This window comes from Phyllobates terribilis, unplaced genomic scaffold (genome assembly GCF_046119375.1).
Source record: "Phyllobates terribilis strain yellow unplaced genomic scaffold, ASM4611937v1 Scaffold_1__5_contigs__length_1240528914, whole genome shotgun sequence".
Classification (NCBI taxonomy): domain Eukaryota; kingdom Metazoa; phylum Chordata; class Amphibia; order Anura; family Dendrobatidae; genus Phyllobates; species Phyllobates terribilis.
This window is the reverse complement of record NW_027362761.1, coordinates 831,620,870-831,909,227: the sequence shown is the minus strand read 5'-3', so window position 1 is coordinate 831,909,227 and position 288,358 is coordinate 831,620,870. Positions and strand designations below refer to the sequence as shown.

General features: G+C 44.7%; 1 protein-coding gene across 1 annotated transcript; it reads left to right on the top strand.

The window, feature by feature from the left end:
* The first annotated feature begins 99,073 nt into the window (after nt 1-99,073).
* SNCA (synuclein alpha) lies at nt 99,074-274,372 on the top strand. Its single transcript, XM_073638105.1, has 6 exons — nt 99,074-99,645; nt 100,578-100,724; nt 118,426-118,467; nt 119,981-120,129; nt 262,155-262,238; nt 270,900-274,372. Exons 2-6 carry the CDS (start codon nt 100,604-100,606, stop codon nt 270,930-270,932), a joined length of 429 nt encoding a protein of 142 aa, XP_073494206.1. The 5' UTR covers nt 99,074-99,645; nt 100,578-100,603; the 3' UTR covers nt 270,933-274,372.
* The last annotated feature ends 13,986 nt before the right edge of the window (nt 274,373-288,358 follow it).

Genomic DNA, 288,358 nt, shown 5'->3' with positions numbered 1-288,358 from the left:
TCTTATGGATGCCGGTATGGGGAATATCACGGTAGCTGGACCGGTCCATGATCCAGGGCGGTCAGTAAAAGGGGGATAGATATGGGGGATTTGGACAGTTCGTGACGCCACCTGTGGAATGCGGCTAATGGGGTGCCGCCGCTGCGGAGCAGTCCTCTGGAGCTGGTGTTACGGCAGCAGGGATGGTGTGGCTCCCCACAGGTAGAGCTAGCTCCAGGGCAGCGTGGGGTGTAATGAATGGTGGTGCAGGGGGGGAGACGGGAAGACGGTCCCGGAGGAAAGACAAACACTCACACGAGGGTAAGCTTCAGTACCTTTACTGGTGATGCTGCAGGCACGGTCCAAGGTACTCCAGGCGAAGGGCGCACTTTTGAACTCTCCCCAGTGAGCAGGTATAGGGCCTCCTGATCCGTTGCTTTCTTCTCTAAGCTTCTTACCTGCCTGGAGCTAGGCCTAGCTTGGTTACTGTCTCTCTTTGCACCTGCTGAACTGGTGGTAGGGCCTTCTCTTTGGAGATCACTCTCCCTGGACGCTGGGACCTCCGTGACTCCTAGCCCTGGTACTGTAGCCAGCGTTTGGTGAACCTGGGACCTGTAGTCCTCCAGGGGTTCCGGTGGTTCCTACTGAGTATGAATGTCTCTGTAGGCGCGCACCCAGTGTCCGGTATATATATTGGGGTGAGCCTGGTATGCTCCTCTGCCCCCTCTATACTTCTTCCTTCTCCTCTTCCTTAAGCCCACTCAAGGCTCTCACTAGGCCTTCACACGTGCTGTAGTCCTTGGGTCACCTAAGCACAGCAGCCAGCTCGCTGCCTCTTCACTGCTCTCTGAGCGTCAGCACGCTCCCAGACCCTCTCTGTCTGGCTTCTGCCTAAAGACTCACTGAGCTGCCTGCCTCCACCCTCCCTTTATATATCCCTATCAGGGCTCCCTCCGCTGGTCTGAGGTGGTAGGGTGGAGGTGTGTAAATGTAGTGAGGGCCTCTTGTGGAGAAGTCCATCCATGCACCCTTCTGGGTTCTGTGGCACCAAGGCACAGCAGGGCGCCACACCTTCAACAAGGAGTCTAAGGGTTGAAGAGTCTCCTCATGGAAAGGGTCAGGTTGGCATAGGTAGATTTATAGGCTATGCAATACTCCATTGGGAATTTAAACAATCAAATTCTCATCTTCACAGAGGCTCCAAATGCTAACTTGTTGCTCTCCACAAGCTGAAACATTACCCTTAGACAGTTTTAAGTCGTTTTTTTGAGAGTGAATGATTAGTGCAGGAGAAAATACGTGACTGATAATTGTTAAGGGTGGAGGGATAAACACAGTTTCTTATCTTTACTTGTACTGTTAAGAAAAACAAATTAAAAGTGTATTTATGCTTTATAGTGTTCTATAGTTTGTCAGTGGTCTGCACATTATAGACTCTTGCAAAACAGTAACCTGTCCAGAAATTTGCACTAAAAAGACGTGTGACAACAACGTCAACATATATAGCTAAGGGTAAATGGATGTAACCGGTGGTAACTAGCAGCCTGTTTATTACATGGACATGCAGGTCATAGAAAGTTGAATAAAATGATACCTTGATATCTGCGATCTGATATATTATTCCTGAAAAATCCACATTTTTCTTAATATGATAATGACTGTTAAGGGCTTAATACAGATCTGCATGAGAATCTGCATCCAGAGCTTATTTTAAATGAAGGAGGCGTTAACGGTGTGAGATGTAACGACTGATAGTCTGCGCTCTTTATCTACATGTCTCACACTGCTAACTCCCCCTTTCATTCAAAATAAGCTTTGGAGACAAATTCTGCTTGTGATCTATTTTATGCATATAGATCTTAACAGCTCATTTATATATTAAGAAAAACATGGATTTCTCAGGAATAAGTTTAACTTTCTATGACTGCATGCACATGTAGACTGCTTAGAAATGCAGATCCTAATGACAGATTCCCTTTCACACTTCACAAGCAGATATGGTCAATAATGATCTTAGATTTTTTGTAATGAGGCACACTATTCTGTTGCTACCTAAAAGTCCTGTACAATGTGGGGCCAACTAAAAATTCACCTGACTAGACCTGTGATCCATGTCCAAACTGGATGATCATGTGTGGCACCCCAGGGGTCCAGTTGCCACAGTGGCTTTGCCTCCCTAAAAAGAGGTAATGCCATGCCGGGAAGCAAGCAGGGGTTCCCTAGTCAGGGATACTAAACATGCAACACTTTCCTGGCTCCAGACCAGCAAGGGGAGTCCCCTCCCCTTGGCAACTGGGATCTGGGGGCGGGGTTAGTTAGTCTTAGTGTCAGGAGTTGAGTTTAGGACGTCGAAGAGACAAGAGCTAGGGACTGGAGCTGAGGTAGCTCGTCCTAGCTAGAGAAACATAGAGGACCGGACACCGGAGTCCAAGGCTGTGGGGCACTGAAGGCCCAGCAGCAGATACCGTAGGGCAGGAGATTGAAGGTCTCTTGGATCCATCAGACGCCCGGAGGCTCAGCAGCACCGCAGGTTCCAGCACCGCCACAAGGGAGCGACGCACCAGCAAGGCCCGAGCTGCCTGCCATACGGGTGAGCACAGAACGTTACACTCAGGGACGTGGGCTATAGCACAGCTACAAGCAGCAAAGCCAAAGAGTATAGTGAGAAGGAGAGGCCTAAAACTTCACTTGGCAAGGAGGACTCTATGCTTGCTTCCAGGCTGACCGGACTCTTACCTCTAGCCAGTACCCCAATCCAGGCTTGCCTAATTGTCATCAGTAAAGACCCTGGGACTGCACTATACTGACTCTGTGGTTATTACTGCACTACGACACCCTGCACAACCACGAACATCCACACCCTTCCCTGAAGCTAACTCTTCCTGTGGGGAGTCATAACATCCTTGCTTCAATACCACCAGCTTCAGAGGACTGTTCCGCAGCGGCACCCCCCCCCTTTAGCCGCATTTCACAGGTGGCGTAGTCGGACTCTTTAATAAAACCTATACATATAATTTCCCTTGGTTTGACCGCCCTGGGTCACGGACCGGGTCACCGCCACTGTGACTACAACCCCCAGCATCTACCGGCCCAGCACCGGGTACCCCACGGCCCAGGGGGCGAGTCAACTTTGGCGTAGTCGGCAGGATATATAATCCACCCATTATCTCCGGGTACTGTGCGCCTTAACGAACTGTGTCGCATACTGTGGTGAAGTTTCGCGCCAATTGCCGCTGTTTCCCGCCGTTTCCGAGTTGCCGCGCTGGAAGAAGAGGGGCGTAACCGCTGGAAGAGCGCGAAGCCCAAGCCCCGCCTCACGCACTGACGCAGCATCAGGTTCTGGAAGGAGGCCGCCGTGCCAGGAATCGTACGCCCTGACGTCAGACGCAAGGGGACGCCAGGTCCTGCATCAGGAACTGCTAGTCGAGCAGCTCTCCGCTTCTCGTCCGAGGGACCGCAGCCGGCTCAACAAGCAGGAAGGTAGGCCGCGGTTCACTAGGGGGGAGGAAGATGCCCCACATGGAAGAGGGTTCAGCCGCAGGCGTGGCCGCTGCCACTGTAATGCCGTTATCAATGCCATACATACCGGGGGCGGCATGGTTGCCCCAGTACTCAGGAGAGTCGCACACCCTGAATGACTTTGAGGAAAGATTGCGCAGTTTGTTTAAAGTATACCCCCTGTCTGAGGAACAAAAGGTCAGCATCCTCATAGGCCAGCTAATCGGTGCAGCCCAGAGAGAGGTGAAGTCCTGGCGGGGCAGAGACAAACGCACTGTAAAAGAAATACTGGCCCGGTTGAAGGATACCTTAGACACCCGCACCGCAGCGGAAATTAAAATGAAGTTTTATGGGTGCAAACAAAGGGTGCAGGACAGTGTACTGGACTATGCTCTTAACCTGCAGCAGGCGCTGCAGGCCATCAAACAGGTAGACCCTGACAGTGTGCATGATGAGAACAGATTGCTAACTGAGCAGTTTATTGAGGGACTCCTGTCCAGCGCTCACAGGAAGCAGCTGCGCATTATGGCTCTACAAAACCCTGATCTGGACTTTGCACAATTTAAAGACAGAGCCATCAGGGTGCTGCGGGAATCAACACCAGGAAGCGCTGCATCCCACCGGCGCCCAGCTATCACCTACCACCAGGAGGTGGCATCCTTTTCTCCAACACCTGTGGAGGCTGACGCGCAGACGCTGGACAATAACCCGTCTGCAGACTTGCGCCTTCAGGTCCAAGAGCTGACTAAAAGCGTTGCCGCGTTAACCAAAACCGTACAGGCCCTGCAAGTGACTCCCCAGGAAAATATTGAGCTGGCTTCCAGTCCAGATGACGTCCCGTGGCGACGACAGAAAAGGATTCCACCCATCAGAGGGAGGAACAGCGATCGCTATGACCAGGACGGACAACCCATCTGCCGCCGCTGTCAAAAGGTGGGACACTATGCAAGGTACTGTAATTTAAACGAGCAACACCTGGGGCAGAGGGCCAACCCCCAGGAGTAAGGTGACCAGGCCCACAAAGTTGGCGAGACAGGTACGTGGGAGGACGGCCAGTCCTACATGTCGTGCTTGATGGCATCCCAAAGAACGCGTTGTTGGACACTGGGTCCCAGGTGACCACGATGCCATATGTCCTTTATAAGCAATACTGGACTGATTCAGACATTACTCGCCGTCCAGATGAACATCTTAACATCTATGCCAGCAATGGTCAACCCTTGCCTCAGGTGGGGTATAAAGAGGTGACCATAAAAATCGGCAAAGTAGAGTTGCCATCGCAAGGAATGATAATTGTTGATATTGATCGCCGAGAAAGTCATCCCATGATAACCTTAGGCACTAATGTTATAGAAAATTGTCTTTCAGAAATTATTGTCTTGTTACAGCAGGTTGCGGAGACTGCCAGTTCCAGTCAGCAGTGGGTTCTGCAGAGAGAAATCAGAGCCCTGATGAGAAGACAACAGGTAGAACTGTCTGGTGGTGAAATTGGCAGTGTAAGGATGAGTGACCCATTCCCCATTGCCATGCCCCCTAGAAGTGAAATGTTGATATGGTGTCGGGCAGCAATCGGTCTCAGGGGTCGAGATTACCAGGCCCTGGTAGAGCCTGTATACTCTCACAGTAGGCCCACCATTTTGACAGCCAGGGGGGTGGTTGATGTCCACAATGGGAGAGTACCAGTCCGCATCCTGAATTGTGGGGAGGAAGAGGTCCATTTACCCCGGTATGCTACCCTTGCTAAATTATTCACAGTTAGTAACAACTCTATAAAGGCAGTGGAACCCTTGCCTCCATCCAAACCGGCGGAGGATAATGGCTCTAAGGGACAGATGGAGGATTGGTGTCAGAAGCTACACGTGGGCACTAACTCCACCCCTCAGCACCAAAAACATGGAGTATACCGGGTGGTCCAGGAGTATGAGCGGATCTTCAGCAAACACCCACTAGATTTTGGGCAGGTCAAAGGGGTACAACACCATATCCCCACGGGAGATCATCCACCCATTAAAGAGCTGTATCGGCCTGTACCCCCAGCTCACTATCAATGAGCCAAAGGGATGTTACGGGAGATGAAGGAGGCTGGAGTGATAAGAGACAGTTGTAGCCCCTGGGCAGCTCCATTAGTTCTCGTCAGGAAAAAGGATGGTACAATGAGAATGTGTGTTGACTACAGGCAAATTAACCGCATTACACATAAGGTTGCCTACCCGTTACCCAGAATTGAAGAGTCCCTAGCTGCATTAAGATCTGCTAATTATTTCTCTACTTTGCATCTCACCAGTGGGTATTGGCAGGTTCCTGTAGCAGAGGCGAATAAAGAAAAGACCGCATTTACAACGCCGATGGGCCTCAGCGAGTTCAACTGCATGCCATTAGGGCTCTGCAACGCTCCAGGAACCTTCCAGCGGTTGATGGAGTGCTGTCTGGGACACAAGAACTTCGAGACTGTCTTGCTATACCTGGATGACGTCATTGTCTACTCCAAGTTCTATGAAGACCACCTGAAGCACCTGGCAGAGGTGTTTGAAGCCCTAGCTGAGTTTGGCCTGAACATGAAGCCATCCAAATGCCACCTGTTGAAGGCCAAGGTACAGTACCTAGGTCATGTGGTAAGCGCCGAAGGTGTAGCACCAGACCCTGAAAAGGTCACCGTAATCAAGGACTGGCCAACACCCTCCACTATTAAGGAAGTGCGTCAGTTCCTCGGGTTGGTAGGCTACTACCGAAGGTTTATCAAAGGCTTCACCAAGATAGCAGCACCCATGCAGGACCTCCTTGGAGGCCAGTCCACGAAGGCCAAAACCCTGAAGCCTCCATTCAAATGGGATAAGCCAGAAGACGAATCCTTCACCTGACAAAAGATGGCCCTCACGGGAGACGAAGTTCTGGCCTACCCCGACTATGGCCAACCCTTCATACTCCATACGGATGCAAGCAATGTGGGGTTAGGAGTGGTGCTGTCCCAGATACAGCAGGGCAGATTGAGAGTAATTGCCTATGCCAGCAGGAAGCTCCGGCCCACGAAATGGAACCCCGATAACTACAGTTCCTTCAAGTTGGAGTTCCTCGCCATAGTCTGGGCTGTGGCAGAGCACTTCAAGCACTATCTCGCCTCCTCCAAATTTACGGTCTTCATGGACAATAACCCGCTGACGCACCTGGAAACTACGAAGCTTGGTGCCCTGGAACAACGATGGATGGCCCGACTATCTAACTACGAGTTCACCATCAAGTATCGGGCTGGGCACAAAAATGCAAATGCTGACGCGCTGTCCAGGATGCCCAACTTGCCAGATGGGGGAGAAGACCTGGAAGAGCTGGAAGAGATAGAGATCCCCGCTTTCCATCGTCATGGGGTGACCCAGTGCTCCCATTGTGTGAAGAACAGGTGCTACGCCAATAGAGAGGTCACGTTCAACCCATTGCCCCACCATGGATGGGCAGAGACACAGGATAGCGACCCGGCTGTCCGCCTGGTAAAGGAGTTGCTGACACAGGCTGACTCGCGCCCTGATCCAGATGCTCCACAGGAGACCAAACAGCTGTGGAAGGAGAAGGGCAAGCTGTTCATCTATGAAGGGAAGCTGTGTCGAAGAAGTATCAACTCCCGGACACATGAACTGGTCTGGCAGGTGGTAGTCCCGAGGCGGGATGCGTCAATGGTCTTAGAAGCGTACCACGATGGAGCGGGACACTTTGGATGGAAGAAGGTGGAAGTCTTGCTACGTGAGCGATTCTACTGGGCTGGCATGAGGAAAGCAATCGAGAGATGGTGTCGAGAATGTGGACCATGCAACCTGAGATGAAAAGACCGTGACAGCGAGAGCGCTCCCCTGCAGCCCATCATCACCAAACAGCCACTCGAACTGGTAGCCTTGGACCACGTGAAGCTAGCCCCAAGCAGGTCAGGCTATGTCTATGCTCTCACCATCGTAAGACCACTACTCCCGGTTCCTGGTAGAAGTGCTAGTGAAAGACCAGATGGCTCAGACGGCAGCCAAGGCATTTCAACAGCACTTCTGTCGCCCACACGGTTACCCTGACCGTGTGCTTACTGACCAAGGTCCAGCCTTCGAATCGGAGGTGTTCCAGGAATTCTGCAACCTGTACGGCTGCAAGAAAATCAGGACAACGCCATATCACCCCCAAACCAATGGGTTGTGTGAGAAGATGAACCAGGTGGTGAAAGACCTGTTGAAGACGATGCCCCTGGGAGAACACAGCCTGTGACCAGAGAAGTTGCCAGATCTGGTGGATCTATATAATCACATCCCGGTGAACTCCACCAATTGTACACCCGCATACCTGATGAGGGCAAGACCTGGTAAGCTGCCCATCGACTTGGACATGGGAGTCCTAACACCAGAGACAACCTCACCAGATGCGGATTGGGATACCGAGCGGCAGCAACAGTACCGCAAAGTGCAAGAGAGTGTTGAAAGAAGCTTGTCCCAGGCAAGACAAAAGCAAGAGAAAACTTATAATCAACACGCACCTGCTGTCCTCTTGTTACCTGGAGAAGTCCTTTAGAGAAAGAGACGACTCCACAAACTAGATAATCAGTGGGAGGTAGAGCTGTACACCATCCTACCCTCGAGTTACGATAACACCAAAGTGTGCCTCATCAGCAAAGATGGAGGAGAAACTTCAGCGACAGTCTCAAGAGACCACTTGAAGATATGTCCTGAGCAGTTAAAACACACTAAGGAAAATCAAGACCACCCTCAGCCCACAGAAGAAATGGAGGAGGTGGTCCAAACAGTACTCAGAGAATTTCCCCGGTCGTGGACAGAGGTGAACAATACAATTGTAGTACCAGTCCTTACCTTTCTCCAAGTGGCCTCACTGGAAGCTGCAGAAGTCCCAGAACAGCTGGAAGACCAGTCGGCCCAGGAGACAGAAGTGTCATTATCAGCAGACCAGGAGAATCAACCCTCTGCTAGCAGTGAACCTGTCGTACCCGTGGTGAGCCAAAGAATTCGTACCAGCCTACCAGTGTTACCTCAGACTACCCGTAGAGTAGGTCACACTGAGCCCACCATACCAGGGGTAGATACAAGGGACCAGGGTAGAGCAGTAACTACCAGTGTACTACGTAGATCGACCAGGAGTACAAAAGGTCAGCTCCCTGCCCATTGGAGAAACTAAAGAATTAAAGTATAAGAGAACTAAAATGTATACCGTATATAGTTACCCGTAAGAGTAAAGCAGAAAAATTATGTTTTCAAAGTGAATTGCAAAAGTTGGTCATGTGTGCATTTAGTTAGCCGGTAAGGGTATAAAGACTTATAGGTTATGGACGGTGAATAACCAAAGAACTTTCCATTATAAATAGTTGCACTTATTAGAGTGTCCTCTTATTGGTTTTATGATTATAACAAATGACCTCAGAACAAAAACCCTTTTGCCGTGGCGAAAGACGTGGTCCAACACCTGGATCATCTATGCCCTGAGGCCACGCCCAGGGCCTACGTTGAGGGTTTGCGGACGGGTCCCTCATGTTCAAATTGCACCTTGCTCAGTGGAATGGACACCTGGTTGCAGTTTATACTGTAACCTGTTAAAGACTGTAATGTTAATAATTTTCTATGTGCCTTGTTATTGTTATTTGTTAATTTTGAAAAATATTCTCAGTCCGGGAGTACTGAAATTAACTAGAGGGGAATGTGGCACCCCAGGGGTCCGGTTGCCACAGTGGCTTTGCCTCCCTAAAAAGAGGTAATGCCATGCCGGGAAGCAAGCAGGGGTTCCCTAGTCAGGGATACTAAACATGCAACACTTTCCTGGCTCCAGACCAGCAAGGGGAGTCCCCTCCCCTGGGCAACTGGGATCTGGGGGCGGGGTTAGTAAGTCTTAGCGTCAGGAGTTGAGTTTAGGACGTCAAAGAGACAAGAGCTAGGGACTGGAGCTGAGGTAGCTCGTCCTTGCTAGAGAAACATAGAGGACCGGACACCGGAGTCCAAGGCTGTGGGACACTGAAGGCCCAGCAGCAGATACCGTAGGGCAGGAGATTGAAGGTCTCCTGGTCCCATCAGATGGCCGGAGGCTCAGCAGCACCGCAGGGTCCAGCACCGCCACAAGGGAGCGGCGCACCAGCAAGGCCCGAGCTGCCTGCCATACGGGTGAGCACAGAACGTTACACTCAGGGATGTGGGCTATAGCACAGCTACAAGCCGTAAAGCCAAAGAGTATAGTGAGAAGGGGAGGCCTACAACTTCACCTGGCAAGGAGGAATCTATGTTTGCTTCCAGGCTGACCGGACTCTTACCTCTAGCCAGTACCCCAATCCAGGCTTGCCTAATTGTCATCAGTAAAGACCCTGGGACTGCACTATACTGACTCTGTGGTTATTACTGCACTACGACACCCTGCACAACCACCAACATCCACACCCTTCCCTGAAGCTAACTCTTCCTGTGGGGAGTCATAACATCCTTGCTGCAATACCACCAGCTTCAGAGGACTGTTCCACAGTGGCACCCCCCCCCCCTTTTGCCGCATTCCACAGGTGGCGTAGTCGGACTCTTTAATAAAACCTATACATATAATTTCCCTTGCATTGATCGCCCTGGGTCACGGACCAGGTCACCGCCACTGTGACTACAACCCCCAGCATCTACCGGCCTGGCACCGGGTACCCCATGGCCCAGGGGGCGCATCACATGCACTTTGTAAAGTATGCATGCAGATCCTGACTTAAGGCACTCCCATCAAAATTTTTATGCTCTTAATATATTGCAGTCATCAAATTATCTTCTGTTTTCCATTAGGTCTATGACATCAAGTGATTAAAACCTGACTAGCTGAAAGCTTCTAAGCTCTAAGTAGAAACAGGAGGTCAGTTTTCCTTGTATGACTCATAAGTCACTGCAAAAGTCAATGGCAGGAGGAGGGGAGGCGCATCTGGATCAGGAGTTGAAAAGGGGGATGATTTCGGCAGGGACAGGAAACTTTCTGTTTCTTTCTGTTTCTTAAAATAGCAGAGAAAAGAGAAGAATTATCTGGTTAGAAGGGGAAAATGAGCAATTGTAAGTACACAGTTCAACAATTTTGATGGTGCTTCGTTAGCAACAGCCATCCATTCTTATGGCAACAATATGTTTGTTTTTGTATTATCAATAGTGATGAGCGAACACGCTCGCCACTGCTCGGTACTCTCCCGAGCATCACTGTGCTCGACGAGCTCGACGCTCGGTGAGTATTTCCAGGTTGCTCAGGCGGGAACTCGGGTCCCCTCCCTGCATGTTTAGCGCTCTTTAGAGAGCCAATGAACATGCAGGAATTGCCTGCCATGCACTGTAATGCCGTAGTCATGTTGGTTGTGGGCATTACAGTGATTGGCTGGCTGCACGGCATCATCAGGTGTATATAAGACCGGGAGCCACCATGCTCGTCACAGTCTACTCCGGAATCAGGCAGAGTAGGGAGAGGTGCTGCTGAGTCAGGGAGAGATTTGCTTCTTCATAGTGTGAGGCAGTGACGGGAATCATATGCAAGGGACGGTATGTTTCTCCTAGAATGTACACAGAGGCATATGAAATCCGCTGGAGTGCACTGCAGGCACAGACATAGCTGTAATTGCAGTGCAGAATAAAAGTAAGTTTGAACTTGGTCAAACTAGTTGTCTAAGGCAGATTTGGTAAAACCTGGCATGAACTTTTATTCTTGGAGTGGACTATAGGATGGCAGTGGGGCGGTCCACTCCCTCCAGCCCGGGTCTTACAGGTGGCTCATGGCCACAGATTCCTGTTTAAAACCTGCAGCAAAGGTTTGGGTGTGTCAGTGTTTTGTCTACAAGCTGCAGAGCAGGTGGCTCTGCAACACAGGCCTATGTGAACCTGAACACAGAGCCAAGAGAAGCAAAACTCCTGGTGCATCTCAGCGCGACATGGCGGTGCCGTCGCCCTCGGTAATGGGTTGGAAAAGGACTGTGTTTCATCTTCTAGGGTCACTGCCTCATAACTGCAGAGTGTGAACACCGCCGCACTACAATAGTTAGTATAGGTATTCCACAACACACACACATATATATATATATATATATATATATATATATATATATACAGTACAGACCAAAAGTTTGGACACACCTTCTCATTTAAAGATTTTTCTGTATCTTCATGACTATGAAAATTGTACATTCACACTGAAGGCATCAAAACTCTGAATTAACACATGTGGAATTTATACTTAACAAAAAAGTGTGAAATAACTAAAAATATATCTTATATTCTAGATTCTTCAAAGTAGCCACCTTTTGCTTTGATGACTGCTTTGGACACTCTGGGCATTCTCTTGATGAGCTTCAAGAGGTAGTCACCGGAAATGGTTTCACTTAACAGGTGTGCCCTGTCAGGTTTAATAAGTGGGATTTCTTGCCTTATAAATGGGGTTGAGACCATCAGTTGTGTTGTGCAGAAGTCTGGTGGATACACAGCTGATAGTCCTACTGAATAGACTGTTAGAATTTGTATTATGGCAAGAAAAAAGCAGCTAAGTAAAGAAAAACAAGTGGCCATCATTACTTTAAGAAATGAAGGTCAGTCAGTGCGAAAAATTGGGAAAACTATGAAAGTGTCCCCAAGTGCAGTTGCAAAAACCATCACACGCTACAAAAAAATTAGCTCACATGAGGACCGCCCCGGGAAAAGAAGACCAAGAGTCACCTCTGCTTCTGAGGATAAGTTTATCCGAGTCACCAGCCTCAGAAATCGTAGGTTAACAGCAGCTTAGATTAGAGACCAGGTCAATGCCACACAAATTTCTAGCAGCAGACACATCTCTTGAACAACTGTTAAGAAGAGACTTTGTGCAGCAGGCCTTCATGGTAAAATAGCTGCTAGGAAACCACTGCTAAGGACAGGTAACAAGCAGAAGAGACTTGTTTGGGCTAAAGAACACAAGGAATGGACATTAGACCAGTGGAAATCTGTGCTTTGGTCTGATGAGTCCAAATTTGAGATCTTTGGTTCCAACCACTGTGTCTTTGTGCGACGCAGAAAAGGTCAACGGATTGACTCTACATGCCTGGTTCCCACCGTGAAGCATGGAGGAGTAGGTGTGATGGTGTGGGGGTGCTTTGCTGGTGACACTGTTGGGGATTTATTCAAAATTGAAGGCATACTGAACCAGCATGCCTACCACAGCATCTAGCAGCGGCATGCTATTCCATCCGGTTTGCGTTTAGTTGGACCATCATTTATTTTTCAACAGGACAATGACCCCAAACACACCTCCAGGCTGTGTAAGGGCTATTTGACCAAGAAGGAGAGTGATGGGGTACTACGTCAGATGACCTGGCCTCCTCAGTCACCAGACCTGAACCCAATCGAGATGGTTTGGGGTGAGCTGGACCACAGAGGGAAGGCAAAAGGACCAACAAGTGCTAAGCATCTCTGGGAACTCGTTCAAGATTGTTGGAAGACCATTTCCGGTGACTACCTCTTGAAGCTCATCAAGAGAATGCCAAGAGTGTGCAAAGCAGTCATCAAAGCAAAAGGCGGCTACTTTGAAGAACCTAGAATATAAGACATATTTTCAGTTATTTCACACTTTTTTGCTAACTATATAACTCCACATGTGTTAATTCATAGTTTTGATGCCTTCAGTGTCAATGTACAGTTTTCATGGTCATGAAAATACAGAAAAATCTTTAAATGAGAAGGTGTGTCCAAACTTTTGGTCTGTACTGTATATATATATATATATATATATCCAACTGAGCTAACAGTCCTTCTGAGAACTAATCCAGCTGCATATATTCAGTGGTGATAGCAGGAATTAGGCAGTGTAGGTGGCAGACTGCAGTGCATATAGTGCAAGAGGGTCCATTGAACATTCCTGCTGCTGCTGTTCTTACAGATATTTGTAGACATAGCCCCAGATATCAGGGGCCAGGGAAAAAAAATGTTGATATTAATCCTGGTTATTTCCTTAAAAAGCAATTTGCTTGTTCTCACTGTAGAATAAATCCAGATTTGTTCCATATTTCAGCAATAAAAATCAAGAAAATTAAACTGGACGTGGAAAATATTGGCCTCATTTTCCATTCTGTTGCAGTGTGTTGGTCAAGCTATTCACACTAGGTTTCTGTGAAGGATAGTATTAGCAAATAACAGGCCTGCTATTTAAAACCGTGGTTCTCTGCCGGACATAACACCTATAAGAGTGCACCAAAATCAGACATTTCTTCCATTTTTATTCTGCTGCAGTGTCAGTCAAGCTATTCACACTAGGTGTCTGTGAAGGATAGTAATAGTGTTCCAAATCAGACATTTGTATTGAACGAGGAAAATATTGTCCTCCATTTATAGATTGTGGCAGTGTGTCAGTGTACACCATTTTACAGCTCCATTTGCTTGTTTGCAGAATACAGACAGATTTTTTTCATTTTATTCATTTTACTGTATTGTACTGTATTGTGGAAGCAGAGGAACTTTTTTCAATGATCAGACGCACGTGATCCATATGACTGCCATAATAATGCAGAACTTTTGTGGAGCATGCCAAATACTCCACTCCTTTTAAAGTCAGCCACCTGGGTTTTGTTGAACCTATTGACACTTGGTCGCTGACAAATACCATACTATTAGGCAACTGCCTGAAAGCGTGGCCATCAGACGTTATCCCATATGACTGCCCTAATAATCCAGCAATTAATGTGAGCGTGTCAAATATTACACTCCATTTAAATATTGCAGTTGAGAGTTTAAACCTATTCTCAGTTGGCCGCTGACAGATAGCATACCTTTGAACAATGCTGTCAGAGTAAAACGCCACTTTTGCGGACTGACAAAACAAAAAACATGCACAAAACAAGCTAAAATGGAAAAAATGTTAAGAAACATTATTTCCAGGGTAATGACTTGTATATAAGGCCAAAGAAATAAAAAAAAATAAAGTTATGGACTGTGGAAGACATTTATGCGACCAGAATGAACACTCATGTGTAGATGGTGATGATACCATCTAGCAGCAGCACCTGTTCCTATTGTAAATGCATCTGACAGCTTTATCGATAGGGAATAGAATAGATTTACATTTTTTTTGGGCAGCACCAGCAGCACGCAGTATAAGGCAATAATACCTGGCTGGATAGGTGTAATATACTATCCATACTGCGATACCTCACCCGTAAAAGAATTTCAGATAAGACAGTTAATATTCTAGAACATAGAATCTATGTGAATTGTCCTTCCCATTATTAAGGAGTGTGTCTCCTATACTGTTATTGCATATGCAACAATTTCAAGGGCTCCCAAAAATTAGGACGCACTCCAATACACATTTGAAGAGACGTAAAAAAAAAAAAATTAGATAAAAACACAATAGGATCTTTCTTTGGTATAAAAACCAGACTCACCAATGTAACCTCAATGTAATCGCATTGTTCAACTACTGCACCTCCTCCTCCAGTTCGACCTCCATCTCCAAAATTACCACATCAGTCAAAAGCTGGAAGAACTGCAGTACTGCCTTGGCCAAGCGGCAACAGGCTGTGGTGAAGATAATTTGCTTAATTCATTTCTTAGGTGACAAACCGCCCACCGCTGCAGAGTTGTTTAAAGCTGCAACACAGCAGCCTGATCTGTGGCTCTCACTGCTGAACATACAGTCAGGCATGGTTGTGTGTGATAATGGGTGGAACCTGGTGGTGGAGAAATGACAGGCAGAGTAGATACGGTTTACATCTATGACAATCCTTTCACTGAACTAAAGAATATGGCTGTGGTGAAATACAACTCTCATCGAGAAGAAGTGTCAGTGAAAAACATTGGGCCCACCAGAGGATTTGATTTTGAGGGCCCATCTTTCTCCCCCGCTCAAGAGCCCAATAGCAGCTGCAAAGTTTGCGCTATCGTGAACTCTCCTGATGGAGAAGCCAGGGCCCACCTGATGATTCTCTTCTGCTTCTCTGCTGAGAAGCAGCCTTGGCCAAGAAAAGTGTGTGAGAAGGTTCCTGGACCATTATGGCTGCTTTTTTACTGTGGACTGGCTCCAGCAATCTATAAGATTGCAATCTATGATCCCTTAACTGGCTCCCTATTGGCCAGAGACTTCAGTTCAAAACCGTAACCATGACATGCAAAGCCATCCACAACTTGTCTGCTCCATATATCTGTGACCTTGTCTCCCGGTACATACCAGCACGCAACCTCCGATCCTCAAAAGATCTCCTTCTCTACTCCCATCTTCTCTCCTCTTTCCACAATCGCATACAATAATTTTCCTGTGCATACTTTTTACTCTTGAACTGTGTACCCCAACATATCAGACTCTCGCCTACTGTTGAAACATTTAAATGGAAGCTGAAGACCCACCTCTTCTGACAAGCCTAAAACCTGCAGCAACCCTCGCTCCACCATACCACTGCAAGACCAGCTGTACCCTCACCTACTGTATCCTCACCATCCCTTATAGACTGTTTGGGCGCCCTCACAGGCAGGGTCCTCTCTGCTCTTGTACCAGTCAGTGACTTATTTTCACATGTAAAGCGCAGTGGAATAAATGGTTCTATAATAATGAATAATAATAATTATACTACTTGTACTCTGGGTAAATTGATGACAGTTTGCTGGTGACTGCCCCTAAATTGATGTGTTTTGGCAACTTTTGGTCCCATTTGAAAGTGTTGTGTATACATTTTGTTTTGGCACCCATTGAATGGCGTTTGTCAATGTTCGGCGAATATTCGACAATTACATTAATAGAATCATAGAATCATAGAATAGTAGAGTTGGAAGGGACCTCCTGGGTCATCTGGTCGAACCCCCTGCTCAATATTTTTTTGGCGAATATTGCAAAAACGGCGATTGTAATCCGAAATGAATATTGAAATATTTGCTTGTCTCTAATTAGAAACACCCTTAAAAATATGGTGGTGGAGGATGAGGAGAAGGAGGAGGATGACATAAAATAGGGTATACCCATGTCTGGGAGTGAAGGGGTGCATGGGAATACACCCCCAAAGAAATAACCACTGGATTTGAGTTTATGTTTGATGCTATCATCTGATGGTGTTGAGAAGTCTGGCCGAATTCAGGCCTTGTTCATTTTTATAAGAGTCAGCCTGTCAGCATTTTCAATTGACAGGCGGATGCGCCTATAAGTTTTATCAGTTATAATGCCCCCAGCGGCAATAAAAACTATCTGACAAAACGCTAGCGGCCAGGACCTCCAAGGCATAGAAAGACAGTTCATGCTACGTGTCCAGCTTACGCCTTCCAAAACTTTTCCCTCCTTGTCAGAGTACCCCGTGTATCAGGGCCTGGGTGCTGGGAGGGTCTGAGGAAACTGTCCCAGACCTTTGACAGCGTTCTCCTGCCTCTGCCACATCTGGTTTGTGTCTTCCTCGCTTGTACTCCTTGGTTGTCCAATGAACTGTCTGACTGTGACCTCTGCTGCCAGCATTGTCAGATGGGAATTTATTTTTTGTTATAATTCTTCAACAAGCGTCTGAATTTAATATCTCCAAAAATGAACCCCTTAGGTTTCCTCCCTCTACCAACCTACCTATGCCTGACTTTGCAATTTCCTTTATGTGCTGCCACCATAACTCCCACTCAGCACGCCTGCTATCTAGGAGTCATATTTGACTAACAACTTTACTCACTCGCTCATATCACCTGCACCAGAAGTCGACCTTTTCTCACCTTTGATACTGCAAAAACTCTTACTGTCACTCTTATTCACTAGTACAATTCTCTTCTAATCGGTCTTCCTCTAAACAAACTGTCTCCTCTCCAATCCCTTCTGATTGCAGCAGCCAGGGTTGTATTGCTATCAAGCCGCTTCACTGATGCCTCTTCCTTGTGCCAGTCATTGCACGGGTTAGGTTAAACAATCACTACAGAATACAATACAAACTCATCTCTCTCACCCACCAAGCAGTCCACAGTTCTGCACCTGCCTATATCTCTTCCCTCATTTCTGTGTATCACCCCTCCTGTGCCCTCCATTCTGCATCTGATCCAAGACAGACATCCTCCTTAATCAAAACCTCACACCTCCATCTCCAAGAATTCTCTCGTGCCGCGCCAGTTTTCTGTAATGTCCAAAATGCATACAACGCGATGCTCACGGTAAAGGCAGGGGAACATAAAGTTGGCCTTGTGTGCCAGACTGCCAATAGCCAAGACTTCCCTGTTCTCACCAAGAGTATGACTGTCTATGTTTTCTTCCTCCTCCTCCTCATTGTCACCCAATCCGCATTGAGATGAGATGAGACTGGGCTGGGTAGCATCACACTGTATAGTTCCTTGCTCCGCCTGCAATGCGTCTTCTTTAATTGTGAGCAGCGAGCATTTCAGTAGACAGATAAGCAGGATGGTGACGCTAATTATGGCATCACCGCCACTCACCTTCTTGGTGGAGCCCTCAAAGATTTGGAGGAGGGCATAGATGTCAGACATCCATGCCCACTCATCAGCTCTTATGTGCGGAGGCTGACCTGAATGCTGACGGACGTGTTGAAGCTGGTACTCAACAACTGCTCTCTGCTGCTCAAAATCATTCCAAACATCTGCAACGTTGATTTACAACGCATAGTCACATCGCACACCAGTCGGTAAGCTGAAAGCTGCAAACGCTGCTGAAGCCCTGCCAGTGAGGTAGAAGCTGTAGCTGACTTTCTGAAATGGGCACACAAGCAGCGTACTTTGAAAAGTAGCTCTGGCAGATCCATGTAGATTTTGAGAAACTGCAGAACCACTAAGTTGAGCACATGGGCCAGGCATGGTACATAAGCGAGCTTGCCTAGCTTCAGAGCTGACACCAGGTTCTCTGATACAGCTTTAAACAACTCTACAATGGTGTGCGGTTTGTTGCCTAAGCATACAGTCCTGCTTATTTGTTATTGCCACACAGGAAGTTTAAGTAAAAAATCTGTAATATGTCCTGAAAAATTGAATCAAGTGATGAAAATGGAGGCTGAAGAGGAGGAGGTGGTGCAGGAGCTGTAGAATGTAGGTGTAACCCTGATTGACCCAGGGCCCGCAATCCTCTGCGACTGGAGGACGTGTTTCGTCCCAGGGTCCCACTGGGTCCCGACTTCCACAATATTAACCCAGTGAAATGCGTCAGTGAGATGAAACGTTCCAGGTCACATTCACTTGTCCACGTGTTTGTGGTTAGGCGGTCCTTCCCACTTAAGTTCACTGGGGAGGGCATGGGTAATGTTCTGCGACTTGTGGTTGTGGAAGACGGAGATGATGCCGGGAGAAATAGTGGCGTCTGGGGACCGAGTATGGACACCCGGCTGCCGCCATGAGGTTGTGGAAAGCTTCCACCTCCACGAGCCTAAAACGCAACATTTCAAGTGCCAGCAGCTTTCCAGAAACATGGTAGTTTAGTATTGTGGCCTGTGGGTGAGTGGGTGGCTGGCTGCATACTTGTGCATTCCAAGTAACAGAAAACTAAGCAGATGATGGCCTCTATCATCATCACGACCTCACCTCGGCACTATGAACTCTCCTAACAGAGAAGCCAGGGCCCACAGGAGGATTTTCTGGTTCTCTGGTGGGCCCGTCCAACCCTGCCAAGACGTAGCCCTGGCTAAGAAAAGTGTGTGGGAAGGTTCCTGGACACTCTATGGCTGCTTTTTGACTGAGGGGGAAACCCACACAAACACGGGGAGAACATACAAAATCCTTGCAGACGTTGTCCTTGGTGGGATTTGAACCCTGGACCCGAGCGCTGCAAGGCTTTAGTGCTAATCACTGAGCCACTGTGCAGCCTTATGATATCTAACATGCTGGACAAACTTCAGCTACTTTGTGAGAAACTAATGTATTTGGGCAGCCACTCAGTCTGCCAAATAAAATTCCAGAGAAGGAAATTGTGGATGGCTTCGCTTCTGGTACTGGGTGCGAATGCCAAACCACTGGAAATATTCCAGGCTGGTTGGAGCCAAGCTGATTCCCACAGCAAAGTACAAGCAGCAAGCTAAGGAAATGGTGGCCTCTATCATCATCACGACTTCACCTCGGCTCTATGATCTCTCCTGATGGAGAAGCCAGGGCCCACCGGAGGAGTCTCCAGTTCTCTGGTGTGTCCGTCCAACCCTGCTGAGAAATTTTTTATTTTATTGTGGACTGGCTCCGTACCATCCCTGGCCACTGTTATGGAGACCCTCTTTGTTTTAAGGAGAACTTTGGAATAGACAGCAAAGGGTCTTCACATTGCCAGTGAGATTCAAATTAAGATACTTCATCGATGAAGGAAGAGAGACAGAATACATGCGACATGCATTGTCAGCAGGTAGAGTCTTCTGGTGTGGCAACAAACATTCACCATATTTATTATCTAGACAGAACGGAACTTCATTGTTACATACAACTGAACAGGAAACCGAAATTAGACTATCAGTAGTAAACACACTTCCCTTGGCCCAAAGTAAAACCTTCTCATAGACTTCACAGGAAACCAGTATCTTAGTCAGACATTCCACAATGTAAGTTTTAAACACTCAAGCAGACTTCAGACATAGCAAAAATATAAAAAAAAATTCTAAATTAATAATGAATCTAGATATTAAAAATTAACCATAACAATTCCTCCATTTTTATTATTTTACAAAACAATTTATTCATCAGCTACTTCTCCATGCTATAAAAGCCTGGAGGGGACGAATCCCGTTCACCGACAAATATCTTGCTTGTAAATCTCATCATATATGTTTATAGGAGAAGTGGTATTATATTTTGCAGGCCTGTGATGCTTAATCTTACGTGTTTTCTTGCATAGTTTCTTAATAGCAAATATACTTATCCTGCAACTATATTCACTAGTAATATCAAAATTCCTATTTGTAGAATACCTTGTAGGATACCCATTAGCCATCCACCTATACTCTTGAACCAATTGACAGGATTAAGAAATGAGAAAGTGTCGCTCCACCAGGAATCTTTGTTGACATGATGTTCTTGGAGCCACGCATCCATCATTTCTCTAACTGTCTCTATCTTGGTCTTTACCTGGAAATTTCCTACAGGGTCTATGTAGTGGCAATGGGAGGGCCTATTATCTGACACATCCCGCCCTCTCTAGCAGTCAAGTAATCTAGCACTATGGTGTGTTGGTTAGTAACTGCAATTATTTGTTTCTGTACAATATTAGATGTATTGAGAACGTCAAGAATCTGGAAGATCTGGTCATCTAGATAATTAGTCGCCTCTACCAACTTATCCCACATTTGCATTATGAATGGGTAAATGAATAAAACACTAAAAAATTTGTTAGCCACCCCCATTTCTGCAAGATGTGGTTTACCATTTGGTCTGGCTTGTCGTCTGCAGCTCGTCTGTACAGTGTGTGTAGCGGGATTGCTTTAATATCTACTCTTGTGTGTGGTACTATAAAAGTAGAAGGTGTCAGAAAGGCGAATGTGCAAACTCCTGTGAAATTGTTTGGTAACCACTTGTAAGCCTGATGTCCACATACAATATATAAGCTCTCTGGTACTCCAACAACAGTGTTGAACAGACTACCAATCCATTTAGATAACAAGGTAGTGCTTCATTTTTCCATAATTTTTCCCTGATACTGAGTGTCATTTGAGGTAAAACCTGATATTAGATTTTGCAAGGTGACATTTAAGCTTAGGATTGAGAGTGGCATCAACCGCTATACACTGCGTAGTAGTTGTAGCAGATCCATTACACTCTGAATAGTCAGCTGTAGAGAAAGGAAACCCTCTGGATTTTATCTGAATACAGCTGCAAGAGGTAAAGTTTGGATAACAGGAGAGGTCGACACGACTGGTCGCCCAAGGCATTTCAGTCTGACTTAGAGGCGGACCACTCCTGTTAAATAACGACCATGGCTCAGCACCCCAAGAAGCTACAGTTAGACCTACAGCCTTCTTTTTCTTTGTTGTTCTTAGTCTAATAGGAAAAGTGTAGTTACTTAAGTAAAATATTTCTTTCAAAGTCACTGGAATAGCTAAATAAGGCATAGTATTGGAGGATATTGGACTATGGGTGCATATCCAACAGTTCTTAGGACGGTCATTAGAGTTCATGTCTTGGAGTAAGACTTGGTGATGCTTTATCAGTTTGTTATCCCAGTTCTCTTTAACCCTCCGTCACATACAATATCGGTTCTAACGAGTTCACATACAATGTGACTGTCAGGCGCAGGCTAGAAAAATACCTATAATATCTAATGTTTGCAATTTCAGTGCTCTAAAAGTGATCAGTGACCTTCATAGGGATGTTATAAAAGAGACTACACATAATCAGGTGCAAAAAAACCCCATTTACTTAACATAAAACTAATAACTCTGAAATACAAACATTTCAAAACTCCCGCCAAATAGTCCCCAGTTCGACTCTGTCAAAAAACTCTACAAAGAAAATTTATGGAAACAAACTTAATTTTAAGGTACCTTAAGTACTATTAAACACATATTCAATCAGAATTAGATCCTGAAGTTTCCCCAGAAAAATTACATTTGCAGAGCAAAGAGCAAGAATTACACATCATTTTTGCATGTGTCAGGCAGATTGCATTATGACATTTTTGACATTCATAATTAGAAAGCCTTCTGATTCCGCTTTCCGTGGTGCAGGTGGTGCATCTCCTTCTTTTAGGAGGTGGTGCAGGTGGTGAATTTTCACTATCATCTTCTGGGCGGAATCTTTTGAGCTGAACTTGAAGGCGAGAGGGGATACCGATTGTTTTCTTACTTCTCCTGCGTAGCTCTCCAAGCACTAGTTCATGGGCCAATTTTTTCAGATAGAATCGTCTACGGAGTGGTTCAAGCTTGTTTTCAAGGTAAATGACTTGTGAATTTATACCACCCAAATTCAACATAGCAAAAAATATGACCATTGGCCAGCATTTGGTGATTCTGCTGGCGTTGAAAGTTGAGCACATCTGATCAGCTGTATCAACACCCCCTTTGGTTGCATTATAAAATGTAATTATCTCCGGGTTTTTTTGTGCCTCAGTCCCAGGATCGATGGCATCATCATCATGAAGTGTTGATAGAAGAAGTACAATTTTTTTTGCTTGTGGTACATAGGAAACCAAAACCTTTCCATTATGGAATGCAAACATACTGCTGTACTGTTGTCTCCCTTTCACACTAACAAACTGTGTAGGCAATTCTATTTTATTTTTTTCTTACAGTTCCGACATATGAAAGCTTCTGCATTTTCAGATAATCAATCAGATCACAATTTGAAAACCAATTGTCAGCTGTTATATTGCGACCCGATCCAAATAAGGGCTCAGCCAATCTTTTTACAACATCACTGGGTTTGCTGCTGACACAGTAAGGACCTTCTGGTTGTTTTCCTGCATAAACTTCCAGGTTGTAAGTGTAGGTCTTACTGGCATCAACAAGGGCATACATTTTTATTCCATATTTGTTAGGCTTTGATGGAATATATTGACGAAAGGCACATTTACTACGAAAACCAGGGAGCATTTCGTCAATAGTGAGATTCTCCCCAGGGCAATAGCTTTTTTCACAGTTTTCAGCAAATTTTTGGAATATATCACGAATTGGAGCAAGTCGGTCATGTGTTTTACGCTCGGTTCGGGTAGTTCTGTCGTCAAACCGAAGGCAACGAATTAGAAGCTTGAATCTGTTTATGGACATAACAAGGCCAAATTTTTCAACTCCATCCCCATCTTTACTCCAAAGTTCCTCCAAACTTTGTCTATTTGCCCTATAAGCTCCTGCAAGGTATAATAATCCAAAAAAAGCACGCAGTTCTATTTCATCTGTGGCCTTGATGGTTCTGTTGCAGATGAACTTGTCCTTTATAATGTCTATATATTGGTTGGTATATGTGACAATAGAGTCCAGAATGTCATCTGTGAATAAACTATTCCAGCATTCAACTGCAGTTTTTGCATTACTTGCAGTTCCTATAACTGCAGGAAGGTGAGTAATAATGTTTTGAGGTTCCCTACATTTTTTCTGGAGTGGCTTCTTGTTCCATTGTTTTTTTTTATCTTTTCCCATATAATAAGATTCTACATCTTCATCCTCATCACTGTCACCATCTTGCTCTGTTTCAGAATCCACTTCACATACTTCCACCTCATCATGAGAATCAATTTCACTTTCCTCTCCTAAATCCTCATTCAGTGTGGGGTCTGCATCATCTAACAGCATGTTTGTTACTTCCTCAACATCAAGGTTTTTTGATAAATTGTACATTTTCCTCTCCATTTCAGCAGATAATCTGAAGCAAGAGAAGGAATATGTGTTAGGGAACTACTGTATATGACTGAGCAGCACACTTTCTTTTTTAATCTGCCTTATTTCTATGAAATATCCTCACACTTTGTGCTATACATTCATAAAACAAGCTAAATAAACAATTGTGATGAATAAAAACATAAAATACCAATCTTATTGATTGTGACGTGTTCACATACAATGAGCCTGAGAGATTAGCGCAGTTATATCTGTCCTCCTGAAGCTCTGCAATCCAACTGTGGTATAAGGTTTCACAGAGCTGCTAGAGACAGGAGACTACCTGGAGGGAGGGGATTTCCTCACAATCTGGTGAGGAAGGAGAAATGAAAGTAAAAGAGATGTGCCTGTCAGGCCTATTGTATGTGACGGAGGGTTAAGTACTTCATGGAGAGTTAGGGCAAGGGGTACGGTTGTTATCACCTTAGTCCAAACAAACAGGGTCATCATCTTTGCTGCTGCTGGGGTTCAAAACCTTTTTACAATGGCTGACGTGGATCCAAGTGTCTTTGCCTTGAAGCTTGACAGAAGTGGCAGTGGTTAACAGCACTTGGAATGGTTCACTGTATCTGGGCTCCAGTGGTCTCCTCATATGTCTCTTTACCATGACCCAGTCTCCTGGTACCAAAGTGTGAGTGCCGCTGAGGCAATTGGGGTCTGGGATAGAGGAAAGAACACGATTATGAGTGACAGTCAAATGTTTATGCAACTCCAGAACATATTCAGTGGGAGAACCATAGGAGACCTGCAGCTGCTGTGGGAAATACAACCCTGTCTTAGGGACACTACCAAACAGTATTTCATATGGGGACAGCTTCTCCCTCCCCCTTGGGGTAGTCCTCACTGAATACAATGCTAGGGGCAAACAATCTACCCAGGAGTAGTGTGTTTCTTCCATGCACTTTTGAATTTTTAGTTTCAAGGTACCATTGAGACATTCCACCTTCCCACTACTTTGTGGATGATAGGGAATATGGAAAGTCTGTTCTATCCCAAGAGTGACCATGATTTGTTTCATTAGTTCCCCAGTAAAGTGGGTTTCTCTGTCACTTTCTATAGTTTCGGGCACCCCATATCTACAAACCACCTCACTGATCAATTTTTTAGCAGTAGTTTTTGTGTTTGCTTTAGTCACCGCTCAAGCTTCTGGCCACCCAGAGAAAAGGTCAATGCATACCAGGGCGTATTCATAATTACCAACCTTAGGTAGCTGTATGTAGTCCACCTGCAGTCTTTGAAATGGGTAATTGGTTTTGGTGTGCATTTTCGTTGGACTCGAATAGGCCTACCAGGGTTATGTTTTGCACAAACTAGACATTCTTGAACATACTTTGCAGCCATCTTCGGGAACCCTGGGGCACACCAGTTTTGTAGCACCACTGCACACATAACACCTTTTGAGTTATGCACCGTAGAAAGTGCAAGGGCAGCTATCATGGGGAGCAGGCAGCGTGGAAGGCAAATACGTTTGTTTACCTGCCATACCCCAGACACTGACTGTACACTCCCTGACAGAAGTTATGTCGCTTATCCATGTTATGTAAATAAAAGCTTATAACCTGACGTTAAATTCATCCATTGGTTTTATAAATTACTCTTTTGAAAGCTGAAACCCTCCCAAATTTGGTTTCAGTTAAAAAAATAAATTGGCATCAATGCTGAAATATTGATCATTTAATGAACACAGAATGGTCAGATTTTGGCAAGACAAAAGTTTTGTCGCCCACAGAAAGTAATGTGATATTCAAACAAATAATTATCTTAAAATACAAATATATGTTGCATAACATTGGTGAATGAAGTTGTGGTGCTATAAGAGTCATATTTAATATTTTGTGTGACTTCCATGAGCTTGAATGACTGCATCCATGCGGTTCAACAATGATTCATACAATTTATTAATGAAGTCATCAGGAATAGCAAAGAATGCAGTCTTACATGCCTCCCAGAGTTCATCTAGATTCTTTGGTTTTGTCTTCCAAGCTTCCTCTTTCATCCTACCCCAAACATGCTCAATGATGTTCATGTCTGGTGACTGGGCTGGCCAGTCCTTGAGCACCTTGATCTTTTTTGCCTGGAGGAACTTTGTTGTAGAGATGGATGTATGAGATGGAGCACCATCCTGCTGCAGAATTTGACCCTTTTATGATTTGGATTGTAAGAGGTAGCTAATATTCCTTGATATTTTAGGCTATTGATATTGCAAATGTTTCGCACACCCCCATACTGAATGTAACCCAAGACCATGATCTTTCCACCACCAAATTTAACTGTTTTCTGGGTGTATTTTGGATCCATACAGGCTCCAGTAGGTCTCCTGCAGTATTTGCGGCGGCTGTGGTATAATTCTACTGAAGATTCATCACAGAAATCCACCTTCTGCCACTTTTCCAGCGTCCATCTGTTTAGAAGGCTGTGGGACTTTGCAAATGCCACATGGTTTTTTATTTGCCTTTTGTTTAGTGCTGACTTCTGGGCACTGATTCGACCATGGAGGCCATTTCGAGACAGAATCCTACGAACTGTTCTAGTTGACACAGGGACTTGAGGTGACCAGGTGTGTTGGAGCTCTGCTGCAGTGGAAGAGGGGCTTGCTTTAGATTTTCTAACCAACAAACGTTCCTCCTGAGCAGTTGTTTTGTGGGGTCTGCCAGACCTGGGCTTGTCAAACACAACTCCAGTCTCTTCAAATCTTTTTTTATTCTTTGTACTTGACGCTGAGACACATTAAAGGTGCCAGCCACCTCTGCAGTAGATCTGGTCTTCAGCCTCTTGATAATCAAGGTTTTGGTCGCAGGGTGGATTTTTGGCATGTTGTCAGAGCTCAAGTTGCAGTTCAAGTGAAGGTCTGGGGTGCTGGGTTTCTTTGTATACACACCCACTAATTAACTGATCATTTACTGAGCACTGGTGAGGATGTAAACTAGGATTGGGTGCATTATATGACCAAGCGACAAAACTTTTGTCTTGCCAAAATCTGTCCATTCTGTCTTCATTAAATGATCAATATTTCAGCCTTGGTGCCAATTTATTTTCTTAACCTAAACCAAATTTGGGAGGGTTTCAGCTTTCAAAAGAGTAATTTATAAAACCAATGGCTGAATTTAACGTCAGGTTCTAAGCTTTTATTTACATAATCATGGATAAGCGACATAACGTCTGTCAGGGAGTGTACAGCGCCCGCTTTGACCCATGCATTCTGCTCATGGGGGGGGAGCCTGGGTCTGGAAGACCTGCAGTAGTTTGAGGTCCACGGCCACTGGGACCAGTGCAGGGGATGTCTCCTTATTTGAAAGGGGGCTTCCTGCACTCCCTGACTCTGAGTCTCCTAGAGTTCCCACACTTGCGATAGCCAGTATCTCTGTCAGAGGTAGTCGTGCTGCTTCCTTAGCCGCCAGGGCGGCCAAAGCATTCCCTACTGCAAGGGGAGTTTGTTCCCGAGTGTGTGCTGACACTTTGACTATGGCTGCCCTTCGGGGAAGGGTAAGTGCTGTGAGTAGCTGCTCTACCACTTGCGCATTCCTTATAGGTTTGCCAGCAGAGGTCAAGAAATTACGGCTTCGCCAAATGGCGCCAAAGTAATGTGCAACACCATAAGCATATTGCGAGTCAGAAAATGCATTTGTTTCTTTACCTTTTCCCAGATTACATGCTGCAGCGAGTTCTTTAAGCTCTGCCTCTTGCGCAGAGAAGCTGGAGGGGAGTCGTTGTTGTATCACTACCTTACCATTGTGGACTACTGCATACCCGGTGATGAATCGTCCTTGTTCACTGTCCCAAGCTCTGGATCCATCTACAAAATACTCAGCAGAGGGGTTAGTGAGTGGTACATCAGTAATATTTGCCAAGCCCTTTATTTCAGCTTCCATCAATGCCTGACAATCATGTTCATGTGCCATATCAAATTGAGTTTCCTCATCTGCTAATTGAAAAACAGGGGCAAATCTTGGCTCATGGTCTCTCCCTCTTCCTCATCCTGATACTTTCCTCCCTTTTCTAGATCCACTGGAAGTAGTGTAGCTGGATTTAGAACATTACAGCATTTGATAGTTATATGGGGGGGTTTAAGGAGTGAGACTTCACATTTTGTCAACCGTGATGCTGAGAGGTGACGGGTCTGAGCCTGTTGAAGTATTTCAGATACAGCATGAGGAACTTGAAGCGTGAGGGGGCTTCCTAACACTATGTCCTCTGTCTTTTTAACAAGTTCTGAAGCAAGTGCCACAGCTCTAACACAAGTAGGAGACCCCATAATGACTGGATCTAGGGTTACAGAGTAATATCCTAGAGGGCACTGCCTACTACCATGTTCTTGGGTAATGACACCAGACGCATGTCCAGCCAGTTCGTGGCAGTACAAAGTAAAAAAATTGCCATAATTCGGTATACCTAGAGCTGGTGAGGCAGAAAGAGTGAGCTTGAGGGTGTGAAATGCATCAATAGCCTCAGAATTAATGGTGAAAGACTGAAACCCAAATGCAAACAACACAGTAAAGATAAATCCGATCCCAATGGACCCATGTTATTGCATATAAGACTCATAAAAAGAACGGGCCATCGTCTTGTAACAGTAAAGGGAAGGAGAGGTTTGTTCCGCTGTGAAGCAGAGAAACAAATAGATGGCCACACAAGTTCAAAATGGTAAAGAGGTAAGAAAATTCCTTTATTAACACATGTAGTAAGCACAAATTACAGAGATAAATGCGGACAACAGAGTGGACACAGAGTGCTGGATCCACATGGATAAAACAATGTTAAAAACCGTGACACAGCACTCGAAAGGTCAGCCTATATAGCAAATGGGACTATAAGGGTCACATGTACTGATAAATATATACACACTTATAGAATACCCTTTCCCAAATAATACACCCAATAGGTTTTCCTACCGAAACGTGCGTCGGGGTGACGGTAGCAGAGCCTGTCTGGTGGCCTTACCCAGGTACACAGCTATTTCAGCCTATTTATGATCTATTGTTTACATTACTTCTATCTGTATAAGGGTTTTACCCCTTTTGTTCCTGGGTATTTTGATTGTGATGGGATACTATTTCTTCTGATACATGTTGGCACCAATGACACGGCAAAGAAGGACCTACTGACAATCTGCAAGGACTTTGAAGCATTGGGGAAGAAAGTAAAAGAACTGGATGCGCAGGTAGTTTTTTCTTCTATCCTTCCAGTAGACGGGCATGGCGTCAGGAGATGGAACAGGATCCTTGAGGTGAACAACTGGCTGAGACGATGGTGCAGACAACAAGGATTTGGATTCCTGGACCACGGTGTGAATTACATCTATGACGGACTCCTTGCCAGAGACGGACTACACCTCAACAAACCCGGGAAACACACATTCGCCAGGAGACTCGCAACACTCATCAGGAGGGCGTTAAACTAGAAGAAGAGGGGATGGGAAGAAAAACGCCGGACACGATCATGCAACCAGTGAACATACTAATGAAAGATATGAAGTGCGACAAAGAAGGTCCAAGACAAGATACTTGGAAGGGAGGTAAGAAAATTTCTAATACAATCCACAGGGAGAAGATTGGAACAAAACAAAATCGTGTAAACTGCGTGCTAGCAAATGCCAGGAGCCTGACAAACAAGATGGATGAACTGGAAGCAGAAATATCTACAGGTAACTATGACATAGTGGGAATAACCGAGACATGGTTAGATGAAAGCTATGACTGGGCAGTTAACTTACAGGGTTACAGTCTGTTTAGAAGGGATCGAAGAAGTCGGAAAGGGGGTGGAGTCTGTCTATATGTAAAGACGTGTCTAAAGCCTACAATACAGGAGGATGTATGGGAGGGAAATGAGGAGGTCGAGTCCTTATGGGTGGAGATACATGGGGCAAAAAACAATAATAAAATTATCATAGGAGTCTGTTATAAACCACCAAATATAGCAGAAGCCACGGAAAGTCTATTAATGAGACAAATAGACGAAGTAGCAAAAAATAATGAGGTGCTTATTATGGGGGACTTCAACTACCCCGATATAGACTGGGAAACCGAAAGCTGTAGATCTCAGAAAGGAAACAGGTTTCTGTCAATTATCAAAGACAATTATTTGTCACAACTTGTGCAGGAACCAACTAGAGGGACGGCCCTTTTAGACTTAATATTAACTAACAGGCCAGACAGAATAACTGAGGTGCAGGTCGGGGGGCACCTGGGAAATAGTGACCACAACATTATACAATTCCACATGTGCTTCAGTAGGGTGCCCAGCAAGGGAGTCACAAAAACACTGAACTTTAGGAGGGCAAAGTTTGATCAGCTAAGAGATGCCCTTCACCTTATAGACTGGGATAGTATCTTTAGTAATAGGAGCACGGATAGAAAATGGGACATTTTCAAAACAGTCCTACATAGTCACTGTAGAAGGTACATACCTTATGGGAATAAAAGGGCTAGGAATAGGAGGAAGCCAATGTGGCTAAATAAGGAAGTCAAGAGGGCAATGAAAAACAAAAAAAGGGCTTTCGGTAAACTTAAACAAGAAGGCAGCGAGGAAGCGCTAATATCTTATAGGGAAAAAAACAAAATCTGTAAGAAACAAATAAGAATAGCAAAAGAGGAGACAGTATAAAGCGCTGGTAAGGCCGCACTTAGAATATTGTGCACAGTTCTGGGCTCCGGTGCTCAGGAAAGACATATTGGAGCTAGAGAGGGTACAAAGGAGGACGACTAAGGTAATAAAGGGAATGGAGGGACTAGAATACCCAGAGAGGTTGTCAAAATTAGGCCTATTTACATTGGAAAAGAGAAGGCTTAGGGGAGACCTCATAAACATGTATAAATACATCAGGGGGCAGTACAGAGATCTCTCCCATGACCTGTTTATACCAAGGATGGTGACAAAGACGAGGGGGCACACTATGCGTCTGGAGGAAAGGAGGTTCCTGCACCAGCATAGAAGGGGATTCTTTACGGTCAGAGCCATGAGACTCTGGAACTCTCTGGGAGAGGAAGTGGTGATGTCCAACTCACTTAAAGAGTTCAAGAGAGGCCTGGACGCCTTTCTTGAGAACAATAAAATTACATCTTATGCTTAGTTAATTAATCCAGGGATTTAATCTTACTGCCAGATTGGTGTCGGGAAGTGAATTTTTCCTCAGTGATGTAAATTGGCCTATACCTCATGGTTTTTTGTTGCCTTCCCCTGGATCAACGCTGCGGAATAGCTGCAGTGCACAAGAAATAGGCTGAACTGGATGGACGCTTGTCTTTTTTCGGCCTTATAAACTATGTAATTATTGTATTGGGGGTATTATTTGGGAAAGGGTATTCTATAAGTGTGTATATATTTATCAATACATGTGACCCTGTTGCTGTCCCCCTTATAGTCCCATTTGCTATATAGGCTGACCTTTCGGGTGCTGTGTCACGTTTTTTAACATTGTTTTATCCATGTGGATCCAGCACTCTGTGTCCACTCTGTTGTCCGCATTTATCTCTGTAATTTGTGTTTACTACATGTGTTAATAAAGGAATTTTCTTACCTCTTTACCATTTTGAACTTGTGTGGCCATCTATTTGTTTCTCTGCTTCACAGAGGAACAAACCCCTCCTTCAGAATTAATGGTGAAAGGCTCAGTTTTGAGGCATTGGAACAATGGGGCCATAATACTAGAGGCATTTCATATCCAGAGACGGCAGTACTGGACTAGGCCCAAGAATGCTCGAAGGGACTTCGCAGATCTTGGAAGGGGTATTTTTAGTATAGCCTCAATCCTCCCTGGGCTGAGATGCTTAATGCCTGGAGACAGGCAATGCCCAAGGAAAGTGACTGTGGACTTGCACAATTGGAGTTTATCTTTTGAAGCTTTGCACCCATTTTCTGCTAAGAATATCAGCAGAGATTGAGATTCATTGTGGCATATCGGGTAAGTGGTGCAGCACAGGAGAAGGTCATCCCCATATTGTAAGAGTATACTGGATGAATCAAAGGGGCACCAGTTATCGAGTACAGTCTTTAGGGATGTGGAAAATAAGGAAGGGGCGTTAGCAGCTCCCTGAGGAAGGACTGCCCATGCATACTGAGCACCTCTGTGGGTGAAGGCAAAATAAGAAGTTCACTCCGTGGACAAGGAGACAGAGAAAAAAGCATTGGCCAGGTCAATCACTGTGAAACAGGTGGCTGTGGAGGGGACCTGATTCAGGAGAGTATGGGTGTTGGGTACAAGTGGAGTATCCAATATAGTTACTGCATTAACTGCCCTAAGATCATGTACTATACGATAGGCTACTGGCTGTCCAGGTGGGGTTTTCTTTTTGACTGGGTAAAGGGGAGTGTTAAAGGTTATAGGAATAACTAGACCTCTTAACAAGAGCTCCTGGACATTCTCATGTATTGCCACATCCTGAGCAGCACTTAAAGGAACCTGCTTTATACAGGGGGGTTGGGCACCTGGTTTAAGTTTTACAGTCACCGGAGGGATGGGTAGTTTTCCCATATCAAGTTTGCTACATGCCCAAAATTGACTGGGTATATCCTCAAGCCAAACAGGATGGGAATGAGGTTTAGAGTCTGTATTGTCTAGAACTATGGGAATTGTTAGGGATAGAAGACTACACAATGTGTCATCATCCAGGGGGGTGGTCATCTTATGGCCATTTGGAGTGAATTCTATACGGGCCCCAATTTTCTGCAACACCTCTGTACCCAACAAATTAAAAGGTACATCAGGGGAAACTAAAACCTGGGTTACAATTGAAATTGAGTCATGCAAATTTAACCGGAGAGGATGAGTCATTAGTAATTTAGTAAGTCGCCCCTCTACCCCTTCACAAGTCACATAGTCGGGGGACAAAATGTCCTCTGGAACATGTTCTTGCATTAAAACTGTACGGGCTGCTCCAGTGTCTACCATGAATGAAATAGTTTGTCCCTCCCCCAGGGATATGGGGACAGTGAGTGTGGGTCCCTGAGGGGTGACAACGGAGCAGAAGGAGACATCTGGATTGCCAGTTTCCTATGGAGGGGGCTGGGCAGTGGCTGTTGATTTTGCTTGACATTTGATGGATAGATGTCCTTTTTGCCGGCATGACCAACATTCTACATTGCTGTAATCTCTATTTCCTCCTTGGTGGTTACTTCCTCCTCTCCCCCCCCATCTTCCCTTCCTGGGCTGAACAGGAGCCAAGTTAACCTTTTTCTTTGACATGCTGTCTAGTTCAGCACCTCCGGCTATTTCCTTTAAATAAACCCATTGCATATTGCGCCACTTCGGGCGACTAGTGAATCCTACAGTCTGAACCATAGGTCTAAGACCTATAAAACACTGCAACAATAATGTGCGATCCTTATCATCATTATGCTCATAAATCCAACCATGTTTGTTCTAATACAGAGGCATATTCTGAGACTGACTGAGCCTTATCCTGTACTACAGTTTGTAACAGGTCTTGTTTTTTATCCTGCTCTGCCCGTGCCCAGTTTTGCATCCTTTGTATAAACACCCGACCCGACTCTGATGTTTTTTAAATGGCCGGTTCCTGGCCTGGCAGCATCTGAGTAATTTCCATAAGTAAGGGGTCACTGCCTTTCTGCTGAATGACAGAAACTACATCATCCCATGTGGCCAGATATGCCTCCTGAAAACCCTGGAGGTGCATTCTAAATGTTAAGGGGGTTTTTCAGGGATCTGGGAGCTGTGTAGTGAGGGCAATAAGTTCACTGGGGGACCAAGGTCGATATGTTTCTATTGGCCATACTTGAGGGGGATTGTGTACCTGAACATTATCAACCATCCTAGGAGGTTGAAACTATGCAAGACTAGTGGTCCTCATAGGGAACAGAGGCACCCTGGATGTTGTCCCTTGGTGTGAAGACCCACAGGACCTGCAACAATTAACCTCAGGGGGATTCTGATGACCACAATGTCTTCAAGTCCATGCCATTGACCCAGCATAAGGCGGGGGTGCTGAAGGGGGTGCAGAATTTACATCAGGTACAGAGACTACAGGGCTCTGAGAGTTTTTCAAACTATCATAGATTACATAGACGGTTCCATGCCTGGTTTCCTCTGATTTATGTTCACTCATTGAGAGACGTTTTGCTACTTCTAACCACATCCTAGCCTGCTCTAGTTTGTTTTTATCTTTCAACCATCCTTCCCAATTGCAGATATATGTCTCCCATTCCTTCTCTTCCAGATTTCCCCACTTTCCCATACCAAATTTCCTCAATATTATTTCAGATCCTTCTACTGCTTCTTTCCCTTTCAGTCTCTCCACTATCTCACATGCTGGAACTGGGGCCACGCCCTTTAGGTTAGTCAATTCCTTACTGTTGCCAGTCCTCATGACTGCAACCACTGTGTCAGAGTTACCGCAGAACTCTCTTCAGCACACCTAGAGCCTCTGAGACTCTAAATTTGATCCCGTCCCAGTCTCCTCTGATCCTCAGAAGACAGATCTTTAAGGAAGTACTAATACTGATTTTCCAGCCCTGTGAGCTAGGGAGATTCTTACACACAACTAACCAAATAACAATACCAAGCCTACTGCTCCACCTACTATTGCAATTAGTTCTGCATGATCATTTAACATTTCCTAGTTCAAAGGTTTTCCTTCTACACCTTGTAAAGGCACTCTGTGACAGTTATATCTGCAATAAGAGTTACTTTTTATACTATATGTTTCCCCGTCTGGGTATACAGGCTGAGCAAGACCTTCAGCTACTATGATTTTCCCTCTTACTTACATAAAATAGAACACAGACACTGATGACGATTCTGATTCATCAAAAATGACTTAACAATATGTCAATCACTCAATGCACACTGCACAATCGCTGATATTAATCACCCTGCTGTATTCGTGCTAAAAACTGCATTCAGTTACCCCTTTCTTGAAGGTGCCCTTATCAATTTACAGGGAAATTCAATACCCTCAGAGTACTACCTTACCGTGAAGGATTCCTCTGTTATAGGCAATCATACTTCCCTGATCCTCTTACGGACCGATTTTCCTCTCCACCACATGTGAAGGAACACACCTAACGGGATCCCTTATCAAGCAGAGACCGTAGTCCCTTATTGGTCATTCAAAAATCATTCAGTCCCACATTCAAGGATCCTCATAGTTTACAATATCATACCAGACATTTATGACATAGACAAAACAAACAACATAAAACAATCCTCCGACTCCTGAAATATACAGAAGAACTGTGGAGGTGCCTAATCCTGACACGCTGGGCAAGGTTGGTTACTCGTCACTTCATTCAATTATCATTTAACCGTCATTCAATCATCAATTATACATCTAAAAACCACATAATACACAAGTTCAATCACTGGCAAGGGATCAAAAATGATTGTCTTGTTAGGACCACCAATTACCCATCCTGGAGCCCTCTAGATAGTACTGAATTATTAGTAATACAAGGGATTACATACTGAGGATGACATTCAGTAATTTCTAGAGAGATCCTTGTTGACGGGTCCAGAGGAGGTCCGGTTGTGACAATCCCGGGTTTCGGCACCATGTACTGTTATGGAGACCCTCTTTGTTTTAAGGAGAATTTTGGAATAGAAAGCAAAGGGTCTTCACATTGCCAGTGAGATTCAAATTAAGATACTTCATCGATGAAGGAAGAGAGACAGAATACATGCGACATGCATTGTCAGCAGGTAGAGTCTTCTGGTGTGGCAACAAAGACTCACCATATTTATTAGCTAGACAGAACGTAACTTCATTGTTACATACAATTGAACAGGAAACCGAAATTAGACTATCAGTAGTAAACACACATCCCTTGGCCCAACGTAAAACCTTATCATGGACTTCACAGGAAACCAGTATCTTAGTCAGACATTCCACAATGTAAGTCTTAAACACTCAAGCAGACTTCAGACATGGCAAAAATATATTAAAAAAAAATTCTAAATTAATAATGAATCTAGATATTAAAAATTAACCATAACACCACATTCACCTGTCCACGTGTTTATGGTTATGCGGTCCTTCCCACTAAGTGCACTGGGGAGAGCAGGGTAATTTTCTGGGACACTCGCATGTGGACTTCGGAGACGATACCGGGAGAAATAGTGGTGGCTGGGGACCGAGTATGAACACCAGGCCGCTGCTGGCATGAGGTTGTGAAAGGCTTCTTCCTCCACGAGCCTAAAAGGCAACATTTCAAGTGCAAGCAAGCAATCCAGAAATGTGGCAGATTAATATTGCGGCCTGTGGGTGCATGGGTGGGTGGCTGCATACTTGAGCTTGCATTCCAAGTAACACAAAGCTAAGGAGATGAATGATCCAACCATCATGAATAATTTGGTCATTGTCTAGGAGACCAAGCACAATATTAACCCAGTGACATGCCTGAGTGAGATGTACAGTCCCTGGCCACATTCACTTGTCCACGTGTTTGTGGTTAGGTGGTCCTTCCCACTTAAGTGCTCTGGAAAGGGCAAGGGTTATTTTCTGGGACCCGGTAGAAATAGTGGCGGCTGGGGACCGAGTTTGGACAACAGGCCGCTGCCGCCATGAGGTTGTGGAAAGCATCCGCCTCCACGAGCCTAAAAGGCAACATTTCAAGTGCAAGCAGTCCAGAAATGTGGCAGTTTAGTATTGTGGCCTGTGGGTGGGTGTCTGGCTGCATACTTGCACTTGCATTCCAAGGACTGTGGTAGGGACAACTGAATGCTGAAAAGGGACAAGGACATGGACGGTGATGGTTGCAAGTCTGCAATAACAGGTGCAGGGCGGGAGGCATCTTCACATGCGCCATGGACAGGGGATTGGCGTGCACGCACAACAGCAGAAGGGGCAGTGATGTCACCTGCAGACACTGTTTCTGGACCTTTTTGTTTGGCCCAGCTTGTCAGGTGCTTTGCTGTCATGTGCCTGAGCATGCTGGTGGTGGTCAGGCTGGTAGTTTTGGTGCTCTTGCTGATGCTGGCCTGGCAGATGTTGCAAATGGCCTTTTTGGGGTTATCTAAACAGTCTTTAATAAAGAATGAGACTCGGGAAGACCTAACAGTTGTACTGGCAACTTCCGTTGTGTTGGTGTTCCGGGGAGCAATTGCCCGCCTTGTGTCTGTGGCCACCACACTGCTTGTTCCTGCCTGTTGTGGTGCTACGCCTCCCTCCTTCTGTGTGTTGCTGTCCTCGCTCTACATGTCCCCTTGTCAGGTTGAGTTAGTGACTTAATCGTCCACCACTTCATTTTCCACTTCCGTACCCTGGTCCTCCTCCTGACTTTCTGTCCATTGTGTCTCATCATAATCCACCTCTTGCAACAGTATTTGCACTTTCCCACGTCACTTTTGGATGACCTTGGCTCCTCAAATCGTTACATGTGATTTTCTGTTGTCCTGCTCAAAGCTGGCCGGCCAAGAGGCCCAAATTTATCGATGGAAAAGTAAACAGCTCTTGGGGTAACCCTGGACTCTAATCTCTCCTTCAAACCACATATCCAAAACTCTTTCCACTTCAGAGTGGACTGAGCGAGAGGCCAGAATCTATAAATGGAAAGATGAACAAAACAGCTCTTTGACGTGTCCAAATGTGGGATCAGTTGTCTCAGGGCACTCAGAATGGTGGGAAGAAGGAGGATCAGGGTGAGGAAGATGCCAACTCCAAGTAAAAAAAATCTCCCGGATCCGCACATTCCTCATCCACAAATCTACAAAAACACTAGTGCACGCGCTCATCATCTCCCTTCTGGATGACTGAAACCTCCTGCTCTGTGGCCTCCCTTCTAACACTCTCGCATTCCTCCAATCTATCCTAAACTCTGTTGCCCCAACTAATCCACTTGTCCCCTTGCTATTCCCTGGCCTCTCTTCTCTGTCAATCTTATCTTATCTCCTCTTCCCACAATCGCATACAAGATTTCTCCCGTGCATCCCCCATTCTCTGGAACTCTATACCCCACCATTTCTGACTCTCGACTACTGTTGAAACCTTAAAAAGGAAGCTGAAGACCCACCTCTTGCGACATGCGTACAACCTGCAGTAACCCTCGCTCCACCATACCACTGCAAGACCAGCTCTATCTTCACCTACTATATCCTCACCCATGCCTTTTAGACTGAGCCCTCGTGGGCAGGGTCCTCTCCTCTCCTGTATCAGTCACTGTCACATTTTTGTTCAAGATTATTGTAATTGTTTTTACGATGTATACCCCTTTTTCACATGTAAAGTGTCATGGATTAAATGGCGATAAAGTAATAATAATAATGTGATCCAGACTCACATCTACTGAGACTGGACCATTTGGAACACATGGTGGTCGTGATGGCAAACTGACTGGAAACCTTATCTGCTATCCAACCAACAACCTTTTCACACTGCTCTGGCTTCAATAGTGGTGTTCCGCAGCCCCCTAGAAATTGGGACAGGGAGGTAGTTCGACATTACGTGGGTGTTTGTTGTGCTCCCTCAGCAGGCACAGTTTCATCTTGCCCACGGCCTCTGCATGCACTATCACCATCACCATAACGTCCACTTCCCCGTCCCTTGACACACACCTTGCCCATTTTAAATGGAATTTAAGATTTGTCACGTTGCCAAAAAGGTCTGTAATATTACTGCAGTAATATAGGATGACATCTCATGAGATGATCACAGTTTTAGGTAGTGCCCTGGGTATCAGAGATGCTTCCAGCCCTTGGGGTCTTCCCCAAGCTGTTCTCATGTCACACACCTCATGACCAGATAAGGTTGTAAAATGTTAAAATGACATTTCCCAGTGAATGCATTTGACTTGGTGGAAATCAATGCAAAAGTGCAAAAACACATCAAAAACGCTACTTGTGAACATAGCCCAAGGTGTGGAGGAGCATTTTTGGTTTTGTATATTTATTTTGCCTTATATACAAGTCATTATCCTGGAAAGGATGTTCCTTAACATATTTCCCAGGAAAATCTATTTAGGTTTCGTTTTTGCATGTTTTATTGCGAGTCCGCAAAAGTGGCATAATATCGCTGAGAACGTTGTTGACAGCAGTGACCTGGGACTCAGAAATGCTTCCAGGGGTCTTCCCCATGCTATTCCCATATCATTTGAACACTGTTCCCATCGCTTTGGGCAATTTTTAGGCTTTCTGCAGACCGCCAGGGGGAGCCGCCAGAAAAATGCTCGAGTTTCCCATACAGTTACATTGGGCTCGTTACTCGGTCCGAGCACTCGAGCATTCCAATTTGCTTGACTCAAACAACGAGTACCTGAGCATTTTAGTGCTCGCTCATCACTAATTATCAACATTGGATGGTGCTTTCTGTGGTTATATTGTGAGATGTCCATTGAGGAGGATGTGAAGGAAACGTACAAATTTCACATAGTGTGTAGGTGTCATCAGTAGACACTTGGCTGGCTTCTGGTCATGCATAGCCGCCATGCAAAGCATTCACTTCATGTGGCATAACAGAAATGTAAAATTCCTGGTCTTAGTTGCTGCTGTCAACAGTGTAGTCTTGCAGCACAATGTCAATTCAAAGAGATCAGTTTGGACACATGGTAACGTTTTTAATATTAGCCAGTGTAGGACTTTACCGAATGGGTTCACCTTGTCGTGGTGGGAAAGCTTTTATACTATTTTTGATCAAAAACAGTGATACTAAGAACCCTATTTTTTTTAATGTACTTGCTTTCCCACAGAATATCTTTTGGCTGGAACTGAATCTTTACTGCCAACTCCACCAGCTATACTGATGATATAACCTTAATACCACAGTCTGGTTTCCAATCATCAGCATTATCCATGATTTGGGTCACACTGTCTCAGTGTGGGAAATGTGCTGAGCTCCTTGCTCCCCTGTCTCATTCACATCTCTAGATTTGGTCTTGAATCAGATGGGGCACTATCACTTTCAGTGCCCTTATCACCAGAGCCAGCAACACAGCAAGGTGCTTGAACTGTGTCTTTTATCTCCACTGGCCCCATATCATCCATGTACAATGAATGACTGTTCATCTCATCCAATAAACCAACTGGAAAAAGTTTTTAGTTTTTTTTGTGACAGGAAAAATATATATTTTTGTACCGTGTTAGCCAGTAGCTCTGTTTTCTGTCACCTGTCTCATCTATTGCATTATTTCTGTGTCCTATTGTGCATAAATATGTGACTCTTCATATTTTGTGTTATACTATGCCTGATGAAGAGGCCTGAGTAGTCTCGAAAGCTTGCAACTTGTTACCATCTATTCAGTTAGCCATTAAAAGGTATCAACCACTGAAGACTCTCAAATCTAAATATTTTTTTTTGTGAAAAATCTTCCTTAGCCATTGGGGTGGTTTAGATTAGGGGACTAAGAGGCTGAATGGATATTGATGGAATTGAAACTCTGCTATGTAAAAGACTAAGTGTTTTAGTGGCAGAGAATGTGGATTGTGCAGACTCAAATTCATGGTTTTGTAAGGTGCCCGAACGAGTTAGTCGTGGACGAGCTGTCACTTCTGCTCGCTCTGGCACCCTACAAACAAAGTGTATCCTCATCCTAGTGTGTTGCTGTGTATGTCGTGCTTCCCACTTCTGACCCAGAGGCCTTTTCTGACTCGAGGAATTCCTTCTGGAACCAGGGCAGCAATCAATCCAGGTAACACGAAATTCATAAAAACAACCAAACTTTTACTTGGTGACTGGCAGTATTTACAATATTTACAGGCAGGTGTAAAGGATAAGGCCCAACGGGTTGTCATCTTTCCCGCAGGTACCGGATACAACTTCAGCCCTGGTTCCCTATCTAGGTAGACCATCCCTCTTGCTAACTTCTCTTGCCCTAGAGATTCTTCTGCATCAATAGCAGTATATTTGAATTCCATCTCACTCCGCCTCTGAGAGCTTGAGTCCAATATCTTCTGCAGCTTCGCAGACAGAATGTGCCCCCAGGCCTCAACGTCTACAGTATCTCGAGGTTCCCAGGCCAGCAAAGGGGAATCTTGTGGAGGAGTTCTCTGACAATCCACTGCCTCTGAATTCTAGGCCCACATTGCTCCCTTGACTTGAGCTAGCTGCTTGTTACCTCTCTCTCTACTCACTGACTGTCACTTCCTGAACTTCACACTAACATTCAGTTCCCCCCTCCCTCAACTGGGCTGACCATTACAGTTAACCCTACCTAAGCCTAACTGCATCCCCAGAGGGCTCTACCTTCGGAAACACACATTTAACCCTTTGGAATGTCAGGGAGCAGACCATCACCTCCACCACTCCTGCATTGTTACTGTCAGGTGTAACATCATCCTGTTGTGACTGCCATAAGTGATGTGCCATATATTCCATGATGCCCTGCATGTCTTCCTGCTACTGCCACCCACATTGTTAGCCATGGTATTAGTTTTTTTTTCTTCTTTTACACTACTCACTCTATTGATAATGCCAATTTTTAGTTTACCATTACAATTAATTTAATATAAAAGTCTAAAGTTTACAAAAATGTTTAACTACACTTATTCAACCCTTTAAAAATATGAAATCACCCAGAAATGTTAGGTAGGGTACATATGATTGCCAAAAAGGCTAATACAAGAACAGCCTGCCCATAATACCGGTGTGGCATTTATGTCTCCAATTTGCCAACTTAAACAACAGTGCCAAAACAGACCTGCACAGTTAAAAGTCTCAATTTATTGCAATTTTTTTGAAAATATTTTTTTTTTATCTAATGTGGCAACAGCCCGCAGTATTGTTGTGGCGCATATGGTTATATTGTTGAACTAGTAAATCAAATATGCAAAATGGTAAACTTCGTTTTACCTATTTTTATTTAACCACACACACACACACACACACACACACACACACACACACACACCACCACCACCTTGACAAAAAGGCCATAGATCATATAATGTGATAACTGCAAGGCTTTATGGGGTAACCCACATGGATGCAGGAAATCATGGGAGCCTGCTTTTGAGCTGATGCAATGTTTGAAAAAGTATGAAATGGTGCCAGGAAGTTTCTTGACGATTTCAGTGATTCAGATTACAAATTGTTTGAATTTGTCAGGACCTGCCAATTTCATGGGATTTGACTCAAAGTCGATTTGATCATCTCTAGACTACACTTTTGTGCTCTCTCAGTATATGCCTAATCTTTAATATGCAATTAAAGGTTCATCAAAAGTAAAGTCTTTGCTTTAATTTGCATATGTACTTGTGAAACCGTATTTTTATTGCTCAAACGCATTTCTAAATAGAAATATAGCAATTTTTTTTACTGCCTTGTTTAAAAAATAATAATTATGTTTACAGGTGTTAAGCACGTGTGTGGTTCACGTGGATCTTCGACCCACTTTACCATGGGGCCAGGCTTACCTAGGAGGGGAATGGCTAAGCGGCTACCTTGCCTTCGCTAGAGCTCCAGATGGTGGTGTTAGATTTGAGCTGCAGGTAGTCACCAGGTACAACTCCTAGGCAGTCCTGATACTGCAGCTGCTGACCCCAGGGGTCAGGATTGCAAACACAGACTGGGCTCAGAGTAACTGACAGGACAGGGTTCGAATTCTGTTCATACTACACAGGTTCTGGATCCTCGGGCAGAAAAGATAATTACATGGAGTCAAAGGCAGGGCTAGATTCAGATACTACAACAGGCTCTGGAACACTAATCAGGGCAGACACTGGTGCTGGTACAAGTACTGCCGGAATGGTTTCAGGTTCAGGTACCGCTGATGAGGCTTCAGGGCTCACGTACCGCCGATGCAGCTTCACGGTTCAGGTATCGCCGATGCGGCTTTACTGTAGGTTCAGGCATCGCCAGGTGCGGTTCCAGGTTCAGGGACCACCAGGTGAAGCTTCAGGTTCAGGGACTGTGAGTTCTGGTTTCAGGTTCAGAGACCGCTGGTGCGGCTTTAGGTTCAGGGATCGCCAGGTGCGGCTTCAGGTTCAGGCCCTGGCCACACAAGGACTAGGGGTTCAAGTTTAGACCCTGGCCACACAAGGACCAGGGTTTCATTTTCACATACTAACTACTCAGGATACTAGGATGGGGGGCATGGCAATATACAATTGCACACGCAATGTAGGAAACTACAGGGGTTGCTCAGGCACCCTCCCTACTAGGGAGGGTGCCATTTACACAAGATGCTTTCCAGCTATTGGCTGGGGGCATTTTCAAAGTATGTGTGTTGCCCCTTTAAGAACAGGGGAGTGTGCATGCTGCTGGGAAGCCTGTGCAGAATGCAGAGGTGCAGGACAGGAAATAGTAGACGGGGAGCTCACCGAGCGGCTAGGGCGGTGAGTATGTCAGTGTCCTTGCATGGAGGGAGAAGAGGGATCATGCAGGGGCACCAACAATAGTGTTACAGTACCCCAAGTACAACAGGTTTTGTGCAGAACAATTTATTTCCAGAGAGGCAGACTACAAAGAAACTCTGTATTGAATTCCATAAGCATGAATATTTTAAAAGACTAGCTGTACCATAAAGAGTCACTGAATTTCTTGAGGTGTAAAAATCAAGAAAATCAAGTGTCTATACTATAAAAGGAGAAATCAATATTTGATATATGGTTGGCAGAATGATTAATATCTGGGAGTGTAAACCAGCACAATGGAGCTGTTAACATTTTCATATTCTTAGTTTTCTCCATACAAAGACATTGTTGTGAAAACCTCGATGATCTCTTCTTACTTTGGATGCTAACTTTAATAAAGTGAAATAATGTCTCCCTGCCATAAGTGATGTATAATGAGACAGTTGAACAATTTTTCTCCGATGTGATGGCTTGTCAGATGCTCACATTGGAACATATGGCATTATAGCTACAATTAAAATGTTCACTTTGTTGGTGTCTTAGGCTTGGAGAAGCTTTTTTGGGTTGTAATTAAACCTGACAATTAGTGATGCTTCCACTAGCATGTAGTCAGATCTTGCACCATAATTAAGTTGCCGCTATTAAGTACAGAAGGATATGGATATGCTGTAACATTGCAGAGCAGAATTAGCTATAGGTGCTTCTCACAAAATAAGAATATCATCAAAAAGTTAATTTATTTCAGTTCTTCAATACAAAAAGTGAAACTCATATATTATATAGAGCCATTACAAACAGAGTGATCTATTTCAAGTGTTTATTTCTGTTAATGTTGATGATTATGGCTTGCAGCCAATGAAAACACAAAAGTCATTTTCTCAGTAAATTAGAATAATTAACAAGAAACATCTGCAAAGGCTTCCTAAGTGTTTAAAAAGGTCCCTTAGTCTGTTTCAGTAGGTTCCACAATCATGGGGAAGACTGCTCACATGACAGATGTCCAGAAGGCAGTCATTGACACACTCCACAAGGACGGTAAGCCACAAAAGGTAATTACTAAAGAAGCTGGCTGCTGACAGAGTGCTGCATCCAAGCATATTAATGGAACGTTGAGTGGAAGGAAAAAGTGTGGTAGAAAAAGGTGCACAAGCAAACGGGATAATCGCAGCCTTGAAAGGATTGTTAAGAAAAGGCCATTCAAAAATTTGGTAGAGATTCACAAGGAGTGAACTGCTGCTGGAGTCATTGCTTCAAGAGCCACCACACACAGACGTATACAGGACGTGGTCTACAAGTGTCGCATTCCTTGTGTCAAGCTACTCATGTCAAATAGACGACAGAAGCATCTTACCTGGGCCAAGAAGAAAAAGACCTGGGCTGCTGATCAGTGGTCCAAGGCGTTGTTTTCAGATAAAAGTAAATTTTGCATTTCATTTGGAAATCAAGGTCCCAGAGTCTGGAGGAAAAGTGGAGATACAGACAATCCAAGCTGCTTGAGGTCTAGTGTGAAGCTTCCACAATCCGCGATGGTTTGGAGAGCCATGTCATCTGCTGGTGTAGGTCCACTGTGTTTTATCAAGACCAAAGTCAGTGCAGCCGTCTACCAGGAAATATTAGAGCACTTAATGCTTCCTTCTGCTGACAAGCTTTTTGGAGATGGAAATTTCATTCTCCAGCAGGACTTGGCACTAGTCATGATCGAGTGTATTCGTTAATATTCGCATGGATAGTACTGTATTCGGGTTATTCGTTATACTGCTAGTATTTGTGTACTCGCCTTGCTATATTCGGATATCCTGCCCTGCAGTTTTGGCGCCTCCTTTGCAGCCACTAAACATGCTGGGCTTCTTACCAATCACAGTAATGCCGTAGACATCTTGGTTGTGGCATTACTGTGATTGGCTGGCCGCCCAGCGTCATAGGGTCTATTTAAGCCCTGCTGCCGCCATTTTATGCACATTGCATCCGAAGCCTGCATTCTACAAGCATAGGGAGAGATCGCTGAGCTGCTAGGGAGAGTGTTTAGGCCTCTTGATTAGAGATGAGCGTTGTTCGACTCGAACTGTTCGCCAATCTCAAATTCGAGCTGTTTTGGGCGGTGTTCGAGCCGTTCGGCGAACACGAACGATTTGAGAAAAATTCGGCTGTTCGAGGTTATGTTCGATAACTGTTCGTGCACCAAAATCATAACTGGATTTTTTCTCAGTAATGATGAAAATTAATGTTAATACGCAGTTTGAGTGTACAGCGGGGTGGGGGGAGGGGCAGGGGATGGATCTCAGCAGGAATAATGAAGATCTCCATTTTTTTTTCTCTTTCCCGCATTTACAGTGGGGAGGTGCAATCTGTCAGCGTATCAGCAGCGCACACACGGAGCGAAGTGCTTTTTTTCACACAAGCAAGGGCATGTGTCATTGGCAGTGTATGTCACATGTCCTTGCCCTATAAGACCAAGCCATTTTCCCCGTCGCCACCATTTTCTCACTGCTGCAGCTGCGTGTTAGATGGCACCGCTGTTGCTGTGTGCGCTATACCTTGTTAATTTCAAGCCAATTTTCGCACAAATCTACAGATAGCTTGGGAGTAGGGAATAGTTGTGATTGCAGTCCTTTTAAGGACTAGGTTACAGCATTTCCTACGACTTTTATCAGGCAGGTCTGTGCTCTTAAATAGATAGATTGTGGGAGTAAAGACTAATTGTAATTGCAGTCCTTTTCAGGACTAGGTTACATCAGTTCCTATCAGTTTTTGCCAGGTAGGTCTGTCCCAGTGCTGTGCAAGTTTTTTTCACAGCATTTGGCTGAATCTAGCAAAGCTAATCCTTTTTGGCCTATTGCAGAGTGTGTTAGTCAGTGGAGTAGCCTATCTGTGTTGCAAGATATACCACCTGTGTATAGAATACCAATTTTTTTACTGCACCTAGTGAAGTAAAATCTTTTGGGCATAGCATCATTCTATTAGTCCATCTATACTGACCTCCATCAGGTTGCAAATTGAATATAATTTTTTTCTGCATCTAGCTCTGAAAAAATATTTGGGCTTCTAGCAGTGTATGGGACTTGTTCTATTAGTCCATCTATACTGACCTCCATCACGCTGCAAATTCAAAATAATTTTTTGTCTGCATCTAGCTCTGAAAAAATATTTGGCCTTCTAGCAGTGTGTGGGACTTTCTCTGTTAGTCCATCTATACTGACCTCCATCAGGTTGCAAATTAAAAATAATTTTTATCTGCATCTACCTCTGAAAAAATATTTGGGCTTCTAGCTGTGTGTGGGACTTGTTCTATTAGTCCATCTATACTGACCTCCATCAGGTTGCAAATTGAATATAATTTTTTTCTGCATCTAGCTCTGAAAAAATATTTGGGCTTCTAGCAGTGTATGGGACTTGTTCTATTAGTCCATCTATACTGACCTCCATCACGCTGCAAATTCAAAATAATTTTTTGTCTGCATCTAGCTCTGAAAAAAATATTTGGGCTTCTAGCAGTGTGTGGGACTTGTTCTATTAGTCCATCTATACTGACCTCCAGCAGGTTGCAAACTGAATATATTTTTTTTCTGCATCTACCTCTGAAAAAATATTGGGCTTCTAGCAGTGTGTGGGACTTTCTCTATTAGTCCATCTATACTGACCTCCATCACGCTGCAAATTCAAAATAATTTTTTGTCTGCATCTAGCTCTGAAAAAATATTTGGCCTTCTAGCAGTGTGTGGGACTTTCTCTGTTAGTCCATCTATACTGACCTCCATCAGGTTGCAAATTAAAAATAATTTTTATCTGCATCTACCTCTGAAAAAATATTTGGGCTTCTAGCTGTGTGTGGGACTTGTTCTATTAGTCCATCTATACTGACCTGCATCAGGTTGCAAACTGAATATATTTTTTTTCTGCATCTACCTCTGAAAAAATATTGGGCTTCTAGCAGTGTGTGGGACTTTCTCTATTAGTCCATCTATACTGACCTCCATCACGCTGCAAATTCAAAATAATTTTTTGTCTGCATCTAGCTCTGAAAAAATATTTGGCCTTCTAGCAGTGTGTGGGACTTTCTCTGTTAGTCCATCTATACTGACCTCCATCAGGTTGCAAATTAAAAATAATTTTTATCTGCATCTACCTCTGAAAAAATATTTGGGCTTCTAGCTGTGTGTGGGACTTGTTCTATTAGTCCATCTATACTGACCTCCATCAGGTTGCAAATTGAATATAATTTTTTTCTGCATCTAGCTCTGAAAAAATATTTGGGCTTCTAGCAGTGTATGGGACTTGTTCTATTAGTCCATCTATACTGACCTCCATCACGCTGCAAATTCAAAATAATTTTTTGTCTGCATCTAGCTCTGAAAAAATATTTGGGCTTCTAGCAGTGTGTGGGACTTGTTCTATTAGTCCATCTATACTGACCTCCATCAGGTTGCAAACTGAATATATTTTTTTTCTGCATCTACCTCTGAAAAAATATTGGGCTTCTAGCAGTGTGTGGGACTTTCTCTATTAGTCCATCTATACTGACCTCCATCAGGTTGCAAATTAAAAATATTTTTTATCTGCATCTAGCTCTGAAAAAATATTTGGCCTTCTAGCAGTGTGTGGGACTTTCTCTATTAGTCCATCTATACTGACCTCCATCAGGTTGCAAATTAAAAATAATTTTTTGTCTGCATCTAGCTCTGAAAAAATATTTGGCCTTCTAGCAGTGTGTGGGACTTTCTCTATTAGTCCATCTATACTGATCTCCATCAGGTTGCAAATTCAAAATAATTTTTTGTCTGCATCTAGCTCTGAAAAAATATTTGGCCTTCTAGCAGTGTGTGGGACTTTCTCTATTAGTCCATCTATACTGACCTCCATCAGGCTGCAAATTAAAAATAATTTTTATCTGCATCTACCTCTGAAAAATATTTGGCCTTCTAGCTGTGTGTGGGACTTGTTCTATTAGTCCATCTATACTGACCTCCATCAGGTTGCAAACTGAATATAATTTTTTTCTGCAACTAGCTCTGAAAAAATATTTGGCCTTCTAGCAGTGTGTGGGACTTTCTCTATTAGTCCATCTATACTGACCTCCATCAGGTTGCAAATTAAAAATAATTTATATCTGCAACTAGCTCTGAAAAAATATTTGGCCTTCTAGCAGTGTGTGGGACTTTCTCTATTAGTCCATCTATACTGACCTCCATCAGGTTGCAAATTAAAAATAATTTTTGTCTGCATCTAGCTCTGAAAAAATATTTGGCCTTCTAGCAGTGTGTGGGACTTTCTCTATTAGTCCATATATACTGACCTCCATCAGGTTGCAAACTGAATATATTTTTTTTCTGCATCTACCTCTGAAAAAATATTGGGCTTCTAGCTGTGTGTGGGACTTGTTCTATTAATCCATCTATACAGACCTCCATCAGGTTGCAAACTGAATATAATTTTTTTCTGCATCTACCTCTGAAAAAATATTTGGGCTTCTAGCTGTGTGTGGGACTTGTTCCATTAGTCCATCTATACTGACCTCCATCAGGTTGCAAACTGAATATAATTTTTTTCTGCATCTAGCTCTGAAAAAATATTTGGCCTTCTAGCAGTGTGTGGGACTTTCTCTATTAGTCCATCTATACTGACCTCCATCAGGTTGCAAACTAAAAATAATTTATATCTGCATCTAGCTCTGAAAAAATATTTGGCCTTCTAGCAGTGTGTGGGACTTTCTCTATTAGTCCATCTATACTGACCTCCATCAGGTTGCAAATTAAAAATAATTTTTTGTCTGCATCTAGCTCTGAAAAAATATTTGGCCTTCTAGCAGTGTATGGGACTTTCTCTATTAGTCCATCTATACTGACCTCCATCAGGTTGCAAACTGAATACAATTTTTTTCTGCATCTACCTCTGAAAAAATATTTGGGCTTCTAGCTGTGTGTGGGACTTGTTCTATTAGTCCATCTATACTGACCTCCATCAGGTTGCAAATTGAATATAATTTTTTTCTGCATCTAACCCAGCCAATAGTTTTGGCCTAATACCACAGTTTGGCCACTCAGCTCTGCTCGGTTCCCATCCATTGTTTTTTTGTGCAAACAACTCCAGAGTTGTGAATTAGTTAACCACCAAAATGAGTGGAAAAAGGCCTGCTGCTGGTGGAAAGGGGAATAGGCGTTTTGGGAAGGGGAAAAAAGGTTGTGTCCGTGGGATAGGTGTTAAAGCAACAGTAACATCTGCAGAAGAAAGACCATCTTCCAGCCAAACTAAAATGTCTACTTCTTTTAGCGGACAATGTGATAAGATCCCTTTCTTACGGCCACGCCAATCGCTACAAATTCCAGATGAGGCACAAAAACAGCAGGTGCTTCAACGGATATCAAGTGCTCCTTTTAAGTGGGCTCTCCTCCACATCAACTTCAACATCACAAATACTCCAGTCCTCAAAGGTGTCACCCCAATCGCACTTGCTTCCTCACAGCTCCCAAATCTCCAGCTGCCCGTCTGAGTATGAGGTAGAACAGATGGTTGAGTCTGCAGAGCTGTTTACTCATACTATAGCCTGGGAATCAGAGGTCGACTCCAGCGCTTCTGTGAATCCAGACGAGGAAATGATCTGCACTGATGCCCAGAATCTTTATGAGTCGGATCCAGGACCAGACGCAGAAGGTTCTGGCCATAATGTAGACCCTCATTCCCAAACTGTAACTCCTGTTGGTGGAGACAATGAGGAAGACAATGATGAGACTCAAATACCTGATTGGAGCGACAACTTTAGTTTTTTGTCAGGGCAGGAAGAGGTTGGCTCTGAGGACGACGGGTGTGATAACGCACAGGGTGATGATGATGAGGTTGGAGATCCCACTTACTGTCAGCCCACAGTCAGCCAAGAGATGAGGTCAGCAGAGGAGGTGGAGGAAGATGCTAGTGAAGACGAGGTCAGGTTGCGCCTTCCTGGACAGAGACGTAGTACTGGAAGCACGTCAACAACTGCATCCTCAAACACAACTCTGCCTCTCACCACAAGTCGTGGTGGCTCTTCAGGTTGCATGGGTGCTTAGCCTTGCATAGCCTGGGCATTTTTTCAGATCGATAAAGATGACCCAACTCGTGTTATCTGTAACATTTGTCAGCAAAAGCTAAGTAGAGGCCAAAAAATACATAGTTTGAGTACTTCATGCATGAACCGGCACATGGACATGAAGCATAAGTTGCAGTGGGAAGCTCAGTGTGCTACAATGCGGCCTAGCCGGCCGAGCCAACCACCGTCTGCCATATCTTGTGCATCCGCGGCCTCTTCATCCTCTGTGACTGGGGGGACAGCAGTCACACCTGTTTTGGGGCGCATACCTGCCACCTCTTTACCCGCAACAGCCAGCGTGATTGGCAGGTCATCATTTTCTTTGGAGGTGGTAACACCAGCTGGTCTTGAGCGCTGTCCGACATCGATAGCACCACCTTTGGATCAAGGCAACCTAACATGTCCGCCTGCATCTTCCTCACAGACCGGCAGTTTGCTGGGGACACCCTTATCAACCCCGTCTAAGCACAATAGCCAGCCCTCGGTCCCTCAGATGTGGACAAGTAAAAGACCATTTCCTCCTAGCCATGTGAAAGCTAAGAGGTTGAATTTCACCATCTGCAAGCTCTTGGCTACAGAAATGCTGCCTTTCCGCCTGGTGGACACAGAGGATTTTTGAGACCTTATATCCGTCGCAGTGCCCCAGTACCAGATGCGCAGTCGGCACTACTTCTCAAAGAAAGGTGTGCCTGCGCTCCACCAGCATGTCGCACACAACATCACCGCTTCTTTGAGAAACTCTGTGTGTGACAGGGTGCATTTCACCACAGACACTTGGACGAGTAGGCATTTACAGGGGCGTTACATGTCGCTGACTGGGCACTGGGTAACTATGGTGACAGCAGGACAAGGGGCTGCTGTCCAAGTCTTGCCGTCCCCACGAGTTGTGCGTCAATCCTCTTTATGTCAAAGTTCCTCCACTGCTTCTGCCTCCTCATCCTCCTCTCGGTCTTCCACCTGCACCCAAAGCCTGTCTGGTCATGCCACAAGCTTTCTAACTGCGCAGAAGGGATCCTGCACACCTCCTTACTATGCTGGCAGTAGGGCTCAACGTCATCAGGCGGTTTTTACTTTGAAATGTCTGGGAAATGTGAGTCACACAGCTGAGGAGTTGGTCAGCTCTGGAGAACCAATTTCATGAATGGTTGTCTCCACTGGACCTGAAACCAGGGAAGGCCATGTGCGACAATGCTGCAAACCTGGGTGTGGCCCTTCGCCGGGGCAATGTCACACACGTGCCTTGTATGGCTCACGTGTTGAACCTGGTTGTCCAGCAATTTTTAGCCCACTATCCCAGACTAGATGGCCTTCTGCAGAGGGCACGGTCGCTGTGTGCTCACTTCCGCCGTTCGCATCCCGCAGCTCAGCGACTTACATCTCTACAGAAGTCGTTGGGCCCGCCACTTCACCGGCTAAAATGCGATGTGCCTACCCGGTGGAATTCAACTCTGCACATGTTGCAGCGACTGTGGCAGCACTGACAAGCCCTGGTGCAATACGTTCTGACGTATAGCCTGGGCCAACGAGATCCAGAGGTGGGGCAAATCACGCTGGAGGAGTGGTCTCAGATCTGGGACCTATGCACCCTTCTGCACAGTTTTGAAATGGCGACGAAGATGTTTAGTGCTGACGATGCCATTATCAGCATGACTATTCCGGTGATTTACATGCTGGAGCACATGTTAAACAGAATTCGGAGTCAGGTGGTGGCACAAGAGGAGGTGGAGGAAGTAGAGGAGGAGGAGTTGTATGCGGAAGGGCTAACATCTGCAAGGTCCAGACGGTCGGCAGCACCAAGGCGGCAGGCATGTGAGGGTGGGGGAGATGGTTTTACCAGGGCGCATGGTAGCAGCCAAACTAGTGAGGAAGGTGCAGGAGCCCAGGAAGAAGTGGAGGACGAACTGATGGAAGACTCATCAGATGAGGGAGACCTTGATCACATTTCTGTTGTGCGAGGTTGGGGGGAGAGGACAGAGGAAGGAAGCATGATTGTTACCTCGCCACCAACACAACAGGGACTTGGTGCTCCTGGATGCGCAACACACTTGAGTGCCTTCTTGCTGCACTACCTGCAACATGACCCTCGAATTGTGAGAATTAGAAATAATCCTGACTACTGGGTTGCCACACTGTTAGATCCCCGGTACAAAAGTAAATTTGCAGAAATTATTCCTGCCATAGAAAGGGATGCACGCATGCAGGAGTATCAGCAGAGACTGTTGCAGAATCTTACATGTGCTTTTCCACAAAACACCAGTGGTGCACGTAGTGAATCTCACAGTTCCAACTTGCCAACTGTGGGACCGTCAAGTGTTCAGCACTCAAACCGTAACAGAACCACAGTATCTGCTGGTAACATCAATTTTGCGGAATCATTTCACCACTTTTTTAGCCCATCCTTTGCAAGGCCACAGGAGACAAGAAGTCTGACACATAGTCAACGCCTAGAGACGATGGTACAGGAGTATCTCCAAGTAAACATTGAAGCCATGACTGTGTCACTGGATCCTTGCTCTTTTTGGGCTTCCAATCTGGATAAATGGCCGGAGCTAGCCACTTACGCCTTGGAGATCTTGTCATGCCCCGCAGCCAGCGTTCTGTCTGAACGTGTGTTCAGCGCTGCTGGTGGTGTGCTGACAGATAAGCGCACGCGGCTCTCCACTGATAATGTAGACAGACTCACGTTCATAAAGATGAACAAATCATGCATCCGAAATGACTTTTCTACCCCTGTGTCATCCTGGGGAGAGTAAAAGCTTGATGATTGGTTAAAATCACCCTACCAACCGTTTTAAGCTTTCAAATTACTAATCATGTTTATCTGTATCTTGACTGGAAAATAATTTGGGCTTTGCAGCAGTGTGCAGCACTGATCCTATTAGGCCATCTATACTAAGCTCCACCAGATTTAAAATTAATAATAATTTTTAGCTGCATCTAGCCCGGAAAATAATTTTGGGGCTCCGAGATGCGCAAGACACATAAGTGCCTTCTTGCTGCACTACCTGCAACATGACCCTCATATTGTCAGAATTCGAAGTAATCATGACTACTGGGTTGCCACACTCTTAGATCCCCCAAACTTTTCGATCAACCTTTTCATTTTAATAAAGACCAAAAAAATGGTCATTTTTGAAATTATAAGCATTAGCAGGTTATTAGAACTGAAATCAAACAGTTTTCAACTCAAAACTTTATTCTAGGTGATGTTACATTTTCACATAGGACCCCTTGTTCGAAAGGAGCTTCTGAACTCTCTCGTCCATTGAATTTGTCAGGTTTTGGATGGTTTCTGCTTCAATTGTTTTGCATGAGGACAGAATACCCTCCCAGAGCTGTTGCTTAGATGTGAACTGCCTCCCGCCATCATAGACACTCCTTTTGATGATGCTCCAGAGGTTCTGAATGGGGTAGAGGTCAGGGGAGCATGGGGGTCACACCATAAGTTTGTCCCCTTTTATGCCCATATCAGCCAGAGATGCAGATGTTTTATGTGCAGCATGAGATGGTGCATTATCATGCAAAAAAATGATCTTGCTGTGAAATACACGGTTCTTCTTCTTGAACCATGGCAGTAAGTGCTGTTTGAGAAAATCCACATACATTATGGAGTTCATCTTTAGCGCCTTCAGGGATCCTAAAGGGGCCGACAATCTCTCTCCCCATGATTCCAGCCCAAAACATTACTCCACTTCCTCCTTGTTGGCGCTGTAGCCGTGTTGGCGTGGGGTGTCCATCAACCAGCCATCCTCCACTCCATCCATCTGGACCATCGAGCGCTGCACGGCACTCATCCGTGAACAAAACAGTTTTGAAATCAGTCTTCATGTAACGTTTGGCCCACTGGAGCCGTTTCTGCTTGTGTGAAGTGGATAGAGGAGGTCGACAGGATGGCGTATGCACAGCTGCAAACCTCTGAAGGACCCTGCATCTTGTTGTTCGGGGGACGTTGGAGGCACCAGCAGCTTCAAAAACTTGCCTGCTGCTATGACAAGGCTTTTTTGCCGCTGCTCTTTTAACCTGACGTAATTGCCTGTAGGAAAGAGTCCTCAATTTGCCCTTATCAGCACGCACACGTGTGTACTGTGAATCAGCTACATATTTCTTGATTGCCAAGACATTTCATCCTGATCATCACACAATGTTGATTGTAGTCATGCCTTGACCTAAACACTCCACAATTTGTTGCTTCTCAGCAGCCGACACATCCTTTTTCTTTCCCATTTTGGCAGAAAATGTAGGCTGCTTAATAATGTGAGACAGCCTTCTTAAGTAGTCTTGCCTTTCATTGGACACACCTGCCAAACTAATTAGCACAGGTGTCTGCAATTGCTTACAGTGATATAAAGAGCCCTGACACACATCACCATCAATGAGTTTAACTGACAAACAAACAAATTCTTCCCTTATCACTCCTAAACACTTTTTGCATAATAATTTGGAACACAGTGTACATGTGCTTTTCCACAAAACACCAGTGGTTCACGTAGTGAATCTTACAGTTCTAACTTGCCAACCGTGGTCTGTATGGAGTTGTTCAATAAAGGGCCCAAAATTAAGATAACATAGATGGGAGAGGTCTCTATGAATAGGAATTCCTAAGTATTTGATACCCTGTGAGGGCCAGGCAAAGGGAAAGTTGGACTGGATGGAATCCTATATGGATTTGGGGAGGGAGACATCGAGGGCCTCAGACTTCGCTGCATTGATTTTAAAATTTGACCATGTAACAAAGTGATCTATTTCAGCCATAACAGCATGAATGGATATATGTGATTGAGTGATATATACTAGGACATCATCAGCAAATAGAGAGCACTTGTACTCGGTGCCTCCTACCTCAATCCACCTAATATTGGGGTTATGGCGAATTGATGAGAGCAGGTGCTCCGTCACTAGGATGTATAAGAGAGGGGACAGAGGACATCCCTGCCTTGTCCCATTGGTGATTGTGAAAGGTGATGAAAATGTTCTGATGCACCCCCTGGGCCTTGGGACACCCGGAGCCGGACCCTTTTTGGTGGATGCTGGTGGTTGTAGTCTTCGTGGCGGCGACCCGGTTCCGTGGCTCAGGGTGGTCAAACCAGTGGCGGAACTATTTATGTGGTTTTGATGTTTAAATGTCCGACTACGCCACCCGTGGATTGCGGTCAGAGTGAACCGCCGCTCCAGGGCAGACCGCTGAGGCTGGTGTTGTGGGTGCAGCAGAGCGTAGCATAACTCCCCACGGGAGGAGTATAGCCTCAGGGCAGTGTATGCGGAGGATGGGGGTGATGGTGCAGGGCAGCAGCAGTAACGACACGGAGTCAGTGATGCAGTCCAGGGCCTTTACTCACAGTTCTTATTATCCAGACCACGTCTGCAGGTAACGGCTGCCCACGTCGTACTGTGCTCACCAGGTGAGGGGCTCAGACAACTCCCAGATAACTTTGGAGCGCTTCACAGGACCCCCTTTGTGTGTCCTTTGTCTGGCCTTTCTTACCAACCCTTCTGTCTGGCTGCCTCGGGCCTCCTCTTGGTAAACTTGGCGCCAGTTTCCCTGACCCTATGTGGTGCCTTCCTAGCGGGTGTAGCGAGGGGCTGCGCCACATAAAATGTCACAGCCTCCGGTTTCTAGCTGAGGGTCATTTCCTGCCTCCACTAGTTTCGGGGACCGGTCTCCCCCTTTGGCCTGACCCCTCCACGCAGGTGGATTCAGGCGTGCGGTGGCGACTCGCCCGTCCGCACCCCTGGGATCCCTTCATTCCTCGTTCTTGGAGCCTTCTCCGCTCCTCTTCCTTCCTTCTCCCTCTTCCAGGCCTGGGCCTCTGTTACTAGGCCCGCCTCCGGAGCAGAGCTCATGCAGAGCCCCTGCTCCCTGCCACTTCTGCTCAGACTTCTCTGCACTGAACTAAGATGGTGCCCACCTTTTATACTCCCTTCTCAATGCACCCAGGAACTGCTTCCTCCCTGCTCCTGCACTACAGGGTTCCCCTTCCTCAGTGTTCCCTCCCCCCACTCCAGCCAGGGACAGGGACTGTCGTGCCCATCTCAGAGGCATATTGGTCGCCCTGCCCCACGGCAATGTGGTGTAATGCATGCAGGTGTCGGGTCCTGATCCACACTCCATCCTTACCTGAGAGTGAGATATCACACCTCTGGGTGAGGTGCAATACCTCTGTAGCAACCGAGCCCTCAAGGTGCTACAGTTCCATTTATCTTCAGCCTAGGTGACGTATTGTAATACAGGGCCGTGATTTTGGCTATAAAAGGGTCCCCTAGACCCCTACCCCAAGCTTTTTAAGAGAATCATATATGGCGTGCCAGGAGACTCTATGGAATGCTTTCTCAGCATCCAACGAGAGTATCTAATTACAAATTTTTAACTGCATCTAGCCCAGGAAATACTTTGTGCCTAGTAGCAGTGTCTGCTAGTCAGCGGATTATCCCGGCTGTTAAGCAAGCTACACCACCTGTAGTTTGGACACTTAATTTTTTCAAAGGAAATGCTTCGGGACCACGGGATACTCAGTGAAGAGCATCAGGAGGCACCCCAAGGCATAGGGGCTGGGACTGGCAGAAGGATGCCTTGCGGTTGACAGCCGAGCTCGATCCTTATAAAAGCTTTTTAACTGCAGCAGCTTTAGTGGACGCTACTGGAGCTGGAATTACGCGGCTGCTGGCATGAGACTTGCCCTCCAATAGATCCTTGTAAATGGATTTAAAGTGTATTCATTCAAATTAGAGAGACAATTTAAATTAAAAAGCTTAGAGCTGCCTCCACCACAGGGGGGCTCGCTCGACCCACCAGCGGACAGGCACCAGTATTGGGAGAGGGGGGTTGGCCGTCAGGGTTCACCGCGGCTCTGGCACAAACCCGGCGACACGGAGGTGGCACGGGCAGGAGCAGACTGAACGTGTCAGCTTCTCACTTTTTGGATTTTAGAAGGGCATGACATGCCTATATCTGTGTCTCCCCCTCCTTTTACTCCTCTTTTCTTTTCGCATGACTTTATGTACTTGTCACTTTTCCATGTGTTAGTTGTGTCTTCTGAGCAGTTTGTCAGCTTTTGGACACCTTTGAAGGTGTTTTCTATGTGTTTCTATGTGTTTTTGTTTGCCTGCCATTGGTTTTAACGGTGTTCGAAGGTGTTCGACGAACAGTTCGACGAACACACGGGTGTTCGACGAACCGAACCGAACTCGAACACTACGGGGGTGGCTCAACATTACTCTTGATAAAACAAAATCCCTTTTAAGGGCTACCTGCAGTGTATACTAGTTCAGTGTAGAGTAGGGAGGGAGAGATACTCGAGCAGGGACAGTTTAAAGGAGCCGCTCATTATCTCCATAATACCACCAAAAATAGTTTTTTTCAGAGCTGAAGACACGCAACAAAGTCAGAGTACAGGGAGGGAGAGATTGTGTATTAGGTAGAGATAGGTTAAAGTGTTCTTCCAGTGTCCATCTTAAAACAGCTCTTGTCAGAGGCAAAGCAATATTTTTCCAGCACACAGAGGAGTAGCATTTTGTGCTGCCTTTTTTTTTTTAAAGCATCAGTCTATTTTCCCCACTGTTTTAGGGGTCAGAGCCTGGCTTCTGCTGTCTACATTAGTCCACTTAAAAAGGCGGTTAGTGCCCAACGAGAAGCAGTAGTCCAAACATTTCTTACTGCCTGCTACCAAGCACGAACCAGGCCATTTTCCCCCCTGTTTTGGGGGTGACAGCCTGCCTTCTGTCCATATTAGTCCACTTAAAAAGGTGTTTAGTGCCCTTATGCAAAGCAGCAGTCCAAACATTTCCTACTGCCTGCTACCAAGCACTCACTAGGCCATTTCACCCACTATTTTGGAAGCCACAATCCCAAGGGCCACCAATCACAAAAAGTAGTTAGTCTGGAGAAGGAATACTGTCCTGGCTTGTCCACTTCAAAATGTGCATAGGGTTTGTAAAAATTAGCCCTATGGGCTGAGTCATGGTTGACTCAGGAAGCCACCATCCCAAGGGCCTCCAATCACAAATAGTAGTTAGGCTGTCGTAGCTATACTGTCCTGGTTTGTCCACTGCACAGTGTGCATATGGTTTGTAAAAATTAGCCCTATGGGCTGAGTCATGGTTGACGCAGGAAGACACCATCCCAAGGGTCTCCAATCACAAATAGTAGTTAGGCTAGAGTAGGAATACTGCCATGGTTTGTCCACTGCACAATGTGCATAGGGTTTGTAAAAATTAGCCCTATGGGCTGAGTCATGGTTGACGAAGGAAGGAAATGGGTTTTTATGGGAAGGGGGTGACATTAACAGCAGTAGCATGAATCTGCATTTTTGGTGAATTTTGGTTGGCTTGCTGTGATCTGGAGGGATTACAAACTGTGGAGATATCCAGTCCTTGTTGAATTTAATCAGAGTAAGTCTGTCGGCATTTTCCGTGAAGAGGTGTGTGCGCCTATCAGTGATGATTGCCCCAGTGGAATTGAAAACACGCTCAGACACCACACTAGCAGCCGGGCAGGCCAGCACCTCCAAGGCATATAAGGAGAGGTCAGGCCAAGTGTTAAGCTTAGACACCCAATAATTAAAGGGAACTGAAGCATCAGAAAGGATGCACGTATGGTCACTTAAGTACCCCTTGACCATGTTCTGCAACTTATTCCTCATTGGCATTGTTACAGGCACAGAAAGCCCTTGCTTTTTTGATGGTTTATTGAAATTGCCCAATTTGTGCACATTTTCCCCCCTCTTCTGTTGGAGCTGGTGTTCGTGTCTCTCCCCATTATCCCTTGGTGTTGAAAAGGGCTGGTACCTCTGCCACCAGCATTGTCTGAGGGTGATGTTTTCAGCAACTGATCTACAACGTCCCTCTTGAACGATTCCATTGTAATACTCTTTGGTGACTCCAAAAGGAGAGAAGGAAATTTCTCCTTGTACCGTGGATCGAGAAAGGTGGCCAACCAGTATAGTTCGCTCTTGTCACCTGCACCTTAAAAATATCTCGAGAATCCGACCTTTTCTCACCTTTGAAACTGCTAAAACTCTTACTGTCACTCTTATTCACTCTCGTCTGGACTACTGCAATTCTTTTTTGATCGGTCTCCCTTTTACAAAACTTTCTCCTCTCCAATCCATCCTGAATGCGGCAGCCAGGGTCGTATTTCTGTCCAGCCGCTTCACCGATGACTCTATCTTGTGCCAGTCATTACACTGGTTGTCCATTCGCTACAGGGTCCAATATAATCTCATCACTCTCACCCACAAAGCTCTCCACAGTTCTGCACCGCCTTATATCTCCTGTCTCATCTCTGTTTATCACCCTACACGTGCCCTCCGTTCTTCAAATGACCTAAGACTAACATCCCCCATAATCCGAACCTCGCACCTCCGTCTCCAAGACATCTCTCGTGCTGCACCAGTTCTCTGTAATGCTCTACCCCAGACGATCCGACTGATGCCTAGCCCCCATGTCTTGAAGAGCGCTTTAAAAACCCATCTCTTTAAACAAGCCTACCACCTCAACTACTCAGTAAACTAACTTTCCCCTGTTCCCTCCCTCTAAATATTATTCAGAATCTGCACCCTATTATTCATCTGTCTCCACACCCTCCATGCACACGATAGCTGCACTCAATACTTGACTATTGCACTTAAGCATACTGGCTGATGACCGGATCATGCAGCTTTATATGAAAATCCCTACTTATTATAATTGCCAGACCTGAAATAACAAGCACTTTTCACCTATTGTGTTCATCCATTTCCTTGTAGAATGTAAGCTTGTGAGCAGAGAAGAGACCTCACTCCTAATGTAACTGTTTAAACTGTCTTACCTTGTATTGAATTTATTGTATACACATGTCCCCGCTTAATTGTAAAGTGCTGCAGAATATGTTGGCGCCATATAAATAAAAATTATTATTATTGTTGGATAAAATGTGTATCACGCGAGGGTCTTGCCACCGACACTTACACATGAACTGTGCCATGTAGGCCAAGCTGCAAAAAGGCAAATGTTCTGTGTCCCCAAGAGTAGAAACAGTACACATCCTCTCCTCACGCTGACTCGTCTCCTCCTCCTTCACCTCCCATCCAGGCTGGGCAGACATGAAGCTTGGGTTGGGTGTCCCCTCTGTAGCATTACGAGTCCCCTCGGTAGCACAGAAAAACAAGTCCTCTCCCTATTCATCCTCCTCATCTTCCTCCTCATCACCCAACGTTGCCTCAGAAAATTGGCTGGGCTGGGTAGTATTGGGAAATCTGGCTCCATACCAACATGCTGGGCACTCAAAGCTTCCTCTTTGAGATTATGCAGTGATTGTTTCAAGAGACACAGCAGCTGGATGGTTACGCTGATAATAGCCTGATCACCGCTCACAAGGTTGGTGCAGTACTCAAAGTTCTCAAGAACCTCACAAATGTCAGCGATCCACACCCACGTGACAGTCGTTATGTGTGGTGGCTGACTCTTAGTCTGACGGGCATGTTGACGGGCATGTTGAAGCTGGTATTCAGCTACTACCCTCTGCTGTTCACAAATCCTCACCAACATATGATAGGTTGAGTTCCACCGCGTGGGCAGGTCGCAAATGAGTCTGTAACTTGGCAAATTCAAGAGCTTTTGCAGTGCTGTAAGAGCAGCAAAAGCGGTAGAGGAATGGCGGAAATCGGCGATAATACAGCGCACCTTCTCAAGTAGGTATGGCAATTCACGGTAAGTTTTCAGAAATTTCTGAACAACTAGAATCAGCACGTGAGCCATGCACGGCACGTGTACTAGCTTGCCGACGTTTAAAGCTGCCACCAGGTTATGCCCATTATCGCAGATGTGTTATGTTCCAGTTTGCGCCTTTGTCCCACCCTCCACCAGGTTCACCCAGTGTGCCGTGACAGACATATATCGTCTCTGTCCACAACAACTTGTCCAGGTGTCTGTTGTTAGGCGGACCTTCCCGATTACGGCGTTGGTGAGAGCACGGTTCAGATTGTTTAACATGTGCTTGTGTAATGTAGGGATGGCACGGAAAGACTGTGTTCCCACAAGCCTAAATGGCAACATCTCCACAGCTAGCAATTTTGCAATATACGAGATTAGTATTTGTGCCTGTGGGCGCGTGGCTGGGTATTTACGCTTTCTTTCCAAGCTCTCAGGCATGGACAATTGGACGCTTCGCTGGGATAAGGAAGTGGATGTGGGTGATGTTTGTTGTGTGTGAGCAACCGCAGCTTCTGGGCAGGAGGTATGAGCACCTGCTTCGTGAACAGCAGATTCTGAAGGACATAGCCCAGGTGACATGATATTGGTTTGACCCACAGACACAGATTTGGTACCCTGGTGTTCCGCCCACCTACTGGGGTGCTTGGCTTCCATGTTTTTTCGCTTACTAGGGGTGCTCAGGTTCCCTTTGCCCTGGCCTCTGCTCAACTTGGTATGGTAGATGCTACAGACTACAATGTTTTTCTCTGAAGGACTTTCAGAAAAAAATTCCACACAGAAGCTGAACGCCCCCTTTCCCTGACTTGGCACACAGTGGGGGTTCTCATGGGAACAGTTGACTCAGTTCTCACTCTGAGCAAACCACGACCCCTTGGTGCCTGTGCTGGTGCTTCATATCCATCTTCCTCTGTGTTCCAGTCATGGCTATGCGTGCCAACGGTCCAAGTCGGATCAGTGGACTCATCTTTGACCACCTCATCTTCCATCTCATCCTCCTTCCCAGTTGACATTGTAGACTGACCTGATGACAACTGTGTCTCATCACCATCAGCCTCCACCTCTGGAGACAGTAAATGACATTCCTCCAAGTGGTTTTCTTATGGCCACAGGTCCTCAAATACTTGAGCATCAACACACGCCACCTCCTCTTGTCCCTCTTCAATGCTGCTGTACTGTGATAGGCCAAAGCCAACAAAAGGATACGTACTAAACAGATCCTCGGACTGGCCAAGCTTGGGGTCATATGTCTCCTGTGACTGATAATGGCGGGAGGAAGGAGAACCAGCTTCAGGATTGGATGGGCCAGCCTTCTGTGTATCCACAATAGACTGTGTGGTCGTGGAAGATTTGTTGCTGCTTGACAAATGTGTAGAGGCCTTGTCTACTATCCAAGACCGAATCTGCTCTTGCTCTTCTGGCTTCTACACACGTTTACGTTCCAGACAGGGATATTTTTCCAGGAACATAGTGAATGCATCAAGCTTCTTCTGACCTGAGGCAGACTGAGTGCCTTCTCGCGCACCACTGACTACACCACGTCCACGTCCCTTAACAGGCTTTTTTGGCATTTTGGATTTTGCTGACAGATTTTCAGATGTTGATGGCACAAGCCAAGCTAGCTGTCACAGCCAAAATAGTGAGTCAACCATGACTCAGCCCATAGGGCTAATTTTTACAAACTCTATGCACATTGTGCAGTGGACAAACCATGACAGTATTCCTACTCCAGCCTAACTACTATTTTTGATTGGATGCCCTTGGGATGGTGGCTTCCTGCTTCCTGAGCTGTTTGTACACCTCTTTCTCGTATTTATTGGTTGGCCAGATCACGACATTTCCTCCCTTGCCAGCCGCTTTGATAACCACATCATCTAAGGCCTTAAGCTCTTTAAAGGCTTTTCTTTGTTGTGGATGTAAGTTGTCTCTCCTGATCCCGCATGAGATTTTCCCAAAGTCCTCCATAACCAATTTAGCAAAGATCTCAATTGGTGAGCAGACCGACAAAGGAGCAAATGTCTAATGATCTAAGCATGATTGCACTAGGGAAATCAATTGTAGATGTTGGACCTTGCTCTAATAAAAGATCTTCCAGAGCACCAAGTGCTTCCAACTCTACCTCACTCACGAGGCCTAAGTCTTATTTTGGCCTATAATGTAGCTTTTTTAGGGTTAATTTGGGGCAAAAAAAGTGGAGATCCTTGACTGCCGAAAAACAATCAAAACCACTAGTTGGTGAGAAAGACAGACCCAATTTCAGGAGCTCACAATGTGTGGAAGATAATTTACGGGTAGAGAGATTAATTAACTCCATGTTATTACTCCTAGATTTCTTAGTATATTGGTATGGTGGAGTGATTTTTCTTTTGAAGTAGGATTTAGTACTGCTGTTTCTCAATTCCCTCATGTTCCCCAAAGTGGCATTGCCCTCAGGTTGGGGGTCACTAGTTGTAGGACGTGCCTCATCCATGAAAGTATATGACGAGACCGAACCGGAGCGGGGCCTAACCATAGATCCCTTCCTGGGTCCCCTATTTCTCCACCGGTATACAGTATTATTCTGTAGGTCTGTCATATCCCTCTGAAACTTCTTAGATTTCACAGTACAAATTTCATTCTCCCATTTAGCAAAATTAAGCTCCAGGTCTTTATTGATTTCTTCAAGGGCCTTATCAGAGAGTTCCTTCTTTATATTACATTGAATCTCCTCAATTTCTTTTTCAACCTCTTTGAGGATTTTATCATTCAACTGTATCAAAATCTCCATGAAACCTCGGGAGCATTCCCCGGCAATTTTTTCCCATCTCATTTTTAGTGGCTCATCATCCACCACAAAGAATGGAAAGATTTGTACACGTAAGCCACGCGGTATTAGGCCCTTGGTCACATATCTCTCTAGGAATGCCCTGTTCCACCATACATGAGTACGTCTATGGAGAAGCTCTTTAAGCCGATCCACCTGTTCCTTAGTGTCTCTACAGTCTAAAAACAAATTTGAGTCATCCTTGAAAACCTCGCTGAGTTTGTGTAGCCATGTTTGGTCACGGGCCCGATAGTTCATATGCTTAGGATCAGAAGCTGTGAATAACACAGAAATAATTCTATTCAAAACACTATTCCAAAGGCATAAATAATACATATTGGCTGGAGATTAACTTGGTCATATTTCCCCATTTAGTGATTATGGACAAAACTATGCAGTCGATCCCTAATCATACAACCTAAACTTGGAATAAATTGCAAATATTTATAATAACATTCTTTATTGAAAAATATTTTTAAAAATTCATTTTACAAAACCACAAATTAATAAAAATTCAAGAGGAAAAGATGAGTCAAGAGAATGTGGGCACACATGGACCAGGATGCATATAAATTAATGACAAAAAGGGGAGGATTAAAATGGGCCCCACCTCTCCACCCAATAAGGGACTGGGGGTGTAAACAGGAAAAGCCTTTAGTAGGACTCAGCTCAGTGTAAACCTTAACCACTTCGCGCCAGAGCCTGTTTTTGCCTTTGTGACCGGGCCAATTTTTTCAATTCTGACCACTGTCACTTTATGAAGTAATTACTCTGGAACGCTTCAACGAATTCCCCTGATTTTGAGAATGTTTTTTCGTGACATATTGTACTTCATGATAGTGGTAAAATTTCTTCGATATCACTTGTGTTTATTTGTGAAAAAATTGGAAATTTGGCAAAAATTTTGAAAATTTTGCAATTTTCAAACTTTGAATTTTCATGCCCTTAAATCAGAGAGATATGTCACACCAAATAGTTAATAAATAACATTTTCCACATGTCTACTTTACATCAGCACAATTTTGGAACCAAAATTTTTTTGTTAGGAAGCTATAAGGGTTAAAATTTGACCAGCAATTTCTCATTTTTCCAACAAAATTTACAAAAACATTTTTTTAGGGACCACATCTTATTTGAAGTGACTTTGAGGGGCCTTTATGACAGAAAATACCCAAAAGTGACACCATTCTAAAAACTGCACCCCTCAAGGTGCTCAAAACCACATTCAAGACGTTTATGAACCCTTCAGGTGTTTCACGGGAATTTTTGGAATGTGGAAGAAAACAATGAACATTTAACTTTTTTACACAAAAATTTTACTTTAGACCCAATTTTTTTTATTTTCACAAGGGTAACAGGAAAAAATGGAACACACAATTTGTAGTGCAATTTCTCATGAGCGTGCTGATTAGAGATGAGCGTTGTTCTACTCGAACTGTTCGCCAATCTCAAATTCGAGCTGTTTTGGGCGGTGTTCGAGCCGGTCGGCGAACACGAACAATTTGAGAAAAATTCGGCTGTTCGAGGTTATGTTCGATAACTGTTCGTGCACCAAAATCATAACTGGATTTTTTCTCAGTAATGATGAAAATTAATGTTAATACGCAGTTTGAGTGTACAGCGGGGCGGGGGAAGGGGCAGGGGATGGATCTCTGCAGGAACAATGAAGATCTCCATTTTTTTTTCTCTTTCCCGCATTTGCAGTGGGGAGGTGCAATCTGTCAGCCTATCAGCAGCGCACACACGGAGCGAAGTGCTTTTTTTCACACAAGCAAGGGCATGTGTGATTGGCAGTGTATGTCACATGTCCTTGCCCTATAAGACCAAGCCATTTTCCCCATCGCCACCATTTTCTCACTGCTGCAGCTGCGTGTTAGACGGCAGCGCTGTTGCTGTGTGCGCTATACCTTGTTAATTTCAAGCCAATTTTCGCACAAATATACAGATAGCTTGGGAGTAGGGAATAGTTGTGATTGCAGTCCTTTTAAGGACTAGGTTACAGCATTTCCTACGACTTTTATCAGGCAGGTCTGTGCTCTTAAATAGATAGATTGTGGGAGTAAAGACTAATTGTAATTGGAGTCCTTTTCAGGACTAGGTTACATCAGTTCCTATCAGTTTTTGCCAGGCAGGTCTGTGCCAGTGCTGTGCAAGTTTTTTTCACAGCATTTGGCTGAATCTAGCAAAGCTAATCCTTTTTGGCCTATTGCAGAGTGTGTTAGTCAGTGGAGTAGCCTATCTGTGTTGCAAGATATACCACCTGTGTATAGAATACCAATTTTTTTACTGCACCTAGTGAAGTAAAATCTTTTGGGCATAGCATCATTCTATTAGTCCATCTATACTGACCTCCATCAGGTTGCAAACTGAATATAATTTTTTTCTGCATCTAGCTCTGAAAAAATATTTGGGCTTCTAGCAGTGTATGGGACTTGGTCTATTAGTCCATCTATACTGACCTCCATCAGGTTGCAAATTAAAAATAATTTTTTTCTTCATTTAGCTCTGAAAAAATATTTGGGCTTCTAGCAGTGTGTGGGACTTGTTCTATTAGTCCTTCTATACTGACCTCCAGCAGGTTGCAAATTGAATATAATATTTTTCTGCATCTAGCTCTGAAAAAATATTTGGGCTTCTAGCGGTGTGTGGGACTTGGTCTATTAGTCCATCTATACTGACCTCCATCAGGTTGCAAATAAAAAATAATTTTTTTCTGCATCTAGCTCTGAAAAAATATTTGGGCTTCTAGCAGTGTGTGGGACTTGGTCTATTAGTCCATCTATACTGACCTCCATCAGGTTGCAAATTAAAAATAATTTTTTTCTTCATTTATCTCTGAAAAAATATTTGGGCTTCTAGCAGCGTGTGGGACTTGTTCTATTAGTCCATCTATACTGACCTCCATCAGGTTGCAAATTAAAAATAATTTTTTTCTGCATCTAGCTCTGAAAAAATATTTGGGCTTCTAGCAGTGTGTGGGACTTGGTCTATTAGTCCATCTATACTGACCTCCATCAGGTTGCAAATTAAAAATAATTTTTTTCTGCATCTAGCTCTGAAAAAATATTTGGGCTTCTAGCAGTGTGTGGGACTTGGTCTATTAGTCCATCTATACTGACCTCCATCAGGTTGCAAATTAAAAATAATTTTTTTCTTCATTTATCTCTGAAAAAATATTTGGGCTTCTAGCAGCGTGTGGGACTTGTTCGATTAGTCCATCTATACTGACCTCCATCAGGTTGCAAATTAAAAATAATTTTTTTCTGCATCTAGCTCTGAAAAAATATTTGGGCTTCTAGCAGTGTGTGGGACTTGGTCTATTAGTCCATCTATACTGACCTCCATCAGGTTGCAAATTAAAAATAATTTTTTTCTGCATCTAGCTCTGAAAAAATATTTGGGCTTCTAGCAGTGTGTGGGACTTGGTCTATTAGTCCATCTATACTGACCTCCATCAGGTTGCAAATTAAAAATAATTTTTTTCTGCATCTAACCCAGCCAATAGTTTTGGCCTAATACCACAGTTTGGCCACTCAGCTCTGCTCGGTTACCATCCATTGTTTTTTTGTGCAAACAACTCCAGAGTTGTGAATTAGTTAACCACCAAAATGAGTGGAAAAAGGCCTGCTGCTGGTGGAAAGGGGAATAGGCGTGTTGGGAAGGGGAAAAAAGGTTGTGTCCGTGGGGTAGGTGCAGAAGAAAGACCATCTTCCAGCCAAACTAAAATGTCTACTTCTTTTAGCGGACAATGTGATAAGATCCCTTTCTTACGGCCACGCCAATCGCTACAAATTCCAGATGAGGCACAAAAACAGCAGGTGCTTCAACGCATATCAAGTGCTCCTTTAAGTGGGCTCTCCTCCACATCAACTTCAACATCACAAATACTCCAGTCCTCAAAGGTGTCACCCAAATCGCACTTGCTTCCTCACAGCTCCCAAATCTCCAGCTGCCCGTCTGAGTATGAGGTAGAACAGATGGTTGAGTCTGCAGAGCTGTTTACTCATACTATAGCCTGGGAATCAGAGGTCGACTCCAGCGCTTCTGTGAATCCAGACGAGGAAATGATCTGCACTGATGCCCAGAATCTTTATGAGTCGGATCCAGGACCAGACGCAGAAGGTTCTGACCATAATGTAGACCCTCATTCCCAAACTGTAACTCCTGTTGGTGGAGACAATGAGGAAGACGATGATAAGACTCAAATACCTGATTGGAGCGACAACTTTAGTTTTTTGTCAGGGCAGGAACAGGTTGGCTCTGAGGACGACGGGTGTGATAACGCACAGGGTGATGATGATGAGGTCGGAGATCCCACTTACTGTCAACCCACAGTCAGCCAAGAGATGAGGTCAGCAGAGGAGGTGGAGGAAGATGCTAGTGACGACGAGGTCAGGTTGCGCCTTCCTGGACAGAGACGTAGTACTGGAAGCACGTCAACAACTGCATCCTCAAACACAACTCTGCCTCTCACCACAAGTCGTGGTGGCTCTTCAGGTCGCATGGGTGCTAAGCCTTGCATAGCCTGGGCATTTTTTCAGATCGATAAAGATGACCCAACTCGTGTTATCTGTAACATTTGTCAGCAAAAGCTAAGTAGAGGCCAAAAAATACATAGTTTGAGTACTTCATGCATGAACCGGCACATGGACATGAAGCATAAGTTGCAGTGGGAAGCTCAGTGTGCTACAATGCGGTCTAGCCGGCCGGGCCAACCACCGTCTGCCATATCTTGTGCATCCGCGGCCTCTTCATCCTCTGTGACTGGGGGGACAGCAGTCACACCTGTTTTGGGGCGCAGACCTGCCACCTCTTTACCCGCAACAGCCAGCGTGATTGGCAGGTCATCATTTTCTTTGGAGGTGGTAACACCAGCTGGTCTTGAGCGCTGACCGACATCGATAGCACCACCTTTGGATCAAGGCAACCTAACATGTCCGCCTGCATCTTCCTCACAGACCGGCAGTTTGCCGGGGACACCCTTATCAACCCCGTCTAAGCACAATAGCCAGCCCTCGGTCCCTCAGATGTGGACAAGTAAAAGACCATTTCCTCCTAGCCATGAGAAAGCTAAGAGGTTGAATTTCACCATCTGCAAGCTCTTGGCTACAGAAATGCTGCCTTTCCGCCTGGTGGACACAGAGGATTTTCGAGACCTTATGTCCGTCGCAGTGCCCCAGTACCAGATGCCCAGTCGGCACTACTTCTCAAAGAAAGGTGTGCCTGCGCTCCACCAGCATGTCGCACACAACATCACCGCTTCTTTGAGAAACTCTGTGTGTGACAGGGTGCATTTCACCACAGACACTTGGACGAGTAGGCATGGACAGGGGCGTTACATGTCGCTGACTGGGCACTGGGTAACTATGGTGACAGCAGGACAAGGGGCTGCTGTCCAAGTCTTGCCGTCCCCACGAGTTGTGCGTCAATCCTCTTTATGTCATTTTTCCTCCACTGCTTCTGCCTCCTCAACCTCCTCTCGGTCTTCCACCTGCACCCAAAGCCTGTCTGGTCATGCCACAAGCTTTCTAACTGCGCAGAAGGGATCCTGCACACCTCCTTACTATGCTGGCAGTAGGGCTCAACGTCATCAGGCGGTTTTTACATTGAAATGTCTGGGAAATGTGAGTCACACAGCTGAGGAGTTGTGGTCAGCTCTGGAGAACCAATTTCATGAATGGTTGTCTCCACTGGACCTGAAACCAGGGAAGGCCGTGTGCGACAATGCTGCAAACCTGGGTGCGGCCCTTCGCCCGGGCAATGTCACACACGTGCCTTGTATGGCTCACGTGTTGAACCTGGTTGTCCAGCAATTTTTAGCCCACTATCCCAGACTAGATGGCCTTCTGCAGAGGGCACGGTCGCTGTGTGCTCACTTCCGGCGTTCGCATCCCGCAGCTCAGCGACTTACATCTCTACAGAAGTCGTTGGGCCTGCCACTTCACCGGCTAAAATGCGATGTGCCTACCCGGTGGAATTCAACTCTGCACATGTTGCAGCGACTGTGGCAGCACCGAAAAGCCCTGGTGCAATACGTTCTGACGTATATCCTGGGCCAACGAGATTCAGAGGTGGGGCAAATCACGCTGGAGGAGTGGTCTCAGATCAGGGACCTATGCACCCTTCTGCACAGTTTTGAAATGGCGACGAAGATGTTTAGTGCTGACGATGCCATTATCAGCATGACTATTCCGGTGATTTACATGCTGGAGCACATGTTAAACAGAATTCGGAGTCAGGTGGTGGCACAAGAGGAGGTGGAGGAAGTAGAGGAGGAGGAGTTGTATGCGGAAGGGCTAACATCTGCAAGGTCCAGACGGTCGGCAGCACCAAGGCGGCAGGCATGTGAGGGTGGGGGAGATGATTTTACCAGGGCGCATGGTAGCAGCCAAACTAGTGAGGAAGGTGCAGGAGCCCAGGAAGAAGTGGAGGACGAACTGATGGAAGACTCATCAGATGAGGGAGACCTTGATCACATTTCTGTTGTGCGAGGTTGGGGGGAGAGGACAGAGGAAGGAAGCATGATTGCTACCTCGCCACCAACACAACAGGGACTTGGTGCTCCTGGATGCGCAACACACATGAGTGCCTTCTTGCTGCACTACCTGCAACATGACCCTCGAATTGTGAGAATTAGAAATAATCCTGACTACTGGGTTGCCACACTGTTAGATCCCCGGTACAAAAGTAAATTTGCAGAAATTATTCCTGCCATAGAAAGGGATGCACGCATGCAGGAGTATCAGCAGAGACTGTTGCAGAATCTTACATGTGCTTTTCCACAAAATACCAGTGGTGCACGTAGTGAATCTCACAGTTCCAACTTGCCAACCGTGGGACCGTCAAGTGTTCAGCACTCAAACCGTAACAGAACCACAGTATCTGCTGGTAACATCAATTTTGCGGAATCATTTCACCACTTTTTTAGCCCATCCTTTGCAAGGCCACAGGAGACAAGAAGTCTGACACATAGTCAACGCCTAGAGACGATGGTACAGGAGTATCTCCAAGTAAACATTGAAGCCACGACTGTGTCACTGGACCCTTGCTCTTTTTGGGCTTCCAATCTGGATAAATGGCCGGAGCTAGCCACTTACGCCTTGGAGATCTTGTCATGCCCCGCAGCCAGCGTTCTGTCTGAACGTGTGTTCAGCGCTGCTGGTGGTGTGCTGACAGATAAGCGCACGCGGCTCTCCACTGATAATGTAGACAGACTCACGTTCATAAAGATGAACAAATCATGGATCCGAAACGACTTTTCTACCCCTGTGTCATCCTGGGGAGAGTAAAAGCTTGATGATTGGTTAAAATCACCCTACCAACCGTTTTAAGCTTTCAAATTACTAATCATGTTTATCTGTATCTTGACTGGAAAATAATTTGGGCTTTGTAGCAGTGTGCAGCACTGATCCTATTAGGCCATCTATAATAAGCTTCACCAGATTTAAAATTAAAAATAATTTTTAGCTGCGTCTAGCCCGGAAAATAATTTTGGGGCTCCGAGATGCGCAAGACACATAAGTTCCTTCTTGCTGCACTACCTGCAGCATGACCCTCATATTGTCAGAATTCGAAGTAATCATGACTACTGGGTTGCCACACTCTTAGATCCCCCAAACTTTTCGATCAACCTTTTCATTTTAATAAAGACCAAAAAAATGGTCATTTTTGAAATTATAAGCATTAGCAGGTTGTTAGAAACTGAAATCAAACAGTTTTCAACTCAAAACTTTATTCTAGGTGATGTTACATTTTCACATAGGACCCCTTGTTCGAAAGGAGCTTCTGAACTCTCTCGTCCATTGAATTTGTCAGGTTTTGGATGGTTTCTGCTTCAATTGTTTTGCATGAGGACAGAATACCCTCCCAGAGCTGTTGCTTAGATGTGAACTGCCTCCCGCCATCATAGACACTCCTTTTAATGATGCTCCAAAGGTTCTGAATGGGGTAGAGGTCAGGGGAGCATGGGGGTCACACCATAAGTTTGTCCCCTTTTATGCCCATATCAGCCAGAGATGCAGATGTTTTATGTGCAGCATGAGATGGTGCATTATCATGCAGAAAAATGATCTTGCTGTGAAATACACGGTTCTTCTTCTTGAACAATGGCAGGAAGTGCTGTTTGAGAAAATCCACATACATTATGGAGTTCATCTTTAGCGCCTTCAGGGATCCTAAAGGGGCCGACAATCTCTCTCCCCATGATTCCAGCCCAAAACATTACTCCACCTCCTCCTTGTTGGCGCTGTAGCCGTGTTTGCGTGGGGTGTCCATCAACCAGCCATCCTCCACTCCATTCATCTGGACCATCGAGCGCTGCACGGCACTCATCCGTGAACAAAACAGTTTTGAAATCAGTCTTCATGTAATGTTTGGCCCACTGGAGCCGTTTCTGCTTGTGTGAAGTGGATAGAGGAGGTCGACAGGATGGCATATGCACAGCTGCAAACCTCTGAAGGACCCTGCATCTTGTTGTTCAGGGGACGTTGGAGGCACAAGCAGCTTCAAAAACTTGTCTGCTGCTATGACAAGGCTTTTTTGCCGCTGCTGTTTCAACCTGACGTAATTGCCTGTAGGGAAGAGTCCTCAATTTGCCCTTATCAGCACGCACACGTGTGTACTGTGAATCAGCTACATACTTCTTGATTGCCAAGACACTTCATCCTGATCATCGCACAATGTTGATTGTAGTCATGCCTTGACCTAAACACTCCACAATTTGTTGCTTCTCAGCAGCCGACACATCCTTTTTCTTTCCCATTTTGGCAGAAAATGTAGGCTGCTTAATAATGTGAGAGAGCCTTCTTAAGTAGTCTTGCCTTTCATTGGACACACCTGCCAAACTAATTAGCACAGGTGTCTGCAATTGCTTACAGTGATATAAAGAGCCCTGACACACATCACCATCAATGAGTTTAACTGACAAACAAACAAATTCTTCCCTTATCACTCCTAAACACTTTTTGCATAATAATTTGGAACGCGGTGTACATGTGCTTTTCCACAAAACACCAGTGGTTCACGTAGTGAATCTTACAGTTCTAACTTGCCAACCGTGGTCTGTATGGAATTGTTCAATAAAGGGCCCAAAATTAAGATAACATAGATGGGAGAGGTCTCTATGAATAGGAATTCCTAAGTATTTGATACCCTGTGAGGGCCAGGCAAAGGGATAGTTGGACTGGATGGAATCCTATATGGATTTAGGGAGGGAGACATCGAGGGCCTCAGACTTCGCTGCATTGATTTTAAAATTTGACCATGTAACAAAGTGATCTATTTCAGCCATAACAGCATGGATGGATATATGTGATTGAGTGATATATACTAGGACATCATCAGCAAATAGAGAGCACTTGTACTCGGTGCCTCCCACCTCAATCCACCTAATATTGGGGTTATGGCGAATTGATGAGAGCAGGTGCTCCGTCACTAGGATGTATAAGAGAGGGGACAGAGGACATCCCTGCCTTGTCCCATTGGTGATTGTGAAAGGTGATGAAAATGTTCTGACGCACCCCCTGGGCCTTGGGACACCCGGAGCCGGACCCTTTTTGGTGGATGCTGGTGGTTGTAGTCTTCGTGGCGGCGATCCGGTTCCGTGGCTCAGGGCGGTCAAACCAGTGGCGGAACTATTTATGTGGTTTTGATGTTTAAATGTCCGACTACGCCACCCGTGGATTGCGGTCAGAGTGAACCACCGCTACAGGGCAGACCGCTAAGGCTGGTGTTGTGGGTGCAGCAGAGCGTAGCATAACTCCCCACGGGAGGAGTATAGCCTCAGGGCAGTGTATGCGGAGGATGGGGGTGATGGTGCAGGGCAGCAGCAGTAACGACACGGAGTCAGTGATGCAGTTCAGGGCCTTTACTCACAGTTCTTATTATCCAGACCACGTCTGCAGGTAACGGCTGCCCACGTCGTACTGTGCTCACCAGGTGAGGGGCTCAGACAACTCCCAGATAACTTTGGAGCGCTTCACAGGACCCCCTTTGTGTGTCCTTTGTCTGGCTTTTCTTACCAACACTTCTGTCCGGCTGCCTCGGGCCTCCTCTTGGTAAACTTGGCGCCAGTTTCCCTGACCCTATGTGGTGCCTTCCTAGCGGGTGGAGCAAGGGGCTGCGCCAGAAAAAATGTCAGAGCCTCCGGTTTTTAGCTGAGGGTCGTTTCCTGCCTCCACTAGTTCGGGGACCGGTCTCCCCCTTTGGCCTGACCCCTCCACGCAGGTGGATTTGGGCGTGCGGTGGCGACTCGCCCGTCCGCACCCCTGGGATCCCTTCATTCCTCGTTCCTGGAGCCTTCTCCGCTCCTCTTCCTTCCTTCTCCCTCTTGCAGGCCTGGGCCTCTGTTACTAGGCCCGCCTCCGGAGCAGAGCTCATGCAGAGCCCCTGCTCCCTGCCACTTCTGCTCAGACTTCTCTGCACTGAACTAAGATGGTGCCCACCTTTTATACTCCCTTCTCAATGCACCCAGGAACTGCTTCCTCCCTGCTCCTGCACTGCAGGGTTCCCCTTCCTCAGTGTTCCCTCCCCCCACTCCAGCCAGGGACAGGGACTGTCGTGCCCATCTCAGGGGCATATTGGTCGCCCTGCCCCACGGCAATGTGGTGTAATGCATGCAGGTGTCGGGTCCTGATCCACACTCCATCCTTATCTGAGAGTGAGATATCACACCTCTGGGTGAGGTGCAATACGTCTGTAGCAACCGAGCCCTCGGTGCTACAGTTTCATTTATCTTCAGCCTAGGTGACGTATTGTGATACAGGGCCGTGATTTTGGCTATAAAAGGGTTCCCTAGACTCCTACCCCAAGCTTTTTAAGAGAATCATATATGGCGTGCCAGGAGACTCTATGGAATGCTTTCTCAGCATCCAACGAGAGTATCTACTTACAAATTTTTAACTGCATCTAGCCCAGGAAATACTTTGTGCCTAGTAGCAGTGTCTGCTAGTCAGTGGATTATCCCGGCTGTTAAGCAAGCTACACCACCTGTAGTTTGGACACTTAATTTTTTCAAAGGAAATGCTTCGGGACCACGGGATACTTAGTGAAGAGCATCAGGAGGCACCCCAAGGCATAGGGGCTGGGACTGGCACTAGGATGCCTTGCGGTGGACAGCCGAGCTCGATCCTTATAAAAGCTTTTTAACTGCAGCAGCTTTAGTGGACGCTACTGGAGCTGGAATTACGCGGCTGCTGGCATGAGACTTGCCCTCCAATAGATCCTTGTAAATGGATTTAAAGTGTATTCATTCAAATTAGAGGGACAATTTAAATTAAAAAGCTTAGAGCTGCCTCCACCACAGGGGGGCTCTCTCGACCCACCAGCGGACAGGCACCAGTATTGGGAGAGGGGGGCTGGCCGTCAGGGTTCACCGCGGCTCTGGCACAAACCCGGCGACACGGAGGTGGCACGGGCAGGAGCGGACTGGCCGTCTCGGCTTCTCACTTTTTGGATTTTAGAAGGGCATGACATGCCTATATCTGTGTCTCCCCCTCCTTTTACTCCTCCACCTCTTTTCTTTTCGCATGACTCTATGTACTTATCACTTTTCCATGTGTTAGTTGTGTCTTCTGAGCAGTTTGTCAGCTTTTGGACACCTTTGAAGGTGTTTTCTATGTGTTTCTATGTGTTTTTGTTTGCCTGCCATTGGTTTTAACGGTGTTCGAAGGTGTTCGACGAACAGTTCGGCGAACACACGGGTGTTCGACGAACCGAACCGAACTCGAACACTACGGGGGTGGCTCAACACTAGTGCTGATACCCCATATGTGAGTGAAAACCACTGTTTGGGCACACTGCAAGGTTTGAAAGGGAAGGAGCGCCATTAGACTTTTTGAATGTAAAATTTGTTTGAATAATTAGCAGACGCCATGTTGAGTTTGGAGAGCTCCTGATGTGCCTAACCAGTGGAAACCCCCCACAAGTGACACCATTTTGGAAACCAGACCCCTTAGGAAACTTATCTAGATGTGTGGTGAGCACCTTGCACCCCCAGGTGCTTCACAGAAGTTTATAATATTGAGCCGTAAAAATAAAATTTTCACATTTTTTCCCACAAAAATTGTTTTTCATTCCCTAATTTTGCATTATCATAAGGATAACAGGAGAAATTGCACCATGAAATTTGTTATGCAATTTCTCCTGAGTACGCTGATACCCCATATGTGGGGGAAAACCACTGCTTTGGTGTACGGCAGTGTTCGGAAGAGAAAGGAGCGCTATGTTGGCTGGGATAGGTTGCAGACACCATGTCACATTTGAAGAGTCGCTGACATGCCAAAACAGCAGAAACCCCCACAAGTAACCCCATTTTGTAAACTACACCTCTCAAGGAATTCATCTAGGGATGTAGTGAGTATTTTTTAATTTTTAAATTTATACCATTGGGCAGTGAAGAAAACATAATTATATTTTTGCCACAAAAAAATGTTTTACCCTCAGATTTTACATTTTCACACAGGGCAATGGGTAAAAATGGTGCCGAAATGTGTCACACAATTTCTTCTAAAAGTGGCAATACCCCATATGTGGCTGTATCGTACCGCTTTGCCATACGGCGAGATCTGGGAGGGACCGAGCGCTATTTGACAATTGGAGAACAAATCATTGTAGAATAGGCATTTGGATTTGGGAGCACAACATTTTCTGAATTTCTTTTGGGGGGCAAGGGCCATTTCGCTTTTCCAGAGCCTTTCTGCTACCAGTAACTTGGAATATTTTTAACAAATGACGGACCTGAGTGGGGACTAGCTTTTTTTGAGGACTGAGTTGAAGCTTTTATTGGGAACATTTTACGTAACATTTATCCGGTGCTCGAGGCTGAGCACTTACATCGGGGTTTCCATCTAAATTTCCAAGTGAGGTAATTCAGATGAAACCCCTGTGGGATCCATTCACTGTAATGAGGCAGCAGAGTTACTCTGGAATCCGCCTGGCTTCTGTTTAGCGGTGTCCTTTTTTTCAGAAGTGCACAAAACTGTGGCCAACCGCACTTTTATGCACGCCTAAAAAAACTGACACCGTGGGATCACAGGCCAGACGGCATCCACAGTGGCCTATATCTGCCTCATTACAGGGAATTACATGGAAACTCTGGTGTAAGTGCTCAGCGCAGAGCGCGGGATAAATGTGAGCAGAGCCTTACTGCGATCTTTGGGAGACATAATAAACAAATCAGTAGCAGGTGAAAAATTGGTTTTATTTATTTTTTACGCCGTTCCTCATGCGGTATAAGTGATGAGATTACTTTATTCTTCGGGTCGGTGCGATTACAGAGATACCCGATTTGTATCGTGTTTTTATGATTGACAGCTGTCACACACTAAGAGATGCTTTATTTTCCAAAATCTAGTTTTTGCATCGCCATATTTTGAGAGCTATAATTTTTTCATATTTCGGCCGACAGAGTCATGTGATGGCTTGTTTTTTGTGGGACGAGTTGACATTTTTATTGGTACCATTTTTGGGTACGTGACATTTTTTGATGGCTTTCTATTCCATTTTTTGGGAGGTAAAATTAACAAAAAACAACAATTCAGGAATTGTTTTTTGAGGTTTTTTTTTATGCCGTTCTGCGTGTGGTAAAAGTGATATGGCAGCGTTATTCTTCGGGTCAGTACGTTTACAGCGGTACTACACTTACCGTATTTTTTTTATGTTTTGGCTATTTTACACAATAAAACAATTTTATAGAAAAAAATTTTTTTTTGCATCGCTTTATTCTGAGTGCTATAACATTTTTTTTTTTCGGCTGATGGAGCTGTATGGCGGCTTTTTTTTTGCGGAACAAGATGACGTTTTCAGCGGTACCATTTTTATTTCCATTTTGCTTTTTGATTGCATTTTTTTCCACTTTTTGTTTGGCGATATGATGAAAAAGCATAGTTTTTTGCTCCGTTTTTTATTTATTTTTATTACGGTGTGCACAGAAGGAGTTAATTAGCATGACAGTTTTATAGATCAGGTTGTTTCGGATGCGGCGATACCAAATATGTCTACTTTTTTTGTTTTTGCATAAATATACGGATTGATTGGTTTAATATTTTATTTATTTATTTTTATTTATTTTGTGATTTTTTTTTAACATGTTGAAAACATTTTTTTTGACTTTTTTTTACATTTTTACTTAATCCCTGTATGGGACATTAATTTTTATTTTTCTAATCACTGATCTCATCCAATGTAATAGACATATATTGCATTGGATGAGATCTTTTCTGACAGTTTCACACTGTCTGTCTCCTGCTAGAGTTCAGCTGCAGGCTGAGCCTAGCAGGACACCATTTATGGCAGATCTGGAGGCGGTCATGTGACCTCCAGCTGCCATGACAACGGAAGGTCCTGGAAGGCATCAGGGGGCCGTCGGAGAGGTAAGTTGACGACCCTCTCTCCTCTCACTATCTTCTATATGTCGCGATCGCTATAGATCGCGGCATATAGAAGATAGGAAAGGGTTAACATCATTGGGACCTAATCCAATCAGGTCCCGATGATGTCCCCTGTCAGAGCTGTCGCTCTGCACCGGAACTGCAGCACTTGCAGGACCCTGGGGGTCCTGAGGGCTGCGCGACCACCCACCACTTTTAAATGTCGGCGCTGCACAGAGCCCAGGCAGCGCCAACGTTTATCTACAGTGGGCGGTCCTGAACCGGTTAATGTTTTAGACATACCAATATAACTTCCAAAATAATAATGAATATAAACAGAAGAGTTATAAGCTAGTGCCCTACCCGGTAAGACCACCGGTTTGAGCTATCAGACTTACCCATCAGGAATGTAATTGTGCCCGGTCTAGCACAGCAAGTAATGCCCCCACATGCGTTTCGCACACTCTCTGCTTTCTCAAAGGGAGTGTGTAAAGAATCACGCCTCACCGCATTTATACACATCCCCATCCGATATCCGCCAATTTGTGCACCGCATGTCAGCGCTGCCACAGTGTTACTTAAAGATAGTTCAAAAATGTAATGATGACTGACTACAAGAGATGACCGAACCTTTCAAGGTTTGATTCAGTTCAGATCGACAAATTTCCCAATGTTAGCCTAACAGTTCGACAAATGGTTCATCAAACATATGCAAACTCCATTCAATGGGAGGCGAAACCAAACGCATAGACAACACCTTCAAAGGGGCCCAAAAACAGTTCAAATTAGGGGCAGGAAAAGTGGCATCAATTGACCCACAGTACAAATTTTATAATGGCATAGCAGCAGTCAGCCATGGGCCATGCCTGAGGTATCAGGGTCTGGGCCAGCATTTACAGCATTGAATTGAACTTCAAAGTAAGGCGAGGTAGCTGAGGGATCGGTGTACGCCTGCTGTGCTGGGAGCTCTAATACCTCATGCAACAGCTTAAACTGCTTTTCTGCTTAGCCACACTCAGGTGGCACAAACATCAGTTTCATAGAGTACTATTGGTATAAAATTTAAGGATAGCAACACAGGTAGTTGACTGAAAGTACGTGCAGGCCTGCCGGTCTGGGAGGTCTACTGCTACAGGCAACACAAATGAAGGAGACCCAACTTTGAGTCTTCATATTTCAAACAAATATTGCCATACACCACCAAAGTGGCATCAATTTCACCAGAGTAGAATTAGTGTAATGGGGACTGACACACTTACCACTACAGCCAACCCACCAGATGAAGACCCAACCAGGAGTCTCCACATTTCTAAAAATTAGGGGCAGACACCATCAAAGTGGCATTAATTTCACCTGAGTAGAAATAGTATAATGGGGACTGACACACCTTCCACTACAGCCAACCCACAAAATGGACACCAAACCAGGAGTCTCCACATTTCAAAAAATTATTGTTAACATCAGCAGCAGAAGCAACACCAGGCACAGAAGCCATGACAAAGATGTCACAGACTGCAATAACGCAAGATCAGTGCAGCACACTAAAAACAACACCATCGCCTTAGACTGCCCAGTCTGCGATTGGGGTGAAAAGTCCTTGGAGATCCATGACTTGTTCAAGTTAGGCGGTCTACACTTTCAGGGGACAGCTGGCTGCGCTAATCCATCAGGATACCACCAGCAGTGCTGAAGACACGTTCTGAGAGAATGTTAGCTGCCGTGAATGATAAAACCTCCAAGACGTGACAGGAGAGCTCAGGCCACTGTTCCATTTTTAAAGACCAAAATGTAAAAGGGTCCAAACATTCCCTGATGGCATTGATATTGAGCTCGAGATACTACTGCACCATCCTCTCCAGTCGTTCACTACGTATCAGACTTGTAGTCTATTGTGCTGGTGAATGGGTTGGTCTAAAAAATGTGTGAAACGACCCACAGAAATTGCTTCTGGCACTTACACTGCTGCTAATGTTTTTGCGTTGACGAATTAATGTTACCGGGGTTGGAAGTAGTGTTGAGCCACCCCCGTAGTGTTCGAGTTTGGTTCGCTTCGTCGAACACCCATATGTTCGCCGAACTGTTCGTTGAACACCGTTAAAACCAATGGCAGGCAAACAAAAACACATAGAAACACATAGAAAACGCATAGAAAACACTTCAAAGGTGTCCAAAAGCTGACAAACTGCTCAAAAGACACAACTAACACATGGAAAAGTGACAAGTACATATAGTCATGAGAAAAGAAAAGAGGTGGAGGAGTAAAAGGAGGGGGAGACACAGATATAGGCATGTCATGCCCTTCTAAAATCAAGAAAGGCTGGAGTAAAAATCTAAAATCAGCCTACCAACACCCAGATGTCGTGACAAGAAAATTAAAAAAAGAAATATCTTTAGATAGAATGGCGGTTCCATTCAGAACACTTTCCTTACAAGATGTAGTGGTATCCCCGTTGTGAGTTGTGACAAAAACGGAACCCAATACATTCGGACTAATCCACCCTTTGTCATATCCAAGGGGCAGGTCAGTAAACGACAACATCGACGCGGAACCAAGTACAGTAGTATATATTGTACATCTTTGACAAGGCAATCAGGCGGATCAAGAAGTTGGGAAGGGTCACCCTAATGGCCAAAACAGACATTGATGCGGCGTTCCGGTTACTTACTACCTGTGCCTCCGAATAGTGTCCACCAATTGGGCTGCTTCTGGGAAGGAGCATACTATAAAGATCGCTGTTTGCCCATGGGGTGCTCCAGATCCTGCTCACTATTTGAGGTGTTTAGTTGCTCCCTCGAATGGGTTGTAATGGACGTTTCTAAGGGGGCACATATTATCCATTACCTCGACAACTTCTTATGCCTGGGCCCAAAAGATTCGCCACAGTGTGAATACACGCTGTAGTCCACCTGTGAGAAGGAGAGAGCTGGAGGGAGAGCGGACACCACAGAGCCCAGGGGTTAGATGGAGAACGGAAGAAGGAAAGAGGGCGAGGGAGGTAAGGGAGTACAGTGGAAGGCCGACCTGAGCCCCCCCCACGTTCCTGCTGGGCGGGGAACAGCCCTGGGAAGAAAAGCCGCTTGCGCATCCCTTTGAGGTTATGGGCGTGAGCGGGCAGAGGGACTACGCTGGAGTGCGAAGCCGACACGGCCAGTCCGTTCCTGCCCGTGCGACCTCCGTGTCGCCGGGCTTGTGCCAGAGCCGGGGTGGACCCTGACGGCCAGCCCCCCTCTCGCAATACTGGTGCCTGTCCGCTGGTGGGTCGAGCCCCCCCGCGGTGGGGGGGGTAACATCTGCAGAAGAAAGACCATCTTCCAGCCAAACTAAGATGTCTACTTCTTTTCGTGGACTATGTGATACGATCCCTTTCTTACGGACATGCCCATAGCTACAAATTCCAGATGAGTCACAAAAACAGCAGGTGCTTCAATGGATATCAAGTGCTCCTTCAAGTGGGCTCTCCTCCACCTCAACTTCAACATCACAAATACTCCAGTCCTCAGAGGTGTCATCCCAATCGCACTTGCTCCCAAGTCTCCAGCTGCCCGTCTGAGTATGGGGTAACACAGATGGCTGAGTCTGCACAGCTGTTTACTCATACTATAGCCTGGGAAACGGAGGTCTGCTCCAGAGCTTCTGTTAATGTAGACGAGGAAATGATCTGCACTGATGCCCAGAATCTGTATGAGTCGGATCCAGGACCAGATGAAGAAGGTTCTGAGCATAATGTAGACCCTCGTTCCCAAACTGTAACTCCTGTTGGTGGAGACAATGATGAAGATGATGATGAGACTCAAATACCTGATTGGAGCGACAACTTGACTTTTCGGTCAGGGCAGGAAGAGGTTGGCTCTGAGGACGACGGGTGTGAGAACACACAGGGTGATGATGACGAGGTTGGAGATCCCACTTACTGTCAACCCACAGTCAGCCAGTCGATGAGGTCAGCAGAGGAGGTGGAGGAGGATGTGACTATCCCAGAGGATGGGGATGACTCGGTACCCAGGCCTTTGCCTGGCCTTTGGGATGTCGCGGTGGTCGGCTCCCGGGCCCGCACCCTGGGCTCACTCTTTAAAAGGGTGGATAATTGTTAATTTTATAAGAGTTCGTGACGCCACCTGTGGTATCTGGTGAGAAGCACCAGCGCTGCAGCAGTCCACTGAGGCCGGTGATAAGGCAGCTCGATGGTATAGCTCCCCACAGGAGGAGCTAGGCCTCAGGGCAGCGTTTGCAGGGGGAATGCAGGACAGGCGAGACCCAGCTGGGTCAGAGCAAGAACGGGAACGGACACGGTAGTCACTTCAGTACCTTTTACTGGTGGAAATTCAGGCACATCCCGGAGCACTGTAGGGTGAAGGGTGCATATCAGGATCCTCCCCAATGAGCGGGTGTAGGGCCTCCTGTTTCTTGCCTCTGCGTAGTAAGTTTCTGACCTGCCTGGAGCTAGGCCTAACTTTGTCTCTGTCCTGCGCTGGCTGACCTTATGGTAGGGCCTTGTCTTGAAGTTCACGCTCACAGTATGCGGGGCCTAAGCGTCTCCTGGCTCTGTTACGTATCAGCACCTTAGCGATCCTGGGACTTGTAGTTCTCCAGGGATTCAGGTTATGCCTTACTGGGTCATAGAGATCCCGGAAAGCTCGGATCCGGTGTCCGGTAAATGCTTCCGGGTGAGCTGGTTAAGCTCCTCTGCCCCCTATGTACTAACTCTCCACTCGCCTTTGGCCTACTCGGGCCCTCACTAGGCTATACACTCTAACGGCAGCTTGCCGAGCTTCATGAATCTTATGGCGCCGACACACCTTAAGCTCTAACAGGGCTCCCTGAATCTAGCTAGCCGGAGCCTCGTGCTCCACTGCTGAACTATTAACTGAGTTCTCTAGACTAGACTGAGCTCCACTGCAGACTGACCTCTCTTAGGCTTCTCTACTGCAGGAACTCTTCAGAGGAACTGAACTGCCTAGCTCCACCTTCCCTATTTATATCCCTAATGGGCTCCCTCTGCTGGTCTGAGGAGGAAGGTGGAGATGTGTGAATGTTTATGGGGGCCTCTTGTGGAGGATTCCATCAATGCACTCTTCTAGGATCTGTGATACCAAGCGCAGCGAGGTTAGGTTGTGCCTTCCTGGACAGAGACGGAGCACTGTAAGCACGTCAACAACTGCATCCTCAACCACAACTCTGCCTCTGACCACAAGTCGTGGTGGCTCTTCAGGTCGCATGGGCTCTAAGCCTTGCATAGCCTGGGCATTTTTTCAGATCGATAAGGATGACCCAACTCGTGTTATCTGTAATATTTCTCACCAAAGCTAAGTAGAGGCCAAAAAATCCATAGTTTGAGTACTTCATGCATGAACCGTCACATGGATATGAAGCATAAGTTGCAGTGGGAAGCTCACTGTGCTACAATGCGGCCTAGCCGGCCAGGCCAACCACCGTCTGCCCCATCTTGTGCATCCGTGGCCTCTTCATCCTCTGTGACTGGGGGGACAGCAGTCACACATGTTTTTGGACACAGACCTGCCACATCTTTACCCGCAACAGCCAGTGTGATTGGCAGGTCATCATTTCATTTGGAAGTGGAAACGCCAGCTGATGTTGAGCGATCTCCGACATCGAGAGCACCACCTTTGGATCAAGGCAACCTAACTTTTCCGCCTGCATCTTCCTCACAGACCGGCAGTTTGCTGGGGACACCCTACTCAACCCCGTCTAAGCACAACAGCCAGCCCTCGGTCCCTCAGATGTGGACAAGTAAATGACCATTTCCTCCTAGCCATGACAAATCTAAGAGGTTGAATTTCACCATCTGCAAGCTGTTGGCTAAAGAAATGCTGCCTTTCCGCCTGGTGGACACAGAGGATTTTCGCGACCTTATGTCCGTCGCAGTGCCCCAGTACCAGATGCCCAGTCGGCACTACTTCTCAAAGAAAGGTGTGCCTGCGCTCCACCAGCATGTCGCACACAACATCACCGCTTCTTTGAGAAACTCTGTGTGTGACAGGGTGCATTTCACCACAGACACTTGGACGAGTAGGCATGAACAGGGGCATTACATGTCGCTGACTGGGCACTGGGTAACTATGGTGACAGCAGGACAAGGGGCTGCTGTCCAAGTCTTGCCGTCCCCACGAGTTGTGCGTCAATCCTCTTTATCTAGAAGTTCCTCCACTGCTTCTGCCTCCTCAACCTCCTCTCGGTCCTCCACCTGCACCCAAAGCCTGTCTGGTAATGCCACCCGCTTTCTAACTGCGCAGAAGGAATCCTGCACACCTCCTTAGTATGCTGGCAGCAGGGCTCAACGGCATCAGGCGGTGTTTACTTTGAAATGTCTGGGAAATGTGAGTCACACAGCTGAGGAGTTGTGGTCAGCTCTGGAGACCCAATTTCATGAATGGTTGTCTCCACTGGACCTGCAACCAGGGAACGCCGTGTGCGACAATGCTGCAAACCTGGGTGCGGCCCTTCGCCGGGCCATGTCACACAAGTGCCTTGTATGGCTCACGTGTTGAACCTGGTTGTCCAGCAATTTTTAGCCCACTATCCCAGACTAGATGGCCTTCTGCAGAGGGCACGGTCGCTGTGTGCTCACTTCCGCCTTACGCATCCCGCAGCTCAACGACTTACATTTCTACAGAAGTCGTTGGGCCTGCCAGTTCACTGGCTGAAATGCGATGTGCCGACATGGTGGAATTCAACTCTGCACATGTTGCAGCGACTGTGGCAGCACCGACAAGCCCTGGTGCAGTACGTTCTGACATATAGCCTGGGCCAACGAGAGCCAAAGGTGGGGCAAATCATGCTGCAGGAGTGGTCTCAGATCAGGGACCTATGAAGTTGATGCGCCCCCTGGGCCGCGGGGTACCCGGATCCGGGCCGGTAGACGCTGGGGGCTGTAGTCACTGTGGTGGTGACCCAGTCCGTGACCCAGGGCGGTCAATCCAAGGGTAATTTGTATATATGGGTTTTATAATGTCCGACTACGCCACCTGTGGAGTGCGGCCAAAGGGGCCGCCGCTGCGGAACAGTCCTCTAAAGCTGGTGGTTTTGCAGCAATGGTATTATTACTCCCCACAGGAAGAGTGTAGCTTCAGGGCAGTGTGGGTGGATGATGGTGGTTGTAGTGCAGGGAGTCAGTAATGAACACAGAGTCCGTGTGATGCAGTCCCAAGATCTTTCCTCACAGTTGTTGCAGTCCAGATTACAGGTACCAGAGCAATCTCCCCCGTCGTGCTGTGCGTACTCAGTGAGGGGCTCAGTCCACCCCCAGATAGCTCCGGAGTACTTAGCAGGACCGTCTTCGGTGTGCCCTTTTTCTGGCCTTCTCCCTGCACCTCACACCCAGTGACACTTCTATCCAGTATCATCAGGCCTTGGCGGGTGATGTGTGTTCCGTCCCCTGGGTCCAATGTAGCTACCTTCTTAGTGAGACTGGTGTGGATTTTGGCCTGCAGTACATGAAATGCTGCAGCCTCCAGTTTCTAGTTGAGCCTTGCTGTTTCTCAGCTAGTTGAGGGACCGGTTCCCCTTATCTGGCCTGACCCCTCTACCTCCTGGTAGCAGCGGGCATACGGGTGGCCTTCTGCACGGCCCATAGCCCTAGGGTCCCTTCGGTTCCTGGAGCCTTCCTGCTCCCACTCCTCTCTTCTTTCCTTCAGTCTTGGGCCTCAAAGGCTAGGTCCGCCTCCGGAGCAGAGCTCATGCAGAGCCTCTGCTCCTGTCACTTCTCCTCCTCTGACTGGCTTGCTCTTTCTAATATGGCTTCCTATTTATACTCTCCCTGTCATGTGCTCCCCTAAGCTGCTTTCTCTACCCACATCCACTACATAGGACCATCCCGCCAGCTAGGGACCTGGGACTGTGCTTTCCCTTAGGAGCAATCTCGCCCTACCCCCACTGCGGGTATGTGTTGGATGCAGGTGTTAGGGTCCCGAGCCATACTCCTTCCTTACCTGAGGGTGAGATACCACACCTCTGGGTGAGATGCAGTACCTCTGTGGCGACTGAACCCTCAGGGGCGCCACACACCCTTCTGCACAGTTTTGAAATGGCGACGAAGATGTTTAGTGCTGACGATGCCATTATCAGCATGACTATTCCGGTGATTTACATGCTGGAGCACACGTTAAACAGAATTCATAGTCAGGTGGTGGGACCAGAGGAGGCGGAGGAAGTAGAGGAGGAGTCGTATGCGGAAGGGATAACATCTCCAAGGTCCAGACGGTCGGCAGCACCAAGGCGGCAGGCATAGGAGGGTGGGGGAGAGGGATTAACCAGGGCGCATGGTAGCAGCCAAACTGTTGAGGAAGGTGCAGGAGCCGAGGAAGAAGTGGAGGACGAACTGGCGATGGGCATGTAAGACTCATCAGATGAGGGAGACCTTGATCACATTTCTGTTGTGTGAGGTTGGGGGGAGAGGGCAGTGGAAGGAAGCATGATTCTTACCTCGCTACCAACACAACAAGGACTTGGTCCTCCTGGATGCGCAAGACACATGAGTGCCTTCTTGCTGCACTACCTGCAACATGACCCTTGGATTGTCAGAATTCGAAGTAATCCTGACTACTGAGTTGCCACACTCTTAGATCCCCGGTACAGGTACAAAAGTAAATTTGGCAAAATAATTCCTGCCATAGAAAGGGATTTACGCATGCTGGAGTATCAGCAGAGGCTGTTGCAGAATCTTACATGTGCTTTTCCACAAAACACCAGTGGTGCACGTAGTGAATCTCACAGTTCTAACTTGCAAATCGTGGGACTGTCGAGTCTTCATCACACAAACCGTAACAGTAACACAGTATCTGCTGGTAACAGCAATTTTGTGGAATCGTTTCACCACTTTTTTAGACCATCCTTTGCAAGGCCACAGGAGACAAGAAGTCTGACACATAGTCAACGCCTAGAGAGGATGGTACAGGAGTATCTCCAAGTGAACATCGAAGCCATGACTGTGTCACTGGACCCTTGCTCAGTTTGGGATTCCAATCTGGAAAAATGTCCGGAGCTCGCCACTCACGCCTTGGAGATCTTGTCATGCCCTTCCACTGAGAATGTAGACAGGCTCACGTTCATAAAGATGAACAAATCATGGATCCGCAAGGACTTTTCTACCCCTGTGTCATCCTGGGGAGACTAAAAGCTTGAGGATTTGGTAAAATCACCTCACCAACCGTTTTAAGCAACTCTGGGGCAATTGATGCCACTTAAGTGGTGTCTGTGCCACAATTTTTGAAAAAAATGGAGACTCTTTTTGGAGTCCCCTTGCTGTGTTTTACGTGACGTTGGCATCATCAATTCCAGGTCTGCTCCAAAGCTTCAGTGTCTGCTAGTCAGCGTAGAATTTTTAACTGCATCTAGCCTATGCAATACTTTGGGCGTAGTAGCCCAGCTGCGAAGCAAGCTGCACCACCTGTGTATCTAATAAGAATTTTTAAATGCATCTAGCCTAGGCAGACTGTGGGGACCCCCAACCAAACCAAGACGCTCAGCCCCCCTACCGCCCCCCTTTCCTTGACAATACAATAATGTAACTCTTACAACTGGATGGGTGAGGATCGGTCACAGCTTTATTAGCTCTTTATACTCATTCCATTAGAAAGGCATTTTATTTCTAAAATAATTCAGCTTGTTGCAGCATGCCCTGGGTCTCCACACCGGCAAGTTGGCCAACAAGTGTAACTCTCCAACATGTCCTTTCTATTTCCAGGCCACGGAAGATCCTGCGTACTCGTATGCAGGACTCTGACCCCCATCCATCACTCTTAACGCTTGTTCCACTCCGTCCTGTAGTCCTGACAGGAATATGTCCAGTCCAATATCCATTAAGTGAACACCGTCGGGCCGTATGAGGCCTGCTTTATCTCCTTCCAGTTGTCGGTGTTGTATCACTACACCACCTCTGTCTCTTCTAAATTTTGCCATCCGAATATTTATTACCTGCCTTGTCCGTTCGATGGCCGTGATGTCTCGCGCACCTTGCCATACCGCTATCGGCACAATCTCTGACCATACTATAGTTAGTTTTGGGAAAAATTCTCTGAAGCGCTCAGTGTCTAGTTTCATTATTGCCATTAGTTATGCGCTCTTGTGATGACCTAGGTTGTTTCCCCCGGCCTGTATAACTAAGATGACCGGACCTCTTGCCTCTCTCCCTACCTTGATTACCTCCATTAGTACCTGTGGCCATAGCAGGCCTCTAATACCTCTCCAGTTGAATTATGTGTTATGAAACTCTAATTTTCTCCCGCCTGGGCGGACTTTCGCCCTTTTTTCTGCCCAATATATATGCGAGTGGCCTATCACCCACACTGTTGGCTTAGCGTCACCTGTAAAAGAAACAAACCACGTTAGGATAACAAGTCCGGTCTTATGTATCTCGCCAAACACGTGGATCGCCATCTCCCTATCCTCTGAACATCCGTTTCTGACAGTCCTGCTCTTGCTGCTTCCGTGGCCGCGCCTATGCGGAATGAGTGTGTCCCGTAATCTTTGGGGTGGTTCTCTGCCGATGTTATGCATTTATTAAATATAGCTTGGAACTGGTATCTTGATAATGGCATTCCATCAATGTGTGATAGGAAGAAATTACTTTGTGATCTGATGGTTATATATGTTTTTACTATTGTTACCCGACTCAGTGTACCGTTTGTGGGTTGTAGAAGTACCCAAGTGCCCCTGCCCGCTGGAACCGTTTTCGATTGGCGTATGCGAGACGTATTGCATTATTGGCTATGACTACGTCCTGGTGTAGCAAGCCTCCACTGGTGGTAATTTTGGATTGAGGGACTAATTCGCTTATGCATAGCGCCCCGAAGAAGGCGATCGCAAATGCAGTAGACAGTAGTGTTGCTTCAAATTGTGAGTGTCATGTTAATGGTGTTAGGGATATGATGGGAGAAATCAGTTTTAGTGACATGGGACGGGACGTCTACACTCCTGACTTGGCTGTCCCCTTTTCCACCCTTTTATGGATTGTCTCATGATGAATCTCTTTGTCACATCTCCCCAATTCAGTAGTTGGAAGTGAAATGCTACTCCGGTCAGACACTGCTGCGCTGACGCCCCTGATCTGCCCCTCATCATTAGCTGGTGGAGAAATTCTATGGTGACTTGTAATCTGGCTTGTTCACATTGGTCAACCCGTCTGCCTGCTACTAGTGGTGTCCACACTTCCCATGCCTTACCGTTTGCTTGCCACGTCGAAGGGGCAACTGACGCTCTGATTAATGGCATCAACTATTCGCCACTAGATCCCATAGGGAGGGTGGGCAACTGTTGCCCGATGGGTGGGCGTTGGGGAGGAGCTCAGTGAAAATCTGCCAATTGAATTGTGATAAAGCATTAGCAGCAGCTTTAGACCCCTCAGCATCGTGGCTAGTGCATACATTGTGTTTTAGGCACAGGAATGCTAGCCGGTGTAGTAGGCCTAGCACTGGGAGAGACGATGATGCCATCTTATTAATGCAGTGCGCTAGGCTGGTGTTTTTTGTTATGAAGCGTATATTTTTGTTAGCCAGGCGTGCGCCCCATATTTCTATTGCTACAACTATTGGGAAGAAAAATTATTTTCTGTGCTAGATGCAGCTAAAAATTATTATTAATTTCTAAGCTGGTGGAGCTTGGTATAGATGGCCTAATACAATGAGTACCACACACTACTACTATGCCAAAAATTATTTTCCAGGCAAGATGCAGCTAAAAATTATTAGTAGTTTGAAAGCTCATGGAGCTTAGTATAGATGTCCTAATAGAATGAGTACCACACACTGCTAATATGCCCAAAATTATTTTAAAGGCAAGATGCAGCTAAAAATTATTATTAATTTCAAAGCAGGTGGAGCTTGGTATAGATGGCCTAATACAATGAGTACCACACACTGCTACTAAGGCCAAAATTATTTTCCGGGCTAGATGCAGCTAAAAATTATTATTAATTTCAAAGCTGGTGGAGCGTGGTATAGATGGCCTAATACAATGAGTGCCACACACTACTACTATGCCCAAAATTATTTTCCAGGCAAGATGCAGCTAAAAATTCTTAGTAATTTCAAAGCTGGTGGAGCTTAGTATAGATGGCCTAATAGAATGAGTACCACACACTGCTAATATGCCCAAAATTATTTTACAGGCAAGATGCAGCTAAAAATTATTATTAATTTCAAAGCTGGAGGATCTTGGTATAGATGGCCTAATATAATGAGTACCACACACTACTACTATGCCCAAAATTATTTTCCAGGCAAGATGCAGCTAAAAATTATAAGTAATTTGAAAGCTGGTGGAGCTTAGTATAGATGGCCTAATAGAATGAGTACCACACACTGCTAATATGCCCAAAATTATTTTACAGGCAAGATGCAGCTAAAAATTATTATTAATTTCAAAGCTGGTGGAGCTTGGTATAGATGGCCTAATATAATGAGTACCACACACTACTACTATGCCCAAAATTATTTTCCAGGCAAGATGCAGCTAAAAATTATTAGTAATTTGAAAGCTGGTGGAGCTTAGTATAGATGGCCTAATAGAATGAGTACCACACACTGCTAATATGCCCAAAATTATTTTACAGGCAAGATGCAGCTAAAAATTATTATTAATTTCAAAGCAGGTGGAGCTTGGTATAGATGGCCTAATACAATGAGTACCACACACTGCTACTATGCCCAAAATTATTTTCCAGGCTAGATGCAGCTAAAAATTATTATTAATTTCAAAGCTGGTGGAGCTTGGTATAGATGGCCTAATAGATTGAGTACCACACACTGCTACAGGCCCAAAAGGTTTTACTTGACTAGGTGCAGTAAAAAATTTGCAACACGGATAGGCTACTCCACTGACTAACACACACTGCAAGAGGCCCAAAAGGATATGCTTAGCTAGATTTAGCCAAATGCTGTGAAAAACACTTGCACAGCACTAAAACAGATCTGCCTGGCAAAAAGTGATAGGAACTGATGTAACCTAGCCCTCAAAAGGGCTGGAATTACAACTAGTCACTACTCCCAACCTATCTGTCAATTTAACAGCACAGACCTGCCTGCTAAAAGTGCTTGGAACTGCTGTAACCTAGCCCTCAAAAGGGCTGCAATTACAAACTAGTCCCTACTCCCTAAACCTTTCTGTCTATTTAAGAAAAAATTCGCTTGCAATTCAGTTACACAATATAGCGCTAACAGCAGCAGCAGTGCCGTCTAACACTCAGCTGCAGCAGTGAGAAAATGGTGGCGACGGGGAAAATGGCTGGGTCTTATAGGGCAAGGACATGTGACATACACAGCCAATGAGACATGCCCTTGCTTGTGTGAAAAAAAGCACTTCGCTCCGTGTGTGCGCTGCTGATAGGCTGACAGACTGCACCTCCCCACTGTAAATGAGGGAAAGAGAAAAAAAAAATGGAGATCTTCATTATTTCTGCAGAGATCCATCCCATGCCCCTCCCCCCGCCCCGCTGTACACTCAAACTGTGTATTAACATTATCAGCATTACTGTAAAAAAATCCAGTTACGATTTGGGTGCACGAACAGTTATCGAACATAACCTCGAACAGCCGGATTTTTTTCAAATCGCTCGGGTTCGTCGAACGGCTCGAGCACCGCCCAAAACAGCTCGAATTTAAGATTGGCGAACAGTTCGATTCGAACACCGCTCATCTCTAGTTGGAAGTCTACAACAACGATGCACACTGTGTGCCCCACTGCTGTCTTGGGGAAAAACACTCTTAAGTTGTCTACAAGTGGGTCTCAATACTCCAGCATGCACGCATCCCTTTCCAAGGTGGAAAACATCTGGCAAAATTTGCTCTTGTATTGTGGATCTAACAGAGTGGCAATCCAGTAGTCAGCACTATTTCGAATCCTAACAATACAGGGATCATGTTGCAGCAAGAAGGTGCTCATGTGTCGGGCTTTTCCATGAGGTCCAAGCCCATGGTGTGTTGGTGGCGACATAACACTGAAGCTTGCTTCCTCCATCCCCTCCCGCCAACTACGGACAACAGAGAGGATCATTATCCTCTTCATCTCCTGACTGTTGCACGCCCATCACCTCTTCCACTGCTGGAACTCTTATCTCATTAAGGCACAGGTTGAGGGCACAGTTGGGGGCCATAGAGGAGGGGGAGATGGCAGAAGCAGTGGAGGAAGTGTTACATAAAGAGGTTTGTCCCGCAAGTCTTGGAGATTCTAAGACTTGTGGAGCACACCCTTCCTCGCCGCCCCCCACAGCCACCAGAGTCACCCAGTGCCCAGTCAGCAAGATGTAATGCTCCTGGGCATGCTTTCTTGCCCAGGTGTCAGTGGTGAAAAGCACCCTGGCTGACAGATTTTTTTCAAGGAACGGGTGATGTTGTCTGCGACATGCTGGTGTAGCGCAGGCACAGCTTTTTTAGAGAAGTAATGATGACTGGGCAACTGGTACTGGGGGACTGCTTTCAGTAAATCAGCTTTCAGAAACTGTATTCAACAGGTGGAAAGGCAGCATTTCCATGGCCAACAGATTGGAAATGGTGGAGTTCAACCTTTTCGCTTTGGAATGTGTAGGATGAAACAATCTTTTACGTGACCACAACTGTGGGACCGTGTAATATCCCTGGCGGCATGCTTGCATAGTGCACCACCTCCCACTATGCAAGACCGCAATATTACCTGTCAGTCCAGCCTGCAAACTTGCTCCAGTTCATGCTGTGTGCATATCTCTTGTCTGATTGCTTAGGGCGGCGGCCCAGTTACTTCCTGATTCTTATAGCTGCTGTGGGTGCACTCCTAATGCGTCCCCAGCCTATTGCTGTGAGTCACTGGATATTTAAACCCCCTCCACCCAGAAGGAGGGCCTGAGCAACACTTTCACTCAGTTTTTCTTTTCAACTGAATTGCCAGGTCCTGTCCTGTATCTTGTCTGTTTCTGCCACCCTGGGGGCTGCATCACAGGCCTGTTATCTCTGACTTCTAGTCTGTTTCCGCCACTCTGGGGGCTGCATACCCAGACCTATTATCTCTGACTTCTAGTCTGTTTCTGCCACTCTGGGGGCTGTATACCCAGGCCTGTTACCTGTGACTTCTAGTCTGTTTCCGCCACCCTGGGGGCTGTATACCCAGGCTCTTTCTTGTATCTCGTTGCAGTATCAGTTCCTGTCTGAACTGTCTCCTAGCCTGTTACCTGTTTGTCTCTATGTCCATATCTTCCCTTTTCTTGCTGTGTCTGAACCTGCACCTAACTCCAACTCGTTGTCTCTCTACTTCTGTTTGTGAGTTTGTGTCCACTCGCTACTTCATTGTAAGTACCTTGTGTGTATTTGGTTCTGCTTGTCCCTTTTCCCTTCCTCCGTATCTACCTCCTGTGTTCTAGCCATCTTCCTGTATTTTCCAGTCTGTTCCATGTGAACAGAGTCCTGTCCTCTCTGCCTGCACCTTCAGCCCTGTTCGGCTCTGCTTGCTCACCGCGTCAGCGGTTTCCCTCTGCTCTGACTTGCCCACCGCTCCGGTGGCTTCTCTCTGCTCTGCCTTGCCCACCGCTCCGGCGGTTTCGCTCTGCTCTGCCTTGTCCACCGCACCTGCGGTTTCACACTGCTCTGCCTTGTCCACCACACTTACCATTTCGCTCTGCTCTGCCTTGTCCATTTCTCCAGCGGTTCCTCTCTGCTCTGCCTTGACCACCACTCTGGCGGTTCCTCTCTGCTCTGCCTTGTCCACCTCTCCGGCGGTTCCACTCTGCTCTGCCTTGCCCACCGCACCTGCGGTTTTCGCTCCGCTCTGCTTGCTCACCGCACCAGCAGTTCCTCTCTGCTCTGCCTTGTCCTCCGCTCCGGCGGTTTCGCTTTACTCTGTTTGTCAACCGCATCTGTGGCTCTGCACCTGTCTCCCAGTCTGTACTGGACCCTATCCAGCCTGTGCTCCAACCTGCTAGTACCTCCCTGTCTGTACTCCAGCCGTGCTTGCCAGTATCTCCCTGTCTGCACTCCAGCCATGCTTGCCAGTACCCACCTGTCTGCATACCAGCTACCAGCCATGCTTGCCAGTGCCCACCTGTCTGCATACTAGCCGTGCTTGCCAGTGCCCACCTGTCTGCATACCAGCCGTGCTTGCCAGTACCCACCTGTCTGCATACCAGCCGTGCTTGCCAGTACCCACCTGTCTGCATACCAGCCGTGCTTACCAGTATCCACCTGTCTGCATACCAGCCGAGCCTGCCAATACCCACCTGCCTGTATGCCAGTCTAACCTGACTGTTCCTGCATTCCCCGGTGTGGGTCAACAGCTGTGACAGGGGTCTGACCTGGAGTAGCACCTGGTCCCTCTGCTCGGTTCCTCCTTGGTTCACGGAGTCGACTGAGCCGCTGTGTGACCTTGGTCGGATCGGGTTGATACTTAGTTACGCCCCTCCAGGCACTCCTCGGTTCATGGTACAGTGGAATCACTAATCACGCTGACGCCAGTAAGTCCGGGCGCGAGCGTAACAGACCAAAGGCTGGCTGCTGTGCTGAGAGAGGGTGGAGTAGGGTGAACATACTAAACTGCTGGACTGTGAGTAAGCTGCAGGCGGAGATGTTACGGTGGATCAAGAAAGATGTGGTGTGCTCGGTGAAACAAAAACAGCAGGCATGTCCACTTCTGTTGACGTGCTCTCATTCACCCCAACTGGAGTGGGTAAACAAGTGGAGCTTCTGCGGCCGGAGACCTGTGTGAGAACACTTGGCATGGTGACGAAGGAGGAATAATCAGCTGATGCGGTTGATGGGGTGGACGGTGGTTGGCAAGGCCCGCTAGTCTGCATTTTAGTGCCATGAGATTCCCAGAGTAACTTATGTTGATCGTGCTTGTGCCGGTTCATGCATGTAGTAGTCAAATTATTGCAATTTTTGCCTCTGAGTCTTTTTTTGCTAAGTTGGCAGATAACATGAGTTTGGTCATCGTTTGGGATCTCAAAAAAGGACCAGAATAGGCAACCTTTGCCGCCACTGCGAACTGTAGACTCGCGACTTCTGCTAGTCACAGCCACACTTGTGGCTGAGGATGCAGTGCTTATCATGGTTGCATATCTCCATGTCTGTGGGGGAGGCCACAATGTAAGCTCCTCGTCCTCCTCCACCTCCTCTACTGAACTACTCAGCTGCGTGCCTCTGGTTTCACACCAAGTGAGATCTACAACCTCATCATCATCTTCTCTGTTCGCCATTCCTTGCCCTGAGAGTCACCCTCCTCTTCTTGCCCTGACAGCACAGTACAGTCCGCTTGTGCCTCAGGTATCTGAGTCTCATCAGGATCACCTCTCTCCCCGGGGGTTAATGTCTGGTGACGAGGATCAGGATTCTACTTGGACCCTACTTCATCCTGCCTTGGATCCAACAGAAAAAAATTGGGCATCGGTGTAGATACTTTCCTCCTCTTGAGTCTGTGAATCTTTGAAGCAGATCTCTGATACCCATGGCATAGAATGTGTGAACAGCTCTGCAGACTCACCCATCTGTGGTTCCCTACAGTCAGTTGGGCGGTTGTAGAGTTGTGACGCGGGGGGAAGCAAGGGTAATTGGGGTGCCACCTTGAGGACTTTACTGCGTGCGATATTGAGGTGGAGAAAGAGGAGGAGAGGCTATTTGATGCAGCGCTTGCCATACACTGGAGCACATGCTCTTTCTGGCCCTTATCTACAAGGCGTACCGCTGTGTGACTTCCAAAGAAAGGAAGTGGAGTAGCCCCTCCAGTAACAGAAGTTGCCAGTTGTCTTTGGATAGGACATGACAGTGTTTGTTCAGTAGAGCTTTCACTAACATTACCACCTACCCCACGTACACCTTGATCACCAAGCCTATTCCGTCTTCCAGCACGACTGCGCTTTTTCCCACTCATGTTGGATGTACCCTTCCCATCTTTTAACCAGCTGTTTAACAAACCTATGCCCAGACCTGTCAGTCACCTGTCACTAAATTACTAATCAATATTTATTTGCTCAGATAGTATGGCTGGGGCATTCTATTAGAATTTAGATTTTCTACTGTGGAGCCCTGAATAGAGCAGAAACTCAGCGCAAAACAATTACAAGCTCAGATATGGCCTTGTTTATGTAGCACTGTACTACCAGAAACAATTAGATTTTCTAATATGGAGCCCTGGATAGAGCAGAATCTCAGGCCAAAACAATTACAAGCTCAGATGGGGCCTGCTTTATGTAGCACGGTAGTAACAGAAAAAAATTGGTTTCAAAGGTGTACTCCTACATGGAGCACTATATCAGCACAGCAGAGTTTTATGCTGAAATGTGGCCTGGTGTCTCTGTCTGGACCAAACTATTGGCAAAAACTATTGATCTGCTGAAAGATCGATTTCACAGCCACACAGGATCCTATCTATCTAAACTATCTGATTTACAAGCAAGCCACCAAGCTAACTATTTCACTCTCTCACTATCCAGGAGAAGGAGCAGCCTCTCTGCACTGTTACACTGTCAAAATGGCACCAAAACAACATGTCCGCTTTTTATATGGAGAGGGACATGTGATTTTCCTAGCCAAAGTCCTAAAAAATACACTAGTGAAAACGCGATCATTTACCGCACTTTGGCCAAATTTTGCCGATTTTGAGTCAAAATGCTCGGGGGTCTGATCACGAATCCGAATGTGCAATGTTCATGCCGAATTTGAAATTACCCAACGTTTTCCGAACATGTTCACTCATCTCTATTGTCTTCCTCACAAAATGTTTTTCTAGTAAAATTTTACATCTGTGCACACCACATCATTACAGTATTGGTGTATACAGTGCCTTATAGCAGATGCTGACTTTTTGGATATATACCTCCCTAGCACTTCTTATTATTACATAAATTTTGGGAAGTGGAGTAATTCTTGTTGAAAAGCAAAATTATTTAAAAGTGTATATCTGTTTATGTTCTTCTGTTTTCCTAGTCCAATTTGAGAATCATACATGTCACACCTATACTGCAACCGGCTTTCTGTACATATATTTACCTACCAGCATTTCTTGTTAAGTCCTTTTTGACATGAGTTGTATAATTGGGGTTGAAAATTGTCAAAAAGTTAATTATAATGTTTACAATTGAATAGAAAAAAGTGTAAACGGATGGGGTAGCATAAAAGAAATAAAATAATACCAAGGCTAAGAGTGTGAGACCTGCCTTTGGCTGTTAAAGACAAATGACGGCTGATTAAATCAGCCTTCATGTGCCAGGAAAGATGTGTACGTTATGTGTACGTCACATGTCATAAAGGGGTTAAGACACATAGAGCCATGCTTATATTAATGACCATACAATATTACAAAATGGACAATATAAAATATTTTTTTCTCCTCTATATCTGAAATTACTCTCACTTGTTAAAGTAGCAATTTGTGTAACGAAAATATGTTATAATACCAATGTAGCTTATCATTTATATACAAAAGCGGTTCCCTCCAGCTTGAGTGACATTTCTGACTAGGGATATCATCATGTCACTGGCCCACACTCTGCTCACTCAAATTCTGCAAGCAGAGGGAACTTTGCCTCTGCACCATCAGAGGAGCACAGTGGCACTGATTCTGGCTGAATTAGGGGCTAACTATGTGCTACGATGACCTGGCCCATTTAAGAGCAGTGCACACACAAGCTTTATTGGAAAGAGTTTGTAAATACTGCACATGTCCGTCCACTGCTGATAGACTGCAGCAGTGGCCGTTAACCACAAGTAAACAACATTAAACAATAAAATAGGGAATAACTGTATAGACCTCCATGTAGCATAATGCACCCCACCCTTAGTCCTCCTTGCAGTGTAATGCACCCACATAGTCCTCTGCATAGTATAATGCACCCCCAAAGTTCTCCATATAGTATAATACACCCACATAGTCCTCCATGTAGTATAATGCATCCCCAAGTCCTCCATATAGTATAATGCAGCCCAAAATTCCACATATAGTATTATGTACCCTCTATGGTCTTTCATATAGTATAATGCACCCTGTAATCTTCTATATACTATAATGCACCCCACATAGTCCTCCATATTGTATAATGTACCCCCAGTCCTCCATGTAGTATAATCCATTCGCCATAGCCCTCCATGTAGTATAATTCACCCCCACAGTGCTCCACATAGTATAATGCACTCCCTATAGTCCTCCATGTAGTGTAATGCACCCCCATAGTCCTCTGTATAGTATAATGCACCACAAATAGTCCTCTATATAGTATAATGCAACTCCATAGTCCTCCATATAATATAATGCACCCCCATAGTCCTCTATATAGTATAATATACGTTCCATAGCCCTCCAAATAGTATAATGCACCACATAGTCCTCCATGTAGTATAATGCACCCTCCATATTCCTCCATATAGTATAATGTACCCCCCATAGTCCTCCATACAGTATTATGGCTGCCATAAAGTACTCACTGATTTAAAGAAATAAGTACAATACTCACCTCTCCTCCTTGTTCCTCCGCTGCTCCAGTCTCTGCAGTGAGCGTTTTTAAACTTTGTCTCCACTGCTCGGTACAGTTGGCGCGATGAAGTCACATCATCGTGTTCACTGCACTGAAACATTTGATCTCAGATGCCAAGAGAGCATGATGGGGAGGGAGCGAACAGCTCACTCTTTCATCATTGCTTTCAACTGTAGCAGCATACAGGATACCGAAACATTTGAATGTGTTTTGATGAGCGTTGGGGGGTTCCCGATGCTGGTGGTGCACCACTGGTAAAGAGAAGACCTTGCACCTTAGAAAGAATATCTTCATTGTATGGCATGTCCTTATTTTCTACATATTCAGATAGTAAAACCCTTTGTGTGTCTCAGTATAAAATCAACATATGGGTCCATAGCATGTGTGTAAGAGCTTTTTTAGAGATACATGCCACGTGGGTCCATAACATGGCGTTGTATATGAGGCCTAACAAAACTGTGTTCCATGTAAATATACACAGATAATGACATGAATATTCCCGAGCTAGTAATGGTCCCAAATAGTCAATAGGAATCCCAGGTAATAATGCCATTGAGTTATAAATGAAGCACAATATATTTGTCAATTTTCCTGCTATACTTATTTAATAAAAAGCATGTAACGTCGGCCTTTTATTTTTAATGAAGCCCTGGACATTATTGTGAGACCTCTTACAATACCACCTGATGAAGAGCTGCAGGCATGTGACTATGGTTTTGTGGTTGGAAGATATTTATTGTGCAATCATATTAATTTAGCAATGAATAATTCAGCACAGCGTGACTACCCCAGCTGCCAGAGTGAGAAAGCTGCTCATACGGAATGTGTGTGCTTGACTAATGCACCTTTCTTAAAGCTCCTGCTTCTGGACAGATGTGACTGCTGCTAGTCTACATCTGCATGGCTAATTATCATGATCCATGCCATCATTTTCTAGTGTGACCTGAATCTGGAGGAATCCTGCTGATAATGGATCTCATTGTTTGCCAGGGAAGCAGCAAGCTTACAAGTGGTCCAGCTTTGGGAGGCTGCCTGCAATTTTTCAGTTTTCACACTGACAAATCAGGCATGTGAAAAGGAAAGAAAGAGGAGGAGGGAGATGAAGAGGGTGTTGGGGAAGAAGAGAGGACGAGTCACATGAAGGAGCTGCTCCTGTAGTGTAAAAGTCATCCCTTTTCCATCCACTTTTTATTGATAGTATTTACATTCATTTCTCACCCAGTGCCTACTACATCTGAATGATCTACATACTATCAGGGCTTTGCACATGAATATATGGGATTTATTTAACCGAAATGTACTGAATTTCATTTAACTTGTTACCGAAGATCAGATATCATCTCTCTCAGTCAGCACTCAAGAACCAAAGGTCTATGTAAGTATTACTACATTTATATGTATATACTGCACCCATTTGCAGCTTATTCGACTGGGGTTAACGACACATAGCTATATGATACTCTGCCCCTGTTTCTGTATTTACCAAGGAGCACCTTATGTATCTGTGCTTCCTCCTAATGAACCATGGTGTAGGTAAATGGCTTATGTCAACTGCAATACATATCACATATTCTGTTAATTCTTATCTATCTAGCTGTCATTCTGTCTATCTATTTATCTATCTATCTGTCTGTCTATATAGCTATCATTTTGTCTATCTATCGATTTATCTATCTAGCTATCATTCTATCTATCTATTTATCTATCTGTCGGTCTATCTATCTAGCTATCAATTTGTATATCTATCTATCTATTTATCTATCTATCTATCTATCTATCTATCCATATATCTATCTATCTATCTATCTATCTAGCTATCATTTTGTCTATCTATTTATCTATCTACCTTTCTATCGTTCTATCATTCTATTATTCTAGCTATCATTCTATGTCCTTTCTATCCAAAGTATCACTTTATCCATCTCATACCAATCTATCTACTATTCTTATATCTATTTTATATCCACATCTCATGTCTATCTATCTATCTATCTATCTATCTATCCATATATCTATCTATCTCTACCTATTATATACCTATCTATATATTCTTTATTATATATATAGTTAACAAAATATTCTTAGACTTTAGCATATTAGGCTTATCATATTCTAATATCAAGTTATGTACATTTTACGCCTCTACAAGCGTTGACTTCATGTCATGCAGTCAACATTCAGGTTGCCTATTAGATAGCTTGTTGCTTGACTACATAAAATGTTGCCTCATATTTTAGTATAGAAAAAACTAACATTTGCATGAAGTCAATTATCAACAGTTTCCCATGAACGGTTCTTGTTTTCCAGCACTTGTGAGCACACAGTCGTTAGCTATGGATGTATTCATGAAAGGGCTTTCCAAAGCTAAAGAGGGAGTCGTGGCAGCTGCTGAAAAAACCAAACAGGGTGTGGCGGAAGCAGCAGGAAAGACAAAAGAGGGCGTCCTTTACGTAGGTAGGTAAAGTGGATCAATAAATTACCAGCTGTGAAATTAGGATCCTGATTTCCCTCAAGAGTAACAGAGCCAAGGAGCATTTTGGTCCCGTTATAAGGTCTTAGAAGAAGTTTACATTCTTGGTGACTTTACAAATTATTAGACACTTTTTACATAATATTAGTAATAGCTAGATATCATTCATTCTGATGGACGTTATTGTCTATGGGATGGAATTTTTTTCATGAACCACAATGGAATTTATTACATGTCCCAGTCTGATATTACTGGATGCTTTATAAGTTAAGAACATGTTTTGTGGTAATGCTTTTCAACATTTAAAGGTTATTTCATTTATTATACTTACTTTTTTGTATTATGTTAGTGTAAAAGGTTGAAATTTGCATAGAATTGATTCTGCAACCTTATCTGGTCATGCTTAGGAGGCTATTTTTCATTAGTCACAGACATTATTCTTGTAAATAGACAGAAAGCTAAAGCTCCTATACACACACATAAGACATGCTAGATTTTACTTTTGGTTCACTATGTGAGTACCCAAAAAGAATAAGTCACCAAGCTATCAGAATTAAATCAAGCACAGTGCTACCATAAGAAATAATTATTTTCATCTATGTGGCAGTCATAGTGCCTAACATGCTAACCAATGAGTTCTACTAAAGGGATTCTCAATGAATAGAAAAAAGAAAGAAAATTATACTATGAATAAATTAAAATAGGAAATCACATTTGTTTTGTCTAAGGAGGTTATCACTGTAGTAAATTAAAATGGCTACCGTTTTGCTACACTGATAGATCTTTCCTACTAAAATCTCCGGGTCACAGCAGCTTCTCAGCATTCGAAAAAACAGTAGACAGCAATATGTGCAGTCTCTTCTTACCTCAGGACTAGAGTTGGTACAAATTGATTCACAGGATGTGGTCCATTGTCCATGTAATCTGTGGTCGATGGACGGAAGTCTTAAAAACACCTCCAACCTGCCAGCATCTTTGGCTCTTCTTTTTATTAAACGGCCTTGTGCCATGTCATGAGTGCATCTAACTGCAACGATGACATCGTATCAGGCTGGCTAATCAAAAGAGTAGCATAAAATTTCATTAGGAAATACGCGATTCACATGGTTACCATCCAGTGACCGTGGATTACTGTCATGGCCAATGGACTGCTTCATTTAATTTGATTCTCACCAACTCTGCTCAGCAGCCATGGTATCTCCAGTAATAGATCAGAATATCCATTGGGACATCTTCCTATAAATGTAAGAGGAATGCAAAGCTTCCTTCTGCACATGCTCAAAGGCACATGTCCTATAAAAATTCTATGACATATACTGTACATTAGTGTAACTTGATGGCATTCATTTGGATACCATATGGTGATTACCTCCCTAGACAAAATTATTGTGATTTGTTAACTGTTTTAAGAATATTATTTACCCTCGTAAGTGCCAGTCCCTAAAAAAGAGCACAGAAAGGTGATTAATTTGAATAACTTGGTAAAAGCAGCAACCTTATTTTACTTGCTTATACTTCACCATTAATTTTCAGATATGACAAGCGTCTCACAACATAGATTCCCTAGTAGTATGTCTTTGGAGTGTGGGAGGAAACCGGAGTACCTAGAGGAAACCCACACAAACACGGGGAAAACATACAAACTCCTTGCAGATGTTGTCCTTGGTGGGATTTGGATTCAGGACTCCGGCTCTACAAAGATACAGTGCTAACCACTGAGCCACCGTGCTACACACTACCCTTGACTTGAATAGGTTAGACCAATCAAGATTGGTACTTTTCTTACCAAATATTGTAGGTATTATTCATGCATGCTCATTTGGGAATCTACTTCCCTGCAATCTGAAATCATCTGACCGCTTTATGTAGAGTCCCTTATCTCAATCACTCTGGCTGATTTATCCCAAAGTGAATTGAATGTCCTCTGTCACATACAGTGGACCACACCTAACGGAACCCCTCATCAATCAGGGGCTTATTTATTTGCCCCTTACACTTAGTTACTCATATCTCATGTCATTCAGGGGTTCCCATAAACATACATATAAAAATTCACCAAAAACTCACAGCCTGCCTACTGTACCTAGGGATTAGTACAAAACTTATGAGGTCTGTAGTTTTCACTGACACTGGGAACTCCAGAAGTCACTTACATAAACATAAACACAACCTTAGACAATGTACTGCCAATCCGAGATGGCCAAAGCAATAGAATTGTACAGAGACTTCCCCAACTCTGCACTGCGCAATCAGTTAATAGACAAGCAGATTATACAGATAATATTTATCTTATTACTCTATTATTCAACTCTCATGCAGACATAAAATCACAAAACTCACTGGTGATGTCGGTTCTTGAATCGCGTTTTTGCAGCCTTTAATCAGAGATATCGAGAGATTGGAAAGATTGAAAATACAAAATAAAGGTGTAAGAATAAAAGCTTCTTTTCTGCAGCTGGAATTTGAATTTTCAATCTCTGAAGAAACTTCCACATGGTCCCACGTTGTAGCTCTTTTTGTTCTGACCCAAAGTCAGATTGCTGGATCACCAGTGAGGCCGAATTAAGAGATTAGGCTCTCTAACATAATGAGCGCTTGGAGAAAATAATTCAAACATGTGAGCAAAACAATTTCTGTTTATTCTTCTGTGAATGCTTCTTCTTATACCATTTACAGACAATGTCATTTTCATTTAGGAATCTCCACTCGTTGCCCCCCCGGTTACCCAGGTCATAATGACTTTATTTATCATTCTCTCCTTCTTCCCAGAGCCATAACTTTTTTATTTTTCCGTAAATATGGCCATGTGAGGCTTGTTTTTGTGGGACGAGTTGTACTTTTGAACACCACCATTGATTTTACCATATAGTGTACTGGAAAATGGGAAAAAAATTCCATGTGCAGTGAAATTGCAAAAAAGTTCAATTCCACAATTGTTTTGGGGTTTTTATTTACCATGTTCAGTAAATACTAAAACTGACTGGCATTTTTATTTTTTTTCTCATTATGCCGTTTACTGATTAAATTAATTATTTTTATATTTTGATAGATTTGCTGTTTCTGAATGTGGCGATATCAAATATATGTATTTTTTTATTATTATTTTATTTTAATGGGGCAAAAGGGGGATGATCTAAACTTTTATATTTTTTCAATATTTTGAAAAAACATTTTTTTTTTACTTTTTACATGCTTCTTCTGAGACTTGAAGCTGCCATCGTCTGATCGCTTGTGCTATACATAGCAGCGCTTCAGCCCTTCATCTGCTATGATCGCCGGTGGAACTCATAGCAGATCGGTAATGACAAGCACGGGGGTCTTCTGCAGACCACCGGTTGTCATGTCAACTCATTGGCACCCTGCGATCATGTGACAGGAGCACCAATGGGTGGAGTTAATGATGCACTTCCAGCACCGGGATGTTAAATGCCGCTGTCAGAGATTGACAGTGGCATTTAACATGTTAACAGCTGAGGGTGGATTGCGATTCCACCCGCGGCTGTTAGGGGCATATGATAGCTAGTCAAATCAGCTGTCCTGTGCTTGAAAAGATGTGGGCTCAGTGCCCCGGAGCCAGCATCAAAGACAGGAGGCGTCCTATGATCTATAGGTACGTCATAGGTTGTAAAGGGGTTAACCCTTCTATATCAGGAGCATGAACCTTTTTAGCTGACACAGCAAATTCCATTCTTACACAATGCACTTCTGTTTGTCACTTTAATGTAACAGATCATTTTTGTACTACTTATGTCTAGGAAAAAGTCCAACCTAATCTTATGTCAGTGAAGGGAAGACATTCATCCTGATCTTGTATAATATATATAAAAAGGATATTTATAAGCAAGATATAAAAAAATAGGGATTGGTTAACTGATGCCAACCAATCCACTGATCAATCTCTACATAATGCTTGTTCATTATGAAATTATTGCCTAACAATGGGTAATATGTAGCGGATTATTGGTATACATTAACAAGCAAAATGTTTAAACCTCCCTTGTTACTCTGGAGAAAATAAATTACTAGAGTGTTTAGCAGCAGAAATTCTCTTCTATCCTCTTTATAAATGCATAAAAGTTTGGCCAAGGGAAATGTTCATGTGAACGGGGTGTAGGGGTTTTACTCACTTGGGTGCGACAGTAGGAAAATAGGAGACTTGTTCCTTTAAAAGTTCATGTGGGTTTATTACTTCATAAACCCAGAAGGTAAACAGAAAAGCAAACTGCCTTTAGATCAGGCAAAGAAAAATGTCCTTAACAGGTCTCTGCTCAGCCAGGCCTGTGTGGTACACAGGCTGAGGTAGAGTCCAGTAAGGGTCCGGAGGTCCAGGAGGCTGGGTCTGGAGATAAAGACACACAGGAGGCCTTCTCCCTCCACACAGACCATGTGCCAAACAACAGCCTCCATTATATAGGCCGTTAAGTGACGCGCCCCTGGGCCTGTGTCGCGCTGCGTTGCGCACGCGGGAGCTTACCCGGAGCCGGATCTCTTGAGGGTTGTAGTCCCGTGGCGGTGACCCGGTCCGTGCCCAGGGAGTCAAACTGAGCGGCGATGTAACAGCGGTAGATGCAGGACGACTACGCCACCCGTTGAATGCAGCTATGGAGCTGCCGCTGCAGGACAGTCCGCTGAGGCCGGTGGATGGATGGTGCAGCGTAGATGGTATAACCCCCAACGGGAGGGGTATGGCCTCAGGGCAGCAGATGTGGATGATGGGGGTAGCAGGAACCACTCAGAGACGGTGCGGTGTAATTCAGGGTCTTTACTGGTAACAACGATAGACCCTCCCGGAGTACTTGCTAGTGAACGGAGCCTGGTCAGTCCTTGAGCAGATGGGATCTCCCCTGGCCAGGCGGAGTTGTAGGCCTCCCAAACTGACTGTACTCTTCTGGCTACCTTGCTAGAAGCGGATATAAGTAGCCCACGTCCCTGAGTGTACCGTGTGGTGCTCACCCGTATGGCCGGTGACTCGGGGCCTTCTAATGGCTTCCGCTCCACGATGGCGGTGCTGGTCCCACGCGTGTGACCGTGCCTTCGGGTTTCTGGGCCTGAGGACCTGAAATCCCCTGCCGGTCGGCTTCTGCTGCTGGGTAAGAGTTAGTCCCCACACCCTCGGACGCCGGGTCCGGTAAGAAAGCTTCTCAGTCAGGGCGAGCTCTGCAGCTGCCAGCCCCTGACTCGTAGTAGTATTGCTTCTGCTGTTTCTTGTCTCTACTCTCCTTGACTGCTAACCCTGCTTCAGCCCCGGGTTTATATAGGGGAAGTTCTTCCCCTCCCAAGACTGGGCAGGAGGTGTGGCATGCACAGGATCCCTGACCAAAGGACCTCCCACCTGCTCTCAGACATAATATCTCTATCACTGTGGCAACCAGACCCCTGGGGTGTCACATTCCCCCCTAGTGAAATTTAGTACTCCGGGACTAAACATATTTTAGAAAAAACATAACAAGATATAACAATAACAATACAATAAAGAAACACATAAAGGTGGTCACGGCATGTCCGTAACCGGGTGCAGTCTTTGAAGAAAGCAAGGTGTCCATTTCACCAAAACAGGGAGACGTAACCAGGTAGGGGTCTGTCCTACCCCGAGTCCTTAACAGTCTCTAGTCCATCCTGGGTTACGCTCCAACTATGTACAAGGATTCCCGGTAAATCCACCAAGGATTCCTAAAAATAACTGGAAACACAAAATTATACACAAGCAACAATACACAGATAAACATAAATAAAACAATTTATACACTTCAAATCCTCCAGCGTGCGGGTAACTGGCCTCTAGTGGCCCTAGTGGACCTACGGAGCTGACTGTCTGGCCCTGAACTACAGGGTGTAAGAGCTGTCAAGGGTAAACTGGGCAGCTGTCTACCGGCTCTTTGTCTCACTAGGGGTACGGCAGGCTCACTATAAACAGAGGGTTGATCCTCCTGTTCTGCTTGTGTGGAGTCTTCTGCCTCCTGGACCGGCTGTTCTTCCAGCTCTACCTGTTGCTCCGTAGGTGCTTGGGATGCTGGTTGGAGGAAGGTGAGTACGGGTACCACAACTGCACCATTGACTTGAGTCCAAGACCGAGGAAAGTCCCCGAGCACAGTACTAACCATATCTTCCCTTTCCTCTACGGGTCGATGGTCTTCTTGTTCCTCTTCAGGGTTCCTCAGTTGTTCGGGACACTTCTTCAGGTGGTCCCGGGATACAATGGCTGTAGTTTCCCCTCCGTCTTTACTGATGGTGCAGACCTTCGGGTTCTCGTGGCTTGAGGGCAGTACGGTGTACGGGTCCTTCTCCCACTGGTCGTCCAACTTGTGGAGCCGTCTTTTCCTCTTTAAGACCTGCTCTCCGGGTACCAGTGGAACGGCGGGAGCGTACTGGTTGTAAGTTTTCTCTTGTCTTTCCCTAGCCTGACAGAGACTTCGCTCCACGCTCTCCTGTACTTTCCGGTACTGTTGCTGCCTCTCTGTGTCCCAGTCTGCTTCTGGTGAAGTGTCCTCGGGTGTCAGGACTCCCATTTCCAGGTCAACAGGTAACTTACCAGGTCTCGCCCTCATTAGGTAAGCCGGGGTACAGTTGGTGGAACCTACCGGGATGTGGTTGTATAGGTCCACTAGATCGGGCAACTTCTCAGGCCACAGACTGCGTTCTTCCAGGGGCAATGTTTTGAGAAGATCCATTACCACCTGGTTCATTTTTTCACAAAGTCCATTAGTTTGCGGATGGTAGGGTGTCGTCCTTATCTTCCGGCAGCCATACAGATTGCAAAATTCCTGGAAGACCTCCGCTTCAAAGGCAGGTCCCTGGTCCGTCAGTACTTGGTCCGGGTACCCGTGTGGACGGCAGAAGTGCTGCTGGAAGGCTCTAGCTGCTGTTTGAGCCGTTAAGTCCTTGACGGGGACGACAACCAAGAACCGGGAGTAATGATCCACGATGGTTAACGCGTAGACGTAGCCACTTCTGCTTGGGGTCAGTTTTACATGATCCAAGGCTACCAGTTCCAACGGTTGCCGGGTGACGATGGACTGCAGGGGAGTCTTCTGGCTGGCACGGTCCTTCCTTCTCAGGTTGCACGGGCCACAGTCTCTGCACCACTTCTCGATGGTTCCCCTCATGCCTACCCAGTGGAACCGCTCGCGCAGCAGGAACTCCAGCTTCTTCCACCCGAAGTGTCCAGCTCTGTCGTGGTATGCCTCCATCACCATGGCTGCGTCTCTTCGTGGCACCACTACTTGCCAGAGTAATTCATGTGTCCGGGAGTTAACCATTCTGCGGCACAACTTCCCTTTGTAAAGGAACAGTCGACTCTTCTCTGCCCATAGTTGTTTGGCTTCCTCCGGAGCGTCTGGTTCAAGGCGAGCCTCTGGCCGAGTCAGCATCTCCTTCACCAGTCGGACGGCAGGGTCGCTGTCTTGCATTTCCGCCCAGTTGTAGTGGGGTAAGGGGTTCAACGTAGCAGCCTGCTTACTCCTTACCCGGTGGGAGTACTGGATAGTCCCATGACGGTGGAACGCAGGGAGTTCAACTTCTTCCAGTCCCTCCGGATCTTCTCCTCCGTCCGGCAGGTTGGGCATCCTGGACAAGGCGTCCGCGTTGGTATTGGAGCGTCCTGCCCGGTATTTGATTGTGAACTCGTAGTTGGACAGACGGGCCATCCACCTCTGCTCCAGGGCACCGAGTCTTGCCGTGTCCAGGTGTGTCAACGGGTTGTTATCCGTGTACACGGTGAACCGGGAAGAAGCGAGGTAATGCTTAAAGCGCTCGGTGACTGCCCATACCACGGCCAGGAACTCTAACTTAAATGAGCTGTAATTCTCGGGGTTCCTTTCGGTGGGTCGCAGTTTTCGGCTTGCGTAGGCGATTACTCGTTCTTTCCCTTGCTGAATCTGGGACAGCACGGCTCCTAGCCCGATGTTACTGGCGTCGGTGTAGAGGATAAAGGGCTGGCTATAATCCGGGTATGCCAGGATTTCATCCCCCGTGAGGGCCATCTTCAGCTGGCGGAAGGACTCTTCTTCCAGCTCCTCCCATTTGAAGGGCGGCTTCTGGTTCTTGGCCTTCCGGGACTGGCCTATCAGGAGGTCCTGCATAGGAGCTGCCTTTTTGGTGAAGCCGGGGATGAATCTGCGGTAATAGCCTACCAACCCAAGGAACTGCCGCACTTCCTTTACACTGGAGGGACTTGGCCATTCCTTAATTGCGGTGATCTTATCAGGGTCGGGAGCCACTCCATCAGCGCTCACCACGTGTCCCAGGTACTGCACCTTTGGCTTCAGGAGGTGACACTTAGAGGGTTTCACCTTCAGGCCGTAACTTGCCAGGGCTTCGAACACTTCCGCCAGATGTTTCAGGTGGTCCTCATAAGTCTTGGAATATACGATGACATCGTCCAGGTAAAACAAGACCGTCTCGAAGTTTTTGTGTCCCAGACAGCACTCCATTAATCGTTGGAAGGTTCCTGGTGCGTTACAAAGTCCAAACGGCATACAGGTAAACTCGCTAAGTCCCATCGGGGTGGTGAATGCGGTCTTCTCCCGGTCCGCCTCTGCTACAGGAACCTGCCAGTACCCGCTAGTGAGATCCAAGGTAGAGAAGAAGTTAGCAGATCTTAAAGCAGCCAAAGACTCCTCTATCCTTGGTAAAGGGTACGCATCCTTGTGTGTGATACGGTTGATTTTCCGGTAATCTACACACATCCTCATAGTGTTGTCTTTCTTTTTGACTAAAACCAGTGGGGCTGCCCAGGGGCTACAGCTATCCCGGATTACCCCAGCCTCCTTCATGTCTCTAAGCATCCCCTTGGCGTGTTGGTAATGTGCAGGGGGTACGGGTCGATACCTCTCTTTTATGGGAGGATGATCTCCCGTGGGGATGCGGTGTTCTACCCCCTTGACTCGCCCGAAGTCTAACGGGTGTTTACTAAACACTCTCTCATACTCTTGAACCACCCGGTAGACTCCCTGTTTCTGGTGGGAGGGAGTGGAGTCAGTTCCCAAGTGTAGTTGCTGACACCAATCCTCCATTACTTTCTTAGAGCCGTTACCTTCCTCCGGGTGAGATGGAGGCAAGGGTTCCACAGATTGTATAGCATTTTGGCTAATGGTATATAATTTGGCTAGCGTGGCATACCGGGGCAGGTACACTTCCCTCTTCCCGATATTGATTATGCGAACGGGCACCCTCCCATGGCGTACATTAACCACCCCCCGTGCTGTCAAGATGGTGGGCCTACTGTCTGAGTAAACTGGTTCTACCATTGCCTGGTAATCTCTACCCCTCAGACCAATAGCTGCCCGACACCAAATCATCATTTCACTTTTTGGGGGCATGGCAATAGGAAAAGGGTCACACATTCTTACGCTACCAATCTCACCGCCGGAGAGTTCCACCTGTTGCCGTCGCATCAGTGCCCGGATCTCTTTCTGGAGCACCCGCTGCTCGCCGGAGCTGGCGTTCTTGGCAACCTGCTGTAAAAGGAAAATCACCTCTGCAAGACAATTTTCAATTACATTAGTTCCTAGAGTTATTTTTGGGTGACTCTCATGTTTGTCAATATCTACAATGATCAGTCCCTGTGCTGCCAGTTCGACTCTACCGATTTTGATGGTCACCTCTTTAAATCCGATCTGTGGCACGGGCTGGCCATTGCTGGCGATGATACTCAAGTCGTCGTCAGGGTAGCGGGTAATATCCGAGTCATTCCAGTACTGCTTAAAGAGCACGTACGGGATGGTGGTGACCTGTGACCCGGTGTCCAGTAGGGCACTCATGGGAATGCCATCCAGTACCACAGGCAAGACTGGACGTCCTCTCACATATCTGTCGCGCCAGTTCGATGGGCCTGGTGATGTTTTTCCTGGGGGTTGGCCCTCTACCCCAGGTTGTGCCCGTTTAAAGAACAGTACCTTGCCATATGTCCAGGATGATTGCAGCGGCGGCAGATGGGTCGTCCGTCCTCGCTGTATCGGTCACTGGGTCTTCCTCTGGCCGGTGGGGTCCTCCTTGGTCGACGCCACGGGATGTCCTCCGGTCCGGATGCCAGCTGGATCTTCCCTGGAGTGGAAGCCTGTAAAGACTGCACAGTTCGGGTTAGCGCAGCAACGTTCTTAGCTAGCTCTTGGACCTGATGGTGTAGGTCTGGAGCCGGGTCATTGTCCAAAGCCTGCGCATCAGCTCCCACAGGCCCTGCCGACAAGGGCGCCGCCTCCTGGTGGTAAGTGATAGCAGGGCGCTTGTGGGTCACAACGCCACCCGGTGCCGGTTCTCGGAGCACCCGGATGGCTCTGTCCTTGAACTGTGCAAAGCCCAGATGGGGATCCTGTAAGGCCATTGCCCGCAACTGGGTTCGGTGGGTATTACAATACAGTCCCTCTATAAACTGTTCGGTCAACAGCCTGTCCTCGTTTCCCACTCCATCAGGGTCGGTCTGCTTAATGGCCCTCAGGGCCTCTTGTAGGTTTAGTGCATAGTCCCTTATACTCTCATGCGCTCGCTGCTTGCACCCGTAGAATCTAAGCTTAATCTCGGCTGAGGTGCGGGTATCAAAGGTGTCCTTCAGCCGGGTTAGTATCCCTGCGACAGTCTTCCTCCCAGGTGGCCAGGATTTTACTTCCCTTTTGGCTGCCCCGGTTAGTTGGGCCACCAGGATGCTCACTTTTTGCTCTTCTGTGAGGGGGTACACCTGGAAGAGGCTATCCAGCTTTTCTCTAAAGTCATGCAGGGTATGTGACTCCCCTGAGTACTGGGGTAGCCATGCTGCTCCCGGGATATAGGGCATGGTGAAGGGCATAACTGCAGCAGCGGTAGCGCTGGCGGGGGTTGAGGCAGTGAAGCTCTCCTCCGTATCCGACATCTTCCTCCCCCCTAGTGGACCGTGGCCTACCTTGCGATGATCCTCTTCCGTAGGCCGCGGCTCCGCAGTGGATCGTCAGGGTTGAGGACCTTCCGTCGCGCTCCTGTGACGTCGGCGTCTGCTGGGCTCCTTCCAGGACCTTACGCAACGTCCGGACGTGAGGCGGGGCTTCAGTTCTCGCGCGCTTTCGGAGTCCACGCCCCTCTTCTTCCCGCGCGGCGTCCTCAAGATGGCGTCCAATGGCGGGAAAACTCCACGGATGGCGGGAAGAAGGCAGAAGATGGCGCCGGATGGCGGGAATCTTTACCACAGGTAAGTTTGAAAAGTCTCTTTTTCAGGCACGCAGTACCCGGTGGTTGCGGGCACGAAATCCTGCCGACTACGCCAAAGTTGACGCGCCCCTGGGCCTGTGTCGCGCTGCGTTGCGCACGCGGGAGCTTACCCGGAGTCGGATCTCTTGAGGGTTGTAGTCCCGTGGCGGTGACCCGGTCCGTGCCCAGGGAGTCAAACTGAGCGGCGATGTAACAGCGGTAGATGCAGGACGACTACGCCACCCGTTGAATGCAGCTATGGAGCTGCCGCTGCAGGACAGTCCGCTGAGGCCGGTGGATGGATGGTGCAGCGTAGATGGTATAACCCCCAACGGGAGGGGTATGGCCTCAGGGCAGCAGATGTGGATGATGGGGGTAGCAGGAACCACTCAGAGACGGTGCGGTGTAATTCAGGGTCTTTACTGGTAACAACGATAGACCCTCCCGGAGTACTTGCTAGTGAACGGGGCCTGGTCAGTCCTTGAGCAGATGGGATCTCCCCTGGCCAGGCGGAGTTGTAGGCCTCCCAAACTGACTGTACTCTTCTGGCTACCTTGCTAGAAGCGGATATAAGTAGCCCACGTCCCTGAGTGTACCGTGTGGTGCTCACCCGTATGGCCGGTGACTCGGGGCCTTCTAATGGCTTCCGCTCCACGATGGCGGTGCTGGTCCCACGCGTGTGACCGTGCCTTCGGGTTTCTGGGCCTGAGGACCTGAAATCCCCTGCCGGTCGGCTTCTGCTGCTGGGTAAGAGTTAGTCCCCACACCCTCGGACGCCGGGTCCGGTAAGAAAGCTTCTCAGTCAGGGCGAGCTCTGCAGCTGCCAGCCCCTGACTCGTAGTAGTATTGCTTCTGCTGTTTCTTGTCTCTACTCTCCTTGACTGCTAACCCTGCTTCAGCCCCGGGTTTATATAGGGGAAGTTCTTCCCCTCCCAAGACTGGGCAGGAGGTGTGGCATGCACAGGATCCCTGACCAAAGGACCTCCCACCTGCTCTCAGACATAATATCTCTATCACTGTGGCAACCAGACCCCTGGGGTGTCACATTAGCACACCCAGAGCTGAGGTATGTGGGTAGCTAGACCCGCCCAACTCTCTCAGCTACCCAAACCTGGTCCAAGGTGCACCAAACGCACCTCTTAGTGCTTATGTGCACTAGAGAAACACTCTGGGTTACATCACAGAGACCAGCCATCTCTGTGACACATACCTCCCATCGACTATGCGAGCATTAGCCGCCTTACAGGGGGGATCAGGAGAGATAACTAATGTCCAAACAATCGTTCAGCCGTAGGTTATCTAATGTATGTTGGGGCCTTTAAAGAGTAACCATTGTTTTAATTTTTATCTCATAAGTCAGTAGTACACATGACAATAAGTCACTGTGTAATATATCCTATCAGAGAAATCTGCTTCTTTCCATGCCATTGATCAGTCATTATAAAAAGTCTCAATTCTGAGGTAAAATCTGTATTTCGTGAAGACAGATATTCCCACTACTGAGATAGGAGAGAGCTGCTATTGATAAGATTTTATGGAGAGGGTAAGGGGAGGAGGAGCTCTGCCTACAGCTTCTCCCTCCAGTCCACATAGAATTGTATCCATAGCAACTGCCATCTCTTATCTCAGTAATGGGAAAGTCTGTCTTCACTGAATACAGATTTTACCTCAGAAATGAGAATTTTGATAATCACTGATCAATTCTGGAAGCAAATCTCTCTGATAAGATATATTACAAAGTTACTTATTTTCATGAGTACTATTGATTTATGGAACAAAAATTAAAATGACAGTTACTCTTGCATTCTATCTTTCTCCTCTTTTTTTGCTGTTTCTCTTCTCCCTATGTCTCTTGCACTCACTCTTTCTTTCCATTCCGTGCTCTTTTCCTATCTCTCCATCTATTCTTCAACTTCCTTTAATTTTTTTCCTATTTTGTTCATCCTTGAAGTCTTTCTTTCTCGATCTCTTTCATTCACTTTACCCATTTGTCTCTTTTTTCTCGTCAATTTTTTTTTCTTAGTTAAGAGAGAATTATAGTTCATAGGCGTAATTTGAAGATCAAATGGAAAATCTGTATGAGGACTCCCCACTACTGTACCATGTGCCATATTTTGAGCTGGTGTATTTGGGACCTCTGGCACCAGGGCCCAGATCTAGCTGCCACCTTTGTACCAGTAATAATTTTACCCATCTAGAATATGAGAAAACTTTAACTTACAGTTGTGCTCAAAAGTTTACATACTCCGGCAGAATTTTTCCTTTCTTGGCCTTGTTTCAGAGAATATGAATGATAGCTAAAAAACTTTTTATCCACTCATGGTTATTGGTTGTGTAATAGAAGTCAAAAAGCCGTATTGTCATCTGCTGGTTGACCGCAATCAAACGGAACCAAAATGCCTTAGGAATGTTGAAGGGGGAACAGATTTGAATGTGAGACCCGGTCAGGTGACGTCCAGTGAGGAGTTTTTAAATATAATGGTCGAGCGCGCCAAACCTGAGGTGATTTCGGCGCCAAGCTGCAGAGAGGAGGAGACGCGCACTGGATGCGCTGAGAAAACCAGCCTGACAGGTCACAGTCAGAGACCTATGAGGCAGTACAGGCGGACACTGGTGAACAAATGCCGGATTCACCGCCGAGGTCCCCCGAGTGCCATGGCCGCTGAGGAGAGCCGGGATCTGCTTGTGGTACTGAGTGACTTCACAGTACCAGACATTGCCCGTCAACCAGCAAGGTCTGGACCCTGCTTTCCAAGGCGCGAGAGACTGCTTCCAATGGCCGAGCAAAGAGGAGATAAGAGAGAACTGCGTCAGAGGAGTCACGCCAGCAGAAATGGAGGAGCAGCATTGCTGAAAAGGGCTGTCGCTTCAATTGATCATACACAGCACCAGGGACAGTGGGGTTTAGGATGTCAGGTTGGGAGGGGGATGGGCGAAGTGGAAAAAGCCAAACTGGATTTAATTGACTTTGTTAGAAAAAGACTTGCGGCCTAGCGGTAATAACCGGTGACCACCGCTAGGGCCATTCACAGAGTTAAAGAACTGCTGTGGTGACTCCCACGCCAGGGCGCATCACTTTATTTTGGGAGATTGTTCACTGTTATTGTAAATTACCTGTTTATTCTTGTTACTAACTGCTTGTTTAAAGTCTGGTTATATATATGTGTATATATATATATATATATATATATATATATATATATAAATTGCTTTTAACACATCTCTGGCTGCCCTCATTTCGTGTCTCTGCGCGTTGCATTTCTGACACCTGCTTTACATTTGGGTGAAGCCATTTATTGTCAAACTACTGTGTTTTCTCTTTTTAAATCTTAATGATAACCAAAAACATCCAAATGACCCTGATCAAAAGTTCACATACCCCAGCTCTTAATACCGTGTATTGCCCCCTCTAACATCAATGACAGCTTGAAGTCTTTTGTGGTAGTTGTGGATGAGGTTCTTTATTTTCTCAGATGGTAAAGCTGCCCATTCTTCTTGGCAAAAAGCCTCTAGTTCCTGTAAATTCCTGGGCTGTCTAGCATGAACTGCGTGCTTGAGATCTCCCCAGAGTGGCTCAATGATATTGAGGTCAGGAGACTGAGATGGTCACTCAAGAACCTTCACTTTGTTCTGCTGTAGCCAATGACAGGTTGACTATGCCTTGTGTTTTGGATCGTTGTCATGTTGGAACGTCCAAGTAAGTCCCATGAGCAGCTTCTGGGCTGATGAGTGCAAATTTGTCTCCAGAATTTGCTGATAATGTGCTGCATTCATCTTTCCTTCAACTTTTACTAAGTTTCCTGTGTCTTTGTAGCTCACACATCCCCAAAACATCAGCAATCCACCTCTGTGCTTTACTGTAGGAATGGTGTTCCTTTCATCATAGGTCTTGTTGACCTCTCTCCAAATGTAACGTTTACGGTTGTGGCCAAAAAGTTAAATTTTGGTCTCATCACTCCAAATTACCTTGTTCCAGAAGTTTTGAGGCTTGTCTCTGTGCTGTTTGGTGTATTGTAGGCAAGATACTTTGTGGCATTTGCACAGTAATGGCTTTCTTCTGGCAACTCGACCATGCAGCCCATTTTTCTTCAAGTGCCTCCTTTATTGTGCATCTTGAAACAGCCACACCACTAGTTTTCAGAGAGTCCTGAATTGCAGCTGATCTAATTTGTCGGTTTTTCTTTGAATCCCGAACAATTTTCCTGGCAGTTGTGGCCAAAATTTTTGTTCGTCTACGTGACCGTGGTTTGGTTTTTACAGAGCCCCTGATTTTCCATTTGTTAATCACAGTTTGAACGCTGCTGACTGGCATTATCAATTCCTTGGATATTTTTTTGTATCCCTTTCCTGTGTTATACAATTCAACTACCTTTTCCAGTAGATGCGTTGACAATTCTTTTGCTTTCCCCATGACTCACAATCCAGAAATGTCAGTGGCTGGATGAAAGATGCAAGAGTCTGTCTGGATCCCAGAAACTCACTCAGCTTTTATGCACACACACTGATTAGAAGAAAACAGGTCACAGGTGAGGATGTTACCTTTACTAGCCATTCAAACCCATTTGTGTTAAATTCTGTGCATGTTATCAGGCCAAAATCACCAGGGTATGTGAACTTTTGATCAGGGTCATTTGGATGTTTTTTGTTGTCATTAAGATTTAAAAAGAGAAAACACAGTAGTTTAACAATAAATGGCTTCACCCAACCAATAACCATGAGTGGAGAAAAAGTTTTTTGTTATCATTCATATTCTCTGAAACAAGGCCAAGAAAGGAAAAATTCTGCCAGGGTATGTAAACTTTTGAGCACAACTGTATTCACACAAGGCTTGATATTTTCTGCTTCTTACACATTTTATTGATTCTAATGATATGCTTGCTTCAGGCAATGTGCAGTCGAACACCAATCACACAGCCTCTCTGTGTATATTCCCTGAAGTGGCAAAGCTTGTAGATCCTGTATTCTATAAAACATGAAGTCAGATGTAGAGTATATCATGTCAGATCGTATTTTACAAACCAGCAAGAAATTGAAAGGTTATAATCATAAAAACACAGTTGTATGGCATACTTTACTTTAACACTGGTAGGCAAATGTTATTAGCCCTGCCTATTATTTCACCATTACCATGCATGTTCTACAGTAAAATTAGTCTTCAAAATTATTGCCGCAAATAATAACTATAGAGCTAATCAATGTATAGTGAAAAAAATGATTATTTGATTTCTGATCCTCAATCTACCACAAATTTTATTGATATCACTAAAAAGGTTTTCCCAACATAGTAAGTTATGGCATATTGCTATGATATACCATGACTATCACTCTATGACTGCGAAGCTTCCTGACCTCCAGAATTCCAATGATTTATGGGGTTGTCCTCTTTCAGAAAACCCCAGTCTCCCCACTGCAGTTTGTAGTAAAAAAAAAAGACAAAGACAAAAAAAAAAACGCTAGCCTTTACTCTATATCCTTTGGTCCAGCGCTGAGTCTAAGCTCCCAATATCTGAATTTGGCTGCAGCACTGACAGCATGTCGACAGCACGGCAGCCAATGACTGAGCTAGCGGCCCTACCTGTGTAGATGCAATGCCCCACTCAGAGGCACTGAGCTCAGTGATTGGCTGCTGCATTGTTATCATGGTGTTACCGCTGCATCTAATAACAGACACCAGAAGCAGCGATGGAGACTCAGCGCTGGACCCAGGGAGAGTAAAGCACAGTTTGGACCACTATTATCTGAAAGGCGACAGCACTTTTAGTAGACTGAAAGTTCTTGAACATGGATGGAGCTAAAAAAAAATCAAAATCTGAAAAGGCATATTCACTTTTCCTAGTTCAAGAAGCAATATGATATCATTTTCTGTGGTTGACGGGATCAGATTAATTAGGGTGCAAAATGGACAGTTGCCTGGGGACATCCACCAGCTAGAAAGTCACCACGTAATTCCTTCCAGCTCTTTCCAGACGCTCTAAATAGACAAGAGAGTTGAAAAGGATTTTTAGCGTAGCCAATAAGATAACAATTATAATACTTGGCAGAGAAGATTAATAGAATTTTTTTGCCAGGTGTCTTCACCAACCTTTAACAGACCCCTCTAGCCAATAGTGTCACTCTACTCAGGTTTTAGATTGATGACTTCTTTTGAAAGGTAAACATGTCATAAAACTGGGATGCGATAAAGCGCCATTCTAGCACCACAGATGGACAACATTTGTGCTCGTTAATCTGATTCCATACAAAAAGTGAGAATGACAAATGAGTCATGAAATGAGATGTGAAGTGTGATACTGGGAGCTAATACAGAATCCCAGGCATCAAGCTGCGAGGTGAGAGCATGCTAAAGACATCATTTTCACACAGATTACAGGACTGCACTATAAGTAGCAACTGCTGATCTCTATTTCCATTACCTTTGGCAATGGTCAGTGAAAAACACAATCCACTTATGAAGACAAGGGAATTATTGTATTTCATGTGATCTACTTTATCAAGCAAAATAATTAAAATATATGTTTCCTTCATGGATTACAGGCTCCAAAACAAAAGAAGGTGTTGTGCATGGAGTAACTACAGGTATGGTATTTTTATTTTTTCATGTAAAATATCATGTTTCATTTATTACCCATGACACCATATGTAATATATATATATATAAATATTCTACATATACATACAAATACTATGAAACAGCATTTTGCAATTAATGAATACATTATTCCTACAAACGTAAAAAATGAATTTTACAGTTTTGATCAAACTTATATTAACCATCCACCAACAAGGTGACCTCGTTTTGGATAGGACCTTAATTCTACAAACTCACCTCTCCACATGACTAAGCCTCAAATATATGTGAGGAGAATAGGATCCATTTATACTCTAATTAATTCTATAAAATCTACAAAACCTAATGTTTGCCTTGGTAACTACTGACCTCCAGTCCTAAAAACACTTCTTGAGATCTCATTATAGAGAGATTGAAAAAGTTTTTAGTACTAATTTCCTATGGTTCATGATACTTTCAACATAATTATATCACATTCTATCTCATCTTTTGTAAAAATTAATTTTCATACTGTTAGAGATTTGAAGGGGTTGTCAACTTGCAGAAAAATAGGTCCCAAACTGTGCAAAATACATAAAATAATAAACTCAGCAAGCCCAAAACTGGTTCCGGCCGCTGCTCTAATGACTACAGCATGGATGTTTTGTCAACATTATTCGTCACAGATCTAGCCAGTCACTGACCAGAGCACTAACACACTGTGGTCCATAGTATGCGCTGCTGAATTCAGTGTGTGAGCCATTGAGCTCAGTGACTAACTAGAGAGTTGATACGCACTGTTGGCGAGACATCGGCACTGTACTCAAAATACCTGGACTGGAGCAGTGGTGAGCAGCGGCGCTGGACACAGGGAGGGTAAGTACTTCTTGAGTTTGTTATTTTATGTATTTTACACAGATTGTGACCTACCAGATTACTACAGTGTTTACTGGGCGAACCGGTGGTCACTTCTGAATGTAAGTCTGTGAGAGCCAGAATGAGTCCAGAACGAGGCTCTTGTAGACTTACATTGAGAGATTGTGACTGTTACCTATGACTTCTGGTCAGTCAGAAGCAGCAGCTGAAGATGGCGGATGGTAAGTATATCACTAGAGCAAGGAACTTACATTAATACAGAAAAATCTTTAAATGAGAAGGTGTGTCCAAACTTTTGGTCTGTACTGTATGTAATTTGTCCGAAGGTGGGGAGAGTAGTGGTCACTGATTGGCTACAGGCCACACACGTCCCAGGAGACACAGTGTCGGCACCGGAGGTGAGAACAAGTGTTATTATTTTACAAGGGGCAAACATACGGATTGAGGAGGGGATGTCTGAGTAGTGGACAACCCCTCTAAATGTGTTACTTAATTAAAATTGATAGATTAATGTCTTGTAAAAGTATGTTTAGAATGACTGTAGTTGGATATGTCAATGGCTTGTTCCTGTGCTGACCAAGCTATCAGTTTTTGCGTTTGGTTTGACTATTATAGTGTTACTGTTTCCCATTACATAAAGTAATGTATTTTATGATTTCCAAATAGTGGCTGAAAAAACCAAAGAACAAGTTTCTAATGTGGGTGGAGCAGTAGTTACAGGAGTGACAGCGGTTGCACAAAAGACGGTAGAGGGTGCTGGAAATATTGCTGCAGCCACAGGTCTAGTGAAAAAGGATCAGATGGGTAATAATAAGGTATGTGATATATAAAAAAAATGATTTTTTTATTCTCAGGTGAATGTAAGTGAAATGTGTGATATATTGTGATAATGTATGTGATTAATATAAAAGTCTTTTCCAAAAGGTCATCGTTAGTGGTGAAATGTCTACTCTTACAATAGAGTTACACAGTCAATGCCACCATGAGAGCACAAATTGGATGTGTAGATGAATGACAACTGTGCTGGGATGTGTTTGATCATATGGGCACCAGGAAAACTAAGATCAATTACATATTTAGAATTATAATGTCCTGTAGGTCTGCATTTTTGTACATGAAAATGAATGCTAAGCAGTACTCTTCTTTCCTCTAATCTTTATTAATGACCCCAGCATTTTATAAATGGAATCCACAAAGACAGGACTATATTATTGAATAAACTGAATGCTATACAATAACCTGCTTTTAAATACACACATAAATTCTTGACAGCAAAGAGATTTTAAACTGAAGATGAGGACGCCGTCTGGTGGGATGCAAATGAGCCGTGCAAAGTAGCCAGTGGTTTGTAGCTCTCATCCCCTTAAAACACTAGTTAAGGGCTATGTAGAGATCTCTGCAGATAAAAAATTAAATGTTTGCTTGTTTCCCATTATTCAAAATACATTGTATTTCAAATATAAGATATAAAAATCAAGAGCTGTATTATAGGCAAGTCTCCTAATAGCGAACCATGTTCTAATAAAACTATACAATGTGAGACAATGGACCTTCTACATTACCTTCTACATAAGCACCACAAAAGCTCTTGAACATACCCCTCGGTATGGATACAAAAAAAAATGGCATTTTAACATCTTATGAATCGGTATATCTTTTTTACCTTGTATAGTTAAGCTTTGCCTGCTTTCCTTTCCTTTTGCCAGTGGGATCCAGTGTCTTCAGCTAAGGCTGGGCCAACCCTTTTAATACCTATAATGCCTAGCTTAACCACGTTTCTGTTACCTTGTAATAGGATACAATACACTTCCATGTCATTGCTGAGAGTTCTGAAAAAAAATGTTCTTTTTTTTCTTGCACTCTAACTGTCCATGATTTCCTGTGTTGGTGGCTACAGTCTATGCAAGTAACATACACCATATTTGTGGTCACCTATATTTCTTTGTATCCCACAGTTCTCAAACTATCATTACGCAATGAATATTCCATCCGTCAGTAGCATGGAAAAATAGATTCTTCGTCCAAGTGTAAATTTATCCCCGTAGATCCTGTCGTTGGCACGTAGACATTTGCTACCAACATGCTAACTCTTCCTCTCTTCTTCTTCAGTTTTCCTCAGGTCAATTCACATTTTTATTCCCCTGTTTCAGGGATGATTTTGGAGTTTGGAAGACTGTATATATTAGCATTGCCAATCTGAGCCATGTATTTTCAGTTTTGGGGTTGAACATTTTCTGGCTATGGTTGGTAACTTGCACAAAGTACTTTTGTATTGAGTCTGTTGTAAATTTATCAGCATGTACATGACTAATTCCCTCATGGTATCATATAAAAGTATATAAGTAGACTAGATAGTGGCCCGATTCTAACGCATCGGGTATTCTAGAATATGTATGCGGTCGGCAGGGCGCAATCAGCAAAGCGGTGTTTAAATTTGGCAACAATATCGCTTTTTGGTCGCGGTCCTCCCTTCACACTTGCCTTCGGGAGATCAGCGGCCCTAGCCACTGATCTCCCGACAGTAGCCGCATGGAGGTCAGCGGCGCCGCCGGTTGGGGTACTTCTGCTGCGAGCAGCCAGGAGATGACCGGCTAGCGCCGGTCATCTCCCAGTTGCATCGCCGCTGTCCTCCGTGCGGCAGATGAGCCGCTAACGGCCCCCATCTTTTTCTGAAATCCCGCGTCGCTGATTGGCCGTGGCCGGACCAATCAGCGACGCGGGATTTCCTGGATAGAGGGACAGACAGACAGACGGGATAAGACGATTATATATATTATATTGTACTGATGACTAACAGAAAAAAGGTTTTAGAAAACTTCAAGGCTGCAACTTCCATGCTTGAAATAATAAAAGCACATTGAGCTGGCATTGTTACTTATGATTCAGATGAAGTGTCTGTTGAGAGACATGGCAAGCTGGAATAGCTGGCACAGCGATCGTAAGCCATTCAGCTTCATGTTACTGGAGTGAGCAGATGAACGGCACAGAAGCATCAGTGACCCCATCATTTACAGCAGAGACAACAGGAGCCTGCCATTTGGCCTTGAAAAATATCACAGGGTGATACTAATGGCAGTTGTGGTGGGATTGGAAGTTAACAGATGCACAGCATTGCAATGTGTTAGAGGGAATGCTTTTTATTAGATAAGTTTCGACTCTTAATTAATTGAAGATTGCGTTCTTGAATCTGTTTTTTGAATCCATCAGTCTGAATGCTGGATATGAGTCAGCCCTGACAAATACAGTCGTTTCATCCCAAAGCTGATGTAATGACCTTCAGCAGCCAAGCCTTTAGCAATAGCAGCTGATGTTGACCTGCTGTTATCATGTTCACCCGGTGTGTGCTGTGTATTACAATTATAAAGGACTCGGGAAAATTAGCTGCCGGGTATCTGCAACATTGAAACATTATGCTGGATAAATGAACCATTTGTACTAGATTAGGTACAGGCCAACGAAATGGCAATTTAATAGATGTGTTCTTAAGTAGTATTTTAATCTATGGTTTACAATTGTAGCTGGAAGATACCATCTGTTCTTTCAACCTTTCTTCAGATTTAGATACAATTCACTAATGTACGGTAGATGACTAAACCTGAACCTGCTTGAACCTGTATCTTGTTATGCATCCATCCATTTCTTCTAAAAGCAGAAAAAGAGCTGAATTCATTGAAAAGGGCATCCATGTGGATGGAAAAGTTCTTTGCGTAAATAGATGAAAGATCTAAAGATAATTATATTAATTAAAAGCTCACAATCAATTTTAGAAAACTGCATCAGTATCTATTTAGTCCTAATAATTGACAGTGTACAGTGAAATGATTGAGACAACCATCCAAAATTGCATTGAAAAGTGGTCTCCTAAGAGAGTGGTCTTCTCAAGGATGGAAGGTAGCCAGCATGGGTAATGTGTAGTGGGACTAAACATATGGGCTGTTTATTTGGAGAAATTTTACTGTATTTAGAACTATTTTTTTAATATATATTATTAAGGAAATCTGTCATCAAGTTTTTGTCACCAAATCTGAGAGCAGAATAATGTAGAAACAGAGACCCTAATTCCGGCGATGTGTCGCCTTACTGGGCTGCTTGCTATAGTTCTGATAATCTCCTGCTGAGCTCTGCATAAGCCCGCCCCCACCATTGATAGCTTGATGCCTATGCACAGAGTACACAGAAAGTTTCCAATCAGTGTATGGGTGGCATTATGCAGAGCTCAGCATTCAGAAAACTGGTAGATCTGCAGCCTATAAAACTGTGGTTTTATCAAAACTACAGCAGGTTGTCCATTAAGTGATACATCACTGGAATCAGAGACTCGGCCCCAACATCATGCTGCTCTAATATGGGATATCAAAGACCTGCTGACAGATTATGTTTAAAGAACCATAAGTCCAGGGGTTTGTACACATGAAAGTATTATATACATGAGATCCAAGCAAGTACAATAAACATGAAACTAACGTGAGAATGATAGAACCCTCACGGGCTTACATTCTATGCAATATGAAGTAAGGAGATAATAGGATGACATTACATTTGCACAAAAAAGATCATAACTCTGCAGAAAGGAAACATAACTCCACCAGTAATTAGGAATTATGTTCAGGCATGGAACATTTTGCATGTGGATTCATTAAATATTAATAGCTTTCCACCTTAGATAAAAAAGCATACGTTTTAAATGTTTATGAGTATATAGGAAGGGCAATAGTAATGAATCAGATGTTGGACCAATAGCCTCAGTTTTTCCCTTATTTAACTATATTGGCTTTTTTCTTATTATTACCAGAATCGACAGCTCCATTGGATGTTGTTGCTGAATAAGCTTCTTCACTATTGGCCGAAACCTTTCATTTTCTCAGCACAAAGTATTTCTTGTTTGTGAGTTTTCTAAGACCGAATTTGACAGTGATAGCTAAGTCACGTAGGACAGCATGAGGGGTGGTACAGACTCACATAAAGTGGGCAACACTTGCATGAAGCTTATTTTCTCTCTGAGTTTGCATTAGTGTCTTTACTTTCCTTCCACACTCTTAAAAACGAAAGACAGATAGGTTAATTGGTTTCCTTCGAAACAAGATCAAGTCGCACCGGGGGACAATGTTTGATGTGTATGATGAAAACCTCTGTACAACACTATGAAATATGTTGCTGCTATATAAACAATAAGTAAGAAATAAAATCCTTCTAAGGAATGAGCTCTATATAACTGCATCCAATCGACCATGCAACAAAAAAGAGCTTTGGATGACTTAGTATGAAATCAGAGGCTTATGGAGGTATAGTTGGGCCCCTTGGCATGTAGGCACTATATTAAAGCTTCATACATGTCAGAGGTTACATGCAGCTTTAATATGACTTTGCACGTGATGCCTAATATTGCAGAAAATTCTGTGTGACCTGGCAACTCAGAGGCAAGAAGCACACTGAAGGTTAGTGTTGCTCAGGCACGTCTTTCTGGGTGGAGGGGGTTTAGATATCCAGTGACTCACAGCAATAGGCTGGAGACGCATTAGGGGTGCGCCCACAGCAGCTATAAGAATCAGGAAGTAACCGGGCCGCCGCCCTAAGCAGTCAGTCAAGAGACATGCACACAGCATGAACTGGAGCAAGGTTTGCAGGCTGGACTGACAGGTAAGATTGCGGTCTTGCATAGTGAGAGGTGGTGCACTATGCAAGCACGCCACCAGGGATGTTACATAAAGCAGTATCATGTCCTTACTGACTGCAAGCAGGTGATTAAACTTATATACAGTGGCATGTAAATGTTTTGGCACCCCTGGTCAAAATTATTGTTATTGTGAACAGTTAAGCAAGTTGAAGATGAAATGATCCCTAAAAGGGCTAAAGTTAAAGATGGCACGTTAACTTTATAGTTTAGGCAATAAAATATTTTAAAAATTACAAAATGGAAAATGGGCCGATGCAAAAGTTTGGGCACCCTTGGAGACTTGTGTGCGACGATAACTTTGACAAAGGTTTAAGACCTTAATTATCCTGTTAGGGTTATGACTTGTTTATTAGCATCATTAGGAAAGGCCAGGTGATGCAAATTTCCTAGCTTTATAAAAACCCAGCCTCTTCTAACCTTGTGCCAAAAAACAGTAACCATGGGTTTTTCTAAGCAGCTGCCTAGCACTCTGAAAAAGAAAATAGTTGAGGCCCATAAAGCAAGAGAAGGCCATAAGAAGCAAAGCGTTTTCAAGTTGCCTTTCCTCAGTTCGAAATGTAATTAAGAAATGGCTGTTAACAGGAACAGTGGAGGTCAAGATAAGGTTTTGAAGACCAAGCAAAATTTCAGTGAGAGCTGCTTGTAGGATTGCTAGAGAGGCAAATCAGAGCCACAGCTTGACTGCAAAAGACTTCAGAAAGATATAACAGACTCTGGAGTTGTGGTGCATTGTTCTACTGTTCAGAGACACCTGCACAAATATAGTCTTCATGGAAGAGTTATCAGAAAAAAAACCTCTCCCGCATCCTCACCATAAAGTTCAGCATCAGAAGTTTGCAAAAGAACATCTAAACAAGCCTGATGCATTTTGGAAACAAGTCCTGTGGAGCGATGAGGTTAAAATATATCAAAGGCATGTATGGATAAAAAAAGAGCACAGAATTTAAGGAATAGAACATCTCGCCAACCATTAAGCATTTGGGTGGATCAATCATGCTTTGGGGTTGTGTTGTAGCCAATGGCATGGGGAACGTTTCATGGGTAGAGGGAAGAATGAATTCAATGAAATTTCAACAAATTCTTGATGCAAACATAACACCATCTGTTAAAAAAGTGAAGCTGTCAAAATCCACAGTAGACTACCTCAAAAGGTGCAAGCTGAAGGTTTTACAATGGCCCTCACAGTCCCATGATCTGAACATCATTAAAAATATGTGGCTGAACCTCAAAATAGCAGCGCATGCAAGATGACCCAGGAATCTCACAAACTGGAACAACTTTCCAAGGAAGTATTGATGAAAATCAATCAAACGAGAATTGAGAGACTCTTGTCTGGCTACAGAAAGCATTTACAAGCTGCAATACTTGCAAAAGGGGGTGCTACTAGGTACTAACCATGCAGGGTACACAATTTTTTGCATCAGCCCATTTAACTTTTTGTCATTTTTAAAATGTAAAAGATGGAAATATATTTCTGTTCCTAAAATACAAAGGAAATGTGTCATCTTTACCTTTAGCCCTTTTAGAGATCATTTCATCTCCAATTTGCTTGACTGTTCACAATAAAAGTAATTTTAACCTGGGGTGCCCAAACTTTTACATGCCACTGTATCTCTGGTCATGGGGAATTAGGACTGTTTCACCATCTCACAGCTGCAACAGAATAGAAAAAAGTCAGCATGTTGGGCGTAGCTAGATACACAGCAGCTACTATGGGATCCAATTTGACCGTTAAAGGGAACATGTCATTTATATAGCCATGTAACTGTTGACAAGATAAGACAATTGATTCCTTTAAATGGTTAAACCATTGCTCCATCAGCTAGATACCCCATTTTGCAAATATATGCAGATGAGGCTGACATTTCCACTGCTTCACTTCCCCGATCTTATTTGCCTTCTAGCACTTCCTTCCTCTGCTAGACTGACATATCTCTGTAACTTTGCTCATGTCTATGAAGGAAATCATTTGTCAGTCAAGCAGAGGTGGGCAGAGCTAGACATAAAATAGAGCTGGAGAACCAAGTTGTTGGAAGTAGTCATGTACCAGTGCACTTCCATCTAAATTTGCATATACCAGCAAAATACGATTCCTCACTGAAGCAACTCGTAGGCCAAATATATGTATTGATTGTCTTATTTTTTAAGCAATACATAGTCATTTAAGTGGTTTTGGGAGTTAATACTTGCTGACAGGTTTTCTTTCTTTAAAGGAGCCTTCGAAGTAAGAGTCAGAAAATAGAGGGCAAAGCATATATAGTGCAATGCAGTGCAGGGGAAAAGCTTGTGAAAAGGATTGAGTGTGAGCAAAATGTTGTTTCTCAAAAAAGAGCAATTAAATTCCACATAAACTAGGTCAAAAGGTGCCGACAGGCTGAAGTGTTTCAGACATGCTTAGTATCCTCAATCATTGCTAATGCAGAGCATTTATTCCCATTAAAATGGAAAGCAGTGCGCACACTTGACCTGCCTTCCCTTCTTTCTCTATGGTGCTACTGAGCGCTGCTTTTGACTATTTTCCAAATAATTTTTTGACCACTACGGGCATAAACTGTGCTACCCTATTTAAAAGGGGTGTGGAGTTAAAACAAGTTATCACCTATCCATCTGGTAGGTGATAACTTGTTTTAACTCCACACCCCTTTTAAGTAGAGTAGCGCAGTTTTTGCCTTTTGTGGTCCAAAAATTATTTTTTAGCTTTGGCTAATACAAGAAATCAATAATACACCAGACACAGTTCACCCCTGCCAGTCCTTGTCTTTCTTACCGGTTGGCTGCTGTGTATGTGCATATTGTCCGTCTCTTTGAGCAGATTGAAGAAAACTTCCCCCTAATTAATACCCCAGACTCATTAACAGATGTATTCCCTGATCACGTCTATTAGCCAATAGCACAATATTATTTGTGATGCTCTGGCTGATAGGAGACTGGACATGTTCCCATATTATGCTACCCTTGCATAGGGCACAATAGTCTGATGACAGATCCACCTGAATCTTTTTATTCCACATATAGCAATGAGACCATGACTTCATGTATCTTTTTATGCCATGTTAAGCTATTTCCTGCATGCACCATTTGTCATTGAACAGACATATGGTAAAAAATTTGACAGTGTATGCCACAATAGTCTATTCATCTCACTTGTTATTGAGAAAGCATCACATGAGAAGATTAAATGTGCCAAGGATTAACAAGGCAATAACACACATTTAACTGTGTTTCTCTTCGCCTCCTACATAGCGAGGAAATGTCAGCATTGCCTCCATCCAAATCTGCTCAGACATTTAGTAAAGATATTTCTTCCTCCATTCAGTGCTTGTATGGGTACTTGTTTTACTATATCAGCAGAAGCTTTTACCCAACTGGGCAGAATTGTAGAAAGGCTAACCAGAGGCGTAGCTATGGGTTTGGTTTAGGGGGGGCCAAAACTTCTGAGTGGGCCCCTAACAATGTAACCCTGATTTCAACTATGATGGCGCACCCTAATAGTGGATGTAGGAGAACTTCAGCAGAAGACAGCGCTGTTGCTAAAAGAAATCTCTATACAAAAGACCAACACTGATATTACTGCCATATAGTGATTATATAGTGGTAGATACCAGTCCTGCAGAACATATAAGAGATTACAGTATAGTTATAGATGGTGCCTTACAGACGATGTTCTTTCTAGTGGAGTTATTCACTTTTCCCATGTTTCCCATCTGGCCCTGGCCAACATGACGACTTCTCCAGCCAGGACTTATCTACAGAGATTACAACAAAGACACATCTGACTTCTCACATTTCAGGCAAAGTCCCCATCTATTCCCAGCCTGCACAATCTCCTCATCCCGCTGATACCCCAATACTGAGCCGCTGCTGCCATATGTGTCCCTATTACTGATCCTCTTAGTACCTCACATAATAATGCCCACCATTGTGCCCCCACATAATAATGCTACCATTGTGCCCCTTACAAAGTAAAGGGGCTCTCTAGATGGTAAAACTACCCCTATAAAATATTACTGGCCTGTGCACATGCCCTAAAAAACAGTGCCCACATTTTGCAACTAGAAAATAATAATGCCCCATGTGCATCTTTGATGGTCACAATACCGAGTTCCCCTATAACAATAATGCTTCTTAAGTGCCCACTTAACATTTAATAATGTCCCCTGAGTACCCTCATGTACAGTAATAATGGCCCATGAGTCCGCAGCACTGTTTATATGTCAGACCGTCATGTGACCACATGTTTGCTCTTTGCATGTGTCGACTACACTCTTTCGGCTTGTCTCAATTCTCTTCTATTGAGAGAAGCCAAAAGTATCTAATCGACACATGCAAATAGCATACATGGTCACATGACTGCCCTATCACACTGTTGATATTGGGGGCTCATGACAGCAGGCGCACTGTACCCTGTCATGATTTGCCAGTCTGCAGTAACATAGAGTGACTGCAGTCTTTTATCCCAAGCCCGGACAGCCCCTTTAATAAGTTAACTTTATACAAATAATAAGCTGCTTATTATGAAATTATTAAAGGGATTGCCTAGTCTTAGGCTATGTGCCCACGATGCAGAAATGAAGCAGAAAATTTCTGCAGCATTTCCGCATCTCCCTTGCCAGAAAAAACGCATGCAGATTGTGCATGCGTTTTTCCTGCAGAATACACGCATATTCACATGCGTTTTCACATGCGCTTATGCATGCGTTTATGCATGCGGACTACAAGCACTTTCCAAGCGATACCATCACTTGGAAAGTGCTTGTGACAACTAGGTCACACTATATAAATCCATGCAAACAGCATGGATTTATATAGTGTGACCGTAAAAAATAAAGCTATACTTACCGATCCCCCGCCGCGTGTGTTGTCGCGCTCCTTTCGGGTTGCCGGCATATTGCGAGACAGCCTGCGGTCACATGACCGCGACGTCATCTCAGGTCTTGGAAGATAAGCGCTGCTGGCTGGCCCGCAAGAAGGTAAATATAAACTTTATTTATTATTTTATTCTTTTTTTCACAGGTACAATGGTACCCAGGTCTGGATGAGAGTCTTCTCTCCTCCAGAACTGGGTACCATCCGCACATTGAAACGCATATAATCCGCGTGTACAAATGTACAGACACGGATTATTTGCGTCTCAATGCAAGTCAATAGCGTCAATTCCTCTGCGCTTCCGCAAAATTAATGAACATGCTGCAGATTTTTGAGCGCCGCAGAAACGCTGCGGAATAATCCGCAGCATGTGCATTGACATTGCGGAATGCCATTGAGGACCATGTGGTGCGGATTACCAAGCGTTTTTGATGCGTTTCCTCTGCGGAAATTCCGCAGCGGAAACACATGAAAAACGCATCGTGGGCACGCAGCCTTAAGCTACAAGTGTGCAGCGACTATGTGACCGCAGATTTGTGAATTCTAACATTGCGCGCACACAGCACACTGTCAGGACTCATTGGTGCGGGGAACGGGTTGTCATGTGACCGCAAGTATGTGATTTGCATACACCTGACCACATTCCGACTAAGCTGTTTCTGGTTTCACTTAATACATTTGTATTGAATGAGGCCGCGTAGTTGTAATGTGACCAGGAGCATGTAAATTGCATATTTGCCTATCCAGGCAATAGTGAATCCTCACAGTGTGTGCAATATGAGGATTCACAAGTCTGCAGCCACATAGTGTAACTGCAGACTTGTACATTTAGACCGGACAACCCCTTTAAATACTGTACAGCTCATGCCATGGTTACTGTATAGGGACTTAATCTACTATCAGGCTGGGCTTATTATAAGACCTAAGCTGTAAATATAATAAGTCCCCTACTCCCCATCTCCATCCTCCCCAAACAGCAACTATGACATGGGATTGCACTTAATCTCAGAACACAAGGCCCCTAGTGCCACCCCCACTACCCCAATTCAGCTCCCCCTCTTACCCTTACATTCACCCCACTCCCACAGTAGCATCATATGCTGCAATTTATTAAAAAAAAAAGTTTCTGCAGCCCTTACATGTGAACCTGATGATGATTGGTCTGGGCCAGGCTCACTGCTCACTAGTACCCAGGGTCCAGCGTGGACCGATCAGAGCACACATGGGGTGGAGCTAACCGCAGGATAGGGTCAGCAGCGCTCTAGCCCGCACAGTGCGCTACTGCACTGCACTGAGAGTCTGCGATTAGCTGCTGTGCAGCATGCTGCAGAGTCTCAGCTCAGAGTCAGATGGAGAACAGCAGCGTGCGTGCGTGCAGTGTGCCGGCCTGTCTCTGACACATTAGAGAGCTGCGGCCGCCTTCTGCTTAATGACAGAGGGGTGGGCCCCTCCATGTGACGGGGCCAGGGCAAGGAAAAATGTGAACGTCAACTAGGACAAACAAAAGTCATTTACTTTTAAAAATGGAAGATAAAGATTTACAAATGTACCCTACAAAAAAAACCAATATTCTAAGCTCTCCTCGGCACTCCCTATATAATGTTATGTTGCTGTCGTTCATGCTCCATCCTCCGATTGATAAGACGGAAGAAGAGGAAGGATCAGAGGATTGGGTGCGAAAAGGGGTAATTACACTTGGTTCAGACTCTGATGAGAGAATTGTATCACAGGTGCGGAGAAGAAGGAGAACTTCATTTCTTCATTGACTGTGTCTACGATGACATCCGAGTGCAGTCTGGTGTTTTAAATGCACCCATAGACTTGAATGGATGTGCGTGATCCAATTTGTGGAGCCACTCGTAGAAGGCTGTGATCTTTTACCACAGACCGATTCGGTCTGTAGAAAAAAAAAATGCAGATCTATACCGCCCCAGAGTATGATATTGGTCCGAGGGCTATCCGATAAAACATTGGATAGCACTCATCTGAGTTATATGCTCATGTGAACGAGCACTAATAGTTTTTTTTTTAAAACTGTTAACAGATTTGATTGTCACCGAGATCTGCCTGAATTAAGCAAATCATCCCTAACCAAATTTTGTGAGATTCTCCTAACTCTAACTTAGACTCTGCTGTATGTATCAGGGAGTAGCAGCTCTGCAGTATGTCACAATTTTATTAATGGAATAAATTAGGGAACGAGGGCAATGTGATGAGACTTTGCCCCTTTGCAAATCTAGAGGCATCAAGAGAAATGTAGCCTGCATTAGGGAAACCATATGAGAAGAATATCACGATGGCAGACAACCCAAAGCTGGCACATCAATGAAAACAGGTAAACACAAGAGCAAAATACATTTTTCTTTAATAAAAGCCTATTCAGCATTATACGGGTCAAAAATCCCTGCTTTAGTTCTGCAGTTGAAAGCTGAGATACAAACACAGTCTCAGATATCAAAAAATTACACATTGGAGTCAAAACAGTGATATTATCAAAACTACAGCAAGCAGCCCAGTAAGTGATAAATCACTGGAATCAAGGACACTGCCCCCACATCATGCTTCTCTCGGATGGGGCAGCAAAACCTTGGTGACTGATTCCCTTTTAGGAGGTGTGTTTAATATAACCTTAGTCCATGACCTGTACACAAGGATCTGGTCGTAGATTTTTTCCACTTAGAGTTGTCAGCAGAGATGAGGAAATCGATTAGAAACTAATTGGGATCATCACAAATTTTGCATAAAATACAATTTTGCCACAGTTTTTTGAGATACAGTTCAAAGAAATCTGACAAAATTCATGAAAAAACATTTTGCTAGATTTTTATTTTATAGGGCCAAAGGGAATAAATATAATAAAACATTATACTCATCTATCTTAGGCCCGCTCCTCATCTGTCTTGCTACCAAAGCTGCCTGCTCAATCTTTTGGTGTTCACATTGATTCTTTTTCTGGTTCCCTCTTCAAGTCTTCCTGTATTGAAGAGACGAAAAGTGGTCACATGGGGCTTGACGGACGTCTATGTGGTACAATGCACATCAATGACATGAATTAAACCCCACATGATGGCATGAGGCCCAGCCATCACAGAAAGAGGCCTAGTGTGAATTAACCCCTTCACGGCCTTTAACGTAAGTTTACTTCAACCTCATAAACCCATTACCTCGATCTCTTTATAATAACCAGTAAAGGCTAAGCAGACAGCGAGTGGGCGATATTAATAGGTCAGATCAGTGGCGCGCTTGTTATTTTTTTTTTTTCTTCCTGTAACTTTAAGTCAGAGGAAAGCGCGGCTAGCCAATCAGAGCACAGGAAGCATCCACAGTGTCCCAGACACAAGAACTTCTGAAATTGGCTGCTGAAATCACATGTCCTCTCTATATAAAAACCGACCATGTTCCCTCAGCGCCATTTTATCCATGTCACTGCTGGAGACAGACGCTGCTCAGTGTTCTCTGTCCTGTGTACTGAGAGATATTAGCTACATAGATGGGCGCTTGTTTGGAAGTCACATAGTGTAGATAAGTCCTGTGCTGTTTATCTGTTCAATCGACCTTGCAGCACATTTTTTTTTTGTGCGCAATTACTGAGATTCTGACAGAAAGAGCAGGGTCCATACCACAGAACAGTGTTGTGCACCGGTTGTACTACGCTCCATGCAGGAGTATACCTTCAATCTATTTTTGCACTTGCTAATGTGATAAAGCAAGCAAGCAAGACCTTGAAGACCGCTTTTTGATTTTGTGGGGTTGAAATTCAGCTATCTGCAGAGCTTGTCAGTGCACAGCTTCTGAGTGCAGAGCACGAAAAAATTTTCTTTTTCATTTGCTAATGTGATAGTGCAAGCTGTGTTAGCCCAGTTTGTCATTTTTTTGGTGGGTGAACTTCAGCTGTATGCACAGTAAAACAAATATATTTTTTCTGTTGGCAGGCAGTGTCCACAAAAGATTTTTTTGTGTCACAAACGTGATACACTCTGCTAAAAGCCACCTACTATCTTAGTGGTGGTGAACCTCAGCTGTTTTCAGAGTGAAAAAATTGATTTTTTTGTCCACCAAAGATTTTTTTGTGTGGCAAACGTCATACATTCTGCTATACGTCAGCTATTACGTTAGTGGCGGTGAACTTCAGCTGTTTTCAGAGTAAAAATTTTTTTTTTTCTGTTGCTAGCCACAGTCCACTAAAGATTTTTTGGGTCGCAAATGTGACACACTCTGCTAAAAGTCACCTACTATCTTATTAGCGGTGAAATTCAGCTGTATGCACTAGCTCATGCAGAGTAAAAATATCTATTATTTACTGTGACTAACATGATACAGCAGGCTAGATCTGAGTTTGAATAGCTTGGAGCATATATTCTATGTTATACAGGCCTCATCCACAGTCAAAAAATACTTTCTTCGATTCCTAACGTTATACAGCAGGAGATATCTCAGTTTGAATTAGTATGGAGAATATCTCGTATGTTATACAGGCCTCATCCACTCTAAAAAAATACTTTCTTCTGTTACTAATGTCATACAATAGAGGACATCTCAGGGTGCCAAGGACGGGTGGTTCACTGCGATCTAGGGGCGTTGGCGATACCAGAAAACCTGTTAGTGAAGGTGTTAGTGAAGGTGAGGAACAAATGGAAGAGAAAGAGGTGATGGGCGAGCAACAGTTAGAACATGAAGAGAATAATCATCCCCTCTCTGTTTGTGTTTGGCGGGAGGGGACGGAGGAAGCAAGCATCAGAATTACCCAGCCACCAACCCAGCATGGGCTTGAACCTCATGAAAGAGCCCGACATATGAGTGCGTTCTTGCTGCACTATCTGCAACATGATCCCCGTATAGTTATGATTCTAAATCGTGCTGACTACTGGGTTGCCGCTCTGTTAGATCCACTTTGTAAGAGTAAATTTTGCCAGATGCTTCCTGCCCTAGAAAGGGACTCACGAATGCTGAAGTATTGAAACACGCTTTTGCACAACCTTAAGAGAGGTTTTCCCCAAGCCAGCAGTGAGGCACACAGAGTTCATCGCAGCTCTACACTTCCAACCTTTGGCATGTCAATTAGTCAATACCAAAATATTAGCAGCAGCAGTAGTGTCAGTGGCAGAAGCAATTTCTGTGAGTCCTTTCACACATTTTTTAGACCAGCTCGGGCACCTGCACAACAGAGTACAAGTCTGAGACGTGTTGAACGACTGGAGAGGATGGTGCACTCCTGATTGAGTCTCCATCTGCTGGGTTGGCTGTAGTGGAAGAGGTTTCTGTCTCCATTAAACTACTTCTACTCTGGTAAATATGATGCCACTTAGTGGTGTTAGGCCCTAATTTAGGGAAATGTAAACACTTCTGATTGAGATTCCATCTACTGGATTGCCTGAACTGGAAGAGCTGTTGGTCCTAATTTCACTATTTCTACTGTAGTGAAATTAATGCAACTTTGCTAGTGTCTTCCACTTATTTTTGGAAATGTGGGGAATCTTGATTGGGTCTCCATCTATTGGGTTTGGCTGTACTGGAAGAGGTTTCTGTCTCCTTTAAACTACTTCTACTCTGCTGAAATTGATGCCACTTTGGTGGTGTTAGGTCCTAATTTAGGGAAATTTAAACACTTCTGATTGAGTCTCCATCTACTAGATTGGCTGTAGGGGAAGAGGTGTCGTTCCTAATTCTACAATTTCTACTGTACTGAAATTGATGCCACTTTGCTGGTGTCTGCCACTAATTTTTGGAAATGTGTAGAATCCTGATTGGGTTGGCTGTAGTGGAAGATGTTTTGGTCTCCATTATACTACTTCTACTCTAGTGAAATTTATGCCACTTTGTTGGTGTTAGGCCCTAATTTAGGGAAATGTGAACACTCCTGGTTAGGTCTCCATCTCCTGGGTTAGCTGTAGTGGGAGAGGTTTTGGTCTCCATCTATTAGTATAGTTATACTGTAGTGAAATTAATTATTTGGTCTAGATATTGTTCTCCACAAAGAGGTACACAAACATTATAAACCCAAAATTGTTTTTTAATTTAAAAACCATCAGCCGCCCCATCAAATGCATCTGCTGCTTCTTCCTCCTCCTCTCTTAACGTGCCAAGTATTGTCACGCAGGTTTCCGACCGTAGAACCTACGGTTGTATACTCGCTCCAGTCAGGCTGAGTGAGAACCCGTCAGCTGTAGCAGAAGAGCACAAGCCTGCTGTATTTGTTTCACTGAGCACACTATATGTTTCTCAATCCACCGTAACATCTCTGCCTGCACCTCACTCACAGTCTAGCAGTTTGTCCGTTTCACCGTACTCCGACCCTCTCTCAGCACTGCAGCCTGCCCTTGGTCCCGCAATCACGTAAAAGATTGTTTACTCCTGCATATGATAAAGCTAAGAGGTTGAACTCCATCATCTCCAATCTTTTGGCCATGGAAATGTGGTCTTCGGCCCTAATTTGTTTAAATGTGAACAGTTCTGATTGTGTCTCCATCTGCTGGGTTGGCTGTAGTGGAAGCGGTGTTGGTCCCCATTATACTACTTAAACTTTAGTGAAATTGATGCCACTTTAGTGGTTTTAGGCCCTAATTTATTAAAATCTGAACACTCCTGATTGGGGCTTAATCTATTGGGTTGGCTGTACTGAAATTGATACCACTTTGCTGGTGTCTGCCACTAATTTTTGGAAATGTGGGGAATCCTGATTGGGTCTCCATCTATTGGGTTTGGCTGTAGTGGAAGAGGTTTCAGTCTCCATTAAACTACTTCTACTCTGGTGAAATTGATGCCACTTGGGTGGTGTTAGGCCCTAATTTAGGGAAATGTAAACACTTCTGATTGGGTCTCCATCTATTGGGTTTGGCTGTAGTTGAAGAGTTGTTCGTCACCATTATGCTAGTTCTACTCTAGTGAAATTAATTCTTTGGTGCAGATATTTCTGTCACATGGTTACATAAGATATAATCGAAATTGGTTTTCTTAGTATTGTGGTATATAAAGCAGGCTATATTTCATCTTTTAATTTTTCGGTACTGATATTGTTCTCCATAAAGGGGTACACATTAGTAATGAGAGAGCACTAAATGTGCTCAACTTAGTGGTTCAGCAGTTTCCCAAAACCTTCTCAGATCTGTCAGAGCTGCTGGTGAAAGTACAATACGTGTGTGCCCATTTCAGAAAGTCAGATACAGGCCGATGCAACAGGAAGTGGGAGGAGGCCTGACAGGAAGTGGTGGAGGCGGAGCCTGCCGTGTGCTGCAAGAGTTGTGCTGTGTGTGGAGAGAGCTCCTGGGAAGGGAGGAGAGCCAGGCGGAGGTGACCGAGCGGACCGGGAGGACCAGTAGGAGGCGACCGGAGGGACGAGCGCAAGAGAGCGCTGTGGCAGCGTGCAGTGCCGGCCAGCGGAGGGTGCCAGGTGGTGGTGACCAGGAGGTGATCAGGAGGACCGGTAAGAGGCGACCGGAGGGACAAGCGCGCTGTGATAGCGTGCAGCGTCCCTAGAGGAGGTGAGTGAGGGGCAGGAGGCCGCGATAAGCGGCCCTACTGAACCCAAGTGTGTACTGTACTGTATTGTATTTGTATCTGTATTGTAATTGTATTGTATTCCCTAGTCCATATTTAATTGATTACCCCCCCGTCCATATTTAATTGATCACCCCCGTCCATATTTAAATTGATTCCCCTGAACACCCCGTCCATATTTAACTGATCCCTCTGACCACATTAAATTGACCCCCCCGTCCTCATTTAATTGATCCCCGACCACCCCCCGTCCATATTAAAGTGATCCCCCTGACCACATTTAAATGATTGACCCCCCCAGCCCATAATTGATTGATCCCCCTTGTCCTATTTAATAGATTCCCCTTGTCCACTTTTACTCATCCCCAGTCCCTATCTATTTGCCTTATCCCCCACTATATTTAATTAACCCCTGTCCATAATTAATTGATTGATTCCCCAGACCACAATTAATTATTTCCCCAGTCCATATTTATTGATATTATTGATACTTATTGATCCCCAGTCCTTAGTTAATTGACCCACCGTCCATACCTATTTATTTGCTTTACCCCCCATCCTATTTAATTAAACCCCCTGTCCATAATTAATTGATTGATTCCCTAGTCCACAATTAATTATTTCCCCAGTCCATACTTATTGATCCCAGTCCATAGTTAATTGACACACCGTCCATACTTAATTAATCCACCTGACCCACTCAGCTGATCCCCCGTCCATACTTAATTGATACTTAATTGATCCCCCGTCCATACTTAACTGATCCCGTGCCGATATCTAATCGATACACTTGCACATCCCTAATTGATCCCCGTCCATACACCTATATATAAATAATTGTGTTTTGTACTTGTACATATATACTGACTGTATCCCCATATTTAGAATGAGCCGTGCAGAGTACATCTTGCGCAATGTATGCATTCCCTGAGCTACCGCTCAGGGATCCATACTGCTGCGAGAGATGTGAGCATATCGTGCACTTGGAAGCCCAAATCCTGGATCTAAGTGCTCAGATAGCGGTACTGAGGAGCATCGACAACATGGAACGGAGTTTGCTGCTCACCGAGCAGACACTCAATGGGTCAACACTGGGGGTGGAGCTTAGTGGGGAAGCACAGGCTGAACAGGCAGGGAGCTGGGTAACAGTTAGAAGGAATAGAGGAAAGAAGTATAGGAAGGCTGGTTCAGAACCGGCATTATTGGAGCACGACAGATCCTCTGACCGCCGGGGGAGTGTATGCTCCAGTAATGAGGGGGAGGGGGGAAGTGTAGGGCAGGCTAGACAGGTCCTGGTAGTGGGTGACTCAATTATTAGGGGGACAGACAGGGCAATCTGTCACAAAGACCGGGATCGCCGAACGGTGTGCTGCCTCCCTGGCGCTCGAGTCCGGCACATCGCGGATCGGGTTGACAGGTTACTAGGTGGGGCTGGCAAAGACCCAGCGGTCATGGTCCACATTGGCACCAATGACAAAGTGAGTGGTAGATGGAGGGTCCTTAAAAATGATTTCAGGGATCTAGGTAGGAAGCTTAGGGCAAGGACCTCCAAGGTAGTTTTCTCAGAAATACTACCAATCCCGCGAGCCACACAGGAGCGCCAACAGGAGGTTAGGGAGGTGAATAAGTGGCTAAAGAGTTGGTGCAAGGCAGAAGGGTTTGGGTTCATGGAGAACTGGGCCGACTTCGCTGTCGGCTACAGGCTCTACCGTAGGGACGGGCTGCACCTCAATGGGGAGGGTGCAGCGGTGCTGGGGAAGAAGATGGCTAATAGGTTGGAGGAGTTTTTAAACTAGAGACGGGGGGGGGGAACCAAGGAAATAGGTGGGATGTGAGGCAAGCAAGGGGGAAGGGGAGAAGTGAATATAATGAGGGTGGAGAGGGGGGTGGGGATAGTACAGTTAGATCATTAGAGAAGAATAGGATGCTAAATAACCCCAAAGTTTTATCTTGCATGCTGACCAACGCAAGAAGCCTGACCAATAAGGCGGATGAGCTGCGGGCGCTTATATCGGAGGAGAGGTATGACATCGTAGGTATAACAGAGACTTGGCTAGACGATAGCTACGACTGGGCGGTAAATTTAACAGATTATAGTTTATTTAGAAGGGACCGGAATCAGGGGAAGGGCGGAGGAGTCTGCTTATATGTAAGGTCACGTCTAAAGCCCAGACTAAGGGAAGATATAGGAGAGGGAGAAGAGGGGGTCGAGTCCATGTGGGTAGAGATAGAGGGGGCAAAAAATAATAATAAAATATTACTGGGGGTCTGCTATAAGCCACCTAATATAACAGAGGAGAATGAGAAACTGCTATTAGGACAAATAGACAAAGTAGCAAAACATAATGAGGTGATTGTAATGGGGGACTTCAACTACCCGGATATTGACTGGGAAACAGAAACCTGTAGATCGCAGAAAGGAAAAAGGTTCTTGACAAATATCAAGGATAATTATCTCTCCCAACTAGTGCAGGAACCAACGAGAGGGAAAGCCGTGTTGGACTTAATATTGACTAATAGGCCTGATAGAATAACTGAGGTACAGATAGGGGGGTACCTAGGTAATAGCGATCATAATATTATCAATTTCAAAATGCCCTTCAGTAGGGTTATCAATAAGGGAACAACAAAAACATTAAACTTTAGGAGGGCGAAGTTTGATCAGCTGAAAGAAAACCTTCAACTTATAGACTGGGACAAAGTTCTTAATCAAGGAAATACGAATAGTAAATGGGAAACCTTCAAAAGAATTCTGAATACTCAGTGCGAGAGGTATATACCGTATGGGAATAAAAGGGCCAGAAATAAGAGGAAACCAATACGGTTGAACAAGAACGTAAAAGGGGTGTTAAATAGCAAAAAAGAGGCATTCAAGAGATTAAAACAGGAAAACAGTAAGGAGGCACTAATGTGTTACAAGGAAAAAACGAGAACCTGCAAAAAAACAAATAAAATTAGCAAAGGAGGAAACAGAGAGACGTATTGCTAGGGAAAGTAGATCAAATCCCAAACTGTTCTTTACGTATATAAATAGTAAAAGGATTAAATCGAATAATATTGGACCGATAAAAAGTGATGAAGGCAAAATCATAGAGAAAGATGAGGATAAAGCTAATCTATTAAATAAATTTTTTTCGTCAACTTTCACAAAGGAAAAAGAACTAACAGGCGAAATGAGAAGTGACAAACTTAATCCTCCACTAAGTATGACAAATCTAACCCAAGCTGGGGTACAGAAACGCCTCAGTAACATTAAAATAAACAAATCACCAGGACCTGATGGCATACACCCACGGGTACTAAGGGAACTAAGTAATGTGATAGACAGACCGTTATATCTTATATTGAAGGACTCTATTGAGACTGGGTCTGTACCACTTGATTGGCCACAGGCGAATGTAGTGCCAATATTCAAAAAGGGAGCAAAAAGTAACACCGGAAACTATCGGCCGGTGAGTCTGACGTCCGTTGTGGGCAAAATTTTTGAAGGCTTTATTAATGAGGCAATCATGGAGCATCTTGATGCTAATAATCTATTAACCCCGAACCAACATGGATTCATGAGGAATCGCTCCTGCCAAACAAACCTGATTGACTTCTACGAGGAGGTTAGCTCTCGAGTAGATCAGGGGGAACCAGTGGATGTCGTGTATCTCGACTTCTCAAAAGCGTTCGATAGCGTGCCACATAATAGGTTGGTATACAAAATGAGAATGATGGGGCTGGGGGAAAATGTCTGCAAGTGGGTAGCTAACTGGCTAAAGGATAGAAGGCAGAGGGTGGTTATAAATGGAATATACTCAGATTGGGTAAGCGTCACTAGTGGGGTACCACAGGAGTCTGTACCAATGTTATTTAATATCTTTATTAACGACATAGTCAATGGGATAAATAGTAAAATATCAATATTTGCAGATGACACAAAGTTATGTAAAACAATTAATACAAAAGAGGATAGTGAAGACCTACAGAGGGATTTGGATAAGCTGGGTAGGTGGAGCATTAAATGGCAAATGAGGTTTAACGAGGAGAAATGTAAGGTCATACATATGGGAAGGAAAAATGGAAGTCACCAGTACTCACTGAATGGGAAACCATTGGGGAATTCAGAGATGGAGAAGGACTTGGGCATCTTGATTGATAGCAAACTAAATTGGAGTGCCCAAAGTCAGGCGGCTGCTGTAAGGGCAAACAGGGTAATGGGATGTATCAGAAGAGGTATAGCTGCAAAGGATGAGAACATTGTTCTTCCACTGTACAAAGCACTGGTCAGACCACACTTGGAATACTGTGCTCAGTTATGGGCCCCAATATATAGAAAGGATATAAATGAGCTTGAAAAGGTACAAAGGAGGGCAACAAAATTAATAAGGGGAATGGAGGGACTGCAATACCCAGAGAGGTTGGCAAAACTAGGACTATTCAGCCTGGAAAAGAGAAGGTTGAAGGGGGACATAATAAATGTGTACAAATATGTTAGGGGACAGTATAGAGACCTTGCCCGGGATTTGTTCAAAAGGAGGGATATTACGGTAACAAGAGGGCATTCACTAAGACTGGAAGAGAAAAGGTTTCAGCACCAGCATAGGAAGGGGTTCTTTACGGTAAGAGCAGTGAGAATATGGAATTCACTGAGTGAGGAGACGGTAATGTCGGATTCACTAAACCAGTTCAAGCGGGGACTGGATGCTTTTCTAGATACCAGGCAGATTTCTGCATATACTTAAAAATAGAATAAAATAGTAGGTTGATACAGGGATTTATTCTGACTGCTGGTTTCAGAGTCGGGAGGGAATTTTTCCTCAGGTGAAGATTGGCTAAATCATTTGGGGTTTTTGCCCTCCTCTGGATCAACTTTAGCAATTACAGAACTAACAGGTCGAACTTGATGGACGCAAGTCTTTATTCGGCTTTACTAACTATGTAACTATGTAACTATGTATAGCTTCCGCCACCCTGGCAGTGCTTCAGCAGTGTTTGTAGCTTCCAGCTCACCGACTGTTGTGCGATGTCACCACATGTTGGAAATCAACGTTGCAGATGTTGGGAAGAATTTGTGAGCAGCAGATGGCAGTTTTTGAGTACCAGCTTCAACACGCCCATCGGCATTCAGGTCAGCCTCCACACATAAGAGCTGATGAGCGGGCATGGATGTCTGACATCTGTGCCATCCTCCAAAACTTTGAGGACTCCACCAAGATGGTAAGCGGCGATGACGCCATAATTAGCGTCACCATCCCGCATCTCTGTCTACTGAAATGCTCGGTGCTTACAGTTAAAGTGGAGGCATTGCAGTCGGACAAGGAACTATGCAGTCCAGCCTCATCTCATCTCAATACCATACGGATTGGGTGATAATGAGGATGAGGATGAGGAGGAGAACATGGACAGTTGTCCTCTTAGGGAGGGCAGGGAACTCTTGGCTGTCTTGGAAGTCTTGATACCCCTCTTTCAGTCTGTGGGAAAGCTGTATGTAACGGGTCCGGGAGGCGGAACCTCTGAGCTACTATACAAGGGGGCGGCCCTTGTAAGGGAGCGGGTGGCAGTCTCTGGGTGAACGGACAGGGAGTTACGGCAAGTGATCAGGGCAGTCTCTGGGTAAGGGGTAGGTACGACCTGTGATGGCAGAGCCTCCGGGTAGGCTAGCAGGCAGATGGTAGATGTATGCTCCCAGGTGAGCAAGCGAGAGTCTCTGGAATAGCAGGTGGTCACGGCACGTGACGGCGGAACCTCCGGGCTGGCAGGCAGGTAGGTAACGGAGAAGCGCTCCCAGGTGAGCGGGCAAGAGTCTCTGGAATAGCTGGTGGTCACCGCACGTGACAACGGGACCTCCGGGCTGGCAAGCAGGCAGGTAACGGAGATGCGCTCCCAGGTGAGCGGGCAAGAGTCTCTGAGATAGCTGGTGGTCACAGCACGTGACAACGGAGCCTCCGGGCTGGCAAGCAGGCAGATAACGGAGAAGCGCTCCCAGGTGAGCGGGCAAGCTGGTCCATAGACAGACTGACCGGAGTAGTAAGGCAGACCGTCGGACCTCAGGCAAGCAGGCAGGTAGCTGATATGCGCTCCCAGGTGAGCGGGCAGGCTGGTCCTTTAGACAGACTGACAGGAGTAGTAAGGCAGACCGTCGGACCTCAGACTGGCAGACAGGTAACAAGTATTCAGGCAGGAATCAGGCAGGTAACTGGCAGGTAACTGGCAGGAAACTGGCAGGAAACTGGCAGGAAACTGGCAGGAAACTGGCAACGGGACCTGAGGGCTGAAGCACAGGTGAGACACAGGTGCAAACAACATTGCTCGGGCACCTCCATTTTGGAGGAGGTGCCTTATATATGATGAAGTCCTCCGGCCATTGGCCGGGGACTCTTTAGGGCGGCGCGCGCGGCCCCTTTAAGAGGAGGGAAGCGCGCGCGCGCCCTAAGCACAGGGGCCGGGAAGGAGCGCGCGCTGAGAGCAGAGCAGGAGGAGGACGCCGGGACGGAGCGCGCGCTGACAGCAGAGCGGGGGGAGGATGCCGGGCACGGAGCAGAGCGGTGAGGGGAGCAGCGTCCCTGCCTAGCAGAGGGCAGGGACGCCGGCACTACAGTACCCCCCCCTTTAGGCCCCCCCTTTTTTAGGCCAGACAGAAATTTAGCTAGGATGAGAGGGGCATGGATGTTCTCCCGGGGCTCCCACGTTCTCTCCTCAGGACCAAACCCCTTCCAATCTACCAGGAAAAAGGTCTTTCCTCTTACCCTTTTGGTGGCAAGAATGTTCTCTACCTCAAACTCGTCCTCAGCAGAAACTGGAGCAGGAGGCGTACCTGTAGACTTGGAAAAAGAGTTAAGCACCACAGGTTTGAGGAGAGACACATGGAAGGAGTTAGGGATCCGTAAGTTGGCCGGGAGTTTCAATTTATAGGCCACCGGGTTGATCTGACTGATGACCTCCAGTGGGCCGATGAACCGAGGCCCTAACTTATAGGAAGGGATCTTGAGCCGGACATATTTGGACGAGAGCCAGACTTTATCCCCAGGGCGGAATTGAGGAGGGTCCAGACGTTTTTTGTCAGCGTGTCTTTTCATACGCTCGGATGACAGAAGGAGTGCGGACCGGGTACTCTCCCATATGGAGGAAAATTTGTTAACAAGAGATTCCGCAGCCGGATTGTCCGCCGAGGTGGAGACGGGAAACGGGATCCGAGGATGCTGACCGTAGACTACAAAAAACGGGGATTTGGAGGAAGACTCGCTCTCGTGATTGTTGTACGAGAATTCGGCCCATGGCAGGAGATCCACCCAGTCAGAATGGTGGGCATTAACGAAGTGCCGAAGGTAACTGGTCAGGTTCTGATTGATCCGCTCCACTTGACCATTAGACTGTGGGTGGTAAGCGGAGGAGAAGTCCAGGGTGACGTCCAGCAATTTACAAGTGGCTCTCCAGAAACGGGAAGTGAACTGTACCCCACGATCCGACACGATGTGACGGGGCAGGCCATGAAGACGGAAGATGTGGCGGATAAAGTCTTTAGCCAGCTCGGGTGCAGACGGAAGACCTGGCAGTGGAATGAAGTGAGCCATCTTGGAGAAGCGGTCAGCGACCACCCAAATGACCGTACAACCGGCAGAGACGGGCAGATCAGTAATGAAGTCCATCGCTATATGCTGCCAGGGGGCAGCAGGTACTGGCAGAGGTAGGAGGCGGCCGGCCGGCAGGTGTCTCGGAACTTTGTTGCGGGCGCAGGACACACAGGCAGAAACAAAGTCTATTACATCCTTGTGCAGGTTAGGCCACCAGTAGTGCCGGGTAATAAGCTGGAGGGTCTTTTTCTGACCGGCGTGACCAGCTAGTTTAGACGAATGACCCCAGTGTAGGATCTTCTCCCGATCAGGTACTGGTACGAACGTCTTACCAGGAGGAAGACGATTTAGACTCACGGGAGCCACCTGCATTACTCTGGCGGGATCGATGATATGTTTCGGATCCTCCTCGAGATCAGACACCAGAAAGGATCGAGACAAGGCGTCCGCCTTGACGTTTTTGTCAGCCGGGCGAAAATGAAGGACAAAATCAAAACGAGCAAAAAACAAGGACCACCGGGCTTGGCGCGGGTTAAGTCTCTGGGCATGCTGGAGGTAAGCCAAGTTCTTGTGGTCAGTGTAAATTATTACCGGGTGAAGAGCCCCCTCGAGCAGGTAACGCCACTCCTCCAATGCCAGTTTGATGGCCAATAACTCTCGGTCTCCTATGGAATAGTTGCGCTCAGAGGAGGAGAAGAGTTTAGAGAAGAAGCCACAAGTTACCATCCTCCCGGAAGATGATTTTTGAGTAAGTACCGCTCCGGCTCCAGAGGAGGAGGCGTCAACTTCCAGGAAGAACTGCTTGTTGCCATCTGGGCGATGCAGCACCGGGGCGGAAGAGAAGGCCTGTTTAAGGGAAAGAAAGGCCTCCTCTGCTTCGGGTGGCCACTCTTTGGGATTAGTACCCTTACGGGTGAGCGCAGAAATTGGGGCCGTCCGGGAAGAGAAGTGTGGTATGAAGAGGCGGTAGTAGTTGGCGAAGCCCAGGAATCGCTGAATGGCCTTCAACCCCTCCGGTCGGGGCCATTTCTCGATGGCAGACAGTTTCTCAGGATCCATTTGTAGGCCGGTCTGAGAGATAATGTAGCCCAGAAACGGAAGCGAGGTCTGCTCAAAGAGGCACTTCTCAAATTTAGCGTAGAGATGGTTCTGCCTTAGCCTGAGCAGGACCTGACGAACGTCCCTCCGGTGAGTCTGGAGATCCGGAGAGAAGACCAAGATGTCGTCCAGGTACACCACTACGCAGGAGTAGAGAAGGTCCCAGAAGATGTCATTGACCAACTCTTGAAAGACGGCAGGAGCGTTACAGAGACCAAAGGGCATTACCAGGTATTCATAGTGGCCGTCCCGGGTGTTGAATGCCGTCTTCCATTCATCCCCCTGACGAATACGAACCAGGTTGTACGCCCCACGAAGGTCCAGTTTGGTGAAGATCCTAGCCCCCCTCAGACGATCAAATAATTCTGGAATGAGCGGAAGGGGGTACTTATTCTTCACCGTGATCAGGTTTAGGCCTCTATAGTCTATACAGGGACGGAGAGAGCCGTCCTTCTTTTTGACGAAAAAGAAGCCTGCTCCCGCCGGGGAGGTAGATTTCTGGATGAATCCTCTGGCCAGATTCTCCTCAATATATTCGGACATTGACCGGGTCTCAGCAGCGGATAAAGGATAGATACGCCCACGGGGAGGAGTAGTACCGGGTAGCAGATCGATGGGACAGTCGTATGGTCTATGTGGTGGTAATGTCTCTGCCTCCTTTTTATTAAAGACATCTGCATAAGACCAATAAGGAATCGGAAGTCCAGGTAGATTAGCTGGGGTAGGAGAGGGACGGACGGGATGGACGGGAACCAGGCAGGTTTTATGACAGTCTTGTCCCCAGCGAAGGACCTCTCCGGTTTGCCAGTCTAGCACGGGTGCATGTCTCTGGAGCCAGGGCAGACCTAGCAAGAGGGCGTGAGAGAGTCCAGGCAGAACATGAAAGGAGATACTTTCAGAATGCAGCATTCCCACCTGCAGGGTAATGGATTCGGTGATGAGTTGAATGGGGCGAGGTAAGAGGCCCCCATCCACGGCAGCGACAGACAAGGGTACAGCCAGAGGTTTGGTGGGGATGCGGTATTTCTCAACCAGGGACTGTGAAATAAGGTTCCCTTCTGCTCCAGAGTCAAGTTGGGCTAGTTCGAAATAACGGTTCTCCCCGTAGATGATCGAAACTGACAACAGCAGGGATGGAGAGGATTTATTCTTGTCTAGGTGGACCTCTCTGAGCGAACCTAGACACAGGCGTTTCCCGACCTCTCCGGGCAGGCACGGATCCGGTGCTCCTTACTGCCACAGTAGAAGCAGCTCCCCTCGGCACGGCGTGAGTCCTGACGGGTTTTGACCATCTTGGTCTGGTCGACCTGCATAGGCTCAGGAGAGTGTACCTGGGGAGAGATGGAGGGAATGACGGGTTTCTGGAAAGTAGGAGCTAAACGTGGAATCCTTCTCTCACGGGTGACCTCTTTGGCACGCTCCTGGAACCGTAGGTCAATCCGGGTGGCAAGGGTTATTAGATCATCGAGAGAGGTAGGAATGTCCCGACCAGCAAGTTCATCTTTAATACGACCGGACAGACCCTCCCAGAAGACGGATACCAGAGCGTCGTTATCCCAGGCCAGCTCCGAGGCAAGGGTGCGGAACCGTATGGCATATTGGCCCACGGTGAGACCCTCCTGACGGAGGCGTAGCAGAGAGGATGCGGATGAGGTCTTCCGTCCGGGTTCGTCGAAGACTTTCCGGAAAGCCGAGAGGAAAGCAGGCAAGTTGGACACCAGGGGGTCTCCTTTCTCCCATAGAGGATTTAGCCAGGCCAGGGCCTCCCCGGTGAGATGGGACATGATAAAGGCAATTTTGGCCCGGTCGGAATTAAACTGATGGGACAAAAGTTCAAAGTGCAGGGTGCACTGATTTATGAAGCCCCGAGCCTGGACGGAGTCGCCTCCGAAGCGAGGAGGTGCAGACAGCCGGGGACCGGGATAGGTTACCATGGTATTAGTGGGTAGCGGAGCTGCCGGGTTGCGAGTCATGGTACTGGCAGTGGCTGCAGGTGGTGCAGTCAGAGTGTCCAGGCGAGTATTGACATTCCGCAGGTGACCCAGGATGGACTCCTGTTGGGACCTTTGACGGGACAGTTCATGACACAGGTCCGTGAGCGAGGGAGCTTGGGTGCCACCGGGTTCCATGGCCCGAGCAAACTGTAACGGGTCCGGGAGGCGGAACCTCTGAGCTACTATACAAGGGGGCGGCCCTTGTAAGGGAGCGGGTGGCAGTCTCTGGGTGAACGGACAGGGAGTTACGGCAAGTGATCAGGGCAGTCTCTGGGTAAGGGGTAGGTACGACCTGTGATGGCAGAGCCTCCGGGTAGGCTAGCAGGCAGATGGTAGATGTGTGCTCCCAGGTGAGCAAGCGAGAGTCTCTGGAATAGCAGGTGGTCACGGCACGTGACGGCGGAACCTCCGGGCTGGCAGGCAGGTAGGTAACGGAGAAGCGCTCCCAGGTGAGCGGGCAAGAGTCTCTGGAATAGCTGGTGGTCACCGCACGTGACAACGGGACCTCCGGGCTGGCAAGCAGGCAGGTAACGGAGATGCGCTCCCAGGTGAGCGGGCAAGAGTCTCTGAGATAGCTGGTGGTCACAGCACGTGACAACGGAGCCTCCGGGCTGGCAAGCAGGCAGATAACGGAGAAGCGCTCCCAGGTGAGCGGGCAAGCTGGTCCATAGACAGACTGACCGGAGTAGTAAGGCAGACCGTCGGACCTCAGGCAAGCAGGCAGGTAGCTGATATGCGCTCCCAGGTGAGCGGGCAGGCTGGTCCTTTAGACAGACTGACAGGAGTAGTAAGGCAGACCGTCGGACCTCAGACTGGCAGACAGGTAACAAGTATTCAGGCAGGAATCAGGCAGGTAACTGGCAGGAAACTGGCAGGAAACTGGCAGGAAACTGGCAGGAAACTGGCAACGGGACCTGAGGGCTGAAGCACAGGTGAGACACAGGTGCAAACAACATTGCTCGGGCACCTCCATTTTGGAGGAGGTGCCTTATATATGATGAAGTCCTCCGGCCAGGAGGGAAGCGCGCGCGCGCCCTAAGCACAGGGGCCGGGAAGGAGCGCGCGCTGAGAGCAGAGCAGGAGGAGGACGCCGGGACGGAGCGCGCGCTGACAGCAGAGCGGGGGGAGGATGCCGGGCACGGAGCAGAGCGGTGAGGGGAGCAGCGTCCCTGCCTAGCAGAGGGCAGGGACGCCGGCACTACACTGTATGAGTTTAGTTTAATGACCTTCAGTGGCCTAAACCGTGGCTTTACTTATGCACGTTATTTCTAAAAATGCACTGCAGATCAGGACATTGTCCAACTCTGTAGTGATTAAATTCAAGGAGTAAAGAAAGATCTTTGTCTGAGACTAAGCACCACCGAGAAGTGTGAGCTGATGTTGGACGGGCTGCCATTGCTTATGCAACAAGCTGTATTAGAGGACTTCCTGGGAGAAATGACAGCCAGAGTAGATATGGTTTCCTTCTATGCCAGTCCTTTCACCGAGCTAAAGAATATGGCTGTGGTAAAATACAACTTTCACCGAGAAGCAGTGTCACACTGAAGAACATTGGGCCCACCAGATGATTTGATTCAAAGGGACCACCTTTCTCCCCCGCTAAAGAGCCCTATAGCAGCTGCAAGGTTTGCGCTATGAACTCTCCTGAAGGAGAAGCCAGGGCCCACCGGAGGAGTCTCCGGTTCTCTGGTGGTCCCGTCCAACTCTGCCAAGAAGCAGCCCTGGCTAAGAAAAGTCTGTGTGAAGGTTCCCGGACACTATGGCTGCTTTTTTACTGCGGACTGGCTCCAGCAATCCATAAGATTGCAATCTATAAGATCCCTTCACTGGCTCCCAATTGCTCAGCGTATCCAGTTCAAACTACTAACACTGACGTCCATAACCTTTCTTCTCCTCACATCTCTGAACTAATCTCTGGATATATTCCCTTACGTAATCTCCGGTCCTCCCAAGACCTCCCTCTCTACACACTTATTTGTTCCTCACCCAATCGCTCCCAATACTTCTACCAAATAGCCTCCATCCTCTGGAATTTTGTGCCTCAACACGTCCGATTAGCCACCACATTCGGATCCTTCAGACACAACCTGAAAACCCATCTCTTCAAGACAGTCTACAGCCTGCCATTGCCTCGCTGCCACCTCAACACCACCGGAGCTAATGCAACTACCTGACCTACTGTCTCCATCCCCACCATCTTGTAGAATTTAAGGCTGCAAGTGTAGGGTCTATAAGGCTTAACATGCAATATTGCACCTTGGCAAAGCCCAGTTTTGTTCTCCCTCTGATATCTAACAATAACAAACAGGTCATGCTGGAGAAACTTGCACCTACTGTCACTCAGTGTCTTCAGCTCTTTTGTGAGAAACTTATGTTTGCTCAGCCAGTCTACCAAATAAAATTCCTGAGGTACGGAAATTGTGGATGGCTTTGCTTCTGAAACTTGGTGCTAATACCAAACCATGGCATGCCATTCACTGGATATTCCTGGCTGGTTGGAGACAAGCTCATTCCCACAGAAAAGTACCAGCAAGCTAAGGATATGGTGGCCTCTATCATCATGAAGGAGTTTGTTCGTTGTCTAGTAGTCTGGCTTTTATACTAAAGATCCTGCTCATTTTTATAGTTTCAAGTGAGCACGCAGAGACTGTGGTTTCTGCAGCAGCGCTTCCAGGCCAGGATAGTGGCGGAGAAATTGCTGTACCATCAGGTTGAGGATGCGAGCCATGCAAGGCACGTGTATGAGCTTGCCCCGGCGTAGGGCCGCCACCAGTTTTGCACCGTTTTCACACACAGCCTTCCCCTGCTCCAAATTCAGTGGAGACAGCCATTGCTCAAACTCAGCCTGGAGAGCTGTCCACAACTCTTCAGCTGTATGGCTGCAATCTACAAGGCATATTAATTTTAACGCTGCCTGATTGCGATGAGCCCTGGCTGCGCAGTACGGAGATGGGGGGGATTCTCACTGCACTGTTGGAATGTGTGTCTCATTAATGCAGAGGTTGAGGGCGCAGGTGGAGGCCCTAGAGGAGGTGGAGGATGCAGAAGCACTGGAGGAAGTGTTAGATACAGAGCTTTGTCCTGCAAGCCTTGAGGATTCCAACACTTGCTGTCTAGTGACACCTTGGTATCTAGTGGTTTAGTTCTCCATCCCCTGATGTGTAGTGGTTTAGTTCTCCAACCCTAGCTGTTTAGTTGGTTAGTTTTCCAACCCCTGTCATCTTATTAGTTTAGTTCTCCAACCCCTGTTTTCTATTAGTTTAGTTCTCCATGTTTTGGTGTGTATTTGTTTCATTCTCCAACCTTACCTGTTTAGTGGTTTAGTTCTCCAACCCGTTTTCTATTAGTTTAGTTCTCCATATTCTGGTGTGTATTTATTTCTTTCTCCAACCTTAGCTGTTTAGTAGTTTAGTTTTCCAACCTCTGTTGTATATAAGTTTAGTTCTCCATGTTCTGGTGTGTATTTATTTCTCCAACCCATCCATGCCCACCCCAGGGGTTAACGTCTTGTGACAAGGGTTTGGATTCTTCTCGGACCATACTTAGTCCGGGCCCGGATCAACTGAAATTTTGGGCGTCGCTACACATGCTTTTCCCCTCTTGAGTCTGTGAAGCTTTGGATCAGACCTCTGAAGCCCCAGAATAGAATGTGTGAACAGCTCTGCAGACTCGCCCATCTGTGCTTCCCCACAGTCAGTTGGCCGCTTGGAGAGTTGTGATGTGCGTGAAAACAAGTGTATTTGGGGTGCCACCTCTGAGGACTGTACTGCGTGTGATGTTAAGGTGGAGGAAGAGGAGCAGAGGACACTTGATGCAGCGCTTGTCATCTACTGGAGCACATGTTCTTCCTACCCCTCATCTACAAGGCGTACCACTGTTCGACAACCAAAGAAAAGGAGTGGAGTCAAGTAACAGAAGCTTTAAAAATGCTGCACAATTGCTCACTGCAGCAAAACAAACCTACTTCTCATCTCTCATATCATACGTGTCTCACAACCCTAAACAGCTGTTCGGTACTTTCAAGTCCCTCCTCTGTCCACCAGACCCCCCCTCTCTTCTCTTCTCATATCAGCTGAAGACTTAGCCTCATTTTTCAAGCAGAAGATTGACAACATAGGGCAAAGCTTTTGCTTAAAGTCCTAACAGCCCCCTCTCATAACGACTCAAGTGTCCTCCTCCAAAACCAACTTCTCCGCCATTACAAAAGATCATCTTTACTCTCCAAATCACATCTCATCACCTGTGAATTTGACCCAATACCATCCCACCTCATTCCAAACCATACAACAGTCTTCATCCCAAGCCTAACCCTCCTCTTCAACCTGTCACTAACAACTGGCATCTTCCCCTCATGATTCAAACATACCTGGATCACACGCATCCTCCAAAAGCCCTCCCTTGACCCATCTTATGTTTAGCTATCGCCCCATCTCACTTCTCCCCTATGCCTCCAAACTACTGGATCAACACGTCTATTTTGAACTGTCCTCCCACCTCTCCTCCTGCTCCCTCTTTGACCGCTTACACTCTGGCTTCTGACCTCACCATTCCACTGAAACTACCCTGATTAAAGTCACCAATGACCTACTAACTGCCAAATCCAAGCAAAACTACTCTGTCCTCTTCTTCCTAGACCTGTCATCTGCCTTCGACACAGTAGACCATACCCTCTTACTACAGACTCTAATCTCTCGGCATCACAGACTTGGCCCTGTCTTGGATCTTTTCATACCTAACTGATAGGACATTCAGTGTCTCCCACTCACACACCACCTCCTCATCTCACCCCCTATGTGTCGGTGTCCCCCAAGGTTCAGTTCTAGGACCCAGGCTTTTCTCCATCTACACCTTTGGCCTGGGACAGCTCATAGTCTCACGGCTTTCAGTATCACCTCTATGCTGATGATACACAGATCTACCTCTCTGGACCTAATATCACCTCCTTACTAACCAGAATCCCACAATGTGTGTCCTGTATTCCATCTTTCTTCTCTGCTATATTTTTAAAAATTAACATGGTTAAAACAGAATGCATCATCTTTCCACCATCTCATTCACCCCCCCCAACTGATCTATCCATCAAAGTGAATGGCTGCCCTATCTCCCCAGTTCTGCAAGCTTGACTCTGATCTGTCCGTCAAAGGTCAGATCCAAACCCTTTCCACTTGCTGCTGTCTCCAACTCCAAAGTATCTCGGGGATCCGCACATTCCTCAACCATGAATCTAGAAAAACACCAGTGCACGCCCTCATCATCTCCCGCCTCAACTACTACAAGCTCATGCTCTTTGGCCTCCCTTCTACCACTCTTGCACCACTTCAATCTATCCTAAACTGTGCTGGCTGATTAATCCACCTGTCACCCTGCTATTCCCAGGCTTCTCCTCTCTGTCAATCCCTGCGCTGACTCCCTGTTGCCCAGAGACTCCAGTTGAAAAGGCTAAATTTGGAATACCAAGCCATCGAAAACCTGTCTCCTCCATACATGTGTGACCTAGTCTCCCTGTACTAGTTACCTGAACGCAACCTCCCATCCTTCCAAGATCTCTTTCTCTACTTCCCTCTTATCTCTTCTTGTCACAATCACATACAAGATTTGTCCCATGCATCTCCCCTACTGTGTAACTCTGCACTCCAATACATCAGACTGTCGCCTACCGTGAAAATCTTAAAAAGTAAGCTGAAGACCCACTTCTTGTGACAAGCATACAATCTGCGGTAACCCTCGCTCCAGCATACCGCTGCACGACTAGCTGTACCCTGACCTTTTGTACCCTCACCCATCTCTTGTACATTGTTTGTGCACCCTCTCTCCTCTTGTACCAGTTGGTGACCCCTTTTCACATGTTACAAGTCACGGAATAAATGTCGCTGTAATAGTAATAATAATTATAGTACTTGTACTCTGGGTCAATTGATGGCACTTTCCTGGTGTCTACCCCTAATTTGATGTGTTTTGGCAGCATTTGGGCTCATTTGAAGGTGTTGCATATAATTTTTTTTTTGTCCCCCCATTGAATCCTATGGTGTTTGGAAATGTTCGTCGAATTAATCAACGATTAAATTCGGCGAATGTTTAATTATTCGGCGAACATTTCCCAGCCGAACATTGAAATGTTCACTCATCTCTAATGCCAATTGCCCAGCAAACAAAATCTTAAAATGCTGAAAAGCGAAAAATAAAAACTACAATAAACTCTTATTTTATCTAATAAAAACATACTTTCAAAATCAGGGCCTACACAAACACCCAGCAAATTCAGGCACATGCCAGGTCCACTAATGGGGTAAGGCCCTCTGCTGCTCTCTCCATTTACAGCTGAGATCCTTTTTACTTTCATACACAGGAGGCTGCTGTGTCCTCTCATTCTGATCCTTATTAATTCTCCTACATGATGTTTGGGGAAGGGCCTTATTGGATGGATGTATTTATTTAATTTTTTTCAGCCTTTTCTATTATCTGATCTGAAGCCGACCCTATGTTAAACAACAATTTCACCAATCACCTAAGAGACACCGAAAAAAATTAGCAACAGAGAAAAATATCTGTATTAGAGTACCAAGAGGAATGTTATATTCCTACATTTCTCTCAGTGTTGACTATTCTTAACAAGCTGACAGTAATATGTGTGCAGATGAATGAGTGGTTGAGATAGTATTGATTATTCCCCTTCCTTGCACATTTTCCTCCTTTCAAAAGACTCAGTGCATTGCTACACAATAGTCCTGTTTGGAATTATACTGGTTTTACCATTTTTTAGTTATATAGAGTCTGATCATTTCAGGAATAAAGATTGTGTAGGAACGTCTAGGGCATTGTGATAAGGAAATTTGGGGAACAAAATAGTGAACAGAACATTTCCATCATGTTTTCCTCCATCCTCTACTATTGTAAACTCAATTAAGCTCTTCTCCAGGAAGAAGAAATCTGTCTCTGTAATACTGCTATTGGAGGGGACTAGCATATAAACCAATGTGTGACCCTTTGACGAGCCTGGCAACATGACTAAGGCTTCCTACACACGTCCGTATAAAACTGGTACCGGAAAAAACAGTACCGGTGACATCAGTGTTTTTACTGCTTCACTTTGCCATTATTGTGTCTTCAGTGTGTCATCCATGTTTTTCCAGTATGGATAAAGAAGGAGTGAAATTGCAAAGCTTCTCTTACACTTTGCAATGTTAAACATGTTCAGCACACGGACGGCATCCGTGTTTGTATTGGCCCTTGTCATCCGTGCGGAAAAAAAATGGACATGTCTCTGTGTGAACCACACAGATAAACAGTCGGTGTGAACACACGGACATGTGAAGATCACCATAGGTTATATTGGGTACTTGTGTCATCCGTGAAAAAAACGGATGCCACGCATACTGCAAACATGGACATGTGAAGAAGGCCTAAGGCTATTGAGCATACCTGAGTCTCCTCCAAGAGGAGAATTAGCAATCTGAAGACATCTATTTCATGGGTCTTGTCCGTTATTAGTATAGATCAGAGTACTGGTTGCATTCCCTGTAAGTCTCCTCACACTGGCATGGCACTCTCCACAAGAAGAGATGTTACCTCTTAGTACCCTGTCAGAGGCCTCTTATCCAGCCAAATCAGACTTCTTGCTTGCTCAAACACACAGTGACAAGGGTCTTCAAATAAAATGTCTGTGTCATGTATAAAGAGTCGCTATTGACTTTTAGGATTGCTACTTCCAATAGGAGGTGCTAGAGTTCAAGCCACCTGTCTACACGAATAGGCAATTTGCATATTACAAAAGGAAGAAACACCCATCAGTTGGCAGCTAATGAATGACAAACAGCAGGAACTTCGAAACAGAGGTCTACAGATACATAGATACATTTTTCTTCTTTTTAGAGGAAACTTTAGTTTTCTTATTATACAGTACTTAGGGTGGAGTAACACATTGCAGTGCATAGCAATAAATGACCGCATACTGGCAATATGTTTGTTGGTTGGCGGTTGTTTAATCTCCTGTTTAAACCGGCAGAACAGACTTCAGTTGCGCAATAAATGATCTGTAATATATCGTTCCGTGCACATTGGCTGCCATTGTTCTCAGCAGCGGAAGTCTTGTTAGCCCAGGTATTGTTTACCCGGGACGATTGTTTACCCCGTTCATTTTACCCAAAGAATGGACATCTTTCTTGCTCGTTATTTGATCAGCAGTTTGATTATCATGAAATGAGCGTTCCTAAAATGCACCTTTAGTGCTGTTGAATGGCTCATTAAAAGTGCAGTCATTGAATTAAAGTGTAGGCTACCTACCCCTAATAGGTGACACTAAAGAGGTTTTTATTGCAAATATTTAGACCCACATTCACACCCACTACATTTGTAACAACCTGATTCAAACATTTTCCATGGTATTTTTCATTTGCAGATAAGGATAGTATAATCAATTGTTTCTGCTCATGTGCTGACTGCATCCAGCACCTGTATCAAGGTGGATTGAGCTATTTTTGTGTTTACATAGCCAATACCTGGTCAGCCAGGGGCCATGACTTTCAGACAGAGCGAAGCAAAATTCACTTGTAGTTTTATATGCCAGACATTACAGTTAAGACCTTTATAGTTGATTTTCATATAAACTGAACAACCACTTTATAAACTGTGACCTAGATTTTCCTTGTAGAAATTATACTGAAAATTTGCAGCAAGAATGACAATGTATAAGTGACGCACCCCCTGGGCCATATTCTTTAGGGGAATACCCGGAGCCGGATCAGATGGGAGTTGTAGTCTTCCGAGTGGCTGTGACCCGGTCCGTGCCCAGGGTGTCAAGCTCAGAGTATGTGGCAGTCCTACAGATGTTATAAAGTTCTTAATGTCGACTACGCCACCCGTTGTATTGCGGTCACTATGGCCGCCGCTGCAGCAGGGTCCGCTGAGGCTGATGGTGTTGGTGCAGCTTTTGATAGTATAACCCCCAACGGGTGGGGTATAGCCTCAGGGGGTCAGGTGCAGAGGATGGGGGTTGTGGTGGTGCAGCATAGATGTTAAGTGAAGACAGAGTCGGGTTGTGCAGTTTAGGGTATTTACTCACTGCTGATGTTCCGGTCACTCCAGCTTCAAGTGACCACCCGAGCCGTGCTGCGTCCACCAGGTCCTGGATTCAGCCAACCCCCAAGCAAGTCCGGAGCGTGACCCTGAGCTCTCCTTCTGTCCTTTCCTCTGGCCGTCCCCACTAGTGATCCACCTAGGTCCAGCTCCCTCGGGCCTTCTGTTGGGAGACCCTTGGCCTTGGGTTCCCTGACCCTCCACGTGGTTTGCCTTCGGGGTGGATGTGGTTGGTGGCCGTGGCAGACGCTGCCCACGGCCTCCGGTCTCTGGCTAGGGTGTGCTTTTGCCCCCACCAGTTTGGGATCCGGTACCCTATTGCCGACTCTTCACCCGGGGATTGAATTTGGGTTCTCAGAGTCCTCTCTTTGTCCCCTCTGGGTCTTTCTTGCTTTCTCCTCTCTCTCTCTCTGGGGCTGCTCTGCTCCTCTTCCTCTGACTTCTCTGCAAAGGCTGACAGACTGACCCTGTTCTTTGATGGTGCCCACCTTATATACACCCTCTATGTGTGAGCTCAGGTGACCAGCACCCAATGAGCTCCTATCTTTACCCAGGCTGCTCCCCCTATCTGCCCCTACACTACTTGGGATGTTCCACCCCCCTCCCACTCCAGCCAGGAACAGACTCGGTCGTACCTGCACATTTCTAAGTGGGAGTACCGTCGGCCTGCCCCTCGGAAATGGGATGTGTGTAGTGCATGCAGCCTACCGAGCTCAGTTCCACACTCCATCCTTACCCGGGAGTGGAATATCACACCTCTGGGTTGAGGTGCAATACCCCTGTAGCAGCCGAACCCTCAGGGTGCTACATTCCCCCCTGGTAAATCACAGCACGTCCTCGGGCTGTAAGAACTAAACACCACAAAACATACAAATTTTTTTCATATAAACAACACAGTAAAAACATATAAAATATCATATATATATCAGAAAACTTTTCATATAAATAACATTCTTGTAGACTCTTCTTCGCTTCTAGCTCCTCCTCCGGTCACTGTGCAACGCGTGACCGGGTAAAGTGCGACAGTCTTTTCTTGAGGAATGGTTTCCCTATAAAACCGGTAGGGGGCGCTTTAGGACGCGCAACTATATACAAAAGGGAAGGTGGCCGCTCTCAGTCCTCGGCCAGGTATTAGGGAGGAATGACCGCTCTCAGTCCTCGGTCAGTGGGATTTAAGGGTTAAACGGGTAAACAGTTCACACTTGCTGGTCCCAACGGGGACTATGATAGCAGCAGTAACAGTTCACGGTGCCCCGACGGGCAACTATATACAGCTTCTGCTTCGCTGTACTTAACGACGACGTCATCCTGCTCTTTCTTTATGGTTTCCTTTAGCTTCAGACCCGTCCGGATCCTCTTGTTCTTCCTCCTCACACCGCAGCTCTTCCTCCGTCAGGCGATGCACATGGAGGGCGTAGGGTCCTTTGGCACACTTGTGCCGGGTGAAGGTGACCTCGTCCCCGATGTAAAGGTCACGACCTCTGTGTCCCTCCGGTAGGTGGGATTCAACGTCTCTCCTGGTTACGAAGACGTCGCCTGGGGTGCGGTGGTCTCGGATGAAGCCCCACCCATGCTGCATGTTAAACTTGATCACAGTCCCGGTGGTGCGGGGACTATGCGCTGCACGGGGGTCTCTCCTGGCCCGGCTCTTCTGCTCCGCGCTCCTTATTTGAGCTTGCTGTTCCCGGACCCGCCTCTCTCTCCGCTCCCTCTCGAAGACCTCGAGCTGTTGGCGGCAGCACTCAGCACGCTCCGCTGCAGCTGCCCGAGTCTCCTGAGTGAACCCCATGAGATCTTCTCCGGTGGGGTCCCACTCAAATTGGGCCTCTTCTAGCGGGGGCGAGATCCTCTTTACGGGCCTTGGAGCCGGGATCAGGGGTGCACACATGGCCCCAGCCTTCCTCTGCCGTTCCAGTTCATGATATTCCTGGGGCCAGATGAAAGGCTGCCCATCCGGGCACGTGTGTTGGGTAAACAGGTCCTCTCCCAGATGCGGCACTCTTGGTCTTATGGGCGCGGTGGTGTTAGCGCCCGGGTTGCCCGGGCCTTGCGGCCAGACCTGGGGTATCTGGAAGGTGAAGGGCACCGTAAGGACGGCGGCACCCTGGGCTACTTGGCCCTGCGACCAGACCGGGGGCTCCGCGGAGGTAGGGGGCGCTGTTGGTATTGCGGCGCCCGGGGGTACTAGGCCTTGCGACCAGGCTGGTGGTACTTCCTGCTTGGTCACGCTCGGGGTCGAGGCGTGTGACGTCACAGGGGTCGCGGCTGCGGCTTCCGGTTGAGGCCTAGTCTGTGGCGGTGACGTTGCGGTTACGGGCACGGCAGGGGGTACTTCGGGCTCTGCGACGGGGAGCTGGGGCAGGCACGCGGTTTCCCGGCTTGGGGTATAGACGTCCCCTTTACCTGCCTCCACTCGTTCGGCTCCCTTCTCGGCGCCGTCTCCGGCCTTCAGTCCTCCCGCGCCATCCTCAGAGGCGGTCTGTCTCCTCGTCTTGGGTGGCGTGCTCCGCTGACAGGTCTCGGTCTGCTGGGCCATCTCACGGCTCCACTCCGCCAACGTCTCTCGCTGCACCCGGGCCATCCTCCTTGCGAGGCCCTCCAGAGCGGTCTGTGCACACTCCCGGTCTCGGGGGAGCTGTGCTAGGACCTCCACTAGGCCTAGTGGGGTCGTTGTTTCCAGCAGGCTCCTGACCAACGGGTCGGTGCTGCTCTGCTCTCCTTCTGTTGTCTCCAGCAGGCTCCTGGCCAGCGGGCCGGTGCTGCTCTGCTCTCCCTCCTCTGTTTCTAGCAGGCTCCTGGCCAACGGGCCGGTGCTGCTCTGCTTTTTCACCATCTCCGGGTAAGCTCCTCCGAAACTCTTCTCCAGGCTTCTTGCCTCCGGGTGCGCTCGCTCCAGACTGCTCCAAGCGACACCCATCTTTGTTCTCTCCTTTCGTCTCCTCCCACCTCGAGGGCGGTCCCGGGGCCACTTGGTGATTGTCAGCTCCAGGGGCAGTTCTTTCACGCTGACAGACACCTCTAGCATCACAGTCTCTGTTGGTGGGGGCGGTTTCCACTTTTGGCGCCATTTTCGGTCCTGGCCCACGATGGGAGGTGGCCTCTTGCCACCCTCTGGCACGCCCATAATGGCGTCCGCTCTTCCAAGGCGGGAAACCTTTGGAAATGGCGGGAGTCGTCTCCCAGTGGCGGGAAACTCTGCAGATGGCGGGAAAAAGCTGTTAATGGCGGACAACCGGCGGGAATCGACCTGTGATGGAGTCCGATGGCGGGGACCCTCCGGAACTGGCAGGAGACTTCTTTTTGAGGTAAACTCGTTCTTTTCTTCAGGCACGCAGTACCCGGGTGTTGCGGGCACGTAATCCTGCCGACTACGCCAAAGTTGACGCACCCCCTGGGCCATATTCTTTAGGGGAATACCCGGAGCCGGATCAGATGGGAGTTGTAGTCTTCCGAGTGGCTGTGACCCGGTCCGTGCCCAGGGTGTCAAGCTCAGAGTATGTGGCAGTCCTACAGATGTTATAAAGTTCTTAATGTCGACTACGCCACCCGTTGTATTGCGGTCACTATGGCCGCCGCTGCAGCAGGGTCCGCTGAGGCTGATGGTGTTGGTGCAGCTTTTGATAGTATAACCCCCAACGGGTGGGGTATAGCCTCAGGGGGTCAGGTGCAGAGGATGGGGGTTGTGGTGGTGCAGCATAGATGTTAAGTGAAGACAGAGTCGGGTTGTGCAGTTTAGGGTATTTACTCACTGCTGATGTTCCGGTCACTCCAGCTTCAAGTGACCACCCGAGCCGTGCTGCGTCCACCAGGTCCTGGATTCAGCCAACCCCCAAGCAAGTCCGGAGCGTGACCCTGAGCTCTCCTTCTGTCCTTTCCTCTGGCCGTCCCCACTAGTGATCCACCTAGGTCCAGCTCCCTCGGGCCTTCTGTTGGGAGACCCTTGGCCTTGGGTTCCCTGACCCTCCACGTGGTTTGCCTTCGGGGTGGATGTGGTGGGTGGCCGTGGCAGACGCTGCCCACGGCCTCCGGTCTCTGGCTAGGGTGTGCTTTTGCCCCCACCAGTTTGGGATCCGGTACCCTATTGCCGACTCTTCACCCGGGGATTGAATTTGGGTTCTCAGAGTCCTCTCTTTGTCCCCTCTGGGTCTTTCTTGCTTTCTCCTCTCTCTCTCTCTGGGGCTGCTCTGCTCCTCTTCCTCTGACTTCTCTGCAAAGGCTGACAGACTGACCCTGTTCTTTGATGGTGCCCACCTTATATACACCCTCTATGTGTGAGCTCAGGTGACCAGCACCCAATGAGCTCCTATCTTTACCCAGGCTGCTCCCCCTATCTGCCCCTACACTACTTGGGATGTTCCACCCCCCTCCCACTCCAGCCAGGAACAGACTCGGTCGTACCTGCACATTTCTAAGTGGGAGTACCGTCGGCCTGCCCCTCGGAAATGGGATGTGTGTAGTGCATGCAGCCTACCGAGCTCAGTTCCACACTCCATCCTTACCCGGGAGTGGAATATCACACCTCTGGGTTGAGGTGCAATACCCCTGTAGCAGCCGAACCCTCAGGGTGCTACATCAGCATAGCCATAAGGTTACCATACACATTGAATTAATGTCAACAGAACGCTCCAATTTTGACAGGACTGACTTATGACATAATGTGTAAGGAGTCTCCCCAATTACCCCACAATTTGAGATATAGGGAGGAAAGAAGGTTCTGGTATGTTGAATTTTAAAATGCCCAATTCTCCTGTTGTCAGGGGAGAAAAGACGAAGCAGAATTGCCTGGCAGCTCTTTAGTCCCTTCTCCCTATTGTGAACACAAGCATACTAGGCCAAGCCAAAAGTACATGTGTATTGGAGGTTTGGAAGCAAACACTCATTTTGCCAGCAGCGATCTAAGGTGTTTGGGCACATTTAGACTATGGCTGCTGTAGTCTTTTTGTTTGTTGTTTGGTATAATGAGGAGTTTTACTACTTTGATGTTGGTATGTGGATTTTGAAATGTGTGGAAAATAGATGTGATATGTATAAAAACAAAGAACGTTCTTAGTGCAAAATGTATAGATCACAATGGAAATTTCTCTGCATTTTTTGACTGCTTCAATGTTTCCTTTTCACTAACTTTTGTTAAAGGGGTATTCTCATGTTATTACATTGCTTCAATTTGTTAAACATCATGAAAATAAGCAAATTTGCAATTGATTTGTTTCTTTTTTCAATCTGATGTCATTCACCTGCAGTCAAGAGCTTTTATCTTACATAGTGTACAGTTTGTTGCCAAGGAGATCGTCCATCAGAGCCTGGCCGAGTATGGCAGTAGCTACAGTCTAGGAGAGTAGTTAACTCTCTGCAGTCCATTGATTTCTATATTACTTATTATCTATATGTTAGCTACTCATCTCCCTCGGCCTCTCGCTTAGTTCCTGATCTATCAGTCATGCAAAAACACAAGTCTCACTTACGTCCCTTCCCTGCCCCCACTGCAGTTTCAAGAGCAGGTCTCCTAATCACTGTTCTCTTTCCCGTGCTTATACAAAGGCACAGTTATCTCATTATGTAAGTATGATGAAAATAGACCTGAATTTGTCAGGATAAGCTACACAGAAAGAACTGTCACTCAAAGTGGAGTGCCTCCTCAAAACCTTTTCAAAACTGCTTCAGGAAATGCTTCACGAAACTGAAAACTCCTCTAGAAACTCCCCAATGAAGGAGCTCTTACTGAAACGGTTTCTTCTTGAAAATCTTTCATTTTTGAATCCCTCAAAACACTGTGTGCACATATCTTTAGGACCTAGAATAGGACACCCTACTGACACCTTCCAACGATTGTGCTGTGCTGCAAGTGATATTTGCTCCTTAAGTATAAGGCAGCTTCACTCTTTCCTTATGTCAAAAGAAAATACAGCTCTCTGTGGTTCTGCTCATGGCAGGTTGGATGTGGTTCTGCTTAGACTCTCTGTGGCACTGTTGAGACTGTCTGAGTGCAAGGCAGCTATCTTCATTACTGGAGCTACATACATAAGGCCTTGCTGACTGCTGCTCCAACAATCAGTGCTCACTAAAGAAGAGAGGAAAGGATATTGCCCTCTCCCTCCCTCTCAGTGGTCTATGTGTAATTCTTATTCCCACTGAATGGACAGATCAAGACGCTATATCTATCTATCTATCTATCTATCTATCTATCTACATATATATATATATATATATTATCTATATATATATATAGATATATACATATATACACTACCGTTCAAAAGTTTGGGGTCACCCAGACAATTTTGTATTTTCCATGAAAACTCATACTTTTATTTATCAAATGAGTTGCAAAATGAATAGGAAATATAGTCCAGACATTGACAAGGTTAGAAATAATGATTTTTATTCGAAAGAATAATTTTCTCCTTCAAACTTTGCTTTCGTCAAAGAATGCTCCCTTCGCAGCAATTACAGCATTGCAGACCTTTGGCATTCTAGCTGTTAATTTGATGAGGTAATCTTGAGAAATTTCCCCCCATGCTTCCTGAAGCCCCGTCCACAAGTTGGATTGGCTTGATGGGCACTTTTTGCGTACCATACAGTCAAGCTGCTCCCACAACAGCTCAATGGGGTTGAGATCTGGTGACTGCGCTGGCCACTCCATTACAGATAGAATACCAGCTGCCTGCTTCTTCCCTAAATAGTTCATGTATAATTTGGAGGTGTGCTTTGGATCATTGTCCTGTTGTAGGATGAAATTGGCTCCAATCAAGCACTGTCCACAGGGTATGGCATGGCGTTGCAAAATGGAGTGATAGCCTTCCTTAATTAAAATACCATTTACCTTGTACAAATCTCCCACTTTACCAGCACCAAAGCAACCCCAGACCATCACATTACCTACCCTATGCTTGACAGATGGCGTCAGGCACTCTTCCAGCATCTTTTCAGTTGTTCTGCTTCTCACAAATGTTCTTCTGTGTGATCCAAACACCTCAAACTTTGATTTGTCTGCCCATGAAACTTTTTTCCAATCTTCCTCTGTCCAATGTCTGTGTTCTTTTGCCCATATTAATCTTTTCCTTTTATTAGCCAGTCTCAGATATGGCTTTTTCTTTGCCACTTTGCCCTGAAGGCCAGCAGGACATTTGCGTGTACTATTTAATGAAGCTGCCAGTTGAGGAGCTGTGAGGCATCGATTTCTCAAAATAGAGACTCTAATGTCCTTGTCTTGTTGCTCAGTTGTTCAGCGGGGCCTCCCACTTCTCTTTCTACTCTGGTTAGAGCCTGTTTGTGCTCTCCTCTGAAGGGAGTAGTACACACCATTGTAGGAAATCTTCAGTTTCTTGGCAACTTCTCACATGGAATAGCCTTCATTTCTAAGAACAAGAATAGACTGTCGAGTTTCACATGAAAGTTCTCTTTTTTTGGCCATTTTGAGAGTTTCATAGAACAAACAAATGTAATGCACCAGATTTCAACTAGCTCAAAGGAAGGTTAATTTTATAGCTTCTCAAATCAGCCAAACCGTTTTCAGCTGGGCTAACATACTTGTGCAAGGGTTTTCTAGGGTTTTCTAAACATCCATTAGCCTTCTTACACAGTTAGCAAACACAATGTACCATTAAAACACTGGAGTGGTGGTTGTTGGAAATGGGCCTCTATACACTTATGTAGATATTGCAATAAAAACAAGACATTTGCAGCTAGAATAGTCATTTACCACATTAACAATGTATAGAGTGTATTTCTGATTAATTTAATGTTAGCTTCATTGAAAAAAAATGTGCTTTTCTTTAAAAAATAATGACATTTCTAAATGACCCCAAACTTTTGAACGGTAGTGTATATATATATATATATATATATATATATAGCAATATAAAGGTGTTTCTCACAAAATTAGAATATGATAAAAAAGTTAATTTATTTCAGTTCTTCAATACAAAATGTTAAACTCATATATTATATAGAGTCATTACAAACAGAGTGATCTATTTCAAGTGTTTATTTCTGTTAATGTTGGTGATTATGGCTTACAACCAATGAAAACACAAAAGTCATTAGCTCAGTAAATTAGAATAATTAACAAAAAACACCTGCAAAGGCTTTCTAAGTGTTTAAAAAGGTCCGTTAGTCTGTTTCAGTAGGCTCCACAATCATGGGAAAGACTGCTGTCTTGACAGATGTCCAGAAGGCAGTCATTGACACACTCCACAAGGAGGGTAAGCCACAAAAGGTAATTGCTAAAGAAACTGGCTGTTCACAGAGTGCTGTATCCAAGCATATTAATAGAAAGTTGAGTGGAAGGAAAAAGTGTTGTAGAAAAAGATGCACAAGCAACCGGGATAACTTCAGCCTTGAAAGGATTGTTAAGAAAAGGCCATTGAAAAATGTGGGGGAGATTCACAAGGAGTGGACTGCTGCTGGAGTCATTGCTTCAAGAGCCACCACACACAGACGTATCCAGGACATGGGCTACAAGTGTCGGATTCCTTGTGTCAAGCCACTCATGACCAATAGACAACAACAGAAGCATCTTAGATGGGCCAAGGAGAAAAAGACCTGAACTGTTGCTCAGTGGTCCAAGGTATTGTTTTCAGATGAAAGTAAATTTTGCATTTGATTTGGAAATCAAGGTCCCAGAGTCTGGAGGAAGAGTGGAGAGGCCACAATCCAAGCTTCTTGAGGTCTAGTGTGAAGTTTCCATAATCAGTGATGGTTTGGGTTGGGGAGCCATGTCATTTGCTGGTGTAGGTCCACTGTGTTTTATCAAGACCAAAGTCAGCGCAGCCGTCTACCATGAAATTTTAGAACACTTCATGCTTCCCTCTGCCAACAAGCTTTTTGGAGATGGAAATTTCATTCTCCAGCAGGACTTGGCACCTGTCCACACTGCCAAAAGTACCAATACCTGGTTTAAAAACAACAGCATCACTGTGCTTGATTGGCCAGCAAACTCGCCAGACCTTAACCCCATAATCTACGGGGTATAGTCAAGAGGAAGATGAAAGACACCAGACCCAACAATGCAGACGAGCTGAAGGCTGCTATCAAAGCAACCTGGGCTTCCATAACACCTCAGCAGTGCCACAGGCTGATCGCCTCCATGCCACGCCGCATTGATGCAGTAATTGATGCAAAAGGAGCCCCCGACCAAGTATTGAGGGCATTTACTGAACATACATTTCAGTAGGCCAACATTTCAGATTTTAAAATAATTTTTCAAGCTGATGTTATAAAGTATTCTAATTTACTGAGATAATGACTTTTGTGTTTTCATTGGCTGTAAGCCATAATCATCAACATTAACAGAAATAAACACTTGAAATAGATCACTCTGTTTGTAATGACTCTATATGATATATGAGTTTCACTTTTTGTATTGAAGAACTGAAATAAATTAACTTTTTGATGATATTCTAATTGTGAGAGGCACTCGTGTGTGTGTGTGTGTATATAGAAGCTCATCAAGAGAATGCCAAGAGTGTGCAAAGCAGTCATCAAAGCAAAAGGTGGCTACTTTGAAGAACCTAGAATATAAGACATATTTTCAGTTGTTTCACACTTTTTTTGTTAAGTATATAATTCCACATGTGTTAATTCATAGTTTTGATGCCTTCAGTGTGAATGTACAATTTTCATAGTCATGAAAATACAGAAAAATCTTTAAATGAGAAGGTGTGTCCAAACTTTTGGTCTGTACTGTATATATATATATATATATATATACATATTTATATATATAGAGAGAGAGATAGATTTAGATATATATAATATTTTGGCTATATACTGTAAGGCAGCACTAGTCATCATAATGGGGAATACCCGCTTCGCTGCGACAATCAATGCCCACGTGCAATGTCTTTCCGTTTTTAAACAATGCTCAGCAGTTTATTACTTGATAAACCACAGTTCACACATTCCATCTTAGTCCGCCACCGGCATGTTTACACACTTAACATCCGGGAGTCTCTCAAGTAGCAGACAGGCCCAAGTGGCCCAAGTAACAGCCTTCAGCAAGGTAATAAAATAGCAATGTCCATATTAATGTCCATATAACACAGGGTATTACCTTTGCCGGGTTTAGCTGTCTCAGTCCATTACTCCGCCACCACTGTGGCTTTTACGGCTTCCCAGGTAGGGGTCTCCAGCCGTCGTTCCCTCAAAGGCCACTGACATCCACACAGGATCCAGGCTCTGCCTTTCAGGACTCTTACTCAAGCCTCTGCCTTCCAAGGCCACTAGCATACACACAGGATCCAGGCTCTGCCTTTCAGGCACCAGGCTTCACTCGGCCTCACTAGGCCTCACACGGTCGGTGTCCCACATACACGGAAACAGGCCTTACGCCTCTCTCACAGAACACACCAGTCTCCCATCAAGCAGGGTTTATATATGCATCCCGTGCACACACACGCACATACTGACAGGACCTTGCTGATGTCACAGTCATGTGATCAGACAGACATTCTGTGCATGCAGGACCTGTGCTATGTCACAGTCATGTGACCAGTCACCTGAGGGGGAAGGTACATGGTCAGGAAAAACACATCCTGGACCATTACCGTAATGCCAGCAAGTCGCTGCATTACATATCCCCCCCCTCTGTTCAAGCTTGTGGGGTTGAACACATAATATACACAACCACTATAACCCCCAGCTCTGTTCAAACTTGTGGGGCTGAACACATAATATACACAATGACATTATAACCCCCAGTTCACATAGAGACCATGTACTTTACAATTGTGCTACTCAGCCCCTGGAACATTAGTCAACGACATTAGCCCATTCCTTAGGGACCTACCATTTGTCACTGTCACTGACTTCGTCAGGTCACCTTTCTGGGTCGTAACCTTGTCAGAGCTCCCCCGCTCCCAGCGGTCAGTCATACAGCGGTGTGACTCACATGCCCTGGTATCTAAGGTCCGGTTTGACTCCGTACTGTCCCGTCCTCTATTGGGTCATTTGTATGGGCTGCTCAAACCTGAGTTACTGGAGGTCTCACTACCTCTAAACCCACGCCTACTACTCTCAGGACATCTTGAAAGGTCCCTAACTCCAGCTATAGCTGTTCTGTTATTTAAGGGGCCCTTTCTCAGTCTGGTCTCATAATTTCTAGACGGCTGCCCTCTTCTGCTACTCAGATGATGCTGTCTATCCACTCGCAGTCTAGCGAGATTCAACTGTTCTACCTCTCGCAGGTAGGTCACTCGGTACTCCAACAGCATGCGCATATATCCCAGGCTTTCTTCTGTTCCTACAGCGGAGATTGATACCATGCCGTCTTCATTGGGTATCCAGTCCTGACGATCACGTGGACTGCTTACTTTCACCACACCAGACTTCTTGACCATCATCTGCATGGCTCGACCATTTCTCCCAACGAGCTTCCTCACCAGAACATGAGGCACCCGGATGACCTCTTCACGCATACTGTGAGCTTTCCTCATCAACTCCAGTTGTCTAACGGCTTGTTCCATCTTCAACCGGAGAAACCGCTTTATGCGACTACATCTCCAGTGCATGTCCCTTAGGATAGCCACCCTCTTCACTGTGACTTTGGTCGTGGACAGGACCTCCAGCTGTTTAGCTTCTGAGGTCAATTACACCTTACAGGCTCCCACGGCCTTCTTAAACTCCTCATGCACGGACTCACTGGTGCATTCTTCCCTCAAATCCTCGGGCACATCTACGAGGCACTTGTACCAAGATGTTTCGGTCTCGCCAGTGGTTTCCAGACGATCAACCAGCTCAGGTTTCAGGGGCAACTGACCTCCAGCTTCTTCACCCTGTATGCTTCCCCTGAGCTGACTCACAGCTACAAATTCACGAATTTTCGTCTTGACCACTTGCATCTCATATTTATCTGTGGTTAACACTCTCTTAGCTCTCCTCAGGTCCACCTTCTCATGGTATAAGGGAGTGAGTGCAACGTGTTCGCCCTTTTCCTTCTCCAAGAAGGCCTCGTTCACTGAGTGATACTTTGTCAGGCGACTTTTGAGCCCGGAAACTTCTTCCTCTAGCTCCACCACTCGCCTCTCAGCGGCCCGCCTCTGAAGCTCTTCCTGCTTCAACTGCTCTTCCAGCAGCAGAGCTCTCTCAGACCTCTCCGTCTCCAATGCGCCCACTCGGCTCTCAGTAGCCAGTCTCTCACGCTTCTCTTGCGTCCACTGGGTTTGTAGCAACTCCTTGAGCTGCTTGATCTTGGCTCCGACATCCATCGAACCCTCCGAGCCCACATCACTCGAGGAGGTATCTGCTTCATACCTCCCATCACCAGCGGTCAACTCCTGGCCCTGGTCTGTGGCTTTTCCGATGGACTCTCCCATCCTCTCTCGCTCAGCTTCCATCTTGCTGACTGTTTCCTTAAGGTACGTCTCCGCCTTCTGGAGAGTATCACAGGACATCTGTAGCTCCTTCACCTGAGCTTCCAGATCTAGGGTCTTTCCCCGGAGATCATCATTCTCCTCACTGGTGTCTTGCAGAGTGGTCTCAACCACTTGGCGCACTTGCTCTGCACCCGCCTTATCCTCCTCTAGTTTTTTCTTCACCTTGAGGAGATCCTCATAATCTCTCTTACTCTGTTGCAGTTCCCTACTGCGTTCACCACACTCCTTCTTGGAGTCACACAGCTCCTGGTTGAGCTGTTTGCGCAGTCGTTCTAGGATTTGTTCGCGTCCAGAAACACCATCCTGCCGCGCCTCCTTCTCAAGCTTCAACTGCAAAACCTCTTCCTTGATTTTGCGGCGGTCCTCCTTAATTGTGTAGAACATTTCCTTCCACTGGTTAATTTCCGCGTGGCTTTGCTCCACGTCTCGCTGCCAGTTCCTCATAAGCTGGTGAATTTTCTGCTGTTCAGACTCCAGGATCAACTGGTCTGAGGACACGTTCCCCAAGTTTTCACATAATTGCTGCACGTCACTCTGACCCTGCTGGCCGATAGGCTCCAGCTCTTGGTCACGACTGGCCGCCTCCTCTTTCAGGGCTGTCAGATCCTCCTGACTCGGTACCGTACCGGAGGTTGCTACTGGCAACGTCACCTCCTCTTCTACCTCTAATGGAGGATCCACATTTAAAGCAAAGGCACACAGTACTACATTCTTTTTATTTTCATTTTCAGCCAAGTCTACTGGAGCAAACTTTTTGTGGCCCTTGCGCCGTCGACGACCAGAGGGGGACTCTCTCCCCTCGTCTGGCCCCTCCTGACTGACCTCTCCTTCTACTTTCGTAGTGTCACCGTCAACTACGGGGTCTGTGTCACTCCCCATGGTGTTGCGGACTAACAGGTTACCTCCCACTTTGACGTCACCCCCTTCTACTGGAGCTACCCCGTTATCAACGGTCACATTGTCATTTTTAGGAGGTACCAACCAACCACCAGTAATTTTTTTGATTTTCTATCCTCCACGCTGTTTTGATCAACCGCCCCTTTTTTAGACTCCGCCCCCTTTTTAACAACCACACCGGCAGGGGAATTTTTACAAGAAAAATCAATAATAGTCTTAGGACTCAGTTCACAATAGCTCTTACCACCTCCCCGGGCACTCTGGGACAACAAGGGCGCCCCCGGAGAGTTCATAGAATGGTCCACTGCCGCCATTCCATATGGTGCCCACAGCTCCTGCGATTCCTGCACCATGTCCAGTTTCATGCCCAGTAGACGTTTCTCAAATACCTGCTCCGGTTTTAACAGGCACTTTAATCGCTCTAATCGCTCAATAACTTCAGACTCAGTTGCTGCTCCTTTCACAGCCATTTTTATCTGCTCCTGCATTTCCTCAGGACACTATTCACACACCGCTCTCCCCGGAAAAATCTTCGTGGCCCCGCCGAGCCACAGCAAAAACCGGATTTGAGTGCGACGACAACCTTCGCAACCCCGCCGAGTTGCAGCCAGATGCTTTAAACTTCGTGAGCCCCGCCGAGCCACAGCAAACCAGGTTTGAGTACGATGACAATCTTCGCAACCCCACCGAGTTGCAGCCAGATGCTTTAATCCACACTCGTCGTCCTGTGCCGTTGCCCCTAGCAACCGGGCTGCAGATTCCCCTAGCAACCGGGTTGTCGTTGCCGCTAGCAACCGGGCTGCAGTTGCCCGCATTCTCGAACCATATGTAAGGCAGCACTAGTCATCATAATGGGGAATACTCGCTTCGCTGCGACAATCAATGCACACGTGCAATGTCTTTCTGTTTTTAAACAATGCTCAGCAGTTTATTACTTCATAAACCACAGTTCACACAGTCCATCTTAGTCCGCCACCGGCATGTTTACACACTTAACATCCGGGAGTCTCTCAAGTAGCAGACAGGCCCAAGTGGCCCAAGTAACAGCCTTCAGCAAGATAATAAAATAGCAATGTCCATATAACACAGGGTATTACCTTTGCCGGGTTTAGCTGACTCAGTCCATTACTCCGCCACCACTGTGGCTTTGCGGCTTCCCAGGTCGGGGTCTCCAGCCGTCATTCCCTCAAAGGCCACTGACATTCACACAGGATCCAGGCTCTGCCTTTCAGGACTCTTACTCAAGCCTCTGCCTTCCAAGGCCACTAGCATCCACACAGGATCCAGGCTCTGCCTTTCAGGCACCAGGCTTCACTCGGCCTCACTAGGCCTCACACGGTCAGTGTCCCACACACACGGGAACAGGTCTTACGCCTCTCTCACAGAACACACCTGTCTCCCATCAAGCAGGGTTTATATATGCATCCCGTGCACACACACACACATACTGACAGGACCTTGCTGATGTCACAGTCATGTGATGAGACAGACATTCTGTGCGTGCAGGACCTGTGCTATGTCACAGTCATGTGACCAGTCACCTGAGGGGGAAGGTACATGGTCAGGAAAAACACATCCTGGACCATTGCCGTAATGCCAGCAAGTCGCTGCATTACAATGCTTAGAAACTCAGTTTATTTTGAACAATTTCACTTGGTTCTTATGCAAATTGCCTCTTCAGAGAAAATGAGGACTTGAAATGCCAGAGCCGATATGTCACTCTCCACAAGGAGAAACATTACCCCTTATACTTGGTTCTTAAAAATTCCACTACTAGGAAGGCTTAATAACATGCAATAGATGACAAGGGTCGAAACTATAAAATTGTCAGTTAATACTAAGTTTATTGTTTAATATTTGCGGCTTTTTTGACTGTGACATTTGACATACTGTATACATAATGTTATATTTGACGTGACTTTATATTTTTGCTTTGTTGAGTTTATTTCTACCTTTTGAGCGAAATTCTGCAAAATAGCACACTCGGGTTAATGAATTTTATATAAAGCCAAAGATGTTCTTTTTTGTCCTTTAAAATGTCACACAACAGTGCAAAGATAAAATTAGACAGATTTTGTACTCAATCAGGATAATAGAAAAAAACAAACAACACCAAGTAAAGTTAACATAACAAAGGCACAAATTAACTAATGTATGAGGCGCAAAGATAAAAGTTCCTATTAGAACCATTTTTACTCCAGAAAAAATGCAAAGATCATGATGAATTGGACCTAAATTGTTAAACAGGATCTGTCACCAGATTTTATAATACAGATTACATATGTTATCTCCAAGACCAGATGAGATTGGTGTACTTACTCTGAAAATCCATGTCAGAATGGTACATGGTGTAAGAAAGTGTTGGAACTCTTTTCAAACAGTGTAAGGGTGATTGTGGACTACTGTTACTACTATGTTAAGGGAGTCTAAGAGGGAACATTTTCCTTGTGGAGAGTGTCAAGTTGACATAAGAAGACTTATAGGTTATGCAATGCTCCTATGGAAAATTGAATAATCTCTGAAGAAGTTGATGCATACTATGTTAAAGTGACTCCTTGGTTAAACTTGAAAATGTTACTTTTGCCCAAAGTAAAGGAGCCCACTGCTAAAGTTTTATATTCCCCCTGAACTCATTCTGCAATTGTGATTGTTTCTGATGAGAAATCGTTTGTCTACAGATATTATAATTTTTAAAAATAGCAGCTTTAGGGCTCGCTCACACCGGCGAGTAGCCAGCGTATAACTCAGATGGGTGCTATCCGATGTTTGATTGGATAGCACTCGCTCCAATGTTATACAACCCCTGGCAAAAATTATGGAATCACCGGGCTCGGAGGATGTTCATTCAGTTGTTTAATGTTGTTGAAAAAAAGCAGATCACAGACATGACACAAAACTAAAGTCATTTCAAATGGCAACTTTAGGGCTTTAAGAAACACTAAAAGAAATCAAGATTAAAATGTGGTACTCAGTAGGGGTAATTTTTTTCAGACCAAGCAGAGGGAAAAAAATATGGAATCTGTAGCAACGGCGTCTCTGCCTAGTACGGGGCAGAGACGCCGATGCTACAGAATCACTCAATTCAGAGGAAAAAATTATGGAATCACCCTGTAAATTTTAATTTCCAAAACTAACACCTGCATCAAATTAGATCTGCTCGTTAGTCTGCATCTAAAAAAGGAGCAATCATACCTTGGAGAGCTGTTGCACCAAGTGGACTAACATGAATCATGGCTCCAACACGAGAGATGTCAATTGAAACAAAGGAGAGGATTATCAAACTCTTAAAAGGAGGTAAATCGTCACGCAATGTTGCAAAAGATGTTGGATGTTCACAGTCAGCTGTGTCTAAAATCTGCACCAAATACAAACAACATGGGAAGGTTGTTAAAGGCAAACATACTGGTAGACCAAGGAAGACAACAAAGCGTCAAGACCGGAAACTTAAAGCAATATGTCTCCAAAACAGGAAATGCGCAACAAAACAAATGAGGAACAAATGGGAGGAAACTGGAGTCAATGTCTGTGACCGAACTGTAAGAAATCGCCTAAAGGAAATGGGATTTACATACAGAAAAGCTAAACATAAGCCATCATTAACACCTAAACAGAAAAAAACAAGGTTACAATGTGCTAAGAAAAAGCAATCGTGGACTGTGGATGACTGGATGAAAGTCATATTCAGTGATTAATCGCGAATCTGCATTGGGCAAGGTGATGATGCTGGAACTTTTGTTTGGTGCCGTTCCAATGAGATTTATAAAGATGACTGCATGAAGAGAAAATGCAAATTTCCACAGTCATTGATGACATGGGGCTGCATGTCAGGTAAAGGCACTGGGGAGATGGCTGTCATTACATCTTCAATAAATGCCCAAGTTTACATTGATATTTTGGACAGTTTTCTTATCCCATCAATTGAAAGGATGTTTGGGGATGATGACATCATTTTTCAAGATGATAATGCATCCTGCCATAGAGCAAAAACTGTGAAAACATTCCTTGAAAGAAGACACATAAGGTCATTGTCATGGCCTGCAAATAGTCCAGATCTCAATCAATTGAAAATCTTTGGTGGAAGTTGAAGAAAATGGTCCATGACAAGGTTCCAACCTGCAAAGCTGATCTGGAAACAGCAATCAGAGAAAGTTGGAGCCAGATTGATGAAGACTACTGTTTGTCACTTATTAAGTCCATGCCTCAGAGACTGCAAGCTGTTATTAAAGCCAGAGGTGGTGCAACAAAATACTAGTGATGTATTGGAGTGTTCTTTTGTGTGTTTGTTTTTCATGATTCCATAATTTTTTCCTCAGAATTGAGTAATTCCATATTTTTTTTCCCTCTGCTTGGTCTGAAAAAAATTACCCCTACTGAGTACCACATTTTTAATCTTGATTTCTTTTAGTGTTTCTTAAAGCCCTAAAGTTGCCATTTGAAATGACTTTAGTTTTGTGCCATGTCCGTGATCTGCTTTTTTTCAACAACATTAAAAAACTGAATGAACATCCTACGAGCCCGGTGATTCCATAATTTTTGCCAGGGGTTGTACTATGGAGCAGTGCCGACTAGCGTTTATTTTCTCATGCCGAGTCGGCAAGAGAAAAAAATTGCTGCATGCTGCGATTGGCAGCGTATATCGGACGGTGTGCACCAATACAAGTCTACGGGTGCGTGCAAAACATCGGACTGAACTTGGATGTCATCTGAGTGTAGTCTGATATACGCTGACTCACAGAATGGAGGAGATCGAGAAATTAAGTTCTTTGTTTTCTCCGCACCTGGGCTGCGATTCTCTCTGACAGAGTTTGATCCGAGTGTCATTAGCCTAATCAATCAGCCTAATCAATATTAAATCACAAAAAAATCACAAATACTATGGTAATCCGATTAAAACATTAAAAAAGGAGTAATAAATGTAAAGCTTGTTAGCTTAATCCACCCCATCCTGCATTCACAAAATACGCATTGTTGCTTACCATTAGCGACTAATTAATAATAGATTGTGTTACCTCTAATTTCAGCATGTAAATATAATATTAAGAATCTCTGAATATTTGCTTTAGTAATTTGTGTCATGTATGATATATTTTTTTATCAGTTTACATGATTAATAATCTTACCTTTATTTTATTTTTACATTTTATTCTATCCAATAACCTTTTCTACAGATTGACACTTTAATGATGTTAAAATCCCTGTATGTTGGCAGAAAGGCAGTGCTATGGCAATATGCAATTAGATAATAGTAGACAAGTGTTTGGCTCCTTTTTCCGTCCTATACCCTTTATCCAAGCACTAATTAGGATGGTGAATTTTACTCCCTTAAGCCATTTAATTCACTAGGCAAGTGAGAAGACCAATAAAAGCTAAATTTTTCTGCACCGTGACAGTGATGGATCTTGCCATTTGATGACGTCTTCTGAATTAAATTAATTAGGTAGGAATTTTCATTGCTGCATTAACTGTAGTACTTAAAATAGAAATGTAGGTGGGAATATAAAAGAATGCTAATTATTGGTTTAGCTTTAGAAGAAAATTTACTATCAGTCAGCACTATTAAATATCCAGTCTGCAGAAGGGGTAAACTGGTATTAGATGCAAGTTATAAGTCAAAAATTAAAAATAAATAGTGTTGTTACCCATCGTGGACAACGACAAACAGACATTGAAGGTAGATATATATTCCTTAGGGGAGAGTCAGATGGCCATATAAAACATAGATAGGAACGCAGTGCACGGACTGGCCGGCAGCTGTCCCGACCCAAGTGAGACCACTGCATAGAAATACATACAGCTATCACGCTTCGATCTGGAGAGCCGCCGGCCAGTCCGTGCACTGCGTTCTGATCTCGCTCCAATTTATACAGCCACCTGACTGTGCCCTCAGAATCCTGACTAGTGTTGAGCCACCCCCGTAGTGTTCGGGTTCGGTTCGGTTCGTCGAACACCGGGATGTTCGAGGAACTGTTCGTCGAACTGTTCGTCGAACACCTTAGAACACCGTCGAACACCGTTAAAACCAATGGCAGGCAAACAAAAACACATAGAAACACATAGAAAACACCTGCAAAGGTGTCCAAAAGCTGACAAACTGCTCAGAAGACACTCTCTTTAAAAAAGCCGGCCGGCAAATTCAGCAGCGGCATACACCGGTACCCGACAATTTAGACAAGAAGGAATAGAGCATCACACATAGATTAGATAGATAGAAACATGTCAGTCACACATATAAGAAGCACAGTGACAGTGTTGGTTACTGCACTTGTCATTTAGTGTAAAGGATTTATTAAAAAAAATATTAGTGTTTTCATGCACCGTCTCTTTAAAAAAGCCGGCCGGCAATTCAGCATCTGTACCCGACAATTTAGAACAGAAAGAATAGAGCTTCACACATAGATTAGATAGATAGAAACATGTCAGTCACATATATAATAAGTACAGTGATAGTGTTGCTTACTGTACTTGTCATTTAGTGTAAAGGATTTATTTAAAAAAATAATAGTGTTTTCATGCACTGTCTCTTTAAAAAAGCCGGCCGGCAATTCAGCAGCGGTACCCGACAATTTAGAACAGAAAGATAGAGCATCACACATAGATTAGATAGATAGAAACATGTCAGTCACATATATATGAAGTACAGTGATAGTGTTGGTTACTGTACTTGTCATTTAGTATTAAAATAAAGGATTTATTATTAAAAAAATTGGCGTGGGGTTCCCCTTAATTTTAGGCTCTAGCGGAGGTTAAGCAGACGGCTGGGGCAGATGTTTGAAGCCTGGGAAGGGGGTAATACCCACGGAGCTTCCCAGGCTACTAATATCAGCCCCCAGCTGAATACATAGCCTTTACTAGCTATTAAAATGGGGGACCCCCCCAAAAAAATGACGTGGGGTCCCCCCTAATTTAATAGCTAGCAAAGGCTAGGCAGACAGCTGGGGGCTGATATTAATAGCCCAGGAAGGGAGCCATGAATATTGGCCCCCTCCCAGGCTAGAAACACCAGCCGTCAGCCGCCCCAGAAATGGCGCATTCATAGGATGCGCCAATTCTGGCACTTAGCCTCACTCTTCCACGCTGCCCTGGTGCGGTGGCAGGGGGTAATAGGGTTGGGGTTGATGTCAGCTTATAATGCCAGCTGACATCAAGCCCAGGTTAGTAATGGAGAGGCGTCTATAAGACACCCCCATTACTAACCCCATAGTCAAAGTTAAAAAAAACACAAACACCCAGAATAAAGTCCTTTAATTGAAATAAAGACACAATCCTTTATTGTTCTAAATTAAACCATACTTACCATCACGCCCATTCCAGCTGAAGCCAACGATCTCCTGCAATAAAAGAAAAATAATAAAGCAACCTCATCCTTACCTTTCCATGGTTCCCAGGACAGCTTCAGCTCTGCTACATCGAGATGACAGGCTGGACCGCAGCAGAACGCTGCCATCCAGCCTGTCATCCCGCAGACACTGAGAAGCGCAGGCTTGCTTGCGCTGCTCAGCGTCTCTCTGTGACGACATCCAGATGAGCCGAGTTCATGTCCAATGAACTCGGCTCACCTCATGCACGTCACTGACAGCGTGGGAAAATTCTCACGCTGAAGCGCTGATTGCAGGAGAATTTTCCCACGCTGTCAGTGACGTGCAGGAGGTGAGCTGAGTTCATTGGACATGAGCTCACCTCATGCACATCACTGACAGCGTGGGAGAATTCTCCTGCACTCAGCACTTCAGCGTGAGAATTTTCCCACGCTGTCAGTGACGTGCATGAGGTGAGCCGAGTTCATTGGACATGACCTCGGCTCATCTGGATGCCGTCACAGCGAGACAGTGAGGAGCGCAAGCATGCCTGCGCTTCTCAGTGTCTGCGGGATGACAGACTGGATGGCAGCGTTCTGCTGCGGTCCAGCCAGTCATCTCGATGTAGCAGAGCTGAAGCTGTCGTGGGAACCATGGAAAGGTAAGGATGAGGTTGGTTTATTATTTTTCTTTTATTGCAGGAGATCGTTGGCTTCAGCTGGAATGGGTGTGATGGTAAGTATGGTTTAATTTAGAACAATAAAGAATTGTGTCTTTATTTCAATTAAAGGACTTTATTCTGGGTGTTGTGTTTTTTTTAAATACTTTACTAGAAATTCATGGCGGTCATGTCTAATACTGGCGTGACCCCATGAATTTTGGGCTTGGGGCCAGCTGATAATACCAAGCTGGCCCTAACCCCTTTATTACCCAGTGAGCCACCGCACCAGGGCCCTGGATGAGTTGGGTACAGCGCCAGAAGATGGCGCTTCTATGAACGCGCCATTTTCCGGGGTGGCTGCGGACTGCAATTTGTAGCGGGGGGGGGCCCAGAAAGCTTGGGCCTCCCTGCGCTGCGGATTCCAGCCCCCAGCTGCCTAGTTGTACCTGGCTGGACACAAAAATAGGGCGAAGCCCCACGTACTTTTTTTTTAATTATTTCATGAAATTCATGAAATAATTAAGAAAAAAAGGCCTTCCCTATATTGTTGTGTCCGGCCAGGTACAAATAGGCAGCTGGTGGTTGGGGGCAGCCCGTTCCTGCCTGCTGTACCTGGCTGGACACAAATATAGTGCGAAACCCCACTTCAATTTTTTTTAATTATTTCATGAAATTCATGAAATAATTAAGAAAAAAAGGGCTTCCCTATATTGTTGTGTCCGGCCAGGTACAAATAGGCAGCTGGTGGATGGGGGCAGCCCGTTCCTGCCTGCTGTACCTGGCTGGACACAAATATAGTGCGAAGCCCCACTTCAATTTTTTTAAATTATTTCAGGAAATTCATGAAATAATTTAAAAAAAATTGACGTGGGGCTTCGCACTATATTTGTGTCCAGCCAGGTACAGCAGACAGGAACGGGCTGCCCCAACCACCAGCTGCCTATTTGTACCTGGCTGGACACAACAATATAGGGAAGCCCTTTTTTTCTTAATTATTTCATGAAATAATTTAAAGAAAATTGACGTGGGGCTTCGCCCTGTTTTTGTGTCCAGCCAGGTACAACTAGGCAGCTGGGGGCTGGAATCCGCAGCGCAGGGAGGCCCAAGCTGTCTGGGCCAGCCCCGCTGCAAATTGCAGTCCGCAGCCACCCCGGAAAATGGCGCGTTCGTAGAAGCGCCATCTTCTGGCGCTGTACCCAACTCATCCAGGGCCCTGATGCGGTGGCTCACTGGGTAATAAAGGGGTTAGGGCCAGCTTGGCATTATCAGCTTGCCCTAAGCCCGAAATTCATGGGGTCACGCCAAATATTAGACATGACCACCATGAATTTCTAGTAAAGTATTTAAAAAAAACACAACACCCAGAAAAAAGTCCTTTAATTGAAATAAACACACAATTCTTTATTGTTCTAAATTAAACCATACTTACCATCACGCCCATTCCAGCTGAAGCCAACGATCTCCTGAAATAAAAGAAAAATAATAAAGCAACATCATCCTTACCTTTCCATGGTTCCCATGACAGCTTCAGCTCTGCTACATCGAGATGACAGGCTGGACCGCAGCAGAACGCTGCCATCCAGCCTGTCATCCCGCAGACACTGAGAAGCGCAGGCTTGCTTGCGCTCCACAGTGTCTCTCTGTGAGGGCATCCAGATGAGCCGAGTTCATGTCCAATGAACTCGGCTCACCTCATGCACGTCACTGACAGCGTGGGAAAATTCTCCTGCACTCAGCGCTTCAGCGTGGGAGAATTCTCACACTGAAGCGCTGAGTGCAGGAGAATTCTCCCACGCTGTCAGTGACGTGCAGGAGGTGAGCTGAGTTCATTGGACATGAGCTCACCTTATGCACGTCACTGACAGCGTGGGAAAATTCTCCTGCACTCAGCGCTTCAGCGTGGGAGAATTCTCACGCTGAAGCGCTGAGTGCAGGAGAATTCTCCCACGCTGTCAGTGACGTGCAGGAGGTGAGCTGAGTTCATTGGACATGAGCTCACCTTATGCACGTCACTGACAGCGTGGGAGAATTCTCCTGCACTCACCGCTTCAGCGTGAGAATTTTCCCACGCTGTCAGTGACGTGCATGAGGTGAGCCGAGTTCATTGGACATGAACTCGGCTCATCTGGATGTCGTCACAGAGAGACGCTGAGCAGCGCAAGCAAGCCTGCGCTTCTCAGTGTCTGCGGGATGAGAGGCTGGATGGCAGCGTTCTGCTGCGGTCCAGCCTGTCATCTCGATGTAGCAGAGCTGAAGCTGTCGTGGGAACCATGGAAAGGTAAGGATGAGGTTGCTTTATTATTTTTCTTTTATTGCAGGAGATCGTTGGCTTCAGCTGGAATGGGCGTGACGGTAAGTATGGTTTAATTTAGAACAATAAAGGATTGTGTCTTTATTTCAATTAAAGGACTTTATTCTGGGTGTTTGTGTTTTTTTTAACTTTGACTATGGGGTTAGTAATGGGGGTGTCTTATAGACGCCTCTCCATTACTAACCTGGGCTTGATGTCAGCTGGCATTATAAGCTGACATCAACCCCAATCCTATTACCCCCTGCCACCGCACCAGGGCAGCGTGGAAGAGCGAGGCTAAGTGCCAGAATTGGCGCATCCTATGGATGCGCCATTTCTGGGGCGGCTGACGGCTGGTGTTTCTAGCCTGGGAGGGGGCCAATATTCATGGCTCCCTTCCTGGGCTATTAATATCAGCCCCCAGCTGTCTGCCTAGCCTTTGCTAGCTATTAAATTAGGGGGGACCCCACGTCATTTTTTTGGGGGGGTCCCCCATTTTAATAGCTAGTAAAGGCTATGTATTCAGCTGGGGGCTGATATTAGTAGCCTGGGAAGCTCCGTGGGTATTACCCCCTTCCCAGGCTTCAAACATCTGCCCCAGCCGTCTGCTTAACCTCCGCTAGAGCCTAAAATTAAGGGGAACCCCACGCCAATTTTTTTAATAATAAATCCTTTATTTTAATACTAAATGACAAGTACAGTAACCAACACTATCACTGTACTTCATATATATGTGACTGACATGTTTCTATCTATCTAATCTATGTGTGAAGCTCTATTCTGTCTGTTATAAATTGTCGGGTACCGCTGCTGAATTGCCGGCCGGCTTTTTTAAAGAGACGATGCATGAAAACACTATTATTTTTTTTGATAAATCCTTTACGCTAAATGACAAGTACAGTAAGCAACACTGTCACTGTACTTCGTATATATGTGGCTGACATGTTTATATCTATCTAATCTATGTGTGATTCTCTATTCTTTCGGTTCTAAATTGTCGGGTACAGGTGTATGCCGCTGCTGAATTGCCGGCTTTTCATGTTTCACTGTTGGCACTGTTCCCATCGATTTGGGCAATCACTGTAATGCCACAACCACCATGGCTGTGGCATTACAGTGAGTGGCAGACAATCCCTGCATGATTGGTGCTCTAAATAGCGCCAGACATGCAGGACACGCTTTTGGTGCACGAACAGTTATCGAACATAACCTCGAACAGCCGAATTTTTTGCAAATCGTTCGGGTTCGTCGAACAACTCGAACACCGCCCAAAACAGCTCGAATTTGAGATTGGCGAACAGTTCTAGTCGAACACCGCTCATCTCTAATCCTGACATGTGTCTAAGGGATTTAAAAAAATGGACAAAGCTTAGCAGGAAGCATCGCTTAGCAGACACCACAAAAGTGGTGTCAATGATAGCAGAAATGTACACTAGTCCAAGACTGAAGTACATTTCTGCCTCTGAAAGAGACTCCAAATTCATTAGGATTCCAAGAGACTCTGTATCGAGAGTGTCATACAAAATTCCAGTCTCAAACAATTAGCCCCTATGTGTGTGTGTGAGTATGAGATAAAATGGATCGTGGCAGCAAGTAAATGGACTTTTATCACCAAACTATATGGCTATATATGTATGGCAGATATAAGGTTCTAACGAAAACGGATCATCAACCACTATAGATAGATTAGCACAATAATTATAATTACCAAACTATGTTGGTTTTAAAGGGCTTGTTTGATGTAAGTCACCCATACACATTAGACTAAAGTCAACAGAACCAGCCAATAACAGCAGAATTGACTGATAGCCTAATGTGTGAGGGCCTTCCAATTCTCCCCAGATTATAGGTTGAGCTTCTAGAATTTTACCACCCTATTTTTTTGTTATTCAAGACATAAGCTGCTAATAGTGCCTTTTGACAATGGCTTTCTCTGCTCTCCCCTTTGAAAACACATTAACGATTGGCTGAGCTGAACGGTTTTGTGTATAGGGGAGTCGGGAAAGATAACTGACGGCCAAATGAGGGCTTGGCCTTCAGCTTTCACATGTATCCGTCTTTGAGCTTCCAACTGTCATGCCGGTGACTCACATGGTTTGTAATGACCATCCTACTCACTGCGTGCACCACCTGGCCTATCCCCTGCCAGTAGTAGGTATATTAGGTAACTCATTCCTCCACACCTTGCCTGAGATTAGGTTCTAGCTGCAGTGCGTCTTTAGTTACCTGTCTAGCTGTATTCTTGTTTTGACTCTCCTGTTGCTGAATCGGCTTGTTTATTCATTTAGTCTGATTTCTCCGTTCCTGGCCCCTGCTTTGTATTTTGAACATATGCTTCCCACACTGACCATGGACTGTCTGACCACGTGTCTGTCTTCGCCTTCTGTGCCTCGTATCTGCCTTTGACCCTTTGTTCAGCTGCTGTAGGTCCAGGGACGGGACTGCCCTAGAGTGGCACCTGGTAACTACCATAATGGCCCAAGCCTGTTCTCACCATCAGAGACACTAGTGAATACCAGGTAGTCACTTAATTATGCCCCTTCAGGGTAAGCCCGGCCAGTGGCGCAGTGGGTCCACACCCACTGTCGTCACACCAACCAACTTTCCATGGAGTCTAGACTTCCCAAAGATGACATTTAGATATAAAGAAGCAAATGGAGTGAGAAATAAAGAAAAAGAGATAGGGTAGGGCTCATAGGGTTAGTACATCACAGAAAAAGAGCATGGTAATGTTAGTAAATTACATCAACCTAATGCGCAAGAATCGGTATAACATCATTGTAACTGTATGGCTGTTACAGTGCAGGCGCTATTCTTTACGTAGGGCACAAGTTGCTGGCCTTGGCCAATGATTGATGCAATGAAGGCAGACTTCAGGTGCGTGTTGGGTTCGCACCAATGGTTCAATAAACATTAAAGTTCTAAGAGAATGCAGCAGGACCATAAAGTGATGAAAAACAAGATCTATGAAATACAATCTTAGTACTCAACCTGTTTCTAGTCACTGGGTCTTTTCATACTCATTTATGTTTTATTCAACCAAACAAAATTGTAAGAAATTTTCAAATCAAATCCATATTCTTATAAGTTTACTGTTTGCCACACAGTACATCTCCAAGCATAGGGATTAAACTTCTATTTTACTAAAAGATTATGTGGCAGTAGAAGAAATCACATTGTGAAACAAAGTGTTTCCTTTGAGGAATAAAGACTGCTTGGTATATATACAAAGCCTTTTTGTTAAAGATTTTAATATTCAGTAACACTAGAAGTTATCAACAGGCAATAAATCTCTCAGAATTGGGATAACACTGCCATCAGCAGAGGCTTAACTTTTCTGTGGAGACTGATCTTGGTAAGCAAAAGTACATTGCATTTTAATGTCTATACCTTACTTAGCTTGCATATATTAGTGATGGCTCCTTAGCATAGCATTCAGTATGCTATAGTAATGACTAACGACACGGTGTTATGATACTGTAGCAATTCACTTGGGAAAACACACTAAAAACTGCAACTGACCCTGCCGATTCCTGTACAGAGTAGAGATCCTGATCCCGCAGTTCCTAGTGGTTCCTGCGTGAGTCAAGGTAGCACTAACCACAGACTAGATGATGGCAACTTAGGCCTATGCTGCCTGAAAGGCCATTGAGTGCTTCATTTTCCTCCTAAAGAACCAGAAGGCAGAGGAGCAGAGTGCATATTACCTACAGAAAGGAAAGTGTACTGAAATAGAAAGAGATCCCAAAGTGAGTAAAACACACCACAAAATGCCAAATAAAAGTTTAAGTACATACTGTTAGAGTATATCCCTCCTACTTCCTAAAAAGAAACAGAAAATAGGTGCAGGGTAAATAACATAAACAGCAGAGAGATAAACCCTAGCTGGTCTTTCACTGACTGGCTGAAACTACAGCAGTATGGCTGGACATCCAAATGAGACTATCACCAGCAGGGGGAAACTATATAAAGCATCCAAAAGGTAATATGGCAGACAAATAAGTAAATGAAAACACCTGTTACCATAAAAAGACTGGAGCAAGGATAACAGAACTAAACACCCAAAGAAAAGGTGTATCTGCTGTGGCTCAGCGGACTCAGAAGCTGACCACAAAGCACAGGCTCAAGGGTTCAAACCTAGATGCATGACACATGGCATGTGCCAGAAAAGTGTTTCTAATTGTTGTGATACACTGAAAATAAAGTGCTTTATTATTGTTTCAAAAGGTGCATCTTATCATTATATTTATATCAATAAGTATGTCTTATTAATATATTATATAGCTTAACTGGCTTGCCATCATGAGAATAATTACTCTTTGATAATGGACATGTATGCTTCAGGAATCAGTAATCAGGAATCAGTGTAGGCCACTTTCAAGCAGCCATAAATATGGGCACAATGGTTCTTCTGAACCAAACTGAAGTCAACATTGGACAGTAGAACCATGAGTGGTCTAAACATTGTGCTATTAATACATAAACTGTAATGTGTGTGTGTGTGAATATATAATGTATATACACACACACATTATAACCTCTGTATTAAAGGGAACTTGGTTTTCCCAATATAAAGCATAGCCACCACCCGTAAGGCCTCTTTTACAGCATTTTAGTAACCTTTATATAAGTTCCTAATCCCCTCTGCTGAGCACATAAACAACCTTATATTATACTCCCATAAGGTGTGGTCTGGTCCGATGGGCATCTCTGATCTTGATCTGGCGCCTCCTGTCTTCCCACAATCGCCATCCTCCTGCTTGCTTCATTTAGATAACGCATTGTACGTCATCCACACAGAGTCTAGCTCCTGTGCAGGTGTACTTTTCTCTGCCCTGCTGAGGGCAGAGCAAAGTACTGTATTGTGCTTGCGTTGGGAAAGGTGAATGAGTGCTGATGACCCTGAAGTAAAGCCAGCGCATGCGCACTACAGTACTTTTGAGCGCCAATGACCCAGAGGAAAAGCCAGCAGGGTACAGCAAAGTACACCTGCAAAGGAGCGCGATTGGGAGGCACTGTGTGGTTGACGTAGGATGCGTCATCCACATGTAGCAAGCAGGAGGACGGCGATTTGGGGGAGAGAGGAGGCACTGGATCAAGACCAGTGACACCCATCAGAACGGACAGCGCCATATGTGGGTATAATAAAAGGCCGTACTTTATATTGGGAAAACCTTGTGATGGGTTCCCATTAACAGCACGATACTCAGATCTGTATGCGTATATATAATATATATAAATAAGAAAGTATTGATAAATAGTTGGCCTTGAATATTTCTAGATTTCTAGAAGGAAAAAATAAATCTCGTTGCTATGGAAACAGGTATCAGCCTTGTGACAAGTGCACGTCATAAGTTTTAGCAGAGAAAGTTATGTCATTGTGAAATTGTGATTAAGAAAAGTTATCCCTGTCCTTGTGAAGATTGGAACTTCAGAAATGATTTTCAAACGGCATATTGTTTTTGCTGGACAATGCATCAGCACGCAAGTCTCGAATTGCTCTGTAAAATCTCAATTAAATCATCATTGCAATTGTTGCCATATTCTCCTGATCTGGCCCCATTTGATTATTATCTCTTTCAGAAACTGTAAAAGCCATTAAAAGAAAAAAAATTATGACAAAGTTTGCAGAACAGGATAACACATATACAGTTGTGCTCAAAAGTTTACATACCCCTGCAGAATTTTCCCTTTCTTGGCCTTGTTTCAGAGAATATGAATGATAACAAAAAAGCTTTCTCCACTCCTGGTTATTGGTTGGGTGAAGCCATTTATTGTCAAACTACTGTGTAATCTCTTTTTAAACCTTAATGACAACCAAAAACATCCAAATGACCCTGATCAAAAGTTCAAATACCCTGGTGATTTTGGCCTGATAACATGCAAAGAGTTTGACACAAATGGGTTTGACTGGCTATTAAAGGTAACATCCTCACCTGTGACCTGTTTGCTTGAAATCAGTGTGTGTGCATAAAGCTAAGTGAGTTTCTTGGATCCAGACAGACTCTTGCATCTTTCATCCAGCCACTGACGTTTCTGGATTGTGAGTAATGGGGAAAGCAAAAGAATTGTCAACGGATCTTCCGGAAAAGGTGGTTGAAATGTATAACACAGGAAAGGGATACAAAAAAAATATCTAAGGAATTGATAATGTCAGTCAGCAGCGCTCAAACTGTGATTAGCAAATGGAAAATCAGGGGCTCTGCAAAAGCCAAACCACGGTCAGGTAGACCAACAAAAATTTTGGTCACAACTGCCAGGAAAATTGTTTGGGATGCAAAGAAAAACCCACAAATAACATCAGCTCTCTGAAAACTAGCAGCGTGGCTGTTTCAAGATGCACAATAAGGAGGCACTTGAAGAAAAATGGGCTGCATGGTCGAGTCGCCAGAAGAAAGCCATTACTGCGCAAATGCCACAAAGTATCTCGCCTACAATACGCCAAACAGCACAGAGACAAGCCTCAAAACTTCTGGAACAATTCAATTTGGAGTGATGAGACCAAAATTTAACCTTTTGGCCACAACCATAAATGTTACATTTGGAGAAAGGTCAACAAGGCCTAGGATGAAAGGAACACCATTCCTACAGTAAAGCACGGAGGTGGATCGCTGATGTTTTGGGGATGTGTGAGCTACAAAGGCACAAGAAACTTGGTGAAAGTTGAAGGAAATATAAATGCAGCACGTTATCAGCAAATACTGGAGACAAATTTGCACTCATCAGCCCGGAAGCTGTGCATGGGATGTACTTAGATGTTCCAACATGACAACGATCCAAAACACGAGGCCAAGTCGACCTGTCATTGGCTACAGCAGAACAAAGTGAAGGTTCTGGAGTGGCCATCTCAGTCTCCTGACCTCAATATCATACAGCCACTCGGGGGAGATCTCAAGCGCGCAGTTCATGCTAGACAGCCCAGGAATTTACTGGAGACTTTTTGCCAAGAAGAATGGGCAGCTTTACTATCTGAGAAAATAAAGAAACTCATCTATAACTACCACAAAAGACTTCAAGCTGTCATTGATATTAGAGGGGGCAATACACTGTATTAAGAACTGGGATATGTGAACTTTTGATCAGGGTCATTTGGATGTTTAAATAGAACCAAAAAAAGATCAGGGCAACAAAATTCATTATAGATCAAGACTCATAAAATATAATACCTACAAAGCACAGATTTAGAGTCGTAAAAAGATCCAAACATTTGCAATATTAGAAATAACCATGATTTTATTAAACATTAATCATACAAACATGATAAAAAGGCTGTTTTCATTTGAACAACAGAGAAAGAGAAAAATTCCTCATAAAGTTAGAACGAGGTCCAGATATAGGCTCACAAACAGTGAAGTGCAAACCACATGTAAGCAGGGAGAAGAGTGGGCAGAAATGATTCACAGATCCGTATTTACCTGCCACATGTCATGAGTCACAGGTGTGCATGAAGGATATAAATCATGCACATGTTATGCTGTAGTCAGCCTATGTTTGTAAGGCAAAAGCTGTCATGCTAAAAATAATTAACCCCATGACTCAGGAAACATGTACCCAGGTCTCAATTCTGACCTTAATACAAATACACGATTTTATAATTGCAATAGTTGCAAATCATAATGTAAATATGTCAGTATAATAATTACCTGCCCTGTGTGTTTGCACCGCTTGGTTCAGTGTCCCTAGGCAAGTTTAGGTGCTCACAGCACCTTCTTCAAGGGGAAATGACCTGGTGAGAATGGTAATGCATGTTTCTTTCATGCTGCAAACGCAGCTGTATCATCAATCAAGGATCCGGACATGGCGGCGCGTGCGCTCCAGCACACAGGCCACATCGCGCACAGCATCCAGGGCACCGCAATGACACGCACAGGTCAGAGGGTGCACGTCCCCCGACCCATGTGTGCGAGCATCGCGTGAGCGCCGGAGACCGAGCGCAGCACAGGTGCACAAGGGCGCATGCGCACGTCCGGCAATGTGCAGAGAACGGGAAAAGAATTCCAAAAACGGACGCTATGATGAACATACAGGTATAAACCCATAGAGTGGGATATTGGATATCAAAGACAGAATGCATGAGTATACCCAGTGATGAAAAAAAGGGGAAAAGATGGAAGGGAAGAAAAAGAGGGAAGAATTAGCGGAATGTTGGATGATTTCAGTTGTCATTAAGATTTAAAAAGAGAAAACACAGTAGTTTGACAATAAATGGCTTCACCCAACCAATAACCATGAGTGGAGAAAAAGTTTTTTAGTTATTCATATTCTCTGAAACAAGGCCAAGAAAGGAAAAATTCTGCCTGGGTATGTAAACTTTTGAGCACAACTGTATGTGTATATGTGTATATATAGAGTACAGACCAAAAGTTTGGACACACCTTCTCATTTAAAGATTTTTCTGTATTTTCATGACTATGAAAATTGTAAATTCACACTGAAGGCATCAAAACTATGAATTAACACATGTGGAATTATATACTTAACAAAAAAGTGTGAAACAACTGAAAATATGTCTTATATTCTAGGTTCTTCAAAGTAGCCACCTTTTGCTTTGATGACTGCTTTGCACACTCTTGGCAGTCTCTTGATGAGTTTCAAGAGGTAGTCATCGGAAATGGTCTTCCAACAATCTTGAAGGTGTTCACAGAGATGCTTAGCACTTGTTTGCCCTTTTGCCTTCAGTCTGCGGTCCAGCTCATCCCAAAGCATCTCGATTGGGTTCAGGTTTGTTGGCTGTGGAGGCCAGGTCATCTGGCGTAGCACCCCATCACTGTTCCTCTTGGTCAAATAGCCCTTACACTGCCTGGAAGTATATTTGGGGTCATTGTCCTGTTGAAAAATAAATGATGGTCCAACTAAACGCAAACCGGATGGAATAGCATGCCGCTGCAAGATGCTGTGGTAGCCATGCTGGTTTAATATGCCTTCAATTTTGAATAAATCCCCAACAGTGTCACCAGCAAAGCACCCCCACACCATCACACCTCCTCCTCCATGCTTCACGGTGGGAACCAGGCATGTAGAGTCCATCCGTTCACCTTTTCTGCGTCGCACAAAGACACAGTGGTTGGAACCAAAGATGTAAAATTTGTACTCATCAGACCAAAGCACAGATTTCCACTGGTCTAATGTCCATTCATTGTGTTCTTTAGCCCAAACTTGTCTTTTCTGCTTGTTGCCTGTCCTTAGCAGTGGTTTCCTAGCAGCTATTTTACCATGAAGGCCTGCTGCACAAAGTCTCCTCTTAACAGTTGTTGTAGAGATGTGTCTGCTGCTAGAACTTTGTATGGTATTGACCTGGTCTCTAATCTGAGCTGCTGTTAACCTGCGATTTCTGAGGCTGATGACTCGGATAAACTTATCCTCAGAAGCAGAGGTGACTCTTGGTCTTCCTTTCCTGGGGCGGTCCTCATGTGAGCCAGTATCTTTGTAGCGCTTGATGGTTTTTGCAACTGCACTTGGGGACACTTTCAAAGTTTGCCCAATTTTTCGGACTGACTGACCTTCATTTCTTAACCCTTTCGCAACCCTGGGATTTTCCATTATTGCATTTTCGTTTTTTGCTCCCCTTGTTCCCAGAGCCATAGCGTTTTTATTTTTTGGTCGATATGGCCGTGTGAGGGCTTATTTTTTGCGGGATGAGTTGTACTTTTCAATGCCATTACTAGTTTTGCCACGTTCACTGAATGCTAAAACTGACCTGCCATTATTATTCTCCAGGTCATTACGAGTTCGTAGGGCTTATTTTTGCACACCGAGCTGAAGTTTTTATTGATACCATTTTGGGGTAGATCTGATGTTTTGATCGCCCGTTATTGCATTTTATTGCAATGTTGCGGCGACCAAAAATCTTAATTCTGGCATTTAGAATTTTTTTCTCGTTACGCCATTTACCGATTGGATTAATTCATTTTTTATATTGATAGATCGGGCGATTCTGAATGCGGCGATACCAAATATGTGTATGTAGGTTTTTTTATTATTATTTAATTTGAATGGGGCGAAAGGGGGGTGATTTTAACTTTTATTTTTTTAAATTTTTTTTAATATTTTTAAAATAATTTTTTTCACTTTTTGCTTCCTTCTATAGTCTCCATAGGAGACTAGAATAAGCACTTGTCTGATCGCCTCTGCTACATACAGATGATCAGCAGATCACCTGTATGTAGCAGAAATGGTCCTGTGCTATGAGAGCCAACCACTAGGTGGCGCTCATAGCGACCAGCTCATGACAGCCACTGGAGTCTGCTGCAGACCCAGGGTTGTCATGACCACCCATCGGTGACCCGCGATCACGTGACGGGGTCACCGATGGGCGGGGTAAGTGACGCGCTTCTGGCGCGGCGCTGTTAAATGCTGCTGTAAGAGATTGACAGCGGTACTTAACATGTTAACAGCCGCGGGTGGATCGCGATTCCACCCGCAGCTATTGTGAGGACATGTCAGCTGTAATAATCAGCAGACATGTGCTCGGTTCAGTACGGGCTCAGCGCCGGAGCCCTCACTGAATCGGGAGATTACAGCCTGTGCGTACTAATACGTCACAGGCTGTAAAGGGGTTTAAAGTAATGATGGCCACTCGTTTTTCTTTACTTAGCTGCTTTTTTCTTGTCATAATACCAATTCTAACAGTCTATTCAGTAGGACTATCAGCTGTGCATCCACCTGACTTCTGCACAAAACAACTGATGGTCCCAACCCCATTTATAAGGCAAGAAATCCCACTTATTAAACCTGACTGGTCACACTTGTGAAGTGAAAACCATTTCCAGTGACTACCTCTTGAAGCTCATCAAGAGAATGCCAAGAGTGTGCAAAGCAGTCATCAAAGCAAAAGGTGACTACTTTGAAGAACCTAGAATATAAGACATATTTTGAGTAGTTTCACACTTTTTTGTTAAGTATATAATTCCACATGTGTTAATTCATAGTTTTGATGCCTTCAGTGTGAATGTACAATTTTCAAAGTCATGAAAATATAGAAAAATCTTTAAATGAGAAGGTGTGTCCAAACTTTTGGTCTGTACTGTATAGCACAGTCCATATGTTTGCGGGGATCCGGCCACTCAGGGTACAACAACAGAGTTCACATAAACCTTCTCTGGAGCTCTCTTGCCTCCAGACACACAGAAAGAGAAAAAACTCTGTGGTCAGACATTTAACCTGCTGAACCACACCCTTGAGGTGGGGATATGGTGAGTAGCCATCCCGCCCATCTTTTACAACTACTCACAAAAAACCCAACCCTGTCATGGCCGATAAACCCCTCAGCACATAACATGCTGGAGAGAAACTTTTGGGTTTCACATCACGAAAGATAGCAATCATTGTGATTAGTGATGAGCGAGCATGCTCGCTACTGCTCGGTGTTCGCCCGAGCATCTCACTGCTTGAGATACTCGGTGCTCACCGAGTATTTCCGGGTTGCTCGGATGGGAACTCGAGTCCCCTCCCTGCATGTTTAGCACTCTTTAGAGAGCCAATGAACATGCAGGGATTGCCTGCCATGCACTTTAATGCGTAGCCATGTTGGTTGTGGGCATTACAGTGATTGGCTGGCTGCATAGCGTCATCAGGTCTATATCAGGCCTGGCGCCGCCATGCTCATCACAGTCACTCTGGATCAGACAGTGTAGGGAGAGCTGCTGCTGCGTTAGGGAGAGATTTGATTGTGTATTAGGTAGTGTAGGGAGAAAAAACGGTTATTACACATATCCATCTTAACAAACAGTCCTTCTGAGGATTAATCCATCTGCAGAGATATCAGGCAGGCAGGGTGTATAGGCAGGCAGTGTATATAGCAGACTGCAGTGCATATAGCACAAGAGGCTCCATTCCAATTTTGCCTTCTGCTCTGCTGCTGTTAGATATTTCTATACAAAGGCCCAGGTCTCAGGGACCAGGAATACTTTTCTTTGGATCTTAATCCTCATTATTTGCTTAAAAAGCAATCCAGAGAACACCATTTTTTCTGCGACATTTGCTTGTTGGCACTGCAGAATACAGCCAGGTCTTTTCCATATTAGAGCGCAAGAAATCCAGCTATTTAAAACTGTGTTTTCTCCGTCAAACGGATCACATATACGTTGTCATAAAATACTGCCATTTCTGGCCTACATTAAAAATTTCCTTTAGTGTGTCAGTGAAGCAATTCACAGCAGTTTGCTGTTCAAACTACTTACCTACAGGCCAGGTATTTAAAATAGTTTTCTCCATGACACGGATCACAAATACGTTGTCAGAAAATACTGCCATTTCTGGCCTCCATTAAAAATTTCCTTTAGTGTGTCAGTGAAGCAATTCACAGCAGTTTGCTGTTCAAACTACTTACCTACAGGCCAGGTATTTAGAACTGTGTTTTCTCCGTCACACAGATAACATATAAGTTCGCTCCAAACTCAGTCATTTGTAGTGAGCGTGGAAGATTCTGTCCTCCATTTAACATGGGCAAGGCACGTGGCAAGGGGTGGGGAACTGGACGTGATGGTAACGGTGCATGCAGAGGCCGAGGACAAGGCCGTGGGCAAGCCAAAATTGTGCCACAACAAACACCCACATCTTCTCGCCTGACCTTCCTGTCCCAATTTCTAGGGGACCGCAGCACACCACTATTGAACCCAGAGCAGTGTCAAAAGGTTGTTGGTTGGATAGCGGATAATGCTTCCAGTCACTTAGCCAACACCACCACCACCCTGCCTTCCACACGGTCAAGTCTCAGTAGCCGTGAGTCAGGACCGCATATTCCTCACCCTGATCCTCCTTCCTCCCACTATGCCGAGTACCCAGAGACAATTGATCCCACACTTGGACACTCTGAAGAGCTGTTCATTTTTCCATTTATAGATTCGGGCCTCTCCCCTTGGCCACTTGAAGTGGGGCAAGAGGAGATCATGTGTAGCGATGCCCAAATATTTTAGCAGCCACGGTCACACGAAGGCGACTGTGGGAAAGTGTCACAAGAGGTGAACGATGATGAGACACAATTGCCAGAAAGTCAGGAGGAGGACCAGGGTGCGGAAGTTGAAGATGAGGTGGTGGATGATATAGTAACTGACCAAACCTGGCAGGAGGACATGCAGAGCGAGGACAGCAGCACACGGGGGAGAGAGGCAGAGCACCCCAACAGGCAGGAAGAAGCAGTGCGGTGGCCGCAGACAGAAGGCTGGCAACCATTCCCTGTAACACCAACACGAAGCAAGTTGCCAGTACAACTGTTTGGTCTTCCCGAGTCTGGTTGTTTTTTAAAGACTCTGCCGATAACCCCAAAAAGGCCATTTGCACCACCTGCGCGGCCAGCATCAGCAGGGGTGGCAAAACTACCAGCCTGACCACCACCAGCGTGATCAGGCAGATGGAAGCAAAGCACCCAACTTTGTGGGCTGATCCCCAGGGTTCAGGAACAGTGTCTGCAAGTGGCACCATTGATTCTTCCGCTGTTGTGCATGCAAGCCAATCCCCTGTCCATAGTGCATGCGAAGACGCCTCCTGCCCTGCACCTGTCCACACGTCCTTGTCCCAGCGCAGCATTCAGTTGTCCATACCCCAGTCCTTGGAACGCAAGCGCAAATATGCAGCCAACGCCCCACAGGCCACACTACTAAATTCTCACATTTCACGACTGCTTGCGCTCGAAAAGTTGTCTTTTAGGCTCATGGAGACAGAAGCATTCTGCAACCTGATGGCGGCGGCCGGCTATTCCTCGGTACTCGATCCCCAGCTGCCACTATTTCTCCCGGTGTGCCATCCACACATTACACAAGCACTTGTCCCAAAACATTAGCCGTGCTCTCAACAACGCAGTTACCGGTAAAGTCCACCTAACCACGGACACGTGGACAAGTGCTTGCGGGCAGGGACGGTACATCTTGCTGACAGCACACTGGGTTAACATAGTGGAAGCCAGGACCCAGTCGGACCTTGGGACGGAACACGTCTTCCCGAAGCCAAGGATTGCGGGCCCTAGGTCAATCAGGGTTGCCCCCATGGTCTACAGCTCCTGCACCTCATCCTCCTCAGCCTCCTCCTCCTCTTCAGCCTCCATCTCCGAAATGACCACATCAGTCACAAGCTGGAAGCACTGCAGCACTGCCTCAGCCAAGCGGCAACAGGCTGTGCTGAAGCTAATATGCTTAGGTGAAAAAACGCACAATACTGAAGAGTTGTGGACAGCTCTGAAAGAGCAGGAAGATCTGTGTCTCACACCGCTGAACCTACAGCCAGGCATGGTCGTGTGTGACAATGGCCGGAACCTGGTGGCGGCTCTGAGGCGAGGCGAGCTCACATACGTACCATGCCTGGCCCATGTGCTTAACCTCATGGTTCAGCGGTTTCTCAAATCCTACCCGGAGCTGCCGGATCTGCTTGTTAAAGTACGCCGCCTGTGTGCCCATTTTAGAAAGTCAGCTACAGCTTCCGCTGCCCTTGCAGTGTTTCAGCAGTATTTGCAGCTTCCGGCTCTCAGATTGGTGTGTGATGTCCCCAAGCGTTGGAACTCTACATTGCAGATGTTGGGAAGGATTTGTGAGCAGAAGACGGCAGTTGTTGAGTACCAGCAACAAGGCCGTCGCTATTCAGTTCAGACTCCACACATAAGACCTCAGGAGTGGACATGGATGTCAGACATATGTACCATCCTCCAAAACTTTGAGGACTCCACCAAGATGGTGAGCGGCGATGATGCTATAATTAGCATCACCATCCCGCTTCTCTGTCATCTGAAATGCTCTCTGCTCACAATCAAAGAGGATGCATTGCAGGCGGAACCCGATGAGATGAAGCAAGGAACCGTACAGGGTGATTACACACAGCCAAGCCTCATCTCATCCCAATGTGGATTGGGTGACAATGAGGAAGAGGAGGAGGAGGAGGAAGGACAGAAGCTAGTTTCATGCACTATAGCTGTTATACCGTCTGTTCAGCGTGGATGGCCAGAGGACAGAGAGGAGGAGGAGGAGGAGAGCATGGTCAGTCATCCTCTTGGTGAGGACACGGAAGTCTTGCCTGTTAGTAGTCTGGCACGCATGGCTGAGTTTATGTTACGCTGCCTTTCCCATGACCATCGCGTTCTCAAAATTTTGGGTGACAGTCATTACTGGTTGGGGACACTTCTAGACTCACCCTACAAGGAGAACTTTATATCTCTTATTCCTGAGGCGGACAGGTTTTACAAAAATCGGGCTGTACCAGAGGGCCCTTGTTGCGGAACTATTAAAAAAATTCCCATCTGAAAAAGCTGACGGCAGAGGGCACACTTCGTTGGACAACCAAGGAGTACATGCAAGAGAGACGCAACTTCAATCCAGCAGAGTCAGGGGAACACTGTCAAAGTTCTGGGAGAGTTTTCTCAGACCCTCCCATCGCACAGGCCCTGAGGCGCGGGGTACTCTCACAAGGAGTGCAAAGTTTGGGAAGATGCTGAGGGAGTACCTTGCCAACCGTACCAACGTCCTCCGTGATTCCTCTATGCCTTATAATTATTGGGTATCCAAGCTGAATACGTGGAATGAACTGGCTCTCTATGCCTTGGAGGTCCTGGCCTGCCCTGTCGCCAGCGTTTTATCAGAGCGGGTTTTTAGTGCCGCTGGTGGAATTATAACTGATAAGCGCATCCGCCTGTCAACTGAAAATGCTGACATGCTGACTCTTATAAAAATGAACAAGGGCTGGATTGGGCCAGACTTCTCAACACCACCGAATGATAGCAGCGTAACATAAACTCAAATCCAGTGTCTTTTCTTGGGAGGTGTATTCTCATGCACCTTTTCACACCCACACACAGTTCTACGCTTCCTGATTTGGGCTATTTGCTCTTGTCCTCCTCCTTCTCCTCATCCTCCACCACCATATCACCAGGGTGACCGTGGTCCGTGATGCAACACCCACATAATTTTTTTAAAGGGTGTTTATGATGCCCGTAAAAAATCTTTTTTAAACAGTATGTTCATGTATAGCCCCCAGTGGTATATATTTGTCAGCCCATGCACTTAGTGCATGGTCATTAGAAGTATAGGAGGCCCGCTCCTTTCTAATGGGAACATTTTTTATGAGGCTCTCCTCCACGTCTCTTCCAAGGATCATTGAAGTGCCTCCAAATTTTTGGCAGCCCTTGCATTCACTGCATAGGCCAACACTATGGGAGACTCTCTCCTTTCAAATGGGAATTTGACGTTACTGTGGCCCTGCTCTATGTGTCTTTAAATTCTTAGTGGGGTTTTTCCTAAAATTGGTCAGCCGTTGAACTCACTGCATACCCTATAACTGTATAACAGACTCTCTCCTTTCTATTGGGAACATGTCGTACCTTGTTACTGTGGCCCTGCTCAGTGTGTCTTTAAATTCTTAGTGGGGTTTTTCCTAAAATTGGTCAGCCGTTGGACTCACTGCATATACTATAACTGTATAGCAGACTATCTCTTTTCTAAATGGAATTTGAAGTGCCTCCAAATTTTTGGCAGCCCTTGCATTCACTACAAAGGCCAACTCTTTGGGAAACTCTCTCCTTTCTAATGGGAATTTGTCGTTACTGTGGCCCTGCTCTATGTGTCTTTAATTTCTTAGTGGGATTTTTCCTAAATTTGGTCAGCCATTGGACTCATTGCATACCCTATAACTGTATAGCAGACCCTCTCCTTTCTAATGGGAACATGTCGTACTTGTTACTGTGGCCCTGCTCTGTGTGTCTTTAAATTCTTAGTGGGGTATTTCCTAAAATTGGTCAGCCGTTGGACTCACTGCATACCCTATAACTGTATAGCAGACTATCTCTTTTCTAAATGGAATTTGTCGTTACTGTGGCTCTGCTCTATGTGTCGTTAAATTCTTAGTGGAGTTTTTCACAAATTTTGGCAGCCCTTGCAGTCACAGCATGGGCATTACCACTATAGAAGACCAGCTTCTTTATAATGGGAACATTTTTTTTACTGAGTTCCTCCTCTATGTCTCTTCAAAGGGGTATTGGGTTGCGTCCAAATTTTTGGCAGCCCTTGCAGTCACTGGATATGTAATAACAGTATAGGAGACCCACTTGTTAATAATAAGAACAACAAAGCATAGCTGGCTGATGGCTTTCTAACAATAGTGAGGGCCGACTGCTGGCCTTTTAAGAATAGTAAGGGACATCTGATGGCCCTATAAAAATAGGCTTTATGACTTTCAGAGTCCCTCCATCATAAATAAAACAGGATGTGTCTGATGATATGTCACACACCACATTGTCCGATAAGGTTGTAAAATGTTAAAATGACATTTCCCGGTGAATGCATTTGTCTTAAAAAATAACGTAAAAAAAACAAAACAATAGGATCTTTCTTTAGTATAAAAAACAGCGTCACCAATTTAACCTTAATGTAATCACATTGTTCAGTTCAAGCACCTCCTCCTCCACCCCCGACATAACTACATCAGTCACAAGCTGACAGCACTGCAGCACGGCCTTGGCCAAGCGGCAACAGGCTGTGCTGAAGTTAACATGCTTAATAGAGATGAGCGGTGTTCAACTCGAACTGTTCGCCAATCTCAAATTTGAGCTGTTTTGGGCGGTGTTCGAGCCGTTCGACGAACCCGAACGATTTGCAAAAAATCCGGCTGTTCGAGGTTATGTTCGATAACTGTTCATGCACCAAAATCGTAACTGGATTTTTACACAGTAATACTGTTAATCAATGTTAATACACATTTTCAGTGTACAGCGGGCGGGGGGAGGGGCAGGGGATGGATCTCTGCAGAAATAATGCCGATCTCCATTTTTTTTTTCTTTCCCGCATTTACAGTGAGGCGGTGCAGTCTGTCAGCCTATCAGCAGCGCACACACGCAGCAAAGTGCTTTTTTTTCACACAAGCAAGGGCATGTGTCATTGGCTGTGTATGTCACATGTCCTTGCCCTATAAGACCCAGCCATTTTCCCCGTCGCCACCATTTTCTCACTGCTGCAGCTGAGTGTTAGACGGCACCGCTGCTGCTGTTAGCGCTATATTGTGTAACTGTGAATTGCAAGCAAATTTTCTCTTAAATAGACAGATAGGTTTAGGGAGTAGGGACCAGTTTGTAATTGCAGCCCTTTTAAGGGCTAGGTTACAGCAGTTCTTAGCACTTTTTGCCAGGCAGGTCTGTGCCAGTGCTGTGCAAGTGATTTTCACAGAATTTGGCTAAATCTAACTAAGCCAATCCTTTTGGGCCTCTAGCAGTGTGTGTTAGTCAGTGGAGTAGCCTATCTGTGTTGTAAGCTACACCACCTGTGTATCTAATACCATTTTTTACTGCACCTTGCCAAGTAAAACCTTTTGGGCATAGTAGCAGTGTCTGTTACTCATTGTAGTAGCCCATCTGTACCAAGCTCCATCACCTTTGAATTTAATAACAATTTTTTACTGCATCTAGCCCAGTAAATAATTTTGTGCCTGTATCAGTGTCTGTTACTCATTGTAGTAGCCTATCTGTACCAAGCTCCACCACCTTTGAATTTAATAACAATTTTTTACTGCATCTAGCCCAGTAAATAATTTTGGGCCTGTAGCAGTGTCTGTTACTCATTGTAGCAGCCCATCTGTACCAAGCTACACGACCTTTGAATTTAATAACAATTTTTTACTGCATCTAGCCCAGTGTAACGGGTCCGGGAGGTGGAACCTCTGAGCTGCAATACAAAGGGGAAGTCCTTGTAAGGAAGCGGGTGACTCCCAGGGGAGGCAAGCTGGTAGTCACAACAAGTGACGGGGACAGTCTCTGGGTAAGCAGGCAGGAGGTCACGGCAAGTGACGGGGACAGTCTCTGGGTAGACAGGCAGGTGGTCACGGCAAGTGACGGGGGCCAGTCTCCGGGTAAGCAGGCAGGTGGTCACGGCAAGTGACGGGGACAGTCTCTGGGTAAGCAAGCAGGTGGTCACGGCAAGTACTGGCAAGTGCTTCCGGGTAAGCAGGTGGATAACCGCGGCAGGTGCTGGCAGGCGCTTCCAGATAGCAGGTAGATAAACTCAGCAGGTGCTGGCAGGCACTTCCAGGTAAGCAGGAGGATAGGCTCAGCGAGTGCTGGCAGGTGCTTCCAGGTAGCAGACAGGTGACAGGCAGGAAACAGGCTGGACCAGTCAGGCTAGCGAAGGGACCTGAGGGCTGAAGCAGAGGTGAAGACACAGTGCGACAACTGTTGCTCGGGCACCTCCATTTTGGAGGAGGTGCCTTAAATATGGGAAGTCCTCTGGCCATTGGCCGGGGACTTTTTAGGAAGACGCGCGCCGTCCCTTTAAGATAGGGGGAGTGCGCGCGCGCGCACCCTAAGCACTCTGCTGGAGGAGGAACGCGCGCCGGCCATAGCAGGGAATGGAGCGCAGGGAGAAGCCACGCCAGGAGCCGGGGGGCGAGAGAGACGGTGTCCCTGTCTGACATGGGACAGGGACGCCGCTTCACCGACAGAGACAGGAGCGCCGGAGGGACCCACGTGAGTAGCGCGGAGGTGAGAGGGACGGCGTCCCTGCCTAGCAGAAGGCAGGGACGCCGATGCTACAGTACCCCCCCCCTTACGCCCCCTCCTCTTTAGGCCCGAAAGAAATTTATCAAGGATGAGCGGGGCATGGATGTTCTCCCGGGGCTCCCACGTTGTCTCCTCAGGACCAAACCCCTTCCAATCCACTAGAAAAAAGGTCTTTCCTCTTACCCTCTTGGTGGCCAGAATGCTGTCTACCTCAAACTCGTTCTCAGCAGAAACCGGAGCAGGAGGCGTACTTGAAGACTTGGAAAAAGAGATAAGTACCACGGGTTTGAGGAGAGATACATGGAAGGAGTTGGGAATCCGCAAGTTGGCCGGGAGTTTCAATTTATAGGCCACCGGGTTGATTTGCTTGATAACTTCCAGTGGGCCGATGAACCGGGGCCCTAACTTGTTGGAAGGAATCTTGAGCCGGACATATTTGGACGAGAGCCAGACCTAATCTCCAGGAAGGAATTGGGGCGGATCCAAACGTCTCTTATCAGCCTGTCTCTTCATCCACTCGGAGGACTGAAGAAGTGCGGATCTGGTACTCTCCCAAATGGTGGAGAATTCGCTAACAAGAGATTCCGCGGCTGGGTTGTCCACCGAGGTGGAGATGGGAAACGGGATCTGGGGATGTTGGCCGTAGACTGTAAAAAACGGGGATTTGGAAGAGGATTCACTCTCGTGATTATTGTAGGAGAATTCGGCCCACGGTAAAAGATCCACCCAATCGGAATGTTGGGCATTAACAAAGTGCCGCAGGTAACTGGTTAAGATTTGGTTGATCCGCTCTACTTGACCATTGGACTGTGGGTGATAAGCAGAGGAGAAGTACAAGGTGACCCCCAGCAGTTTACACGTGGCTTTCCAGAAGCGAGAGGTGAACTGAACCCCTCGATCGGACACGATGTGAAGAGGAAGACCATGGAGATGGAAAATATGATGAATAAAGTCCTTAGCCAACTCAGATGCAGACGGAAGACCCGGCAGGGGAATGAAGTGCGCCATTTTAGAGAAGCGATCAGCGACCACCCAAATGACCATGCAACCAGCAGAGACAGGGAGATCCGTTATAAAGTCCATGGCTATATGCTGCCACGGGGCAGTAGGTACGGGAAGAGGCAGAAGGCGGCCGGCTGGCAGATGTCTAGGAACCTTGTTGCGGGTGCAGGACGCACAGGCCGAGACAAAGTCTATTACCTCCTTTTGCAGAATAGGCCACCAGTAATGCCGGGCAATAAGCTGGAGGGTCTTCCTTTGGCCAGCATGGCTGGCTAGCTTAGACGAATGTCCCCAGTGCAGAACCTTCTCACGATTAGGTACTGCACGAACGTCTTACCGGGTGGAAGACGATTCAGATCCAAAGGAGCCACTTGCATTACCTTGGCGGGGTCGATGATGTGCTTAGGCTCCTCCTCTAGATCGGAGAACAGAAAGGATAGGGACAAGGCATCGACTTTGATATTTTTGTCTGCCGGGTGGAAATGAAGAATGAAATCAAAGCGGGCGAAGAACAAGGACCACCGGGCCTGGCGCGGGTTAAGTCTTTGGGCACTCTAGAGGTAAGCCAAGTTTTTGTGGTCCGTATAAATTTTTACCTGGTGAAGAGCCCCCTCGAGCAAGTAACGCCACTCCTCCAGTGCCAATTTAACGGCTAACAATTCTCGGTCTCCTATAGAATAATTGCGCTCAGACGAGGAGAAGAGTTTGGAGAAGCCGCAGGTTACCATTCTCCCGGATGGCGACTTTTGGGTGAGCACCGCTCCGGCTCTGGAGGAGGAAGCATCTACTTCTAAGAAGAATTGTTTGTAGCAGTCCGGACGGTGCAGCACAGAGGCAGAGGAGAAAGCTTGTTTCAAAGAAAGGAAGGCCTCTTCAGCCTCGGGCGGCCATTCTTTGGGACTAGCGCCCTTACGGGTGAGTGCGGAGATAGGGGCAGTCCGGGAAGAGAAGTGCGGAATGAAGAGGCGGTAGTAACCGCTGAATAGCCTTCAACCCCTCCGATCGGGGCCACTTCAGGATGGCAGAAAGTTTCTCAGGATCCATTCGTAGGCCGGTCTGGGAGATGACGTAGCCCAGAAATGGAAGCGAGGACTGCTCAAAGAGGCACTTCTCAAATTTTCCGTAGAGGTGGTTCTGCCTGAGCCTGAGCAGGACCTGACGAATGTCCCTCCGGTGTGTGGGAAGATCCGGAGAGAAGATCAAAATGTCATCCAGGTACACCACCACGCAGGAGTAGAGAAGGTCACGGAAGATGTCATTGACCAACTCCTGAAAGACGGCGGGAGCATAACAGAGGCTGAAGGGCATTACGAGGTATTCATAGTGGCCATCCCGGGTGTTGAATGCCGTCTTCCATTCATCCCCCGGACGGATACGGACCAGGTTATACGCCCCACGGAGATCCAGCTTGGTGAAGATTCTGGCACCCCCCAGACGGTCAAATAATTCAGGAATGAGCGGAAGGTGGTATTTATTCTTCACCGTGATCTGGTTAAGACCTCTGTAGTCTATACAGGGACGGAGAGATTCATCCTTCTTTTTAACGAAGAAGAAGCCTGCTCCCGCCGGGGAGATAGATTTCCGGATAAATCCCGGGCCAGATTTTCCTCGATATATTCAGACATGGCCGGGGTCTCGGCAGCGGACAACGGGTAAATACGCCCACGGGGTGGAGTAGTGCCGGGTACCAGGTCGATTGGGCAATCGTATGGCATATGGGGGGGTAATGTCTCTGCCTCTTTCTTGTTGATAACATCAGCATAAGACCAATAAGGAACCGGTAGGCCGGGAAGATTGGCTGGAGTAGGAGAAGGACGAGCAGGATGAACAGGCACTAAACAAGTCTTATGACAGTCCTGCCCCCAGCGAAGGACCTCTCCGGTCTGCCAGTTCAGCACGGGTGCATGTCTCTGGAGCCAAGGAAGGCCTAACAAAAGGGCGTGAGAGAGTCCAGGTAGAACATGGAAGAAGATCCTCTCAGAGTGCAGCTTTCCCACCTGCAGAGTTATGGGTTCGGTGATGAGTTGGATGGTTAGAGGTAAGAGCCCTCCATCCACGGAGGCGACAGATAAGGGTTCAGCCAACGGTTTAGTGGGAATGCGGTATTTCTCTACCAGGGACTGGGAAATGAGGTTTCCGGCAGCTCCAGAATCGAGTTGAGTTAGTTCAAAGTAGCGGTTCTCCCAGCAGATGATAGAGACCGACAGCATCAGAGATGGAGGGGGTTTACTTTTGTCTAGGACGACCTCTCCGAGCGATCCTAGACACTGGCATTTCCCGGCCTCTCCGGGCAGGAACGGATCCGGTGCTCCTTACTGCCACAGTAGAAACAGCACCCCTCGGCACGGCGTGACTCTTGACGGGTTTTGACCATCTTGGTCTGGTCAACCTACATGGGCTCTGGCGAGTGCGCCCGGGAAGTAACAGAGGAAGAGACGGGTCTCTGGAAAGTGGGAGCAAGGCGGGAAAACCTCCTCTCACGGGTGACCTCTTTGGTATGCTCCTGGAACCGGATGTCAATCCGGGTGGCAAGTGTTACCAAGTCATCCAGGGAGGTAGGAATGTCCCGACAGACGAGTTCATCTGTAATCTGGCCGGATAGGCCTTCCCAGAAGACGGACACCAGGGCCTCGTTATCCCAGGCAAGCTCGGAAGCAAGGGTACGGAATCGTATGGCATATTGGCCCACGGTGAGACTCCCTTGGTGGAGGCGTAGCAGAGAGGAGGCGGATGAGGTCTTTCATCCTGATTCGTCGAAGACTTTCCGGAAAGCCGTGAGAAAGGCTGGCAGGTTGGACACCAGGGGGTCTCCTCTCTCCCATAGGGGATTTAGCCAAGCCAGTGCCTCCCCAGTGAGATGGGACTTGATGAAGGCCACTTTGGCCCAGTCGGAGGTGAATTGGTGTGCAAAAATTTCGAAGTGCAGGGTGCACTGGTTAATGAAGCCTCGTGCCTGGCCGGGGTCTCCACCAAAACGAGGCGGGGTGGATAGGCGGGGACCGGGAAGGGATGCCATGGTATTGATGGGCAGCGACGCTGCCGGGGTAGGAGTCGTGTGACTGGAAGCAGGACCCGATGAGGCAGTCAGTGTGTCCAGGCGGGAGTTAACATTACGCAGGTGGCTCAGGATGGACTCCTGTTGGGACCTCTGACGGGATAGTTCATGGCATAGGTCCGAGAGCGAGGGAGCTTGGGTGCTACCGGGTTCCATGGCCCGAGCAAACTGTAACGGGCCCGGGAGGTGGAATCTCTGAGCTGCAATACAAAGGGGAAGTCCTTGTAAGGAAGCGGGTGACTCCCAGGGGAGGCAAGCCGGTAGTCACAACAAGTGTCGGGGACAGTCTCTGGGTAAGCAGGCAGGTGGTCATGGCAAGTGACGGGGACAGTCTCTGGGTAGACAGGCAGGTGGTCACGGCAAGTACTGGCAGGGGCTTCCGGGTAAGCAGGTGGATAGCCGCGGCAGGTGCTGGCGGGCGCTTCCGGATAGCAGGTAGATAAACTCAGCAGGTGCTGGCAGGCGCTTCCAGGTAAGCAGGAGGATAGACTCAGCGAGTGCTGGCAGGTGCTTCCAAGTAGCAGACAGGTGACAGGCAGGAAACAGGCTGGACCAGTCAGGTTAGCGAAGGGACCTGAGGGCTGAAGCAGAGGTGAAGACACAGTGCGACAACTGTTGCTCGGGCACCTCCATTTTGGAGGAGGTGCCTTAAATATGGGAAGTCCTCTGGCAATTGGCCAGGGACTTTTTAGGAAGATGCGCGCCGTCCCTTTAAGAGGGGGGGAGTGCGCGCGCGCGCACCCTAAGCACACTGCTGGAGGAGGAACGCGCGCCGGCCATAGCAGGGAACAGAGCGCAAGGGAGAAGCCGCGCCTGGAGCCGGGGGGCGAGAGAGACGGTGTTCCTGTCTGACATGGGGCAGGGACGCCGCTGCGCCGACAGAGACAGGAGCACCGGAGGGACCCATGTGAGGAGCGCGGAGGTGAGAGGGACGGCATCCCTGCCTAGCAGAAGGCAGGGACGCCGATGCTACACCCAGTAAATAATTTTGTGCCTGTAGCAGTGTCTGCTACTCATTGTAGTAGCCCATCTGTACCAAGCTACACCACCTTTGAATTTAATAACAATTTTTTACTGCAAATAGCCCAGTAAATAATTTTGGGCCTGTAGCAGTGTCTGTTACTCATTGTAGTAGCCTATCTGTACCAAGCTCCACCACCTTTGAATTTAATAACAATTTTTAACTGCATCTAGCCCAGTAAATAATTTTGGGCCTGTAGCAGAGTCTGTTACTCATTGTAGTAGCCCATCTGTACCAAGCTACACCACCTTTGAATTTAATAACAATTTTTTACTGCATCTAGCCCAGTAAATAATTTTGGGCCTGTAGGTGTGTCTGTTACTCATTGTAGTAGCCCATCTGTACCAAGCTACACCACCTGTGTATCTAATAAAATTGTTTACTGCATCTAACCCAGCCAATCCTTTTTGGATAGTACCACAGTTTGGCCACTCAGCTCTGCTCGGTTTCCATCCATCGTTTTTGGTGCAAACAACTACAGAGTTGTCAATTAGTTAACAACCAAAATGAGTGGCAACAGGCCTACTGCTGGTGGAAAGGGGAATAGGTGTATTGGAAAGGGAAAAAATGGTTGTGTCCGTGGGGTAGGTGTTAAAGCAACAGTAACATCTGCAGAAGAAAGACCATCTTTCAGCCAAACTAAGATGTTACTTCTTTTCGTGGACAATGTGATACGATCCCTTTCTTACGAACACGCCAATCGCTACAAATTCCAGATGAGGCACAAAAACAGCAGGTGCTTCAACGGATATCAAGTGCTCCTTCCAGTGGGCTCTCCTCCACCTCAACTTCAACATCACAAATACTCCAGTCATCAGAGGTGTCACGCCAATCGCACTTGCTTCCTCACAGCTCCCAAGTCTACAGCTGCCCGTCTGAGTATGGGGTAACACAGATGGTTGAGTCTGCACAGCTGTTTATTCATACTATAGCCTGGGAATCGGAGGTCTGCTCCAGAGCTTCTGTGAATCCAGACGAGGAAATGATCTGCACTGAATCTTTATGAGTCGGATCCAGGACCAGATGAAGAAGGTTCTGAGCATAATGTAGACCCTCGTTCCCAAACTGTAACTCCTGTTGGTGGAGACAATGATGAAGACGATGATGAGACTCAAATACCTGATGGGAGCGACAACTTGACTTTTCGGTCAGGGCAGGAAGAGGTTGGCTCTGAGGACAACGAGTGTGAGAACACACAGGGTGATGATGACGAGGTTGGAGATCCCACTTACTGTCAACCCACAGTCAGTCAGTCGATGGGGTCAGCAGAGGAGGTGGAGGAGGATGCTATTGACGATGAGGTTAGGTTGCACCTTCCTGGACAGAGACGGAGTACTGGAAGCACATCAACAACTGCATCCTCAACCACAACTCTGCCTCTGACCACGTGGTGGCTCTTCAGGTCTCATGAGCTCAAAGCCTTGCATAGCCTGGGCATTTTTTCAGATCGATAAGGATGACTCAACTCGTGTTATCTGTAATATCTGTCACCAAAAACTAAGTAGAGGCCAAAAAATCCATAGTTTGAGTGCATGAACCGTCACATGGATATGAAGCATAAGTTGCAGTGGGAAGCTCACTGTGCTAGAATGCGGCCTAGCGGGCCGGGCCAACCACCGTCTGCCCCATCTTGTGCATCAGCGGCCTCTTCATCCTCTGTGACTGGGGGGACAGCAGTCACACATGTTTTTGGACGCAGACCTGCCACCTCTTTACCCGCAACAGCCAGTGTGATTGGCAGGTCGTCATTTCATTTGGAAGTGGAAACACCAGCTGGTGTTGAGCGCACTCCAACATCAAGAACAACACCTTTGGATCAAGGCAAGCTAACTTTTCCGCCTGCATCTTTCTCACAGACCGTCAGTTTGCCGGGGACACCCTACTCAACCCCGTCTAAGCACAACAGAAAGCCCTCGGTCCCTCAGATGTGGACAAGTAAAAGACCATTTCCACCTATCCATGACAAAGCTAAGAGGTTGAATTTCACCATCTGCAAGCTGTTGGCTACAGAAATGCTGCCTTTCCGCCTGGTGGACACAGAGGATTTTTGAGACCTTATGTCCGTCGCAGTGCCCCAGTACCAGATGCACAGTCGGCACTACTTCTCAAAGAAAGGTGTGCCTGCGCTACACCAGCATGTCGCACACAACATCACAGCTTCTTTGAGAAACTCTGTGTGTGACAGGGTGCATTACACCACAGACACTTGGACGAGTAGGCATGGACAGGGGCGTTACATGTCGCTGACTGGGCACTGGGTAACTATGGTGACAGCAGGACAAGGGGCTGCTGTCCAAGTCATGCCATCCCCACGAGTTGTGCGTCAATCCTCTTTATCTAGAAGTTCCTCCACTGCTTCTGCCTCCTCAACCTCTTCTCGGTCCCCCACCTGCACCCAAAGCCTGTCTGGTAATGCCACCCGCTTTCGAACTGCGCAGAAGGAATCCTGCACACCTCCTTACTATGCTGGCAGCAGGGCTCAACGGCATCAGGCGGTTTTTACTTTGAAATGTCTGTGAAATGTGAGTCACACAGCTGAGGAGTTGTGGTCAGCTCTGGAGACCCAGTTTCATGAATGGTTGTCTCCACTGGACCTGCAACGAGGTAAGGCCGTGTGCAACAATGCTGCAAACCTAGGTGCGGCCCTTCGCCGGGGCAATGTCACACACGTGCCTTGTATGGCTCACGTGTTGAACCTGGTTGTCCAGCAATTTAAGACCACTATCCCGGACTAGATGGCCTTCTGCAGAGGGCACGGTTGCTGTGTGCTCACTTCCGCCGTTCGCATCCCGCAGCTCAACGACTTATATCTCTACAGAAGTCGTTGGGCCTGCCAGTTCACCGGCTGAAATGCGATGTGCCGACACGGTGGAATTCAACTCTGCACATGTTGCAGCGACTGTGGCAGCACCGAAAAGCCCTGGTGCAATACGTTCTGACGTATAGCCTGGGCCAACGAGATCCAGAGGTGGGGCAAATCACGCTGCAGGAGTGGTCTCAGATCAGGGACCTATACACCCTTCTGCACAGTTTTGAAATGGCGACGAAGATGTTTAGTGCTGATGATGCCATTATCAGCATGACTATTCCGATGATTTACATGCTGGAGCACATGTTAAACAGAATTCGGAGTCAGGTGGTGGCACAAGAGGAAGTGGAGGAAGTAGAGGAGGAGTGGTATGAAGGGATAACATCTCCAAGGTCCAGACGGTCGGCAGCACCAAGGTGGCAGGCACAGGAGGGTGGGGGAGAGGGATTAACCAGGGCGCATGGTAGCAGCCAAACTGTTGAGGAAGGTGCAGGAGCCCAGGAAGAACTGGAAGACGAACTGGCAATGGGCATGGAAGACTCATCAGATGAGGGAGACCTTGATCACATTTCTGTTGTGCGAGGTTGGGGGGAGAGGGCAGAGGAAGGAAGCATGATTCTTACCTCGCCTCCAACACTACAAGGACTTGGTGCTCCTGGATGCGCAAGACACATGAGTGCCTTCTTGCTGCACTACCTGCAACATGACCCTTGGATTGTCAGAATTCGAAGTAATCCCTACTACTAGGTTGCCACACTCTTGGATCCCCAGTACAAAAGTAAATTTGCCAAAATAATTCCTGCCATAGAAAGGGATTCACGCATGCAGGAGTATCAGCAGAGGCTGCTGCAGAATCTTATATGTGCTTTTCCACAAAACACCAGTGGTACACGTAATGAATCTCACAGTTCTAACTTGCCAACCGTGGGACTGTCGAGTCTTCACTCAAACCGTAACAGTAACACAGTATCTGCTGGTAACAGCAATTTTTTGGAATCATTTCACCACTTTTTTAGACCATCGTTTGCAAGGCCACAGGAGACAAGGAGTCTGACACATAGTCAACGCCAAGAGAGGATGGTACAGGAGTATCTCCAAGTGAACATCGAAGCCATGACTGTCTCACTGGACCCTTGCTAATTTTGGGCTTCCAATCTGGAAAAATGGCCTGAGCTCACCACTCATGCCTTGGAGATCATGTCATGCCCCGCAGCCAGCGTTCTCTCTGAATGTGTGTTCAGCGCTGCTGGTGGTGTGCTGACAGATAAGCGCACGCGGCTGTCAACTGAGAATGTAGACAGACTCACGTTCATAAAGATGAACAAATCATGGATCTGCAAGGACTTTTCGACCCCTGTGTCATCCTGGGGAGACTAAAAGCTTGAGGATTTGGTAAAATCACCTCACCAACCTTTTTAAGCAACTCTGGGGCAATTGATGCCACTTAAGTGTTGTCTGTGCCACCATTTTTGGAAAAAATGGAGACTCTTTTTGGAGTCCCCTTGCTGTGTTTTACGTGACGTTGGCATCGTCAATTCCAGGTGGGTTGGGTCACTCCCCCCCCCTTTTAACCGTAAGAAAATACATACACTATGGCTTGGGGTAACACAGATGGTTGAGTCTGAAGAGTTGTTTACTCAGAGGTCTGCTCCAAAGCTTCAGTGTCTGCTAGTCAGAATAGTAGCCCAGCTGTGAAGATAGCTGCACCGCCTGTGTATCTAATAAGAATTTTTAACTACATCTAGCCCAGGCAATACTTTGGGCGTAGTAGCCCAGCTGCCAAGCAAGCTGCACCGCCTGTGTATCTAATAAGAATTTTCAACTGCATTTAGCCCAGGCAATACTTTGGGCGTAGTAGCCCAGCTGTGAAGCAAGCTGCACCACCTGTGTATCTAATAAGAATTTTTAACTGCATCTAGCCTAGGCATGCTGTGGGGACCCCCAACCAAACCCAGACGCTCAGCCCCCCTACCACCCCCCTTTCCTTGACAATACAATAATGTAAATATTACAACTGGATGGGTGAGGATCGGTCACAGCTTTGTGAACTCTTTATACTCATTCCATTAGAAAGGCATTTTATTTCTAAAATAATTCAGCTTGTTGCAGCATGCCCTGTGTCTCCACACCGGCAAATTGGACAACAAGTGTAACTCTCCAACATGTCCTTTCTATTTCCAGGCCACGGAGGATCCTGCGTACTCGTATGCAGGACTCTGACCCCCATCCATCACTCTTAATGCTTGTTCCACTCCGTCCTGGAGTCCTGACAGTAATATGTCCAGTCAATTATCCATTAAGTGAACACTGTCGGGCCGTATGAGGCCTGCTTTATCTCCTTCCAGTTGTCGGTGTCGTATCACTACACTGCCTCTGTCTCTTATACATTTTGCCATCCGAATATTTATTACCCGCCTTGTCCGTTCGATGGCCGTGATGTCTCGCGCACCTTGCCATACTGCAATCGGCACAATCTCTGACCATACTATAGTTAGTTTTGTGAAAAATTCTCTGAAGCGCTCAGTGTCTAGTTTCATTATTGCCATTAGTTATGCGCTCTTGTGATGACCTAGGTTGTTTCCCCCGGCCTGTATAACTAAGATGACAGGACCTCTTGCCTCTCTCCCTACCTTTATTACCTCCATTAGTACCTGTGGCAATTGCAGGCCTCTAATACCTCTCAAGTTGAAATATGTGTTATAAAACTCTAATTTCCTCCCGCCTGGGTGGACTTTCGCCCTTTTTTCTGCCCAATATATATACGAGTGGCCTATCACCCACACTGTTGGCTTAGCGTAACCTGTAAAAGAAACAAACCACGTTAGGATAACAAGTCCGGTCTTATGTATCTCGCCAAACACATGGATCGCCATCACCCTATCCTCTGAACTTCCGTTTCTGACAGTCCTGCTCTTGCTGCTTCCATGGCCGCGCCTATGCGGAATGAGTGTGTCCCGTAATCTTTGGGGTGGTTCCCTGCCGATGTTAGTCATTTATTAAATATAGCTTGGAACTGGTATCTTGATAATGGCTTTCCATCAATGTGTGATAGGAAGAAATTACTTTGTGATCTGATGGTTATATATGTTTTTACTATTGTTACCCGACTCAGTGTACCGTTTATGGGTTGTAGAAGTACCCAAGTGCCCCTGCCCGCTGGAACCGCTTTCGATTTGCGTATGCATACACGTATTGCATTATTGGCTACGACTACGTCCTGGTGTAATAAGCCTCCACTTGTGGTAATTTTGGATTGAGGGACTAATTCGCTTACGCATAGCGCCCCGAAGAAGGCAATCACTAATGCAGTAGACAATAGTGTTGCATCAAATTGTGAGTGTCATGTTAATGGTGTTAGGGATATGATGTGAGAAATCAGTTTTAGTGACACGGGATGTCTACACTCCTGACTTGGCTGACCCCTTTTCCACCCTTTTATGTATTGTCTGATGATGAATCTCTTTGTCACATCTCCCCAATTCAGTAGTTGGAAGTGAAAAGCTACTCTGGTCAGCCACCGCTGCGCTGACGCCCCTGATATGCCCCTCATCATTAGCTGGTGGAGAAATTCTATGGTGACTTGTAATCTGGCTTGTTCACATTGGTCAACCCGTCTGCCTGCTACTAATCGTGTCCACTGTTCCCATGCCTTACCGTATGCTTGTCACGTCGACGGGGCAACTGACGCTCTGATTAATGGCATCAACTATTCGCCACTAGATCCCATAGGGAGGGTGGGCAACTGTTGCCCGATGGGTGGGCGTTGGGGAGGAGCTCTGTGAAAATCTGCCAATTGAATAGTGATAAAGCGTTAGCAGCAGCGTTAAACCCCTCAGCATCGAGGCTAGCGTGGAACAATATATTGTGTTTTTGGCACAGGAATGCTAGCCGGCATAGTAGGCCTAGCACTGGGAGAGACGATGATGCCATCTTATTAATGCAGAGCGCTAGGCTGGTGTTTTTTGTTATGAAGCGCATATTTTTGTTAGCCAGGCGCGCGCCCCATATTTCTATTGCTACCACTATTGGAAAGAGTTCCAGGAGTGTCTCTTTTTTTGTCAGCACTTGTTCTGCTCAATACGGAGGCCATAAGCTTGTGCACCATTGGTTATTTAGTATCGCTGCATATCCGCCTGATTCTGCCGCCCCGGTGAATAATCTTAGTTCAATGTTGGACTGTTCTGCTGACATAAATAACGTGTAACCGTTGAATGATTATAAGAAGGTTTTCCACACCTCTAAGTCCACCTGTAGCTGCCTGCTGATTCTGATTCTATGACTCGGTTTTGATGCCCCTTTTGTTGCGGGCGATAAATGACGAGAAAAAACCCTTCCGACTGGCATCACCTGGCTCGCAAATACGGGGAGACCTAGTAATTCTTGCATCTGCTGTAGTTTTACTTTTCATACTGCACAAAAACCCTCGATCAGGTCTAATGTTTTGGTATTTTTTCCCATGGGAGGCGGAACAACCTTGCTGTGGTGTCGATTTCGATGCCTAAGAACGATAGCTTTGTTGTGGGGCCTATGGTTTTTGTTGGGCATAAAGGGACTCCAAACCGACGGGAGATGTTTGTGAATTCGTTGAGTAAGGGGCAGCGAAAGGGGATGACCAATCGCCACGGCCCGCGGAAGGACCACCACAGTCAGTGACTCCTTCCTTATTTAGTATAGAGTCTACGAATACTTTGGGCGTAGTAGCCCAGCTGTGAAGCAAGCTGCACCGCCTGTGCATCTAATAACTATTTTTTACTGCATCTAACCCAGCCAATCATTTGCTAGTATTGCTAGTAGCAGAGTCGCATGGGCTCTAAACCTTGCATAGCCTAGGCATTTTTTGAGATCGCTAAGGATGACCCAACTCATGTTATCTGTAACATTTGTCATCAAAAGCTAAGTAGAGGCCCAAAAAACAATAGTTTGAGTACTTTATGCTTGAACCGTCACATGGATATGAAGCATAAGTTGCAGTGCGAAGCTCACTGTGCTACAATGTGGCCTAGCGGGCCAGACCAACCACCATCTGCCCCACCTGTGTCATCCTGGGGAGACTAAAAGCTTGAGGATTTTGGAAAATCACCTCACCAACCATTTTAAGCAACTCTGGGACAATTGATGCCACTTAAGTCGTGTCTGTGCCACAATTTTTGGAAAAAATGGAGACTCTTTTTGGAGTCCCCTTGCTGTGTTTTACATGACGTTGGCATCATCAATTCGATGTGGGTCGGGTCTCCCCCCCCCCCCTTTTAACCGTAAGAAACTACATACACTATGGCTTGGGGTAACACAGATGGTTGAGTCTGAAGAGCTGTTTACTCATACTACAGCCTGGGAATCAGAAGTCTGCTACAAAGCTTCAGTGTCTGCTAGTCAGCGGAGTAGCCATCGCCTGTAGATCTAATAACAAATTTTTAACTGCATCTAGCCCAGGCAATACTTTGGGCCCAGTAGCAGTGTCTGCTAGTCAGCGGAATAACCCAGCTGTTAAGCAAGCTACACCACCTGTGGTTTGGACACTTAATTTTTTCACAGGAAACGTTATGGGCCCCCGGGACACTCAGTGAAGAGAATCGGGGAGGCGCCGCAAGGCAGAGGGGCTGGGACTGGCAGTAGCACGCCTTGCGGTGTTCCGCCAATCTCGATCCTTATAAAAGCCTTTTAACTGCAGCAGCTTTAGTGGACGCTACTGGAGCTGGAATTACCGCGGCTGCTGGCATCAGACTTGTCCTCCAATAGATCCTTGTAAAAGGATTTAAAGTGTACTCATTCAAATTACAGAGCCAATTTAAATTACAGAGATTAGACCTGGCTCCACCGCGGGGGGTCTTGACCCACCAGCGGACAGGCACCAGTTTTGGGAGAGTGGGGCTGGCCGTCAGGGTCCACCTTGGCTCTGGCACAAACCCGGCGACACGGAGGTCGCATGGGCAGGAACGGACTGGCCATGTCAGCTTCGCACTCCAGCATAGTCCCTCTGGCCGCTCTCGCCGGTAATCTCAAAGGGATGCGCAAGCGGCTTTTCTTCCAAGGGCTGTTCCCCGTCCAGCAGGAATGTGGGGGAGCTCAGGTCGGCCTTCCACCATACTCACTTACCTCCCTTGCCCTCTTTCCTTCTTCCGTTCTCCATCTAACTCCTCGGCTCTGTGATATCCGCTCTCCCTCCAGCTCTCTCCTTCTCACAGGTGGACTACCGCGTGTATTCACACTGTGGCGAATCTTTTGGGCCAAGGCATAAGAAGCTGTCGAGGTAATGAATAATCTGTGGCCTCAGTCTACCAAATAAAATTCCTGAGAAGGAAATTGGGGATGGCTTCGCTACTGGTACTGGGGGCAGTGCTAATACCATGGCATTGTACCATAGTTTGCTGGAAATATTTCAGGCTGGTAGGAGGCAAGCAAATTCCCACAGAAAAGTACCAGCAGTAATGTTCAGGCCACATTTCAAGTGCAGGCAGCTTTAGAGGACTTCCTGGGAGAAATGACACACAGGGTAGATACTTTATCCCTCTATGCCAGTCCTTTCACCGAGCTAAATACAACTCTCAGCAAAAAAAGTTGTGGACTGGCTCCGTACCATCCCTGGCCACATTCACCTGTCCACGTGTTTGTGGTTAGGTGGTCCATCCCAGTAAGTGCACTGGGGAGGGCACGGGTAATGTTGTGGGACCCGTGCTTGTGGAAGGCGGAGGCGATACCGGGAAATATAGTGGCGGCTGGGGACCGAGTATGGATACCCGGCCGCCGCCGGCATGAGGTTATGAAAATCCTCCGCCTCCACGAGCCTAAAAGGCCACATTTCAAGTGCAAGCAGCTGTCAAAAATTTGGCAGTATAGTATTGCAGCCTGTGGGTGGGTGTGTGGCTGCCTGTATACTTGCGCTTGCTTTCCAAGGAATGGGGTAGGGACAATTGAACGCTGCAGTGGGACAAGGACGTGTACGGTGATTGTTGCAAGTCTGCAACGACAGGTGCATTACGGGAGGCATCTTCGCATTCGCCAAGGATCACTTATGATGGGCACACTTTTAGGCAGTGACCTGGGAGTCAGAGATGCTCCCAAAGGTCTTCCCCATGCTGTTCCCATGTCTTTTCAGCACTGTATGCATTTGTCACACACCACATGGCCAGATAAGGTTGTAAAATGTTAAAATGACATTTCCTGGTGAATGCATTTGTCACGGTTGAAAGCAATGCAAAAGTGCAAAAACGCATCAAAAACGCTACGTGTGAACATAGCCCAAGGTGTGGAAGAGTATTTTTGCTTTTGGTTATTTATTTTGCCTTATATACAAGTCATTACCCTGGAAAGGATGTTCCTTCACATAATATCCCAGGAAAATCCATTTTGGTTTCATTGTTGTATATTTTACTGTGAGTCCATAAAAGTGACGTAATACTCTGACCACGTTGTTGACAGCAGTGACCTGGGAGTCAGAAATGCTTCCAGGGGTCTTCCCCATTGTGTTCCCATGTCATTTGAGCACTGTTCCCATCGATTTGGGCAATTGTTAGGCCCTCTGCAGACCGCCTGGGGGAGCCGCCTGAAAAATGCTCGCGTTTCCCATAGACTTACATTGGGCTCGTTGCTCGGGTCGAGCACCCGAGTATTCCAATTTACTCGACCCGAGCAACGAGCACCCGAGCATTTTAGTGCTCGCTCATCACTAATTGTGATGCATATCTCCCCTCAGCTACATTGCCAGTGACCCTGTCACTATATATATATATATATACAGTCTGATCATGGACTAATATCTCGGAAATGGTAGACTAAATGTAATTTTGCCCCTTCTTTATCCCATTCCAGTAAACTTTTTATAAATAAAAACATTTTGTTTTTTAGTGAATAAAGAAGTCACTTTCAGTATAAAGCCTATTGTGCTCCAATTGCCAGTTTCCTGATTACTGCCGGATGCTTAAGCAATGAATATTCCTTTTCTGGTTGCCATGACTACCTCCATGTACATGTATAAATGTATACTTAGAAGGGCAATTTTTTATACCAGTATCTCCATTTATAAGTACAAAACTTTTTGTATATACAAGTAAAGAACTTGTTTGGGAACTTAGGTTTAGAAGGTACAATTTATGAATGGCTGACTGTTTCTCATATGAAATTAAAGGGGTAGTCCACCTCTGTGTACATTTTTTTTTTATTTAAATACATGTATTTAAATACTTGCAATTCAGTATCATTGAAAACTTTTTGGTTTCCACAAATTGTTTGATGAATCGTGCCCAAAGATTTTTTTGCGTAAAAGTGAAGCAAAACACTTTAAAAAGTTGCAGGATTTTTGAGCAATGCAAAGTTACTCAAATATGTTGCACCAGTTTGAAGCAGCTCTGCCAAAATGGGCATTCGCGTAGCTACACTTATACCAGTCAAATTAAGGAAAAGTGTTGATATTTCTTTCAGCAGAAATGCTACTCCAGTCCCTGATTGTAGTAGCATTTCTGGTGAGGTGCACAAAGGTGCACGCCCCTGAGAAGATGCACCAAAGGAAATAAGAGGCATGTGCCTCTTAATAAGTTCCAGCGAGCCCTTCATTAAAACTGGACTATGCCCCCATGTTTCCCTGCTCATTTAATGAAATCCTCCCATCAAAGTTTTAATCCTCTTAATATATTGCAGTCATCATATTATATGGCACTGTGTACTTACAACTGCTCATTTTGCGTTTCTACCCAGCTAATTTTTCTCTGTTCTCTTCTCTATGTAGAACCAGGAAATCTCTTGTTCCTACATTTATGATCCCCTCTTCAACTCCTGACCCGGCTGCTCCCTCTTCTCCCCTGCCGCGGACATTTTTGGTGACTCATGTCTCATTGCAGTGACTTCTGAGTCATACAGGAAAAATTTACCTCCTGTTTTTACATAGAGCTTAGAAGGATTTAGCTAGTCATTTTTAATCAGGTGATGTCATAGACCTAATGGGAAAGATAACAATTATCTGGGTAGAAGAGCAAAATGATGGGGGCGTCTTATAGATGCCTCTCCATTACTAACCTGGGCTTGAAGTCAGCTGGCATTATAAGCTGACATCAACCCCAACCCTATTACCCCACTGCCACCGTACAGGGCAGTGGGAAGAGCAAGGCTAAGTGCCAGAATTGGCGCATCCTATGGATGCGCCATTTCTGGGGCGGCTGACGGCTGGTGTTTCTAGCCTGGGAGGGGGCCAATATTCATGGCACCCTTCCTGGGCTATTAATATCAGCCCCCAGCTGTCTGCCTAGCCTTTGCTAGCTATTAAAATAGGGGGGACCCCACGTCATTTTTTTGGGGTCCCCCATTTTAATAGCTAGTAAAGGCTAGGTATTCAGCTGGGGGCTGATATTAGTAGCCTGGGAAGCTCCGTGGGTATTACACGCTTCCCAGGTTTCAAACATCTGCTTCAGCCGTCTGCCTAATCTATGTGTGATGCTCTATTCTTTCAGTTCTAAATTGTCGGGTACCGATGTATGCCGCTGATGAATTGCCTGCTGGCTTTTTTAAAGAGACGGGTGCATAAAAACACTAATGCTCTATTCTATTCTATTCTATTCTATTTTGAGCAGTTTGTCAGTTTTTGGACACCTTTGAAGGTGTTTTCTATGTGTTTATATGTGTTTTTGTTTGCCTGCCATTGGTTTTAACGGTGTTCGACGGTGTTCGACAGTGTTCGACGAATCGTTCGACGAACATGCCGGTGTTTGATGAACCGAACTGAACACTACGGGGGTGGCTCAACACTAGTAATGAGTGGAGGACAGAGGTGCCTCTTAAAGAAGAAGTTACAGGTCTGTGAGAGCCAGAAATCTTGCTTGTTTGTAATTGACCAAATACTTATTTTCCACCAAAATTTAAAAAAAAAATTCTTTCCAAATCAGACAATGTGATTTTCAGGATTTGTTTTCTTATTTTGTCTCTCACAGTTGAGGTCTACCTATGGTGTCAATTACAGGCCTCTCTCATCTTTTTAAGTGGGAGAACTTGCACAATTGGTGGCTGACTAAATACTTTTTTTCCCCACTGTATTAAGAGGATAAAAATCTTGATGAGCTTAGAAAAGGCAAAACAGTTACAGAGTTTTCTCCATACCATCAGAATGAGTTCACTTATGGATTCTCAGTTAACTACTTCTGCAGCCAGCAATATACATTTGAATGCAGAGGCTATAAAAGGAAAATTAAGAATGAAACCCAATTACAAAAATCATTTTTAGGAAAAGATACAGTGGGGGAAATAAGTATTTGGTCTCTTGCTGTTGTTGTAAGTTTGCTCACTAACAAAGACATGAACAGTCTATAATTTTAAAGGTAGGTTAATTTTAACATTGAGAGATAGAAGAATATCCAAAAAAAAAATCAAGAAAATCATATTGTATAAATTAGATATTTTTTTTTGCATTTTGCAGTGAGAAATAAGTATTTGATCCCTCTGGCAAACAACACTTAATACTTGGTGGCAAAACCCTTGTTGGCAAGCACAGCAATCAGACGTTGTTTATAGTTGATGATGATGTTTGCACACATGTCAGGAGGAATTTTGGTCCACTCCTCTTTGCAGATCATCTCTAAGTCATTAAGATTTTGAGGCTGTCGCTTGACAGCTCGGTGTTAGAACTCTCCTGTTAGTTTTTTCTAGTTTGCTGGCCACATGACCTTTTTTGCCAATTTAATCCTGCTCCGCCCTTCTGGCCATGCTGGACTTCATTGTAATTTCTACTGTTAAGCTTGCCAGGTGCTTTGTAACCTTTCTCACTCAGTTTAGCTAGGTCTTTTGACCTCTATGTTCTATGTTGTTTGTTTGTCTTTTTACTGCTACAATTTCTGCTAGGAGGTGTCCATCTTTCTCCCAGTCCCTAGTTCTTGTAGGGATCCCTTCCTCACATCTATAGGTCTTCGTTCAGACTAGATGAGGACTTTAGCGGGTCTGATCGCAGGATCAGCTTCCCCGTTTCATCTTAGGGATCTAGCTTAGTTCTATTGTAGGGACAGATCTCCTGTCTTTCCTTAGTGCTTGTAGCAGATCATAACAGTATGTCCAGCCCAAAAATATCTCTAAGGAAAGACCTCCAGTTTCCATCATGGTGTCGGTTCAGGATTTGGCTCAACGCCTGCAGGGACTCTCTCTGGAGGTGGCCGAGCTCCAACAACACGTGAGTAGCTGTTCTGGAGCACATTTTGTGGAGCCAAATGTACGATTGCCTGATTTATTTTTTGGTGAACAACAAGATTTTTTTTCCTTTAAAAATGCTTGTTTATTGTATTTTCGTTTGAGACCCAGATCCTCTGGTGATGAATCACAGCGCATAGGGTTCATAATGTCACTTTTGCGCAAAGAACCTCAGGGATGGGCCTTTTCTCTCCAACCTAGTGATCCGTGCTTTAGATCAGTGGATAGTTTTTTTTCTGCTTTGGGGTTGTTGTATGATGATCCTGATCGTGTCTCATCAGCTGAGACGAAATTGAGACTTTTGAGGCAGGGATCAGGTAATGTGGAGAATTATTGTACTCACTTCCGTCGGTGGTCTGCTCAGGTGGGGTGGAACGATTCAGCTCTGAAAAGTTTGTTTCTTGCTGGGCTAGGTGAAAGGGTTAAGGATCTGCTTATTGCTTATCCTACACCTGGAAACTTGCAGGAGGCAATGCAATTAGCTATACGGGTGGACAGGAGACTGCATGCAAGGGTTAATGAGAGTAAATCCTTTGCCATGTCAGCTCCTAGTCTTGAGAGGGTCTGTACTGACATTGGAGAGCCGATGGAGATTGGGGCGATGTCACCCCGCTCTCAGGAAAAAGACCGCAAGTTTTCTGAAGGTTTGTGCTTTTATTGCGGAAAATCTGACCATTTCATTAAGAACTGTGTGCTTCGTATGAACAAATTAAAAAAAAAGGTCAGTTACGCCCGTATAGCCTGTTTAAACACTAAGGGGGTATTTCTTTCTGCTACTACTGCAGCTCAGGGAGAATTAATTGAATTTCGGGTGTTTGTGGATTGTGGTTCTACTCTGAATGTGATTGATGGGGGATTCTTGGAAAAACTTAAATTAAAACCCAAACCTTTGTCATCCCCTATTGCCGTGGTTTCTGTCGATGGCTCTCCCTTGAAATGTGTTACTCACAAGGTTTATGAATTTCCCCTTACTATTAATGGTATTCACCAAGAAAATTTGGATTTGGTGGTATTAAATAATTTGCCTTCTCCAGTAGTTTTTGGGTTACCCTGGTTAAAATTGCACAATCCTGTACTGGATTGGTCTACTAATGAAATTAAGTCTTGGAGCCCTAAGTGTTATGACACGTGTTGTAACGGGCGCATTGCTGCTGTGGATAAAGGGGAATTACCTGTACCTATTCAGGATTTTTGAAAAGTTTTTCTGAGGAGGAGTCGCAAATTTTGCCTCCCCATAGAGACTATGATTGTACCATTGAATTTGTCCCTGGAGCGACTCTTCCTAAAAGTCGTTTATTTAATCTTAATATTCCTGAGAGAAAGGCTTTGGAGGAATACATACAGACGAGCTTGGCCGCCGGTCATATCAGACCCTCTAAGTCACCTGTGGCTGTTGGATTTTTTTTTGTTAAAAAAAAGGATGGCGGTTTACGTCCTTGTTTGGATTTTCGCGAGATTAATAAAATTACTGTACGTAATCCCTACCCACTGCCATTGATTCCTGATTTGTTTAACCAGTTAGTGGGGGCCAAGTGGTTCTCTAAAATTGATCTCCGGGGGACATACAATTTGTTGCGCATGAAGGAGGGTGATGAATGGAAGACTGCTTTTAACACTCCTGTGGCTCATTTTGAGAATCGGGTTATGCCTTTTGGTCTTACCAATGCTCCAGCATTTTTTCAGAATCTTATTAATGACATCCTTAGACCTTTGATCGACAAAAATGTGGTTGTGTATTTGGATGACATTTTGATTTATTCGCCTGATCTGGAGTCTCATTGGCGGAGCGTACGTGAGGTATTACAGTTATTAATTGACAATTCGCTTTTTGCTAAGCTAGAGAAATGTGAGTTCGCTGTACAGAGAATTAGTTTTTTGGGCTACATTATCTCCAGCGAGGGCTTTGAGATGGACCCGGTGAAATTTCAAGCTGTGCAGGAATGGCCTAGGCCTATTGGTTTGAAATCGATACAGAGGTTTTTGGGTTTCGCCAATTATTACAGAAAATTCATTAAAAATATTTCTATTATTGTTAAACCACTGACCGATCTCACCAGGAAAGGTGCTAATACGGTTCAGTGGACTACTGAGTCCATTAAAGCTTTTGTGTTTCTAAAGGAGAGGTTCAGCTCTGCCCCCATCCTTATGCAGCCTGATGTGACTAAGCCGTTTTTGGTTGAGGTTGATGCTTCTTCGGTGGGGGTCGGTGCAGTGTTGTGTCAGGAAAACAAGGATGGAGTACATCCCTGTGCTTTTTTTTCAAAAAAAATTTCTGAGACTGAACTTAATTACGATATTGGTAATCGGGAATTGCTGACTATTAAACTCGCATTTGAACACTGGCGTCATCTCTTGGAAGGTGCTGAATTTCCCATTCAGGTTTTCACTGATCATAAAAATCTGATCTATCTTGATGCTGCCAAGCGCTTGAATGCCCATCAGGCTAGGTGGGCACTTTTTTTTCGCGGTTTAATTTTTCCGTTACTTACATCCCGGGTACCAAGAATGTTAAAGCTGATGCTTTGTCTCGCAGCTTTTCTCCCATGGTCGGTGCTGAGGAGGAGGAGAGCATTTTACAAGAAGGTGTTGTGATTGCTGCATTGGACTCCGTTTTGGAAGATGAGATTCTTAAAGCACAGGAGAATGCCCCATCTAACACTTCCCATGGGAGGTTGTTTGTGCCTAGGACCTTTAGGAGAGATTTGTTTGTTGAGTGTCATGAGTCTCAGTTGGCAGGTCATCCAGGAATTTCTGAGACCAAGAGACTTGTGGGTCGCAGTTTTTGGTGGCCTGGATGGCAGAAGGAAGTCATTAAGTGGGTGCATCAATGTACTGCGTGTGCTAGATCTAAGTCTTCACATACTCCTGCTGCGGGGTTGCTTTTCCCTCTGGAGGTTTCTAGTGCACCTTGGACACATCTGGCTATGGACTTTATTACTGACCTTCCCTCCTCTGAGGGTTTCACGGTCATCTGGGTGGTCGTGGACCGTTTTAGCAAGATGTGTCACTTGGTTCCCTTCATCAAACTGCCCTGCGCTAAGACACTCGCTAAGGCCTTTGTCAAGGAAATTGTCAGACTCCATGGTGTTCCTACTGACATTGTTTCTGATATGGGACCTCAGTTCGTGGCTCGTTTTTGGCGTGCCTTTTGCGACAGGTTGGGAGTTCATTTGTCGTTTTCATCTGGATATCATCCTGAGTCTAATGGCCAGACAGAAAGGAAGAATCAGGATGTTGAGCAGTTCTTGCGTTGTTTTGTGGCAGACAATCAAGAGGGGTGGTCTGAGTTTCTGCCGCTTGCTGAATTTGCTCTTAACAACCATACATCCTCTTCTGCTGGGTGTTCGCCTTTTTTTTGTTGTTCTGGGAGACATCCGTCTTTTGGGTCATTCTCCAAATTGGTATCGGCTGTGCCTGAGGAGGAGAGTTTTTCCGGTGATTTGGAGAGAGTTTGAACGGATGTGCGTGGTAATCTTCAGGAGGCTAACAAAAAATCTAAGAGGTACTTTGACAGGAAACGTCAAGAGGTTTTGTTTACGGTTGGTGACATGGTTTGGTTGTCCTCTAAGAATCTGCGATTGAGGATTCCTTCTAAAAAATTGGGTCCCAAGTTTGTAGGGCCCTTTAAGATGCTTCAGGTTGTTAACCAGTCTGCTGTTAGGTTGGAGGTTCCTCCGGTGTTTCATGTTTCTCTATTGAAAAAAGCTGATGTATCAGATAGAGACGCCACTGCCACTGTTCCTCCGGTGGTGGAGGACGGGGAATATGAAATTTCCCGCATCCTTAATTCTAGAGGTTTAGGGGGAGTTTGCAGTATCTCGTCGCTTGGAAGGGTTTCGGTCCCGAGGATAACTCATGGGTGAGGGCGGATGATGTTTCTGCTTCCAGACCTGTCAGAGCATTTCACAAGAGGTTTCCTGATAAGCCTGGGCCTAGGGGATCCGGAGGATCCTCATAGAAGAGGGGGTACTGTTAGAACTCTCCTGTTAGGTTTTTTCTATTTTGCTGGTCACATGACCTTTTTTGCCAATTTAATCCTGCTCTGCCCTTCTGGCCATGCTGGACTTCATTGTAATTTCTACTCTTAAGCTAGCCAGGTGCTTTGTAACCTTTCTCAGTCAGTTTAGCTAGGTCTTTTGACCTCTATGTTCTATGTTGTTTGTTTGTCTTTTTACTGCTACAATTTCTGCTAGGAGGTGTCCATCTTTCTCCCAGTCCCTAGTTCTTGTAGGGATCCCTTCCTCACATCTATAGGTCTTCGTTCAGACTAGCTGAGGACTTTAGCGGGTCTGATCGCAGGATCAGGTTCCCCGTTACATCTTAGGGATCTAGCTTAGTTCTATTGTAGGGACAGATCTCCTGTCTTTCCTTAGTGCTTGTAGCAGATCATAACACTCGGAGCTTCAACTCCCTTCATACGTTTTCTGTGGGATTAAGTTCTGGAGACTGGCTAGGCCACTCCATGACCTTACTGTGCTTCTTTTTGAGCCACTACTTTGTTGCCTTGGCTATATGTTTTTGGTTTTTGTCTTGCTGGAAGACCCAGTCATGACCCATCTTCAATGCTCTTACTGAGGGACGGAGGCTGTTGGCCAAAATCTTGCGATACATGACCCCATCCATCTTCCCTTCAGTATGGTGCAGTCGTCATGTCCCCTTTGCAGAAAAGCACCCCAAAGTATAATGTTTCTCCCACCATGCTTCAAGGTTGGGACGATGTTCTTAGCGTTGTACTCATCCTTCTTCTTCCTCCAAACACGGCGAGTTGAGTTAATGCCAAAGAGCTCAATTTTTGTCTCATCTGACCACAGCATCTTCTCCTAATAACTCACAGAATCATCCAGGTGTTCATTGGCAAACTTCAGACGGGCCTGCACATGTGCCATCTTGACCATGGGGACCTTGCGGGCACTGCAGAATTTTAAACCTTTAAGGCGTAATGTGTTACCAATGGTTTTATTGGTGACTGAGTTCCCAGCTGCCTTAAGATCATTAACAAGTTCCCCCCGTGTAGTTTTAGGCTAATCTCTCACCTTCCTCATGATCAAGGATACCCCACGAGGTGAGATTTTTGCATGTTGTATTTCTTCCTTTTTCTTATTGCACCAACAGTAGTCTCCTTCTCACCCAGCGTCTTACTTATGGTTTTGTAGCCCAGTCCAGCTTTGTGCAGGTCTATGATCTTATCCCTGACATTCTTAGCAAGTTCTTTGGTCTTGCCCATGTTGCAGAGGTTAGAGTCTGACTAATTAATTGAATCTGTGGACAGGAGTCTTTTTATACAGGTGACAACTGTCTTTAATGCAGGTAACGAGTTGATTAGGAGCGTCTAACGGGTCTGTAGGAGCCAGAACTCATAATGGTTTGTAGGGGATCAAATACTTATTTATCACTGCAAAATGCAAAAAAAATTATTTAATTTATACAATGTGATTTTCTTGATCAAATACTTATTTCCCCCACTGTACATGCTTTTAAATTAAATCTGTCAAGGTTTTTGTTACCCCATCTTGTAGCAGAATGTTGTAGGGGCAGAGATCCTGATTCCAGCTTTGTATAACTTGCTGAGCTGCTTGCTGCAGTTTTGATAAAATCATTGTTTTATCTGTGGAAGATCCACCAGTTTTCTGAATGCTGAGCTCTGTACAACTAGTCCCACACCACAAATTAACAGTTCCCTTTGTGTACTGTGCATAGGCAAAAAGCTGCCAAATAGTGGAGAGGCAGGATTATATAGAGCTCATAAATATGGAGAATTACATGGCAGCAGGATTACTAGTCCTGTAATGATAAAATCAGTGCTTTTCAGCATGAAATGAATAAAGCTACAGCAAGCATTATTAACCCCATCACAGCATATGACGTATACAGTATTTACAGTATATATCGTATCCCTGATTTTGATGCGGGCACTGAAAACAAAAACAAGCAAACGGAAAATGGCCCGGGGGTGAAGGGGTTAAAGGTACAGTAAGTGATACATCACTGGAATCAGGGTCTCTACCAGTACATTATGCTGTGGTCAGATAGGTGCATTGCACATGATCGGAAGTGTTCTGCACTTCCTATCATCCTGTCATGCGCAGTACGCTTCTCTGTAGCCAGGACACGTACACCCGGCTTCAGAGGCTCAATGATGTAAGTCCACAAAGATGCACACATGTGCGAGATTTTTAAAGTGCTGGCAATGACGCCATTTCTTGTAAGCCGTGATATCACGCCCTCAGGGGCGTGATAACATCTTAAGTGAGCCGACTAATCTGGGGAAATTAACACCCCATCGACTAGTCAAAGGGATTATTTATATATCATAAACGGTCTTTAGAAATACTTTTTATAAAGATCTGTTTGTGTGTCCAAAGTGATAAAGGGCCTGTTAGGGAGGACATCGGAAGGTCAGTATAATCTTTTTTTTTTATTTTAAATTCTTTTTTTAACAGGTTCTATGGTACCCAAGTCTGGATGAGAGTCTACTCTCTTCCAGACCTGGGTACCATCCGCACATTGAACCATGTGATATCCGCATGTACAGATGACGTAATGCGGATGTCACACGGTCCAATGCAAGTCAATGGCGGCGATTACGCTGCGTGTCCACAAAATTAATTGACATGCTGCGTATTTTTCCACAATGATAATCCGCAGCGGAAATTTCCGCAGCATGTGCACAGCACATGCAGATTATCATTGGGGACCATGGGACACGTATTACCAAGCATTTTTTAAGCGTTTTCACTGCGGAAATTCCACGGCACAAAAGCTTGAAAAACGCATAGTGGGCACACAGCCTTAGGCAGGGAATTTAGATAGGTAGGCACAAGTTCTGGTGTTTCTGGGAGTACGGAGGACCTGACAGGTTCCCTTTTAATAAATTAGGCACATCTTATTCCTGCATGCACCACCCGGGGTCACCACCTGGCGCACCAGGGCAAGTGCTGGGGCCCTGGACAAACAGGGGGGCCCACTCACCATCAGGGACACTCGCACACTGTGGGGCAGCGCTGGCACCGGGCCCCCCCTTCCTCATCGTACTTTCAACTGTTTTGGCATCCTGGATGCCAATACAGGTAAAAACAATGATGGAAGAGGGAGTCGTCAGCTGACGCTCCATGCAGTATATTATACTGCATGGAGTAATATACAGTTATAGGAAAAAGTTTGGGCACCCCTATTAATCTTAAGCTTATTGATTTATAAAAATTGATCTTGCAACAGCTATTTCAGTTTGATATATGTAATAACTGTTGGACACAGTAATGTTTCTGCCTTGAAATGAGGTTTATTGTACTAACAGAAAATGTGCAATCTGCATTCAAACAAAATTTGACAGGTGCATAAGTATGGGCACCTCACCGGAAAAGTGACATTAATATTTAGTCGATCCTCCTTTTGCAAAAATAACAGCCTCTAGTCTCTTCCTGTAGCTTTTAATGAGTTCCTGGATCCTGGATGAAGGTATTTTTGACCATTCCTCTTTACAAAACAATTCCAGTTCAGTTAAGTTTGATGGTCGCCGAGCATGGACAGCCCTCTTCAAATGATCCCACAGATGTTCAATCATATTCAGGTCTGGGGACTGGGATGGCCATTTCAGAACATTGTAATTGTTCCTCTGCATGAATGCCTGAGTAGATTTGGAGCGGTGTTTTGGATCATTGTCTTGCTGAAAGATCCATCCCCTGCGTAACTTCCACTTTGTCACTGATTCTTGAACAATATTGTCAAGAATCTGCTGATACTGAGTGGAATCCATGCGTCCCTCAACTTTAACAAGATTCCCGGTGCCGGCATTGGCCACACAGCCCCAAAGCATGATGGAACCTCCACCAAATTTTACTGTGGGTAGCAAGTGTTTTTCTTGCAATGCTGAGTTTTTTTGCCGCCATGCATAACGCCTTTTTGTATGACCAAACAACTCAATCTTGGTTTCATCAGTCCACAGGACCTTCTTCCAAAAAGAAATTGGCTTCTCCAAATGTGCTTTTGCATACCTCAGCTGACTCTGTTTGTGGCGTGCTTGCAGAAACGGCTTCTTTCGCATCACTCTCCCATACAGCTTCTCCTTGTGCAAAGTGCGTTGTATAGTTGACCGATGCACAGTGACACCATCTGCAGCAAGTTGATGCTGCAGCTCTCTGGAGGTGGTCTGAGGATTGTCCTTGACTGATCTCACCATTCTTCTTCTCTGCCTTTCTGATGTTTTTCTTGGCCTGCCACTTCTGGCCTTAACAAGAACTGTCCCTGTGTTCTTCCATTTCCTTACTATGTTCCTCACAGTGGAAACTGACAGGTTAAATCTCTGAGACAGCTTTTTGTATCCTTCCCCTGAACAACTATGTTGAATAATCTTTGTTTTCAGATCATTTGACAGTTGTTTTGAGGAGCCCATGATGCCACTCTTCAGAGGAGATTCAAACAGGAGAACAACTTGCAAGTGGCCACTTTAAGTAGCTTTTCTCATGATTGCATACACCTGGCTATGAAGTTCAAAGCTCAATGAGGTTTCAAAACCAAAAAAAGTGCTTTAGTAAGTCAGTAAAAAGTAGGTAGGAGTATTTAAAACAAGAAAATGATAAGGGTGCCCATACTTATGCACCTGTCAAATTTTGTTTGAATGCAGATTGCACATTTTCTGTTAGTACAATAAACCTCATTTCAAGGCAGAAACATTACTGTGTCCAACAGTTATTACATATATTAAACTGAAATAGCTGTTGCAAAAACACCAATTTTTATAAAACATTAAGCTTAAGAATAATAGGGGTGCCCAAACTTTTTCATATAACTGTATAGGGCCCATTATACTATAGGAAGTAATTTATGAGGCCCATTATACTTTATAGAGTAATATATGTGGCCCATTATATTGTATAAAACACCAAAATAAATGAAGGCAAAGAGACAACTATAAGACCCAAAGTTGAAAAATGCCAATACTTTAATGAAATGCATTTAAAAAATACATATAATAATCATAAAAACAAGGCACACCACAGATGAAAAAAGTGGTGGGATGCCTGGACCCATAATGTGTGTAAGCTGACAACTATGTCATCCAGATAACCAGCATAAATATATCATTAGTAATCAATACAAAACATGATATAAAATATCTCGAGCAACAGAGAAAAAGGTATATATATATATATATTTGTCACAGAGAATAATAACAATCCAAAATTAATAATAATAAGTAAATAACCTCTGTTGGACCATTATCCCAGTACGATCACAAATACAAGTATATCAATGCCCAAAGGGACTATATAAAAAATTAAGATATAACCATAGTTACCAATGAGCTCAGATCAGAGGTCCAAGCATCCACCACGCACCCGACGCGCATTTCGCACAGGAAATGCTTCGTCCAGGGGTGATTGGATGCTGGGGTGGGTAAGTATATATAGGGATCTCTAGCCAATGCCGTTCGAATTTGTCATTGCATGCACCTGCGTTGTCATAATTAGCTACCTAGGCGCTACCTAGCCCGTAATTACTGTTGCCGTGGGTACCTGTGTGCTGTTTCACAACCGCAAAGTAGCGTTGTCTCCGTAGCATACATCGTGCATTGGAACTTCCGGGTTCAGGCACAGTTGAAAAGAAGGTTCTTCCCGTCATGTGACACAAGTGGTCACATGATCGGGACTGAATCATATGATTCATGTATTATCCTATTCAACGCATGCGCAGTAACCACCATTCTAACCACGGCAGATACAATTCCCAGAGATACACAGAAAATGGATATAGCGATCCAAAAAGAATAGATCACCACACAGATAATTAATGAATATAAAGATAAACGAGAAAAAAACATATAAATGGAGTGAAAGAATGAGTGAAATAAGATGGGCATAACGGAAAAAAAAAGAAAAAAAGAAAAGAAAAAAGAAGAAAGAAAAAAGACAAGTATTCTTTTATTATTAAAAGAAAAAGACACCACCAACGTGAGGTGAACAGTGCAAACACAAATGATAAAAAATAATAATAATTAAATAAATAAAATAATAAGTGTCAAAGTGACATGTGCTATGATGATAGACATAAAGTGACAAGTGAAATAGTAGTGAATATAGGTAATAGAAAAAAAAAAAAATATATATATATATATATATATATATATAATAATAAAGTAAAAAATAAAAAAATAAATAAAATAATTACATATAATAGATATGTGTACAAGTGCATACAAAATAATAAAGCCATAAAGTGACATGTGCATATGGACACATATATAATGTACAAGTCCATCATGAAAAAATAAATGCAAGTGTATACAAAAAAATATAAAATGACATGTTCATATCTACACATATGTGATAAAGGTGTACTAAAAGTAGCATATTAATATTAATTAAGCATATAAATACAAAGTGACATGTGCAAAGTAGAGAGACATGTGCATATCAACACATATATAATACAATTCCATAATAGTAACAAAACAATTGCCGCATATGCATTAAGTGACATAATCAATCCATAAGGTGACACAAGCACATAGGAAAAAAAAAATGATAAATAAATAGAAATACAAATAAAGTGACATATGCAAAAAGTATGTGCAAAAAAACAAAAAATACAGATACAGCACCACTTCATGATATTAAAAAAAATATATGTTATTAAAGAGTACCTCCTGTACCAGGAGTGACATATACTGTGCCCATATATCCATGTCAAAAAATATGTTATATGCATAAATAATCACGACGTAGTACAATAGACAGCCAGGAGACACACAACACGATAGAAACAGCACAAAGATGCATATAAATCAATCAAATAACCGGCATAAAATATCCATCGCAGAGAGGCCTAGGAATCCCAAAAACCCCAAGATAAAAACAACATACAAAAAAAGGGGGGATTAAAAAAGGAATAAAATAAAACCAGCAAAACATATGACTCAGGTCAAAAGGTGGAAAGAACCTCCATGAAGGTGCGAGGAAATTTAGAGAAAAGGCACAAAGCTATTATGATCATTGAGACCATGGGGGGCTAGAGTATTCAGTTTATAAATCCATTTTGTTTCTTTCTGAGCCAACAATTTCTTCCAATTACCCCCTCTGGGGCTCAAAAAGACACGATCAATACCTCTAAACACCAATCCAGTTGGATCGGAATTGTGAGTCACTTTAAAGTGACGCAGAATCGGTTTTAATAGAGATAAATCCTCTACTTGTCCGGACCCCTCAATGTCCAGGACATGTTCACGGATCCGCCTTCTAAATTCACGTGTCGTCATTCCTATGTATATCTGACCACACGGGCATGTGGCATGGTAAATGACCCCCTTAGTAGTGCAATTGATGTAAGTAATTTTATATCCTAAACCCTTGGAGTCAAGGGTCAGTATTTCCATTATATTGTATGAAGCACTATGTGGGGCCATTTACTGTATGGAGTAATATATGGAGTCCATTATACTGTTAACCTGCGATTTCTGAGGCTGGTGACTCGGATAAACTTATCCTCAGAAGCAGATGTGACTCTTCGTCTTCCTTTTCTGGGGCGGTCCTCATGTGAGCCAGTTTCTTTGTAGTGCTTGATGGTTTTTGCAACTGCACTTGGGGACACTTTCAAAGTTTTCCCAATTTTTCGCACTGACTGACCTTCATTTCTTAGTAATGATGGCCACTCGTTTTTCTTTACTTAGCTGCTTTTTTCTTGCCATAATACAAATTCTAACAGTCTATCCAGTAGGACTATCAGCTGTGCATCCACCAAACTTCTGCACAACACAACTGATGGTCCCAACCCCATTTATAAGGCAAGAAATCCCACTTATTAAACCTGACAGGGCACACCTGTGAAGTGAAAACCATTTCCGGTGACTACCTCTTGAAGCTCATCAAGAGAATGCCAAGAGTGAGCAAAGCAGTCATCAAAGCAAAAGGTGACTACTTTGAAGAACCTAGAATATAAGATATATTTTCAGTTGTTTCACACTTTTTTGTTAAGTATATAATTCCACATGTGTTAATTCATAGTTTTGATGCCTTCAGTGTGAATGTACAATTTTCATAGTCATGAAAATACAGAAAAATCTTTAAATGAGAAGGTGTGTCCAAACTTTTGGTCTGTAGTGTATGGTTATATGGGGCTGATTATACTGTATGGAGCACTATGTGGACCCATTATACCGTATGGAGCACTATGTGGGGCCATTATTCTGTATGGAGCGCTATGTGGGGTCTATAATACTATATAGAGCAATATGTGGAGCCCATAATACTGTATAAAGAACTATCTGGTGCCCATAATACTGTATGGACCACTATGTGGTGCCCATAATACAGTATGGAGCACTATGTGGTGCCCATAATTAAGTATGGAGCACTATGTGGTGCCCATAATACAGTATGGAGCACTATGTGGTGCCCATAATACTGTATGGAGGAGTATGTGGTGCCCATAATACTGTATGGAGGACTATGTGGTGCCCATAATACTGTATTGAGGACTATGTGGTGCCCATAATACTGTACAGACCACTATGTGGTGCCCATAATACTGTATGCAGCACTATGTGGTGCCCATAATACTGTATGTAGCACTATGTGGTGCCCATGATACTGTATGCAGCACTATGTGGTGCCCATAATACTGTATGGAGCACTATGTGGTGCCCACAATACTGTATGCAGCACTATGTGGTGCCCATAATACTGTATGGAGGACTATGTGGTACTCATAATCATGTAGGAAGGACTATGTGGGGCCCATAATACTGTATGGAGGACTATGTGGTACTCATAATCATGTAGGAAGGACTATGTGGTGCCCATAATACTGTATGGAAGAGTATGTGATGCGTTGCCCATAATACTCTATAGAGGACTATGTGGTGCCCCTAATACTGTATGCAAGACCATGTAATGCGTTGGCCATAATACTGTATGGAGGACTATGTGGTACACATAATGCTGTATGAAGGACTATGTGGTGCCCATAATACTGTATAGAGGACTATTTTGTGCCCATAATAGTGTATGAAGGACTATGTGGTGCCCATAATTCTGTATGGAGGACTATTTTGTGCCCATAATACTGTATGGAGGACTATGTAGTACCCATAATGCTGTATGAAGGACTATGTGGTGCTCATAATACTGTATGGAGGACTATTTTGTGCCCATAATACTGTATGGAGGACTGTGTGGTGCCCATACTACTTTATGGAGGACTTTACTGTCCAGTCTAAAATGATAAGTCTGCTGTCACTCTGTGTGACAGCAGACTTTTGAATCCCCGCCAGGTCATGCACTGTGCGCTGCGAGTGTTAGAACCTTGCTCTTAGGTTTTTTTTCCTTTGCTGGTCACATGACCTTGTTGGCCTATTTAATCCTGCTCCGCCCTTCTGGCTTTGCTGGACTTCATTGTATAACTACTTTCTAGCTAGCCTGTGCTCTGTATCTAACTCTGTTAGTTTGCTTGGTCTACGGACCTCAGTGTTCTATTTATTTTGTTTGTTTGTCTGTCTGCTACTATTTCTGTTAGGAGGTGTCCCATTTTCCTCCCAGTCCTTAGTACTTGTAGGGATTCCTTCCCCACATCTATAGGTCTCCGTACAGACTAGCTTAGGACTTTAGCAGGTCTGATCGCAGGATCAGGTCCCCTGTTACATCGTAGGGATAAAGCTGAGTTCTATCGTAGGGACAGATCTCCTCTCTTTCCTTAGCTCTGGTAGCAGAACATAACAGTAAGTCCAGCCCGCAAATTCTCTAAGGAAAGATTTTTCTGTTCCATCATGGTGTCGGTTCAGGATTTGGCTAAACACCTGCAGGGACTCTCTCTGGAAGTGGCCGAGCTCCGTCAGCACGTGAGTAACTGTCCTGGAGCACATTTCTTGGAGCCTAAGGTATGTTTGCCGGATTTATTTTTTGGTGAACACCGAGAATTTTTTTCATTTAAAAATGCTTGCTTATTGTATTTTCGTTTGAGACCCAAGTCCTCTGGGGATGAATCCCAGCGCATAGGGTTCATAATGTCACTTTTGCGCAAAGAGCCTCAGGAGTGGGCCTTTTCTTTGCAACCTAGTGATACATGCTTCAGATCAGTGGATAGTTTTTTTTCTGCTTTGGGACTATTATATGATGATCCTGACCGTGTCGCATCAGCTGAGACTGAGTTGAGACGTTTGAAACAGGGATCAGGTAATGTGGAAAAATATTGTACTCATATCCGTCGTTTGGGTCGTTCTCCAAGTTGGGATCTGCCGTGCCTGAGGAGGAGAATTTTTCCGGTGATTTGGAGAGGGTTTGGACGGATATGCGTGGTAATCTTCAGGAGGCCAAGAGAAAATCTAAAGACTACTTTGATAGGAAACGACAGGAGGTTTTGTTCGCTGTTGGTGACATGGTTTGGTTGTCCTCTAGGAATCTGCGGTTGAGGATTCCTTCTAAGAAATTGGGTCCCAAGTTTGTAGGGCCCTTTAAGGTGCTTCAGGTTGTCAACCAATCTGCTGTTAGGTTGGAGGTTCCTACCTCCTGGAGAATTAATCCGGTATTTCATGTCTCTCTGTTAAAAAAAGCTGTTGTATCGGATTGTGACGCCTCTGCCTCTGTTCCTCCGGTGGTGGAGGACGGGGAATATGAAATTTCTCGCATCCTTAACTCTAGACGGTATAGAGGTAGTTTGCAGTATCTTGTGGCCTGGAAAGGTTTCAGACCCGAGGATAACTCTTGGGTGAGGTCGGATGATGTTTCCGCGTCCAGACTTATCAGAGCGTTTCACAGGAGATTTCCTGATAAGCCTGGTCCTAGGGGATCCGGAGGATCCTCTTAGAAGGGGGGGTACTGTTAGAACCTTGCTCTTAGGTTTTTTTTCCTTTGCTGGTCACATGACCTTGTTGGTCTATTTAATCCTGCTCCGCCCTTCTGGCTTTGCTGGACTTCATTGTATAACTACTTTCTAGCTAGCCTGTGCTCTGTATCTAACTCTGTTAGTTTGCTTGGTCTACGGACCTCAGTGTTCTATTTATTTTGTTTGTTTGTCTGTCTGCTACTATTTCTGTTAGGAGGTGTCCCATTTTCTTCCCAGTCCTTAGTACTTGTAGGGATTCCTTCCCCACATCTATAGGTCTCCGTACAGACTAGCTTAGGACTTTAGCAGGTCTGATCGCAGGATCAGGTCCCCTGTTACATCGTAGGGATAAAGCTGAGTTTTATCGTAGGGACAGATCTCCTCTCTTTCCTTAGCTCTGGTAGCAGAACATAACAGCGAGGATTCGCCGGTTTCTGAGCTATTGTAGAATTTACAATAGATATCGGTCATGTAATGTAAGAAGTAAGTGAAATCTTTGGCATTGTACTATATGTATATTTTTCTGCCATATCTGTGCATCATGAATCGTATTTTATGTATTAAAGGGGCCCACTGAGACTTTTTCGCCCCGGGTCCACGAAAACCTGGAGCCGACCATGCCTGCATGCCCATGCACAATGTCAGATTTAATGAATTGGACCTATCATGTTTTGGGCAGATGGCACAATCTACTATATGACAATGTGTGTGATCGCTGGGCTGTGTGACAAGTAGCAAATAACCTTGTCTATCAACTGAAGCTACATTATACCAATGTAACTATTGTACTTACAGTGCCAAATGTTAAAGGGCTTCTAAATGTAGGACGCTAGAGTAGAGGTTGAGGTATTGATGGATTTTTAATTAGTTGGAATGAAGCCATGGAAACGTTTTCCTCTGTTGTCCTTGTGGGACTATCCTGGCTGAAGAACAGATGTAAGATTTAATTCACTTGTGCATCTTTCAGATATAATATAAACAGATAAGGGACATAAGGAGAAGAATTAAATGCACTTATAAACAGCTCTCGAAATGTATGTGGTTTATTCTAGTGATGTCTAAACTGAGATAAGAGGGGTCATACATAAATGAAATCATTGGTTTAGTATGCACAAGGTGGTGTTACAGAGGAAGTCTCAGCAAAATTTTACTCTGTAATCTGTCCTAATTTTGTATGTAGTGCTGCTCTGCTCCTCTTCTGGCCTGCGTGACTTTAAATCAGACTCATACAGGGGTTTGATTGAGCCCGAGAAGTCGCTTTCTCAATTTAAGTCTATGGAGCCTTATTCTGGGTCTTATAGAATTGCAGCTACCATTCACACAGAGGACACAGTATGAGCTTGGAAAGCTACAGAGCAGTCACATGGGCCAGAAGAGGACCAGTACGGCACTGGAAACTAGAAAGCATGGCAATCGGTAAGTAATTTAATACACTTACAAACCATTACATAAAGAATTTTGATTGATGACTGAATAACATTTTGCTGCTAATTCATCTATAACCCCTTAACAACATATGACATATTGGTACGTCATATGCTGGCCTCCTGTCTTTGATGCGGACTCGGCTTGATGATGGTTGAATTATTATTCAAAATTATTATCTGTTTTGGAATATCATTATTCCATTCGTATTTCTGTAATGCGCACTCATTGAGTTACTTATCGCCATGCTGTGATGTCAATATACAGCTGCCTGTGCAGAGATATTACTGTGTACATCTAAGGCCAGGTTCAAACGCTTGTACTAAAGCTAAGGCCAGTTACATCCGCTAATTGTGGGCATGTTTGGCTCCATGTGCATCTCCATGTGTCCAAATATAGGATGAGTGCAAGAACTCCCTGCTATGTACATGCACTAGTCTGGTCCGTAAATTGGACCAAAGTAGTGCATATTGTGATTTTTTTCCAAGCAGATCATTGGTCCGTGTGGAAAATTGGCCATGTGCACTGGCACATTGGCTATAATGTGTGTTTGCTCTGTGTGAGGGTCGTGGCGCCCATGGAGAGCATATGTCCATATAATACAATCATCCGCAACAAGCACTTAATATGTAACGTATTGTGGTATCCTGTTACATAGTTTGCAGCCTGCCCAAGAACGTTAAAGAGTAACCGTCATTTAAATGTTTATTTCAGAAATCAATAGAACACATGAAAATAAGAAACTTTGTAATATATCTTATGAAGGAAATCTGCTTCTTTCTCCACCAGGACTGATCATCCTGTCTCAAAATTCTCAATTCACTGGTAAAATCTGTATGAAGTCAGATTTTTACATTAGTGATATAGGAGGTGACAGTTTGTGCTGATAAGATTCTTTATGGGGGGAGGTGGAGCGATGAGCACTGCCTCTAGCTCCTCCATCATCATCCTCTCCTCTATAGAAGTTTATGAGCACCAACTGCCATCTCCTATCTCAGTAATGTAATAATCTGTATTCACTGAATACAGATATTACCCGGGAATTGAAAATTTTGAGAATGACTGATCAGTCCTGGAGGAGAAAGAAGCATGTTTCTCTGATAAGATATATTACAAAGTTTCTTATTTTCAGGAGTACTATTGATTTATGAAATACAAATTAAATCAATGGGTACTCTTTAACCCCTTAATAACATCTGACGTACTAATACGCGTCTGTGCCCTGGGACTTAAGAGCCAGACCCGTATTAGTACGTCATCGCGATCGCGCGCGCACACAGGCTGTGCGGGCGCGATCGCCGCCGGGTGTCAGCTGATTGTCACAGCTGACACCCGGTACTATGTGCAGGGAGCGGTCACGCACCGCTCCCAGCACATTAACCCCCGTGATGCTGCGATCGAAGTCGATCGAAGTCGATCGCGGCATTGCGGGGGCAAGGGGAGGTGATCGGCGATACTCACCTCCTCTTCCGGCTTCCAGCGCAGTCTGCAAAGGCTTCCCGGGTGTTGCCATGACGACCCGATGTCGTCATGACAACATCCGGGTCACCAGAGAGCAGGAAGATTGCTTGGACATGCGCAGTGCATCTCCAAGCAATCTTCACACTGTGCACTTCTGACAGCCTTCATGGCATAGGGATGGTGCTCCATTCCTGTGCCATGCAGGCGATCAGAAAAAAAAAAGTGAAAGTCCCAGAGTGGGACAAAGTAATAAAGTGTATAAACTGTGTGAAAGTGGAAAAAAAAAAAAAAAAAAAATGTGCAAAAATATTATAAAAAAATAAAAAAAATAATACACCAAAAATAAAAATATAATGTACCCATCAATAAATATTATTATAAAAAAAATAAAAAAAAAACAATAAAAGTACACATATTTGGTATCGCCGCGTCCGGAACAACCTGACCTATAAAACTGTCCCACTAGTTAACCCCTTCAGTGAACACGGTAAAAAAAAAAAAAAAAAAACCAAGCAAAAAACAATGCTTTATCACCATACCGCCAAACAAAAAGTGGAATAACACGCGATCAAAAAGACGCATATAAATAAAAATGATACCGCTGAAAACGTCATCTCGTCCCGCAAAAAACAAGCCGCCATATAGCTCCATCAGCCGAAAAATAAAAAAGTTATAGCTCTCAGAATAAAGCGATACTAAAAAATATTTTTTTTCTATAAAATAGCTTTTATTGTGTATAAGCGCCAAAACATAGAAAAATGATACAAATGTGGTACCGCTGTAAACGTACTGACCCGAAGAGTAAAGCTGCCTCATCAATTTTACCACACGCGGAACAGAATAAAAAAAAAAAAAAAAAAACAATTCCTGAATTGTTGGTTTTTGTTTATTCTGCCTCCCAAAAATCGGAATAGAAAGCGATCAAAAAATGTCACGTGCCTGAAAATGGCACCAATAACAACGTCAAGTCATCCCGCAAAAAACGAGCCGTCACATGACTGTCTGCCAAAATCTGGAAAAATTATAGCTCTCAAAATATGGCGATGCAAAAACTAAATTTTACAAAAAATGCGTCTTTTAGTGTGTGACAGCTGTCAGTCATAAAAACCCCATATGATTCTGGCATTGCTGTAATCACACCGACCCGAAGAATAAAGTCGTCTAATCACTTATACCGCACACGGAACGGCGTCAAAAATAAACTCTTGAGTTAGGATTGGGCTAGGGTTAGGGCTGGGTTTGGGGCTAGGGTTGTGCTGGGGCTAGGGTTGTGCTGGGGCTAGGGTTGTGCTGGGGCTAGGGTTGTGCTGGGGCTAGGGTTGTGCTAGGGTTAGGGCTGGGGTTGGGATTTTTTTCAAAAGTAAGAAAAAAAGATGACGATATGGCGACTAGTGTTGAGAGCAAGTGCTCGCTACTTGAGTTTGCATCGGGTGCTCTGGTATGCATTTAGTATCGTGGGTATTTGAGTGACATGCTCGAGTCTCTGCCCCATATGCTTCGCGACCAAAAAACTTTACGGGGATTGCCTGCCATGCACGAGCGATCCCCGCATGTTTTTTTTTGGGTGTCTAATAACCGTGAAACATGCAGAGCAGGGACTCGAGCATGTCACTCGAGCACACGCTGTACATGGTGCATACCTGAGTACCCGATGCAAACTCAAGTAGCGAGCACTTGCGCTCAAGAATAATGAAAACTTATTCAATATGATGACCTAATGTAAACAAATAATGTGCCGTACCTCTGGGTTCAAAATGTTCACTATACACCTTAATAAAATCTTTGAGGGGTATAGTTTCCAAAATGGGGACACTTGTGGGGGAGCTCCACTGTTTAGGCACATCACGGGCTCTCCAAACGCGACATGGTGTCCGCTAACAAATTGAATGGAAAATCGGCTCAAATTGTTAGCGGACGCCATGTTGCGTTTGGAGAGCCCCTGTGTGCCCAAACATTGGAGCTCCCCCACAAGTGACCCCATTTTGGAAACTAGACCCCCCAAGGCACCTATCTAGATGCATAGTGAGCACTTAGAACCCCCAGGTGCTTCACAAATTGATTCGTAAAAATGAAAAAGTGAAAATAAAACACTTTTTCATTTTTATGAATCAATTTGTGAAGCACCTGGGGTTCCAACTGCTCACTATGCATCTAGATAGGTGCCTTGGGGGGTCTAGTTTCCAAAATGGGGTCACTTGTGGGGGAGCTCCAATGTTTGGGCACACAGGGACTCTCTAAATGCAACATGGTATCCGCTAACAAATTGAATGGAAAATCGGCTCAAATTGTTAGCGGACACCACATTGCGTTTGGAGAGCCCCTCTGTGCCCAAACTTTGGAGCTCCCCCACAAGTGACCCCATTTTGGAAACTAGACCCCCCAAGGCACCTTTCTAGATGCATAGTGAGCACTTGGAACCCCCAGGTGCTTCACAAATTGATTCGTAAAAATGAAAAAGTGAAAAAAAAAACACTTTTTCATTTTTATGAATCAATTTGTGAAGCACCTGGGGTTCCAAGTGCTCACTATGAATCTAGATAGGTGCCTTGGGGGGTCTAGTTTCCAAAATGGGGTCACTTGTGGGGGAGCTCCAATGTTTGGGCACACAGGGACTCTCCAAATGCAACATGATATCCGCTAACAAATTGTCGGCTCAAATTGTTAGCGGATATCATGTTGCATTTGGAGAGTCCCTGTGTGCCCAAACATTGGAGGTCCTCCACAATTGACCCCATTTTGGAAACTAGACCCCCCAAGGCACCTATCTAGATGCATAGTGAGCACTTGGAACCCCTAGGTGCTTCACAAATTAATTCGTAAAAATTAAAAAGTGTTTTTTTTTTCACTTTTTCATTATTACGAATCAATTTGTGAAGCACCTGGGGGTTCCAAGTGCTCACTATGCATCTAGAAAGGTGCCTTGGGGGGTCTAGTTTCCAAAATGGGGTCACTTGTGGGGGAGCTCCAAAGTTTGGGCACAGAGGGGCTCTCCAAACGCAATGTGGCGTCCGCTAACAATTTGAGCCGATTTTCCATTCAATTTGTTAGCGGATACCATGTTGCATTTAGAGAGTCCCTGTGTGCCCAAACATTGGAGCTCCCCCACAAGTGACCCCATTTTGGAAACTAGACCCCCCAAGGCACCTATCTAGATGCATAGTGAGCACTTGGAACCCCTAGGTGCTTCACAAATTGATTCGTAAAAATGAAAAAGTGTTTTTTTTTTCACTTTTTCATTATTACGAATCAATTTGTGAAGCACCTGGGGGTTCCAAGTGCTCACTATGCATCTAGAAAGGTGCCTTGGGGGGTCTAGTTTCCAAAATGGGGTCACTTGTGGGGGAGCTCCAAAGTTTGGGCACAGAGAAGCTCTCCAAACGCAATGTGGTGTCCGCTAACAATTTGAGCCGATTTTCCATTCAATTTGTTAGCGGATACCATGTTGCATTTAGAGAGTCCCTGTGTGCCCAAACATTGGAGCTCTCCCACAAGTGACCCCATTTTGGAAACTAGACCCCCCAAGGCACCTATCTAGATGCATAGTGAGCAGTTGGAACCCCCAGGTGCTTCACAAATTGATTCATAAAAATGAAAAAGTGTTTTTTTTTTCACTTTTTCATTGTTACGAATCAATTTGTGAAGCACCTGGGGGTTCCAAGTGCTCACTATGCATCTAGATAGGTGCCTTGGGGGGTCTAGTTTCCAAAATGGGGTCACTTGTGGGGGAGCTCCAATGTTTGGGCACACAGCAGCTCTCCAAACGCAACATGGTGTCGCTAACAATTTGAGCCAATTTTGCGTTAAATTTGTTAGCGGACACCATGTTGCATTTAGAGAGCCGCTGTGTGCCCAAATATTGGAGCTCCCCCACAAGTGACCCCATTTTGGAAACTAGACCACCCAAGGCACCTATCTAGATGCATAGTGAGCACTTGGAACCCTCAGGTGCTTCACAAATTGATTCATACAAATGAAAAAGTGTTTTTTTTTTCACTTTTTCATTGTTACGAATCAATTTGTGAAGCACCTGGGGGTTCCAAGTGCTCACTATGCATCTAGATAGGTGCCTTGGGGGGTCTAGTTTCCAAAATGGGGTCACTTGTGGGGGAGCTCCAATGTTTGGGCACACAGGGACTCTCTAAATGCAACATGGTGTCCTCTAACAAATTTAACGGAAAATCGGCTCAAATTGTTAGCGACACCATGTTGCGTTTGGAGAGCCGCTGTGTGCCCAAACATTGGAGCTCCCCCACAAGTGACCCCATTTTGGAAACTAGACCCCCCAAGGCACCTATCTAGATGCATTGTGAGCACTTGGAACCCTCAGGTGCTTCACAAATTGATTCATAAAAATGAAAAAGTGTTTTTTTTTTTCACTTTTTCATTGTTACGAATCAATTTGTGAAGCACCTGGGGGTTCCAAGTGCTCACTATGCATCTAGAAAGGTGCCTTGGGGGGTCTAGTTTCCAAAATGGGGTCACTTGTGGGGGAGCTCCAAAGTTTGGGCACACATGGGCTCTCCAAACACAACATGGCGTCCGCTAATTATTCAAGCAAATTTTACAATCAAAAAGTCAAATAGCGCTCCTTCCCTTCCGAGCCCTGCCGTGCGCCCAAACAGTATTTTTTCCCCAAATATTGGGTATCTGCGTGCCCAGGGAAAATTGCACAACAAATTTTGGGGTCCATTTTTTCTTGCTACCCCTGTGAAAATAAAAAAAATTGGGTCTAAATTAACATTTTTGTGAAAAAAGTTAAATGTTCATTTTTTTCTTCCACATTCAAAAAATTCCTGTGAAGCACCTGAAGGGTTAATAAAGTTCTTGAATGTGGTTTTGAGCACCTTGAGGGGTGCAGTTTTTAGAATGGTGTCACTTTTGGGTATTTTCTGTCATAAAGACCTCTCAAAGTGACTTCAAATGTGATGTGGTCCCTAAAAAAATGGTTTTGTAAATTTTGTTGGAAAAATGAGAAATCGCTGGTCAACTTTTAACCCTTATAGCTCCCTAACAAAAAAAAATTTTGGTTCCAAAATTGTGCTGATGTAAAGTAGACATGTGGGAAATGTTATTTATTAACTCTTTTGTGTGACATATCGCTCTGATTTCAGGGCTTAAAAATTCAAATTTTGAAAATTGCAAAATTTTCAAAATTTTCGCCAAATTTCCATTTTTTTCACAAATAAACGCAAGTGATATCGAAGAAATTTTTCCACAATCATGAAGTACAATATGTCACGAAAAAACAATCTCAGAATCAGGGGGATCCGTTGAAGCGTTCGAGAGTAATTACCTCATAAAGTGACAGTGGTCAGAATTGTAAAAATTGGCCCGGTCATTAACGTGCAAACCACCCGCGGGGCTTAAGGGGTTAAGATATGCTTCTACTGGAGATAAAATGATCCAAGTTAAAGATTGGAATTTATTTTGCTTAAAAAAAAAAACATTCACTGCAGCTGTGATATTAATGCTTATTTACTCCCCATTTTGCACTTTGACAATATTAGCACAGAAGGCTCATTTTTATATGATCCAATGGTAAATATGTGATCCAGAATTTTTAAATGTTAAAATCACAAAAGATGCATCTTAGACAAAATCAAACATTAGTTAAGCTCTTAGTAATAGAATTTCACAGAAGGTGCATTTTTAATATGACACTGCATTTGAAAGAAGAAAGATATGTGAGTAACTAAATATGTTCCCATCTTTCTGTGAGATTTTTTTTAAAAAAATAACCCAGTCTCAAATTTTTAGAGCAGTTTTTAATGTACTGTATAATGCACTGGTGCACACTCCTCAGAAATTTTGGCTGTCTATTGAGGCTATTAGAAAGCTTGTTTTTTTCTAAACAGGTCAAAAGGAGGGTTTTATTTTACTGATTCAACAATTATGTAACAGCTTTATAAAAATAGATTACACAAAAAGATATCAAAGATTTAGGATGCTGGTCTCAAAGAATAAGAAATTCTAGAAAAATAATAAAAAACAATGTTAGTTATAAATGAATTTCTAATAGAATATAATACATGAAGGCAAAATGTTGCATTGTATATTTAAAAGACACCATAGAGATGGTGTATTTCTTGTATGTGACTATCTAACATCCAGTATAATTAAAGCGTAACATATGTGAGGGTTTAAAGGGAATCTGTCAGCAAATTTTTGCTAAGTAATCTGAGAGCAGCATGATGTTGGAGCATTGAGCGTGATTGCAGTGTTTTATCAGCAAGAAATTAACACTACCGGACTAGGTGTATTGTGCTTCTTGGTCAACTTGCTCTGTATCCCGGCCCTTACCACTGATAAGCAGCTTTCTGTCAATATATATTTATGAAGGAAGTATATGATTGTAAGGTAAACTATAATGCCAATAGAACAACTGGTTAATATGCACCCACATATTGCCTCCACACAAAGGATATAGCATCTGTGTGCTCTTATGCAGGACTTATGACCACAGGGAGGAATCTCCTGGGAGGATGTAGAGGTGTCAAACATGGCAGCTTCACAGAGCTAGCAGATGGATGTAACTAGAAGGAATATTTCATATTGTCTGTAGATAGAGAGGAAGGAAGGCAGAAGACACAGGTATTTGAAATGCCACAACTTGGCTCATCATCCATTCATAGACAGCAACGTTATAATGACTTAATCCGGGTCATCCTAGAAATATGAGCCTATGGTCAAAACTATAAAAAGATGGATGATACAAACAGAAAGGGTTCACATGTGGGGGCTGCTTGAGGGCTGATGCGATCCATGATTCACTTCTCCTTCCCTGAGGAAAATAGATGATAACTGTAGATGGAAATATTTAGGTATTTTCTATTATTTCTCCCTTTTTATTTTATAAGTGTGTTGCATATTTGTGTGTCATTTTATTTTTATCTTTTTATATCTTTTATTGTAAGCACTGAATATTTTTATATTACAGCTTAAAATCTTTAATAAGTTGATCCTTGTTCAGTCTAAAGAACCTATAGCCTTTAAAGGGAATCTGTAACCCCCTCGGAGGTTTGAGAACTCTAATATGGGCATACAGGTTATAGAAAAGTAAATCTATACATACCTGTATGGCCCATAGTAGAGGTCTGATTGCAGAGAAATATAGTTTTATAAAATCATTTTTCATATGCTTAGCACCCCCCGGACGCCAAGAAATTCCCGCTTATCTGTTTAGTAAGCCCAGAAATCCCCGCCTATCATCTTATTAAGCATATCCCCCCCCTCCCCTGCACATCACTGGGCCCTGTGACGTGCACTCGTCTCACTCCCTTCTCGCGCATGCGCAAGGCATCAGGAGCGGTTCTTTTCCTCCCAGCCGTGACTGTGACTTCCTGGTGCCTGCCCATTAGAACACTGCAAAGAACAACACAGCCAGGAGGAAAAGAACCGCTCCTGATGCCTTGAGCATGCGCGAGAAGGGAGTGAGACGAGTGCACGTCATAGGGCCCTGTGATGTGCAGGGGAGGGGGGGATATGCTTAATAAGATGATAGGCGTGGATTTCTGGGCTTACTAAACAGATAGGCGGGAATTTCTTGGCATCGGGGGACTCTAAGCATGTGAAAAGCGATTTTATAAAGCTATATTTCTCTGCAAGCAAACCTCTACTATGGGCCATACCGGTATGTATAGATTTACTTTTCTATAACCTGTATGGCCATATTAGAGGTCTCAAATCTCCCAGGGGGGGTGACAGATTCCCTTTAAGAGAGTGTGTGACCTTTTGATTGTCAGACAGTAATATATTTTGGAGACTCATCACCCCGTGTGCTTGATAAAGTAGTGGCAGCATGAGGTTAAGAAACCAACCTGTGCTGAATGTGTCGAAGTGTGATTTATGCTCATATTATTATATGATTCTATCACTACTACTGCACCTAAAAAATTAAGTGATACATCGCTGGTATCAGGGTCTCTGTAGCTAAATCATGCGTCTGTCAGATTGCATAGCAAAAACCCGGTGGCAGATTCCTTTTTTATATTTGCATGACTTATATAATGTTATTATTATTTCACATCATATTTATCATAAGGAGAACTTACAGTTGTGAACTTACTACTTATTGATATACAATTTTCATCTCAGCCTTTTGGATCTCAGGACTATATTGTTGTTCTCACTATGTATATTTCTGTCCAAATAATTTTTCTATACCTGAATCTTGGCAATGTACTAAGAGTTCATGAAAATATATTTTCCAAACCTTTGACGAATTTAGCATTTTTCTCATATTCCTAACCCATTACAGTATAAAAGGTGAGGTCATTCACAGTCATTGGATTTTGTGTATTGCCGGCTTGAATAAAAGCAATACTATGCCAATCTGTTTCCATTACTGAGGAATGTCATAGCAGAATGACTCACTGCCCAGACATTCTCCATGATTTCTGATAACAAATCCAATATTGTCTACATAATGTCAATACCAGTCTCTGGAAAATATCTTTGTAAAGTGTTAGCTAGTAGAGAGAAAAATAAAAATTCAGAGTTAAAGGATTATTCCCCAAAATAAGTTCCTTGAGACTTGAGATCGAGGCATCAGTACCCCAAGAACAAGCACTGCAGCCATATCCTGAATCAAGGGGAGATGCGCATCTGCAACTTCCACTCCATTCATAGTCCAGGAGAGTAGCCAAGCACTGCACTTGGTAGTGTCATAGACAATAAATGTAGCAGAGTCCACACTTATGCCCCTCCGCTCCATTTTGGACTGGGCTGCAGTCAAACCACCAGCGGTCAGCATGTTGTTCCTTATCCTGTATCCTTTATTTTTGGGACTAACTCTTTAATGCTACCTATTTGGCAGATTGTAGTGCAGAAATGTATACTTAATGAGAGGTCTATGAAAGAGATGCTTGGCAATTCACCAAAATTATTCCATTCTGCAATGCCATGCCTTGCAATCTGCCAAGGCACTGAGTTTAGTAAGATTGCATTTTTTTTTAACGCCCTTCGACTCGATCTCGAGCCATGGCAACTTGATAGGTGAACAATCCGTAGGAAGATCAATATGGTGCAAGTCTAGTTAGGTCCATCAAGGTCTTCTCTGCCTTTACAACTCTACGTAGAAGCCTTTAGAGAAAAAAAGCACCAAAAGTAGCGTCTTTAGACTCCTCGAGGGCAGAGTTTGCATGAAATCACATCCACTTTGCTTGGACTTTTAGACCGTGTTGACATTTAGTGTAAATGATGCATATTTTTTGCTGCTTTTTTGCACAGAAATTCTGCTACGTTTAACTAAAGACGCTGCTGAACTGTGCGATTGTGGTGCATTTTTTTCTCTAGAGGCTTCTATGTGGAGGCTAAAAAAAACTGAACTTACTTTTTTAAGTGCAGAATCGAAGCTTTTCTGTAAAAACACATTCGAAACGAGGCTTCACATCTGCACCAAAAAAACATCAAATAAGGGGGAAAAAGGCATAAAAAATGCAGCAAAGATACACTAACCAGAAAAGATTGTTATTGTGTAGTTTGGTGCAGACATCTGCAGAAAACATAAAACACAGTATTTACGCTACGTGTGGACACGACCTTACAGACACAAAAAAGCCAGTTGTCATATAGTGAAACTATATAAAGATGAGAAAGTTCTGGCTTCTACGACTGTGAATGAATGAACAAAAAATAAATCCACAGGTCCCAACTAGAAATGAGCAGGACGCACAGGTGACATTGTGCAGCCTTAATCAAAAGACACTCCAGGGATGCCAGAAGGTAAGAGATTTGCGGCATCCCATCCAGCCAACAGGTACCACTGACCCGGACACTGGACCGGAGTCCCATGAATCGATCCCCTCAACTCTAGTCCCAACTGTCCTAGATACAGCAGACAGTCCCAGAAATGGGTCTACGGCCTAAACTCTTGGGTGTTGTCTGCATGTCTCTTACTGCCACTGCCCCTCTGACATCTCCTCCTGCCTGGGGAGAAAGAAATGGTAAATGAGTGGTGATGAATGGGGTGTGGGTAGGGGGCTTGGCCAAAATTTGCTGTGGATCCTTCTATTTTATAATTTACTATCTACATTTTGTCTCCTCCTGCTGTGTGTGTGTGTCGTCCGATTATGCAATTCTACCATCTTTTAACCCCTTCTATACTATGTATTAAGAAATTATTATTAATTTCATATTTGGCTAAGTTCTATTTTTGTAGGTCTTTATATTTTGTTATGTACTTCTACCCATTTAAGGTGCACTGTTACTTTAATTCTAGTCTTGTGATTGATTTCATATATATACTTGTCTCCTTATTTGCGTTTAGTGCACCAATTATGTTATTTGCCATTTTGTTACAGTGGGTATGGAAAGTATTTCAATTTTTCACGCTTTGTTTCATCGCAGCCATTTGGTAAATTCTAAAAAGTTCATTTTTTTTCTCATTAAAGAACACTCTGCACCCCATCCTGACTGAAAAAAAACAGAAATGTAGAAATTTTTGCAAATTTATTAAAAAACAAAAACTGAAATATCACATTGTCATAAGTATTCAGACCTTTTGCTCAGACACTCATATTTAAGTCACATGCTGTCCATTAACTTGTGATCCTCCTTGAGATGGTTCTACTCCTTCATTGGAGTCCAGCTGTGTTTAATTAAACTGATAGGACTGGATTTGGAAAGGCACACACCTGTCTATATAAGACCTCACAGCTCACAGTGCATGTCAGACCAAATGAGAATCATGAGCTCAAAGAAACTGCACGAGGAGCTCAGAGACAGAATTGTGGCAAGGCACAGATCTGGCCAAGGTTACAAAAGAATTTCTGCATTACTCAAGGTTCCTAAGAGCACAGTGGCCTCCATAATCCTTAAATAGAAGAAGTTTGGGACCACCAGAAGTCTTCTTAGACCTGGCCGTCCAGGCAAACTGAATAATTGTGGGAGAAGAGCCTTAGTGAGAGAGGTAAAGAAGAACCCCAAGATCACTGTGGCTGAGCTCCAGGGAAGCAGGAGATAGATGGGAGAAAGTTTCACAAAGTCAACTATCACTGCAGCCCTCCACCACTTGGGTCTTATGGCAGAGTGGCCCGACGGAAGCCTCTCCTCAGTGCAAGACATATGAAAGCCCGCATAGAGTTTGCTCAAAAACACATGAAGGACTCCCAGACTATGAGAAATAAGATTCTCTGGTCTGATGAGACGAAGATAGAACTTGTTGTTGATAGTTTAAAGTGGTATGTGTGGAGAAAACCAGGCACTGCTCATCACCTGCCCAATACAATCCCAACAGTGAAACATGGTGGTGGCAGCATAATTGCTATGTGGGTGTTTTTCAGCTGCAGGGACAGGACGACTGGTTGAAATTGAAGGAAACATGAATGCGGCCAAGTACAGAGATATCCTGGATGAAAACCTCTTCCAGAGTGCTCTGGACCTCAGACTTGGCCAAAGGTTCACCTTACAACAAGACAATGACCCTAAGCTCACAGCTAAAATAACAGAGGAGTGGCTTCAGAACAACTCTGTGACCATTCTTGACCGGCCCAGCCAGATCCCTGACCTAAACCCAATTGAGCATCTCTGGGGAGACCTGAAAATGGCTGTCCACCAACGTTCACCATCCAACCTGACGGAACTGGAGAGGATCTGCAAGGAAGAATGGCATAGGATCCCCATATCCAGATGTGAAAAATTTGTTGCATCATTCCCAAGAAGACTCATGGCTGTACTAGGTCAAAAGGGTGCTTCTACTCAATACTGAGCAAAGTGTCTGAATACTTATGACCATGTGATATTTCAGTTTTTCTTTTTTAATAAATTTGCAAACATTGCTACATTTCTGTGTTCTATGTAGTGATGGATCATATTTCTCTATCTTGCAGTCTGATGGATGAGTTTGGGTTTGGCAAATACCAGAAGATCCATCACCTGTCTGATTTTATTGTGCTAATTGTAAAGTTTTGTGGAGAAGGTAATAACGTTACTGTTTTTTTTTTCAAGGGTTGAACTAGGTCCCTTAATTATAAAATATGGACTTCTTGATTCTTTAGCATATCAAGACATTTTGGACAATGATATGTTTCCAACTTTTTGGGAACAGTTTGGGGAAAGCATTTTCTGTCCTATCATAACTGTATTCCAGTGCACAAACCAAAGTCCATAAAGTCATGGTTGGGTGAGCTTGATGTGGAAGAACTTGGCTGGACCATACACAACCCTGACCCCATCTAACACCTTCAGGATGAACTAGAATAGAGATTATGAGGTAGTTCCTCTAGTCAAAGATCATTTTCTCACATCAAAAATGCTCTTCTGGATAAATGAGCAAAGATTCCCATAGACAGACTCCAAAATGTTGTAGATGTTGTAGAAAATGTTGTAGAAAGCCTTTATTTAAGAGCTGCTATAGCTGTAAAACGAGAATGAACTCCATATTAATGTCTATGGATTTAAAATGCAATGGGTGGAGTGTGTAGGTATCCTAAAACTTTTGTCCATATAGTATATTTGTGCCCATCAATAGGCCTATAAGATTACATATACAGTGGGTACGGAAAGTATTCAGAAGCCTTTAAATTTTTCACTCTTTGTTTTATTGCAGCCATTTGGTAAATTCTAAAAAGTTCATTTTTTTTTCATTAAAGTACACTCTGCACCCCATTTTGACTGAAAAAGGTGTAGTGACAATTTTGACTCCATGGATGTTTTCCAAAAACAAGCAGCAATGGATGTTGCTAAGTGAAAATTGCCAATCTGGTGTTGTAGTGCCCGTACGTTCTAGTGCCCAGTACGTTGTAGTGACCAGTACGTTATGCCCAGCTTGTGCTTCTGGAGACACATACCCGTAAATTAGGCGGGCTCTAATCGCTACAGAAATGCCAAACATGTGGACTCTAAATGTGGTTTAAATACACTCGGGCTCAGAAGGGAGTGGGGCATTTGGATTTGGGAGTGCAGAATTTGCTGAATTTCTTTTGGGGAGTAAGGAGCCATTTCGCTTTTCCAGAGCCATTGTACTACCATTAAAGTGTAAGCCTCCTATATATCCTTTAACAGATGATGGACCTGTGTGGGGACTTGCTTTTTTTGTGGATGGATTTGAAGTTTTTGTTGGTAACATTTTACATAACATTTTTGATCACATTTCTCCCGCGTTCTACTCTGCACACTTACATTGTGGTTTCCATCTCCGCAAGGAGAAATATTACCCCTAGATACCGGTCTGATGCCTCTCATCCAGCCAAACCAGAACTCACACTTTGCACTGATGAGGGGCAGTACCCCGAAACACAGTGTCTGCAAATAGAGTTTCTGGTATTGGCTTTTATCTCAAGTCATGTGATAAGGCTCATTAAATGGTCACTATTGACTTTTAGGATTGCTACTTCCTGTAGGTGTCACTAGAGTTCTAGTCCTCTTCTTCTCTGAAGAGACAATTTGCATCTAAATCTTGGAGTGACGTGATTCAGATGAAACCCCAGAGGGATCCATTCACTATAATGAGGCAGCAGAATTATTCTGGGCTCCGTCTGGCCTCTGTTCAGTGGTGTCCTTTAGTTCAGAAGTGCACAAAACTGGCTGATTGCGCTTTTATGCATGGCTAAAAAGACGGACACCGCCAGATCATAAGCCAGACGGTGTCCACAGTTCCTCCATCTGCCTCACTATAAGAAATATTCTGCTGAGGGTTCTGTCTGTATCACGTATTTCAGATATTTTCACGGAAATCACAGTGTAAGCGCTTGGGGCAGTGCGCAGGATAAATGTGAGCTGAGCCTTACCGAGATCTTTGGAAGTCAGAATGAAAAAATCAACAGCAAGTGAAGAATTGGTTTTATTTATTTTTTACGCCGTTCCTCGTGCAGTATAATTGATTAGACAACTTTATTCTTCAGGTCGGTGCAAATACAGCGATACCAGATTTATATAGTTTTTTTCTGTTTGGCTGCCGTCACACACTAAAAAACTCTTTTTTTGGCAAAAACTAGTTTATATTTTGAGAGCTATAATTTTTCAATATTTCGGCCAACAGAGTTATGTGAGGGCTTGTTTTTTGTGGGACGAGTTCACATTTTTATTGGTATCATGTTCAGGCACATGACATTTTTTGATCGCTTTCTATTCCAATTTTTGGGGAGGCAGAATGAACAAAAACTAGTAATTCAGAAATTTTTTTGGGGGGGATTTTTTATGCTGTTCTACGTGTGGTAAAATTGATAAGGCAGCTTTATTTTTTGGGTCAGTAAGATTACAGTGATACCAAATTTATATCTTTTTTATGTTTTGGCGCTTTTACCCAATAAAAAGTATTTTATAGAAAAAATAATCATTTTTGTATCGCTTTCTTCTGGGAGCTATATCTTTTTTATTTTTCCACTGATGGAACTGTATTGTGGCTTGTTTTTTGAGGGACAAGATGATTTTTTCAGCCATTTTATTTATATTTACATTTGTTTTTTTGATTCGCGTTTTATTTCACTTTTGTTCGGCGGTATGATGTTCATTGAAGGGGTTAATTATTATTACAGTTTGTTTTTTTTACATAAAAGTACTAATTTATCGGTACAATATATTTTTATTTATTTTTTTATTATTTTTGTGATTTTTTTAACAAATATTTTTTTAATTTTCTTTTTACTTTTTTTTACTTTTTTACCTAGTCCCACTATGGGAATTTCACTTTCAGGAACTTGATCATTGTTATAAACCATTGTAATGCAGGAGCATTGCAATCGTTTATAACTGTCAGTGCTGCACTGCCACAATCCCCTTAGACCATGCTCTACACATAGTGTAAGGGGCTTGACGTAGCCTAATGACCAGGATGTCACCATAATGACATTGGGTTGCTATGGCAATGATCAGGCCCCAGCGATGGCGTTCCGGGGGCGCCGATCAAAGGGCAAAGGGAGCCCCCTCCCTCTGCCTGCCTTCTAAATGCTATGATCGATATCGAGGGGGTTAAACTGCTCAGAGCAGTGTGGGCACCACTTCTGGCAGTAAGTGTCAGCTATTATATTAGCTGAACAACCGGTGGCGATCGATTGGCATCAATTTCACCAGAGTAGAAATAGTATAATGGGGACCGACACATCTTCCACTACAAGAAACAAACCACATGGGGACTCAACCAGGAGTTTCCACATTTCAAAAAACTAGGGGCAGACACCACTAAAGTGGCATCAATTTCACCAGAGTAGAAATAGTATAATGGGGACCAACAAACTTTCCACTACAAGAAATACACCATATGCAGACCCAACCAGGAGTCTCCACATTTCAAAAAAATAGGGGCAGACACCACCAAAGTAGCATCAATTTCACAAGAGTAGAAGTAGTATAATGGGGACCAACACACTTTCCACTACAAGAAACACACCAGATGGAGACCCAACCAGTAGTCTCCACATTTCAAAAAATTAGGGGCAGACCAAAAGAGTATAATGGGGACTGACACACCTTCCACTACAAGAAACACACCAGATGGAGACCCAACGAGGAGTCTCCACATTTCAAAAAATAAGGGGCAAGCACAACCACAGTGGCATCAATTTCACCAGAGTTGAAATAGTATAATGGGGACTGACACATCTTCCACTGCAGCCAAACCACCAGATTTAGACCCAATCAGGAGTCTCCACATTTCAAAAAGTTATTGGTAACATCAGCAGCAGCAACAGAAGGCACAGAAGCCAGGTCAAAGATGTCACAGGCTGCAATAACACAAGATCAATGCAGCACACTTAAAACTACACCATCGCCGAGTCAGCAAAGTTTGCGATTGGGGTGCAAAAGTCATTTGAGATCCATGACTTGTTCATCTTAATGAAAGTTAGGCGATCTACACTTTCAGGGGACAGCCGGATGCAGGACACCACAAGCAGCGCTGAAGACACGTTCTGAGAAAACGCTGGCTGTTAGGCATGATAAAACCTCCAATGCCTAAAAAATGTGTGAAATGACTCACAGAAATTGCTTCTGACACTTAAACTGCTGCTGCTAATGTGTTTGCATTGACGAATTGATGTTCCTGGGGTTGGAAGTCTAGAGCTGCAATGCACACTGTGTGTCTCACTGTTGTCTTGGGGAAAACCTCTCTTGAGGTTGTCTAAAAGTGTGTTTCGATACTCCAGCATGTCCGGGTCCCTTTCCAGGGCGGGAAGCATCTGGCAAAATTTACTCTTGTACCGTGGATCTAACAGAGTGGCAATCCAGTAGTTAGCACTATTTTGAATCCTAACAATATAGGGATCATATTGCAGATAGAGCAGCAAGAAGGTGCTCATGTGTCAGGCTCTTCCATGAGGTCCAAGCCCATGGTCTGTTGGTGGCTGTGTAACACTGATGCTTGCATCCTCCATCCCCTCCCGCCAACCATGGACAACAGAGAGGGGTTCATTATCCTCTTCATCTCCTGACTGTTTCTTGCCCATCATCTCTGCCTCCTCAATTTGTTAGTCGGCTCCTGCACCTTCAGTAACAGTTTGTCTGGTACCATGAGCCACCCTCGATCACTGTAATCCACCCTCCCCTGGCACCCGCCTGTGTGACAACAGTCTGGAACATAAAGACATTGTTATCCCTTCGGCATCCTCCTGTGATTCACCATCTTCCTCTGGGACCACCACCTCCTCCTGCAGACTATTCAAAGTGTGCTCCAGCATGTAAATGACCGGAATAGTGATGTTGATAACGGCATCGTCAGCGCCAACCATCTTAGTAGCCATTTCGAAACTGTGCAGAAGGGTGCAGAGGTCCTTAATCTGTGTCCACTCCGCAAATGTGATTTTCACCATGTCCGTACTGCTGTTATGTTCTGCTACCAGAGCTAAGGAAAGAGAGGAGATCTGTCCCTACGATAGAACTCAGCTGAATCCCTACGATGTAACAGGGAACCTGATCCTGCGATCAGACCTGCTAAAGTCCTAAGCTAGTCTGTACGGAGACCTATAGATGTGGGGAAGGAATCCCTACAAGTACCAAGGACTGGGAGGAAAATGGGACACCTCCTAACAGAAATAGTAGCAGACAGACGAACAAACAAAATAAATAGAACATAGAGGTCCGTAGACCAAGCAAACTAACAGAGTTAGATACAGAGCACAGGCTAGCTAGAAAGTAGTTATACAATGAAGTCCAGCAAAGCCAGAAGGGCGGAGCAGGATTAAATAGGCCAACAAGGTCATGTGACCAGCAAAGGAAAAAACCTAAGAGCAAGGTTCTAACAACTGCATTGGCCCAGGCTATACAACATGAGATACTGTGTCAGGGCTCGTTGCTGCTGACACAGTCGCTGTAGAGTGGAATTCCACCATGTCGGCACATCACATATCAACCGGTTAACCGGTACGGCCAAAGACCTTTGTATTGACCTAAGGGGTGCAAACATCAGAAGTGAACACACAGTGACCGAGCTTTCTGTAGCAGCGCATCCAGGCCAGAATAGTGGCGGAAAATTTGCTGTACCACTACACTGTGTGCAGAATTATTAGGCAAGTTCTATTTTAGAGGATTATTTTTATTATTGATCAACAACTATGTTCTCAATCAACCCAAAAGACTAATAAATATCCAAGCTTAATATTTTTGGAAGTTGGAGTGGGTTTTTTTTAGATTTGGCTATCTTAGGAGGATATCTGTTTGTGCAGGTAACTATTACTGTGCAGAATTATTAGGCAACTTAATAATAAACAAATATAATCCCATCTCACTTGTTTATTTTCACCAGGTAAACCAATATCAGTGCACAAAATTTAGAAATAAACATTTCTGACATGCAAAAACAAAAACCAAAATAATTAGTGATCAATATAGCCACCTTTCTTTATGATGACACTCAACAGCCTTCCATCCATAGATTCTGTCAGTTGCTTGATCTGTTTTCGATCAACATTGCGTGCAGCAGCCACCACAGCCTCCCAGACACTGTTCCGAGAGGTGTACTGTTTTCCCTCCCTGTAGATCTCACATTTTATGATGGACCATAGGTTCTCTATGGGGTTCAGATCAGGTAAACAAGGGGCCCATGTCATTATTTTTTCTTCATTTAGACCTTTACTGGCCAGCCATGCTGTGGAGTAGTTGGATGCATGTGATGGCGCATTGTCCTGCATGAAAATCATGTTTTTCTTGAACGATACTGACTTCTTCCTGTATCACTGCTTGAAGAAGTTGTCTTCCAGAAACTGGCAGTAGGTCTGGGAGTTGAGCTTCACTCCATTCTCAACCCGAAAAGGTCCCACAAGTTCATCTTTGATGATACCAGCTCATACCAGTACCCCACCTCCACCTTGCTGGCTTCTGAGTCGGAGCGGAGTGGAGCTCTCTGCCCTTTACTGATCCAGCCTCTGGCCCATCACGAGTCACTCTCATTTCATCAGTCCATAAAACCTTTGAAAAATCAGTCTTAAGATATTTCTTGAACCATTCTTGAAGTTTTATCTTATGTTTCTTGTTCAAAGGTGGTAGTTTTTCAGCCTTCCTTACCTTGGCCATGTCCCTGAGTATTGCACACCTTGTGCTTTTTGATACTCCAGTAACGTTGCAGCTCTGAAATATGGCAAAACTGGTGGCGAATGGCATCTTGGCAGCTTCACGCTTGATTTTCCTCAATTCATGGGCAGTTATTTTGTGCCTTTTTTGGCCAACACGCTTCTTGCGACCTTGTTGGCTATTTTCCATGAAACTCTTGATTGTTCGGTGATCACGCTTCAAAAGTTTGGAAATTTCAAGACTGCTACATCCCTCTGCAAGACATCTCACAATTTTGGACTTTTCAGAGCCCGTCAAAACTCTCTTCTGACCCATTGTGCCAAAGGAAAGGAAGTTGCCTAATAATTAAGCACACCTTATATAGGGTGTTGATGTCATTAGTCATTATCGTTCACACCCCTCCTCATTACAGAGATGCACATCACCAGATTTACTTAATTGGTAGTTGGCTCTCAAGCCTATGCAGCTTGGAGTAGGACAACATGTATAAAAAGTATCATGTGATCAAAATACTCATTTGCCTAATAATTCTGAACACAGTGTAGGTTGAGGATGTGAGGCATGCAAGGCACGTGTGTGAGGTTGCGCCGGCATAGACCGGCCACCAGGTTCACACCGTTATCGTACACTGGTTGCACAGTACGGAGGAGGTGGGATTCTCTCTACACTGTTGTAAAGCATGTCTCATTAAAGCAGAAGTTGAGGGCACAGGTAGAGGCCCTAGAGGAGGTGGAGGAGGCAGAAGCAGTGGAGTAACTGTTAGATACAGAGGTTGTCCTGCAAGCCTTGTGGAGCAACCCTTCCCCGCCTGCCCCCACAGCCACCAGAGTCACCCAGTGCCCAGTCAGCGAGATGTAACTCCCTTGGCCATGCTTACTCGTCCACATGTCTGTGGTGAAATGCACCCTGGCAGACATAGATTTTTTCAAGGAACGGGTGATGTTGTCTGCGACTTGCTGGTGTAGCACAGGCACAGCTTTCTTAGAGAAGTAATGCCAATTGGGCAACTGGTACTGGGGGACTGTGACAGCCATCAGTTTTCGAAAACCATCTGTATCCACCAGGCGGAAAGGCAGCATTTCCGTGGCCAACAGATTGGAGATGGTGGCGTTCAACCTCTTAGCTTTGGCATGTGTAGGATGAAACAATCCTTTATGTGACCATAACTGCAGGACCGAGGGCTGGTTGCTGTGCTGAGAGAGGGTGCAGTAGGGTGAACACGACAAACTGCTGGACTGTGAGTGAGGTGCAGGCAGACATATTACGGTGGATTGAGAAATATGTGTTGTGCTCAGTGAAACTAAAACAGCAGGCATGTCCACTTCTGTTAAAGTTGATGGGCTCTCACTCACCCTGACTGGAGGTTCTGTGGTCGGAGACCTGTGTGAGAACACGCACGGTGACGGAAGAGGAAGAAGCAGCAGATGCAGTTGATGGGGCGGCCGATGGTTGGTGAGGCCCGCTGGTCTGCATTTTATCGCAGTGAGATTCCCAAACCAAGGAATATTGATCACGCATATGCCGCTTCATGCATGTAGTAGTCGTTTTTTGCAAAGTTGTCAGATAAAGTGAGTTGGGTCATCCTTTGTGGTCTCAAAAAAGGCCCAGGCTAGGCAACCCTTGACGCCCTGCGAGGTGCAGACCCGCGACCGCTGCTGGCCACAGCCACAGTTGTGGCTGAGGATGCAGCGCTCGTTGTGGTTGCATCACTCCGTGTCTGTGCAGCAGGCCACAATGTAACCTCCTCATCTTCCTCCTCCACCTCCTCTGCTGAGCCACTCAGCTGCGTGCCTCTGGGTTCACACCAAGTGGGGTCTACAACCTCATCATCATCCTCTCTGTTCTCCCACTCCTCACCCTGAGAGTCACCCTCCTACTCTTCTTGCCCTTACAGCACAATGCAGTCCACATGCACCTCAGGTATCTGAGTCTCATCAGGATCATCTCCACCACCAGGGGTTAACAACTGGTGATGAGGGCAGGATTCTGCTTGGTCACTTCTTTGTCCTGCCCCGGAGTTAACAGAAAGAAATTTTTACCATCGGTGCAGATGCTTTCCTCCTCTTGAATCTGTGAATCTTTGGAGCAAACCTCTGATGCCCATGGCATAGAATGTGTAAACAACAGCTCTGCAGTCTCGCCAATATTCGGTTCCCTACAGTCAGTTGGGCAGTTGGAAAGTTGTGACACTGGGGGAAAAAAGGGTAATTGGGGTGCCACCTCTGAAGACTGTACTGTGAGTGATGTTGATGTGGAGGAAGAATAGGAGAGGCCATTTGATGCAGTGCTTGACATCCACTGGAGAACATGCTCTTTCTGGCCATCATCTAAAAGAGTACTGCTTTGTAGCTGCCAAAGAAAGGGAGTGGAGTAGCCCATCCAGTAACAGAAGTTGTCAATTGTCTTTGGATAGAATGTGATGGTGTTGCTTCACTAGAGGTTTGACTAACATTATCACCTACCCCATGTACACCTTGAACACCAAGCCTATCCCCCTTCCACCACAACCTTACTTTTTCCAACTCATGTTGCTCAGATAGTTTCGTTGGAGCACGCTATTAGCAACAAAAAATTTGATTTTTTTATTGTTGGAGCCCTGGATACAGCACAATCTCGCAAAATAATTATAAGCTGAGATGTGGCCTTGTTTATATAGCATGGTAGTAACAGAAAAATTAGATTTTTTACTGTTAAGCCCTGGATACAGCACAATCTTAGTGCAAAAGAATTACAAGCTGAGATGAGGCCTTGTTTACGTAGCACAGTATTAACAGAAAAAAATAGATTTTTTACTGTGGAGCCCTGGATAGGGCACAATCTCAGCCTAAAAGAATTGCAAGCTGACATGTGGCCTGCTTTATATAGCATGGTATTAACAGAAAAAAATAGATTTTTTACTGTGGAGCCCTGGATAGGGCACAATCTCAGCACAAAAGATTTACAAGCTGAGATGTGGCCTTATTTATATACAGTTAGGTCCATATATATTTGTACAGAGACAACATTTTTCTAATTTTGGTTCTAGACATTACCACAATGAATTTTAAACAAAACAATTCAGATGCAGTTGAAGTTCAGACTTTCAGCTTTCATTTGAGGGTATCCACATTAAAATTGGATGAAGGGTTTAGGAGTTTCAGCTCCTTAACATGTGCCACCCTGTTTTTAAAGGGACCAAAAGTAATTGGACAATTGACTCCAAGGCTATTTCATGGACAGGTGTGGGCAATCCCTTCATTATGTCGTTCTTAATTAAGCAGATAAAAGGCCTGGAGTTGATTTGAGGTGTGGTGCTTGCATTTGGAAGGTTTTGCTATGAAGTAAACATGCGGTCAAAGGAGCTCTCCATGCAGGTGAAACAAGCCATCCTTAAGCTGCAAAAACAAAAAAACCCATCCGAGAAATTGCTACAATATTAGGAGTGGCAAAATCTACAGTTTGGTACATCCTGAGAAAGAAAAAAAGCACTGGTGAACTCATCAATGCAAAAAGACCTGGGCGCCCACGGAAGACAACAGTGGTGGATGTTCACAGAATAATCTCCATGGTGAAGAGAAACCCCTTCACAACAGCCAACCAAGTGAACAACACTCTCCAGGAGGTAGGCGTATCAATATCCAAATCTACCATAAAGAGAAAACTGCACGAAAGTAAATACAGAGGGTTCACTGCACGGTGCAAGCCACTCATAAGCATCAAGAATAAAAAGGCTAGACTGGACTTTTCTAAAAAACATCTAAAAAAAACAGCACAGTACTGGAAGAACATTCTTTGGACAGATGAAACCTAGATCAACCTCTACCAGAATGATGGAAAGAAAAAAGTATGGAGAAGGCGTGGTACAGCTCATGATCCAAAGCATACCACATCATCTGTAAAACACGGCGGAGGCAGTGTGATGGCTTGGGCATGCATGGCTGCCAGTGGTACTGGGTCACTAGTGTTTATTGATGATGTGACACAGGATAGAAGCAGCCAAATGAATTCTGATGTATTCAGAGCCATACTGTGTGCTCAGATCCAGCCAAATGCAGCCAAACTGATTGGTTGTCGTTTCATACTACAGATGGACAATGACCCAAAACATAAAGCCAAAGCAACCCAGGAGTTTATTAAAGCAAAGAAGTGGAATATTCTTGAATGGCCAAGTCAGTCACCTGATCTCAACCCAATTAAGCATGCATTTCACTTGTTAAAGACTAAACTTCAGACAGAAAGGCCCACAAACAAACAGCAACTGAAAACCACCGCAGTGAAGGCCTGGCAGAGCATCAAAAAGGAGGAAACACAGCGTCTGGTGATGTCCATGAGTTCAAGACTTCAGGCAGTCATTGCCAACAAAGGGTTTTCAACCAAGCACTAGAAATGAACATTTTATTTACAATTATTTAATCTGTCCAATTACTTTTGGTCCCTTTAAAAACAGGGTGGCACATGTTAAGGAGCTGAAACTCCTAAACCCTTCACCCAATTTTAATGTGGATACCCTCAAATGAAAGCTGAAAGTCTGAACTTCAACTGCATCTGAATTGTTTTGTTTAAAATTCATTGTGGTAATGTCTAGAACCAAAATTAGAAAAATGTTGTCTCTGTCCAAATATATATGGACCTAACTGTAGCATGGTATTAACAGAAAAATTAGATTTTTTACTGTGAAGCCCTGGACACAGCACAATCTCAGCACAAAAGAATTACAAGTTGAGATGTGGCCTTTATTTACTAGTGTCTTATGTGTCAAAAGAGCATTTGAGTCCTTTTAGACACCAGAGTCCATGTGAAATTGGAAGATCAAAACTCCTCCCCACAGATAATCCTCTAACTTGAATATGGCTAAATCACACAAATCATTCTCTCATTCATTTGTACACTGCTTGACACGAGAAACAAACAAAATCAACGTTTAAGGATAATCTGCCATGGTAAGAGACTTGCGGAAATATGACACAGAAATGTTAGCACCATTGCTTAGAACATTATGATACATTACTGGCTTCATGGAAGTTTGTCAGATGTGATGAATATTTTATGCAGATTCATTTGGAAACGTTGTATCACTTTGTTGTGAAGCTAGTTTACAGATCAGATATACTGTATTAATAGACCAATTGATACAGTGAAGGAAATAATTATTTGATCCCTTGCTGTTTTTGTAAGTTTGCCCACTAACAAAGACATGAACAGTCTATAATTTTAAGGATAGGTTAATTTTAACATTGAGAGATAGAATATCCAAAAAAATGAAGAAAATCACATTGTATAAATTAGATAAATTTATTTGCATTTTCCAATGAGAAATAAGTATTTGATCCCTCTGGCAAACAACACTTAATACTTGATGGCAAAACCCTTGTTGGCAAGCACAGCAGTCAGACATTTTTTGTAGTTGATGATGAGGGTTGAGCACTTGTCAGGAGGAATTTTGGTCCACTCCTCTTTGCAGATCATCTCTAAATCATTCAGATTTTGAGGCTGTCTCTTGGCAACTCCCTCCATAAATTTTCTATGGGATTCAGGTCTGGAGACTGGCTAGGCCACTCCATGACCTTACTGTGCTTCTTTTTGAGCCACTCCTTTGTTGCCTTGGCTGTATGTTTTGGGTCATTGTCTTGCTGGAAGACCCAGCCATAACCCATTTTTAATGTCCTGGCGGAGGGAAGGAGGCTGTCACTCAGGATTTTACGGTACATGGGTCCATCCATTCTCCCATTGATGCAGTGAAGTAGTCCTGTGCCCTTAGCAGAGAAACACCCCCAAAACATAATGTTTCTACCTCCATGCTTGACAGTGGGGTCATAGGCAGCATTTCTCTTCCTCCAAACACGGCGAGTTGAGTTAATGCCAAATAGCTAAATTTTTGTCTCATCTGACCACAGCACCTTCTCCCAGTAACTCACAGAATCATCCAGGTGTTCATTGGCAAACTTCAGACGGGCCTGCACATGTGCCTTCTTGAGCATGGGGACCTTGCGGGCACTGCAGGATTTTAAACCTTTAAGGAGTAATGTGTTACCAATGGTTTTCTTGGTGACTGTGGTCCCAGCTACCTTGAGATCATTAACAAGTTCCCCCCGTGTAGTTTTAGGCTGATCTCTCACTTTCCTCATTATCAAGGATACCCCATGAGGTGAGATTTTGCATGGTGCCCCAGATTGATGTCGATTGACAGTCAAATTATATTTCTTCCATTTTTTTACTATTGCACCAACAGTTGTATCCTTCTCACCCAGCATCTTACTTATGGTTTTGTAGAGTATTCTAGCTTTGTGCAGGTCTATGATCTTGTCTCTGACATTCTTAGAAAGCTCTTTGGTCTTGCCCATGTTGTAGAGCTTAGAGTCTGAATGATTAATTGAGTCTGTGGACAGGAGTCTTTTATACAGGTGACTATGTAAGACAACTGTCTTTAATGCAGGTAACGAGTTGATTAGGAGCGTCTAACTGGTCTGTAGGAGCCAGAACTCATAATGGTTTGTAGGGGATCAAACACTTATTTCTCACTGCAAAATGCAAATAAATTTATCTAATTTATACAATGTGATTTTCTTGATTTTTTTGGATACTCTATCTCTCAATTTAAAATTTAACCTACCATTAAAATTATAGACTGCTCATGTCTTTGTCAGAGGGCAAAGTGCCCTATTTGAAACCTATATTTAAGCAGCATTATAAATATAGAAATTAACGTTTACCAGCAAATCAATCGAGAAAAATATAGCTAGTGAGCTCTTGATGTGTTTAGTCCAGACTGGTTGACTGCTATGTTAAAACTTAAAATACATCAAAGATTTCCCATGTTTATGTCTCACAACTTTAAAATACTTTATTTAAGGTATTATATTTTCCAGTTTTTAATGCTTCATATCATTGTCAGCACAATGTAGGTTTTTCTATCTTTATATTGTTCTATATATCATTAATTTATTTTCTATTTCAGAATGAAGAAGGATTTGGCCAAGAGGGGATTTTAGAGCACACCAACAATATGAACCCAGATGAAACATATGAAATGCCCCCTCAGGTAACTGCTTTATATTTTTATTTAGATCTTAAAATAATATATTAAATCTATCGAAAGATACAACTGGCTGTATACACAATTATCTAATTCCATGTAGGGATAAAACAAATACATAATGCTATTAGGCCAAAATAGCATTTTGGAGAATTAAAGCAGTAATATGAATGGTTACCTTCACATTTCCCGATATAAGTAGTTTAACTGTAATGGATTTTCTGAACCAAATAAGGAACTAAACAAAAAGAAAAAACGTTATATATATCACTTCTTCAGTGTTAGAACGCTAGTAAACAAGTTAGTCTGATGTTCTTTACTTTCTAAATACAAATGTGGGATTCACTGGGATACACGCCCCAATAAACACCATTCCTGGATTGGTAGTTGATGCGATTTGATCTGTTCTAAATTCTGCAGAATTATCAATAGATTATATTATTGATCTTCACCAGATAGTCTATCCTTCTTAACTGAAAACCCACAAAGAGCCCATCAGTTTTTTATTGGGCAAATTGAATGGTTTTGGTCCTGTCCATGTAAAAATCAACTACTCATGAAGACCTCTGATAATTTCTACAGATTTGGGACCCTTAGTAGTGAATCAGCCCATGAGAGGAATCACATTAGGATAGGTTCCAGCAGAGTGAATCGCCTTATCGTGGTTGCCGGGTACATATGAATTGGCCAATTTATGCGCTAAGTATTCTCAGATTTTCCTATTTTCTAGAGCAGTAATGCAATTCAAATTTCATATATTTCATGTTTGCTTACTATAGCTCTACAGAGTGCTACTTTATTTGTTAGTTATTAAAAGGATGGAGGCCAGACAGTGTCCACAGTGACTCCGGCTGCTTAATCGAAATCTTATTTTTTGAGGGTTGTGACAGAAAACCCGACATAGTGCTCAGCAGAAAGCACTGTATGTGTGGGAACCATGTAATCCTTTCATCCACTTCATTTTTCATCTCGTGTTAACTCTTTGTTTCATCGTGTGTAGCATCCCACGTTATTAAAAAAGAGTGTTTGTTTTATACAGCATATTCATATTCCTGCTTTGTGAATTATCAGAGGTGATCTGCAATAAATCTATCAGGATAAATGTTACTATATATTGTATCTGTAGATGTTACCATGGAAATATATGCACAGCACAGTAAGCGACAAGTAAGGAAGACTAAATGGTGTGACATATGGGATGTTTGATGTTGCTTTTCTTTAGAACTACTGATTTGGCTGTACATCAAGCACAGATAAACTGAAACACTTTGAGATTTATTCAGGATATGACTGAAATGTCTGATCGTCCTTTCTGTGTACATACCCCTATTCCCTATTAAATCTTTACCAAAGTCTGAACATACTAATAAGCCGCAAGGATTTTTAGATTTTATTTACTACCCATTTTGCTTGACTGAAGAGCATTAAAGGGAACGCTGATTCATGCTTCTGAAACCACGGGCAGCATGGACCAGAGCCTGGCTGCATGACTGCAAGCAGGTATGTTTTACTCGGAAAAGCTCCAGCATTTAAGAGACAATGCAGTTTGAAGTTTCAAAGCGAGAGACCTGTCAACCACATGCGGCTGTGCTGGGAAAAGCCGACTGGAGCATTTTACAAAAAAATATACCTGGTTGCAATCATGCATCCAGGCTCTGATTCATGCAGGCTGTGGTTTGGGCAGCATGAATCAGTTGGCAAGCTCCCTTTATTATACTACTTTGTGGGAGCTACGGCTCTATGCAGAGCTTCCTATTTTCACTCTGTATATGCCAACCATAGGGCCCAATTCATCAAAGGTGAGATAGGGGTGTGATGACTGTGTTTTCTACACTACAAATCTTACTCCAGCAAGCGCTGGAGTAAGATTTGTGATGAGGCGCACACAGAGATGAATGCTGCTCATCCAAAGGTCCGTGATTAATGAAGAGTCATACGTCTCTTTATGAATCTGGAGCATCTGACTGCAGCATATCTCCTCATCAAGACTGGCATGAACAACACTGGTCTTGGTGAATTTGGCTCATAAAATTCTAAAATATGCAAATTGTGTCATATAATTGCATATGTCAACCACTGTAATAAAGAAATGTATACAATGCTGTATTATGAAAAGAGTATTGATTTGTAAATTTCAATATATTTAACAAAAGGTTATGCAGAATTTGCTATTCTAAAGTGGAAAAAAAGATGGAAAAATGAAAACAAATGTGTTTTGTACTTGATGATAAAAATCATTCCAGGACTTTTTCCATACTTAACAGGGGGAATGGATCATTATGTAATAATACAATGTGCTTCTTACCACTCTAATCCCCTGGCGATGCAACACCATCGGTGATCTCTAATGAGGACTGAAAGTGATTACATCCCATCCATTCAGTTATTTGACCACTGGAACCACTGACTGGCTGCAGTGTTAGGTGACTAATGACCATGACTAACCCTGCTACCAATCAGGTAATTGAATAGAAATGATTTCATCACCCCCTGTCCTGGTAGAGACTAGTGTTGAGCGAATTTGTTGGGTACTTCAAATTCATGTTCGTGTTCGGGGTTCTGGCTTGTTCGCACCAAAAAATTGGATGTTATCTGCGTGACAGTGTGGCAAATCAGGGATGTTTGTGGGCGGAGCCGATTTTTTTGGCCCGAACAAGCCGGAACACCGAACACGAACCCGAATTTGAAAAGCCAAACAAATTCGCTCAACACTAGTAGAGACCACCAAGAAGGGGCACTGAAGAGTTAGAGGTTACATAGTTACATAGATTGAAAAAAGACCTATGTCCATCAAGTTCAACCTTTTCCAAAAATTCTTCTCTATTTTTTGTCACTAAATTATCTGTAACCCCCAATGTTGTGTAACATAGTAACATAGTTTTTAAGGTTGAAGGAAGACTAAGTCCATCTAGTTCAACCTATAGCCTAACATGTTGATCCAGAGGAAGGCAAAAAATAACCCATGTGGCAAACACTAAGCTCCACATTGGGGAAAAAAATTCCTTCCTGACTCCACATACGGCAATCAGACTAGTTCCCTGGATCAACGCCCTATCAAGGAATCTAGTATATATAATCTGTAATATTATACTTTTCAAGAAAGGCATCCAGGCCCTTCTTAAATTTTAGTAGTGAAGCACTCATTACAACATCATGCGGCAGAGAGTTCCATAGTCTCACTGCTCTTACAGTGAAGAATCCGCGTCTTTGATTATGATTAAACCTTCTTTCCTTCAGACGTAGAAGATGCCCCCTTGTCCCCGTCTCAGGCCTCAGAGAAAAAAGATCAGTAGAAAGGTCTTTGTACTGTCCCCTCATATACTTGTACATAGTAATAAGATCACCCCTAAGCCTTCATTTTTCCAAACTAAATAACCCCAAGTGTAATAACCTGTCTTGGTATTGCAGACCCCCCAGTCCTCTAATAACCTTGGGTGCTCTTCTCTGCACCCGCTCTAGTTCAGCTATGTCTTTCTTATACACCCGAGACCAGAACTGTACACAGTATGCTTAGTGTGGTTGCACTAATTACTTGTATAGAGGTAAAATTATGTTCTCCTCATGTGCATCTATGCCTCTTTTAATGCATCCCATTATTTTATTTGCCTTTGCAGCAGCTGCCTGATTCTGGCCACCAAACCTGAGCTTGTCGTCCACCAATACATCCAGGTCTTTTTCAGTGACAGTTTTGCCCAGTGTTTTACAATTAAGCATATAATTTTACATTTTATTTCCTCTGCCCAAGTGCATTACCTTACATTTATCCCAATTAAAGCTCATTTGCCATTTATCAGCCCAAGCTTCTAGTTTACATAGATCCTCCTGTAATATAAAATTGTCCTCCTCTGTATTGATTACCCTGCAGAGTTTAGTGTCATCTGCAAATATTGAAATATTACTCTGTATGCCCCCTACAAGGTCATTGATAAATATGTTAAACAGAAGCAGACCCAATACTGACCCCTGTGGTACCCCACTGTTAACTGAGACCCAGTCTGAGTGTGTTCCATTAATAACCACCCTTTGTTTCCTATTACTGAGCCAGTTCTTAACCCACTTACATATATTTTCGCCTATCCCCATTGTTCTCATTTTATGTATCAGCCTTTTGTGTGGAACCGTATCAAAAGCTTTTGAAAAGTCCATATACACAACATCCACTGCATTTCCTTGGTCCAGTCGGGAACTTACCTCCTCATAAAAGCTGATCAGATTAGTTTGACAGGAACGGTCCCTCGTAAACCCATGTTGATATTGGGTCATGAGGTTATTCTTCTTCAGATACTCTAGTATAGCATCTCTTAGAAAACCCTCCAGGATTTTACCCACAGTAGAAGTTAAGCTTACTGGCCTATAATTTCCAAGTTCGGTTTTTGTCCCCTTTTTGAATATTGGCATCACATTTGCTATACGCCAGTGCTGTGGTACAGACCCTGTTATTATGGAATCTTTAAAGATTAAAAATAATGGTCTATCTATGACTTTACTTAATTCCTGCAGTGCTCATGGGTGTATCCCATCCGGGCCCAGGAATTTGTCAACTTTAGTGATTTTTAGACGCCTCCGTCACTTGCTGGATTAAGCAAGTGACATTTAATGGAGAAGTTTTGTTATCACTGATCATGTTTTCTGTCATGCGATTTTCTTGTGTAAATACTGTTGAAAAAAAATAATTTGCATATTGGCTTTTTCCTCATCCTCATCCACCATTTCAGCCAGACTATTTTTAAGGGAGCCAACACTATAATTTTTCAGTTTCTTACTATTTATGTAGTTAAAGAATATTTGGGGATTATTTTTACTTTCTCTGGCAATGAGTCTCTCTGTCTCAATCTTTGCTGCCTTGATTTGATTTTTACATAATTAATTTAATTTTCTGTAGTTATTTAATGCCTCATCACTACCTACTGGCTTCACTTCTCTTAATGCTTTCTTTTTGTCACTTATTGCGCCTCTTACAGCACTATTTAGCCATAGTGGTTTCCTCCTATTTCTAGCATGTTTATTCCCATTGGGTATATATTGTGCACAGGTCCTATTCAGGATGCTAATAAATGTCTCCCATTTGCTTTGTGTAGTTTTATGTCTCAGGGTATTGTCCCAGTTTATTGCACTAAGATCATCTCTCAACCATTGGAAATTTGCCTTCACGAAGTTTAGTGTACTTGTAACCCCTCTACTACACATCTTATTAAAGGATACATGAAAACTTATTATTTTGTGATCACTATTACCCAAGTGACCCCCAACTCGTATATTTGATATGTGGTCTGGCCTGTAGGTTATTATTAGGTCTAGCAGTGCCCCCCTTCTTGTTGGATCCTGAACCAGTTGTGAAAGGCAATTGTCTCTCATAGTTGTCAAAAACCTATTTCCTTTGCTGGAACTACAGGTTTATGTTCCCCAATGTATTTCAGGGTAGTTGAAGTCCCCCATAATAATAGCTTCTCCTTGAGTTGCTGCTTCATCTATTTGCTTTATAAGGAGACTTATAACAAACCCCTATCAGTAATTTATTATTTTTCCCCCTCCCCTTATCTCCACCCACAGGGACTCTACATTTGCATTAGATTCACATATATTTTCACGCAAGATGGGTTTTAAGGATGATTTTACATATAAACACACCCCCCTCGCTTGTTTGTACAGTCATTTCTGAACAGACTATATCCCTGTAAAGTAACTGCCCAGTGATGGCTCTCGTCCAGACATGGCTCAGATATCTCCACCATGTCATAATTATTTTCCAACAAAATTAATTCTAATTCCTCCATTTTGTTGCTGAGGCTTCTGGCATTAGTGTACATGCATTTTATGTATCTCTCTGTATCTCTATTTCTTCTTACTATATTGACTGTTCTAACCCCACCCCCAATTTCTTTATTTGTGCCCAGGTCACTATCTGCACTATCTTCCCCACCTATAAAATGAATACCCTCCCCCCCAATCCCTAGTTTAAACACCCCTCCATCCGTCTGACCATTTTCTCCCCCAGCACAGCTGCACCCTCCCCATTGAGTTGCAGCCCGTCCCTTGCATAGAACCTGTAGCCAACTGAGAAGTCGGCCCAGTTCTCCAGGAATCCAAACCCCTCCTTCCTACACCAATTCCTAAGCCACTTATTTATCTCCCTAATCTCCCCTTGTCTCTTTGGTGTGGCACATGGTACAGGCAGTATTTCAGAGAATACCACATTGGAGGTCCTTGCTTTAAGCTGGCAGCCTAATTCCCTGAAATCATGTTTAAGGACATTCCACTTACCTTTGTCATTTGTGCCAATGTGCAGCATGACCTCACCAGCCCCTCCCAGTAATCTGTCAACCCGATCAGCAATGAGCCAGACTTGAGTGCCAGGTAAGCAGCACACTTTGAGGAAATCATCTAGCCCTTTTTTGAAAGCTGTTATAGTATCTGCCATTACTAACTCTTGTGGTAGGGCATTCCACAGTCTGACTGCTCTGACTGTAAAGAACCCTTTCCTGTTTAGTTGCCGGAATCGCCTTTCTTCCACCCGTAATCAGTGCCCCCTGGTCCTTAGTATGGTATTTGGGTTGTAGTGATATTTTTTTTATTGATCTTTTTTCTCTGCCAAAAATGTGAAACAAAACCCATTTGTAACAGGATAAACTGTGCAAACACTACAAATACCCTTATACAAACACATAACCATAGTTATACTGATTTCTGCCTTGGAAGCTCTGATACAAAAGGAAATGATATTCATCTCTAGTTTGTTATTGTCTCCAGTGAAAAGGACATCAGATAAAGCAGGATTTAATTACCAGATATAGAGATATGTGCATGTGGCTGTAATAAATAAAAGTCAGCACATAATGCAAACGGGATTTGTTTAAACATAGTAAATAGCAAAATAAACATTATAAATGCAGAAAACACCCCAACAAATATATGTTGGGGGTTTGTAGCATCTCAGGTCCTGCTTAGTAACTGTCTCACAATGATAATAAAAGGAACACGTTGGCTCTCGAATCATTTTGACAATAAAAATGTAACAAAATCAAAATAAACAAATCCAACAGATGCAGGAAGAATGTGCAAACATCAATTAAACATAATGACAAATATTTTGGAATCGCATTGGAGCTATTAAAACCCCATTTTGTTCACAACTCTACAATTTATTGCCATTTTGCTAACATAACAACACAAATAAAAAAAATCATAAAAATAATGTCTTCTTGCATTTTTCATTTCCTTTTACTGCAAAATCAGGATATAAGAATTTTTCAGTTAAAGTCAAGGTCTTATTTCGAATAAAAATATTGCTTTGGAGAACATGTTCAATCTACATGTTTGCTTAAAATGTACCTTTTTTACCATTTTAGTTGCTTATTCTACAATGCATTTTTAATTGTAGACCTGCAGATTTTATTATATCTTTGTTTTTATTCTTAGAATGAAAATGAATAACCAGGGAGTGTTGGACTTCATTTATCAAAACTATCTAAAAAAATAAGTTATCACATCCAATTATGCAAGATTAGTTTTTTCAGAAGAACGGAACAAGTGAAATCCGAACTCTGATTGCTTTCAGCAACAAGAGTAATTTGAGTATATTCACACATTGCATTTTTGCCATGTTTTTCTTTTCATTCTTGCTTCAAAAAAGGCAGCATTTTACTATCCCAGTAAAGTGAATCAGATTTCTGAAATTTCCTGCACATTTCTTATTTTTTCCTTGCAGATTTCAAGAAGTTTCAAATCTGTAGCTATAATAATGTTTTGTTAATGTTTTTTTTGTTGGTTTCTTTACTGTATTCTCTCCTTTGATCAGGGCTGAGTGAATCAATAATTATAATAATAATTTGTAACAAAGCAAATTTGAAATTGTGGGGGTTCAATTTACATTAATCCAGTAAAATGGCTGCCTGACTCCATTTTGCTGGATTCTTTTGAGGACCAGGAAGGGTTTAATAAAACCACGCATACATTACAGACACCTGCCCTAGTCCTTCACCTGACTCTTTATGCCGCCTTTGCCACCGTTCAGCTCGCCGGTCCTCTGAGTGTGTCTTTGTCTCTTCTAACATTGAAATCTTGTAGTCATGTGGGAGGAATGAGTGATGCACATCATTGACATCAATCATAGGCATCATTCCCCATTTGAATGTGTGGGCTTCAGCTCCGGAAAAACCAAAGACCTGCACAGAGGACCCGAAAGCTAAACATCAGTCAAAGTGGTACAAGGAGTCAGGTGAGCATCTAAGACTGGTGATTATGAGGTTTTGGGTGTTTATTTTAACCCCTTCTTACCCATCCACTTATTGTGCTTTGGAATCTAGAAAGACCTTGGATCAAAATAGACATATTTTCAATACAACCGGAGTACTTTGGATTAAGAACAAATTTTATTCAAACCGAACTGAATATGGTCGATTAGAGCATATCAGCCGAATTTTGGGAAATTCAATCATTCCTAGTTTCGATGTCCCACTCCGTATATTAGCCAGGACAGTGTATCTAACAGAGAGTCAAAGTCATCTTCATATCCAACTGTACTATCTGATACATAAATGACACATTGCTTTGTAATAAGCAGACATATGATTGTGCTTTGTTTGTTGCTACATGCTGAGAGTGGTTCTTTACAGGCACAAGAAGTCTATTGTTGGCACTTCACTAACTCTGTTGTTCTGATTTGTGTAGGAGGACTATCAAGATTACGATCCCGAAGCATGAATATTGTGAGCAAGTGTCAAACACATAGAATATTCAACCGATCATTATACATTCCAATGTACCGAGTCCTCAATTTTTATTTTATTTTTTTCAACTGTAAATGGAAGTCTTCCATCAGCAAAAAAAAGTATTAATAACCTTTCAGGTTAGACAATTCCACTCTTGAGGTCAACAATGGGTGGCTATTTTGTGCTATGGATGTTGTGGCTTCAAATAATGAAAAAAGAAAAATAAATAAAAACACCTAAGTGTCTATTAATGTCTGACTTTCTACTTGTAATATTGCCTGTTTTCCAGTGGTTTTGTATTGTTTCTATTTCTTCTACTTTTGTATGTTTCGTATGTTGATACTGTCTTCTGTAACACAATATTGTGAGATCTGTCTCTAAGTATCTAGTATTTCTGACTGTAAGCATGATCTATGCACCAAACTGTTTTACAAACCCAATATGTGTTTTAATGGTTTACGTTGATATTGGACAATTCTGACTTTCACTTACAATACAGTTTAATTAAAGGGAATCTGTCAGCAGGATTTTGCTATTTAACCAGAGAGCAGCATAATGTAGGAGCAGAGAGTCTGATTCCATGGATGTGTAACTAATTAGGCTGTGTGTTGTGTTTTATTAGCAGAAATTATTACTAGAGGACTGGGTGTCACGTGCAGACTAGTCAAGCTAATCTATGTAACCCCACCCTCACCACTGATTGGCAGTTACTGACAATGAAGCTACCAATCAGCGGTGTGGATGGGGTTATACACAGCTCAGTATTCTGACCACTGCTATATGCACAGCAGAGAAAACAGGGATTCTATCAAAATTGCATCAAACAGTCCAGTAAGTGATATATTGCTGGAATCAGGCACTTTGCCTCTATATCATGCAGCTCTCAGATTCCATTATACCAATGAACTTGGCACAAAGGTCCATTTGTGTGCATGCATGATTGGAAATGCTAATATTCTAAAGTATGTGCGTGAAATATTTTTGATGCATCAATAACGTTGCTTAACCGTATAGACTTGTACACATTTTAGATTTGGCTGAATATGTTTACTGTATATTTGTGTTCTATAGTTCAAAAAAAGAAAGCACAACAATCCTTCTATTTTTATGAAATTATACTTACCAAGTACTCCATGAATGATTCATCCAAATTTAGTGTTGTATGGCAACCTAAGCTGTCCTCCAAAGGGAAATTAAAGTCTCTAGAACAGTTTTCTTTACTGGTGAAAATGTTTAATTTTTTAAATTTTTGTTGTAAATATTTAATATTATGTTATTATATTACAGTATAGCATGTAGGCTCCGATCAATACATAGACAAATAAAGCACAACTGTAGCCTCTAGAAGTAGAATATTCTCTTGTCCCTATGTATTGGAAACCACAAACATGCACGTCTGCACCTCCGTAACTACAGAAGTATACACTTTATAGTAACGTAAAAAATAATACAGACACATAAGGGGATTAGTTAAAAAAAGAAATGTGCAAAGAATTTATAACAGATTAATATATCAAGGCTTCAGCTTCTGGTTAAGTCAAAGTTCCTCACGCAGAAGAGTACAATACTTTAAAGGAATAAGTAAAATAAATCAGCAAAAATATGAATAAAGTCAGTGGAAACGAAATAATGTTGCATCAAAGGAATATAAAGACTTTAAAGCAGAAGCTATCACAGATGAACAGTTCTGCTGAGTCCTGCAATGCCATATGATACAATACCCAGATGGTATTATATGAATAAACTCCACTTTAGCAAAAAAAAATATTTGTTCATTTGTGCTGACTTCTTTTTTTTAGAAACTCTTTTTGTTATTGGACTTTATGGCTTAATACAATGTTTTTTTTCAGGGAACATAAACATATTTTGTGCTGATTTGTTTGACAAATTCCTGCTGTGTGTTATGTGTGTCCTTGTGGATGACTCTGTCTTATCCAGAAGTTCGGGTATAATAAATGTATTTTGTGCATTTTGCAATGAAGCTACTTTTTCAGGATTCATGGAGGAACAGTATTGTGTGCATGGAGGATTGTGTGCATGTTGCCACATATTTTATCTACAAATATTAAAGAGAACATTGTACTTTTGCTGCCATTTTTATTGCTTAAGTGTATCAAAATAAAAACATTCCAATGTTTCATCTATGCAGCGCCCATGCAGTTAGGTGTTTCCATTATGACAGACTACAAACATGCCCTGTTTATAGTGTCATTCTGTAGTTCTGTTTTATCCTCAATCATCCAGAAATTTCTGTAGGGTAAGTGAAAAAATTAAAGGAACTGTCATCAAGTCAAAAGTGGACAATTTTTGCTCAAATTTTATTCATAGTGCTCCCTTGAAAATGTCAAATTTTTCCTTTTATAAATCCGCCATATGGTTCCTGAGATACGGGCCTTTTTTATTTAGGGCTATTTTTATGGTCTTTCTCAATGGGGTGTGGCTCACAGAGTAATTATGAAAAGTAGCCAAAAGTCCCACCCCCCGAGAATCCTGTGAGCCGTGCCCCCTTCATAAAGACCATAGAAATTAACACTAAATATGAAGACCCATATCTCTTGAACAGAATGGTGGATTTAAAAAAAGAAAAAAGTGGAATGCACAGGGGAGCAGTCAGAATAAAATAAGAGTAAAAACTGATCACTTTTGACTCAATGTCAGATCCTCTTTTAAACATGACTGAAGGATGAAGCTACTAATTTCTACGTAGCATGTAACTATGGAGATACAGTCTTTTTCTGGAGCTAGATACACAAAAGGATATATTTTTTAGCAAACAAAATATACCCAATTAGATGGATTGGTAGAATATTCTGAAGACAAGTATGTTTTAAAAAATCTTTTATGGATATAGGAATATTGATATAAATCTGAATTGAGACCTTGAATCTAAGAACATCTGTTCTAAAAACTCAATTAATAATACATTCATTAAGCAGCAACCTTAGGTTATTGAATGTCTAGAATATTAATATTATTCCTATGCCAAATAGAGAAACAGTTAACAGCAATATGGTGCGTTAAGTGATGGCTCCCCCGTGCTGATTTAAACCATTGATCAGACTATACACATGCTCAGTTCTCTTTTCTTCAAAAAAGCTTAAATAATTTTTTTAACTCCAAACCATCAACAATCTGAATGTAGGTTCCTTTGTGAAATTATCCAATTAGCAATTTTTTAAATTAAATATCCCTTTTATAGCTACCAAACAGAACATTTGGGACTTTTTTTTATTTGTGGGGGAAATAGAATATATATTTTTGGTCTATATAGAATAATATAAATAATGCTGCAATGTCATATCAAACTGTTATGAAAATATAGAATACAATTAAAGCAGACCTGTAAACTTAATGAAAAACTCCTGCCAAATGTTATCATGCTGTACATTCATTGTAATTTAACAAGAAATAAATGTCACCAGTGTGATCCCATGGTTTTGTTGTAATGAATTTCTTAATGATACTATTGGCAAATACTGTACGTAGAGGTGAAATAAGTACAACGAAGCCAACGTTTAGACTTTATAATTTGCTTTGCAATGCCTATCACAAAAACGTGTACATAATCAATCCGGCAACATATTATGTACAGTAGTTCTATTAGTTGTATTAATGAGACTGTCTGAAATTAGAAAAAAAAAATCTGCTCTAAAAAAAAAACAAAAAAAACTAAATCTGAACTCTTTCCTACTGGATATGTTTGATAAAAACCCACATACACAATCCATGTAATTAAGGCTTAAATGTATGAAATATCATAGAGAAAACCAATGGCCAAAAAATGCAAGCCAAATAAAATCACTATAATCTTTATTAATTTTATATAAAAACAGACACATAAATATAAAAACACAGAATGGAACATCACAGGCAATAAGGAAGCCAGGAGATATCACCATAAGGGAAATAGAGCCATAATGGAAAACCTTAGCTGAATAAATAATAAATATATACCCATATATAGAGGTATATTTAGGTATATTTATAGTAAACAAATAGCTGTGTAGTACACACTAGTAAGTCGATATAGAGTATACAAAAACAAAGATAAAATAAGTGTTTTTACTACAAGTAACAATGTAATAGAGCTTGAATAAGTCAATATGAAACGTCCATTAAGGTAAGTATATAGCAATAGTAGTGAGACACCCGTCTATATGAGGGATCTAAAGAGAATTATATCGCAAATAAATCCATTTTATACCTACATGGCTTCAGTAATACAGCACCATGGTAAAAGGGTGAAATCGCACCTCACCCGACGCGCATTTCGCAAGATATCCCCTTTTGTGGAATATCACTCTTTCCCTTTGATACTGTATTACTGAAGCCATGTAGGTATAAAATGGATGTAATTGCGATACAATCCCCTTCCAAGCTTCTGAAGAATGATCAGGTCACTTTTTTCAACTGCTTCGGGATTCAAAAGCCATTAAGTGGCTAAAAGAAATTAAGAAATTTAAGAAGATAGAACATATGTGCAGCAAGTCATTTTAACATTGCAATGCGTGTGCTCATGCCTTTAGCATTTTTAAGTGCTTTTTCAGGCAAAATATGACTTTAAGAAGATGTCGTGTGCACATACCCTTAGATTCCAAAACCCATTTTTAGTTGCCTTAAATACAATCTGTCATCAGCCCTATCTTGCCTTATCTGAAGGCAGCAGAAAGTAATGACAAAAGCTCTAATTTTAGCACTGTATTACCTTTTTTTTTTGCAGCTGATTCTCGTTATTTATTATAGCACTAGATTTCTTGTATTCTTGAGGATACCCACTCTCTGCTGACTGACAGCTTTCAAAATGCACATAATTGAGCATGGCAGCCAGTAACCAGGGACTTTGTTAAAATGGCTACAAGAAAAAAGTAAACAAACTTTGGGGCCGATTCATGAAGACTGCTGTAGCGCACAATTGGACTACACCTATCAAGCTGAAGTAGAGGGCGCCAAACTGATTAAGAGGTGCACACCACTTAATGAATTTAGTGCCTCTAGCAAGTGGCATTGTTTCTATGCACTGTGCCAGAAATACTACATCAGTGAGGGGCTAGAATAGCATTTCTGGAACACAAAGCACTGGCTTTATTTATGAATTTGACAGGTGGGCATGGCCACACACTTGCCCTAGCTTTGACCCAGCTCCACCCATTTTGGTAAAGCTGAGTCAAACTGAGATAAAAATGGCAAAAGTCGTAACATTTTCAAAGCTCTTTTGGCAGTTTTCTAGAGTAAGAGTTTTGATGAATCAGCCCCTTTATTTTGCCCTCAGATAGGACAGTGTCAATCTGATGACAGATTGTTTTTAAATCCTTAGCAATGAGCAACAAACAAATATGGTGCTCATCAGGAGTGGGTTCAAAAGCTGAATGCGCCCCATTCCCCACAGATGAGGGTCATCACTTGGCTTTAACAGCAGGGAGTGGTGCTGAGCTCCACCGCTGCTTTTAACCTCTTAAACGTTGCTGTCAAACTCTGATAGCAGCATTTAAAGCATGCGGATTGGGAGGCGTACCGTTCCCATTGGCTATTGGAAACTCGATCATGTGGTTCTTATGGGATGTCATGGCAGCCGTGATTCTACTGAAGATCCCCATACCTGCAGCTGGGCTTTATAGGAGACCATGATTTTTATTATCTACTGCAATACTCTGGCATTGCAGTATAGCAGTATATAGTATCAGCAATCAGACGATTGCAGATGCAAGTCCCCTAAGGTGACACAAAAAAAAAAAGTAGAAATAAAAAAAAAAGACTTAAAATAAATGAAAAAAATAATAATACAAAAAAGCATAAAAATTCAAATTACCCCCTTTTTCCCTCTAAAAAATTACAATCTATAAAATCACAGAAAAAAAATCTGACATTAAAAGCACAGAGATTGACAGAACAAAAATCTTACAGGAGTTGTCCTATCTGGGACATTTGTGGCATATTAAGATATATGCAGCTTCCAATGGTGATGCTTGCAATTATTGGGCAGTTATGCTATATCTTATTGATTTGCCATATATTTCCCAGGTGGGATAACTAACTCCTTTAAAGATATGAAAATTATACATCAAAGTGACTGAAGTGGATGAATAAAATAAGACATAGGAGGCATGAGAATATGAGAAAAGCCAATAGTGAATATTACCAAAAAGGAAATGCAGGATCCTCATGTCTCAAAGTAAAGAGTTGTTAGAGTATGAATCACTTTAAAGCTATATACTTATGACCATATTTTCACTCTCAGTGCTTATGGTGGAAAAAACTCACAGCATTTGGATCAGTGTTATTTAATTGGGCTGTTTAGATGACTGTTATTTTTTCACGGACCAAATGTCCACGTGGAAAAAATCAAAGCATGCACTAGTTTCTTCTATATTTCAGATGAGACTTGCCGATTCAAAGCTGTGGGTGCACAAAAAATTTGATTCTATATAATTTAACCATATAGCATCTTATTTTTACAGAGACATTGACATTATTGACATAGGAAACTGAAAATTTTATTCACTGCTGGTGTATAAAAACTATTTCCATATGGATACCATATGAATAGCATACAGGTGAAAAATTGTCCATTCTTTCTGGCTGAAAATTGGACAATTTTCTATATGCTCGTGTAAATTTACGCGGTATTCAGATAGCAGCCACTGAGAATATAGCAACGCACAGGGTGAGTGATTTCAGCATTCTCCAGAGGTTGCCTGGGGTACTTGTTAAATTATATCTAAATATCATTTTAAGAAGCATTCCTTCCATCAAAGTGTTTATCCTCCTAATGTATTGCAATCATCAAATTAAATAGCACTGTGTACTTACAATTGCTCATTTTGCATTTCTACCCAGGTAATTCTTCTCTTTACTCTGCTGTATAGAGATGAGCGGTGTTCGACTAGAACTGTTCGCCAATCTCAAATTCGAGCTGTTTTGGGCGGTGTTTGAGTCGTTCGATGAGCGCGAACGATTTGCAAAAAATTCGGCTGTTCGAGGTTATGTTCGATAACTGTTCGTGCACCAAAAGCGTAACTGGATTTTTTCACATCATGCAGGGATTGTCTGCCACTCACTCACTGTAATGTCACAGCCATGGTGGTTGTGGCATTACAGTGGTTGCCCAAAACGATGGGAACAGTGCTCACAGTGAAACATGAAAAGCACCGGTACCCGACAATTTAGAACAGAAAGAATAGAGCAACACACATAGATTAGATAGATAGAAACATGTCAGTCACATATATAAGAAGTACAGTGACAGTGTTGGTTACTGTACTTGTCATTTAGTGTTAAAGGATTTATAAAAAAATAATAGTGTTTTCATGCACCGTCTATTTAAAAAAGCCGGCCGGCAATTCAGCATCAGTACCCGACAATTTTGAACAGAAAGAATAGAGCATCACACATAGATTAGATAGATAGAAACATGTCAGTCACATATATAATAAGTACAGTAATAGTGTTGATTACTGTACTTGTCATTTAGTGTTAAAATAAAGGATTTATTAAAAAAAAAATTGGCGTGAGGTTCCCCGTAATTTTAGCCTCTAGCGGAGGTTAAGCAGATGGCTGGGGCAGATGTTTGAAGCCTGGGAAGGGGGTAATACCCACGGAGCTTCCCAGGCTACTAATATCAGCCCCCAGCTGAATACCTAGTCTTTACTAGCTATTAAAATGGGGGACCCCCAAAAAAAATGACGTGGGGTCCCCCCTATTTTAATAGCTAGCAAAGGCTAGGCAGACAGCTGGGGGCTGATATTAGTAGCCTGTTAAGCTCTGTGGGTATTACCCCCTTCCCAAGCTTCAAACATCTGCCCCAGCCGTCTGCTTAACCTCTGAAATAATTTTTAAAAAAGGGCTTCCCTATATTGTTGTGTCCGGCCAGGTACAAATAGGCAGCTGGTGGTTGGTGGCAGCCCGTTCCTGCCTGCTGTGCCTGGCTGGACACAAAAATAGGGCGAAGCCCCACGTCAATTTTTGTTTTAATTATTTCATGAAATTCATTGGAAGGTGTTTTCTATGTGTTTTTATTTGCCTGCCATTGGTTTTAACGGTGTTCGACGGTGTTTGACAGTGTTCTAAGGTGTTTGACGAACAGTTCCACGAACATCCCGGTGTTCGACGGACCGAACCCGAACACTACGGGGCTGGCTCAACACTACTGCTGTATGTAGAAACAGAAAGTCTTGTGTCCCGGCATTTACCATTCCCCTCTTCAACTCCTGACTCAGCTGCTCCCTCCTCCCCCACTTTTGGAGTGACTCATGAATTATACAGGGGAAATTAACCTCCTCTTTCTACATAGAGCTTAGAAGGATTTAGCTAGGCAGATTTTAGCCACATGATGTCATAGACCAAATGGAAAAGAGAATAATTAACTGGGTCGAAGGGCAAAATGAGCAACTGTAAGAACACAGTGCTATATAATATGATGATTGCAATATATTAAGAGGATACAAATTTTGATGGGAGGGCTTCTTTAAAGCGGACACATGAGTATATCCAGTCATAGAATTTTAACGTGTGCAATAAAGAATGATCTTCAATTCATACAGTAAATTCAGTGGTGAACACAAACAGAAAAGGGCCCCTCTGCTACAACAGTATATGGACACTTTGCAATCCAGTAGCTCTCCTTAAGGGACCCTTTATCAGTGACACATACTAATTGCTGTATTGGAGGTAGTAGTGGGCCCACTTACCTCTTGGGCTCCTGTGCGACTGCATAGGTTGCACCATTGGTACTGTATGTCCACCTGTCGTGCCCCCAGGGCAATGGGGTACTTGGAGTCCGGGCCGATAGATGCTGGTGGAAAGGGATATGTCACAGTGGCTGGCCCGGTCCGTGGTCCAGGGCGGTCAACTAAAAGGGGGGAAAGTTTGTATGGGGTTTATAGTTCGATCGTGACGCCACCTGTGGTTTCTGGTAATTTGTACCAGCGCTGCTGCAAACCTCTGAGGCAGTTGATAAAGCAGCTGGGGTGGAACGGCTCCCCACAGGTGGAGCGGGCCTCAGGGCAGGGTAGAGTTTGATGGTGGGTGGTGATGCTGGGACCTGTAGTGCAGGCGGAATGGCGCAGCAGGAGTAACTGACAGAGACAGGGGATTCGCTTCAATACCTTTACTGGTGCGGATGTCAGGTACGGTCCAGGGTTCTCAGTAGGATGGGTGCACTTCAGGACTTCTCCCCAGTGAGCGGGTATAAGGCCTCCTGGTCTGTGTCTGCCTCTCTGTATGCTCCTGGCTAGAGATGAGCGGTGTTCGACTAGAACTGTTCGCCAATCTCAAATTCGAGCTGTTTTGGGCGGTGTTCGAGTTGTTCGACGAACCCGAACGATTTGCAAAAAATTCGGCTGTTCGAGGTTATGTTCGATAACTGTTCGTGCACCAAAAGCGTGTCCTGCATGTCTGGTGCTATTTAGAGCACCAATCATGCAGGGATTGTCTGCCACTCACTGTAATGCCACAGCCATGGTGGTTGTGGCATTACAGTGATTGCCCAAATCGATGGGAACAGTGCCAACAGTGAAACATGAAAAGCCGGCAATTCAGCAGCGGCATACACCTGTACCCGACAATTTAGAACCGAAAGAATAGAGCTTCACACATAGATTAGATAGATATAAACATGTCAGCCACATATATACGAAGTACAGTGAAAGTGCTGCTTACTGTACTTGTCATTTAGCGTAAAGGATTTATCAAAAAAAATAATAGTGTTTTCATGCACCGTCTCTTTAAAAAAGCCGGCCGGCAATTCAGCAGCGGTACCCGACAATTTATAACAGACAGAATAGAGCTTCACACATAGATTAGATAGATAGAAACATGTCAGTCACATATATAAGAAGTACAGTGACAGTGTTGCTTACTGTACTTGTCATTTAGCGTAAAGGATTTATCAAAAAAAATAATAGTGTTTTCATGCACCGTCTCTTTAAAAAAGCCGGCCGGCAATTCAGCAGCGGTACCCGACAATTTATAACAGACAGAATAGAGCTTCACACATAGATTAGATAGATAGAAACATGTCAGTCACATATATAAGAAGTACAGTGACAGTGTTGCTTACTGTACTTGTCATTTAGCGTAAAGGATTTATCAAAAAAAATAATAGTGTTTTCATGCACCGTCTCTTTAAAAAAGCCGGCCGGCAATTCAGCAGCGGTACCCGACAATTTATAACAGACAGAATAGAGCTTCACACATAGATTAGATAGATAGAAACATGTCAGTCACATATATATGAAGTACAGTGATAGTGTTGGTTACTGTACTTGTCATTTAGTATTAAAATAAAGGATTTATTATTAAAAAAATTGGCGTGGGGTTCCCCTTAATTTTAGGCTCTAGCGGAGGTTAAGCAGACGGCTGGGGCAGATGTTTGAAGCCTGGGAAGGGGGTAATACCCACGGAGCTTCCCAGGCTACTAATATCAGCCCCCAGCTGAATACATAGCCTTTACTAGCTATTAAAATGGGGGACCCCCCAAAAAAAATGACGTGGGGTCCCCCCTAATTTAATAGCTAGCAAAGGCTAGGCAGACAGCTGGGGGCTGATATTAATAGCCCAGGAAGGGAGCCATGAATATTGGCCCCCTCCCAGGCTAGAAACACCAGCCGTCAGCCGCCCCAGAAATGGCGCATTCATAGGATGCGCCAATTCTGGCACTTAGCCTCGCTCTTCCACGCTGCCCTCGTGCGGTGGCAGGGGGTAATAGGGTTGGGGTTGATGTCAGCTTATAATGCCAGCTGACATCAAGCCCAGGTTAGTAATGGAGAGGCGTCTATAAGACACCCCCATTACTAACCCCATAGTCAAAGTTAAAAAAAACACAAACACCCAGAATAAAGTCCTTTAATTGAAATAAAGACACAATCCTTTATTGTTCTAAATTAAACCATACTTACCGTCACGCCCATTCCAGCTGAAGCCAACGATCTCCTGCAATAAAAGAAAAATAACAAAGCAACCTCATCCTTACCTTTCCATGGTTCCCACGACAGCTTCAGCTCTGCTACATCGAGATGACAGGCTGGACCGCAGCAGAACGCTGCCATCCAGCCTCTCATCCCGCAGACACTGAGAAGCGCAGGCTTGCTTTTATTTCAGGCTTGCTTTTATTTCAGGAGATCGTTGGCCCTATTTTTGTGTCCAGCCAGGTACAACTAGGCAGCTGGGGGCTGGAATCTGCAGCGCAGGGAGGCCCAAGCTTTCTGGGCTCCCCCCCGCTACAAATTGCAGTCCGCAGCCACCCCGGAAAATGGCGCGTTCATAGAAGCGCCATCTTCTGGCGCTGTACCCAACTCATCCAGGGCCCTGGTGCGGTGGCTCACTGGGTAATAAAGGGGTTAGGGCCAGCTTGGTATTATCAGCTGGCCCCAAGCCCAAAATTCATGGGGTCACGCCAGTATTAGACATGACCGCCATGAATTTCTAGTAAAGTATTTAAAAAAAACACAACACCCAGAATAAAGTCCTTTAATTGAAATAAAGACACAATTCTTTAATGTTCTAAATTAAACCATACTTACCATCACACCCATTCCAGCTGAAGCCAACGATCTCCTGCAATAAAAGAAAAATAATAAACCAACCTCATCCTTACCTTTACATGGTTCCCACGACAGCTTCAGCTCTGCTACATCGAGATGACTGGCTGGACCGCAGCAGAACGCTGCCATCCAGTCTGTCATCCCGCAGACACTGAGAAGCGCAGGCATGCTTGCGCTCCTCACTGTCTCGCTGTGACGGCATCCAGATGAGCCGAGGTCATGTCCAATGAACTCGGCTCACCTCATGCACGTCACTGACAGCGTGGGAAAATTCTCACGCTGAAGTGCTGAGTGCAGGAGAATTCTCCCACGCTGTCAGTGATGTGCATGAGGTGAGCTCATGTCCAATGAACTCAGCTCACCTCCTGCACGTCACTGACAGCGTGGGAAAATTCTCCTGCAATCAGCGCTTCAGCGTGAGAATTTTCCCACGCTGTCAGTGACGTGCATGAGGTGAGCCGAGTTCATTGGACATGAACTCGGCTCATCTGGATGTCGTCACAGAGAGACGCTGAGCAGCGCAAGCAAGCCTGCGCTTCTCAGTGTCTGCGGGATGACAGGCTGGATGGCAGCGTTCTGCTGCGGTCCAGCCTGTCATCTCGATGTAGCAGAGCTGAAGCTGTCGTGGGAACCATGGAAAGGTAAGGATGAGGTTGCTTTATTATTTTTCTTTTATTGCAGGAGATCGTTGGCTTCAGCTGGAATGGGCGTGATGGTAAGTATGGTTTAATTTAGAACAATAAAGGATTGTGTCTTTATTTCAATTAAAGGACTTTATTCTGGGTGTTTGTGTTTTTTTTAACTTTGACTATGGGGTTAGTAACGGGGGTGTCTTATAGACGCCTCTCCATTACTAACCTGGGCTTGATGTCAGCTGGCATTATAAGCTGACATCAACCCCAACCCTATTACCCCCTGCCACCGCACCAGGGCAGCGTGGAAGAGCGAGGCTAAGTGCCAGAATTGGCGCATCCTATGAATGCGCCATTTCTGGGGCGGCTGATGGCTGGTGTTTCTAGCCTGGGAGGGGGCCAATATTCATGGCTCCCTTCCTGGGCTATTAATATCAGCCCCCAGCTGTCTGCCTAGCCTTTGCTAGCTATTAAATTAGGGGGGACCCCACGTCATTTTTTTTGGGGGGTCCCCCATTTTAATAGCTAGTAAAGGCTATGTATTCAGCTGGGGGCTGATATTAGTAGCCTGGGAAGCTCCTTGGGTATTACCCCCTTCCCAGGCTTCAAACATCTGCCCCAGCCGTCTGCTTAACCTCCGCTAGAGACTAAAATTGCGGGGAACCCCACGCCAATTTTTTTAATAATAAATCCTTTATTTTAATGCTAAATGACAAGTACAGTAACCAACACTATCACTGTACTTCATATATATGTGACTGACATGTTTCTATCTATCTAATCTATGTGTGATGCTCTATCTTTCTGTTCTAAATTGTCAGGTACAGATGCTGAATTGCCGGCCGGCTTTTTTAAAGAGACAGTGCATGAAAACACTATTATTTTTTTAAATAAATCCTTTACACTAAATGACAAGTACAGTAAGCAACACTCTCACTGTACTTATTATATATGTGACTGACATGTTTCTATCTATCTAATCTATGTGTGAAGCTCTATTCTTTCTGTTCTAAATTGTCGGGTACAGATGCTGAATTGCCGGCGGCTTTTTTAAAGAGACGGTGCATGAAAACACTAATATTTTTTTTAATAAATCCTTTACACTAAATGACAAGTGCAGTAACCAACACTGTCACTGTGCTTCTTATATATGTGACTGACATGTTTCTATCTATCTAATCTATGTGTGATGCTCTATTCCTTCTTGTCTAAATTGTCGGGTACCGGTGTATGCCGCTGCTGAATTTGCCGGCCGGCTTTTTTAAAGAGAGTGTCTTCTGAGCAGTTTGTCAGCTTTTGGACACCTTTGCAGGTGTTTTCTATGTGTTTCTATGTGTTTTTGTTTGCCTGCCATTGGTTTTAACGGTGTTCGACGGTGTTCTAAGGTGTTCGACGAACAGTTCGACGAACAGTTCCTCGAACATCCCGGTGTTCGACGAACCGAACCGAACCCGAACACTACGGGGGTGGCTCAACACTACTCCTGGCCAGCCTGCAACTGGGCCTAGCTTATGTGTTGTGCTGTTCCTTCACCTGTCGCTTGGTAGTGGGACCTTCTGCTGGCAACCACTATCCCTGGTCGCCGGGGCCTTCGTAGTTCCTGGTCCTGTAATGGGTCTAGCTTCAGGTCTGCCAGGGACTTGTAGTCCTCCTGGACTGCCGGTGGTCCCTACTGGGTATAAAGCACCCTGTAGGCGCGGACCGGGTGTCCGGTTTGTATCTTCGGGGTGAGCCTAGGATGCTCCTTTGCCCCTTCAACTCTTCTCTCCTTCTTGCCGTCGGTCACACTCGGAGCCCTCAGAACACAGCAGCAGACGTGCTGCGTCTTCGCTGCCCTCAGCGTCAGCACGCTCTCAGACTCTCTGACTCTGTCTGACTGACTGAACTGCCTGGCGCCACCCTCCATATATCAATCCCTAATGGGCTCCCTCTGGTGGTATGAGGTGGAAGGGTGGAGGTGTTTGTATGTAATTAGGGCCTCTTGTGGAGAAGTCCATTCATGCACCCTGGGTCCTGTGGTACCTGTGAACAGCAGGGTGCCACACACCCATAAGTAAATTATTATCTTAAATCAGCTCTCACTCTTCATATGCCTGTCCATCACTTTAGTTCTGAAGATTTCTACATAACTTAAATGGAAGACAATTACCTTTTCAAAACACGGCCTTCACCCAGCCTGAAAGAGTCTCCTGCAGATTTCTCCCAGACATGTTATTAAAAGGGAACCTGTCATGTCCCTAAACACTATTAACCTGTAGATATGGAGTGAATAAGCATTCTCACGCCGTGCGACACCTGCAAGAAAGCCCCGCTCCCGGGAGGACTTGAACCTTAATCCTCCCAGTAGCCTCGCTCTTTCAGCCATGCGGGTGGCGCTGCCACGGCTTCAGTCATCACTCAGTGTATAGAGAGCGGCAGCTATAAACACGCTGACAACAGGCTGAGCATTAGAACCAGCTGTCAGTCAGAGGCAGGAGCACGATTAGTCTATGTGCCCACGATGCAGAAATGAAGCGGAAAATTTCCGCTTCATTTCTGCATGTCCTTGCCCGGAAAACCGCGTGAGGAATTTGACACGCGTTTTTCACTCGTTTTTGAAGCTTTTTGGACATGCGGAATTGCCTTGCGTTTTTTAATGCATTGAGAAGGCAATTCCGCATGTGTAAACGCACAAATAATGGACATGCTGCGGATTTTGTGCACATCAGAAACGCTGCGGAAAATTCCGCAGCATGGGCATTGAAATTGCGGATTGTCATTGTGGACCATGGGGGACGGATTACCAAGCATTTTACAAGCATTTACGCTGCGCAAATTCCACAGCAAAAACGCTTGAAAAGCGCATCGTGGGCACGCAGCCTTACAGCTGCTGCTCTCTATACACAGAGTGGTGACTGAAACCGTTCCGGGGTTACCCCAATGACTGAAAAAGTGAGCCTGCCTGGAGGAATAAAGTTCATTTCCTCCCGGCAGCGGGATTCCATCCACGTGTGGGAGCTGCACTGTGTCAGAAAGCTATTAACCTGCAGATTAACCCTATATCTGCAGGTTAATAGCATTATTTTACATGACAGGTTTCCTTTTCAACAACTCCTCAGAGATCCAGCTGCGGGAATTGGAAAACCACCAAGAGAAACTATGTTTAACCTCTTTGATTCTCCAGTGACTTCTTCATGCATACACCATAATTGTAGCATTTGACAAAAATGAAGATATTAACCTCTTACTTGCTTTAACAGAGTGAAGAGAGAAAATTCTTCTTATCTGCATTAAACAAGTGCTACAATAATGCACAAACCCAATTAAAAAAAAATGGGAGCTGTGTAAAATGTAAAAAAACAAGAATGCAATGATTTGGAAATCATTTGAAAAAAATAACTCAATTAGAAATTGATGATAGTAACACATCTCGAAAAAGTTTGCACAAGTTTATGAAAAGGCATTTTATAGAGGCAGAGTCTCTCAGAAGTAAAGCTGGTTCGACAGCATAATATCATCAAAAGATTCAGAGATTCTGGAGAAATCCATAGGCACAAGGGACAAGGCCGATGGTCAATATTGGATGCTCATGATCTATGGGCCCTCAGGCAGTACTGCTTTAAAAACAGGCATGATTCAGTTGTGCAAATCACTGCATGGGATCAGGAATACATCCAGAAATCATCATCTGTGAACGCAGTTCGCCATGCAATCCACAAATGCAAGTTAAAGTTCTATCAAGCAAAGCAGAAATCTAGAAATCAAAGACAATAAAAATACCCAAATAACTGAAAGTAAATGTATAAATTGCACAGTGCAAAAATAATAATAAATAATAAAGGGCATTTAGTTAACATAATTTTGATCAAAATAATGTGAAAGCCATCCCGCCACTTCACGGCAACCCTTATGGGACAGTCCTAACTCTAATATTAAAAACATTACCATTTGTCAAGAGACATACATATGGACAAGGGCAGAGAGACTGGATCCCTGGTGTAAGCATAAAGCCGAAGCAGAATGAGCGTCTCAGCCCAGACAAAGGGCGGCCACACCCTTTTATATGCACTAAAGCATACTGACTGCAAAGAAAAAACCTGAAGGTCTGAACTGAAACGTAAGTTGATGTGCATGCAAAATGTAAATGCATGTTCACGCAAGGCCATTAAACAGAGAGAAACCAAAGACAAGAAAAATACCCAAATAACTGAAAGTAAATGTATAAATCGCACAGTGCAAAAATAATAATAAATAATAAAGGGTATTTAGTTAACATAATTTTGATCAAAATAATGTGAAAGCCATCCCGCCACTTCACGGCAACCCTTATGGGACAGTCCTAACTCTAATATTAAAAACCTTACCATTTGTCAAGTGACATACATATGGACAAGGGCAGAGAGAATGGATCCCTGGTGTAAGCATAAAGCCGAAGCAGAATGAGCGTCTCAGCCCAGACAAAGGGCGGCCACACCCTTTTATATGCACTAAAGCATACTGACTGCAAAGAAAAAACCTGAAGGTCTGAACTGAAACGTAAGTTGATGTGCATGCAAAATGTAAATGCATGTTCATACAAGGCCATTAAACAGAGAGAAACAAAAGACAAGAAAAATACCCAAATAACTGAAAGTAAATGTATAAATCGCACAGTGCAAAAATAATAATAAATAATAAAGGGTATTTAGTTAACATAATTTTGATCAAAATAATGTGAAAGCCATCCCGCAACTTCACGGCAACCCTTATGGGACAGTCCTAACTCTAATATTAAAACCTTACCATTTGTCAAGTGACATACATATGGACAAGGGCAGAGAGACTGGATCCCTGGTGTAAGCATAAAGCCGAAGCAGAATGAGCGTCTCAGCCCAGACAAAGGGCGGCCACACCCTTTTTTATGCACTAAAGCATACTGACTGCAAAGAAAAAACCTGAAGGTCTGAACTGAAACGTAAGTTGATGTGCATGCAAAATGTAAATGCATGTTCACACAAGGCCATTAAACAGAGAGAAACCAAAGACAAGAAAAATACCCAAATAAATGAAAGTAAATGTATAAATCGCACAGTGCAAAAATAATAATAAATAATAAAGGGTATTTAGTTAACATAATTTTGATCAAAATAATGTGAAAGCCATCCTGCCACTTCACGGCAACCCTTATGGGACAGTCCTAACTCTAATATTAAAAACCTTACCATTTGTCAAGTGACATACATATGGACAAGGGCAGAGAGACTGGATCCCTGGTGTAAGCATAAAGCCGA

Coding starts and splice junctions, on each gene's coding strand:
- SNCA (XM_073638105.1), top strand. CDS start 100,604: ATGGATGTATTCATGAAAGGGCTTTCCAAAGCTAAAGAGGGAGTCGTG. Junction 118,468..119,980: donor TGTGCATGGAGTAACTACAG/GTATGGTATTTT, acceptor ATTTCCAAATAG/TGGCTGAAAAAACCAAAGAA. Junction 262,239..270,899: donor CATATGAAATGCCCCCTCAG/GTAACTGCTTTA, acceptor TGATTTGTGTAG/GAGGACTATCAAGATTACGA.